The sequence below is a fragment of the Castor canadensis genome, chromosome 2, assembly GCF_047511655.1.
Source record: "Castor canadensis chromosome 2, mCasCan1.hap1v2, whole genome shotgun sequence".
Lineage (NCBI taxonomy): Eukaryota > Metazoa > Chordata > Mammalia > Rodentia > Castoridae > Castor > Castor canadensis.
Window position 1 is genome coordinate 49,379,340 of NC_133387.1, and position 252,716 is coordinate 49,632,055.

Consider the following 252,716-nt stretch of genomic DNA (forward strand, 5'->3'; position numbering starts at 1 on the left):
CTGTCCATGCTGCACATGTAAGAAGTAAAACTTTATTGTGTTAAATCCACACTTTGAAAGCCAAATTGTTACAACAGTATGATGTATCCCACTCAGACTCAAAAATGTTTTGTTTTGTTTTTTTTGAAGCATCTCATACCAGAGCAGAAAGTAAGAAGAGTATCACCGGTTAGTTCTATTCCTAACCAGTTATGTGACCTTTATACTTCTCTGAACATCATTTTGAATGCTGAATTATATATAGTGCACAAATATCTTATTTGGATGCAGGTTTATATAATAAAAGGAACACAGCTTCTAGAATTAGATATAACTTAGCTCAAATTTACCTCACCATGTAGAAACTATCATATTTTTCATCTATTAAATGCAGATATTGTCTGATTTCACAGCATTTTGAAAATTATATTAGGTAACATGCAAATATAATAATACCACTGACTCATTGTGAGGAATTAACAAATCAACTTCTTTTTCTCTCCTAGTTTTCTGTCAGATAGATACTGTAATTGCCAATTTCCTAATGGCATTGATTAGGAACTAAATAACAGAGACCAGACAGAAACACAGGCCTTCACACTCCATATATCACATCTTTACCACACTAGCTTGCTTTATGTGGCAAAGCTTGTGATGTCAATAGATATTTCTGATAAACATTCTTCTCCACTGGCTATCCCTAGTTTGTAAAACTTACTTACATTACTAAGATCATTTATATACTTCCTTGGTGACTTAGATATGCCCTATATATCCTGAATGAGTTCATCTGTGTTCAGAATTTGAATTAGTAAGCAAATTCACAATAATTTGAAAATCAGCTAAGATTAAATTTGCAGCTCTCGGAATGACTGTTGATGAATGGTGTGCTGGGAACATGATTGAGTGCTTGCCACATTTCAAACACAATCATTAAAATACATAAATTATTTTTGTACCCAAGATTTTCAAAATCTTCATATTTGTTGGAGCCTTTATCCAACAAGGTAAATGAGACTTTGATTTTATAGATTTAATTACTTATGTCATACACGTATCTGCTGGCTTACAGATTTAAAAAAATAAGAACAGATTATTGTGGCAGACATGGAGAATGTCATTTGGTTTGCTCTTTAAGAAAGAACTGGCTATCCAGGTATGTGGTTAGCTGACAACGAAAAACTGTTAATTTCTTCAGACCCTTGCATCTTTTAAGCTAAGCACACACTTTTCTCATGGTGGCCCCAGCCAGTGACTTAAAAGGTATTAAATTTCATTAAAGGAAAGTCAAAAAGTTGAAAGATGGAAGTGAAAACTTCAAAGAGCATAAAATCCTCACAGATTTTTAGCATTTTTCTAATCTTTACAGTTATCTCACCCACATGTAATTCAACAATTGTTTTAACTCACTCATTATTATTGATTAAAATATATTCTTAGAAATAACAATTCTCTCTTTTGCCACTTTCAGTTAGCTTAATATGATGTGTAAATTTTGCAATTACAAAAGCAAGAATCAAAGTATCAAATGATTTGGGAGCAAACACTTGTTAAGCTGGTATACTTGTCATAGTGCTTTGTAAACTTTAACCTGCTTATGAGTCACCTGGAGATTATTAACACTGCGGATTCTCATTCAGTGTGTCTGGGGCTGAGTGCCTGAGCGATCATCCAGGCCATGCCAACATCCAGGTGATGTTCATCATGGCCCTCATCTTCTTTTTTGTTTGTTTGTTTTTTATTCATTTATTCATTTGTTCATACATTGTTTGGACCATTTCTTCCCCCTGCCCCTGCCCCCTCCCTCTCCTGCCCACACCCCTTGTTTCCAGGCAGAACCTGTTCTGCCCTTTTCTCCAATTTTGTTGAAGAGAAGACATAAGCAACAGTAAGAAAGACAAAGCGGTTTTGCTAGTTGAGATAAGGATAGCTTATACAGAGAAATTCCTAGCATTGCTTCCATGTACAAGTGTATTACAACCTGAATTGATTCATCTCTACCTGACCTCTTCACTACTTCCTGGTCATCTTCCCATATTGACCTCTGTCATTTTAAGGTTACTGTATTAGCTCCTCTGCTGTGGGGACATCACTTTCCTGTTTTGGGTTTCCTACCTATCCCCATTCCTCCCATATGTGCTCTCCCCTTAGTGTGAGACCCAAGTCCAACAACATTGCTACATTTGCCCTAGATCTAAAGTCTGCATGTGAGGGAGAACATATGATTTTTGGTCTGAGCCTGGCTAACCTCGTTCAGAATGATGTTCTCCAGTTCCATCCATTTACTTGTGAATGATAGGATTTCATTCTTCTTCGTGGCTGAGTAAAATTCCATTGTGTACAAGTACCACATTTTCTTAATCCATTCATCAGTAGTGGGGCATCCTGGCTGTTTCCATAACTTGGCTATTGTGACTAGTGCTGCAATAAACATGGGTGTACAGGTGGCTCTGGAGTAACCTGTGTCACATTCTTTTGGGTATATCCCCAGAAGTGGGATTGCTGGATCATACGGCAGTTCTATGTTTAGATTTTTAAGACACCTCCAAATTTTTTTCCAGAGTGGTTGTACTAGTTTTCAACAAGGTTTTTGATTCACAGAGCTCAAGCTGTCTGCTTCTGTACCCTAGTCGCCATCTTGGATCCTCCTTTGACCCCATCTTCTTGAGTAACTTTTGGCATGCATACCATGGAAATTCACTAGTATATTTTATAGAGATAAGGAAAACATGGCTGCATCTCTCAAATCAGCAGTTTCTTCAATAATGATAAATGGAGGTTTCATTTTGTTCACACTATGCTAAGCACTTCACATATATTGTTTCATTTAATCCCCTGGACACCATTTGAAAGAAGGTTATATGTCCATTGTGTGGATCACAAAATTAAGGCTAGAGCTACCTCAATCAATGTCACACAGACATTAAGTGGCAGGAGAATAGTACAGAACAGTTATTCTTTGTTTCCAACTAAGATTTTGAAAATCAACCAAATGGAAGGGAACTTATCAGAACTGTAATGGAAAGAGAAGACCAGTCTAATTGCTCACTTTTAAAGATTACAGTTCAAGGATCATTTCCCAAAAGGAATGTGAAGCAAAAGACAGAATGAACCAATTGTTCAAATTCTTAGACTTCAGAACAGTTACTGGGTAAATTAAATCCAAGCCATATTTCATTTATTGAAGGTAAAATTCTTATCTTTATGAATAGAAATACTTAATCATGCTTGAAATTCTCTTATTTATTAATTCAAAATGTTTGTAGATTTTTGACTGCTCATGAATCAACCATACACATTACTTAGTCACAAAAGGAGTACAATGTCAAAAGTAAAAATATAAGGATGCAAGGAGGCCCAAGCTGAGTTTTACTGATTCCTAAACATTTACATAATATAATATTTACATAATATTACATAAACACAAACATTTACTGATGGATAATTCAGTCTTTTAAAAATCCAGCATAGTTTACCTTTTCTATTAAAAAGGACCTAATAGGAAGGATGAGTTGCATTTATATTTTATTCTATTTGAATCACAATCTTTCTACCTAGAAGCAGAAAAAAAGCATCATAACAAACTAGGACTGTGAGCCAAGAAAGCAGAATCCAGATGTTTGAAAATTGTTCTTCTCAGACAATAGTACAACTAAAAGCAATTTTCAATTCAACAAAAATTTCTACTTCAGTTACATTAATTACTAGTTGACAGAATTTTAAGGAATACATTTAACTTCATAATGCACTCTAACAGAAAAACATTTTGCAGATGGTAATTTCAGTCTGTTAAGTAATCATGGCAACTCTTATTCAAATTTTCAAATATTTGAGTGCCTGCTATTGACTTAAAAATGGAACCATGAAATCTCTTTTTTAGAAAAGATGAGAGAAATTGAGTGTCCTGAATGTTTGATCTTAAGACCATATAAAGAATTGCATACAGTTATCAAATTCCCAAAAATGTAAGTACAATGATTGTTTTATTTTATGGTATTTTATACTGAAATGATAGTTACAAAGAATAACCAAGGCTAACTCAGTATGATGGAATAAACTAAACCGCAATTTCTATTTTCTTCTTTAAACCCTTCTATCTTCATGCAAACATTTCTCCCACGGCATTCATAAAATGCCATTTCAAATTTGAAAAAGAAAGAGAACTAGAGTTCTTTCAGTAGTATATGTTACATGGGATCCATGAAACTTTCATCCCCATTTGATCTCAGCAATAAAGAATATGTACTATTAATAAGTATTGTGCCACCATGTTGCATCTTTGATGTTTAATTAGAACAAGTTAAAAGTTGAACACATACTTCATTTGGAAGCAACTTGATATAATAGAATGAAGAATGAGTTTTTTCATATCATTTTTCTACCTAAGAATCCCAACCCTTCTACTTTCCAGCCTGACTGTGGACAATGTGGCCAATGCTTCTGAAGATGGTCTAGAGCTAATGTATGGGATAGTGGATAACTCTCCCTTGGTGCTGACCCTCTCTTCTCTATTTTGGTCTCTGAGGTGACTTTGGGACTCTGGAAACTACATATCCGAGATTCCCTTGCCAGCTGAATCCCATTTAAGCTTTGTCAATGGAACTCACAGGCTGGTGATTGGAAGGTCTCTGGATATTCTCAGCACCTCTAGTTAGATGTGATGACAACATCAACTTCAACTCCAGCTTCCAGCTTCTCTTAACTATCCCAGCACCAGCTTCACTGAGCTCCTTCAGAAATATCAGCCAGCTGCTCTACATTGATGTTCCAAGCACTAGGTATATGGGCCCCAGTACCAGCATCAACCACACTACACACTACTTCTGTGTGCTTCCCCTCCAAGATTCAGGGGGCTGAGCCTTCAGCTCAGAAGTTGAAGTACTACCAGTAGAGTTGTGGGTGGGGTATCTCTCCTTCCATCCCCTGGGTTCTAATAATTTAACCCTGCTCATATTTTCCTCCTACCTGATGTTTGCAAGTCTACCCACATAGCTGAGGAACGCTTTCCCTCATACTTTCTTACCGTGCCTCAGCAAACCACACATTTGTGATCCTTTGGGTTGCTTTAGAGTGGTCCAAATGGTGCATGTGAAGTCTACCATGTCAAGGAACTATTGTATTTCTAGAAAGCATTAAGAGATTAGTCATAGCTATCTATATCTGTGCATCCACAAGAATGTTCTACAGTCAGCAATTCTCTGCATCCTTCACAGCATCAATTTTACCCCAGGAAGTTCCACTTTCTAAGTGGATAAGTTGCTAGTTAATCAATGAACTGATTTCCCTCAAATAAATGTTACCCTTTCTCAAACCACTGACTTTTTTATTAGTGGGGGATGCATTGTGACATTTACCCCCTCTATCATTCTCCCTCAGCCCCCTCCCTCCTTTTTTAGAACAATTTCAACAGGTTTCATTCTTCTATTTTCACACATGAATACTAAATACATCCACCATAATTACCCTCACTCACCCTTTCTTTAAGCCTTCTCCCCTCCCACTGGTATCCACTCCCAAAAAGGACCTGTTTTACCTTCCTGTCATTCATTTTTTTACAGTGTATATTGATAGTTCAAGGGTGGGGGTTCTTCTTGGCCTTTCAGACATGTATATATCAGACTTTAGTCAGATTAATCCCCCTATTACTTACTCTTTCTCCATCACTCTGCTTCCCTATTATTCAACAGTTTGCAGTGCCTTGCATTATATTAACTTCATACATAGATGCAAGGAATGTTTCAACATTTTTCACTCTCTAACATTCTCTTTCCTTCTCCTGCCTCCTGTAGTCTCCTCAGACAGACCTACTAACATAATCATGGTTTTTTTGTGTGATCATGATCATAAATGTATTTATATGTACATTTATCTTACATGTCTAGCTTCCACATATGAGGGAAAACATGCCACCTTTGAACTTTAGCCTGGCTTACTTCACTTAACATGATGGTATCCAGTTCCATCCATTAACCTGCAAACAACATAATTTCATTCTTCTTTATGGCTGAATAAAATTCCATTGTGTAAGGGATCACCGGTTTCTAGGTCCCCCTACATTCCCCAGTATGCAGTCTTTCTCTTCTCTTTTCTCCAACTAAATTCTGTACAAATAAAATCTTTCTGACCTCTGAAAAAAAAATCCCATTGTGTATATATACATCACATTTTCTTAATCCATTCATCAGCCGTGGGGCATCTGGGCTGTTTCCAAAGCTTGGTGATTGTGAATAATACTGCAATAAACAGGGTATGCAAGTGGCTCATATTCCTTAAGGTATATGCCCAGGAATGTCAAACTATTAACTTTTGATTCGTACTTTCATTACAATTTTTCTTGGAGAAGGGGAAAACAAACTGTAGCAAGACAAATTATGTTATATAAAACATACCTCTACCTCTATTCTACCTCCACCTCCACCTCACCTCCACCTCTACTAGAGAGTTCCTTGAAGATTTTTCAACTACTAAGAACTCCTTCTAAAACAGAGATCAGGGACTGAGGGATGGATCAAGTGATTGAGAGCTTAAGAGAGAGGCCCTGGGGTCAATTGCCAATACTACAAAAAAAATCAGAATGCAAAATTTTGTCCATACATTCAACTTTTAGTTATGACATAGCATTATCATAAAAATGATATATAGTGATATGTACCAGACAGATACAATTTCTCTGTCTAGATTAGGAAAATAATGTAATATATTTCTAATATTTCCTGACAGAGTCAATAATAAATAAGTAGAAAAAATTTCCATCCAGCCCAGAAATCAATTATTAGTTGCTATAGCCTTCTGATGAATTAAGCTATTTTCTGAAGTTACCTGATTTCTAAGAAGTCTAAAAGGAAGACACCTGGTCTCCATTGACTTCTGGCTCCCATAATTTTCTTGGCCAATTTATAGACAACTTAAGAGTAATCATGGCATCTTCTATATTTGTCTTTTTCAATGTATATTATTGTGTATATTTGAGGTTTATAACACAATGTTATGGGACACATTTTGTTCATCAACTGGTTACTATCATGAAGCAAATTAACAAAACATCTTATATAGTAACTTTTTTGTGGCAAGAGCAACTGATATCTATTTACCTAACAAAAATCCCAAATACAAGACAATTTTACTAACTGTAATCTTCATTCTGTATGAGTGTTTATTTCTGCCTCACTGGGCTCAGTCTTCCATTGACTGTATTTCCTACTGTGTGTGCAGAACTTCCTTCAGCAATCAGAAAAGTGGGAACACAGCCCTGGGAGAATGTGAGGGTGATAATGTAGTAATATAAGAAGCTCAAGCCCAAGAGGTAATTTAAGTGCAATCCTGTACCCAAACTACTCCAGGTAATAGAATGTCTCCTTGTGGTCTGCAAAGAAATTCATCAATCCTCAGGGACAGAAGGGTTATATCCTGCCTCAAAGAGGATAGCTATGTCCATCAGAGAAGAAACAAATCCCTCATTAAAAGGCCACCAGGGATTAAACAGGGAATTCTCAAAGGAAAAGGAACAAAAGGCCAGTAAATACATGAAGTGTTCAACTTCCCTGGCTCAAAAAGAGATGCAAATCAAAGCCACACTTAGATTTCATCTCACCCCAGTTAGAATGGCCATAATCAAGGGCAATAACAACAAATACGTGTATGCGTATGTGTGTGTTGTTTTTTCTTTATGTCCATCAAGCATGAAGTTCTAGCATACCTCGATTTTTATTATGAGGGTTAAGAATATTGATTTGAAAGTCCAGTTACAATTGAATTGACTGAGACCATGCCTTGACGGCTATGCTGAGTCACAGCATCCTAAAATTTAAAAAATACCAAATGTATGACAGAACAGTTATGTTAATCATGGGCCAGTCTAGTCATTAGTCCATCGAGATGTCTTATTTAAGGGGAACATGTGGGCAATTTTAGTTGTCATGGCCCTGAAGTAAGAACCAGATGCCAGGTATAGTTTCACTATAGAAACCCCCAATTTTAATGGGCCCGGAGCGAGAAGAGGGATACTTCCCGAGCGGGTTGTTGGTTTCACGGAGGATGGTAGATTAAGAGACCATATTATGGTGATATCCATTTTGAAGAGAATTTTTTTTTACTTAATGTGCTAATGTACGACCAATAAAGTAATGTTTTATGTCCGCTTGTAGGTGACTTTTGGTCATGAATATCCATGTTGACTGCTAGTTTTATGTCATTTAGCATTGTATGTTATGGATGTGCTTGCTTATATGCTTGTCCCGGAAAATTATTATGTATGATTATGCAGTTATGTACTATGTACGATTAACATTTAGGGTACTCAAGCATTATTAATGTGGTATGTAACCTAATGCACGATATACGTAGGTTATTGTAATATGTACATGTTAATGTGCTGTTGGGGGTTTGAGTGGTGTAAAATTGAGTGCAGGGGGTAGTTTAATTGTGAGAATATCAGCTTTGGGTGCTGATGGTGGGACTTTGTTTCCTCCCTGATGTCCTAAGGGGGTATTTCCCCATTGTTGGTTTACAAGACCAAAGTAATAATTTATACTATGAGGACTCTTCATTTAAGTATTTTGTTTTCAATTAGGCTGGCAGTGGGTGTGAGGACAAGAATGATGAAAAAGTATAGGATTGATGCTATTTGACCGATGATAATGAATGGGGGTTCAACAGGTCGTCCGCCGATTCATGTTAGGGCGAGGAGGTCTGCAGTTAGTGCTCAGAATAGTCATTGGCTGATTGGGCGGAATACTAGGCTTCGTTGTTTTGATGTGTGGAGGAGCGGGAAGGCCGCTAGGATTAGGATTGACAGTACTAGGGCTAGAACTCTGCCGAGTTTGTTGGGGATGGATCGTAGGATTGCGTATGTGAATAGGAAGTATCATTCTGGTTTGATATGTGGTGGTGTGTTTAGGGTGTTGGCTGGTGTGTAGTTATCTGGGTCTCCTAACAGGTCTGGTGAGAATAGTACTAGTACTAGGAGAAGGGTGAATAGAAGTAGGAATCCAAAGGAGTCTTTGATAGTAAAGTATGGGTGGAATGGGATTTTGTCGGAGTCTGAATTGATTCCTGATGGGTTGTTTGATCCTGTTTCGTGTAGGAATAGGAGGTGGACTATTGCTAGTGCTGCGATAATAAAGGGTAGGATAAAGTGGAATGCAAAGAATCGGGTTAGGGTGGCTTTATCTACAGAGAAGCCGCCTCAAATTCATTCTACTAGATCGGACCCAATATACGGGATTGCTGAGAGTAGGTTTGTGATTACTGTGGCTCCTTAGAATGATATTTGTCCTCATGGGAGAATGTATAAAGGCGGTGGCTATAACTGTGAATAGTAAGATGATGCTGACATTTCATGTTTCTATGAAGGCGTATGATCCATAGTAAATTCCTTGTCCTACGTGTATGAACAGGCAAATAAAGAACATGGAAGCTCCATTGGCCTGGAGGTATCGGATGATTCAACCATAGTTTACATCTCGGCAGATATGTGCGACTGAAGAGAATGCTGTTGTGGTGTCCGATGTGTAGTGTATTGCTAGAAATAGTCCTGTTGCGATTTGTAGGATTAAGCAAATTCCTAGTAGGGATCCGAAGTTTCATCTGAGATATTGGATGGCGTTGGGAGGTCAATGAATGAGTGGTTAATAATTTTTATTAATGGGTGTGTTTTTCGGACGTTTGTCATTAAGAGTTTCTGTAGTTGAATTACAACGATGATTTTTCATGTCATTAGTCTTGGTTTGAGTCCATGTGCAAATTATGACTTATTCTATGTATTTGTTGAGTGTTATGTTTATGTTGGGTTTTGTGGGGTTTTCTTCTAAGCCTTCTCCTATTTATGGTGGTTTTGGGTTGGTTGTTAGTGGTGGGGTTGGTTGTGGGTTGGCTTTAAGTTTTGGTGGTTCTTTTTTGGGGTTGATGGTGTTTTTGGTTTATTTAGGTGGGATGATAGTGGTGTTTGGTTATACTACGGCTATGGCTATTGAAGATTATCCTGAGACGTGGGGTTCTAATATGGTTATTTGAGGTGCTTTGGTGCTTGGTTTGTTTGTTGAGTTGATTTTTTTGGTCTTATTGGTGAAGAATGATGAGGTGGATGTATTGGGGGGTGTTTATAATACAAGTGATTGGGTTATTTATAGTGGTGAGGGGGTGGAGTATGTCAATAAAGATGTTATGGGTGTTGCGGCTGTTTATAGTTATGGAAGTTGATTAATGGTGTTGACTGGTTGGTCTTTGTTTGTAAGTATTTTTATTGTTCTTGAGATTACTTGTGGTTGTTAGATGATAATTGTTAGTGCTAAGGCTATTGATAGTAGGAAGGATAGAAAGTATAGTTTGATTATTCCTTTTTGGTTGGATACAGTGATAGAGGCTTTAATCTGCATGTTAGCTATCAGTTTGGGTGTGGTTTTTTCTGTTCAGATTATGTCTAGGAGGGTTGATGCTGCTTTTTGACTGAGGGCTAGTGTATTTTTGGGTGAAGTACGGTGTACAATGGTTGGGAAAAATCCAAGTATTGTAGAAAATGATTTGGTGTTGGAGTTTAGGTTTAGTTTTAGGTTGTAGGTTATGTTGTTTAGTTCTATTGCGATAGTGAAACCTAGGATAGTGACTCCTAAGGCTATTAATTTTAGGTATAGGGGTATAGTTAATGTGGGGTTGTTTATGGGGGTGATGTTATTTGAGATAATAAACCCAGCAAAAATGCTTCCTACGAGTAGTCGTTTAATAGAATTTGTAAGTTGTGGGTTGTTTTCATTGATGTTGATGAGTGGGTAGAATCGGGGTTGTCCTAGAAGGGCAAAGAAAATGATTCGTGTGCTGTATACAGCTGTAAGGGAGGTTGCAATGAGTGTAATTAGTAGGGCTCAGGTGTTGGTGTAGACGTGTTGGCAGATTCAATGATAGGTCTTTTGAGTAAAATCCTGTTAGGAAGGGTATGCCTGCAAGTGCTAGGCTTCCTACTGTTAGAGAGGAAGTTGTGAATGGTATTGCTTTGGCTAATCTACCTATTTTGTGGATGTCTTATTCGTCGTTGAGGCTGTGGATGATGGATCCTGAGCATATGAATAATATTGCTTTGAAGAATGCATGGTTGCAGATGTAGAGAAATGATAAGTAGGGTTGGTTAATTCCTAGGGTAACTATCATTAGGCCTAGCTGGCTGGAAGTTGAGAATGCGATGATTTTTTTGATGTCGTTTTGTGTTAAAGCGCAGATTGCTGTGAAGAGGGTTGTGATAGCCCCTAGGCACAGTATAGTTGATATGATTAGTTGATTGGATCCTAGGAGGGGATGGAATCGGATTAGGAGGAAGATTCCTGCCACGACTATTGTGCTTGAGTGGAGTAGGGCTGATACTGGTGTGGGGCCTTCTATGGCTGAGGGAAGTCATGGGTGGAGTCCGAATTGGGCTGATTTTCCAGTAGCAGCTAGTAGTAGGCCTAGTAGGGGGATTGTTGTTATTTTAGGGCCCATGAATAGTTGTTGAAGGTCTCATGAGTTGGAGTAAATTAAGAATCATGCTATTGATAGGATGAATCCAATGTCTCTGATTGGGTTGTATAGGATTGCTTGTAGTGCTGAGGTGTTAGCGTCAGTACGTCTGTATCATCATCCAATGAGGAGGAATGATATAATTCCTACTCCCTCCCATCCAATGAATAGTTGGAATAGGTTATTTGCTGTAACTAGGATTAGTATGGTGATAAGGAAGAATAGTAGGTCTTTAAGGAATTGGTTGATGTTGGGGTCGGAGTGTATGTATCATAGGGAGAATTCTATGATTGACCATGTTACGAATAGGGCTACTGGTACGAATAGTAATGAAAAATAGTCTAGTTTGAGACTGAGTGAGAGTTTTGTGGTGTGGATGGTGAGTCAGTGTCAGTTGGATACGATGGTTTTGTTGCCTAGGTGAATGAATATGATCATGGGGATTGTGCTGGTGATGAATGCTAGTTTTACTGAGGTTTTGGTGTATTCAGGATAGTTTTTGTTTTTGTAAAAGTCTGTTAGTGACATTAGGATGGGGTATATGAGGATGATAAATATTATGATTATGGATGAGGTTAATATGTTTATTACTTTTATTTGGAGTTGCACCAATTTTTTGGTTCCTAAGACCAACGGATAACTACTATCCTTTAAAAGTAAGAAAGCCATATTTTTAGGTATGGTGGCATGAGTTATCAGTTCTTGCATACTTTCTTGGTAAATAAGAAAGTTTTATTTTCTGATTCTAGATTCACAATCTAGTGTTTTTGTTAAACTATATTTACAGAATATTGTGCCGAGAATGATCTTTGGATTTAAAGATAGTAGGAGTAGGAGGAGTAGGTGGAGGAAAACTAGGGAGTTTTCTCATGTGAATGATGGATGAATGTTATTTATGTGATAGGTAGGTTTGCCTCATTGAGTTGTGGTTAGTATGTATAGGGTATATAAGGCTGTGATTAGTGTGTTAGTTGAGGATGTGGTGAAACAGGAACCCTTATACACTGTTGGCAGGAATGCAAATTAGTGCAACCATTATGGAAAGCAGGTATGGAGAGTATTCAAAAAGCTAAAGATAGAACTGTTATATGATCTAGTGATATCACTCTTGGCCATCTACCCAAAAGAGCATAAAACAGGATACCACAGAGACACCTGTACACCAGTGTTGATCACAGCACTGTTCACAATAACCAAGCTATGGAAACAACCCATGTGTCCTACAACTGATGAATGGATCAAAATAATGTGGTATATATATATATATATATATATATATATATATATATATACACAATGAAGTTTTATTCAGCCGTAAGGAATAATGACATTATGTTAAGTGAAGTAAGCCAGGTTCAGAATGACAAAGATCACATGTTTTCTCTCATACATGGAAGATAGTTCCAAAAGGAAAACATATATACAAAAACAAACATGATCTTATACAATCTCACAAGTATAACATATTTGTAACAGTGGAACTACTCTATGGAACTTGAAGAAGGCGGGAAAGGAAAAGAGAGTGATAGAGCATCAACAATATCGTAAGGTAGAGGACAAAGGATATGTGTTGAAAGCTGGTGGAAAAATGGGGGAGATGGGAGGTAAAGGGTTAAGGGAGAGCAATGGAAGGGGTTTAACAGACCAAAGTAAGATATACTCACAGTGGGGATACATTGAGAAACCCCTTTGAACATCAACTTAGATATTGATAACAAAAGACAGGACTGTAAAATAGTTACAGTGGGGGGTACTTTGGGAGGGGGGAGGTTGAATGAAGGAGATTAAGGTGAGGGAATATGGTTGATGGACTTCATATACTTATATGAAACAAACCTCTTACAATAGCTTTAAGTGGGGCAGGGAGAGGGTTGAGGGAGAGAGAGGATGGGGGTGATCTAACCAATGTACATGATAAGCTTATTCGGAATTGTCACTATGAATTCCCCCTGTGCCATGAATATATCCTAATAAAAAAAAATTTTTAAAGGCCACCAGGGAAAGCAAGACTTTATCCACCCACAAAACCCCATTCTAGTACCCAAGAAATACCTACCCCCTTTCAGCTATAATGGTACCCTTAATTTTTTGCTCAGATTTTTTAATCAAACCACATTTAGGCTTTCCAAATGCCATTTTCACTCAACTACTGTTGACATTTCCAGGCCCTGGCAAGGCATAGTGCACTTCAAGTTCTTGTGTTCTATGCCAGGAGCAAACAAACTGGGCGCTTCTCGCCCATCAGCAGGCAGTGCTTTCCAGAATTCTATCAACTGTTTCCTTTTGTTTGGACTGGTAAGTGGCTACGCTTTTCTTCTCAAAGATTAGAAAATAAAACACGACATAAAATGACTATGCTTGCCTGAAATTATTTCCATTTTTAATTCAAATATGCTTCAACTCTCTAAGATTCTCCTTATTACTGGTTGCCATTTGAATTTGTAGCTTTTTTCATAGTTATATACTCACTTTAGAGTGATAACCTAAAGACATTCTTCTTTTAGAATATATTTTCACAGTGCTTTTTCTTACATTCAGCAAATTGAAGATAACAGTTGCATTACTATCCAGAGGGGGAAAAGCTAGTGAGGAGAGCTGCAAATTAGTTCTTCTGTCTTTGTCTTTAAAATTCCAAGCCAGATGAATCTAGTTTTAACACTTAAAAAATCCCTCTAACACCTCATGAAAGAAATGATAAGCACGACACTCTACTTTCTCTTAATTACAAACTTTATTGATGGTCTTCTTTGAATGTGTGCATGTCCCAGAGTTCACATTGTCCATCCTAAAATCCCCCTTCTGTCTTCTGAGAAATTGAAAATGTGCAAACTAACTGAACATGAGTAAATTAACTGAGTTTATGACATGTTGTTAACTCCTAGTCATTAGTGACATAGACGTGGATATCTCACACTCATTCCCTTCCAACAGCATACTCAGATGCACACATATCCATACTAGCAATAACCCAGAGCAATTTCCAAACAAGCTTATCATAATTTAAACCAACTTTATATTAAATCTAACTGGGTTTATTGTGATGAAGTTCTGCCAATAACAAGAACTATAAAATACACAGAGAAATTAGTTATTTTACCAGAACTGAAGAAGGAAGTTTAGGTAAACTTAAATTACTTTATCTTTCCAAAGAAAATGTTAAGATTTGAATGCACTTCTGACTTATCTGTTCTTGAGTTATTGCTAATCTCTGGAAAGAAAAATTGTCATAACTCATAGCACCAATTCCATTCTCCCAAAGTTCTAGCTCCTATCACTTGGTTATGGCTCCTTATACCTAGCAATTAATCAAATACTATCATGACCAACCCGCTTTGCTCCTTTGGCCATTTATCTAGCTCTCGTTCTAATTGCAGTATATCCAGATTGAATTCTCAGTGTTTCACAGCTTGTCATGTAATAGTTACATTAGAATAACCCTATTCCATCTGTAACAATAAAAAGTATCCTAACAGGAAAAAAAGTAAGTGAAATTGTCTCTGTTTGCCTACAACATGAATTATAGACAATCCTAAATATTCCACAAAAAGCAATAGTCAGAACTGATAAATTCAGTAAAGTTGCAGGGTATAAAATCAATATATAAAAATCAGTAGCATTTCTGTACACTAATAATGAACTATCTGAAAAGGAAATTAACAATCCCAATTTGTAATAGAAAAAAAAACCCAATACACTCAGGTTTAAGTTTAGTTAAAGGTGAAAGATTTATATACTGGAAACCATAAAACATTGATTAAAAATTTGAAGAAAACATTAATGAATGAAAAGACATCCCTTGTTCATAGATTGAAAGAATCAATGTTTATAAACCCATACTACTCTTAACAACCCACAGATGAAGACCCTATCAAAAATTTTTTTTCACAGAAATAGAAGAAACAATCTTTAAATTTGTATGGCTCCACAAATGACCAGAAAGCAATTTTGAGCAAAAAGAACAAAGCTGAAAGTATTGTGCTTCCTGACTTCAAAATCTATTATAAAGGAATTATAATCAAAACAACATGGTATTGGCCTAAAACATATTCATTGCCTAAAGGAATTGAATGGAAAGCTCAGAAATAAAACCATACATGTATGGTCATTGATTTTTGACAAAGTACCCAAAACATACAATGGGGGAAGAGCAGTTATTCAATAAATGATGTTTGGAAAACTATTACACACATGCAGAAGAATGAAATTAGACCCTTGTGTTAGAACATGCACAAAAATTAACTTTACATGGATTGAAGACTGAAGTACAAGACCTGAAACTGTAAAACTGGTGACAAAACATGGGGAAAACTCCACAACATTGGTCTGGGCAAAGATTTGTCAACTATGACTCTGAAACCTGAAAGCTCCAGCCATAAAAGCAAAAGGGATTGCAAGAAGCTTCTGCACAGCAAGAAACAACTGACAAAGAAAGAGACAACCTACAGAGTGGGAAAATATTTACAAACCATACATCTGATAAAGGATTAATACATATATCTCAAAAAACTGAAAAGTAAGAAAACAAATGACTCAATTAAAAAATGGGCAAAGCACCTGAACTGACCCCCAAAACACACAAGAAACAAGTCTTGATGCTTCTTTTATTTCTCTCTCTCTCTCTCTCTCTCTCTCTCTCTCTCTCTCAATGCTGGGGATTGAACCCAGCACGTGCTAGGCAAGTGTTCTACCATTACGTGACATTTCCAGCCTTCATGCTTTTATTTTAACTCATAAGAAAATTTTAAAGGTCCATAATGTAAGCCAGACAGAAAAGCTAATCTATCTGATTAAATAGCATTGTCCCAAAAAAGGGCTGATGCTTTTCTCCAAAAAAGGTACATTTTTATTACTAAAATATTTTTCTCTGTAGTTTAGAATTAGAGTTATTTACATTTTCTTATGTAGTCACAAATTTTTATACATTAGCTCCTTAAGATATTTGAGCTTCGACTAGGATCACTTCAAATACTTTTGTAAATTTAAACAAAATGTGAAATAAATACACACAAAAATATTATGATAGCTTTGTTCACCTTGGCTTTGGATGGAAAAGATTGCACACAAAAATTTTAAGTATGGGATTAGTTTTGGAATCTTAACTCCCCTGGTCCTAATTGCCAGGAGCGTCACCAACACATACTAGACACTTGTGCCAACTAGGAAAAGATGTCCTAACAGGTGGAAAAATAATAAGCAAATGCCTTTCCTCTGTATGACCTCTTGGCACTGGAACCATCTTGTAGATAGGATTGGTCCTGGAAGAAAGGAAGAGCTTTCACTTTTGAAGACTATATAGATGGTAGAGCGAATGCAATCCTTCATCACAATGAAAGACTCTCATATTACAAATAATAGAAACTTAAAGATTTGGTCCCCAGTTAGACTTTGAAGATGTTCACCCAGCATCAAATATCAGGAAGACACATACATCCTTAGCACATGTGGACTTGTTTCTTTATCCAGGGGTAATTGCTCAATCTTGTCTTTTCTACAATTCCACAGAGCTCCCATTCTGCAATAACTAATGAAGCTGGATCTACAACCCTTCTTGTCACCTCCATCCAGCTCCTTCTCCCTAAAACCCTGTTGTCTTCTCAGTGTCTACTCAAATAGCTTGACCAGTCTTTTCAAGCAGGCTACTAGCATTTTGCTGTACCTTTCCTTATGGATGAGATTTTCAAAGAGTTTGGTCATGTCTGTTAATTACCTCTGAACTCCTTCCATTTTGCCTACATGTCTCAGATAGCAAGAAGGCCAGGATGAATATCTTACTCATGGCAGGACAAAAGGGACATGCTGCCTTCCATGATGATGATGAAATTCTTTGAGCTACTTTCTTAGCAACTTTTTAAAAAATACCATCTCCCATGTAAGATTTGTGTATAATTTTCTACTAATAACTTCAGCTATAATTCTGCTCCCTAGGTTTATTCTCAAAAGTTATTTGTAAAATTACTTCTCTCAATACATTAGCTTCTGCTTTTAGAGAGTACCATGTTATTTGTATTATTTCAATATTCTTTACATTTCCATTTTCAATTTTTAGAATGAACTTTTCAGGCCACGTGCAGTGGCTCATCTGCCTGTAATTCCAGCTAGATGGACATCAGGAGGATTAGGTTTGAGGCCAGTCCTGGCAAAAAATTAGCAAAGTAAAACCCCATCTCAAAAATGCCCTCAAAAGAAAATGGGGCATGGTGGTTCGTGCTTATAATCCTGGCTACATAGGTAGGAAGATTGCAGTCTAGGCTGGCCCAGGCCAAAAAAAAAAAACTAGCATGAGACCCTATCTGAAAAATAAGTACAGCAAAAAGGGTTTGGGGTATGACTCGAGTGGTGGAATGCTCACTACTAAGTACAAGGCCCTAAGTTCAAACCCCTAAGTACTACCAAAAATTTTAAAAATAAAAATGTATTTTTCAATCTGAAATTTTTAATTTTCAAAAATGAAAATTAAAGTGCCTTTTTAAAAGCAAAATCTTTTAAGATGCTCGATTAAAAATTAATCTTGTTTAGAAAGTGTCAGACTAAATCTCTTTACATAACAAATTCCTACAGATTACTTTTTAAAACAGGATTAAAAGGTCTTATAACTAACCTTTTGTTTTGACATAACATTAAATTAACAGAATGCTTTGCAATCCATAGTCTTTGATTTCTTTGTCAGGGGAAAATATGATCTCAAGTGTATCCTATCTGAGAGTCATTATCTATTGCTGACAATTGGAATAACAGAGGTACATATATAGTTTTAGGATCTTTAGGAAATGTAAAGTAAGCATTAAAAACAATTTCTCAAAGAATACCATAGATTAAAAATACATGTGCTCTCAATGATTTATTTATTTAAGAATAAGAAATCACTCTGTGTACAGTAGTAAATATAAAACAAACAAAAATCACTGGCAATGTCCAAAAAAAACAAGAGAAAAAAAATCCCAATTGCTTGTTATCCATGCAACAAGCAGCAGAAAAAGGCAGCGTGAGGTTGGTCCAACAAGACAAAATGTTTTATCCAAAGTAAAGAAACACACAGTCATTAAGAAAAGTCTAGAGAAAAAGGACATAGCTAAAGTGGTAGAGCCTGCCTAGCAAATGCAAGGTCCTGAGTTCAAAACTCAGTACCACCAAGAAAAAAATTCTAGTAACCACAAAAAGAACTACCCAAAACAAAACTGAGCTGTGATGTGACAAGGGAAACTTGTAATTGCTGGGCCCTGAAACATTTGTAAATTGTGCTTTGGGGATACAGAACATTTTTGTCAGCATTGAATGAGAACAAAGAAATTATTCATAAAGGAGAAAATGCACCAAGCAAATGTTTATCTAAATATGTCTAGAAGGGAAAGAGTTTTCTTCCTTAAAAAAAAAATAATAAATCACAATTCAGGCCCTTGCCAAACAATACTGACTCATTTCACATAACTTACTTTTCATCTTGAAATGTCCAGAATATTCTATGTTCACTGAAAAAAGTTAAATCAAGTAAAATATAGATAAGAATGATAACTAAAGACAATAAGGTAACTTACGCTTTTACCACACAAAAATATTTATGGCAATTACCTTATTCTGCCCAGGATCGATCATGTAAACAACACAATTTGATTTTAAGTGGCTTATTGTTGACACTCTTTCTAAGGAAGTTTGAAAATATTTCTGGGGAAACATCAATCAAAAATGTGTATGTTGACAGACTTCAATATACTTAAATCTGGTTTTCTGCATTTGGGTGAGGCTTAGTCAAAATAAAAAACTCCTAGATTCGTTTATGGAGGGAAGATGCTTTGAGAGTTCCCTCACCAGTAACTTAACACTGAATTGATAGGTCTGACTTTGTTTTTAACCAGGGATATAGGCACACGTGACAGAAAGACAAATCAGTTTAAGGGGAAAGAAGTAATGCATTGGCTTAGCTAGCTGAAAAAGCCAACGTTAAACTGGCTGAAGCAGTATGTCTAGACCAGGCCAGGCAAAGCAGAGTGTTAGCAAAGGCCAGGGAGGGACACAAGACAAGCTCAATAAATGACATTAAAGAACCAACTTGGACCAGGCTTTTAGAAATCAAAATCAAAGCAGTGCTCTATAAAGAATGTTTTCCACATTTTAAAATTTACTGTTACTGATAAAACATATATGTGAATGAAAACCGAATGCCATTGCTATTCATTTTAGATAAACTTTATAATGGATAATGAAGCAAGACCTATGAGCACAAATCATCCCAGAGAATCCAGAAGGTTAAGTTGGTGTTTTGGTTTTGGCACAGGGATACATGTAAGATACAGAGGAAGCAACAGCAAACCATGGTGAAGACTTACTGTGAGGTCATAATGCATAGTGTGTCATGATTTGGGGCAGCATACGTTGAAGACTGGCACATCTTGCTAAAGATAACTTTTTTTTTTTTTTTTTTTTTTTTGCCATGCTGGGGTTTGAGTTCAGGGGCTACACCTTGAGCCACTCCACCAGCCCTTTTTTTCTTTTTTTCTTTTATACAAAATTTTAATAATGATTAATTTCATGAACATTATAAGGGATGACTCCAATGTTCTTTCTTTTTTTTTTTTAATTCATATGTGCATACAATGTTTGGGTCATTTCTCCCCCCTTCTCCATCCCTTACCTTGCCCCCCCACCCCCTCACTACCCAGCAGAAACTATTTTGCCCTTATCTCTAATTTTGTTAAAGAGAGACTATAAGCAATAATAGGAAGGACCCAGGGTTTTTGCTAGTTGAGATAAGGATAGCTATACAGGGAACTGACTTGCATTGATTTCCTGTGCATGTGTGTTACCTTCTGGGTTAATTCTTCTTCTTTTTTTTTTTTAATAAAACCCATAATTTTGCACAATTAACTAAAAAAGTCCTGCATTATAAAACATGCAGGAGGCACCTGCAGCCACTATCCCTTTATTTTTTATTTATTTTTTTATTTTATTATTCATATGTGCATACAAGGCTTGGGTCATTTCTCCCCCCTGCCCCCACCCCCTCCCTTACCACCCACTCCGCCCCCTCCCTCTCCCCCCTACCCCCTCAATACCCAGCAGAAACTATTTTGCCCTTATTTCTAATTTTGTTGTAGAGAGAGTATAAGCTATAATAGGAAGGAACAAGGGTTTTTGCTGGTTGAGATAAGGATAGCTATACAGGGAGCTGACTCACATTGATTTCCTGTGCATGTGTGTTACCTTCTAGGTTAATTCTTCTTGATCTCATCTTTTCTCTAGTTCCTGGTCCCCTTCTCCTATTGGCCTCAGTTGCTTTTAAGGTATCTGCTTTAGTTTCTCTGTTTTGAGGGCAACAAATGCTATCTAGTTTTTTAGGTGTCTTACCTATCCTCATACCTCCCTTGTGTGCTCTCGCTTTATCATGTGCTCAAAGTCCAATCCCCTTGTTGTGTTTGCCTTTGATCTAATGTCCGCATATGAGGGGGAACATACGATTTTTGATCTTTTGGGCCAGGCTAACCTCACTCAGAATGACGTTCTCCAATTCCATCCATTTACCAGCGAATGATAACATTTCGTTCTTCTTCATGGCTGCATAAAATTCCATTGTGTATAGATACCACATTTTCTTAATCCATTCGTCAGTGCTGGGGCATCTTGGCTGTTTCCATAACTTGGCTATTGTGAATAGTGCCGCGATAAACATGGATGTGCAGGTGCCTCTGGAGTAACAGTCTTTTGGGTATATCCCCAAGAGTGGTATTGCTGGATCAAATGGTAGATCAATGTCTAGCTTTTTAAGTAGCCTCCAAATTTTTTTCCAGAGTGGTTGTACTAGTTTACATTCCCACCAACAGTGTAAGAGGGTTCCTTGTTCCCCACATCCTCGACAACACCTATTGTTAGTGGTGTTGCTAATAATGGCTATTCTAACAGGGGTGAGGTGGAATCTTATGTGGTTTTAATTTGCATTTCCTTTATTGCTAGAGATGGTGAGCATTTTTTCATGTGTTTTTTGGCCATTTGAATTTCTTCTTTTGAGAAAGTTCTTTTTAGTTCATTTGCCCATTTCTTTATTGGTTCATTATTTTGGGGAGAATTTAGTTTTTTAAGTTCCCTACATATTCTGGTTATCAGTCCTTTGTCTGATATGTAGCTGGCAAATATTTTCTTCCACTCTGTGGGTGTTCTCTTCAGTTTAGAGACCATTTCTTTTGTTGAGCAGAAGCTTTTTAGTTTTATGAAGTCCCATTTATCTATGCTATCTCTTAGTTGCTGTGCTGCTGGGGTTCCATTGAGAAAGTTCTTACCTATACCTACTAACTCCAGAGTATTTTCTACTCTTTCCTGTACCAATTTTAGAGTTTGGGGTCTGATATTAAGATTCTTGATCCATTTTGAGTTAATATTGGTATAGGGTGATATACATGGATCTAGTTTCAGGTTTTTAAGACTGCTATCCAGTTTTCCCAGCAGTTTTTGTTGAAGAGGCTGCTATTTCTCCATCGTATATTTTTAGCTCCTTTGTCAAAGACATTTGGTTATAGTTGTGTGGCTTCATATCTGGGTCCTCTATTCTGTCCCACTGGTCTTCATGTCTGTTTTTGTGTCAGTACCATGCTGTTTTTATTGTTATTGCTTTGTAATATAGTTTGAAGTCAGATATCATGATACCTCCAGCATTGTTCTTTTGACTGAGTACTGCCTTGGCTATTCGTGGCCTCTTGTGTTTCCATATAAATTTCACAGTAGATTTTTCAATCTCTTTAATGAATGTCATTGGAATTTTGATGGTAATTGCATTAAACATGTAGATTACTTTGGGGAGTATCGACATTTTTACTATGTTGATTCTACCAATCCATGAGCATGGGAGCTCTCTCCACTTTCTATAGTCTTCCTCAATCTCTTTCTTCAGAAGTTTATAGTTTTCCTTGTAGAGGTCATTCACATCCTTTCTTTGGTTTACACCTAGGTATTTGATTTTTTTTGAGGCTATTGTAAGTGGAATTGTTTTCATATATTCTTTTTCAGTTTGTTCATTATTAGTGTATAGAAATGCTGATGATTTTTCTATGGTGATTTTATATCCTGCTACCTTGCTATAGCTATTGATGGTGTCTAGGAGCTTTTGAGTAGAGTTTTTTGGGTCTTTAAGGTATAGGATCATATTGTCTGCAAATAGGGATTTTTTGACAGTTTTTTACCTATTTGTATTCCTTTTATTCCTTCTTCTTGCCTAATTGCTCTGGCTAGGAATTCCAGTACTATGTTGAATAGGAGTGGAGATAGTGGGCATCCTTGTCTGGTTCCTGATTTTAGAGGGAATGATTTCAGATTTTCTCCATTAAGTATAATGCTGGCTGTAGGTTTGTCATTTATAGCTTTTATAATGGTGAGGTACTTTCCATCTATTCCTAGTTTTCTTAGAGCTTTTATCATGAAATGGTGTTGGATCTTATCAAAGGCTTTTTCTGCATCTATTAAGATGATCAAGTGGTTTTTGTCTTTGCTTCTGTTAATGTGGTTTATTACGTTTATTGATTTTCATATGTTGAACCACCCCTGCATTGCTGGGATGAAGCCTACTTGGTTGTGGTGAATGATTTTTTTGATGTGTGGTTGAATTTGGTTTGCGATTATTTTATTGAGGATTTTTGCATCAATATTCATTAAGGAGATTGGCCTATAGTTCTCCTTTTTGGAGGTGTCTTTGCCTGGTTTTGGGATAAAACCAGGCTTTATAAAATGTGTTAGGCAGTTTTCCTTCCCTTTCTATTTTGTGGAACAGTTTAAGGAGGGTTGATATCAGTTCTTCTTTAAAGGTCTGATGGAATTCAGCAGACAATCCATCAGGTCCTGGACTTTCTTTTTTGGGAAACACTTGATTGCTGCTTCAATGTCATTTTGTGTTTTAGATCTATTTAGTTTATTAATGTCCTCTGTGTTCAGTTTTGGATGATCATATGTATCTAGAAATCTGTCCATTTCTTTAAGATTTTCTAATTTATTTGAATATAGGTTCTCGAAGTAGTCTCTGATGATTTCTTGGACTTCCATGGAGTTTGTTGTTATCTCCCCTTTTGCATTCCTGATTCTACTAATTTGGGTTTTTTCTCTCCTCATTTTAGTCAGGTTTGCCAGGGGTCTGTCGATCTTGTTTATTTTTTCAAAGATCCAACTTTTTGTTTCCTTATTTCTTTGTATGGTTTCTTTGGTTTCTATTTTATTGATTTCAGCTCTTATTTTTATTATTTCTCACCTTCTATTTGTTTTGGGATTTGCTTGTTCTTGTTTTTCTAGGAGTTTGAGATGCATCATTAGGTCATTGATTTGGGAGCTTTCAGTCTTTTTAATATATGTACTCATGGCTATAAATTTTCCTCTCAGGACTGTCTTTGCTGTGTCCCATAGATTCCAGTAGGTTGTGCTTTCATTTCCACTGACTTCCAGGACCTTTTTAATTTCCTCTTTTATTTCATCAATGACCCATTGTTCATTAAGCAATGAGTTATTCAGTTTCCAGCTGTTTGCATGTTTTTTGCCTTTACTTTTGTTGTTGAGTTCTAGTTTTATTGCATTGTGATCAGATAGAATGCATGGTATAATTTCTATGTTCTTATATTTGCTGAAGCTTGCTTTGTGCCCTAGGATATGATCTATTTTGGAGAAGGTTCCATGGGCCCCCAGCCCTTTTTTGTGATGTGTTTTTTCAAGAGTTTCATGAACTATTTGCCCATGCTGGCTTCAAACCCTGATCCTTCTGAACTCTGCCTCCTGAGTAGCTAGCTTTACAGGCATGAGCCACTGGTACCTGGCAAGATATCATTCTTTTCTGAATATTTTGTGGTTTTTGGGACCCCTTCTGCTGATCATGATCTTCCTGAACTATGTTGTTGTGTGAAAATGGTCAAATCATATAAGGGAATTAGGTGCTATCACTTAGCAGGGTATGGTCTTTAATTCGGAGGGGTGCCTTCCATGGGGTTAACTGACCATCAACTAAAATAGGAACTCAAGATGGGGGAAGAAAGCCTCACAATGGGCCTGCTCTGGGATTGAGCATATGGAATTTATTTCTATGTGCTCTTTGAACACTTAGGGTTTCACAGTCTGAGAGACACAAAGGAAATCTTCAATAGCATCTCTTTTGAAACAGGACATGATGCACTAACTCTAAGCTTTGAATGAATTTCTCGTGCTCCCATGATGACTGTAAGAGAATCTATTTTCCAGAACCGCTGTTGTGTCTCTCTTCATTCCTATTTTAGCTACTTTTCTTTCCACTCGTTCAAGACTTCCACTAACCTCAAAGCCACAAGAGACTCTCTTAGTGTGCTTAGAAAAGCTGCTCAGAACATCTTCCACCTACATTTGCAGATCTGCTTCAGAATATGCCCCATATCCATGCCCATTCATCCAAATCTTTTTGTTTTATTCTGAATGTCAACACCTTCCTGGAGCCAGCATAGAAGGTGAGGCTCTAATCAAAGCAAGAACTTTCTGAAATCACTAGTCTTTCCTGAAATGGCAGATTTCATGTATGCCAAAAATGTTGGAATCAGCAGGAGAAATGGGACCAGAGAAACTGGCCAGTATTATATCTCTATTGGGTCCAAGAGGACATCTGCTATGAAGGGAACTTGTTGCCATGATTCTCCAGAGAAACAAAACCAATAGGAGGGGTGTGTATGTGTGTGTGTATGAGAAAGAGAGAGACAGAGAGAGAGAGAGAGAGAGGAGAGAGAGAGAGAGACAGAGAGAGATAGACAGAGATGAGACGAGATTTTTTTTGATAATTATAAATCCCAAAATGTGCAGGAAGGATTAACAAGCTGAAGACAGAGGAGAGTTGATTGTGTAGTTTCAGTCTGAAGGGCAGAAGCCTTGAAACCCAGAAAGAATCAATGTTCCTGCTTGAGTATGATAGCAGGAAAAATCTGGTGTCTTAGTTTATAATAGTTTTAGGTAAAAGGAATTTCATCTTAATGGAGGAGAATGAGCCATTTTTGCTATTCATGCCTTCACCTGATTGGATAAGGCACACCCACATTAGGGAGGGTAATCTTTTACTCTGTCTACTGATTTGAAAGTTAATCTCATCCAGAAATACCAAGAATAATATTTGATCAAATGTCTGGATACCCTGGTGGCCCAATCTTATTGACACATAAAATTGACTCTTCCAAATACAATTATACCTTAAATACAGTAAAATCTTGACACATAAAATTTACTCTTCCAAATACAATTATACCTTAAGCCAAAGCCCAAAATTAATCATTTGCTAGAGGCTACAGAGCTCAAGGTTTGCCTTGCTCATCTAAAACTGAGTGCTCCACTCAAGACTTTTTAGTGGTTTGAGGTGATGAGCAGAAATATTGGAAGTTCTATGTTATGAATTCTGTATGCAATCTGAATCATACCTCATGAAATTTTGTACAGCTAAGATTTAGTGAAATTATTCAAAGCTATGAATTCTTGTTATGTTGTTCCCAACATTAAGAAACTTGTAAACTTCTTTTATGAAGAATCAAATAACTTAAATATCCACTGACCAGCTTCAGAAATAGTGTTAAGATAATTACTAGCTTTGATTTAATCAGTTTTTCCCCCCAACATTTCTTTTGGAATGCACAAATAATAAAATTTAGCCAAAATGCCAACCTCCAAGAGAAGATAGATGAGTTGATATATTGCAATTCTATTGTTATGCTCAAACATTGAGAATTTATTCTGAGCACAATGACTCTAAGTTACAACAAAGTAACCACTGTCAAAAGCAAAAAACAAATCTTCAGTTCTCACTTACTTACCAATGGTGTTCATTTACTGGAGTGAGATATTTTTAAATTATTCCATCAATAAATATTAAGTCCAAAAGGATGTAGACATCCAGCTTGAGTTTAGAGTCGGATAGGCCCTGAAAAATCAAATGTGATGTTGTCTGAGAGTCTTGAATCTGTGAGGAACAGAGAGTAGGTTATCTCTAAGGTAAACTCAAGTAAAGGACCCAAGAGCAGAGGCAGTTCCAGACTGTACAGCATCGTCTGCAATGATGAAGGGCAATGAGCATGGTGGAGACCAGGCCCCTCAACCCATTTTCCAGGAGCCATGGAGGGTGGTACAATTATTTACAGTCTCAGTGAGAGAAGGGCCCCTGATGTTGAATATCTTCTCATGGCTTTATTTTCAATCAATACATCTTTTACATTGAACTATTTATTTACATATTTTGTTCATTTTTAATTGGGATTTTGTTCCCTCATTACTGATTTTGAGGTTTCTTTATATAGTTTAAGTGCAATTCTTTTGTCAGACATGAGATTTGCAAGTATTTTTCTGTTTGTGGCTTTTTTCTCTTAATGGCTCTCAAAGGGCAGAAGTTCTTAATTTTTATGAATTTCAGTTTACAAATACTCCTTTTATCAATGATTATTTTGGAGTTGAATTGAAGAAATATTTGACCCAAAGTTACAGAGCACTTTTCTATGTTTCTTCTCAACATATTTATGATTTTAGAATTTATATGTAAGTCTAGGATTTATTTTGATTGAATGTTTGTATATGACACAAGTTGTGGATCAATTCTTATTACTCTTGCTTTGGGAAGACCTGGAGGGGGTGTTTTCATTTATTTGTTGTTTTGCACATGGATTTCTAATAGCTCCAGCACCAGGGTGGAAGATTGTCTGTCACCCTTTCTCCAATAAATTGAATTTGTGCTTTGTTGAAAAACCAATTGACTACATATAAGTGGACTTATTTCTGGACTTTCAATATAACAGTTCATTAGTCTGTATGTCTTTCCTGACAGCCCTATCCAAATGTCTTCATGATTGTAGCTTTATAATAAATCTTGAAGTGAAAGTGGGTAAGAGCTCTGAAAGCAGACACCCTTGTCTTGTTTCCAGTCTTGAGGGGAAAGAGTTCACAGTCTATCTCTATTAACTGTAGTGTGAGTAGTGGCATTTTTGTAGATGCTTCTTACAAGTTGAGTAGGCACCCTTCTATGCCTTTTTTTTTTTTTGAGAATTTTTGTTGTGAATGGACACTGAATTTTCTTTTCAAATTACTTTTTCTCCATTGTCCTATCTCTATTGAATCAACTCCAATGGAATCAAATTGGAATCAATAACAGAAAGATAATAGAAAAATCTCCAAACACTTGGAAACGAAGCAACACACTTCTAAATAATCTACAGGTCAAAGAAGAAACCTCAAGAAAAATCAAAAGATAAATTGAACTGAACGAAAGTAAAATAGAACGTATTAAAACTTGTAGGAAAAAGCTCAATCAGTGCTGAGAGCAGAACTTACAGCACTAACTGCTTACATCGGAAAAGAGGAAAGTCTCAAATCAATAATCTAAGTTTCCAAGGAAAAAATTAAAGAAACCCAAAGAAAAAACGGGAAGAAATAATAACATAAGAGCAGAAATCATCAAAACCAAAACCAGAAAACAACAGAGAAAGTCAATGAAACAAAAGCACAGCTGGGTCTTTACACGGGTCAGTAAGATTGAAAAACCTTTAGCAAGTTTTACACAAAAGGAGAAAGGCTATAAATTAGCAATATCAGTAACAAAACGGCTATCAGTACAAGTCTTGCAATCACCAAAAGGATAATAAAAGCATATTGCAAGCAGTTCTACACAAATAAGTCATTTGACTAGACCCTGTATCTATGAAGGAAGTTGAGTTTGTAAGTTAAATTCTCTCCACAGTTCAGAATTGGGTGAATAATATCCTAATTTATTCAGAGGGCTTAAGCCTCCATCTCAACCACCTGGTAATCCTATCATGGAACACTTGGCAGACTTTAAGAATAAAATATTAAAAATAATTTGTTAGTACTTATAAAAATAACAGGTCATAATTGAAAGCCAGTATGGTTTCAAGTGAAGATAAGAAAACTAAAATATTTCTGCTTTCTACTTTGAGGGGTCACTAGCATTTTATTTTCAGCACAGAATTTTTATCCACTTGGATGAAATCATATAAGAAGTATTTCCTTATTACTTGAGAAATAAAGAGGGACTTATTTCATATTCTGAATGGCAGTACCTAGAACCAAAACATTCTAGACAGTCTATAACAAAGCCAAAAGTAATAAAACAATATTTATAAGAAAAATACTGAAGATCTTGAATTTATATTTAAATCCATGATACAAATATTGAAGGGAATAGATGTTAACAGACCTTAATAAACCTAAGGGGTTTATTTTGACTATATAGTCAAAAATGAATTAACATTCCATCTATGATTTGGCTGTCATCAGCCAATGCAGCTGCAGGTAGCATTAATGTGAGGGAGATATTATGCCTGGTCAGAGGGCAGAACATAGAACAATGATTATCAGCTCCTTTGTAATCACTGGAAATTTCCAGGAAGTACCTATATGAATGCTCTAGAAAATATCCTGCCCTCTGGATATCTAGACCTGTTGATATTGGGTATCTGAAACTTTCCTAGTGAGAGTGTCCTAAGTGACTTCTAAACTTCCTACTATCTTCAAAACTTGTGTTTTATGCTGGAAGCTTCTCAGCACCTTGTCTTACTGTCCCTTTGGGCTACTTATTATGAGGCCTCTGCTGCCCAACGCAGATGCCAGGTCCTGTACAGATTCCCTAGATCCTGGGAATGACCCTGTCATTTTTATTAAATCATAGTCTTTCCAAAATTATAGTTTATTATCTGCTGAGGATGAAATCTAAAGGCTAAAAGAGGGAAAAGGAAGAGGATGAGATTCGACAAAATCTATTTTTACTTAAACTTTTAAAAAAGAAACTATAAAGATGATTTAATCAATTTAAATCACTACAGCCAAGTTTCTATTATCCATTGTTAAATATCAGCCAAACACTTCAAATTACCAATATATTGAAAAGTTCTCTACTATGCTCAAAGTGATCAATGGAATTTCAATTCTAAAAATCATCCTAGCATTTCTTTCCAAGATGGTTTGAAAAGTATTTAAATGAGCTTCTAACAAATGAGCTTTAAAGATAAAGACAAAGTATTTACTAAGTATATCAGGTACTACCAAACCTAAGTCCCTAGATGGGTGCTAATTATAATCTCATTTAGAATTTTTTATTGACACACACTTAAATCTCAGGGACAAAACTGCAGTTAGTTTGCTCACAACAAGCCTTGTCTCAAAGATTAATGACTCAGAAGAGGTAACCAATAGACCTCAGCCTAAATAAATTTTAAAATAACCATCCCATTATCTGAAGAAACAGATAGCAGGCAGTGCATTTGTTTGTTTAGTCAGTGAACTTGGGGGCAGGAAGATGAGCGTGTGTGTGTTCTACTAACAAGTAATGATAGTACTCCCCTAGCAATATTAAGACATTGATCAATGGCAAGGTTGCATCTCCATTAATGCCTCTATTGGTTTTCTGTGTATTTCCATTTTCTTTGCTTCTCACTAGCAACTCAAGTGCCATTTTTCCTCCTTCAACACTCAAACAAGTTGGAATAAAGAATCTAAGACACTGCCAATCTAAGTGTGACCTAAAATATGCCCATTTGCAGCCACTCCTCTCTTCCCTCAAACATCCTAAGATTGGGGCTAAAGAAAGGGAATGTGGTGGGAGCGAGTGGGAAGAGAGAGAAAGGCAAATGAGGCAGGAAGTGGGAAGGAGATTCATTGTCCTGCTAGGGAACGGAGTAGAAGGGACTCATTGCAGAACTACTCCAAGTGTGGATGTTTCAATTACCTGGGCCACCTGCCATCAACAACCCAGGTTAAAATTCCTTGACTAGAGGTTGGGAGAGCAGTATACCTTGAAAAACACAAAAGGAAAAATCTCTCCATGACTAAAATAGAATTGACCATAACCGTTGGAATTTCCTTAAGAGCTGGTATAGCAGCAGAAACATGAATTTCTTAGTAGTCAGAAGAGAATCTCTTAGGTAGTTTTCCAAAACAATGCATGAAGGAAAATTCTCATTCACCTGGGCATGATATAAACATTGATCTTACTTCTACAACACTGGCCATATTACTCATTACCAGCAACAGGCTCTACTATTAAATCTAGAAATGGTAAAAACTGTAGGAGTCCCACCAAGTATCATCAGGCATATGCAGTGTACTAAGTAAACCTCAGGAAGTAGACAAATACACAGCCAAGGAATTGATATTGGGATGTAATTCATGCACCCTGCAGAAACATGATGAGGTCTATCACACAGCTACTACACAGTGATGGAGAAGAGCACTGGGTTTAAGTTCTGGTTTCAGCCCTTGCACTGAGGCTTTGGGAAAATTGCTGAAGACTCCAGCACCCAGTAACCTTCTCCCTAAATAAGGTTAATAAAATGACTACCATTTACTGAACTATAATTTAGTACTAAACCCTGTCCTAAGACTGTTTTCATATTTCCTTTTTTCTCTACAACAGCAGACACAGAAGGATAACCAAAAGAGGCAAGGATACAAGAATATAAAATTAACAGCCCCAGCCATCAGTATATATCCAACTGTATAGCAGGCCTACATAGGAACAAACAGAAGGGGGAAATCCACACTAGCTTTGCATAGAATAAGATAAACTTTTCCTAAGTTAATTGAACAAAAATTATGTGGGATAATAATAGGCTAATAAATAGATACACAGGCTATGGACTCATGGCAGACTCCCAGATTTCTGAATCAAATCATCATCCTCCACTTGCAAACACCAAGTTACACAGATATTAAACAGACCCAGCTTCCTCCTTTGTAGAGTGGAGATAATAGCAATGTACCAATGGCAGGTAGCTCACAGATATGTTAGGATTGCATGGATAAAGGTAAAGCATTGAAAGCATGGTTGGTGAATTTTATCTACTATCATCTTGTTCAGTGCTGGACTGAATGTTAAAGGAAATACACAAATGTAGTACTTGGCTCTTCCCCCAGGAGACCAGAACAAGATGGTGTATCTATGATGACATGAAACAGATGGTCTAGATGCTGACTGGTGATGTTGGGAAAGCTTTAATAGCAAGAAGGTTTCACCAAGAGGAATCCTGGGTGAATGTGTCTACAGAAATAGAGGTAATTAAAATGGAGGGGAGGAAAAGGACTGTGAGGAGATGGAGTGGCTGTCCCTACAGAAGGCACTGGTTGTAGAAACAGGTTTATTTTGTAGGCTGCATGAAGGACAAAAATAAGTGGCACACATATTCTTTTGGAAAAGGATAGGTTTTTGAAAGTTCTCAGAAAGTGTAGCTCTTATAATTTGCTTCATAAGCAACATACCAAAAAGAAAAAGAAAAAAAATTAACTATGCACTTTGTCCATTTTAAAAAGTCCTATTATCCACCTCCTTAGGAATTCTGACAGGCAGACTGGTAAAAATGGTCATCCTAATGTATAATGTATTCTATTAGGAAAAACATTCTAACAGCTTTTTTTGGGGGGGGGTGGAGAGCTTTATGAAAATCTCAGAATAACTTCAGTCTGATAACTACTCCACTTTTTCATTTTAAGCACTAAAAGAGATGTGCCCATACACCCCCTGTAGAGTCCAGCTGTGGCTTTGTAATGGGAACAGGTGCCTCCCCAAATGCTTTGGTATTTGTAAAGACAGTTGTGCACTAACCAATTCTGTCAGACATTTGAGTCCTTCCTATATCTAGGGGACTGTAAGTAAAGTGAACCATCTGATTCACAGACAATAGCCATCTGGTTGGCTAGCTTCCCTTACCAAATCGTGAACTGGTTTCTGTCTCTGATTAAGTACTGAGTGAATCAAAGACCAAATTGCTGTAAAATACGATACATTATATTAGTTATTCTTGCAGCTATATTTGTTTCTCAGCTCATAACTCATGTACCAATTAAAAACCTGCAGGGAGCATCTTTCTTATTCAGCCACAGTCAGTATGAAGGGACACAACATGTGTGGTGGCCTGTCCAAATGCAGGTCACTCACAGACTCAGGCAGGAAAGACAAGGTTCTAAAAAAGTTGCAATTCTTATACTGAAGTGAGTAAAAGAAAAATACATACTGCTTAAAAGCTGAAAGAAAGTTCTTCTCAGCAGTCTGTCTGGAATAGTTCTTTTGTCAGGTAGGAGGAAGTTCCAGGAAAATAATTCTGAGCTACTTCGATCCCAGTTATGTGTAACAGGAATATGGTTTTGACTTCTAATATCTCCCAAAGACTTCTGTGTTGAAGGCTTGGTCCCCATTGCAGCAGTGTTTAGCAAGTAGGGCCTTTGGGAGGTGCTTGGATCATGAAGTCTCTGATCTCATGAATAGATTAACCATTTATGGTTTTTAGGGAAGGGGCTTCCTGGCTGCCATGAGGCAAGCAGCCTTTTACCACATGCTCCCACTATCACATTCTGGCTCACCACTGGCCCCAAAGTGGCTGGGCTGACCATGTACTGAAAACCAAGGAAAGGTGAATAATGTAACAGGTAAGTCCAAGGCAACTTTAGTGTGCTTCAGAGCATGTTAAAATCCCAATTGATATGCTCCATCCCCAGAGTTTCTGTTAGTCTGAGGTGGGGCCCCCCCAAATTGCACATTTTACAAGTTCCTAGCTGATGCTGAGACTGCTGGGAATCACACTTAAAACCATGTTCTAGGACAGTCTAGTAAAACAAATCAATTTTCCTCCCAGGCAGCCTTCAGGTGACATAAAAACATTGAAGGAAGTCAAGTAAGTTACTGCTTCTTTTTAAAGCACTTGGTACTTTGGCTTTAAATGCCAGTGTGCATCTCTCCTCAACAATCATGGGGGGAGGATTATATTGTTTCCACAATAAATGAACCCCTATCACCGTGTCTGATCCAGGATGGGGTACTCTGGAGAATAAGAATAGGTACAGCTCTCACACTCAAAGGAACTGATGTTCAGGGCAGTTGAGGTAGAAACTCCCATTCAAAGGGCCTGAGTATTTGTATTTAATTCATCTTCAAATTATGAATTACAGGAGATTCTGTGCTAGGTGCTGCCCAGGATACAACCTGTAATACACAGATGGAAGTTCTGGGGCATTCTCTCTTCTATATAGACTCTCCCTTCTCCCCTAACTATTGGGCTAACAGAAGTGGTTAGTTTTGATGAAAACTCAAGTGTTTGTAGGTACTACCTGGTCCACATTGTCCACTTCTCAAAATGGTGGGTCATTGTTCATTATTGGATGACATCTGCGCTTTAGGTGTGTGTGTCCTGTTTGGCTGCAGCTCCTTCTCAGGTTTCAGTTGTCTTCCCTTTTCCTTCCTTTATGGATCAACCACACTGATCTGTCTGATCCTCAAGCATGCTCTTCCTGCAGTCTCCTCTCCTAACTCCTCAGTCTCTGCTTCAATGTTTCTTTCTTATGGGAACGTCTCCTGATTCCCACCTCAGATATTTCCTTTGGAAAGCCCCTCACAGTGGAAATGACATGGTTACCTACATCTGTGTATCCTGATACATTTAAGCACTACAAGGTCAGGCAGTATCTGTCCTATGCATTGGAACATTCTCAGAACTCAGGCAGGCTGCATTCCAAGATGGCGGCTAGAGGGAGGAAGCAGAAAGCGAGCCTCCTATAGTGAAATCTTGGAGAGATGCTGGAGACACACCTGGCAGGCAAAACCACTGAGAAGAGGCAAAACTTTGACCCCTCCACACCTCCAGCTGGCACAGAGAATCTCCACTTCACGTTAAAAGAAGAAACCAGGAGGGCCCCCAGGCCACCAGTCTCCCGTGCCCAGACAGCCTGGGAAGATGTGGACAAGGTGAGCTTAGCAGTACTACGGTATTCCCACAGACAATACTGGGCCAGAGCAGCATAGCCCCCTGGACAGACCGACCTCCACCCGGGCAAAAAAGAGAAACTGAATAACAAGCAATAAGAACAATAAAGACACGCGGGAAAGGGTGGGGCACACTGAGCGCTGAATATTGGAGGAAGGGAATCTTTCCTGGAACTGTAAATAAACAAGTCAGGTGGGCCAGAGAGGCTCCAGTGGGAGCAGGGGCGTGTACCCAGCAACCAGGAGCGAGAAAGCTGGTGAGAGTGGCGGAAGGAGAAAAACTCCACAGGAGAGGAGGGAAGACCCACTTCCCATGTGAGCTGTAAACAAACATGGCGGATGGCAGGAGCAGCAGCACCACCCAGTAATCACGAGTGGGAAAGCTTGTAAAAGTGGTGGTGGGAGGAAAACTCCACAGGAGAGGAGGGAAGACCCACTTCCCACGAGAACTGTAAACAAACACGCAGGCCTGAAAAAGCGGGTGCAGTGTAACCATCCCCAGTGTGACTGACAGCAGTGGACAGGCAAGCCACAGCCGCAGATACCATTCACAGAACTGTCTCCAGACTTTTTTTCTCTCTCCCTACCTTTGATGAGAAAACAACTGAACTACATCTGCATGCTGAAAAACTTACTGAAACTGTATTGCATTTGAACTTGGGACACTTTGTGGGTTTTTTTTTTTGTGTGTGTGTGCAGTTTTGTTCTACTTTATGTGTCCCCTTTGATGAGACAACTACAGAACAATATCTGAGGCACCATCTCCAGGATTGGAGACTGAGACAGACACCAAAATTAAGACTGAAACTTCATTGCATTTGAACTTGGAGGTTTTTTTTGTTTGTTTTATTTTTTAATTTTCTATTTTTCATTTTGTTTTATTTTATTTATATATATATTTCTTTCATTTACTTATTTTTTATTTTTATTCTTATCTTTATTCTTTTTATTTATTTTCAATCCTATCTCTATCTCTCTAATATCTGTTCAGCTTACTGTCGATTAGTACACTAACGCTCCTTGTTTACACTATTGAAAGTTTCTTAATTGATTCCTTGTTTTGTTTTCTCCTACTTCTCTGTTTAATTGTTTTTCCCTTTTCTTTAACTTCTTGCTTTCCATCTCCTCTCACCCTTCCATTCTAAATATGACCATCATTATTATTACAAGCTAGAAAATACTTAATTGCACACAGTACAGGGACAATAACAACACCAAGGGCAATGACGGGAAGACAGAAAAAACAGGGAAACCAGGTTCCCCACAGCAAAAAATTAGTACAGTAACCAGAGGGAAATGAAGAAAACAGATACTCAGATACAGACACCAACAAAATGAAGATAAACTATGTCAAAGAACCCAATGAAGCCCACAAGAATAATTTAAAAGAAGACATACTACAGGTACTCAATGAGAATTTTATAGAGATGATACTGAATATGGTCAACCAAAATGTACAGGAGACACTCAAGAAATTCCAAGACAACAAAAATAGAGAATTTGAAAAAGCAAAAGAAGAAATAAAGGAAAGCATAGAAGCACTGTATAAACACCAAAGTGAAAGAGAGAACATGATGACTAAATGGATAAATGAACTCAGGACAAAAATAGACAACATTAAAGAGGAAACCAGCCAGGATATGGAAAACCTCAGAAAAAAGAACGAAACAGAACTGCAAAACAAAACGGAAGGCCAATCCAGCAGAATAGAACAAACAGAAGACAGAATCTCAGAACTTGAAGATGAAATGGTAATTAAAGGAAAAACTGAAAACTATTAATTAAACAACTCCAGACCTGTGAAAAGAAAATGCAAGAACTCACCAACTCCATCAAAAGACCAAACTTGAGAATCATGGGCATCAAAGAAGGAGAAGAGGTGCAAGCGAAGGGAATACATAATATACTCAAAAAAATAATAACAGAAAATTTCCCAAATCTAGAGAAAGATATTCCCATACAGATGCAAGAGGCTTCCAGGACACCAAACAGACCAGATCAAAATAGACCTACCCCATGAAATATCATCATTAAAACAACAAGTTGAGAAACTAGGGAAAGAATATTGAAGACTGTAAGAGAGAAAAAACAAGTAACATACAAAGGTAAACCCATCAGAATAACAGCAGACTTCTCAACAGAAACATTAAAAGAAAGAAGAGCGTGAGGTGAGATCTTCCAGGCACTGAATGAAAATAACTTCAACCCCAGGATACTCTCCCCAGCAAAACTATCATTCAAATAGATGGAGCAATAAAAGTCTTCCATGATAAGCAGAAACTAAAACAATATGTGACCACAAAGCCACCATTACAAAAGATTCTGCAAGGGATTCTGCACACAGAAAGTGAAACCCAACTTAACCATGAAAAGACAGGCAGCACCAAACCACAGGAAAAGAAAAAGCAAGAAAGTAGAGAGTAACCTCAACTTAGGTACACACAATCAAACCTTCAAACAACTAAGACAACTAAATGACAGGAATCACCACATACCTATCAGTACTAACACTCAATGTTAACGGACTTAATTCACCCATCAAAAGGCACCACTTGATGAAATGGATTAAAAAGGAAGATGCAACAATTTGTTGCTTACAGGAGCCCCATCTCACTGACAGAAATAAGCATAGGCTTAGGATGAAAGACTGGAAGAAGATTTACCAAGCCAATGGCCCCCCAAAACAGGCAGGATTAGCAATACTTATCTCTGACAAAGTAGCCTTCAAACTTACATTGATCAAACGAGATAAAGAAGGACATTCCATACTAATAAAAGGGGAAATAGACCAAAAGGAAATAATAATCATCAACCTGTATGCACCCAATATCAATGCACCCAATTTCATCAAACATACCCTGAAAAACCTAAAAGCATATATTAATTCCAACACAGTGGCCGTGGGAGACTTTAACCCCATTATCATCGATAGATAGGTCATCAACACAAAAAATCAATAAAGAAATCCAAGATCTAAAATATACAATAGATCAAATGGACCTACTTGATGTCTACAGAACATTTCATCCAACTTCTACACAATTTACATTCTTCTCAGCAGCCCATGGAACCTTCTCCAAAATAGATCATATCCTAGGGCCACAGCAAGCTTCAGCAAATATAAGAAAATAGAAATTATACCGTGCATACTATCTGATCACAATTCAGTAAAAGTAGAACTCAATAACAAAAGTAAAGACAAAAAAACATGTCAACAGCTGGAAACTAAATAACTCATTACTTAATGAACAATGGATCATCGATGAAATAAAAGAGGAAATTAAAAAGTTCCTGGAAGTCAATGGAAATGAAAACACAGCCTACTGGAACCTATGGGACACAGCAAAGGCAGTCCTGAGAGGAAAGTTTATAGCCATGAGTGCCTATATTATAAAGACTGAAAGATCCCAAATCGATGACCTAATGATACATCTCAAACTCCTAGAAAAACAAGAACAAGCAAATCCCAAAACAAATAAAAGGAGAGAAATAATAAAAATAAGAGCCGAAATCAACGAAATAGAAACCAAAAAAACCATACAAAGAATTAATGAAACAAAAAGTTGGTTCTTTGAAAAAATAAACAAGATCAATAGACCCCTGGCAAACCTGACTAAAATGAGGAGAAAAAAAACCAAAATTAGTAGAATCAGGAACACAAAAGGGGAGATAACAACAAACTCCATGGAAGTCCAGGAAACCATCAGAGACTACTTTGAGAACCTATATTCAAATAAATTTGAAAATCTTAAAGAAATGGACAGATTTCTAGAAACATATGATCATCCAAAACTGAACACAGAGGATATTAATAAACTGAATAGATCTATAACACAAAATGACATTGAAGCAGCAATGAAGAGTCTCCGCAAAAAGAAAAGTCCAGGACCTGATGGATTCTCTGCTGAATTCTATCAGACCTTTAAAGAAGAACTGATACCAACCCTCCTTAAACTGTTCCACGAAATAGAAAGGGAAGGAAATCTGCCAAACACATTTTATGAAGCCAGTATTACACTTATCCCAAAACCAGGCAAAGACAACTCCAAAAAGGAGAACTATAGGCCAATCTCCTTAATGAACATTGATGCAAAAATCCTCAACAAAATAATGGCAAACCGAATTCAACAACACATCAAAAAGATCATTCACCACGACCAAGTAGGCTTCATCCCAGGGATGCAGGGGTGGTTCAACATATGAAAATCAATAAACGTAATAAACCACATTAACAGAAGCAAAGACAAAAACCACTTGATCATCTCAATAGATGCAGAAAAAGCCTTTGATAAGATCCAACACCATTTCATGATAAAAGCTCTAAGAAAACTAGAAATAGAAGGAAAGTACCTCAACATTATAAAAGCTATATATGACAAACCTACAGCCAGCATTATTCTTAACGGAGAAAAACTGAAACCATTCCCTCTAAAATCAGGAACCAGACAAGGATGCCCACTATCTCCACTCCTATTCAACATAGTACTGGAATTCCTAGCCAGAGCAATTAGGCAAGAAGAAGGAATAAAAGGAATACAAATAGGTAAAGAAACTGTCAAAATATCCCTATTTGCAGATGACATGATCCTATACCTTAAAGACTCAAAACACTCTACTCAGAAGCTTCTAGACATCACCAATAGTTACAGCAAGGTAGCAGGATATAAAATCAACATAGAAAAATCATTAGCATTTCTATATACTAACAATGAGCAAACTGAAAAGAATGTATGAGAACAATTCCATTTACAATAGCCTCAAAAAAATCAAATACCTAGGTGTAAGCCTAACAAAAGATGTGAATGACCTCTACAAGGAGAACTATAAACTTCTTAAGAAAGAGATTGAGGAAGACTATAGAAAGTGGAGAGATCTCCCATGCTCATGGGTTGGTAGAATCAACATAGTAAAAATGTCCATACTCCCAAAAGTAATTTACATGTTTAATGCAATTACCATAAAAATTCCAATGATATTCATTAAAGAGATCGAAAAATCTACCAGAAAATTTATATGGAAACACAAGAGGCCACAAATAGTCAACGTAATACTCAGTCAAAAGAATAATGTTGGAGGTATCACGATACCTGAGTTCAAACTATATTACAAAGCAATAACAATAAAAACAGCATGGTACTGGCACAAAAAAACAGACATGAAGACCATTGGAACAGAATAGAGGACCCAGATATGAAGCCACACAACTATAACAAACTTGTCTTTGACAAAGGAGCTAAAAATATACGATGGAGAAATAGCAGCCTCTTCAACAAAAACTGCTGGGAAAACTGGTTAGCAGTCTGCAAAAAACTGAAAGTAGATCCATGTATATCACCCTATACCAAGATTAACTCAAAATGGATCAAGGATCTTAATATCAGACCAGAAACTCTAAAGTTGATACAGGTAAGAGTAGGAAATACTCTGGAGTTAGTAGGTATAGGTAAGAACTTTCTCAACGAAACCCCAGCAGCACAGCAACTAAGAGATAGTATAGATAAATGGGACCTCATAAAATTAAAATGCTTCTGTTCATCAAAAGAAATGGTCTCTAAACTGAAGAGAACGCCCACAGAGTGGGAGAAAATATTTGCCAGCTACACATCAGACAAAGGACTGATAAGCAGAATATATAGGGAACTTAAAAAACTAAATTCTCCCAAAACTAATGAACCAATAAAGAAATGGGCAAGTGAACTAAACAGAACTTTCTCAAAAGAAGAAATTCAAATGGCCAAAAAACACATGAAAAAATGCTCACCATCTCTAGCAATAAAGGAAATGCAAATTAAAACCACACTAAGATTCCACCTCACCCCTGTTAGAATAGCCATTATTAGCAACACCACCACCAACAGGTGTTGGCGAGGATGTGGGGAAAAAGGAACCCTCTTACACTGTTGGTGGGAATGTAAACTAGTACAACCACTCTGGAAAAAAATTTGGAGGCTACTCAAAAAGCTAAACATTGATCCACCATTTGATCCAGCAATACCACTCTTGGGGTTATACCCAAAAGACTGTGACACAGGTTACTCCAGAGGTACCTGCACACCCATGTTTATTACGGCACTATTCACAATAGCCAAGTTATGGAAACAGCCAAGATGCCCCACCACTGACGAATGGATTAAGAAAATGTGGTATCTATAAACAATGGAATTTTATGCAGCCATGAAGAAGAATGAAATGTTATCATTTGCTGGTAAATGGATGGAACTGGAGAACATCATTCTGAGTGAGGTTAGCTGGCCCAAAAGACCAAAAATTGTATGTTCTCTCTCATATGTGGACATTAGATCAAAGGCAAACACAACTAGGGGATTGGACTTTGATCACATGATAAAAGCGAGAGCACACAGGGAGGGGTGAGGATAGGTAAGACACTTCAAAAATTAGCTAGCATTTGTTGCACTTAATGCAGAGAAACTAAAGCAGATACCTTAAAAGCAACTGATGCTAATAGGAAAAGGGGACCAGGAACTACAGAAAAGGTTAGATCAAGAAGAATTAACCTAGAAGGTAACAACACATGCACAGGAAATTAATGTGAGTCAACTCCCTGTATAGCTACCCTTATCTCAACCAGGAAAAACCCTTTTTCCTTCCTATTATTGCTTATACTCTCTTCAACAAAATTAGAGATAAGGGCAAAATAGTTTCTGCTGGGTATTGAGGGGGTTGGGGGGAGAGGGAGGGGGCGGAGTGAGTGGTAAGGGAGGGGTTGGGGGCATGGGGGAGAAACGACCCCAGCCTTGTATGCACATATGAATAATAAAAGAAAAAAATTAGCTAGCATTTGTTGCCCTTAATGCAGAGAAACTAAAGTAGATACCTTAAAAGTAACTGAGACCAATAGGAAAAGGGGACCAGGAACTAGAGAAAAGGTTAGATCAAGAAGAATTAACCTAGAAGGTAACATACACGCACAGGAAATTAATCTGAGTCAACTCCCTGTATAGCTATCCTTATCTCAACTAGCAAAAACACTTGTTCCTTCCTATTATTGCTTATACTCTCTTCAACAAAATTAGAGATAAGGGGTAAAATAGTTTCTGCTGGGTATTGAGGGGGTGGGGGGGACAGGGAGGGGGCGGAGTGGGTGAAAAAAAAAAAAGAACTCACGCAGTGTCTGACACAGGAAAGACTCTGGACAGCATGACTCAAGAGCTTACTCTGTGGCCTGGATGACAAACTGCACCAGAACATATCTTCCTGGAGGAGCGATGGCCTTCTTCTCCTATCAAAGGAGCTGTAATTTCTGGAGGGCCCAGGTAGTGAGGTGGTCTGCTATCCAGTATGATACTGGTCCTGTCTCACTCTTCATGGTGACAATGCAAGGAGGTGGGTTAGTGGGTTTTTTTCCATCTTTACCAGGTTTGTAAGTTTCCCCAAGAAAGTTTCCTTTTCTTAATCCATCCTGAGATGTGGAATTTTTCCTGAGCTCTACTGCATGAAACATGGCAACTCTAAAGGTGCCCTTTTCTGCTTCCTAAAGAAAGCTTGGCTTTATGAGATACTCTGATGACTCACATTTTCATCAACAGCCTTGACATTTCTCTCAACCTGCAGCTGCCCCTTCTACACCTCCAACTGAATGTCTCACAGAACCTCAAGCTTCCCTCCCCCAAACTGTTTTCCTGATCTCCTTCACAAGCCCATTGCTCCTTGGCTTCAAGCAAGTCTTAAATCATCCTTAATGCCTCTTTTCTCAAACATGACATCAATCAACAAATCATATTGTCTCTGTCTTCAAAGCACATCTGCTGTCTGACCCCCCAAACCCCCACCATATCTACCAATACTACTGTGTTCCTAGCCCTACTTATACTTCTCGGAAATTACTGTATTAGCTTCCTGACCTTGTCTCCTTGCTTTGGTGGGCATTCTTCTGTGGTTTCTTTTCAAATACACATTGATTTTGTAAAATCTGAGATCATAAAGCAGGTCACCACTATATAAATGGTCACAGCCCTATAAATGCTTCCCATTGAAAGGTAAGTACAAAGCCCTTCCTGTGGTCCACAGGCCTTCACAGTGTGATGCCTCCTGCCACATCTTTTCTCACTTTCTCCTTACCGTGGCAGCCACATGGCTTCCATCCTGGGGCCTTTGCACACGTCATTCTCTTAGCTTGCAACACTCTGCCTGACATCTGCTAGCTAGTTCTCTCACTTCCTTCCTCATAAGGTCTTCTCCTGTTAAAACTGGATCACCACCATTCTCTATAAATTTTCTTCTGTAATACCTGTCCTTGAGTAGGTATGCTTCATGGAAAGCACAGTATTGTGGTCCAGTTCTTAAAGATAACATCTTGAATAGGAAATAAGGATAACAGAAGTACGGTGAGGCAGACAGTAGGAAGCCAGCAGGAATTGTCTGTACTATTGTACAATTGTACTATTGTACAATTACATCTCAGTGAAGGCTCTAGAACTGGGCTCTATCAAAATGGAAATCCTGACTATAAAGGCCCTTCCATTTAAGACAAAGATTAGCATGCTTGCTGCTTGTTGTAATTGAGTAAAAATCCCCACAGTGTGGAAATGCCTATTCCTGAAAACAGAAATTCTTTGGTACTGGGAGACAGAATTACGACACCAGGTATTGAAAAGAAACAGAATAAAACAAAGATTGTTGATCAAGAAAATTCCTTTTCTAGATGGAAAGATTCAGCTCAGTGTGAAAAACAGCTTAGACAGAAATTTGGAAATCCTCAACTGGCCAAAAGTCTCTTCAATCTTGAGATCAAAGAGTAATTTCGAAAGTAACGTACAAAAATGTTTCTTCAAAAACAAACAAACCAAAACAGGTTCTATATTAATCACATCAGTAAGTACCACATTTCCACAGGGGTCTTTCTAAGTGAAGTAAAATATTAACTGTGGTTTGTTTTCAAATTGAAAAAAAAGCAATCCAGGTACACTTAGAAATATTCACAAAAGGATGTGCCAATCAAGAGAAGTATATCAAAGCTAATGAGCTATTTTTCTCCATTCATTTTGAACTTCTTAGGAATTTTCATGTATAAATATGATAGTTTTATCCTTGTGAGAATTGTGCAGCTTAAAATTTTTGATGACCTTTAAATTTTGTGGAAGATAGAAATTTAGCAAGAATTTTCCACAATAAGAAAAAAAATCTGCAGAAAGCTGAACCAGTATAAACATTCACAAAGATTACACCAAAATATTAATGCTCTTATCATTAATCATTGTCAAGAGCTAAATATCATTTTGTTAACCACAAAATCTATCAAAATTACTCCAAGGTAATGTATATGTATTTTGTCCTTCCCCTCTACCACTTCTATTTGCTCTAGGCACAACTTGTATTCATCTTCGGGTACAATCTTTCATTATAAAAGATATAGCTTTGCTTTCAAAGTGAATTGAATTACAAGCCTTTTTTGACTACTTTTCAGTGAGTGAGTAAAGAAAAAACTATTTAATCTAACTTAAAGTTTTACTTAAGCACTCAGCTAAGTAAAAATTTTAAAGGAAGTTCTGCTTAAAGATAGAAGATACCATATGGTCCTGGCTTCGTGTGAAATTTGATTTCATTTTGTAAGTTGAATAAATGAGCCTATTAATTAAAATGTACTTATAAGATCTCTTTTTGATTTTTAAAAACTGAAGCAAATTAGGTCATTTGAATTGCTATGTATCTTCCTAGCAATTTAAGATGCAAAACAGTGCATTATATTAATAATCATCCTTTCTCAGAGGATACTAATTTACTTGGTTCCCATATCAATTTAAAATCTTGAATTCTACAGGACACTTCATATGAAATGCCAAAAGAAAATTTAGACTCCAAAAGAAATTTTGGGTAGCCATAGTAGTTTTAGAATGTGCACTTCCATTTGCTTTTTCAGCTTTTCAATTCTATTTATCTTAAAATTAGTCTCACAAGATGTTATATTGTTATAATTCGGTATTTCTGCATAATGTATTTGAGAAATGTCTGGTAATTCTCATTATTAGGTAATTTCATGATTCAAAACTTCTGTTACTGTTTTGATGTTGGCACTTACTAAGCTATCTTTTAATGCAAGATCCAAACAAAACCTTTTTTCAAAAATCATTGAGAAGATTTACCATTTTCATTTTGAAGACAGAGAAAGCAAAGGAAGGTTAAAAGGTCTGTCAGATTGCATGGTTGAGTCTCTTATCTAACAAGATAAATAATTCTTTTGTATGAAGTACTATTACCTTGGGAAAAAACCAGCCTCTACCGAGCAGGTAATTGCTGTTCATTTTATCTAGAGCCAACTGAAGTAGAAATTAATGGAAACTAACTATAAATCCATGTAAAAAAAAAAGAAATAAGCATCTCCTTATCAATTGACAAAAAAATAAGACTGATTAGTTTTTTATATTCCCAGTTGAATATGCCATTAAACACAAGGACCAAGCTTATTTTGTATTTGTTTTCTTCAAGTGTCTGCAAATAGATGAAGGCTACAGGCAGAATCTATTTTATAAGTACATAGTCTAGCATCATGAGCAGATCATAATGGCACCAAACTCATGATTTTGTAAGAGGAAAGTTTTAAATTGACAGTAAATGGACTGTGAAGTAACTTGAGGCTGAAAATAAAAAGCTCTCCATGGAGACACATACATAAGCACCCACATGCCAACAAACGCTGAAAGTGCTTCACACTGTACTATGTGTACAGTGTACTGTGTACACAGTACTATGTGTACTGTGTCCCCCCACCAGGGACTGGTGGACAAAGAGTGGCAATCATCTCCTAATCACCTCCATGTTTCATCACATGCCACCCACTGCCCTTCATTTCAGCACCTGAGACCAATGCAATGTCTTAGGATCCTGTGAGCTAGCAATGTTGGAGTAGTCGTTGGACCAACACTACAAGTCAGAAAGCATATGCACAAAACTCCTTATTAGATAGTTGGCAGAAGTATACGGGAAATTTCAAGTCCTACGTATTTATTGGGAGAAGACACTGGCTCCAGGGCAAAGTTTAGCGGACTAGTACATAATTACTGCATACTAATTAACTGGTTTCTAAAGTTAATCATTGGCTATACTCAGTCTTACACTTTTGTTACAATCCAAGTACTTAAGGAAGACCATGATTCTATATTTAGGCTTGATTAAGACAGCTCTTCCCTGAGTTAGTCAACCCAGGTTTTACTGTCTGAAGACAAAAGTTGAATTGAAAGAGAGGAAAATATTTCATATTTTTATAAAGATAAAAGAAATTCCCACAATAAACATTCTCATGTTACCGAGGCACCAAAAAGGTACATACAATGGAATTACTTCTCACCATTAGTTTCAGGGTACAAAACATGCTAAAAGTTGCATTACAGTTTCATGAAATCTGCCTGCCAGGTGAAAATATCCAAATGTAGACTCACACAAGCTGATCATTTTGGAGTATAATATTTATTAAACTTCATCATTGATATCACTGTTATAACCAAATCAACCCCGAAATAAATTTTGACATTTAAAAACTGAACATACTGAATTTTTCAACTATTTCACTTACATGTACTTTTTAATTCTCATGCAGTGCTCATAATTAGGAAATACTGTACATCAACCACTTCATATTATGCTTATTAAGGATGAAGTTCAGAGGGTAAAAAAATGCCAACATAAATTCACTCTCCAAAAACTGTTCATAGATACATCAGTCACTGTTCTCTATAATTACGCATTTATGTTACATTCTTATGTAAAACATATAATTGTAGTCACATAACAATAGTTATGACATGGCAATAATATCATTTCAGAAAAGGATAACAAATGAGACCAAAAGTTGAAGAGACTGAAGCATATAAAAGTCACTTGAAACACCATATGCACTTCAGTGTTTTCCACCTTCCTGTTGGAAAGAACATGCACAAAGGTTTCTTAGCAGGTAGTTGTCAGTAGTGCATGAAAAATTGCCTTTCATGTTATATATGTTGAGAGAAGATCAATGCCACTGAGGAAAGGGAGCTTTGCTCATTATCTTTTAGGTCTGTCTATATCATCTATAGCTGCCAGAAGTTTTTGTCTTGCTTTCTTATTGATATGGGATCCCAGGCAAACATTCACCAAATTGGTTAACTGCTTTGTTGAATATTCCTGTTCACAGAAAGAAGACAGAAATTTAGAACCCAAAGGACATACATATGACCAATGCTAGAAGAGGCAGGCAGATAGTCAATGTCAATGGGTAGTTTTAAGCACTACAAACCAGTGAAAAACAGTGGAAATTATAGTCAAAAGACATAGAAGACAAACTGCTTACTGAGTTGAAAAAGCAGAAAATAAGGACATAATCATATGGAAAAGCTCCCCATACCAAGCATATTTAAGTGATCTACGTTGAATAGAACTACTGGAAAATTAAGAATCCTAAATAACAAATAACCAGTATTTTCTCCCACAAAAGAAAAGTAATCAAATTTATATTAAAGGAAAAATCTATCATAGAATGAAAGTTAACTATTTAATATTAAGGTCTTCAATCATTATTAATACATGCCAGAGTGTTTAGCTTGTACCATTTCATAGTTGAGAGGTACGAAGCTTAAGTTCTGTAACAGACTCTATCTTATGAATTATTTCAATGTTACTATATTTAATCTATATTAATGTTAACCAACTTCAGTCTTTTCCTACAACACACTTGCAGGAAGAAGTAATACTCTCTCTCACTTTGACAATATGTCCAGATATCACTGTTATAGTTCAAAAAGGGTCAAGGATTTGTTTAGGCAAAGGACACTGCACGAACACACTTTGAAAGTGGTGAAGAACAGAATCATGTTAGTTTATTTAAAAGCAAATGTTTCTTTGCATTTCACTCTTATAATTTTGAATTACATAATACACCAGACAAGAACAGCACAAAACTTAATTTACTGTTTTTGAGCTCTCACCCTGTGCTCTTTGATCCAGCGTTCCATGTCGTTCTCAGTTAGGTAGTAGGCTTTGATATAGGTTTCCACAAATTCTTTGTCAGGAATGGGCCTAATATCGGTTAGTTTCTCAAGTTTCATTAAAAACTGTTGAAAATCTAATTGCATCAAGGCACGACCCTCATTACTGCACTTCTTAACAGTGGCATATCTAAGATACAAAATAATAACACAATACAAATAATGGGATAATTAGAAAAAGAAAACTTTAGGTACCTAAACTTTTCTCTAAACCACATATAGATAGATTGTCCAAAGCTGAAAGGGTTCAAGGAAAAACAGCATATAAGCCTTGGGTGTCACAAGGGGAGAGTTGAATTATCAGGTTTTAAAAAGCCATTTTTCCTATCTAGACTTCAATTTCCTCATCTGCAAAGAAAAGAGAATGAATAATTTCAAAGTTCTTTGTTGCTCTATATATGCACTGTAGTTCTCTGCACCCGATCAATACAGCTGCCATAAGAAAGCAAAAAGTGGTATTTTTGTTAATCTGGCTGCCAAGAGTTATTTATAAAACGAAATTTTGAGTACTCCAAAGTTTTATAAATCTAAGTTTTATAAAACTATTCAATATTATCAATACTCAATGCAAGGGAAACAAATGAAATAATTCTCCAATGAACACTGTATATATTTTCCATGATAAAATAATTCATAGACTTATTCCAACACCCACACTATTGAACACTGCATGTTTTAAGGTGTACTAATAATAACAATAAATATATTAAGCTTAACAGAACAACATTTTATTCCTCCTCAATCAGTGTTATCACTCCTTCAATCAATTATACATACCATGGAAAATTCAACCTTAAGGAATGAGGTATTTCCCCTAATGAAACTTGTAAGAGAATACAATTTATTTTATTGACCAAGCTTTTTTTCCCCAATAAAGTGGTTCATACATAAACCTAAAATGTATTACTCACTTTTTTACTTTAAACAAATTTACTGAAAGTAATTTTCAGTGCGGTTGTTGACACAGTGTTTTATGACTTATATCAACTGCTAGTTTCCATACATCGTGCCAAGACAGTAGTCAGTCTGTCCCCAACACCTTCCCACTTTCTAATACACTCTTTTTATAACAAATGAGAGATAAAGAGAAGTTATACCATGACAATGTGAGAATTCAATTGACGTGCAATTTTAGATCACTACACAGTCTTTGACATGGCTGTTCACTTTCATGGACATTTTGAATGGAATATGTTACTGTCTTCTTTGTATTCTACAAGTTGCGGGCAAAGCACACAGATCTGTAAATCTGCACATGAAAGACTGATACAGTTGCCAGTGATTCAAAAATGATGAACAGTGATGGAAGGAGTTGTGAGGATTGGATTTGTCATCAGAAAACCAGTAGTTTATATGCCATCTCTGTATTTGAAAACTGTGAATTTGGACAATTTACTTAACCTCTTTAATTCTTGATTTTCTGAGCCTAAGCTTTCTTATTGACAAACAGAATAATAGTGTCTATCAAAAAGAGGTAAATCAGGATTTGGTGATGTAATTCTGTGAAATGTTTGGTTCAATAAGTGTCATATACTTAGTATTAAACTAATGTTAAGAATAACTACCATTACAAAAATTTTATTAATAGGTAATAATTATTATTTTAACTTTCAGATAATCTAATGATTTAGCGTTCCTCAGTCATCTCCTAGCTTAATTCTGTGTCACCAGCAAGAAAAAAAAGCATAGACCAAGACAGGCACAATGGGGTTTAGGGTTTCTTCTCAAATCATACTTCAAACTTGTCTGCCTATCATTACCTCTACCTGTTTTATCCATCTTCTAGTCATAGCATACAATATTATCCATATATTATAATTTATCAGTTAAGAAACAAGTAAGATAATGCTTTCATGAAAGACTTACCCTTCCACAATAGTTCTATTAGCCAGTCGTATACAATGTTCCCAAAGGATATTAGACACAGGCAAAGGTATCCGAACTTTCTTAGAAACTTCATTTAACCTCCTATTAAACTGTTCAAATTCCTAAGAAAACAAAAGTCGTGGACAATATGTGATTATCATTTTACTGCTGCAGCACTTCCCCACAAAAATGGTAAAAAAGAAAAAAAATACTTAGAATCAAAACAAGTGAAGCAAAAAGGAATTAATGGCAAAGATAATTTAGGTTTAGTGTGAAGATGTCTAAAAATATGAATAGGCTGTGTTCTAGTACAGAACACACTACATTTCATCTGAAAAGAACTAAGTGTTATTAAGTGACTAAACAATGTTAATAATGTCCAAATGTTTCTGCATCTCCAATGTTTCTCTGGTTGTCACTATGAACAAACAGAGCTAACTGACTTAATTTGGTTTAAAAATATCTTTGAGAACCATAGTTTTATTTTTTAAAAAACATGTTAATAAGCTTTCAACTGAAAGTTAACTCTTTATGATTTGTCTTCCTTAGAGAGCAATCTGATAAATTATTCTCTTTCCTAAGCATTGTCTGAATATATTATTTTGTACCAAATGATTTGAAATCAGGTCACAGCTACAAATTTTTAGCACAAAGACAAAAAAAAACTCCAAAATATTTTCTATTTTGTACAGAAAAACTGAACATACTTTATTGTCTGTTAACTTTTATTTCTGACAGGACTGTACTAAAAATAAAAATATATACAATGAGTTTAGAAAATCCCAGTAATTAAATGAAAGCAGGAGATGGTGCACCCTTCAAAATGTGGTGTCTTTGAACTACTCTAATCTAAATATGTTCATTTATAAAAGGACATGCCATTGACCCGTCCTTGGCAATATTTTCATAAATTTAGAAGACTTAAAATGATGTTTGTCTTTAGTTTCCTGAATAGAAAAGTGACACCACATTTGACAAGTCAGGGCTGATGTGTGTTCAAACGTTCTAATGGCACAAAGGAGAAAAAAATCTAATCCTATCATCCCTAGTCCAGCCACCACATAATGATAACTGTGTTACCCTCTACTCTTCCGCTACTTCTCAAATCACAATTTTCCTTGCTGATTTATTTTTAACAGTTCACTGCTTTTAATTTTTTTTTTTTAGAAGAAGTGGATCCTCAACCCACTAAGTTTTCCTTTGAAAAATGAAGTTCAGTAAGTAATGCTCTTCATCTGTTGCTTCACTTCCTGGATCTCACAAAGCATAGCATTTGATATGGTGGTTATTTATGTATTCGCTACAGTAAACTGCTTTGGATTTCAAGAGTTATAGTCAATAATTTTCATTAACAGTTAATTTTAAAGATAAAGCTATATTCTTGCTGTACAAACTGATGGTCTACTTACTACTAAATTCAACATTCAAGAATGCTGCTTATTAAATGAATAATAGAACTATTTCATTTTACTTGCAATTCTCTCAGGGCAACGAATGTGGGCTGCTTTTCCCCGATTTAAAACTTGGAAAAGTAATACAAAGAATGGAAGTTATCACAGATAACTAACCTTTATGCTTAAAGAAGCTATAGTCTGCTAAAAATTGGATTCAGGTAAATAATCTGAATAACACTGGTTCTTCCTTTTAATAATCATGCTTCCTAGAATTAAGAATACTGAAGAAAATAACTACTTCTGTTATGCATATCTGCTGAGTGCAGAAGTCCTTTTCTTACATTCCTATGAGTACCACTGTTGGCATGTGGCATGGTCCGAATGTGTGTTCCCCAAAAATTCATGTGATGAAATCCTAACTTCCCGGGTGATGACACTGAGAGAGGGGTGTTTAGGAGGCAATGACTTACATTAGAGCTTTTATAAAAGTCACCAGAGAGCTGACTTGCCCCTCTTATCATGTAAGGATACACAGGAAGGTGACATCTATGAAAAATTGGGTCAGACTCTGTCTGACCTTGAGCTTGGACTTTCTGGCTTCCAGAGCTATGAGAAATAATTTGTTTTTAAACTACCCAGTTTATAAACACTTTGTTATAGCAACCTGACTGTCACAAAAAAAATAGAATCAACTTTTTGCAAACAGAATTGTTAAAAATGAGGAGGGTGCCATTATATAAAAATTATATTGATCTTTTGCATTCTAATTTAAAATATGCAATTAAAATTCCTTGTATACTCTGGAAACCAAAATTTTTCATTTTATTATCATTAAAGGTCAATGATCTTTTAATTCCAAGGTGGCAAAGAGAGTACCCTGTGCTTACTCCTCCTTAGATCACCATGGAAACTTGAAGACACTGTTTACAATGGCTTCATCAGTTCTCAGGTGTACCAGGCCAATACTTATTGCCTTGAGCAAAGCAAGAATGATGTGTAAATGAGATAAAAGTCTTTTAAAGAGGGTCAATTTCTTTTCATCAACAAAAATGAAAAACAAAATTTTTCTGAAAGCAGCTTTCATCTTCTCAGATGTTCTTCCTGCTTCTCATATCCACCTGGCTCATTTCCTTATTTCCTTCAGGCCTTTTGTCCACTCACTTTATCAGAGGCCTTCTGTGACCAGGGCAAATAAATGGCAACCCCCTCTCACCCACATCCTGTCATTTCCTACCTTTCTTTAGCTCTGTGTGCACATGCATATGTGTGTGTGTGCGCATGTGTGCGCGTGTGTGCATTTCCCACAGCACTTAATGTATTTCAATCATCTGTTCACTCTCATGTCTGCATTGGCATGGATATTCCTTGAGGGCACATAAATTCCCTAATTCACAACTATACTTCCAGCACATCTATCAGTGCATGACACATGTCCAGTGACCTCTAAATAACCACTAATACATAAATGAAAACAAACTACAATTCTTTCTATGAAATCTATGAAATGTTGATCTTTGAAAGCACAGATCTGTTGTCATGAGACATTGCAAAAATAATGTGATTTCTAGAAAATACAACTTGGAATAATCAGGGACATGGTTACATACACGCTAACCTATAGAAATAACACCTAGTTAAACAGAAGTATCTTGTTGACCTTAGAGTCATGGCTATTGGGGTTGTGTTATATAACATGAAAGACAGCCATGGTTGCAGTAATCAAACTCTAACTCAACATGAGAAATTAGTGAGCAAAAATTTAAAATCTATAGAGTATTCTTAGGTATAAATAAGATCACAGAATTTAGACAGTAAGCCTATTCCACTTTGGGAACTTTAATACCCCTCCACTAGACATTATTGTCGTAACCATTTTAGAGCCATTGCAAAAAAGGAATACTTCTCTGGGGAGAATGGTCTTCAGCAAAGAGTTTCCCAGAGCACTTGCCTTTAACAATGCATCTACATATATGTTGTGTTGTGACATAATTTCTTTCACATCCCACTTCACATTAGTCATCAGGAGCAGCATCTGTTCATAATCAATAGCTTTACCAGCTACAATCCAGTAAATTGGTTTACGAAGTTCACTAGCAGTTGAAACTGTCTGAAATGATTACACAGAAATGTAATAATTATTTCCTAAAATTATCAAATGTATAAACATTTTGTCACCATTTGTGGTATACATTGTATCTGAAAATGAGACACTATACATTTGAAGATTTATTATGAAAATATCTTAATCCAAGGGCAAAGCTTTTATACAAAATACAATTTTGAGACAGTCCATAAACTTGAGACCACTGATGTTATAATTTTACAAGAACTAGAGATTTTCTTGAAGACTAGAATTATTTTTCAAATTATTCCACTTTTCTCCACTCGTACTCCAGTACACTAGTTCAAGATTCCATTTATCTTACTTCCAATAAATAATGGCCTTCCAACTGGTCTCGCTGCCTCTGGGCTTGCCATCCAGAGTCCATTGCTCACCCGCCCCCAAAGGTTCCTTCTAAAACACACACCTGGGCATGCCTCTTACTTTTCAAGCTCTACGGTAGCTTCCCAGTGCCCTCAGAATAAAGTCCAACTCCAGCTGAGAATGCTCTGGAGCACGTGGCTTCTGCTTCCAACTTTCTCAGAACCTGCCCTCTTCGCTGCCTGGTAAGCTGCACTTTCCTCAGCTGCTCACCAGCACCAGGCTCTCTCTCACCTCCTGTAGTTTGGACTCCATCCCCAACTCACTCTTTCTCCCTCGCTTGTGTAATTTAAACATTATTCCCTCCAGACAGCCTTCTCCCAACCACAACTCCCCTTCTCCAGCCACAATTAAATTTGTTGTCATCGCTCTTTCCCTTCATCATAGCACTTAACACAATTTATAATAATTATAGTTTATATTAGGCTGTATTTCTATACAATAGCAATGAATAATCCAAAAATAAAACTAAAACAGCAATTCCAACATAAATAAATAATACAGTTTTAATTGGCTTTCTCTCACTAGACTAAAAGTTACATGAGTGCTCAATAAGTATTTGACATAGGAATGTGAATGAATAAATAGATGAGTGAATAGTTGAATATTCTATCCAGTTCGCCTGGGGCTTAAAGGCTGATCTCTAGTAAAAAAATAAACAAGCAAACAAACGAAACAAAACCAATGTAAATAATCAGTGACAGTCCCATACTGCTCGAAGTTGAAATGATACACAAGAGCATCTCTGACCTGAGAGTAAAACTGTTGCAGGAAGGGCTTTTTGACTGCAGGCATCACAGCATCCAGATGTGGCTGAAGGAACTCAAACTGCTCAGCCAAGAATACCCTAGGGAAGTAAACAGCTGTGTAAACATGCTATGCAGGGTTAGAGCCCATCAGTGTTTTTGTGTAAGTAATATTTTAAGATCCCCAAGAAAAACTTTTAACAATTAAAAATATTTTCCATTTTAGTGAACTACCTTGTACCCTGAACTTACACGTTCACTTACAATCTACACAATAATCAATGCTCACTTCATACTGAATGGAAGTTGGGATGAAAGAAGAGTGACTTTAAAGGAGATAATCAGGTTACCACAAAGTATAGAGTTAAGATGCTTTGCATGTAAAAATGAGCACCGACAAGAGGCCACGAATAGCCAAGGCAATACTCAGTCAAAAGAACAATGCAGGAGGTATCACAATACCTGACTTCAAACTATATTACAAAGCAATAATAATAAAAACAGCATGGTACTGGCACAAAAACAGACATGAAGACCAGTGGAACAGAATAGAGGATCCAGATATGAAGCCACACAACTATGAGCAACTTATCTTTGACAAAGGAGCTAAAAATATACGATGGAGAAATAGCAGCCTCTTCAACAAAAACTGCTGGGAAAACTGGTTAGCAGTCTGCAAAAAACTGAAACTAGATCCATGTATATCACCCTATACCAAGATTAACTCAAAATGGATCAAGGATCTTAATATCAGACCCCAAACTCTTAAGTTGATACAAGAAAGAGTAGGAAATACTCTGGAGTTAGTAGGTATAGGTAAAAACTTTCTCAATGAAACCCCAGCAGCACAGCAACTAAGAGATAGCATAGATAAATGGGACCTCATAAAACTAAAAAGCTTCTGTTCATCAAAAGAAATGGTCTCTAAACTGAAGAGAACACCCACAGAGTGGGAGAAAATATTTGCCAATTATACATCAGACAAAGGACTGATAACCAGAATATACAGGGAACTTGAAAAACTAAATTCTCCCAAAACTAATGAACCAATAAAGAAATGGGCATGTGAACTAAACAGAACTTTCTCAAAAGAAGAAATTCAAATGGCCAGAAAACACATGAAAAAATGCTCACCATCTCTAGCAATAAAGGAAATGCAAATTAAAACCACACTAAGATTCCACCTCACCCCTGTTAGAATAGCCATCATCAGCAACACCACCAACAACAGGTGTTGGCGAGGATGTGGGGAAAAAGGAACCCTTTTACACTGTTGGTGGGAATGTAGACTAGTACAACCACTCTGGAAAAAAATTTGGAGGCTACTTAAAAAGATGGACATCGATCTACCATTTGATCCAGCAATACCACTCTTGGGGATATACCCAAAAGACTGTTACTCCAGAGGCACCTGCACATCCATGTTTATTGCGGCACTATTCACAATAGCCAAGTTATGGAAACAGCCAAGATGTCCCAGCACTGACGAATGGATTAAGAAAATGTGGTATCTATACACAATGGAATTTTATGCAGCCATGAAGAAGAACGAAATGTTATCATTCGCTGGTAAATGGATGGAATTGGAGAACATCATTCTGAGTGAGGTTAGCCTGGCTCAAAAGACCAAAAATCGTATGTTCTCCCTCATATGTGGACATTAGATCAAGGGCAAACACAACAAGGGGATTGGACTATGAGCACATGATAAAAGCGAGAGCACACAAGGGAGGGGTGAGGATAGGTAAGACACCTAAAAAACTAGCTAGCATTTGTTGCCCTTAACGCAGAGAAACTAAAGCAGATACCTTAAAGCAACTGAGGCCAATAGGAAAAGGGGACTAGGAACTAGAGAAAAGGTTAGATCAAAAAGAATTAACCTAGAAGGTAACACCCACACACAGGAAATCAATGTGAGTCAATGCCCTGTATAGCTATCCTTATCTCAACCAGCAAAACCCCTTGTTCCTTCCTATTATTGCTTATACTCTCTCTACAACAAAATTAGAGATAAGGGCAAAATAGTTTCTGCTGGGTATTGAGGGGGGGAGCGGGAGGGGGTGGAGTGGGTGGTAAGGGAGGGGGTGGGGGCAGGGGGGAGAAATGAACCAAGCCTTGTATGCACATATGAATAAAAAAAAAAAAAAAAAAAATGAGCACCGATAACAGAAAAGATTGAAAAGAGAATATGGTATTTTTGGGATGGTTTCTTTTAAAGATACCATCCAATTATATAAAAAAACTCTTGAATCCATAGATTCATCATGTGACACTTTTCACAAGTAGCCAAACATTCCTAATATGCATAGCTAGGCGAGGCCTCACAAGTGCACACCAGGTGCAGGGAGCTGGGGTGCAGGAGGGCAGTCATGGCTGGTAAATGAGCCTGAACCCCACCTGCAGAGGCACTGCCACTAAGTACTGTTTTTCTCCATTTCTTCTTATGTATGCAAACATTTTTTAAGTTATCCTGGACTATATTTTATGGAAGAAGCTATATGCTCCTATTGAATTAACAAATTTGGGGATTTATAAAGGTCAGGATGCATTCTTGCTAATGCCAAAGATGAATGCTACTGAACAATAATAATGTAACTACTGACCCCTACAATCTTCAGTCAACAGGGAATTATAAAGTATAACAACTTTTTTTTCCATTAACACTGGGAAATTAACCAGTGCTCTTAGCAAGCACTCTACCACTTGAGCCATATCCCAGTCCTTTTGTTTTTATTTTGGTTTTGAGACAGAGTCTCACCAGTGTTGCTCAGGCTAGCCTCAAATACATGATCCTCTTCCCTCCGCCACCAGAGCATCTGGGATTATAGCTATGTGTCACCACACCTGGCTATACCATAATGCTTCATAAAGTTTGTGTTGCTAAAGATCAGAACTTAAAAGATTTCCTTCAATTAGTTTATATAATTGAAAACCAACAATATGGCTTTAAAAATCCATTGGCAATCTATGTAACATATACTCAGAAACACATAAGTGATATTTAGAAGTGATAGTTGTGTACAGCTAGAAGCCTAATTATATTTAAAGTTGGTTTTATAACTTTTCTTACATGGTGAATGGCAAACCAAGTGCTATTAATGACTTACAAGGATTCTGTGGCTACCACTCTTTCTGCCAACCCATACAATGTATCCCCAGATGTCAAAACCACTAGGTGACTGAGGTGTGGGCTGGGTATCTTCTCCTTTCTTTCTTCTGCTGCGGTGAGTGTGGCAGTTGAATCAGCTGAAACCTCCTGAAAAGAAACACATGCACAACACCTGAAACAGCAAAGCAAGCACCTGTATGACAAACCTAGAACTATAATTAAAATACATAGACATACATTAATTATATTTATTTTCAATTCTTTTTTCCTGCTTTTATGTTTTGTAACTGTTGGAACTTTCTTTTTTTTTACTAAGTGAAAATGATTCTATGTATCACCCAACAATAGATGCTACCATCTGGGCATGACCTGAAATTGGCCAATACGAGGCATCTTTAAGAAGTAACATAGAGACAAAAGTGTTACGTCCCTCAAGAAGTGGTCAGCGAGGGAAATGGTACTGACCCCTTGGGAAGCAAACTGGTAAAATTGTAAAATATGGTTTGACTAACCACTTTATGCCCAAATCTTAATCAAGGTAACCTTGGTATAATCTTAAGCAGGCACAATTAGAATGTAGTTATAAACTGAAACAGAATCCACTGTATTGCAGATGTCTGCGGACAGTTTTGATGACAAGGAAGAGGTCAACGTGGACAGCGGAAAGGGACGCCTAGAAAGCAAGGAGTGCTGGACTCCTCAGTAAAGAGCCACTGATTCAGACAAATGTTCATGTAGTCAACAGCAGCAAGGCAGTCTAATCTACAGACAGAAAAACTCATTAGACTTCAAATCTCTGTTTCACTTTCATCTGATGCCATGCTCACTAGGGATCTTCTCATTACTAATTTACCTTTCCAGGTATTCTGATGCCAGGCAAATAGTACCTTTGATGTGAGTTATAAATATTACTGGACCTCACAAAAATATACCCATATTATAAACAAATAGGCTGGGGGGGGTGGGAGTGCCTTAAGAGCTTGATACATTTAGGTGACCAAGCTTCCTTTTGTGTTTATAATATTGATGTCAGCATATTAGTTACTCAAACAGTTGCTACATTCAATATCAGAGAAAGAGAGACTTATTTACTATTTTTCCAGGCAGTCAAGATGGTAACATCAAAATTGTACTGTATAAAGAACACCTCCATGGGAGCATGGTTCTCAATAAATGACTCCTAACAAAGCTGATGTGATTACAATCTCAAAGTCAATTCACTGTGTGAGGCCATAAAGAAATTTTATAACCAAATATATTTCTAATAACAAACAATTCGCTTGAATTAGAAATGGAAATTATAATCTTATTTTAACTATAGTACCTTTTCCTGTAATGGCATGGTAACAAAATCCACTCACTACATTTTGAAAAAAAAATTCAGAAGAGGAACTTAGAAGAAAATAATTAATATAATAAATGCTAGGCAGATGTGCTATTATCTTTTTTAAAGTATGGCAGGAGGGGTCAAAGCACATCCCTAACAACCACCAGCACCTTCAACATAAACATGCTGAGTGCCCTTTACTTGCAGAGCTCCTCCACAAAAATCCCCAGAGATCACAGCAATTGATGCCCTCACTTCCAAAGGTTTTCATGAGAATGTCTTCTTCCTTTGTTCTCAGTTAACACTTGCATTTTAGGCATAAAATTATAATAATTATTTGCGTAAGGGCTAAAGGCCAGCATTTACATTTAAGGAAGTAATACTTGAAATGAGCAAGCCAGGCACAAAAATGTCAGGCTGACATAAATAAATGGTATGTGCTTACTGTGCACTTGGATGGAAAAGCTGCTAAACTGGGTAAGTGTTTCAGTTTGTAGCCATCCAACTAGCAAAAGAGGACAGAACCACTTTGAAGACTGAGAAAGAAATCTTAATCTTTATTCTCAGAGCAAAAGTCACATTTTTTCAGCCATTCTTGTCATTAGCCTACTACTACAAAGAGAATTTATATTTATGGATTTTCTGAACAAGTTTTAAAATACATTTTCATTATCAAAGGTTCAAGCTGGGCATGATTGTACCCATCACTAATCACAGCACTAGGGAAGCTGAGGCAGGAGGATTGCCAGACTGAGGCCAGCCTGGGCTATGTAATGAGACACTGTCTCCAAAATCAAAGCCAAGCAAAACAAAACAAAACAAAAGAATACAATGTTGGTCAAAGATCTTAAAATAAAAAAATTAGTTAGCATCACCAAAAAGAAGATTAGAAATTCATATCTCTGTTATCATTTTTGCCCATACCAATTTCCTTTCCTATTTTTTTCTCCACTAGACTTCCTCTGCTAGAATTTTATTTGATGTGTCAAACATATTTTCTTAGTTTACACTGATGTTACATGATAAATTACTTTAGGTAGTATTTCTAAGATCAAAGTGATTCCATTTTGCCTTTTACAACTTAGGGAAAAGTAAAAATTAGAAGATACATAGAGAAAATTATGAAAAAATGTATATTAAGATTTTTTACTGACATATAAGAAAAAATATTACTTCCACATTGTTGGTTCCATATTGATTAAGCTATAAATTATTTTACTGTCCAAAAATGTATTAAATAGTAGGAAATCAACTATGTTCTCTGCCAATATAGATGCAAACTAATGAAGCAAATTAATATGTCAGCTTAAAAAACCTGAGGTTACATTTTAGTAAATAATACCCCTTGTAGAACTAATACATGCTGATAAAAACTAGAAAAAAATGGTAAAATTTTTATCCCTAAAAATGAAACAGCAAAAAAAAAAAAAAAAAAAAAAAGGATTTGAGAAAAAAAAAACAGGCTATGTCAACCAAGGATCCTTTAATCTGAAAACGAAGATCAAGGATAGAAATGATAGCAAGGCCAAAAGAACAAGCCAGATAAAGACAGGAAACATGGAACCAGGGACTGGAGTTTATTCATCTATTTATGAATATTTACTAGAGATGTTATGTGTCAAGGAAAGTACTATGACTACACAGTCAGCCCTCCATATCCATAGGTTCCTTGTGTGTGGATTCAACCAATCAAAGATCAATAATAATTTGGGGAAAAAATCATCTGTACTAAACATGAGCAGACCTTTTTATTCCTTGTCATTATTCCCTATATAGGTGTCTCTGCTCCAATAAAATAAAACTTCTAAGAGAAAGAAACAGGACATAGGAATTATCTTTTCTGTGCACTGATGGATTATTAGCACCAAAACATATCTGGCACACAATAATTATTGCACATTTATACATACATACATATATGTATGTATAAATATGTACATATATATGTAGCCAAGGTTGACGTGGAACTCTCAATGCTTCTGCCCCAGCTTCCCAAGTGGTGGGATTATAGGTGCGAATCACCACATCCAACTAGTATTTCTTAAAAGAATGATTACATTGCTTTATAAAAATTTCAATAACAGAAGCATATACATAATATAGGTACTATGAAAAAGAGGAAAATTATCGTTTACTTGGGGTAGGTCAAAGGAAAATCCACAGAAGTCTAGGCTTAATGTAGATGCAGAGAACTGTCCTGAAAAACATAAATTTCTGACAACAGTGGCTAACCACAAGAAATTATTTTTCTTATACTAAATGATTCTGCTGGATTAAAAACTACTGAGTCACCTTTGTGTTGCTCACTAATCTTCTTGTGTTTCATCATGTGACAGGACAGTCAAGAACTGGGGCTCCCTACTACATGGCAAACTATACCCAAACTTTCTCCTTAAATTATAAAGTGATCTCAGACACTCTCCCACACAACTCTTCAGCTTATACCAGTATCCCAATCACAGAGATCTGCCAGACTATAAACAACTGTTTTACATCCTCATGTACTTAGTATAAATACTAGAGCTCAGGCACTTCATACATAGATACAAATTTATGTATAGTTGATTAGGTGATTAGCTCCTATTTCATATAACTCAAATTATATAATTCCAATTCATTACTTACCAGATCAATAAGGCTTTCTTGTATCCTGTTTAGAGTTGTTCTTAGTCTACTACTACTAAGGCCAAGTCCTGTTGATTCTAACTGAAAAGGAAAAAAAAAGAAGGTATGTTACATGCCTCTGAAGATAATCTTTCAAATGATATACCTTCAAACTAACCAAAGTATTTGATGAGTTTTCATTCAGATGCTTAGGCTGCAGAGGTTTCCCAAGTTACACTTAAAAATTCCAGCACATCAAGCAAAGTACTATCAGCCCCAAAAGAAAACAAAGAACCACTTATTCATGGGCACTTACAGGTCACAATTACCAGGAGAGAGGCCATCAGAATTTTTCCCCACTAGTTATTATTACTAGTTACAAAACTCAAGGTGATAGTATACTTCTGTACTTAAGGTATACTGCATTGTGTTTATGCAGAAGCAAAATATAGTGTTGATAATTTTTCTCTTATACAAATTAGAGATAGCCTAAGTGTTCACTCAAAATCAAATGAAAATTTCTCCCAGGTTTAGTAAACATTTTACAGTACAGAATGTTTTCACTATGAAAAAGCCAAAGCACTTAAAAAAAAATTTCATGTGCTAGGCACCTGTGACTGACACCTGTAACCCTGGCTACTTGGAAGGCTGAGATCAGGAGGATTGTGGTTTTTTTCAGTACTGAAACAAAACAAAACAAAACCTTTCACACAAGAGCATAAGTGAGAGGAATGACTTGACTGTTAAAACATGAAAAGAAAAACCAGAACCCTTTTGTGATGATTCAATAGATGAAAATAAATTTAATTGAGAAGTAATAATGGATACATACAGGCATTTGGAAAATAGTTATAATGTTCTTTATGAGTCAATAAATTAAAAAAACATTATTAATAGTAAACTATAAAACATATAGTATCATTAACATATGCATAGAATTTTTTTTCTTTGGTGGGACTGGGATTTGGACTTAGGATTTTGAGCTTCTAAGCAGGTGCTCTACCACTTAAGCCACACCTCCAGTCCAGCTCTGGTTATTCTGGAGATCAGGGTCTCTCAAACTATTTGGCCAGGCTGGCCTCAAACTGTGATCCTCCTGATTTCAGCCTCCCAAGTAGCTAGGATTACAGACAGGAGCCACTGGCAACTGGCTTCTTGACAGAAATTTTGTATGTGTGACTAGGTGACTATGCATACACAGAAGCATGAACACACATTGTTATTCTTCCCATCCAAAATGAAAAACTGGCTTCTTGACAGAAATTTTGTATGTGTGACTAGGTGACTATGCATACACAGAAGCATGAACACACATTGTTATTCTTCCCATCCAAAATGAAAAAAATGAGAACTTTTTAACACATATATTAGGAAGCCTCAAGTTAAAATAGTTATATAAAGCATGAACTCATTTTATAATACATTTTATTTTCTCTAGGTTTTCTACACCTCATCAATTCATCTCCCCCCTTTTCACTATTATTTATTATATGTAAATTAAATTCATTAATCTTAAATAGTTTGATGAATTTTGATAACTGCATACAATTCTATTACCAGCACTGCAACCAAGATACAGAATTCTCTCCCCCTTAAAAATGTCCTTGTGCCCCTGGCACTTATCCTCTTCACCCATCCTTAACCTCTGACATGTCAGGGCGGTTTCTGCCTATGTAGAAATGTCACATAAACGGAGTCACACACTGATTATCTTTTGAGTTTAGCATCTTTCACTTGGCTTGCTTTTGAGATTCGTCTGTGTTGTAACTCTGTTAGTGTTCTGTGCTCTTTTGTTGTCTAACACTACTCCACAGTACAGCTATACCACAATCTGCTTACTTATTCATCAGTCTCTACAAACATTCAGCCCCGTCTGTGCTAGGTGCATAATCCTCTATGACCATTCAGGTGCATGTCTTCTCAATACATTATTTGCAGTTCTGTTGGGTAAATATCTAAAAGTGGAATTTCTGATATAATAAATATACTTTGTGAATTTACAAGGTACTACATTACTATTTTATAAAATGGCCACACCATTTTCATTTCCACAAGCAATGTATGTGAATTCTAATGGCTCCATGTCATGGACTGAATATTTGTGCCACATATCCCCACACACACCCTCAAAATTCATGTTGAAGTATTAACTTACAATGTGACACTATTTAGAAATGAGGCCTTTGGGAGATAAGCAGAGTTAGATGAGGTAATGAGAGCGGAGCCCTTGTACAAAGGGATTAGTGTCCTTACAGGAAGAGACAATAGAGAGCTTATTGTATTCGCCCTCCGTCTCCCCTCATATGAGCAGAGGACAGGTCACATGAGGACACAGTGAGAAAAAGGCCATCTGTAAGCTGGGAGGAGAGCCTCATCAGGAACAGAATTGGCCAGTGCCTCCATCTTGGGCATTCCAGCGTCGAGAACTGTGAGAAATAAATTTGCTCTTTAAACTGTCCCATCTATGATTATTTTGTTACAGACCATTGACATCGTTAACAGCTTGTGATGCTGTCAGTTCTTTTAATGGCAGCCATTCTAGTGGATTCTAGTGGTGTGACAGTGTGTTTTCTAATGTGCATTTCTCTGGTGACCAGTGATGCAGAGCATCTTTTCATGTGCTTATTAGCCGTCAAATAGCTTTTTTGTGTGTGAAGATCTGATGTGTTCCCACTTTTAAATTGGATTGTCTGTGTAAACATACCCTTTCAATATGGTTTGCAAGATTTTGTCAGTCTGACTTGCTTTTTTGTATTTCTGCCTTTCAAAAAGGCAAAAGTTGCTAACTATAAAGAATTCCTTTCTATCAATATTTCCTACATGCTTTGTATGTCTTTTTCAAAAGCCTAATTCCAGCGTCACCAAGACTTTCCCTAAGTGTTTAAAAGAGGTTTCACTGTTTGGGGATTCTATTTAGATTTTATAATAATGTTTATTTGTATTTTAGTGCATAGTATAGGAAAGAATTCAGGTGAGTTTTTTTTTCTTCTTCTTTTCATACATATTTTTTTCTAGCGTTTCAGCACAACTTACTGAAAAACACTTCTTTCTTCAATGCACTGCCTTAGTGCCTTTTTCAAAAATGAACTCACATGAGTACAAGTCTATTTCTAGATTCTGTTCTGTTGCGTTGACCTATATGTCTACCATTAGGCCCATAATACACTATCTGGAATAGCATAGCTTTGATATAAGTCCAACTTTGTTCTTAAAATTTTTTGGTAATTTTGGATCCTTTGGGGGGTGTTTGTGTGTGTATTGTGGTGTATACTTCATGAAAAACAAAAAAGCTTATTACAATTTTGTTTGGGATTATAGTAAATTTACAGATTTGGAAAGGACTGCCTTTTTTACAATATTAAGTTTTCTAACATAAAAACATGGTATATCACTTTATTATTTATTTATATAGACTTAATTCCATTTCTAATACTCTAACATTTTTCAGTGTAAAGTCAACGAAGCTTTCTTTTTTTTACTTAATATTCTAACTATTTGGTGTTACTAATTTTTGTATATTTACCTTGTATCTAGGAGCCAGCTAAAGCTCTATAAATTTACTTGTAGATTCCTTAGGATTTCCTGTAAAAACAATCATGTCATCTGCATATAAGGACAATTTTACTTCTTTTCCAAACTGCATGGATTATACTTATCTCAGTTTACAACAAGGACTAGGATGTCCAACACAATTTAAAATAAAGATGGTGAATCAACATCTTTCCCTGTCCCTCATCGTTAGAAAGCTGAGACTTTCATCATTGAATATTATGTTAGCTGTTATACAGAGACCCATAACCAGGTTGAAGAAATTCCCTTTTCTTACTGGTTGTCCAAGTTTTTAATCATAAAAGGGTATTACACATTGTCAAAGGCTTTTTTGAAATCTATTTAAATAATAATAGGTTTTCTTCTAAAGAAGCATGTTGACCAGTGAATTACATTTATTTTAGAATAGGATTTTAGGCTATTAAATTAATTTTGTGGTCTCAAGACAAACACCACTTGGTCATGAACCAATTTACTGATGCCTTCATAAGCATTTCTTAAGATCTATGCTTATGAGGGATATCGGTCTGTTATCTTTTCTTGTGGTGTCTTCTCTCCTTTAGGAATTGTTAGGGTGAACAAAAGGGAAGCCATGTTAGGGGATCCCCACCCTTGTAGGCAGCTTACTGGAAATATCCCAATACCCATGACCTACTGGAAGGATCACATCTAGCCTCAAGGGAAGGACAAATTCTTGGGAGGGGCGGTCTGGAGCTGCTAGCAACCTATCTACCTAATTACCACTTACCCTCTGGAAAAATTTTCCCACCCAGCAATACTTCTCCAGACCCCTCTCTTTTATCTACTGCAAGTCTGTAAGCAGCAGTGGGGTTCTGGTTTTAGCTAGAAACTCCCCTCTGCAAGGTTTCTCCCCAAATAAACTCTGTCCTGGCATCTGAACCATCCTCCCTCACCCCCACCCCCTCACCCCGCCATCTATTCTGTGTCTCTTTCAGTCTAACAGGAATCAGGGTAATACTGGCTTTACAAGACAAATGGTCAAACATTGCCTTTTTGAAAGTCTATGTAGGGTTAGTACTTTTTGAAGCTTTTGATTTATAAATTTAATTTAATTGATAAAGAGCTGTGCAAGTTTTCCATTTTTCTTAGGTCAGTTTTAACAAGTTGATTTTGCCTAGGAATTTGTCCATTTCATCCAGTTTGGCAAATTTATAGTCATGAAAATGTTCATATTTCTCTAAAGTTCATTTAAAATCTGAAGTATCTATTGCAATGCCCTCCCTTTCACTTTGCTATTGATAACTTGTCTTCCTTTCCCCCCCTTATTAGTAAAGGTAAAGTCATCATTTTATCAATTTTATTCAAATTTTATGAAAACCAGCTTTCAGTTTCAGAGATTTTGTTCTATTGTTTTTGTTATCAATTTCTTTTATTTCTCCATTTATCCTTATTCTTTCCTTCCATCTGCTCTTTTTGGGTTTAATTTGCACTGCTTTTTCTAGTTTCTTAATCATTAACTCCTCTTTTCTGCTATTAGCCTTTAAAGCTAGATATTTCCCTTTTAGCACCAATTTAGTTGCATCCCACAATTTTGGATATGTTGTGTTTTGTTTTGTTTTTGAGAGAGGGTCTTGCTATGTAGTCCAGGCTGACCTGTTTGTGACTACATAGCTTGGGTTGACCTCAAACTCAAGACTCTTCTGGTAATACATTTTGTTTGCTAATCTATTTTATCTGACATTAATATAATTACTGGAACCTTCTTATAATTAATACTTATATGGCACATCTTTTTATGTTCATTCATTTTCAACCTATGCTTTTATATTTAAAGTGGTTTTTGTTTTTTAAATGTGAGCTTTTAAAAAAATCCATTATATCTTTGACTTTTGAATGCCTAGTCTATTAACATGTAATGTAATAATTAGCTGGGTGTGCATCTACCACCACATATATGTTTGGGTCTTTGGGTCTGCTTTCTTGCTTTTTGTGATTACATATAAATATATTTTTATAATTCTATTTTAATTTTCCTCTTGGTTAAAAAGTTAAAGTTCTCTGCATTATTTTTCATGATTGTCCTATGGATCATAACACACTGTCTTGACTTCTCACAGTCTATGTACTTTAACAATGCTCTGAATTACATAGTATTCAGAAATCTTCCGACTGTACAGATCCATGCTCACACATCTTGTTATGGCTGTCAAAGGTAATAGATCTACATATATTAAGAACTCCAGAAGACAAGGTTATATTTCAATTTTAAGCAGCTATCTGGTTTATAAAGAAATTAAATGAAAAAGAAAAAGAATCCTTTGTATTTCTCCAAGTTAACTGTATTACCAATGCTTTTCATTCTTTCCTGAAGATCTATGCTTTCATCTGGCATCATTTCCCATCAGTGCGAACATCTACAAGGGACAATCTCTGGAGTCCCATTCCATCATCTTGCTCTGCTCTCTTTGAACAACTCATTTGGATTTCTTGTGGGGATGTTGTGACAAATTCTCTCTCTCTCTTTCTCTCTCTTTAGATCTTGTGTACAAATATATTCATTTTATTTTCACTCCTGAACAGCACTTTTGGATATAAACTTCTGAACATAGTTTCTGTTTTCTTTCAGTACCTTAAAGGTATTTTACCTGCCAGTTTCTTATGAGAATTCAGCTGTTAATCAGATCTGGTCTCTTTTGTATAAGAAGTCTATTGAGGTTTTTGAGAAACAGTTTCATATTTTTAAAAAATTTTATTTATTTTTGCTTTTTTTAAATTATTCATTTATTCACATGTGCATACGTTGTTTGGGTCATTTCTCCCCCCTGCCCTACTCCCCCACCCTCACTCCTCCTTCCCTCCTCAGTTTCATCTTGATATGCCCTACTTGAAGCATGATTCTTCATGTTTCTTCTACTTGCTATTTTTTTACCATCTTGCATCTGCAAGTTTTTGGCCAATGTTTCTTTTAATATATTTTCTGCCCCATTCTAACTCTCCTTGCATGTATTTGATATTCTAAATACATGCAAATAATCTAAAATATCTGTAAGACTGATCATTTTTATTTTCCTGTCATTTTCCCCTATGTTCTTTACAATGAATAATTTCTATTGATTTATCTTCAAGTTCATATATTCCTTCCTCTATCATGTACTTGGTTGGCAAGTACATTCAGTAATTATTTCCATTTGCTGAAATTCTATTTTTCAGTTGTAGGACTTCACTTTGATTTTTTTATTACTGTCACTAATAGAACCTCCTATTTTTTTCCTAACTTGTTCATGCATTGAAAACACTTGTTCTACTTCACTGAAGGGGGTCAAAACTTCACTTCATTAGACCGTCTTTTTAAAATCCTAATCTCTTCTAATATCTTTATGTTGGAATAGATTGACTTTCTTTTAACTTCAGATTGCATCTCACTGTTTTTGTTCTATGTACATTTCATAATGTTGAGTTATAATAATTTGATTCTGGACTTTGTTATCTTTCTCTCATAAATACTGATTCCTTTGTTTTTAGTATGCAATTTTCTTTGCTGGGCATAACTACACACTATCTCTTGTGTAACAGCCTTGTTCTCTGTTCAGAACTTTTTTCATTGACTAGGTTTGCAGTCCCCATAAACATGATCCATGGGTGAGTTAGGGAGAGGGGTAAACTGAATTTGAAGATCTCCTCTCTAGCTCTTTCCCTTCTCAGCTTCATTTCCTCTTTTCAGTGCTCTACTTTCTTTCTTGGCTCTACTTTTCTGGTTACCCAGTCCATAAAGACCACAGGCTTCCCATGTTTACCTCCACCTGTATGTCACAAGCTCTGCACTAAGCCCTGCACTAAAAATCATAGAGATAGAATTTATTTTTTATAAATTCCCCTTTCCCCAACCTGCACATTAACATGAACTACCCACTAGTGTCTATCTACTTCTTTTGCTTAATCTCCAGTATCTTCAAACAATTGGCTTTTTTTGGCATAACATCCAGAGTTTATGGTTGGTTTTTGCAAGGAAGGTCATCTTTGTAAGGTTTCTGTCATACCTGGAAATGGAAGTTAATTCATCACAGACTGTCTACAAAGAAACAGTTTTACTAATAAAAGGTAAACTTAAGTGAGACATACAAACTGTTGTCAAGTAAGATCTACTTGGATAAGATCTACCTGAGTAACTAGAACATTGATCCATGTGCCACTGTGTGCTGACTACTGTGTGAAAGTAAGCTATAAAATGGACTTTGCAAGAGAATGTGAATGGGAAAGATGAAGGAAAACATAACTCTAGAGGGGAAGAATGGGGACAAGGCAAGATAAAGCAATACTATCAGTAATATTATTACAATGGAATCCAATGGATTAGATACAAAATAGAGTATGGCGTGTTAGGTTATAGCCAGTTCAGTGAAGAACAGGAGTTTCTGGAAGAATTAGTATCAACAGAGGAATCCTTTAGACTAATGCACACACTGTTAGCCCTAAAATGACATTCTAGAAGCCAGAATCTCTGGGAAAAAGATACTTATTCTTCATCATGGAACATCCGTCTAAATTCACTCATACAAGTCCCTTTCTTCTGGGAAAGAAGCCAGTGCAACCATGGATTTGTTCTTCCCATAGTACCCATTATTTGATTCCCTTTTTCTTCCTACCACTTAAGGTTCAACAGCTAACAAGGCAACTTGGAGTATGTACGTATGCATATTTGTATTTATTTATTTATATGATTATGGAAACCTCTAGGAGTTCTAAGGGGCTTGAAAGGCTTATTCTATTAAGAAATTTAAAGCTGTATGTTCTGTTTTATATGTATACATATGCTTATTTGTGCTATTTATGTTATCTTGTTCCAAAGGGGGTTTAAAATAGCTCATTAAAAAGAATATAAACTTGGCAAGGTTTAAAAAAAAACTTTAAATGTACACAAATAGTAGAGTCTGAATTATAAGCTATTCTATATGAAGATGTGCATATTTTCAACATTCATATCATAGCTAATAGCAAGTATTACAAACTATAATTTACTTATAGAAAAAGTCTTAGTTGGGCACTGGTGACAAATGCCTGTAATCCTAGCTACTCAAGAGGCAGAGAGCAGGAGGATCACAGTTTGAAGTCAGCTGAGGCAAATAGTTCATGAGACCCTATCTCAAAAAAAATCATTACAAAAAAGGGCTGGTGGAGTGGCTCAAAGTGTAGGCCTTGAGTTCAAACCCCCGTACTGAAAAAAAAAAAAAGAAAAGAAAAAGTCTTTTTTTTTAAGTGTAAATAAGAGGAACTGAAAATGCTACATTTACTCATACTCATATGCAAATTTTATATTAGCTCATGTAATATAAACTATTTCTACTAACACATGAGTAGAACAATGTTAAGGATAGAAATCCTTGTAACTAACAGTTAATTGCTTCAATATAATTAAATAGTTCTTACTGAGTCCAGCAGAATTGAAAGTGCTCTTAATATAACATATAAGGTTAATGTGTTCTTTAAAACATAACCAATCTTAAATAAAACTTGCAGTATATTTTACAATAAGCACCAAACTATACTTTGCCAACTTTCTCAGGTTCTAGTAAGGCCCACTGAAAACAAATCTGTGCTGTATACAATTAGATAGAAAGTCATGTCTTGAATGCATGTTCCCAAAAGTTTAAAATGATTCTGTTTTAATGTATCTAAATCAATAATTTTGTCCAAAACTGTTCTGTGCAATATGGTAGTCATTAGTCACATGTGGCTATTTATCTCTAAAGATAAATTAACTAGAATTAGGTACAATTAAGAATTTAGTTACCAAATCACCTCAGTCACAATTCAAATGCTAAACAGCCAGTGGGCAGTGGAAATACGAACATTTCCATTTATTGCAAAATTACATGGAGGGCACTGGTCAAGAGGCATAGTCTGGAAGACACAGTAAGGCTCTTCTACAAAGCTGATAGACTCTGACACTTAGCTAATAGTCCAGAATGTCTTCCTCTGTTAGTATCTATTTACTGAACTTCTAAATTTAGAGACATGGTTAGTATACACTTTAAAGTAACAAATTCTGTGGCAATACTTTCTTTCTAAGGAACATTTTTCAGAAGGAACATAAGGAATTCAGACCCTACGTTAAAAAAAAAAAAAGATCATGTCTTCAATATATTTTGAACAAAGCAAGATATGAATATATTAAAACTTACATGTTTTTAAAAAGGAAATATACTATTAGAAAATTAGTATCACGATAGAATCCTCCTACTTAGCAGTACTGTCAGACATCTAGCCAAGCCACATAATAATTTCCAAACATGGGATGAGGTATTTGACTACACCATGATACACTCCATTAGGAGTAGAAAAAAGATAAACTTGGTAAGAGCTTTGGAAACACAAAAAAGTGGTAAAGGAAGCATTAATTCTCTAGAAGGTAGATGGTCTAGTTCAAAAATCTTCATGATTTTAATAAACATTTATTTGTATCTTCTGAATGTATTAGTAACAGCTAAGGTTTAGTCAATATTTAAAAGTCTCATTTATGGTGTACTAGTTATACACTAGGCCAGATTTAAACAAAGCAACTGAATGTTTTCCATTGGCAAAATATGTCAAAGGTAGAAACACAACTTTCATTTTTTCTGCCCCAAATTTGGGTAATATACAATATGTTTATCATATCAAAGCTTAAAATTAATATGTAAGTAAGGCAATTAGGCAGACAGATAACTGATATTAACAATTCCCCAAATAATATATATGTACAGAAAGACTGAAAACTTAAATTTATATTTTAAAAATAAATAAATTTTGAAAGAAAGAGATTTTTCCATCCACAGGTTGACTTACTGAATCATTCCGACCAAAAAAGGTATATATTGCATACAAGTAGTAATCAAATAGCTGAGATGTGAAGTGGATAACATCAAAGGCGATGGGCTTAAGAATGCTCATCATCTGCATGTACTTCCCTGCAAAGGAAAAATTAATAGAACAAAGTTAAATTCTGTTAGTCCAGAATTATAAAAAGATAAAAAAATATTAAAGTATTTCTTTAAAAATGGCTCTGACAGTGTGGCTTAAGAGGTAGAGTGCCTGCCTAGCAAGTGCAAAGCCCTGAGTTCAAACTCCAAAAATATAAACATATATGCATTTGTGTGCATATGTGTATACATATTTAAATAAAATGAACTACTGCATCGCACAGTCACACGAACCACGTTTTAAGTACTTAGCAGCTACTGCGTTAGACACAGAAGAGATTATGAAGAGGTCCAACACCTTGCAAAGTTCTGTTGGACAGCACTGATGAATGATTCCTGCTGCCAATAATGATATAATTATTACATGGCTTGTCTACTGACAGTTTTCTGTGTAACAAGAATGTTTTCCTCTCATTACAATTTACTGTTTGTTAGTTTTTATGGAGCTCCTAAACTTTTCTAGAAATGACATTATACAAACACAACATAGTCCCTCTGTTCTAGAAATTTAAAATAATTTCAAGAATGTTTAAGCATTGAACTACAGGTGTGGCTCAAGTGGTTGAGCATCTGCTTTGCAAGCACAAAGTCCTGTGTTCAAACCCCAGTCCCAGCAGAAAAAAAAAGAAAAAGAAATGTTTAAGCATAAGGCAAAATATAACATATGTGAGAAAACATTTTTTTTTCATAAGCTTATAATCACATAGCAAAATTGCAAGAGAAAAGGACACAAGATTGGCCCTGTCCATTCCCTTGTGAAATCTTCTCAGAGGCCAAGAACACTTCTTCATAACTACATCACTCAGGAGCTCAATGCCCTCAAAAGGCCAAGAATATATACTCCTCATTCCTTCCTTTGGGAGATCCCAATATTCCCTTCTCTCCAGTATATGATGAGTCATAGAAAAAATAATTACAATTTTAAAAATATATTTAGTTAGTTTGATGAGGAACCTGGATTTTTTGTTTGTTTGTTTTTTGCACCACTGAGGTTTGAACTCAGGGTCTCATGCTTGCTAGACAGCTCTTACTTCTTGAATCACTCTACCAGTCCTCAAACATTTTATTTATAATCAAATATCTACAATCACAAACTTGCTAATGTATTTGAAGGATCCATGAGCGACTGAATCAATAACAACAACTGCAAGTCCCTTGTTCTGTTCTATTTTCTGTGGGAAACAATAGGGAAAGAAGCGTATCTACTAAACATGTTCTACACCTTGGCAGAAGTAAAATGTGAAAACAGACCACTTAATTAATTCCCAAATGAAGAGAGTACTAACTCCACTTCATGTAGCTCATAGCTATGTACTTTAAATAGACAGCACTGAAGATAGCACGACTCAAAAGGAAACACATGAATGAAGATGAAATGAAAAATTTACGCTAATGCAAATGTCTCAGTATCTGTCTTAATTTATGTGATGGACAATTCTAAGGAATAGTCGGATGGTCAGAAAGAAAAATACAAGCATATATCAAAATAAAGTAAAAATCATTCAATTCATTTTGTATTCTTACTCCTATTTACAAGTCTTTTGTTTAAAAACCATTTTTGTAATTACTTTATATATTCAGACATTATCTAAAAGTCAAATTTATAAAATATTTGAAAGATATGCTTCTAGAATATTTTGAATTATTGTGCTGATACTTCCTCAGCTACAAACATACAATTACTTAAACTGCAATGAGTTAGCATAAACAATGTGACACTGTGAAGAAAAAAGTGGAAAAATATTAATCATTTGAAGAAAAACAGAGATGATTAAGCAGATTGCAAATAACTGGGTTGATACATACCCAGAATACACAACACTTTCTGACAAAATTAATCACTTCTTATATAATCTTGAAAAAAGACACAAAAATGAATTATTAATAGGTAAAGGCTATTTTTATATGTGTATTCAAAAAGAAAAACAACTCATTTTTCATCACCACTCTGAAAAAAATTAAATGTAATGATATTCATTCATTCATTTAACAAAAACTTTGAAGACTTTACTATGAATCTGGTGTCCTTGTGCTAAGGCACAAGGAACCAAGAGTCCCTGCTCCAGTACCCTGACCTTGTAAAGTTCTGACAGCACTGATGAATGATTCCTGCCACCAATAATGATATAATTATTACATGGCTTGTCTACTGATAGTTTTCTGTGTAATAATAATGTTTTCCTGTCATTGCAATTTACTGTTTGTTAGTTTTTATGGAGCTTCTAAACTTTCCTAGAAGAAAAGTTTACTGGAAGATAACGATGAATCAGAGGAGCATTGCAGAGCATAAACTTGAGGATTCTGGCTTGCAAGTTCAAGAGGACCAAATGGGTAGAGAGCAGGCCTATTAATGTTATATCCAACTCCCCTGAATCTCCAGAATCATTTTCTTATGACCTTCACTAGATTGTGCTCCTTGGATTATCCTCTCAAAATATAATGTTCAATGTATAGCAACCAAGTCCAAAAATATTTTAAGGCTGTCTTAAAATGTAAATTTATAAATTATAGCATCATATACTATCTTATTAATAACACTATCAATAATATATTAATATTAAAATGTAATATAAAGTAAGATTTTTCCTTAAATAATACTATGAAATATTACATATGAAAATATTATTTTATAAAATAATTTTAAGCATGCTAGGCACCAGTGGCTCACTCCTATACTCTTAGCTACTGAGGAGGCAGAGATCAGGAGGACTGCAGTTTGAAGCCAGCATGGGCAAATAGTTCATTAGACCCTCTCTCAAAAAAAAAAAACCCATCACAAAAAAGGACTGGTGAAGTAGTTCAAGGTGTAGGACTTGAATTCAAACTCCAGTACCACAAATAATAGCATGCCAGGTGCCAGGGGTTCACGCCTGTAATCCTAGCTACTTGGGAAGGTGAGATCTGGAGGATTGTGGTTCAAGGCCAGCCTGGGCAAATAGTTCGTGAGCCCCCATTTCTAAAATAACCAGAGAAAAATGGATTGGAGGTGTGGCTCAAGTGGTAGAAGGCCTGCTTTGCAAGCAATAAGGCCTGAGTGCAAACCCCAGTCCTAACAGCAAAAATAAATAATAAAAATAAAATAATTTTAATCATAAAACAAAAATTATTGTAATACTTAAGATTACACTTATGATTTCACTGACTTCTGTAAATAGATCCAAATATCTGAAATAAATTTATTTTGAAAACAACTGATGTAATTACTTGTATTCGTTTTTTTTTTTTTTAAGAAACTATTATTTAAATTATCTATTAAACAACCAGGAATTTTCCTGTTACTTAAGCACACATTGTTTTACATTTTAATTAGAAAAATATAGAAAGGAAGCTATGATTTTCAGTTTGGTCCCTGGGCCAGCTGCACCAATGTCATTTGGAAGCATGTTAAAATGCACATTCTCAGGTTACATCCCAGACCTATCCAACTGGAGGCTCTGGAGAAGGGATACAACTTTCTGTGTTTTGCCAAGTCCTCTAGTGATTCTTATGCATGCCAAAAATTGAGAATCAATGGCTTAGCTCATCAAAAAGATAGTGATATGGGTCATGAAATCTTACTCCTCCTAAATTTTCTCTCGCCTCTCTACCATTTATTCAGGACCTCCTTCACTGGCTTCTCTTGCTATCTCTTGCTGTCTATCTAATATATCCATATCTATTGTTGTTCCCTAGGTTTCTATGCTCAGCTATCTCCTCAGATGTTTATACGTACTATTGTGGAGGGGAAGGGAAGGAGGAAGAAGTGTTAGAGCTTCCACCTGATTCTCTATGAACCCGAAAGGTTAAAAATCACTGCCAAAAGAAACGCATCCACTAACATGGCTTTAATATATTTTATACTAATGACTCAAATTATGTGCTCTGAAGTGATTTTTCTCCTGAACCACTGATCAAACTACCTACAGACTATTTCTACTTAAATGTCTCATGTACCTCTACATGACTCAATAGTTTCCCAAACTAGGTCATCCTGTCATCTTTCTTTTTCATTTGTGGCATTATAATTGGTAAGTGTGCAAACTTAAAATGTAAGAGTGATTCCTCATAACTAATTCACCAATCTTGTCCTATAGTTCTAAAATCTCTCAAATCGCCCTTCTTCCATTACAACAACCATTGTGTCATATAGGCTAAAGTCTTGTCATGTCTTGACTTCAATAGCCTGGCATCTTGTCTTTGACCTTCCCTAGTTTTCCCTTACCACTAGTTAATCCACTATATACAACTATATCTAGAGTACACTGCTTGAGATTGTTGTTTAAAACCCTTAGCCTTTATGGAGCTCGCATCTGAGCTCAAGAAGGTTCTATATCTGTGAAATCCAGTTCTTGCCCATCTTTCTTGCCACATCTTCCCTGCTTCTGCCTCCTGCCTCCCTTCCTGCTTTACACATACATGCAAACTAAATGGCTGTGTTCTCTGAATACACAATCTTATACATGTTATTCTTTCAATGCAGAATGGCTTTAACAACTTTTTCATCTATAAGAATTTATTCACCTTTCAAAGTCAGCTAGGGTGAACACCCCCCACCTCTATGAGCCAGTACTGTAACTTGCTATGCAAAAGAGAAAATTAATCATTCTTTCTCCCTGTCTCTTTTTTGCTTATTTATGTTTACAATACCACATTGTAATTTTTTTTCTTTGGTATTGGGCTCCTTAAATACAAAGTCTATGTTCTCTTCCACTGGCAGAGTGCAGCTCAAAAAAAAAAAAGTAAAACATACAATTTCCATATTATAGAAAAATAATTAATAGATATGAATTAGTTCACAAATAAATAGAAATGTCTTTTAAGATCTGAAAAATACTTAAGCTCAATTGTTCAATACATATTTAAACGAGATGCCATTTTTAACCTATCAGACAAGCAAGCATCCCATGAAGTAATAAAAAAGAGCCAGATAAGGAATAGTATATTCAGTGACCTAATTTTTAAAATGAAAACAAAAAAATCGAGAGTGAGGAAATACATGTATTAAACATACTTGTAAAGGCATACTAATATTTCTAAAAGCAAACAGAAGAAATTGTTTTCTCTAAGGAAGGAGATTTGGACCTCAGAGGCTCTATTTATGCTTTAGGGTATTTTAATTTTTAACCATTTCCATACATTATCTTTCAACTTAAAAAACTCAGTGATAAACATATTACAGGTTCATTTTTATGTGCTGATGTATATTCTAGCATCTATGTTTTCTCAGCTACCAAAGCAATACTCACATTGTTGTAAACTGTGTAGCTGTTCATTACAAGTTTGGCCTTTGGCAACTGAGCACCAGTCCCTCGTGCCTATCAAATGTGCTCCAGAGCCTCCAGGACAGAGAACCCTGAATACCAAAATTATTTCTACGATGAGACAGACATATCCCCTAAAATTTCTCTGCCTTTACCTGGAAGAACCCATGACTTTTTCCTTACACATCATTCTGAGTAGTCCTCTGCACTAATGCGAAGTTTCACTGAGCCTCCTAAGTGTACAGGTACAACCCAGGGCTGGAAGCCCCATTAACATTTTTATTTAACCTGTCCTAATTATCTCTCAAAGCAAATACTACCTGAAAGAGATGTTTCATATATGCTTTGGATGTTTTAAAATATATTTCTCAACTACTCAATCACTCATTCCTTCTTGCTCCCGGACACCAAAAAATAAGCTATTTTATTTATATAACTGAGCCACTTCCTCACAAAGGGAGAAGACATTGCCTTTGTCAGTTTAGAATCTTCATACTCCTCAGTGCAGTAACAGAGGATGGAATAGAGTATTCACTAGTTGGGGATCCCTGAGTGGATGGTTCCTTTCAAATTCTGTCTTATGAATATGTACAAGCAGAGGAAAAAGACATCAAATGTCTACATGGGGGACAGGAGATAACAGCATGACCTCATCCCCCCCCCCAAATGAGAAGACAAGAGAGTTAAATGATCATACTCAGCACTGCTTCCTATTGCAACTCTAGTGAAGGATATGGCAACGGAGAAGGCCCTTCATTCAGTAAGGTTTTTGCAGCCTACTTTATACAAAGGCTCATAAGAATGTGGCACTTCTCAGTTTCTACAAATCCACTGTTAAAAAGCAATGGCCACTCTGTTAATCAGTAATCCTTACATGAGAATTTTTTGACATTATCTTTTGAATTTAGCATCAGGAGCACATTTCTACCATTATTATAGAATAATGCAAAAATGCTTTCCTATAATAAGAATAGCAAGACACATTATTACTTAAAATCTTTATGCCTACCAATAAGTTAGAGTTACATTTGATGCTAGCATTTCATGATATCCTCCCTCCTCCATTTGTTTTAGCCTTGTATTTTGTTTGATTTGACTCAATGAATGCATGCCTTTTCAGAGTAAAAAACACCTTGACTACTTCTATTCCCTTTTGAACTGGCTAAGATTAAAAAAAAAAAAAAAGCCACTTACATGTGTGGCTGGTTGCATTATTCTCTCCAGTTATCTATTCTGCCCATCCTCTGTGAATGCATTACACAGCCCTGTCCACCTCTCTTGACTTGCAGTGCTTCTTCATATAAAAGCACATGCCCCTGTGGTTGAAAGTCACTAATATGTCAGCATTGTTTATTGCTTCAACATAATCAGCAAAACCAAACTACATCTCAACTAGTGTGTTCAGACACCTAAAACTACCAAGTCTAACCTAGACTAAGGAGGATGGCAAGGATTCTGAAAGGTTTAGAAATTCTATCAATGAGTACCAGATAAGAGGATTTTGTACACTGAGTCTAGAAAATGGATTGAAGTAGAAGTATGAGGGAGGAAAGGACAGGGTAACTACATCACATGCCTAAAAAGCAACCACGTAGAAGAACAGGAAGAAAAACACTACAGATTTACTCTTTTCCTTTAAAGAACAAAACTAAGTCCAGTAAACACAATTAGTAAGAGCAATGACATCAGCCTAATAGTAGAACAAGCAGTCTTGCAAAATAACATACTTAGAGTGACTGTGACTCATGAAACAAAAGCTTGGTGGCACCACATATTACTGACTTTATGGGAAGAAAACCTCTTTTTTGTGGGGACTTATACCAAATGACCTCTCAGTACCCTTCCAATTCTAATTCTGCAAACTCTAGTAGGTTATTCATGATCCCGCTCAGTTAGCTCTCTTGTATAAAAGAAGGAAAGCTAATTATCCTGACAAAGCCACAGAACAGCTTTTTAGAATTTTTCATTTTCCTGTGTGGCATGAAAATTTATACCTTTTCTTCACAATTCATTATTATTTTTCTATATTTTCTTTAAAGAAAGTAGGACTAAAGCATTCTGTACATTTTATCCTATTCGTTAATGAAATTTAGAAATTATCTTGAACACAGACCATTTCATTAGAGCTAAGATTAATCAACCAAAGTAGTAGGTAAATATCCTCACAAACAGAATGAAGAGAATTTTACAGAAAGCCACTAAAATCCCTGATTGTTATAGATGATGATGTGAGAAACAACTCTTTGTCATATGTATAGACCTATTTGTGAAGGATGAAGGCTGAGAACAAATACAATGCTGAAATACTGACATTAAAAATCTACATGGTCCTCAAACTTGCATATTCAAAATGGCATTTCTTTGTTTGCCTTCTATAAAATCATTAGTAAGGGTCTTACCTGTAATAAGAACACTTCCTATTTTCTGAACATTTAGTTTACAAAAAAACTCTTGTGTATAAAAACATGACTCTGCATATACGACAAGATCGTTGTGAAGCTCTATGAAGCAATTAGGTGGAAAAATACCATGAATGTGAAACTGGTACTACAATTGTCATACACATACTCTAACTCAACTAGAGAATTTTCACTGCATTTCAATTAATCGAAATATTTTAGAAAAATTAAGAGGATGCAAAGACTTAATAGGCAATTAATTGAAAAAGTGAAACTGACATTAATATCAGAATCCTACTATTTGGAATATTTACAATGAAAAGTGTTAACATATAACATTCTTAAATCCCTACTTCAGGGGACACTGATTACCATACAAAGAAAACTTCAGGTAAAAACCATTCAGTGACAAAAGTAAACTTTAACCACTGAAATATTTTTGTATAAAAAGATTTGACTACTTACCAACAAGTCTTATTACATTCAATGTTGTATTTGTTAAGATAGGTGCATTCACTTTATTTAGACTGTAGTCTGATTTCTTCCTGCTTTTTAGGGTTTCTCGGGAAACACTTCATAGGGAAAAACAAGAGAGCTGCAATTAGAGTTGCCAAGTAATTAAGTTACTCAGTTTAGCATCTGGCTCTCATTCACTATTTATTGAAAATTGGCAAACTTTTAAAAAACAGATTTTCTAGGGAAATTATTACACATCTAAGTTACAAATGTACCAAGTTTCCTAATTTCAGAAACTTATGAAAATAGTACCCTTCTGAGAATCTAAATAAAATATGAGATATAATGGCAGAGTCTGGGGTTGAGGGGTAGTGCCAGAATCAAAGGAAAAGCAGAAGTTATGTAAGTGCAGGGAAAAGGGGAAAGCAGGTAATTGTGTCAGAGGTTGAGAGAACAAAGTACAATGAGAGAAGGACAAGGTTTTCACTATGCGGGCATGAAGACTAAGTGGGCAGAGAAAATAGTGACAGGAAAGAGGTAAGTGAAGACCAGATCACTGAAAGCAATCAAACCTAAGGAGTATGAGCTTTATCTTGAATGAGGTGATAAGACAATAAAAACTACACCCAGGAAAATGGCATGATTAAATATGTATCTAAGAAAAACATCTAAATTTATATCTAAGAACGGATTGGAAGGGGGCAAGACTGAAGACAAGAAGCCAAGGTAAGAAGGATGATTTAATAATGTAGCACAGAGACCAGGCGTGATGGCTCTTATCTGTAATCTAGCTACTTGGGAGACAGAGAGCAAGAGGCTCACAGTTCAAGGCTAAGCCCATGCAAAAATCAAGTGAGACCCCATGTTAATTAATAACTGGGCATGGTGGTGTATACCTGTCATCCCAGCTATCCAGGAAGCACAAATATGAGATCACAGTCCAGGCTGGTCTGGGGAGAAACGCAAGACTCTACACCAAAAAATAACTAAAGCAAAAAGGGCTAGGGGCAGGGTTCAAGTGGTACAGCTGCTGCCTAGTGAGTATGAGTTCACTCCCAGTACCACCAAAAATAAATAAATAAATATTTTTTTGAAATCTGGCACAGTGATAATGTTGGTAGGATGGTTACCACATCTAACACAAAGAAAACTGGTATCTTCAAGGGACACTGCAAAATTAGAATTGATAGCAGTTATCAGTTGATTCTGTTAGTAATTCACATAATTCCTCTTCTTAGGGGAGATTAGAGGGTTTAGGAGGCTGTATTAACCTAATGTATATATTAGCTACCCCTCTCTTATTCGTTCACTTCATTCAATTGAAATAGACCATTCCTTTTTGCCAAAATATGCCCAAAACATAACTTATGAAGAAGTCCAGCAAAACAGTTCTAATCTTACATATGTAAAAAACGATAAAAACGAAATTTTCCAATTAATATACTCAAAACTATACAAACTGCTTGCTTTTAAGGAGATAATTATTTCAGTTAGGGTTTTAAGTTAATTATTAATTAAATATTAATTACAATAATTAAAATTAATTTAAAATTAATTAAATATTAATTTTAAAAGTGTGTGCTGTCATTTTTAAAAAGCATATTTGTGGCCACTAAATGTCTGACAGTAATTCATTTAAACACATCAGAATCAGGCCCACTTAATTGGAGATGGTAGCAAATTCTATTAAAATTATAATGCTGAAGAGGATAGTTCATAAAACAAAACTCAACCACTAACAGGAATCCTTAGTAGAAGGTTCAAATATAAAACCCAAAAGATGCTTGGAAAGTAAGTGGGGATTTGCTGAATTTACTAGATTGAGGTAAAAACTGTTGATCTCTTAAATTAAAAGCTCTTTGATTATGCCATTTTCACCAGATAAATTTTTTAAAATATTTTTTAAAAGATTAACTTGTAACACTACTTGAAAAAAGGAATTAGAATCTTGCTGCAAAAAACAATGTCAAACAAGCTGTACAAAAGAAAAGCTACTTTAAAACCACTTTTTTAGCCATTAAATCAACTGATGTGAGTTTTTTGATACAATAACACGCAAACTCACAGTCAAACGAACTGATTTGTGAAATGTCAGAAGTAGAACTTTTCATATATATTTTTTATTTTTCCTGAAAATTCACTGTTATGGACTATAAGGGAAAGCCTACATTTTCAGTCTCCCTAGAATCATTTTTTTTAAACACATTAACTTCTGTCATATGATATGTTGTAACTACAAAAATTTTTAATTTTTGATTTTTCATAACCTTCAAAGGAAGTCCTAAAATATGTTATGAGCACAATCCAAAATCAAAAAAAAAAAAAAAAAACATGCAGAGTAAGAACAAGCACCTTTTCACTGGAGCATCACCTGTCTGCTCGTCCACGTAATCCTGCTTGAGCTCTTCAGGGACATCACTGTCACTGTCATATTCCTGGTAGGCACTCTTCTCTTGTTCATCAGATTCATACTGGAGAGAACACAGCAGGAGATTCAAAAATGGGAATAAGGAGCCACCTTTACTGTAGTCTTTAACAGAATAATAGTGCCCAACTGCATGGGAAGCAATTAAGTATAGGAAAATTCTTAATAAGGAAGTTTTAATTTTGCAACAAAGAATCATATTATCCATCCATTTTATTCAACATCATAATTTAACCAGCTCAAAAGAAAAGAAAAAGAAAAATGCCACCAAGAAGAGATTGAATATCCAATCTGGCACACTGGAAGTATTAATTCAGCTTAATAAATACATACCACATATGCAGATTCTCTACTTCATTATGAGAACATTTAGCTGCAAGAACAGCTTAGAAAATTATGCACAGCACCCAGAGCCAAAAGTAACAAAAACAGGTAGGCTATTATACTGCTGTTGTTCATGGTTCAATGCTAATGAATCAACAGCATATATTAAATAAGTTGTCGTTAACAGAAGCATACATAAAACAAAGTTATATAAAGATGGGTTGATGAATACTTGTGACCCGAGCGTCACAGGAACCTAATCCTATCTTCTCCAAGAGCAATAGTTCAGTATTTGCTAACTGAGTGTTCACAGCAACTTAATAGAATACAACTCCTGCAAATAATAAGCATTGAATACTATGTGAGTTTTGGTTTGTTTTTTTTTGTGGTGGGTTGAACTGGGATTTGAACTCAGAGTCTCATGCTTGCAAAGCAGGCACTTACCACTTGAGGCACACCTCTATTCCATTTTAGTCTGTTTATTTTGGATATGGGGCGGGGGAATCTCACAAACTCTGCCCAGGTTGGCCTCGAGCCCTGATCCTCTTGACCTCAGTCTCCCAAGTAGCTAGGATTTAAAGACATAAGGCACTAGTGCCAGCTACTATGTGAGTTTTAATTAACAAATCACTATTATAGAAGAATAATATTACTTCAATATAATTGGATTGACTTTTAATTCATCTCATTTTAGTCTATACTTCATAGAGGCAAAATGTCACAAAGAATCACTCACCTATAATTTTAAATATGGTTTACTATGAAATAATTTAAAGTTCATGATAAACTATAATAAGAGTATATTTTCTGGTAGTGCTTTTAAAATATGTCTTCAGTTCAAAAAAAAGGAAATTTCAAAACTAAAATAGACAAATTCATGGATTTTACTCTCTTTGACATCATCACAACTAAAATAAAAATGATAATAGAAGCTGGGCATGGTGGCCATGTGCCAATAACTTCAACAACCTGGGAGGCAGAAGATCATGAGTTTGAGGCCAGCCTGGGCAAAGTTAGCCAGACTCTATCCCAAAAACAAAAGACAAAGGTCTGGGTGCACAGTCAAGTAGTAGAACGCTTGCCCTAATACATAGAAATGTAGGGTTTGATGCAAAACACTGCAAAAAAAAAAGGAAAATATGTGGGTTCCTCTAGAAATGATTGTAGATCAGAAGGTCAGAAAGGTGCATCAAACAGCATCCTAGACCAAATGAAATGGTTTGAAAACACCCTGAAAAGAACTATGAAGAAAGTATTCCCCATCCCCCTCATTATAAATTAGGGAAATTCAAAGTCACAACCTTAAAATAATTTGCCACAGGCCACACAGCTAATAAAGGTGATATTTATTACCTGCATTCAAAACCTTCATACTAATTAAACACTACCTCTAGTTAATATTGCTTGTGAGCTGCTCAAAGTATTGTTAACATACCATACTTCTAATCCTAAAAACATCGCTGTCAAGCAACCAAGGAACTCATTACTCTCTCTCAGATAAAAGACATGGAATAGAATGACTAACGTCATTACCCAGAATGGAGTTGAGGAACAAGTACAGCCATCGATTTGTACAGTAAGTCACACAAATATTCACTGAAGAAACTATACTACTACTCAGATTAGTAATCCAGTAAGAAAAAGCAATCATAAAGGCAAAATTTATAGCATACTATGAAGTCACTATCTATGGAAGTAATCTTGTAGTAAGTATGTAGATAGGAAGGTAGACAGGAGATGGATAAATAAATCAAGCAAACTACCTTGTTCACTGGATAGAACACTTTCAAACAAAGAAATCCCACTTCTGTTTCACTGAGTTTTAAAAGCACCACATACCCCATTGGAAGCCAAAACATCTTCTGTTTCTTCATCTTTGTGGTTGGCCTGAATCTCAAATGGATTCCCACCACTACAGTACTGTTCAAACAATGTCACTGTTTTTGAAGAAGATGACATTGGCTGCTTACTAGGAGAAACTGATGGGGACCGAGATTGTTCCATGAATTTAAACTCCTAGACATTAAAAAAGCCAAAAAAATTTTAGGAACAATCATAAAATTCAAGTACATAAGCATCAATGTAGAGTTAGAAAAAAGTCATGACCTTCAGGTTATTTGCTTCTAAATATTACAAGTTGTGTGAAATCACAATCTTGGACATTCATGTTTAAAAATTTTCATAAGGACCATTCAGTTAATGGTATACTTAAGTCAGTGTTGTCTCCATTAAGCTATTTTTGGTTTATTTTAAGAAACTACACAGAAAAACTTTGAAAATAACATGAAATTTGAATAATATCTGCTAAAAATTTTAATAGAGCAGCAAATGTCCTAGCAAAATACAATTTTAACACATAAAATAATTTATGAAAATAATTGTTTGGCCTCAATGCCCCAAGTTCAAACCCCAGTATCATCAAAAAGAACTGGAATGTTCAGTTAAGCATATGTTTGCATCATTTAAGATATTCTATACAAATCTATCAAATACAAAGAATGAAATATATCTTTTCTGTTTTACCTCTGTCTATAAGCTTTCATTTCATTTTCTTCAAATGCACATACCAGGCTAGATCATTTGTTTTTTACTCCTAGCTTGCTTTTAACCCATCACATTCCATTAATTCCTTATATAGTATTGTTAAAGTCTCCTCGCTTTTCCATGCTTCAATAATTACCTCATCTATAAAATGAGAGGACCTAACTAGATCGGGAGAATCCAAATGCTAGAACTAAAGAGCTGTAACAGTTGCTCCAAATCATGCATTACCCACATGAGTCAGGGCCAAGTTCAAAATTACACATCAAATTAGAGAAATAGTCGAAAAACCTCAAAATTACAAAATTTTGTGATATCACAAAATTACAAAATTCTGTGATATCACAAAAATTAATATTTTTCTATATTTAAAAATATTAATCCCAAACTGAAATGGTTTTCATAAACAATAATATTCTTCAAAGCTCCAATGATATTAGTAAAAGATATTTTTAAAGGGTACATTGGGTTGTTAAGTTTTACATGATATAGGTATGCATTTTCTTTTTTAATTTCAACCACACATTAAATCAGATCCATCATAATAGCTAAGAATCATGCAATTATTTTTATAATTATAGACTAGGGGTTAATGTGAATTAATGAGACAATTAAAAAATTAAATCCACCAGAATACATGTGTCAAGTGAACAATGGGTTGCAAACAGTTTTAAAGGTAATTTCTTTGAAGGAAATGTCCAACTAAGTTGAAACTAATGTTTCAACACACTTCTTTTTAAAAGCTGTCTTATACTTATACCAAGTATGTGTACAAACATGCACAAATTTAATGGTTAAATAAAATCATTTAAATAGATATTCTAAAATTAATGTTAAACTTACAATACTAAATAAGGAATTATCTTAATTATTTGAGAATTTAAAGATTCTATGCAAATTTAATGTTAATTAAATTAATGTTAATTAAAATTAATGCTAATTTTGTTTGAGAATTTACTAATCAACATGTTGCAGTGTTTCTAATATTTCCATATTAAGAAAGTAATATGATAGAACTAGATAAGAAACTACTATAAAATTTGAACATTATGACTATTGTCCTATCAAAATAACTTCTCCTGGCATATTATTTAAATTTATCCAGATTAAGAAAATTGCTTCTAGAAAGTCACTCTTTCCAAAAGCAAAACCTAAACACACTGTTCTTTCAAAACATGGATCTAAGGCCATGCATTGCATTTTGACATTTGGTATTTTAGAATGCAATCCTTCGCACAGGAATATTTACCTACAATGTGTTTCAATCAAAGGAAATATCAAGCCAATTAAAAGACTTTTTCATAGATTACTTACTCTATAAAGATCCAAGTAATCCTATTAATCAATAATTAGTTAAGAGTATTTTTTAAAGTGCCTCTTTTATTTCTGAGGCATTTTCTCATGATAGGCAAACAAGTAAGTATTGAAAGTAACCATTTTTATTTAATGGTATCAAAATACAATTAATTTCTGAAAAATGTAAATATAGAAGTAGACATGTTCTGAATTCAAAAGAAAAAAATCATTTTTAACCATAACTTTTTGGGCTGAAGCATGTAAACTGAATTTTGAAAATACAGATTTTTCACCACCATAAAGATCCTTCTCTCACAAGAGGCTTGATATTAATGGTTTAAGGAAGGAAGATGCTACATTGTTCTTTAATCTGTTTTATAAATGCTCACACATCTGGGGGTTTATTTATATAAAAATTAAAAATTTCATGATGACAAAACAGACTACTTTGATCTTAAGAAAAACTTACATGAAGTTGCAATATGCTGAAATTTGACTTAACAGGACAAAGTTCCCAAGTCTCATTCTCTAAGAACATTCTCAGTTCATCAAGCCGTGTTCTTGAAAAAAGAAAATGAACATTCCACAAGTAAGAGGAAAAGCACACTGCTCACAAGAATTGACAAAACAAAGTACAATATAATTACAGATTATCATTATAAACATAAGCAACTCTGAGAGCCCACTTAGATTAACACTGCAAACAAATGTTTCGTTTTACTCATTAATATCTTGTAATCCTTAAGAGAAAACTATTAAATGTTTATTAAGCTGAATATATTTTTACTATATTGCAAAAATAATAAATGTGTAAGATATGGCATTTTTATTGAGGAACTAAATTAAAAGCTTGTACTCATGTACTTAAAAAATACTTGGCTAATCATGTATCAATGCCAAAAATACGAAGAAATAAATTACAGCTTCTATGAGATCATAAATACCAATACATGCTTTATGCTAAATACCACAGATTGTAACTATATTTACTAAGCCACAATATCAAATAATTATCACTCTCCAAAGATCTCTAGCGCAATGCCTATTTGCACAAAGCATCTACAAATTAAATGAGTAGTATGGCATGTCTTAACCGAACAATCACACTGATTTCTCCTTTCTTTAAGGCTACTGCTCTATCTATCCTGAGTAACTGGCACATAAATAGGGAATCCCAGAAAAACAAATCCTTACTTCTAGCAGAGCAATGGCTAGTGCCTCCTATTTTTCTCCTTCTTACCATAAGTTGTTACTACCATACTAAAAATAAGATATAGACTTTTTTTTTAAAGTCCACAGACTCTAATGTAAATAGATGTGTATAAAAAATAGGAACTATCCAACATGTTTGGATAATCAGGCCAGGGCTTTAAGATTATTATAAGTTATAAAATAAAGACAAATGTACAAAATGAATAAAAAATAATTTTAAAAACTCACATAAATAACAAACAAGAGAATCAAAAATCATTCCAGAATATTATACTGAAAACTATAATAACTCTGACTAAAAACTGATTAGATAAGTAAAACAGACCAGAAGTACCAGAAAACAGGATTAGTAAACTTGAAAACTGGTAACAAAAACAGCCAACTAAAGCACAACTGCAAATAAAATAGAAGAAATAGAAAAGACAGTGAGACAGTCAAAACAGCTGGTATGCATGCAATGCAAGGCGAGGACAGAATGAGTAAGCAGAAACAGGATTTGGAGAAGGACTGGATGAGAATTCACAAAAGTGATTGTATCCATGTCTAACTCCATAGACAATAATTAAATAAAAATTTACAACTCAATAATAACAGCCAGTGCATATGATAACTTCTTTAGTCATTAGGGAAATGCAAATCCAAACCATAATAAGATACTACTCATACCTACCAGAATAACTATAATCAAAAAGACAGAAAATAAATACTGACAAGATTTTGGAGAAATTGGAACCCTAATACACTACTAGTGGGAAGGTAAAATGGTGTAAGTACTTTGGAAAATAGTTTGGTAGCTCCTCAAAATGTTGAACACAGTTACTGTAGAATCCAGCAATTCTACTCGGTATGAGTTTTCTAAAACAAGTTACAACAAACTGAGTAATTAAAACAAGAGCAATTTATTCTCACACAGTTCTGGAGGCCAGAAGTCCAAAATCAGGAGTGAAAGCACAGTGTTGGGAGGGCAGCACTGTACCAGAGGTTAGAGCCTTTCCTGGCTGTTGGCAGTCACTGGCATTCCTAGGCCTGGAGCCACAACACCCGTCTCTGTCTCTGGTATTCACATTGTCTTCTCCTCTGTGTGTGAACAGCTCTTCATCCATGTTTGTGTAAAATCTCACTTCTTTCTCTTATTTGTGATGGTATTTAGAGCACACCCAGATAACCGAAGATTTCATCACAAAAATAATGTTTTTGTATGCTGGTTATGGAACCCAGGGCCTTGCACATGTTAAGACACATGCTCTGCCACTAAGCAATACCCTCAGCTCTTCCTCATAAAATTCTTAACACAATCATACCTTCAGATACTTTTTTTGAAGTAAGTTAACATTTACCATTCCTAGATATTTAAACCTGGTATTTGTTGTGCATGTGCTAAGAGGAAAAAAAAAAAAGAAGGCCATTATTTTTTCAACCTACTTTGATAGAATTAAAAAAAAGAAAAGAAGAAGCCTTTCACAGGCAGGAACAGAAGTTTTCTCCCTAAAAAAGATAATTCTCCCATCATCTCAACCAATGTACTTTTAGGGTCCTTGAAAGCATTTTATAAACTTTGATTATTATAGTAATTACAAGATCAAACATACTTGTTATTAATTAGAGTGTTTGACAATTATACATGGCTATATAATTTTTATGTCATTGTTGTTCAAATTAGGAGATCTGTGCTTTTGGAAATTTTGCATCTCCTAGCAAAAGAATGATAATGTTGACTATATACAAATCATGAGTGCACAAACATAAAGAAATTTGGGGGGAATAAAATTTATAATTTTAAAAGTTAAAAATTTGCAATGAAAGAAACCTCACACACTCATATAATTTTGCCTAGAAAAAGATAATGTCATGCCAACTTTAATACAGATAACACAAATATAATTCCTAAATAGGTGATGGTCCTCAAAGAGTAAAATGCTTCTATTTTCACCTTTTTATCATGACTAGATCTTCATACTAAGAGTCTAAATGGACTCAAAGTAAGAATAATTTGGTTCAAGGACTTCTTCAACCTCTCAAGAGCTATATTTGGCAGGAGAGGACTATGGAACAAGTTATACATACATTTATTAAGAAAATAAAAACACATTTGATCTATTTCATATTTTTCAGTATTTATATATAAAGGGATATTAAATTGGGATTTAATAGATTTAGAATCATCAGGGGCTAATGTAATTTTAGTCAATTCAACAGATATACAATGATATCAATTCAAATTGCCTATTGAATTAATCTTGCTTTATAAAGAAACAAATATATTTCAGAACACATTGATGGTGGTGGGCACCAACTTTATGAAGTGACTTTCATTATAGTTTTCTAAATAGTAACTGTTAGTGGAATGATTATAGCCAGTATACAAGAAACACTGTTTAAACATTGGGGAAAGAGAATACAAAACAGTAATTAACTTTCTGCTTTTTAACTTAATCTTTATATTATACAGTGCAGGGAGAAAAAGGGGTAAGGTGTGCAGGCAACAATTATATAGACCTCTTAAGACAGGTACCTCCATTTACAATGATAGAACTATAGCCCAGAGAAGTTTAACTGTTTGCCTGAAGCAGGGTACCAGTGGCTCACACCTGTAATCCTAGCTACTCAAGAGGCAGAGATCAGGAGGATAGCATTTCAAAGCCAGCCCAGGAAAACAGTTGGCGAGACCCTATCTCGAAAAGCCCTATCACAAAATAATTGAGCTAGTAGAGTGACTTGAGGTAAAGGCCCTGAGTTTAAGCCCCAGTACCAAAAAAAAAAGTTTTTGACTGATACCAGAGAGCTGGCACATAACACAAAGTGGTACAAGAAACCAAATCTACCTTCTCTACATCTAGTTCTTCTAATAATCAGTACAGACTCATCAATGAAAAACAAGGTTCACAAAATGTTTCTAAGAAAAGTTCTTTAAAAGCATCTTCAGTTTTATTCATATTTTTTTTTAATTTTAAAAATTCTCTGTTCAATTTTAAAATTCAAAGGCTCTGCTTTGGTATAAGCTCAACTTAAATCTTTTAAAATAATTTACTTAATAGCTTACAATTAGGATAGAAAACTTGTATATAATATACTTAGTGACTAATTAATCAATAATTTGATGTCCAATAATCTCTCTACCAACTTGCCACATTATTACTGTGAGCAGGTATTGACTGTGAACAAGGACAGAAACCAGAATCTCAAATCCTCACTCTCTCAGGCACCAAATAATAGTAACAAAATCAAAACTTAGCTGTAAAAAGTAAAGGTTCTGAATAAAAAGTAAGATATAACTCAATTCAAATGACACAGTTTAGGATCTGGCTCATATCAAGAAAGGTCTAACCAATCTTAATTCTCGCTTCTCCCAACTTAACACTGATTCAAGCTATCATTCTGCTGTGTGAGCATTCTTTTCCATCTTCATCCACTCCCCAAACTATTCCTAATCATCCTTTTTAAAATTAGCAGTGATGGCTCTGCAATGCAACAGAGCACACAATCTTGACTTTGTAGCCAGACTCTGAGTATCACACTCTCTATTCTAGCAGCCTTGTTACTCCTAAAAGACAGATGCTCTCAAGCACCCCTCTGCTGATTTAACTTCCTTTACTATTCACACCATAAACATGCAGGCATGAATAGTGGCCAAATTCTCTCAGTGAACCCTGGTATAATGATCATTTTTAACTCTAAGAAAATCAGTTCAATACTTAGCTCAACATTTGAGCCTCCCAAGACAGGAATATGCTAAGATTTTCAATGAATACAAATGAGAAAATTTTATCATATTTTTGATGAAACATTTTAACTATCCTAGAAAAGCTACAAAGAACTTATTCAAATTCCAAAGTAATTGTTTTAAATAATTAATGTTATAAGAATAATCATTAGATAAAAATATTCCATTAACACCGAAATAAATTTATTTACATGTTATTAGAGTTCTTACCTATGATAGTTCTTAAAATAATTGACACTTTGCTTTCTGATAGACTCTTGCAAAACTTCAGACTTGCTACCACAAAATTCTTCTCCAACTTGCATCAACCTAATCAGATAGAAAGGTTTATGCAAATTTCAGCAACATCCTTACAAGAGCAAAAGAAGTCTGGGTTCTCCTTCTTCAAAGATAACAAGTCATAAAAATTTGCATATTTAAAAAATTTTAAAGATCACAAATCCAAAATGTTTTAAAAACATAGAAAGGACAGAAATATTTAAATACATTCACACATAAATCCAGATGCAATTAATCATAAAAGTACAATTATCTTAATTTCCATGAAGAAGTTACACAAAATAATTCCTGATTTCTTTGATTACTATGATTGAATGAATGCTAAAGAATCAGAGAAGATCTCAAACATTACCTGCTGATTATATCCAAAACAAAGATGAAATCATCATATTTGAAAATAGACAAATCAGTTCCAAGCAAGTAAGTTTTTACTTTTAACTGGACATCCTGTAAGACAAAAAAAAAAAAAAAAACTTCAAGAACCGAATATAAAGAAAGTAAATTCTTATATCCATTTACTCTAAAGTTGCAGATTAAACTGAAACAGGAATATATTCTTAAGTTGATAAACAATATCTAGTCAGGCCAATAACCAACATCTTTAAGGGCAAAACAGAACAATTTTTCATGAATATCAAATACAAAATAGTAATGGCTAGAATCCCACAATTTAAGAGTTTTATTAAATTCTATCCAACGTAAAAACACATATAATTCTTACAAGAATTATACAGTCATAATGGGTACATGGACAAATATTTTTATTTATGCATAACTTTGGTTAATTAAAAACCTCAAAAACAAAACAAATTCAAATTTTAATAACTATGTGAAGTGACTAAATATAAGACAATATATAAAAATTGTACCTTTCACATATACCTGCAAAGAGCCTTAAAAATTATAGATTTTGCTTAAAATAGAGGTTAAAAATAAAATATGCTAGGAATAATTGTAATACAAACTATCAGACCTCTAAGAAAAAAGTACTAACTTTAATGAGATACAAAAAGAATTTTCAATAAATTAAGGGTAATAGGACTGGGTGGGTGACTACACAGTATAAAGGAATCAATTTTCCAAATTAATACATAGATTCAATGAAATTCTAACCAAAATCACAAGAACTTTCCTTCTGATTAACCATTCTAAAATTTACCTAGAACAACAGACAACACTGTTTTTAAAAAATAAAGCTCTGTAAAGACTGAATAAAAATGATAAGTAATGTTATACTCATTACTTATACTGTCTGTATTAAATACAGCAAAACCTATTTAAAATAAAAGAATGCTAATAATATAGCAACATATAGAGAAATCAACACATAAACAGCCCAAAAATAGTGATGATATATATTCTGCATGTATCATATATAATGGCTTCATGAAGAATAGTAAAAATTTGTTTTCTGATTATTTATTTTGTGTCAAACATTATGCTAAGAACTTTACATATTATCTAAGGTAACAAAAGCCCTGTTGAACAGGATTTATGAACCCCCCTAAGAGGAGAAACTGAGAAAGGTCAAGTAATCATCTAAACTCAAATGCCCAGTGAATGACACAGCTAATCCTTGAATCCAGGTCTACCTGCCTTCCAAGTCTCCTTTCTTCACTCTATCTTGCAATGAACAAAGTAGAAAGTGGTAAAGGGCAAACTAACTAGATTAGGAGGGAAAAAAAAAATCTCATATGAAATGTCAAAAGAAATACAAAATGGATTAGGAAGTATTTTTGTATATTTTCAAAGGAGTAACAATTAGAAATTAGAAATTAAATAAAGTAAAAATATTTCCTGAGTGTCTATTAATATTCCAGGTAGTGTTCTAGATTATTTAGATAAATATTTATAATCACCAGGTGGATATTTAGCTGAGCTTTACAAAGGGAAGGGCTTTTTTTCTTTCAGTGCTGGGGTTTGAACTCAGGCCCTACACCTTGAGCCACTCCACCAGCCCTTTTCTGTGATTTTTTTTTTTTTTTGAGATAGAGTCTCACGAACTATTTCCCCAGGCTGGCTTCGAACCACAATCCTCCTGATCTCTGCCTCCTGAGTAGCTACTAGGATTATAGGCGTGAGCCACTGGTGCCTGGCCAAGAGCTTTTTAAGAATAAATAAAGCATAAGAACTCACAAGATGACAAAAGTCAATAGTTTGACATCATAGGGCTGACAGTGGCTCAAGTGGTAGAGGGCCTGCCTAGCAAGCATGAAGCCCTGGGTTCAATCAAACTCCAGTACCATCAAAAAAAAAAAAAAGTTTGACATCACAAAAATGCTGTCTGCATACTGAAGATAAGAGAATATAAGACAAAATAAGATAAGTAATTACTCATTACAAGTCATTTAGACTCTATGAAATAAATAAGCAAAAAAGAACAAGTCATTCAAAACATTGTAATAAAATCTCAAAAGTTCAACCCTCTAATTACAAGAAAAAGTGTCTCTCCAAAAAAAGAACAAATTTTTACACTGAGAGGGGGCACAACTAAAACACCACCCAAACAGCACTTAAAATAAATGGATGGTCAAAGATTTGTCAGGCAGATATAAATGAAATAAAGATAATAGGGCCAGGCACAGTGGCTTGCACCTGTAATCTCAGCCACACAAGAGGCATAGGAAGGAGGATCGCTGTTTAAGGCCAATCAGGCAAAAATTACAAGACTGTACTTGAAACATAACTTAAAGCAAAAAGGGATGGAGACATGGCTCAAATGGCAGAGTGTTTGCCTAGCAAGGACAATGTTCTGAGTTCAAACTCCAGTACTACATACATGCATGCATACATACACAAATGTACAAGTAGTAGCAATAACATCAAGCAAACTAGAATTCCTGAGGAAAAATGCCTCAGGAATAAATCTTAAGGGAAAAAAAATCCTCTTTGATGATAGGTAAATTCTTTTCCTAATCCAACTCTTACTTGTTCACTGCTTTATCTGACTCCCTCCTTAGCTAATTGTGCTCTGGAATTCAGGATTTCAGGTGTTAGGAAGGTGATATAAGGAGGCATCTAGAGCCATATCACCCTGAACATACCTGATCTCAAAAGCTAAGGAGAGTTAGGCCTGGTTAGTAGTAGGATGGAAGAAAGGTAACATGATACAGCATATATCATCTAACACTCCTCTAGTGGGGTCTGTGACGACATCCTGTAATGTGTGGGCGTCCACTGTACTGGGACAAATAAGGACTACCAATATCCTAGGGACAAAACTGGTCAAGATCTGCTGGCAAATGAGTTCAACTCAGGTCAAATTTTACCTGCTAACTATGTTACCAAAAAACACTCGTTTTTCAGAGCACTTGCTTTTTTCAACAGCATTGAGTCTTATAATCACAACTTAATGAAAATTCAATGAGTTTCTAACATCTGCAAAGACCTCTTCCAGAACAGGTTGAGAATTAGGTTTGGGGATGCAGAAGGTCTGAGCAGTAGTGAAGGAGAAAATATTCTAAAGCTTGAAACCTAGAACACAGTAATTGCTCTTTGAAAGCAATTACTATAAAATCTGGTCAAATAAAAAATCAGTATTATTAGAAACATTAAAATCCAATTTAACAGCCCATTAACATGGTCAGAGTGTGTACAGTCTTCCAAGGCTCTACAACATACAAAAAGAGTCACCCTCAAAGAAATTACACTTTGATAAAGGAAGTGTAACATTTTAACAAATTAAAAAATTATCTGATTACAATACTGAGCCACTAAACTGAAAACCTTAAAAAAATACTGCTATAGTCTCAATTTTTTAGTTCCCTCAAAATTCATATGTTGAAATAATAACTTCCAAGGTACAGGTATAGGAAGTGCTGCCTTTCTGCAGAGATTAGGTCATAAAGGTGGAGCCCTCATGACTGGGATCAGTGCCTTTATAAAAGGGGCCTGAGACGTAACCTTCTTCATTTCTACTACGTGAGGACACATAGAAGCACCATCTATGAGTCAGGAAACAAGCTCATCAGACACCAAATCTGTCAGATTTTTGATCTTAAACTTCCCAGCCTCCAGAACTGTGAGACATAAATTTTCATTGCCTCTAAGCCAACAGTTTGGGGTATTTTGTTACAGTTGCCCCACAAATTTTTTTGGCCAATAAGCACGTAAGAGTCTCTCAAAGGCATAAAGCTTACTAAGAAAAAAAATGTTCACTTGATATTAGCCACATGTCATCTACTTAATGGTCCCTTTCCTAAAATTAAGAGAAAAGGACATTAAGAAAACATGAATAAATGAAATTAAAGAAACAAAACATCTCAATAAGAAAGCATAAATTTCTTTAGGAAAGCATAAGTTTGCTAGGACTCTAAAAGCAAAAATATAATCAAGAAATACATATTTCCAATGGAGGTTTTCGTTTTCAAACTAAAAGATGTTTCTGTTGCCACTTACAGTCCAATATAATTACCAACTAAATTACAAAAATTAAATTAAATGATATCTTTGTTCTTAAGAAAAACCAATGTATAATTAAATCTTCAAAGACTACAAATACAGAAACTTTCAAAACTTAATTGTTAAAGCAACTTTGACATGAAGGTTTCTATTGCTTCTATGAAAAAATAATTTTAAAAAAGCTCAAACCTGCCATATTCGTGTAAGTCCATGTTCTAATTTCTTTTTTATGTAGCCACGATCAAAATTAGTTTCTTCAGTACCCATCATATTACTCCCTTCTGAAAACAAAAGATGATATATATTTTTAGAGTTAGTTCAAGGTATTTTTGTTTTCCAAAAGTATCTACTTGGCCTATTATTTTTGTAACCCTATGTAAAATACAGAAAATGTGTTTAATACTTATACCTTCCTCTCATTTTTGTGAGCTTATATAAAATACAGAAAGCTCAAAATTTATACACTCAAAACAATGTCAAAAACAGGTATCAGAATTAAACCCATTTGATAAGATAGATCTCCTTAGATAGTGAAATGCTAAAAACACCTAAGACCACTGGCTCAAATGACACTAGAGCTAGGATTCTAGCACAGGTAGGGTGGTCCCAGGGTTCAGGTTCTCAATGGCCACAAACTGCCTATTGTAATATCATGTAATGTGGCTGATGCCAAGGCATTACAACAGGACCAATTAACCCAATTATCAATTAATTTTTTTTAATATGCAAGCCAACAAGAGTAGACTGCAGAAGTACTCATGCAGGGAAGTAATGATGCATAACTGTATTTTTTTCATAATGAATAATAGTATTAATCAGTCTACACAAATAGTACTACAATGTCTGGTTCAACAGGTAAGATCAATGATCTGTCTCAAAGCAAATTTTCCCCTAAAAATAACAGAAAAACATATTTAAAAAGAACATACCCCTCACCATGTGTGATCCTAGCTACTTGGAAGGCTGAAATCAAGAGGATAGCGGTTTGAGGCCAGCCTGGGCAAACAGTTCATGAGAAACCCAACCCATCTTTCATCTCCAAAAGAACCAGAGCAAAGTGTACTGGAGGCATGGTGCAAGCACCTGCTTTGCAAGCGTGAAGCCCTGGGTTCAAACCCCAATCCCATCAAAAAAAAAAAAAAAAACCACTTTTGTGTTCACCTTTGTGTGAATAAGCTGTGCAGAACACCTGAGTATATTAGCATCTCCTCCTAACAAGGAAAAGCCGTTTGCATCACCTCCTGCATCGCCTCTTGGGGAACCACACCCAATCACACAAACTAAGCACCTCAGAAATTGGAAGTTACTAAAAAAAACTCAACTGAATTAAATTGCATGTGATATTAAAAAAAATCTGTGTAGTATTTATTTTACCCATATTAAACAAAATGCCAAAAAAATAACTTAAAGGCATTTTGACTATTTAACCTTGGCTACTATTCAAAGATACTTAAGATACACAACAATATAAATGAGGCAATTTAAGTAGAATGCCTCATAAACATAATTTCTTAGACTTACTTTTTATTATTTACTGTCTGTACACAGTCATTTAAAGTTATACTTTCCATTTAAAGAAGAATAAATTTCTGATGAAATTCAAAATCTTCCTGTATTTTCAGGAAGGGAAATATCAATATAATGATTAAGTCTTAGAATCTAGCTTTATTAGTACAACTTGAAAATTAACAAAAGAGATCAACACTGAGCATTTACCATTGATTTCATAGTAAATTTGAATGGACAATGACTCCTCTAGCTTGCAGTGATAAATACTAAAGAAATTTTTTTTTAAGAAAAGCACTTCCTAAATAATTCATTCTTAAGTCCATCAGCACACATTCCTGGAAATGGTACTACTGGCCACTTTTTTTAGTAGTTACTAATCACTTCCTTTCCTGAACATTTAATTTGTGGTCACTATAATACATGAAAGCCTAAAGGCATGCCTGTCCCTTTTCTTTTTTCCTACTCCAGATATGTGGCAAGCTTATAGTTCAATTTTTAAAATAAAATCCAAATAATTTCCTACCAGCAGCTGAAGCACTGTCCTCACTGTCATGCTTTTCATGCCATTCCATGGTCCTGTAATAGCTGAGCATAACTTCCCACAGTGCTTTGCACAGGTCTGCCAGGCAAGGAATATAGCTGTCTGGTGTAACATGCTGAAGAAAATGAGAAAAGCCAATTTTCAAATTATTGTATTTACTTAAAATACTTGTAGCCAATCAAAATGTTATGTTATTAATGAAATTTATTTTAGAAATTAGAGATAAGTAGGAAGACTTCTTCCAGTAATATGTCTGTAGAGAAAATTCAATGGTACGGTTTTTTTCAAGTAATTCCCCTTTCAACATGACTTTTTAGTACTCATTATTAACAAGAGTCCATACACTGTCAACCCATTATAGTCACAGAATCATAGTCTTTAAGAAATTATTGCATTAGCAGATGTTCTCCTAAATGGCAGTGTAAACTTACCAGATAGATGTTTTCAAAGATGCGCTTCTAAACATGCAAACATGGCTTTAGATTTATCCTTGGACTTAAGTCACAGCGAGCAAAATAGGCTGGATTTATAATTCAATCATCACATTTATGCAAATTAAATAAATACATTGAACAATCTTCAGATTCCTAAAATTATATGGCTACAGATACCCTGCAATTAACAGCAACACTTTAAGGTCATGTTTTACATAAACAAGGCTATGAATCAACATGGGATCCCAAATCTTCTCCATAATGGAACTGCCTGGTCTCGTTCCCTCTTCACCCTTTGTGAAAACAATCAGTCGTTCAGACTTTTTTTTTTTTCTATCCTATTTTGCAGGCTGCCCATTTGTCAGAATGCAGCATCTGTTCCACCAGTGGTGAGAGTCTACGATTCTTTCAATCAGCCATATATGACCATGCCAATGAAATACTCAAGTGCTCAGACTGGTATAAGGAAGCCCCCCAGATACAGAGGCAGGAGAGAATAGCTGTGCAAAGACAGCTACAGTGAGGCCGGCACTCACGAGGACAAAAGGGGCCGTGGTCCTCTCACAAAAGCTTTCTCTTCCCAGTGATTTCCCCTCCTCAAAACTTGTCATTTACCATTCTGTTAGCAATTAAAAATCATAACAGTTTTGTGTAAACATATTAAATGTCTGAACCAGGAAATAATAAAACAAAAGAGTTAAGCTCTGGGGTCAGACTGCCTAAACTAGGTTTATGCCAAAATGCTAGAATCATTTAATCATGTAAAACAAAATTATTATGATTTGCCCTAGTAAATTCCTAAGTAAATTTCCTAAGAAGGAAAACCAAATGATTACCTCAATATATGGTGAGAGAAAAAAAGCTGGCATCAATATGATTCATTCAACACCCATTTCTAATTAAAAATTCACAAGAAAGTAAAAATGGATGGATAACTCCTTAAGATGAGGAAACTGCTAGCCAGGCATGGTGGCTCACACCTGTAATTCCAATTACTCAGGAGGCAGAAATCAGGAGGACAGTGGTTCAAGGCAGGTTCAGGTAAAAGTTAGCAAGACCTCCATCTCAACAAATAAGCCAGCCATGGTGGACATTCCTGTAATCCCAGTTACACAGGAAGCATAGGTAAAAGGATCATGGTTTCAGGCTGGCCCAAGCAAAAAGTGAGACACTACCTAAAAAATAACCTGAAGAAAAGTGGAATGGAGGCATAGCTGAAGTGGCAGAGTTCATGCCTAGTACAAGGCCCTGAGCTCTCAAACCCCAGTACCCTTACCAAAAAAAGATGAGGAAATGCTAAGGAATCACCACTGTGGTCAGGAACAAAATAAGGATACTTATCACCTCAGTTCCTATTTAACAAAACTCTGAAGGTTCCAGATAATGCAATTAGACTAGAGAAGACAATCAGAAGCAAAAGAAGAAAAATGACCGTGTGCTGATGACATAATATACCTGGAAATTCCTAAAGAACCAACAGCAAGACTAGCGCAAGCAACAGAAGAAGGTCACATGTTATAAAATTAACATGCAGAAGAACGCAATAGCATTTGTATATAAATAATAATCATTTAGATACACTAAATGAGAAATCCCCATTTACAGTAACCATAAAAGAGGTAAAAAAAAAAGCTTAGGAATAAATCTCACAACAAATGATCAAAAAACTCCATGAAGAAAATCATGAAACGATCCTGAAAGACATAAAGGTAGACTTAAACAAAACAGAAAAATCTTAATTCTTGGTTAGGATATTTCAACATCAAGATGTCCTACCCAAGTTAATTTATGACCTTACTGTGCTACCAAAAAAAGGAAGTTCAGAAATAGATCCAAGCTCATAAAAATCTAGCATTTGATAGAGAAGGCAAGTCACACCACTCTGGCAAAGACGGTCCTTTGCACAAATAGTGTTGGAAAATTAATTAGTCAGTTTGAAAAGGATAAAATTAGACATACTCCTCACACCATATAAGAAGAAACTCCAATGATTAAGAGAGCTAAGTGAAAAAAAATGAAACTCTACTAGCACTCTAACTTTGCATAGAGAAAGCTCTTTTCTAATTTGAAATTCAGAGGCAATAAAAGTAAAATTTGATAATTACTACATAAAAGTAAAACAATTTGTGTGGCAAAAACACCACAAGCAAAATCAAAAGGCAAATGACAAACTTGGAAAATATTCACAACACATACTTGCAATAAAGAGCTAATAAGCCACTATCTATAAAGAACTCCAAAGTTTGCAAAGCTGGGTGTGGTGGGCAGGAGGACTGCTTGAGCTCAGAGCTCACAGCCAGCCTGAGCAGCATAGCGAGACTCCATCTCAAAGCTGCAAGAATAACAACAATAACAAAAAAGTTTGGGAATAAAGACAAGAAACCCCAAAGAAAAATGGAAAGAAAGTGTATGAACACACCTCACAAACAAATCATAAAAAGTAGACCTGAAACATGAGAGCATGTTCAGCTTTACTTAGAACAAATAAAACTATAAGAAAATACAAAATTCTCACTCATCAGATGTCTAAATATTTTCAAGCTGACAACTGACAAAGATTTGCTCCTTAACCAAGCTCCAGCCAGGCTCCTCTGAGTCCTCTGGGTACCTGGGACATCAACACATACTATCACAGTTTCTAATGGCCCAAAGCCACAACTTAGTATGACCCTAACTCCCCTGACAGTGCCTGCCTGAGAAAACTCAAGGCTGCCAAAAGAACTTAGCTTGTTCCAGCCAGCACCTGACGATGGGCTACTCTCCCAGTCTCTGTGTGAAGACAGCAACCGAAAAGCACCAGTTAGCAAACCCAAGTGGGTTTCATAGGGACCAAGGTCTGTCCTCACTTTTTCACAATTTTCCACGGTCACCTCCTCCTGCATTCACACATTCTCCCCTTGAAGTGTCCAGTTACCTTTGTACAAACTGAAGAGTAATTCAATTCACACTGGACTCTGCTCCGTACTACAATATACATTACTGATTAAAATCTATCCTTACCAGTTTAGCAACTGGTTTTAACATCAAGAACACTCTGTTGGCAAGGCTGTGATGAAACATTAGGATACACTGCTGATGAAGATGCAAAATATCCCAGGAAGGGAAATCTGGTACCACCTAACAAGTTTATATATTTTCCCTTCAACTAGAAATCCAGCTTCAAGAAATTTATCCTAAAGATAAATCTCAAACAATGTGAAAAACAGGTGCACAAGGTTATTCATTGAAGGATTATTTGTAATTGTAAAATGTTAAAACCTATCTAAATGTCCAACATGGAAGACTGATAGAATAAACTATCATGCACATACACAAAAGAATATTATGTAGCTGTGAAAATTAATTTGGGGTAAACACTCATGCTTACTTACATAATTGCTACTTTTAAGTGAACTAGTCTTAATTCTTTTTCCTTGGTTTATTGTAGCCTATCATTACACTTGATCTATCTCTTATACTGCACACATATATTAAAAACTAACACTGACTAATCAACTAACCAACAGAAAAAGGCTAAAAGCAGATAGTAAAGCAAAACTCACAAAAATTTCTGAGCCACAACTCAGTAATCATTCACTCAAATACAGGCACTCTTCTATAAGCCAATTTCCCCAACTTTCATAAACTCAACTTTCCATAAATTCATATTCATATCATGCAAATATGTTTAATCTAAGCATATACCAATACTCTTTGTGGTAGATATGAAGAAGGCAGAATTAGTCACAGTTTGGAAAAATCTAAGACTATACAAATAACAGCGTTATAGTTCACCAATTAATGTTTATTATATTTGTCACAGTTCAACAAACCAGAAAATTAAAAGTTAGACCTACTACCTTCTATTTGCCACCTAATCACTGTCTAGACACATTATTTGTCTATTTGAAGAAAAGAAGGTCCTTTCCTATGTTAGTGAGATATACACAGATGTAAATGTCAATCTTTTTAAACAAGTTGAAATTATGCAGTGACATTATAGCAAGCCTTTTTTCTCATTGATTCAAGTATAATTCACAGATTTAGCTAAACCACTGAACTTGCCCAAAAACCTCTCTCAAATTTTACCATCTTTCCAATATATTTATACATACAAGCATAAGAGTAAGATATATTCAGAACCAGTTAACAAGATGAGTCTTGCCTCAGTTTATACTCTAAAACAGAAATAAATATAGAGCCCATTTTACTATATATATGTGTGTATACATGCATACATATACTTTTGTATATATACTATAGATATTTTGCCATATATATACTTATTGCATATACATGTATGTAATAAGTATTTCAAGGAAGAAAGGCAAACTGGGATAGGTAAAAAATAATGTCTTCAAAAGGTCTAGGGACAGGGCAGGTATGCTTATCTCTGTACTTGAAAACTATGCTGGCAAAAGGGCAGAGTCATTTTGTGGTTAGTTTGGACCACTTTCCACTACACCATGCAACCAGCTGGTGTCAACTCAGATCAACAAATGCTTATCATGCTTTTAATGCTATGTTCTTAATCTCTTGCATAGTACTTTCTAATTACAAAGATCACCTCCAAATTTTAAACAAGAAATCTTATTACACAGACTTTGAAGAACCATGACCAAAGAGATTCAGAAAACCAATAAATACACAATACTTATGGAAGTAATAAAAAAAAAAGGACAGTGCAAGAAGAAGACCTGAATTTCTGAACAAAGAGCCTACACAACTTCTACCCAGATGTAAATTCGTCACACCTGCAGAGCATAATGGAAAGAAACTAAGTCAAGGAACTTGGAGACCTTGGCTCCAGCTGTCACTAGGTTCACAACCTACCACTTGGTTTTAGAGAACAAGCCACTCTGGATCTACCGCACCTTTCATAAAAGTGTTGGGGACACCTGGAACTTCATGTCTGATGGTGGGTTAAATAATTCATCAATTACTACTTAACACTGAAACTTGGTTCAAGTTTCAATTAAGGGAAGTCTGAATTTGCATGAGACCAGGAGGACCTCCTGACAGAGGAACACTATACTGTAACTCCAGGTTTATGTCCCTATCACGTACAGAAAATAGCAATCAAAGTCTTGAATGAATCAATATAGAAAATATTCACAAACTGAGACACCTCAAAAATTAAACTGCCATGAATTTTTTAAAGTTAAGAACAGATAAATAACAGAAATTTATTACCAATATTTCTCTGTGTTCTACAGCTATTTTTCCCACTTTCACATTCTATAGAGGTTGTGTGGTGAGAAGAGGGAAAAAGAAGAATGTACAGTCTTTGAGAAATATTTAAAAACATGCAGAAAAGAAGGAATATTTTAAGTAACCTAAGATTTAAAGAAAAAGGTCCACAACCTCTATAGAGAAGACATACATGCCTCATCAACTTTGGTGATCACAAAGGAAACAAATGCCCTAGGATTCAGGATTTAGAGAAGCCAAAAATCCAGATGTTATAATACAAAAAGCTCAGCCCCTCTACCATGCTTCCCAATCATTCTTCTAATAGAGTCTTGTGTTTTTGTCCAGGGTCAGCCTCAGGCAGAAATCCCCCTACCTCTAGCCTACCTAGGATTACAAGCACAGGCTATCAGACCCAACTTGGTTTTTTTTTTTTTGAAAGAGTCTCACTAACTTTTGCCTGCGTTGTCATCAAACTATAATCTTTCTATCTATGCCTCCTGAGTAGCTGGGATTCCAGCTTTGTCATCATGCCCAACCTTTATAATTCTTTTATAATTCTTTATAAATGAATATTTTCACAAAATCCACTTCAAAATCCAGCTCATCACCAGTTTGGAGTTAACATTTGGCACCTTCCTTCTCTACTATTAAGCATCCCAATCAACCTGATCAGAATTAAAATGATAAAAATATTAACTTATCAAAAGCACCAGCAATGTTAGCTTTGATTATAATAAGTAAGTTTAGGCCATTTTCAAAGAATAGTGAAAATCCACCAACAAATATAAGCAACATTTCTGAATTTGATGCACACAAAGAATGTCATCTTTTGAAAGTTGCTAAAGTGCAAACTAAAGTGACAAATATAAAGAAACTGAGGTTGCTAGAGTTAGTTTTTTACTTTTTATATGATTTACTTTTCTACCCATCAGAAACATCTATTAACAAATCCCTAAGGGAATTTTAGGAAGGTGCTTTTTATGTTAAAATGTCAAAATGGAAATTTTAGGGGTATTATTTTGTTCTTGTATCACATTTAGATTTAGCCTTCTAATCACATCCTAACACATACGAAGAGAATGGATGTTCTGGCATCTTCACAGAGATCCAAACTTCACAGCACCCCAACTCATGAGTGTACACACACACATACACAAATTCACACATACACATACACACAACTCATACTGACAGATGGATTTCAAAAAACAATAAAGGTTATCAGTAGCATTAGATGAATGCTCCTAGCACTGTGAGCACCCATCACAAGAAGTTGCTGAGGACACTTAAACTGAGATGCTTCTGAAATGTGCTGCTGGCCTAAACGACAGTAGGCCTAGGGAGCTAAAGTCACTTGTGTGGGCTTATACTCCGGTCCTCAGTGAGTGTCTGCACCAAGCAGCTACAAGACCCTCCGATCTCTAATCACTTCTGTGTTTGCCACACTGTACCAAAAAATGAGTATCTTAAGCACTGCCTAGCCATCAGAAACCAGAGAGGTAGTAACATACAGCAGAAAGAGCGTGAAAATGGATGGGACATGTTTGGGCTTGGGGGGTAGGAAGGCAGTCCAACCTGTAACTGACTTGGTCATGATTCTAACACACAGTGTCATGTGCACATAGGTTCATGTATCTCAATCCTGAGGGCTAAAGCAAATCACCTAGAGTCTGTGACACTCCACGGATAAAATTAAGCACGTGCACAAAACTCTGCTAACACCTGACTGGATTCACTCATTGTTTCAAAGCACAAATATATCATGGGGGAAAACAGTCATTCTCACCTACCAGGCATTCCATCACTAATGCTAAATACGCATGTACATGTAAAGACAATGATGTTGTCTTTACATCATGTTGAATGATTCCAACTTGGAACTAAGAAACATGCAACTGCTAAGTTGTAAACAGAAAGTGATCCTTTAAATATTCCCAGGTTTTCCAATTGCTGTTAAATGGCCTTAATCGAATAGTATTGGGCTTTGAATTCAAGACCTCATGGTTGCTAGGGAGGTGCTCTACCACTTAAGCTAAACCACCAGCCCTAGAGGGGTTAATATTATAAAAGAAGCAAAGTGTGTATAATCTGAATATATACTGTCTTTAAAAGTTTCACATTATAAAATGCTGTTAATTCACTAGGCAAAATTTAAATATAAAAACATTATCAAATTAAGAAGAGGACTTGTTTTGGTCATGTTTCAAAATTTTTTTTCTACCAGTAAATTTGTTTTCATTTCCGCTGACAGCTATGTACCACCCTCTAAAAACTGGGTTGGTGCTTCAACTTTTACTCCTAACCTCATCTCCCCACAAATCACACAGCGGCAGTCTAAAGCACATTGATAGTTTTAAGGGTTCTTAGACTTGTACAGTGGAGAAGACTTCCAACATTGAAGCCAGTTCAGGTGAACAGAAAACCCTTCCACCTTCCATGTAAGACAAGGAATGTGGCTTGCCCACATAGCTACAGCCCAAAGCACGTATTCCATGGGTACACCATAAACAACCAGTCCATCATAATGAAATCCAGTTAAACCAAACCAGACAACCCCCTGTTCCTCACAACTGCCCCAGGTTTCCTTGTTCTCATGCCATTGCACATGATATGCCCTCTGTGTCCCTGGACCCATCTGTATACGTTTTTCCCTTAGTTAGACACTATATATGTGGTAAGAGTAGGTCTGTTAGCTAAAGTCTTAGTTTAAGCTAAAGCTAACCTGAGTAAGCCCTCAAATAAATAATATTCTTGAACTTTAAAGGTTTTCTCTCTTGCACCAAATTTTCAAATCTATAGCATTAGCATCAAAGAAAGACCCACTAACCTATCCACTCAAATCAACCAACTTTACCTCAACAATTATATATGTCCCAGTTAATTTCTTTAACATCTCAAATATATCAAAGTGATAAGCAACACAACTTATTTTTATATGTTTCTTTGTTGTACTTGGCAATTAAACTATTAAATAAAAAGTAATCAGCATTTTGTGTTCAGGGAAAAAGATAAAGGCAGACAACTGCTGCTTTGGAGTGTAAATTGAAACACTTTCTAGAGGGCAATTCTGGAAATACATTTGAAAACGCTTTAAAATGTAAAAAACTTTGACAAAGCAATTTCATTTCTTATGATTTACCATAAAGCAATAATTAAAAGACGGGTGCAAAGATCTGGCTTTGAGAATACTTACTACCAAACTGCTCATAATGACAAAAGCTAATACTGACATAAATAGTCAAGAACAATCAACTAATTAATTAATCCACAGGGTCTCTTACACTGAAATACTGTCAAGTCATTCAGTAATATGATTTGTATATTTAAATGAAGCTCATTTATAACACACTAAGTGAGAAAAATGATATAAAATAGTGTACATAGCTGCTTTTCAAGGTTATCTACTTATGTATATATTAAAAACATCATTGTATGCAGAAACATATAATTACTTATTTTGCTTGTCTTTTCCAACAATGTGTTTTTTTAATATTATTTAATTACTACCTATATAATCTATATTATGCCCACCTCTGTAGACTATGAAAAATATAACAATATATCAGTAACAGTCTAATTTAAAAAGTCAGAAAAAGAAGAATAGAAAAGAAGCAGTTAGTTCTACAAAGAACTCAAAAGCAAAATTGGTGCTATGAACACTAAGTGTAGCTCTGAACTACTGGGCAGTTATCATCTATAGTAAATAAAGTCAGTGTACTCTCACAGCATCTGATGAAGGAAAACATGCTAAACCTTCACAACAGCCCTGAGAATCTAGGAACAGAAACATGTTTTCCACACAAAAAAGAGATTTGTCTTTAGGGTTTATATGAATACCAAAACATACTAAAACTTCAACAGAGGTCTTTCCAAAAATATTTATTGACCCCCAAAACACTGATAGTGAATTGTTATAACCCAATTATCAAGAATTAAAAGCCTGAAATGATGGGACCTTAGATCAGTTTTTAGTTTGTCTTTCTATGATGTACACATAAAGGGACTCTATGAAGGTACAGAGCCAAGAAAAGATGCTGACTGTTGGCTTTCTTTTCCTCCCAGGTAACCCAATTAGATATCAATTGTGTCAACATCACCCCAACTGGAGACAAAGTTGGCAATCCAAGTTACTCAAGAAACATTTATTAAGCACCTCTATCATGCCAGATACTGTGAGAACACATTAAATTACTTCAAAAAGTTTTTGAGCAGATAGCTCACACTTGTCATTCTAGCTACTTGGAACTATGAGATGGGGAAGATCACAATTTACTGTCAGTCTGGGCAAAAAGTCTGCAAGACCTCATCTCAACAAATAGCTGGGTAGGTGGTATGTGCCTGTCATCCCAAACTACACAAGAGGCTGAGATTCAGAGGATTATCGATTCAGGACAACACAGACAAAAACTTCCTGAGACCCCCATCTCAATGGAAAAAGAAAGGCATAGTGGTACAGACCTGTCATCTCAGCTACTTCCAGAAACATAAACTAGGATAGTGGTCCAGGATGTCCAGGGCAAAAAGCAAGACCTTATCTCCAAAACAGCCAGAACAAAAGGGCTGGAGATGTAGCTCAAGCTGTACAGGGCCTACCTCACAAGCATGAAAGCTCTGAGTTCAAACCCCAGTACCATCCAAAAAAACCCCACTTTTTTCCTAAAATGATTGCTCTATTTTTCCCAAAATATAATTGCATTACAAGTTCATTTCAAAAACACAACTCAAAGCTCATTAAGATTATTTGGAAATTAGCAGTTAAAAATGGTCAAGAAAACTTTAGCCAGCTTAGCCAATTCTATTTTCATCATATTAATCGATAACATCCTAATTAACATCTTGAAATAAGTTCTCAAGGGAAATGCATCAGCCCACCAAAGATGTGTTATTATGAAAATATGATGAATACTTCATAAGCTTGCAAATAACACACCAGAGGTTCCCCTTCAAGGTCAATAAAGAATGTCCAGGTGGTGTTTATAAATCTTTCCACAAAGTAGTATAAATACATAGGGTGCATTAAGATGTAAATACAATCACAAACAAAGCTTAATTTTTTTCAGTAAACAAAATTACCACTTTGACTCTTCATATTGTCCCTTTGCAGAAATGAAGTTAAATTCTCCTTTGAAAACTTTACTGCTAAGTACTAGTCATTTATTTGGTCTTTAAAATAATGTACGCATTTGTCTTAAAAGAACTTAAATGTCTAGTCTAAAAGTAGTACACCAATACATTCAAGAAAAACCAGACTGGAAGACTATGGAAATAAAAAATTGTGCTTTTAAATCAGTTTAGAAACATGGTTTAGTATTGAAAAAAAGTGTATTCAATTGCATTTATTTTGAGACAGTATCTCACTATGTAGACCAGGCTGGCCTTGAACTTATGGTCCTCCTGCTACAGATTCCTAAATGCTGGGATTACGGGCATGTACCACAATGCCCAGCTACAAAATTATTTTTAAAAGCTCAAAACCAAATAAACTTTTAAACTCAGAGCAATGGTGAAAGGAAACAAGACAGAGATTTCATAATAGGACAGGATTCTGATGGCCTTAAGAACTCCGACTGTGTTTACCAGAGTTAATAAAAACAGAATACTGATTTTACCCCAGATTTCTTTTTACAATAAAAGGATTTTTATAGGCTGACATCTGAAAGCAGCTAAAAATAATAGTATGAATAAAGCAAGTAGATGATTACCTCTTCTCATTTCCAATCTTTCTCCATTTAAAGGAAGCACAATTGTTCCCTGCTCAGGAAAACTCCATTCCCCTTACTCTTATCATTCAAGTATCTTAATTTTAATGATATTTTAAATACTATTTATGATAAGGACTTCAAAATATTGCCATAATACAATGAAAATAAACTGACAAAATGCCTAGGCTTACTCTCCTCATTTCCAAAATATGCCAGTCAACACCCTCCATGAGGCTAAAGATGAGGCTGCCTCTTGCTTTCCTTATGCTCCATTGCCACATTTGTTCCCACACATGTGTGTCCTCAATAATTATTACCACTTACTTTTAATAGGGGCTAACATGATTCCTTACTGCTACATACTCAACAATTAAGAGCCTTACATTCTAATACAAGGCTCCATTATGAATTATCTCCCTTGCTGAGTTACACCATTCCAGAGCCTTGATATCTGTTCCCACTATGAAATGTATTTTCCTAATATCCTTTCAACAGCTTATTTATTCAACTTCAAAGTCTTCCCTCTATTTTTACTTTCTTGTGCTAACCACCATCTTCATAAAACTCACTAAAATGTTCACATCTTTTATCAAATTAATCATAATCCATAAACTGGACAGGAAAGAAATATTTTTTTCCTAATTTTACATGACTGTAAACATGTGAAATATGACTCAATATAATAAAATAACATTTAGGTTTCAAAAAGATGTGCATCCCTGTCTGCCTATAGCAGCACTGACTAGGAACCCCAGGATGACTTCTAGGAAGCTTAGATAATTGCAGGACTACTTCAATTTTCATCAAGAATAGTGCCAAAGAAAATGGGCCACCTATTAGCATACACATCAGTGTTTCCACTTTATTATATTAACTCTTTTCTTCAAAAGAAATTCCTCAATGAAGCCATTGCTGACATTTGCTACTATTCATATCACTTCAACTAAAACTACTTCAACTAATGTTTTAGCACAATTAACTATAAATCAAAACACCACTACTATTTTGGATGAATACTAATATATGTGCCTGCTATTGTGCATGTGAGTTGTCTATAATTAAGCTCTAGTATATTAATAAATCATTTGTTTCCATAATTTAATTATACATTCTTTACTTACTATCACACATATATGGACAATTTTGTAATGATGTTTTGAGAGATAATTTTAATAAGCATTTACTTAGATGAAATCCAGAAGCATAAGTTATTTAGTAACTGATAATTTAAATACATATAGTTAATTCAATAGGTTATTTGATAATCAGTTTAAGCGAAATTCAGAAGAAACATAGTATGATAACATCTTGAGCACAAATATTTACTCATAAAAATACAAATGCTAACTAAAACTTTCAACTTTATATTATTTACATGCACAGATTTTCTCAAGAAGTGTAAGTGCTAATGACTTTGACTTTTAAAAGCACAAAACACACTATCAATACATGCAAACACACATGCCAGATTTAACCAGTGTAAACAGAAAATGGGAGAACATAAATCTGTTTTAACTACTAAGAATTATTTTCTGCTTTAACAGAAAAATCTCTAACTTGAAATAAATTGCTTTTCCACTTAAATCACCTATTAGTTATAGCAGCACTAACTGAATAAATTAAAGATGATCATTTGATTATTTAATTTCTAAATGGATACTATCAACCTAAAACATACATGATTAAAATAACATTTCAAAATTATTAAAATTTATCAAATGATGGCAATTATTTAAAACTGGATAGTTTTAAGTGTAATTATGCAACTATTTCATACTTAAAGTTAATGATCACAAAATTCATGAAACAGTCCTAATATATCAAATTATTTTTAAAAGGCACTCGGACATGTTAAGAACTGTCATTATTAACTTAATCTTTAATACATCATATAATAATCATACCCTTCCAGAATATTTGTTGCAGCTCAAGTAAGAAAATTTCTCTAGTTCCCAATAGAACTCATATATAACCTGTACTTTTCACAAACTTGTCGAAGAATGAAGATTAGCTTACCCACACACTAATTACTGGACATAATTACAAAAGTGAACAGGTAGCTACTTCTGAAAATTGTTACACTTTCCTGAGCTGTCATTTGAAAAGATTCAAGGGTGTTTCAAGTGAGAGAGAGAGAGGGCATCTCTTCAAATGAAAGAGACCACAGTAAACAATGATCTCCACATTGCCAAACCAAGTGGTCAACTCTATAATCACCATACTCAGATTCTCAGCAGTATCTGACATAGATTTACACTCCACTCTTTTCTTTCTTCCTCCCTTCCTCCCTCCCTTCCTTCCTTCCTTTCGGGTGGTATTGGGGACTGAACTCAGGGCCATGTGCTTGACAGGCAAGTGTTCTACCATTTGAGCCATGCCTCCCCTCACCCCTTATTTGGTTTGCTTTTTAGATAGTGTCTTGGGCATTCGCCCAAGCTAGCCTCAGACTACAATCCTCCTGCCTCTCAAATAGCTGGAATTACAGTGTGTTCCACCATGTACAACTCCACCCTTTTTTTTTTTTTTTTTACTATTTTCATTTTCATATGCATAAGAATCCATGTCACACACATGCCAATTTTAAACAAAGATCTTATTATCATATCATTCACTCAAGTTGCTTACTACTAATAGTTTTACTTAATTCAGGTCTTAATTAGAACATGAAAGTATCATCTGAAATCAGTAATGATCTTGCTTCTACCCTGTATTCTTTTGTCATATGTTGTACTTTATTTTCCCTATGGATTAGGGCATGGCATGTGATTACTGAATAATTCTTTTTCAGAAACATTTTTATTGGCATATGATAGTTATACAGGAGGTTTTGTTGTAACATTTCCATATATATATATATAAAACCCCAGTTTGGTTCATCCCCTCCATTATTTAACTTCAACAGGTTTCAATGTTGAAACATTCCTTATTCACATTGCTATGACACCACCATCTCTTATTTTTCCTTCTTCCTAGCCAGCTGCTCTTTCTCAAATTCTACTAGTCTCTTCTCCCCCTACCTCAACCCTAAATGTCACAAAGCCCACAGCCTTAATGTCTTTTTAATCTATACCTCTTTCCCCAATTTTCTTACCCAGACTTATGGCTATCACTTACAAGTAGGTACTAATGATCCCAAATCTGTATCTTCAGCCCTGGTCTCCCCATGTTCTTTTATCCAACTGTTTCAACAAGTCCATTTGAATGTTTAACAGGTATCAAAAAGGCTGGGTGTGATGCTACACACCTGTATTCCCCACATTCAGGAAGCTAAGGCAAGAGGATCACAAGTTCAAGACCAGCCTAGGCTATATAGCAAGATGCCTCAAAAAAAAAAAAAAAAAAGAGGAGTATTCTAAGATGGTGGCTAGAGGGAGGAAGCAGAAAGTTAGCCTCCTATAGTGAAATCTTGGAGAGATGCAGGAGACACACTTTGCGGGCATAATCACTGAGAAGAGGCATAACTTTCACCCCTCCACACCTCCAGCCGGTGCAGAGAATCTCCATTTCATGTTAAACGGAGAAACCAGGAGGGTCCCCGGACTGCCAGTTGCCCACCCCCAGACGGCTTGGGAAGACACGGACCAGGTGAGCTTCGCAGTACTGCGGTACTCCCACAGACAAGCCTGGGCCAGAGCAGCATAGCCCCCTGGACAGACTGACCTCCACCGGGGGAAAAAAGAGAAACTGACTAATAAGCAATAAGAACAATTAAGACACGCAGGGATAAAGTGTGGGATGCACTGAGCGCAGAAGATTGGGGGAAGGGAATCTTTCCCGGGACTGTAAATAAACAAGCCCTGCAGGCCAGAGAGGCTCCAGCGAAAGCGGGGGCAGGGTGCGCACCCAGCAACCAGGAGCGGGAAAGCTTGTGAGAGTGGCGGAGGGAGGAAAACTCCACAGGAGAGGAGGGAAGACCCACTTCCCACGTGAGCTGTAAACAAACATGGCAGCTGGCAGGAGCAGCAGCACTACCCAGTAATCAGGAGCAGGAAAGCTTGTGAAAGTGGCAGTGGGAGGAAAACTCCACAGGAGAGGGGGGAAAACCCACCTCCCACATGAACTGTAAATAAACATGCAGGCCTGACAACATGGGTGCAGTGTCACCTTTCCCAGTGTGCTTGGAAAGAGGAAAGCTTGTAGCAGAGGCTCCCACACAGGAGAACTCCGAGTAATCAAAGCCTGCAGGGCCAGGTGAGTGCTAAGCTCACCCCAGAGATCAGCATAAATAACACCGCCAGCAACAGCAGGCTGACAGCAGTGGGCAGGCAAGCCACAGCCGGAGATACCATTCACAGAACTGTCTCCATACATTTTTTTTTCATTTTCTCCCTACCCTTGATGAGAGAACAACTGAATTATACCTGCATGCTGAAAAACTTACTGCAACTGTATTGCATTTGAACTTGGGACACTTGGTAGGGCTTTCTGTGTGTGTGTGTGTGTGTGTGTGTGTGTGTGTGTAGTTTTTGTTCTACTTTATGCACCCCCTTTGATGAGACAACTACAGAACAATAACTGAGGCACCATCTCCAGGACTGGAGACTGAGACAGACACCCAAATTATTAAGACTGAAACTTCACTGCATTTGAACTTGGAGGTTTTTTGGTTTTTTTTTTTTTAATTTTCTATTTTCCATTTTATTTTAATTCATTTTTACATATAGATATTTCTTTCATTTACTTCTTTTTTATTTTTATTCTTAGCTTCATTTTTTAATTTTTGATTTTCAATCCTCTGTCTAATATCTGTTCAGCTTACTGTCAATTAGTACATTAACGCTCCATGTTTATATCTTTGAAACTTTCTTGTCTGAAACCTTGTTCTGTTTTCTCCCTCTTGTCTGTGTATTTGTTTTCTCCATTTCTTTAACTTCTTGTTTTCCATCTCAGCTCACCCTTCCATTCATAATATTACCATTGTTATTATTACAAGCTAGAAAATACTTAATTACACACAGTACAAGGACAGTAACAACACCAAAGACAATGACGGGAAGACAGAAAAAACAGGAAAACCAGTTTCCCCACAGCAAAAAATTAGTACAGGAACCAGAGGGGAATGAACAAAACAGAAACTCAGATCCAGACTCCAACAAAATGAAGATAAACTATGCCAAAGGACCCAATGAAGCCCACAAGAATAATTTAAAAGAAAACATACTACAAGTACTCAATGAGAATTTTATAGAGATGATACTGGACAGGGTCAACCAAAATGTACAGGAGACACTCAAGAAATTCCAAGACAACAAAAATAGACAATTTGAAACAGCAAAAGAAGAAATAAAGGAAAGCATAGAAGCACTGTATAAACACCAAAGTGAAAGAGAGAACACGATGAATAAACGGATAAATGAACTCAGGACAAAAATAGACGACATTAAAGAGGAAAACAGCCAGGATATGGAAAACCTCAGAAAAAAGAATGAAACAGAACTGCACAACAAAACAGAAGACCAATCCAGCAGAATAGAACAAACAGAAGACAGAATCTCAGAAATTGAAAAGAAATGGTAATTAAAGAAAAACCGAAGAACTATTAATTAAACAACTCAAGACCTGTGAAAAGAAAATGCAAGAACTCACCGACTCCATCAAAAGACCAAACTTGAGAATCATGGGCATCAAAGAAGGAGAAGAGGTGCAAGCGAAGGGAATGCGTAAAATATTCAACAAAATAATAACGGAAAATTTCCCAAATCTAGAGAAAGATATTCCCATACAGATGCAAGAGGCCTCCAGGACACCAAACAGACCAGATCAAAATAGAACTACCCCACGACATATCATTATTAAAACAACAAGTTCAGAAACTAAGGAAAGAATATTGAAGGCTGTAAGAGAGAAAAAACAAGTAACATACAAAGGTAAACCCATCAAAATCACAGCAGACTTCTCAACAGAAACATTAAAAGCAAGAAGAGCGTGGGGTGAGATCTTCCGGACACTGAATGAAAATAACTTCAACCCCAGGATACTCTACCCAGCAAAACTATCATTCAAAAGATGGAGCAATGAAAGTCTTCCATGATAAGCAGAAACTAAAACAATATGTGACCACAAAGCCACCACTACAAAAGATTCTGCAAGGGATTCTGCACACAGAAAAGTGAAACCCAACTTAACCATGAAAAGACAGGCAGCACCAAACCACAGGAAAAGAAAAAGCAAGACAGTAGAGAGTAACCTCAACTTAGGTGCACACAATTGAACCTGCAAACAACTAAGACAACTAAATGACAGGAATCACCACATACCTATCAGTACTAACGCTTAATGTTAATGGACTTAATTCACCCATAAAAAGGCACCATTTGACGAAATGGTTAAAAAGGAAGATCCAACAATTTGTTGCTTACAGGAGATCCATCTCACTGACAGAAATAAGCATAGGCTTAGGATGAAAGACTGGAAGAAGATTTACCAAGCCAATGGCCCCCGAAAACAGGCAGGAGTAGCAATACTTATCTCTGACAAAGTAGACTTCAAACGTACATTGATCAAACGAGATAAAGAAGGACATTACATACTAATAAAAGGGGAAATAGACCAAAAGGAAATAATAATCATCAACCTGTTTGCACCCAATGTCAACGCACCCAATTTCATCAAACATACCCTGAAAGACCTAAAAGCATATATTAACGCCAACACAATGGTTGTGGGAGACTTTAACACCCCATTATCATCAATAGTTAGGTCATCCAAACAAAAAATCAATAAAGAAATCCAAGATCTAAAATATACAATAGATCAAATGGACCTACTTGATGTCTACAGAACATTTCATCCAACTTCTACACAATATACATTCTTCTCAGCAGCCCATGGAACCTTCTCCAAAATAGATCATATCCTAGGGCACAAAGCAAGTCTCAGCAAATATAAGAAAATAGAAAGTATACCGTGCATACTATCTGATCACAATGCAGTAAAAGTAGAACTCAACAACAAAAGTAAAGACAAAAACCATGCAAACAGCTGGAAACTAAATAACTTATTACTTAATGAAGAATGGATCATCGATGAAATAAAAGAGGAAATTAAAAAGTTCCTGGAAGTCAATGAAAATGAAAACACAACCTACCGGAACCTATGGGACACAGCTAAGGCAGTCCTGAGAGGAAAGTTTATAGCCATGAGTGCATATATTAAAAAGACTGAAAGATCCCAAATCAATGACCTAATGATACATCTCAAACTCCTAGAAAAACAAGAACAAGCAAATCCCAAAACAAATAGAAGGAGAGAAATAATAAAAATAAGAGCTGAAATCAATGAAATAGAAACCAAAAAAACCATACAAAGAATTAATGAAACAAAAAGTTGATTCTTTGAAAAAATAAACAAGATCGACAGACCCCTGGCAAACCTGACTAAAATGAAGAGAGAAAAAACCAAAATTAGTAGAATCAGGAACACAAAAGGGGAGATAACAACAAACTCCATGGAAGTCCAGGAAACCATCAGAGACTACTTTGAGAACCTATATTCAAATAAATTTGAAAATCTTAAAGAAATGGACAGACTTCTAGATACATATGATCATCCAAAACTGAACCAAGAGGAAATTAATCACTTGAATAGACCTATAACACAAAATGAAATTGAAGCAGCAATCAAGAGTCTCCCCAAAAAGAAAAGTCCAGGACCTGATGGATTCTCTGCTGAATTCTATCAGACCTTTAAAGAAGAACTGATACCAACCCTGCTTAAACTGTTCCACGAAATACAAAGGGAAGGAAAACAGCCTAACACATTTTATGAAGACAATACTACACTTATCCCAAAACCAGGCAAAGACACCTCCAAAAAGGAGAACTATAGGCCAATCTCCTTAATGAATATTGACGCAAAAATCCTCAACAAAATAATGGCAAACCGAATTCAACAATACATCAAAAAGATTATTCACCATGACCAAGTAGGCTTCATCCCAGGAATGCAGGGGTGCTTCAACATACGAAAATCAATAAATGTAATAAACCACATTAACAGAAGCAAAGACAAAAACCACTTGATCATCTCAATAGATGCAGGAAAAAGCCTTTGATAAGATCCAACATCATTTCATGATAAAAGCTCTAAGAAAACCAGGAATAGAAGGAAAGTACCTCAACATTATAAAAGCTATATATGAAAAACCTACAGCCAACATTATACTTAATGGAGAAAAACTGAAACCATTCCCTCTAAAATCAGGAACCAGACAAGGATGCCCACTATCTCCACTCCTATTCAACATAGTCCTGGAATTCCTAGCCAGAGCAATTAGGCAAGAAGAAGGAATAAAAGGAATACAAATAGGTAAAGAAACTGTCAAAATATCCCTATTTGCAGACGACATGATCCTATACCTTAAAGACCCAAAAAACTCTACTCAGAAGCTTCTAGACATCATCAATAGGTATAGCAAGGTAGCAGGATATAAAATCAACATAGAAAAATCATTAGCATTTCTATACACTAACAATGAGCAAACTGAAAAAGAATATATGAAAACAATTCCATTTAGAATAAACTCAAAAAAAAATCAAATACCTAGGTGTAAACCTAACAAAAGATGTGAAAGACCTCTACAAGGAAAACTATACACTTCTGAAGAAAGAGACTGAGGAAGACTATAGAAAGTGGAGAGATCTCCCATGCTCATGGATTGGTAGAACCAACATAGTAAAAATGTCAATACTCCCAAAAGTAATCTACATGTTTAATGCAATTCCCATCAAAATTCTAATGACATTCATTAAAGAGATTGAAAAATCTACCGTGAAATTTATATGGAAACACAAGAGGCCATGAATAGCCAAGGCAATACTCAGTCAAAAGAACAATGCAGGAGGTATCACAATACCTGACTTCAAACTATGTTACAAAGCAATAACAATAAAAACAGCATGGTACTGGCACAAAAACAGACATGAAGACCAGTGGAACAGAATAGAGGACCCAGATATGAAGCCACACAACTATAACCAACTTGTCTTTGACAAAAGAGCTAAAAATATACGATGGAGAAACAGCAGCCTCTTCAACAAAAACTGCTGGGAAAACTGGTTAGCAGTCTGCAATAAACTGAAAGTAGATCCATGTATATCACCCTATACCAAGATTAACTCAAAATGGATCAAGGATCTTAATATCAGACCAGAAACTCTAAAGTTGATACATAAAGAGTAGGAAATACTCTGGAGTTAGTAGGTATAGGTAAGAACTTTCTCAATGGAACCCCAGCAGCACAGCAACTAAGAGATAGCATAGATAAATGGGACTTCATAACGCTAAAAAGCTTCTGTTCATCAAAAGAAATGGTCTCTAAACTGAAGAGAACACCCACAGAGTGGGAGAAAATATTTGCCAGCTACACATCAGACAAAGGACTGATAACCAGAATATATAGGGAACTTAAAATACTAAATTCTCCCAAAACTAATGAACCAATAAAGAAATGGGCAAGTGAACTAAAAAGAACTTTCTCAAAAGAAGAAATTCAAATGGCCAGAAAACACATGAAAAAATGCTCACCATCTCTAGCAATAAAGGAAATGCAAATTAAAACCACACTAAGATTCCACCTCACCCCTGTTAGAATAGCCATCATTAGCAACACCACCAACAACAGGTGTCGGCGAGGATGCGGGCAAAAAGGAACCCTCTTACACTGTTGGTGGGAATGTAAACTAATACAACCACTCTGGAAAAAAATTTGGAGGCTACTTAAAAAGCTGGACATCGATCTACCATTTGATCCAGCAATACCACTCTTGGAGATATACCCAAAAGACTGTGACATAGGTTACTCCAGAGGCACCTGCACACCCATGTTTATTGCGGCACTATTCACAATAGCCAAGTTATGGAAACAGCCAAGATGCCCCACCACTGACGAATGGATTAAGAAAATGTGGTATCTATACACAATGGAATTTTATGCAGCCATGAAGAAGAACGAAATGTATCACTCGCTGGTAAATGGATGGAATTGGAGAACATCATTCTGAGTGAGGTTAGCTGGCCCAAAAGACCAAAAATCGTATGTTCTCCCTCATATGTGGACATTAGATCAAGGGCAAACACAACAAGGGGCTTGGACTTTGAGCACATGATAAAAGCGAGAGCACACAAGGGAGGGGTGAGGATAGGTAAGACACCTACAAAATTAGCTAGCAGTTGTTGCCCTTAATGCAGAGAAACTAAAGCAGATACCTTAAAAGCAACTGAGGCCAATAGGAGAAGGGGACCACAAACTAGAGAAAAGGTGAGATCAAAAAGAATTACCCTAGAAGGTAACACCGACGCACAGGAAATTAATGTGAGTCAATGCCCTGTATAGCTATCCTTATCTCAACTAGCAAAAACCCTTGTTCCTTCCTATTATTGCTTATACTCTCTCTACAACAAAATTAGAAATAAGGGCAAAATAGTTTCTGCTGGGTATTGAGGGGGTGGTGGGGAGAGGGAGGGGGCGCAGTGGGTGGGGCCAGGGGGGAGAAATGACCCAAGCATTGTATGCCCATAGGAATAATAAAAGAAAAAAAAGATATCAAACAGAATGCATGATTTCTACTGTAGTCTTGCTGCTTCCCAACCATTCCTATAAAAGCAAATGTGCAAATGTCACTACCATTTCCTACTTGTTCCTCATTCTCTTTCTTATACTCTGTATCACCCCATCAATAAGACCTACTTCAAAAAGAACTCAAATCTACTCACTTGGACTTCTTACTTATTGTGTTGTATTACCTAAAAAATTTGTTTATTTTTAAGAGTGAAAAGGAAAAACTGGCTATAGATACTGACAGATCACATGTATATACACAGAAAGACTGGACAAAGATAATTCCTTAGAAGCATCCAAGATTCAACTGCAAGGAGAATTCACAGCCAGAGAAAGAAAACTAAAAGCTAGAAGGCAGAAAGTCAATTTAGAAGCAAATGTACTACAGTATCAGCAGCCTTACATTTGTATGACTGAATCTTCAGTTTTTCTATGAAGAATATTACAGGAGAAAAGAAAAAGCTTTGGGCAAGCATGTTTGTTCTTCTTTTAGTAGCATCTTCAAGTGGTAGGTACAGAGAAAAAGGGAGTATCAATTTAAAACCTAAGAGGGAGACATATGAACAATAATTAAGCTACTACATACTGTACAGAGATCTTTGTATTGCAGCTTTTGGAATTTTGTATCCGTGTTTCCTGCACATAGTTCCACATAACCAAGGACAACTTGAAAGACAGTATTGTGAATGGCTTGAGTAAAGTGCATATGAAGTTGATCCATTGCAGTCTGTGGAAAGCAAAACATACAGTTCATATGAACATTAAGTTCATATTCTTAAATAAATTTCAACAGACTGGAAACAATCTTCACAAATTATTACTATAGCACAAAGATCAGTATTATTCCTAGAATTAACTGTAGTGCAGATAATTTGCAAATAACCCTTCATATAACCATGACATCAAACCACTCAAGTCTAAAATGTAAATACTGAGTTGCTCTTTATTTATAAAACATGGCATGTACAATCAATAATCACACCTCTGGATTCCCACTGCCATCAGACATTCATTCTTGTACATTGTTCAGGACACTCCTCCATGGTTGACTACTCAGAGAAGCCTTTCCTGACTATCCTATGTAAACCAGTACTTCCAACCAGTACTCTGGCATGTATTACCAGAGAAGTTATGACTTTTGGGGGCTAACAGGATCCTCTGAAAAGTCTGATAAATGCAATGGATCTCTTTTATAGGGAGTCATGCTGGCCTACTTAGGAAACAATGAAACAATGAAGCACCATATTAAGGAGCCACATTCCAGGACCAAGCACGAAGGTAAAAGAGTATACATCACCTGCACTATACTTTATTGGGGTTGAGGGGTTTGGGATGGTTTTTTTGTTGTTGTTGTTTTTGTTTGTTTTGGTTTTTGGTTTTGGGCAGGCTTTATTTATTTTCTTGTTTTTGAGACAGGGTCTAATTGTGTAGCAGAGGCTGGCCTTGAAACAGTGATTCTCCTGTTTCCACCTCACAAATGTAATATACTTCTCCTAAAACCTATATAAAATAAAAAATATTAACCTGACAAGCACTTCACAGTCCCAAACTTCTGTATGTTTTAATCACACTGTACACATTCTGAGTCTATGTGAAAACTATGTTAGCACTGTTAATTTAGCATTAAAAATGTACTTCATTAAATGAAACCTTAAGGACACTCTTTAGCAATATTAGCATGAAAGTCAATAGATTTCTGATTAAGAAAAAAAGGGACCATCCTTTTAAAACTAACCTGTGTTTTTCCAAGAAGTCGATAAGCTTGTTGAACCTTGGTATAATGATTAATGTCAAAATTCTTGCAGATTTTAGAAAGAGCTACATCCAATTGTTCCTTTGAAATTAAAAGAGGAAATAAGAGGTGGTTAGAGAATTATTTTCAAGGCAATGAAAAGAAAATATTAAGACTAATCTGTCATTTATAATTAATACCTATTTACTAGCATACTGGATTTAGTAGTTAAAAACAAATTTAAATTAAATACAAGTACAGTTATAGTTATAATTTATTAGCCACCATAATCAAGTTTACTGTGATATTACTAGCATCAATTTCTATACCTTGAAACTCACCATATGTTTCAAGGGAAAAAAGTAAATATAAGAGTTTCAATCTTATTTTTTATTCTTTCTCAACTTTATATAACCTCAAGCCTCTGCTAAAACATTACAATTACATATGAACCAAATTTGTGGGACTATTAGAAAGTAATAAAACAACCTTTCTGTAATCAAAGACAAGTAATTTTCAAAAAACACTGACTTTAAAAGTATATACCTCAAGGTTTATGCTTTTATATGTAAATGCACTTCTTTGTTTGTGGGTTTCCATTTCAATGATTTCATTTTTTAAATAATGACTCAACAAAATATACAATAATATTTTATATTAAGAGTGAAGAAATACTAAGCTCTCAGTAGAAAGCCTTCATTAAAAATTTTCAGAGGACAGTTTACTTACAGGATTCTAAGCAGATGCTTTTGTGATTATCAAATAAATTCATTCTTACAATTAGCAAATACTTGCACTTATGATCAAAGACTACTTTCACAAAAGGTCACTTGAAAGTCCAACTTTAAGCATTCTAAGAACCTTATCAGGAAAGCAATAATATAAAACACTAGGAAAATAATCAAATAATTCTTGTTTATATTAAAATGAAAAGTCTGCTTTGCAAAGACTCCCAAGGGAAGAAATGAATTAGGAATACAAGCAAGGCTTCATGCTCACAAGGACTATCTTTTTTTTTTTTTTTCAGTTTCTACATTTTTAAGGAATTGTATGATATGATTAGGAAGTTTAAAATTTTAACAGGGTTTTTCACAGTAAGCCAATAATCACTCAAAAGTAAATTAACTCACTAAACTAAATAAGAAAAGTAGTAAATAAAATATAATTAGTATATGTAAAGTATTTTGGCTATAATATAATTTACATGAGAATATACCTACAACTAATAGTTTGGAGACTTTTTTTTCTGGAAATAGTGATACTTTCAAGTACTGTTTTGAGGTTTCATAATTCCAAAAGCATATTGAATTTACAAGTAGATTAACCCTAGCTTGGCAATTTATGGACATTCCAAATGAAGAGATTAAACATAGTAATGTAGGAACATTGATAATAACATAAACGCCAAAATGCAATGTTGCACCTGTGCTATTCAAAAGCCACTGGGAAGAAAAAGCCATTTAACTTACAGTAAAACCCTTCTTACCTCAATTTGTTCTAAAGTGTCTTGCAGCTTTGAATTCAACTCACTATTAAATAAAACAGAGTCAGATATTTAAAAGGCACAAGTTAAGTGTTAATCAAATAAGTTAGTGCAATAAATAAACAAAAGTATCAATAGCATGAGCAGTGAGATGTGCTGATTCTACAGACAATGTAGCAAGGCAAGAAAAAAATAACAGGAAAAGAAAGAGAAAGAAAAAGAATTACAACTAGCAGTAAAAAGACTGTATGAGTAGAAAATGGTAAAAATCTATAGCTAACACTAAGAACTTAAGAATTAAAAATTGATAACAACTTTTAAAGATTAAAAAGTAAAAATAAAAAGTAAAATTTTAAAAATGTGGTTAATTTCTACATAGCAGAACAAAGAATTTGAAAATTAAGAAAATTTAAATATTTTAAAAAACAAATATCTGCGAATAAGTCTAACAAAAACACGACATTATCAGGTTAAAATAAGCTAGAGTTAAATATATAAAAGCATATGCCATGTTCACAGATTAAAATCTTCATCAAAATAATCTCCTAGAACAACTGAAATTCTAATCAAAATTAGAGCAAACTTTTTTATTTGTAGAAACTAATAAGCAGATTCTAACATTCACGTGGCAATTTAAAGGGCTAAGAACAGTCAACAAAATCTTGAAGAACAATGCCATAGAGCATATACTAAAACAGGTAAAGACATACAAAGTTATGGCAATAAGACAGTATAATGCTGACATGAGCAGATCAATAGCACAAAAGGAAAATAAGGGTCTAATGGCTAGGATGGATAGCTGGGAATATCCATTGACAATAAACGCATGAATAAATGAGCACTTGAGTCCATCAGTCATCAGGGAAAGCAGTTACAAAACACTGTAACAAAGAAGCAAAACCATTTTTAAAAGTTCAAAAATGACCACCAAATGCTGGCAAATGGAACACTTACTCAGTGCTAGCAAGAGGGTAATTTACACAACCTTTTTGAAAAATTGACTACTGAAACTCCACACATATGCTGTATCTCAGCAGTTGTAGTCCTGGCAATATATCTAACCGAAATGCAGGTATGATGCTTGCTGCATTATTTGTAATAGGTAAAAAATTAAAACTAATGTACTTAAATCATTGTATTTCATTACTAAGAAAGATTAGTGAATTCTCACAAAAAAATCTAATCACAAAAAATTTTAAAAAAAGAGACTGACTTAAATTGTTAAATAGTAAGAACAGGTGAAAGATGTAACTTAACATACATAAAAAAATCTTAATGGCTTTTTACAACAGGTATCTGCTGAATTATAACTTTGACTCTCAAGTTCCTAACAGTCAGAGCAAATTGGGAGGAACACAGTATACAATTCGGTGGCTACAATATCAAAACACACCAGTAACTTAAGAGGAGAAAAAACAAGAAACAAAAATCGCTTTTGCTGTCTTTAAGTTCTGAGAGAATATTCTACAAGATCTGGATAAAGGAGACCTTTTATCTGCAAAGGCTCAACAGCCTTGACATTAGCCTTACAGTATATACAATAATGAAGCTCTTTGCATTGCTTCCTACAGGGCCTTTCAGTGCACACTGAGGAGATTAACAATAGAGGGAGACAGACATACACATGATATATAGATAAAAAGCAATTTGTCAGAAATTAAAGCCAACATAATATAAGCACCCATCTCTTAGTGATTTCAACAACAAATTTCTAAACCTCTGAAAGAATCTGAGCATTTTCTTTTACATCCTACTTATCATAATTGTATTTTGGTTTAAAGGTGAGAATTGGTGATTGATTCTATTCTATAGTAAAACCTAAGAGTGAGCAAAACTGTATCATTTGACAACAGTATAATGTTGATACCTTATTAGAAAAATCAAGATCTCTAACCAGGATTTGTACCTGATATGTAGCTAAATCCACAGATGTGTGCTAAGAAAATGCTTATAGGCAAAACTCAGATTTTCCTTTGAAAAATGACTCTAGGCTGGGCCTCAGTGGCTCACACCTATAATCCTAGCTGATTGAGGCTGATGTCAGGAGGATTGTGGTTTGAGGCTAGGCCAGGCAAACAGGTTGTGAAACCCCTTCTCCAAAATAAACAGAGTAAAATGGACTGAGGTGTGGCTCAAGTGGTAGAGCACTTTCTTTGTAAGCACAAAGCCCTGATTTCAAACACTAGTCCCACAAAAAAAGACAATTTCTAGCCAAAAAATAATTAATGAATGCATAAGAATGAGAGCTAGACTCCAAAATGATACCGCAAAAAGGATAGCCATGACTAATTAAGTTACCCTAATTAAATAAATCCTCACCCCACCCCACAAAAAAAAATGCATAAAGAAAATGTGGTATACATGTGCAATGGAGTACAATGCAACCATAAAATACTGTCATTTATGACACATGGATGAACCTGGAGGACATTATTTTAAGTGAAATAATCCAGGCACAGAAAGACAAATGCTGCATGATCTCACTCACATGGAAAGTCTAAAGAAGTTGATCACATAGAAGTTGAGAGTAGAATAGTGATTACAAAAGTAGAATAATAGTTATCCCCTAAGTATATACAATTTTTATGTGTTAATCAAAGTAATATAAAACAAACAAAAAAAAACAGTATCTTCTTCTCTCCCCCAAAGTGTTTTCTTCTGTGTTGATTCATAGCAACACCACCCACTCAATTCCAGTTGGAGCTCTCAGTCATCTGCAATTCTTCCCTCTCTTTACCTGTAACTGTAATCAAATCCTAATGATTCTACCATTTTGTTTCAGTACTTCCTGTATCTCTACCTACGTATGCCTACAATTTCTCAGTTTTGTGTCCTAACTCAAACATTATCACTTCTTGTTTGAATTATTTTAATAGCCTCTTAATGAGTCTCCATAGGCAACAAACATGCCCCACACGTCCTTCATTTACTTGAAAAATACCACTGCCAAACACTGAACAACACCCTCCAAAGAGCTGTCCAGAATAACCCTGAGCAGGTGTCTGACTTCACACTGGCTTTGGTCAGTATTCTATGATTAGGCAGAAAAAGTGATTTCAAATAGCTGTGGGCCCTACCATTCCCTTCTGTCTTACATTCGGCAGTTTTATATTTGTTTCTTGCTTGATCCCTAAAGACAACTAAGTTTGCAGCTCTTAAAACAGAAATAAAATCACTATTAATGTCCTGCTTTAAAAAGCTTTGATAGCTCCCCACTAAACTAAGGACAAAGCCCACATTGGTGTAGTATGTAAGACTCTTACATACCATGTAATGAATAATTAATTTCTTATTCACTTTCCAATGGCTGTATTTTAGCTAAATGGACTGTATGAAGTTTCCCAGTGACAACCCAGAGTTTCACACCCTCTTACATTGCACACTATTCATGATAACTAGAATATCCCTTCTCCCTCTTATTGGCACACATCCACCTATCTTCTCTCTCTCATTGGCATCCATCCATCTATCTTTCTAGCCTATTCAAATGTCATCCTCTCGGGAAGGTCTTCTCTCTCTCCCCTAAGTTTCATAACACTCTGTTCACAGCACCCTGCAATATGGTATGGAGTATCTGTGACTATGTCCTACAAGGCACAAGCCTCCAAGAGACTGAGCTTATTCGCTCAATGACTCCCCAGAACTAAACTCATGACCTGACTCAGAGCAGGTAATAAATATCTGCCGAGTCCAATTTGAAATTCAATGAAAAATGACAAAATTTTACTATCAGTTCTTTAGTCCCCATTTTCTATCTCAATAAATAAAATTACAGAGATAAAAAAAAAAGGGAGGAGAATGTTTTTGAAGAAAAAGAACTACACTAGACTCTGGGTCTGCAAGAGGTGTGCTAGTAAGGGAAAAAAGAGAGAAACATTGCTGAAGTAGATCCACTCCTCTATCATATGAAGTTGAAAAGTTCACCAAAGGCTGAAGCTAGAGTCAGAGAGACAAGGACAATGGAATAATGGTAATTTAGAACTCATACGCATATTCTTTTAGGGAATATTTAAAGTTTGGAGGAAAAAGAATCATGCTTAAATTCACTCACAGATAAACACAATGATTTGTTCAATCTAACTATAAAAATGAGTGATAGTGCTTATTTATAAAATTACCATAAATCGAGCTGTTGTTTTTATATAACTCATACTTTTTCTAATACTGCTATTATTTATAGTTAAATGATTATACGTTCCATGAACTGAGCTAAGGCAAACAGGGTAGTATAGTGACAAGTAGAATACTGTACATATAAAATATATGTCAGAAAATTGATTTTATTAAAAAGTCTTTCAAAATCTACAACTACAGTTTGATAACAACTGACTACTAAGTAAATATACATATATAAAAATTAGTAATTAAGGAGTGGGCATTAACTGTACAGCTTTTAAAGAAGCCCTTAGCTATCATTTAGAAATGTGAATCCAAGTCATTTCAGCCAATTAATCAAAGTATGTTGAAAGGATCTACTCAAAGACATTTTAATAAATAAAAGCTACTTTTATGGTCAAAAAATTACTAGTTCTAAGACAGAAGGCTAAAAGCTTTTAAGAGCTATCTGCAAGCCGAATGGGATGAACTGATTAATTCTGCAGAGCGTTTTTGCCATTTGTAGAGAAAATATTAAAGGCAACATATCTATAAATAACTAATTAGTGGTGTTCTTTAGAACAGCTGCTCTAGGACACATGTACTTGCAAAAACTAGTCTTAGAAAGGCTGCAAATAAATCAAAATTTTGTACAAATTTGACCATATGAAAAGACAAAAAGGCATAGGGATAGCTGGCATCATATTGATGTTTACCTGGTCTGTTTTTTACCAGTCAAGTGATTTCAGTCAAATCCCTTAATATCTTTGGGCATCACTTTCCTACATAAGGGTAGGCTAAATCAAAAAGTTTGCTTCCAGCCCTATTATGTGCTAAACATCAGTTACTCAACTGTTAGATATGGTTCTTGAAAATTTGAAAACTTTTGGAACAAACTTAAGTAAATGTATTTTCAAGTTTATATGTATGGCCATTATCCCTAAAAATTCTAGTCTGTTTAGATTACAGCATATTCCAGGGATTTCAGTCTACTCATGACAACAGAGAATTTACCAACAGACCTCAAAAAAAACACCTGATTTCAAAATACAACCCTGAGGTACCATGAAATAGCTACATGACCTTTCAAATCAGGTGTGAAAAGATTATCTCGTCAGATCTTTGTCCTCAGCCAATTCAGAAATCATGACCTAACAGAACGCAATCATTCAGCACAAAGCTCAGAGTCCATTACTAAACATTCAACATTCAAAATATCTCCAAACTTTATATGCTGCAATTCTAGAGCAGAGATCATAGCTCATGGCCAAATCCAGTCAGAAGACTATTTTTTTTCTAAACCAAGCTTTATTGGACACACTCCATTTGTTTACATATCAACTATGGGTACTTTCAGACTACAAGCTGAATAGCTGCAAAACCTAAAATATTTATTATAAAGCCCTTTAAAGGTAAAGTTTGTCAACCTTGTGTTAGAGTTTAGCAGAACTTTTAGTTGATCAATTAAAGTTTTAAAAGATTTATAATACATATACAAGCTAAATATATTTAAAAATTGTGTAAATTTAAATATATATAGTATTTATATATATCTGATAATTGAGCAATAGCTTTCATTTTTCAGAGAAAAAATAATTTTTCTTTCAACCACGTATATGGACTTTCAAAATAAGAAAATTTGGGGCTGGAGGTATGGCTCAAGTGGTAAAGCACCTGCCTTGCAAAGCGTGAAGTCCTAAGTTCAAACCCCACTACCACCAAAAAAAAAAAAAAACTTACTTCCCATGCACACCATGTTTTTTAAAAGTTCTCAAAGAGAAAACTGTAACAAAACAAGACAAAGAAATACACTAATTGGAAATATTGTATAAAAAATAGCAGAACGTGAGTAGGATCTAAAGGACAAGGTAAAAATGTTCAATAGAAATTAAACATATACCAATAGACCTTGATCTTTATATTTTATAGAAAAAAAGGATTCTAAGCTCAATCACTCTACCCAGTTCTTCAGATAATATTTATAAATCACAATACAGTTAATTATTTCTATTAGGTTAATATATTTTAGAAGTACACTACTAAAAAAGCATGGAAGACTTAATTATAATTGCAAATAGAATATAATTATTATAAACTTGGCCAAGTAAAAATAAAGCCTGGAAAGTGGAGAAGAGAAGAAAAAAACAGAAAGTATACCAAATTCCTATCTCATTGATATTTTATCCTAGGGAGTAAACAGATGATGCATCTAAAGACAATTACAGTGATAAATCAAGAAAAAGAGATTTTAATAAACTACTAAGAAAACTGTAAAAGCAATTGAACATCATCTTAAGCCAAGTTAGCCAGGCTCAGAAGGCCAAAAGTTGCATGTTCTCCCTCATATGCGGATTATAGGATGAAAACAAATGCAGCAATATTATTGGACATGGGTCACGCTAAGGGGAGGCCGCACAGAGTAGGGATAGGGCAAGGGAAGGAAACCAAAAACTTGAGTATAGTTGATATGCTCACTCTATAGGAATGAATATAGAAATCTTAAACTGATCAGGGTTACCATGGGAAGGGGACTAAGGAGGAGGGAAGAGAACTAGAAGAGATGAACCAATTAGGGTTGTAAAGTATATACACATGGAAACAACACAAGAAAACTCCCTGTGTAGCTATCTTTATCTCAAACTAACAAAAACATCATGTTTCTCTTATTATATTATATGTTTTTTCTTCTACAAAATTGGAGCACAGGAGGGCAGAACAGGTTCTGCCCAGGAGGTGGGGGGTTGGCACTGGGGGAGGGAGGAGGTGACAGGAAAAGGTAGGAGGATGAATATAGTGCAAATAATGTATACACATGTATGCAAATGCAAAAATGATACCTGTTGAAACTGTTCCAGGAATTAGGGGAGGGGGGAATGAAAGAGAGCAGTGGAGGCAGTGAATTCAAGTATGATGTATTTGATACATTGTAAGAACCTTTGTAAATGCTACAATGTACCCCCACCCAGCACAAAAATTTTTTTAAAAAGGAGTTTACTCCATGAAGTAATAAAGAGAAGGACAACTGAGGTAGAAATAAAAAACTTTATGCTTTAAGACCTTTTTGATGAAATATTATGCTTTTTTCCATAAACAGTGCTGCATGGAGGAAGACAAAGGAAACAAGTTAAAATAAGAGACAAAAGTGCAGGTGTCAGAGTAACACAGTATCAGTAACTCAGTGCAGCACACACAGCAATGACAACTAATGGTCAAAGTAATGGATCTAACTAACAGGTCTAGTGACTCAGCAGAAACACACGAATCTCATACTTTACTCAAGGGAGGTCCTTAGCCTGAGCTAAAGAAAGAGAAAGCAGGCACATCTCCTAAGGGAGAAATTAAAGACAACAGAGGAAGAAAAGTCCCTAGCACTGATGTTCTTATAGCTAAAAGCTCTGATCACTTGCTGTATGACTTAAGTTCTATGATCTGCAATTTTCACAAAAGTTCCAAGACTGTATTGAGAGAAAATAAAGGATGCTATAAAGATTATGAAAAATTAAATACATCTGTCTACCTTAAAATACAGCACACAACAAACTAGTTCTGATAGCACACAAACTTCCCAGTACATAAAACACAATGCTCTCAGGATCCATCAAATAGTTTCTCTCAAATGAAATAAAAAGTAATAAAGTAGTTTAAACTTTGCAGAAATTCTTCTTGAAACTAATTTAGATAAATTTGAAGTAAAAAGAAATTAAATGCTTCATTCACAGACACACTTTAATATAAACACATTTTGATTCTGATTCCCAGTAAATTCCCACAATATGACTCTGTCAATCAAGTCAAGAATTTTCAAATAATGTAAAAATGATCTGTCAGTCATAAGTGAACAAAATTGGCATTTCAGTTTCTTTTATTAAAGAAGCTGAAATACAGCACATCAAGGAAGATACAAGGTGCAGAAGAGGTACCAGTTTTCATTCATTTTGTACCCAGTTGGGTGCATCATGATATTACTGGGCACTACATGTATTAAACTGTATCATCATATAACCTGAGATTTACTAGCTACACAGTCAATGCCTCTTTGTGCAGAAGCAAATTTGTGAATTCTGATTTTCCCACTTTCAGAATCATAAGTCAGCCCCCAAGTTGCCCCACATAATCTATTCCAAAAACCTCTCCTTAGACCAAAAAGGTCTCTGCCTGCAACTTATACCTTCATTTCCAACAGAGGAGTGACTAGACATGAAAAGAGTAACTCACAATCTACCAAGGAAAAATTAGGACATGGTTGAGCAGGTACGTTTACATATGAGCTTGCTTGAAATGTTTTTTAACAAATCATAAGAGAATGCAGAAATGCTCTAAATCATGCAGTGCTTCTCTTACAGGACACTTCAAAGGGGAATATATTTATGATTTCCTAGTATTCAACAAGAATGAAAGTAGATTTAAATGTTTAAAAATTAGTATGGAAATTTAATTAGAAATTAACTGCTATTCCTAAGGTTACCAGAGTGTCAAGTGATTTTTTTGCTGATTCATTCAGATCCAAGCAAGATAAATCTTGCATTTGGGTAAATAGCACAAGTTTAGGTCATAAGAGTTTTTAAAGTGCTGATGGATCCTGTCTGAACAGGTCTAACTACAGAGCTCAAAAAACAGATACAAACTGTATTAGAGGACCAAAGGAAAGGAGCAAAAGAAAAATAAATGCACAGAATAAGAGAAATGTACAACCAATCAACAAAGATAAAAATAAAAGGATATTAGAAAAAGTGGCTTTCATCTTTCTGAACTCAACCTTTCTCATGTGATGAACTAACCTAATCCTATTACCTATAAAAGAAGTATTCCTGTTTATATGTGTGATCTAACAATTGCACTGATAGCAGCAGAACAGAATGGTGCCTACCAGAGGCTTAGGAGAGGGAAATGGGGAGATAATAACCAAGGGATACAAAGTCTTAGTAAGAATAAGTTTGAAGTGGGTATCAGTGGTTCACACCTGTAAAACTAGCTACTCTGGAAGGAGAGGTTGGGAGGATCTCGGTTCAAAGCCAGCCTGGGCAAACTGTTCATGAGACCCCTTCTTGCAAATACCTAACACAAAACAGAGCTGACAAAGTGGCTTAAGTGGTAGAGTGCCAGCCAAGCAAGTGACAGGCCCTGAGTTCAAACCCCATTAACACCAAAAAAAGGTTGATTTTTTTTTTGAGGTCTATTGCACAGCACGATGAATACAGCTAATGACTGAGTACTGTACATTTTAATATTGCTAAGAGAATCAATCTCGAATGTTCCCACCACAAAAATGTCAAATATTTGAGGTGACAGATAGGCTAATAAGCTTGATTTAATTATTCCACATTGTATTCAAAAAGTATAATGTGACTTTGTGTTCCAAAAATACATCACTGTAATTTGTTAACACATAATATAAAGTATATACCAACCTAAAACTATATAAATAAATGTTTTAAATTTTAAAAAAGGAACAAACTTATGCTCTCCTAACTTGGAACAAAAGGGTAAAATGACGGGTGAGGGGACAGAGGAGAGGGGCATGGCATTAGACAGGATGAATGTTGTCTTAACAAGGCAAACCGCTAATACATGCTGGAGAACTGCCAGCAGATGGGCTGTCATCATACCAAACAGCTCCAACTAATAGCTGTGCTCTCTAAGCCACTCACACTATCACTAATTTACCAAGTTAAAACACAATTCTAACTGCTTTCCTAGGAAGCCTAAGGTGGGATCCCATTACAGTGAGTCCCTTGGAACATGAGTATATTTATGATTATTTCTACCTATCTAAAGGGAAAGACAAACATCACTCATATATGTAAACATAGCATGCTTCTTAAATACTGCATTGCCTAAAATAAAACAATTACTAATTTAAATTGTCATTACAGGTCTTTTTCAATTTCTAACATTTTACCATGTCTGACAATTGTAATATATACTGATAATCCCTCCATTTACCAGTGTATACATTAACATAAAAGTGTTTAGAAGCCACATCATGCTAACTTTAAAAAGTCCAAATAAGAATTTCTTTCAAAGACATTTTTGTAGCCAACTCTCATCATGTAAGACATTTACTTAGCATACCTAAAATCAAATTTTTAATTAATCAAAATACAGTTTCAACAGTTAGTCTGCTCCCTCAATTTCCTGCCACCAAATTCCACACTCATTCTTTCCTATTATAATAGATGGTGACCTTTTCAGAGTCAATCTCTGCTATAATCCCTGCAAAGACTTAGTGTATTATTACTAAGGTCTCGTTTTATTTTTAACCTCTCACTCTTTTCCATCAGTTTTCAAATATTTGAGTTTCTCCCTCTTAATTCCACATCTTTCCCCTTCACAAAATTTATTATATTTATACTTCAACCAATTCCCACCAAAACTGTCCCAGAAAAGGTTGGCTATGACCTCTCTGCTGCTAGAAACCCAATAAAGAAATATTTTCAGTCCTCATTTTGCTTGGTAGGTCTGCAACAAAGATTTTATTCATGGCCGCCAGAATTTTCTACCCACAGCCTAACTAACTCCTGTTCCCCTCCTTCAAGTCCTCCTTAGTCTTGACCTCAGAAGGAAAGTGAGATCCTATCCACTGTATGCTCAACTTCTACCCAGTTCTACTTAGGTAAACTCAAGTTCTTCCTGATAGATAATGTTCTCTATAAAGCCAAGAATTTGTATTGATTAAATTGTGTATGGTGGACTATTATACTGTCAATTTCAAAGCAAAACTGCCTGAAATATATCTACCTAAGAAGCAAGCTTTTACCACTATAACAGATCACCACAAAATGAACTTAGTGGATGCTTTATGTTTTTTCAAGATCTAGAACCTTCATTAAAAATTTCCAAGTACATTCAACATGAGAGCTAACTAGAACTAAGTCTCTATTCACTTGAGCTAATAAGTATGAATGACAGCATCAAGTTTTTAGTAATGATAGTTAATCACTCTCAAAAAGGACAAAACTGAAATAAGAAGTATGTTACCTCAAGCTGCATGATCCTAAAGAAAAAGAAATACAATAAATATTTCAACAGAATCTCTAGGAGGAAAATATCTCTTAGCCTAAACTCAGCAAAGACCTATGATATCAAAGTATATTAAAAGAAAAAAATAATTCAAACCTGTATAATATTTTGCTCTATCATACTCCTTTTATTTTTCAGATAAGAGCAACCAACATCTATGACATCAGTAAGTCATGTTCAATGACTGGTAGAACATCCATACAGGAGAGACAAAGGGGTTGCATTCTGGGATAGGTACAGATTTAATTTGAAAGTGGGTTCGTTTAACAAGCATTCTATTTTTACTTAGACTGCATGTTTATTTGAAAGATGATGTAAATTACAACTAGGGATTACAGCCTCCCCAGTTCTGATAGTATAAACACTTCATTTTAAACAAACCAAAAATCATCACTAATAAAGTTAGAACTAATACCAAAAGTTGCAGCAACAATTTTGCATTCCACCTTTTATAACCGAACATTTTAGACAACAGACATAACACATTAAATACACAATCACTTAGGTATTACACAGATGATTATTACATAAACTGAAATCATATTTAAATTTTCCAAAAGACTCATCATGATAAGCCAAATGCTTGAGTCATCTGGATCTTAAAAACAAGCTGCAATAATATTCTGAATAGTTCTATGATGGGCAAGGTTAAGGAGGAGGAATTCCCAAGAGACACAGTGGAGATAGGAGCAGATTTATGTTTGTCTACTATTCAATCAAACTGGAAAGAGTATGAAAATAAGTTCCAATGAGGTAACAAGAAGAGGCAAAATTAATAAGCATTTGTTCTTTCACACCTTAAGAACTGTTACTCATAATTTTATTGTACTGCCCATTTATAAACATGAAGGTTAAATAAGAACCCAGCACTTTATATTAACTGCCAATGTTTATCAACATCATATGTTGCAAAACCCCTACATAAAATAACACTAACAATAGAATCAACTTTAAAATTTTTTTATTACCATACCTTATACAACTGTAATGTTTAAAAGTGCTGGCAGCATTCTGACATTCCAGGCACAACTGAATAGCTCCTGGATAGTCTTCCTCCTTAAAGATAACAACAACGGAAGCCATTAGACTAAAAACATTTTTCTTAAAACCCCTGATAAAAACACACCTCTACTAATATACTAACCAAATTTATGGAAGAAAAAATTTTAATTCCTCTTAAATAAAGATCAGATACCAATGACAGATAACAAAATATAAAGAGGTACTACCTCTAGGTCTAAAATATATGCAAAGAAAAAATATTTAAGATAGTCTGTTCCCTCAAATACATAGTAACATCCCTCTAAGACCATAACTTATATATAAAGTCTATAAACATTAGAAGCTGCTTCACAGGGAAAGTTTTAACTGTTTATGTATCTTTTTTCAGTTTTATTTATAGAAAATGTTCCATAACAGTATGCATTCCATTTGTAATCAAGACTCAACCACCACCACCAACTACCACCAAGAAAACAGTAAGTACTTCTAGAGAAACAAATATTTCTAAACAAAGAAAGAAAGAAAGAAAGGTGAAATGTTAATTAATAACTACCATTGTTTGGATCTGAAATGCCCCTTAAAGATTCATGTGATAAATAAAGGCTTGGTTACCAGTCTGCCGGTGCTATTGGGAGGTAGTGAAACCTTCAGAGGCAGGGCCTTGTTAGAAGAAGTAAGTCATTGTGGGTGTGCCCTTGAATATTATATTGACAGCCACTCCCCCCAGTTTCCTGGCTACCATGAGGTGAGCAGTTCTCATCTGTTATGCCCTGCTACCATGATGTACAGACTCACCATAGGCCCAGAAATAACAGAGCCAAGTAAACATGGACTAAAACTTCTGAAACCTTGAACCAAAATAAATCTTTCCTCCTTTCATGATTCTCTCCAATATTTTGTCACAGCCATGGAAAGCTAATGCAGTATCTTCAGAATATTTTTGTCACCTAAACAGTAATTTAATGTCAAATGAATTTTTCATGTGGATCTCTCAAACCTAGTTTCCACTAATGTTTAGAAGTAATACAATGCTTATATAGAAAACCACAAAAAAATTGCCCCTGTGCTCATATCTAAATTCAACAGATGCAATTTAAACTACTGGAGATGCTGAGTAATGACAAAATACCTACCCAAAGGAACTCAAATATCATGTTCACCATAATAGTTAATATTTCATTATGCTCTGGCAAACCTTATTATGACAGAAGTAGACACATAATGCTAAGAAAGCACTGAAAAGAAACAGATGGCTTACTCAGAAAACCAATTAATATATGAGATACTAAGCATAAAGTATCACACATTCCATAAATCACTACTATATTTTAAGTGCAAAAGATAATCTTATTCCTATTTGGATGCACTATCATCAAAAGACTGAAGTTAGCATTCCAATGTTACTACTAAGTAAATATTTTCCCAAATAAATTTGGTTTTCTAAAAGAACTATATATTATGCTGACAGAAAAAGGCTCTAGGAAAAGTTCCTTTACTTGTTTAAAAATGCTGTTTAACGCATATACCAATTCAAGAAAAATACAGTTCTGAATTTTTTCCATTATAATTTTTGATATAATACTAATTTAGCATCACCAAATTTCCAGGTTTGTCAGCTTACCTCTAGCATTTCACTTAAGCGTACATCTGTTCTTTGCTGAAAAAAAAAACAAAAATCAAAGGTAAAATCTGTTTCAGTCACAAAACTAAATTTTAGTTAAAAAAAAAAAAAAAAACCTGTATATACCAATGTCTTTATAGTTCTCAGAGATTTCAGAAGTCCAATCAGCAACTGACGTTTCCTTTGATTTGCAAGAAGGCCTAAACTAGCTTGAGTAAAACCTTCCTTTGCAATATTCAAGTGTCTGCAAAAGCAAACAATAACTATTTAGAATTTTCTAATACAACAAGAATACTATCCACACAGAACAACTAGGCAACTAATGAGGCAGTGACCAGGATTGCTATGAAAGCTGGAGATGATGACAACTATTTGAAAACTTAGGCAGTGGCTCAGTGTAAAGCACACATGGTCAATGACTAACACCAATGTGCAAACTCTCAGTGATCCATGATTGGAAGAGCATATAAATTGAGAAAAAGCACCTAAAAACTTAGCATAAACTTTGACAGAATAACTTCACTCTTTGTGAATCTAATAATAAAACACTGGCACTGTATCATGTCTTTTGTTGTTTCTTTTATTTCATTTTCCTAAGAACTTATTTCTATTGCATTTTATAGAAATAGCAGTAGTCTGGGTAAATGAAGACAAAAACACTGGCCCTTCACCACAGTTTAGGAAGCACTAGTCTAAACAATACACAAACTAACTTTTTTTTACCTATTAGTAGATTTGTAGATATTTCCCAAATGCCCACAGTGTGGTTTTTAGATCATTATATATGCTGGCTTAATGCATGGTATTCTATAAACTATAGCCGTAATTTTAAAACTCAAGTATCAATGACATATTTCAGCAATTCTTAAATATTTTTAAGCTTAAGAATAAAACATCACTGAAAGCAATACCTCCTCCCATTTGTGCAGATAACAGCAGCTAATTGAAGACCTGTCTGTAAAGAAGTAACTCTTTCAAGTTCCTATAGAAAGATTAGGTACAGGTTATTTGAGGTATCTTATTTTTCTTTCTGATTCATGTGGTACTATAACAAACACTCCATTGGGTTTTAAAGAAAAGTCTGCTTTGGAAACAAAGTAGCAACAAAAAATACCTGAACTTGAAAAACATTAGCATATTTTTTAAAAGTTATTTAAAATGATTACTTCCAATTGATTTTCTGACAGATGACAAAATATTTAGTCAGTACTGCTTATAAGGAAAACTTAGATGTTTCAGAAAGGAATAAATAAAAGTAATATATCTTTTTACATGTTTCTACTCAACAAAACTTCACAGAGAAATTAAGACATGATAAATATGATTTCTGTTTGCTAAGATGTTCTGACAATGAATGCCTTGATCCGAACTTTTCAATAGATTTTTGAAGGCTCTTGTTTTCTAATGAAAACACAGATTCAGCTAGGCAGTTCCAATTTTATCATATTTTTAAAGCCAAATTATACTGCCATTAAGCCAAATTATATTACTGATCTACATATCTGTTATAAACTTCATGCAAACAATTTTCATTGGTTCTTCTAAAGTATAGAAAATCAAAGTTATCTCTTTAGAATTCTCCATAAAAACTCTTTCGCTTCTTCAATTTAATGAACTGTCCCAAATGAGAAATACATACATTCACACAGAGAGAGAAAGAGAGACAGAGAGAGAGTATGGTGGTATAGAACCACAGACAAAAGAATATAATCACAATATTTTAAGTTTCAAGCATAAGTCACTCAACCATTTTTTAAATTTTACCGTAAAAAAACAGGAAATATTATCCTACCTTCACATAAGCAGGCTGTTTTTCAAGGATTAAATCTGCTACTTTTTTAGAGACCTACAAGAACATGTAATCAAATAAAGGATGTAAAAGAAAAGGATTCATACTTCCTATTACACTTTACATTTAAAAATTCTGCCAAGAATATTCCATAGGTCTTCCAAATAACTTCTAAAAGAGCATTAGTATCAGAATACTATGGCCATACACATTTCTTTAAGTTATGAAATTAGTAAAAGAGATAGTATAATCATGGTGCAGTACCTGGAACTTAGCAGAAACTCAGTAAATGGTCTTTATTAATGTTAATAATATGAGTATTATCTAGTTTAACAAACAGAAACAAAAGTGTAATCATCATTAAGGGCATAAGATAAGACTTAAAAGATGAATTTGTTACAACAAATTCTTAATCAACTGACTCTATGGAGACAACTTCTGAGAAAAAGAAAACATATTTGTACCCTTTAGATCCTTAGTATCACATAAGAAGACAAACAAGCAATTTGGTCCCCTAATTCTGAAAAGTACATGTTTTGTGGAATACAATATGCTAGATTATGTTTTTCAATTCCATGAATAATGTTAATATACCCAAGTTAGAATCCTAGTAATTTTGAAGAGAATGTTTTTTTCCACAACTTCAGGGTCCCACAGTTAGAAAGTTACAAGGCAAGGATTCAAGCCTAAATTTATCAAATGGCAATGGGGCACATTACATAAAGAATAATGCCACATAAAGTATGCATCTGAAATGTACTAACTTAAACATGTGGAAGCTAAGAGAAGAAAAAAACGTGTCACTACGCACTAAAATGTAAGTCTCTGAAAGCACAACACATTTTTACTACACAGCCTCTAGAGCTTAGGCCCTTTCTCCTGCCGGAGCCCACCCCACACCACTGTTGCCCCCAGGAAGACTCCAGCACCCTCTGAGACCTCTGGGTATAAAACAGAAGAAAACAGAAGTGTTTATCTTCCTTGATTTGCATATGATTCCTAAAAATCATGTTAAATTCAAATAGATGAACTTATTACTATTACAATTGCTTCTCTAGTTTAAAGAAATTAAAGACCATATGCTATACCATTAACTAATCTTCTGTAGTGAACTGCATAAAGAAAAAGAACATCAGAGGAAATCTAGACCTAACCTAGCCCTTTATGGGTAAAACAAAAGAGGTTTAGTGAGGTCAAGTGACCTGCTCAGTATCCTAATTAAACAATGACTATAACTCAGCCTTTCTGGATCTTAGTCTTATATTCTCTTTAAACCCAGTTCAACTAGAAGCAGGGACTTTTATTGAGATAACAAGACTCCACTACAAAACTATGGCTAGGGTAAATCATACATGACAAAGAGCCTAAAGGTCCTGACTAATCTGAAAGCAAGTTCTAAGTTCAGGATTCCAGAGAGAAAATGCTAAGCTTTAGAAGCAAAACTATCAAAGTAGCATAAGAAAAACTGCACAAATCCTAAAACTTTAATATATCATCTGAGTCAGTCATCTTAAATAACAGGATTTGTTTATATATTAATATATAGTCAAAACCATGAAATTTATAAACATTATACCTCTGTTGTTTCCATTACAGCTTTACTAGACAAAAATGATTTTTACTTACTGCAGCTTGCTGTTGTTTTAATTTGTCTCTATACTCTTCTATTTCTTGCAAATTGAGAATGGGTGGAAGCTTCTATAGAAAAAATTATAAAGAAAGAATAAAAAGCAAGTGATTTAATTTGGTTTTATTTACTTGAACACCTCTGACTACTATAGATAAAAAACAGCATCATCCAATTGTCCTCCATTATTTCTGCCCTCATCTAAGCTCTCTCACTATTCTGGCTAGTGGGAAACCCCACTAGCACTCAGACACCAGGCAGAGTGACGGTGTTTCCATGACCTGTGCCAGAAGAATATGAGAAAAGCCTCTTATCCCTAATTCCCCCACTTCAACAGCAGCCACCCTACTTGTCTACAATAGAACTCAGCACAGTTTTTCCTCTAGAATATTATGAATGATAACTAAGTACTACAGTGGATTACATTCTGGATTGTATCTACTTTTAGTGGATAGTACAGGAAACTAACAAAAATGCATTGCAGGAAAAATACATACAAAGCAAAGAAACAGATTCCAAGGCTCAGTCAAGTGATGGCAAAACTTCAGAATGAGTTGGAGACAAATGACTTTGAAGATACTGCACATAATGTAAATATACATGCTGCATTTGGTTTTATCTAAAGCCAAATTTTATTATTCTAATTTTTTGAAGTTACTATAAATTTTAAATGTCAGTATTGCAAATATTATTGAATCAGGATTCTTGAACATAATCAATATTCATGATTAAAAGCCTTAGCACTCTAGCCAGAATGTGGTGGGGCACACCTATAGTCCCAGCTACTCAGAAGGCTGAGATGGGAGAATCTTGAGCCTAAGAGCTGAAGACCAGCCTGAACAACATCGTGAGAACCCTGTCTCAAAAACATAAAAATTAAAAAGTCTCACAGCTTTTCCAAACCTATTTAGGCAATATAAAATAAGACAGAAACAGCTCACTAGAGTACTAATTGCTAACAGCTGAGAACCAAAATACAGAAATGTTTCCCTAATATCCTACAGTTGCACTTAAAATCACATTTTTAAAAATAATTTGACCTTTAAATAATGCTGACAGCTCATTTAATTACAATGTGATAACCACATACCTGTCCTGATTATCAAAAACTAAATAAATGCCCCTAGAAAATTCCAATCTCATAAATTCAATCACTGAACAAAACAGACTTTAGATAGGCTTTCATGGAAGTTTTCTTTTACCTCCAGTTCATATTTAACAATATCAAATGAATCTGCAGAAAAATATACTTGTTCAATACTATTAATTAGCTCTTGTTCAGCTTGAGGGTCACTTGGCTGTTCTCGAAGTTCTCTGAATTCCTCCTTTAAAAAAGAAAAAAAAGCCACAATTATAGAACTTATAGCTATTAAAATTCCATCTGCATAAAAACAAATGATCACCTATCTTAATAGTCATATATCTTCTGAGAACCATTCTGACCAAGGAAACAAAATAATTAGAAACCAGAAACATTTGTGAAAAATTAAATAGACAAATGCTAAAAACTGTTATCCACTGGGGAAAAACACTGATTCAGATTTTATTCTCAACCCCCTGTGTTGAGAACAAGGTTGAAAGAATTTAAGTGTTTAACAAAAGAAAAAAAGTGACTACCTAAATCTATCATAAATGTATATATCACATATACACATATACACTCTGAGCAGCAGACATCTAACTCTGCTGAGAAATCTCAGTGCACAGCTAAGCAACACTGGCTCCAGAAAAGGTTTACAGGCTCAGGTGGGTAATTCTACAAGGCTTCCTTCAGAAGGTACCGATATTCCAACTAATGACCTGACCGGGAACCTAAAGCTCTGGATTCGGCAAAACACGGTCTTTCTAATGACAGAGAATGGAGCTTGATGGGCTAATACAACAAGAGAGAGCTGGGCAGACACCTCTCTAGCCCTAACGTCAGCATCCTTACCCTTCTTAACTTCACTGCACCACTGAATAAAGAAAATTGCCTCAGTTAAATAGGCAATTTCAATAATATGGACACCCTCACCACCATATCCGTTAATCAAGTGTTAATTAAGTGTTAATCAACAAACACTTAACAAGTTAGCCATTCAACTCTTATTTAAATTAAACTCAAACATGTTTAGGTACACAAAGAAAAACTATCATTTAAAACCACTAATATAATACTTAACAAAAATCTTAATTAACCATCACTAGGCTACATAAAAATTACCTGGTCAATTAAACATTATTTCCCAAACAGAAATATTCTATTTTATTTTTTCACAGGACTTATTTTTCATTTATAAATAGAGCCACCTTGGGTATCTTTCACAGGGAGGAGGCAGTACTGGGATTTGAACTCAGAGCCTTATGCTTGCTAAGCAGATACTCAACTACTTGAGATACACCTCCACCCCTTTTTTGCTTCAGTTATTTTTCAAGGTAAGGTGTCACATTTTTGCCTGGGCAGCCATAGACCACCACAATCTATGGCCTCTTGCATAGCTGGAATGGCAGGTGTGAACCACCATGTATGGCTTATTGATTGAGATGAGGTCTCTCTAACTTTATGCCCAGGCTGACCTTGAACTGTGATCCTCCCAATCAATCTCCACTTCCCAAGTAGCTAGGTTTACAGGTGTAAGCCACCACATCCAGCCTTAATTTATATTTTATTTGGCAAAATCAACTACAAAATTATGACCTATTATAAGTTCAAGTTAAAAGGAAATATTTGAATAAGTCAGAAACTTAAAATAGCTTATTACTTATATTTAAAATTCCAAAGAGCTCAAAGTTATAAAAATCAAACTGAACTTATAGAATATACTAATACATTACCAAAGGGAAAAAAAAAAGATCAAAGACATGACCACAACCACCAGGGATTCAATACACAAACTGTGAGTAAAGTAAGAAATTCAGCATCCTAACAGTGGGAGCTGTGTTTCAGGACAAGGAGAGGCTTTTCTATAACATGCTAACCCATTTAGCCCCTGGTCAACGCTGCTGAGGCAAAGACTTAGTTAGGTTAAACCCACAGCACTTTGTGGAAGGGAAAACTCCCAAGTAGCCTATCAGTAGGCAATCTCCATAAAGCCAATGGAAATCTGAAATGACAGTGAGATATGAAGCAGAAGAGGAGGTCAGAAATTCCTGTCAATCTCTCTCCCTAAAAGTCCACAGGCATTTGAAATACCAGCTTCCCATGCTGCAGTCCTGGAAGAAGGAGTAAGGTGCAAGTGAGGATATGACAATTTTGTCCCCCTAGGAATTCTGCAGCACCATAGGCAATGGCATCATTCAAAAATTTGTTGAAGATTATGAAAACTGTTGGGATTGATAAATGTCCTTGATATGCGACACCATGCTGAGGTTCTCCATACAATACCTAACTGATTGACCTAAGAGTAAAGACACCAATTTTTGTAGCCCCTTTGTGCCTTGTTTTTTTATCCATAAAAGACATTTTCTCTTTTCTTTCTCTCTCTCTCCACCCCCCTCGCTCCCTCCCTCCCTCCCTCTCTCTCTTTCTCTCAAAATGCTAAAGGGAAAACATGATTCCATTTTAAAATATCTCATAGGTGTACCTTTCACAACTGTGATCAATCTGTAAAAAAGAGGGCAATCTGTATAGTTGTAAGAAAGAACAAACACTATTCCTCCCTAGAGAACTAAGCAATTAATATCACAGACAGCAGCCACACTCACCACACTCATATGATTTCAAAGAACTGACATGGAATACTGGACAACGAAGTGTAAGAACCTGACCTAAGGAGAGGCATAAAACTTTGGAAGGCAGGAAAAGAAATGTAACGTACAGCGTAGAACTCAACCCAAAACAAATCCGCTGATACATCGCTCTGAACCCTGTCCTTTCAGTCCATTTGGTGGCTTCTGTGCAAATACACATCTGAACTCATTCAGACAAACTGCATTCTGGAAACAATCAGATCACTGTGTTCTTTTTAGCTCCACTGCTTCTACTCTAATCAATCTCTGAATGTCCCATTGCTGTAAGGGCTGCCTGCTCAATCAGACTGCACACTTGAGAACTCAGACTGCTCCTTATTCTCCATCATTATGCTCCCTAGTGTCAAAGCACAGTGCAGATAATAATCACTAATCAAACTAAAATTAATTTAGCAGTCAATTCAAAATTTTCCACAAACTCTTAACAAAATGTCTCTTCTAACTAGAAGTAACAACAAATGTTAGATGATGTAGGAATGCCTTATATATGTAAATTAGGAAAATAAACAGTACCAACTATATTGCATATTACCCCATAATTTTTACTTCTTGTGATTAGAGACAGATATACAAACACCATAATTCTTCACCTAAAAGAGAACCAATCTGGCAAGCCAATGCGTAAGTATATGGTAAAAATTTTACATAAACAAAATGAAAAGGTTTCCTATGAAAAAAATTTACGGCAAATGAGTGGGAAAGTACGAAATGAAGTTCCTTACAACATATTAAAATGTAATTTAAGAAAATGTATAAAAATATTAGATATTTAAGTTAACTTTGGGATAACATATTTGTTTTATAAACTGTTGTTGCATGAATAAAATGTTTAAAGGATTTCCTCTTAACATAAATTCTGTGTCACACAGCATGCACTAAATACAGATTGACACTAATAGTGGTATAAGCATCTGTAAAAACTGAAAATCCAAAACAATCTGTCAACAAGCACAGACTATCAAAAGTGCCACAACTACATCTAAACAAAGAAAATGTATATCAATGTCACCCCAGATTTAAATCTGGAGAAAAACTATAAAGTAGTGCGTTTAACTGCCAACAGGAGAAAAGAAAAGCACAAAAGGAAAAACGAACAAATCAAATCTCCCCATATTATCATTAGGAGATAGCCTCCCACTTCAAGGCTCTATTTCCTTACCTGCCCTAGGCAATGTAATTCCACATAACAAACAACTTTTTATTCCCAATATGTAAAACTTCCCCAGACCAGGTCACACAAACAGGCATGAATAAAATTCAGCTCTTCCCTCAAATAGCTGCCAAGAGTAAGAGGGGTCAGATGAGTAAGTAAACAACGATAATGCAAGGCAAAACATAAGGGAAATGCAGACAAGACAGAGGGTACCGAAGGACTGTGAGTTCACATCTGATGGAAGAAGTGGCACTTAGAGACTGTAAGAATAGGTAAAATTTCAAATTTAGCAATCTGGGGAAATGAAGTATAAACATAAAACAAAGCTGAATGAAGTAAAAACACTCTATCAGGAAAGTAGGCAACACATTCAAGCAATAAAGGGTGGCTTCCCACGGCACAGAAAAATATAATGTAGCAGAGTCTGCATGAACACCATGAGGCAATAAAATGCAATAACTGAGATATTTTAATCCAATATATTTATATATATTTGAACTGTATTTTCCTTTATTAAAAATAAAGTATCTTAGCACATATCACTGTGCCAGATACTCTATCAAAAATAAGCATAAGTGTTAAATATTTCTTAATACAATAAACCAAGGTGAATTACTTTAAGAAAGTGGTAAACAACAAAAAAATTATTGATATTTTAGAGGCTGGCTTTTCCAGTAGCCATAAAATACTATAAGACTGCATATAAAATTTCCTATACTATTTTTCTACTTTGATCATCTGTGATAAAGCTACATGAATGTGTACATTAAAATGTACATTACAAATGTAACTGTATGAAAATGAAGAAAAATAATAATAGAAATTTAAGTCAAGACCTTTGATTTTGGCAGACTATTTTTCCTCTCAACATATAAAGGTTTCATGAAAACTGGGGATTCAAGTCCATAAAATAATATAAGCCTTCAAATGTAAGGTGTTATAAAACACTTCCAGTATTCTTAAGATTTCTAAGGAACTAGTCTATAACTTTACACCTTTCCACTTAAGGCTTCATCTCTTAAGGAAATGTACCCAAGTTTAGGAAGGAAATATAGACTACAAATTTTGGATTTAGCTGCTATTTCCAAATTATCCAAATTATCCAATTATACCATACAAATTGAAACTACCAACCCAAGTTCATAACTTTCACTTCTTTTCACTTTTAGACATGTAAAAAATTATGACAGCTTAACAATTCTCCTCACCATTAATTAACTCAGTATTCTCTTTAATTTTTAAAAGTAATATAGCCTAATTTTTTAAACTCACAGAACAGCTTAGAAACTCATAATCTTCAGTAGTACGATTTTATCCAAAGATTTAAATAAAATCTAAAATCTATACTTCATGGGTCAGGCTTCACAACACTACAGCAAATTTGTTGAATAAATATTGAAGTCCCAATTCCTCTTTCTGTACTTAGCTTATTAAACCACCATCCACACTGAATACTTGATTATCTATCTGGATGGCGGAATGCAGAGAGAGAGAGAGAGAATGTGTCAGAGGTAAGAGTGAACAAGGGAGAACTTTTGGTCTTTTAAAGCATGAATTTTGTGTTTTAGGGTTTTTGTTTTACTACTAACATTTCATTGGTCAAAACAAAATGGTTATTCTGTTACAACAAGTTCTAAAAAACAGAAGCTATCGTCCTATAAAGTTAATACCACATTAGAGCTCTAATGGAAAGCAAAATAAAAAAAAATTAGTCACCAAAATCCATACAGCTAAAGGAAGAATAAAATATGAAGTTTTCAATTTAATCAGTATTATTAGTCATAAATCATTAAACAGATAGAGGCTGGATCTATTTCCAAACAAAACAGCATTCAAAACCTATTTCATGATCAGATACCCTAAAACCATGTACCATGTATGTTTATACTGAATGGCCAGATGTCTGATGACATAGGGAAATGGCACATTTTCTTAAAATCCCCAGTAGAACAATAATAATAATCCATCAAAGGTAGTCGGTTCATCAGTTTCTCTGTGTGTGTTTTAAATAAAACATAGCTTTTAAAGACTACCCCGTTTTTCCTCAGGCTTCCAGCACCATCTAGTGGAATACTGGTGGGACTACAATTTGAAGATTTCAGCAAAATGATTTATAGAAAAAAATTTTTAAAGGTTATTATATGGCATTATTTTAATCCAGATTTACAACACACTTAAGTGATAAAATTATCTATTTTAATCATTTTCTACAGAAAAAAGATTATGAATAACAGATCATTAATAAAAAATTGATTTTAATCACAGAAAGTTACTGAGTTGAAATGAATTAAATCACAAAATTAGACAGCATAAATTTCATATTTGATCTCTGCCATACATTTTTATCTATTTCTTTTATAATATAGTTAAACATACCAGCTCAAGCTCAGGACTTTGTTGTATTTTTAACCAACATTTTCCTAAATGTATTATATGAAAAGGAAAACATTAAAGACATATTTTTGTGCTTTGTTTTATGTTTTGTTTTGTTTTTAGTTTTTTTTTTTTTTAATTCCACGCTGGCATGAAATTTGCTACGTAGTCCTGGCTGGCATGGAACTCAAGATCCTCCTGCCTCAGCTTCCCTAGTGCTGGACTGAAGACATGCATCACTGAACTCAGTGAGACATCAAACTGTTTAAAGCCATCTTTAAAATTATTTCTAAATTTCTGTGAACAACATTAAGCTGTTTGCCACTGCCTACACATTCAGAGGCTAACACTGGAGAAAAGAGACATCACAAATTGGAATGCAGACAAAAAAATTTAGTGTGTTCATTTTTATTTTCCTTTTAAAATCTCATCAGACACTCTAAAAGAAAAAATACTATCCATTCAGAGAAAAGACAGCACAGCACCTCCAATCTCAGTGCTTTCCACAAACTCCTTCACCTTCCGCAACCAATAAAATACTCAATCTTGGATTCTGCTTTTAAAATGTCCCTCACATTTAACTCTTCTCCATTTCCTACCCTTTGTGTTCTTCTTTTAATCAGCATCATGGTCTCCAGCCTCCACACAACAGCCCAACCAATACACCTAGAATTTTCCTTAAATTAATCACCAACTCTAGAATATCCGACATTTCCTTCCACCTGCTCCTGATTCCTCCTAGCTGTGTTATCCCCCTGCATGCACTACTTTGCAGCTATCATTCTTACTTGTCTCCCTCACTTAGGCTGAGGTAGGGATAGAGTCTTGTATCTCTTTGTACTTTCAATACAGTATAGAAAAGTCTGCGCTATTTTTCCAACAAAATCCTTAATTTCCAGTATCTAAATTACCACTGAACTGACATTTTCTCTTATAACAAGGGCAATGTCATCTTGTCTATAAAATGTGGAAAATGTTCCAGATGATTTCTAAGGTTTCTTCCCCCTTATTATTTATTTAGTTCTCAAAAATAAAAAGTAAAATAAAATAAAACAATAACCTCTAACTTCTCAAACATACCTATATGCCCTTCCTCAGTTCCCCCTCAATACCCTTCTTTTCCTAGTGAGTTGAACCACATGGAATTTGCCAATATTTGACCAGGTTTTTTTTTTCTGGACATTTCTATTGTTCTCCTGGATATGAGTACATTGTGGCATTTATAAAAGGTCTTACAATGTATCAAATACATCATACTTGGATTCACCCCCTACACTGCTCTCTTTATTCCCCCTCCCCTGATTCCTGGAATAGTTTCAACAGATATTATTTTTGCATTTACATACATATGTACACATTATTTGCACCATGTTCACCCTCCTACTCCCTTTCCCTGCCACCTCAACTAAAAGCCATTTCATATGATTCATCCTAATATCTGACACACACATACTTATCCTTTATACTAAAACCTGTTAATGTTCTATAACCTAAGCTAATCTATTTCTTTCTTGAAATCTTAATTCCTTGTTACAACTTAGGCATTAGGACAAAAAAAAAGGTAAAAGAAATAGGACCATTCCTGAAGAGCACGGATGCCCTTTCTTTAATGTTCTATCTATACAGTGATGAGTGGGATAATGCTATTTATTAAATTAAGTTAATATTTAAAAATTTCTCTACACAGCATTTAAATTGACTACTAATGGCATAGTTAGGCCCAAAAATATCTATCTAAGCTAAATTATTGGGTATCTTATTTTCTAAATCCAGTAATACACCTGTAAGCATTTTCTAAGCAATATGCATTACTAAATTTAAAACCCAAGCTTCAAAATAATTTCTAGAGCATTCCATTTTTGTCAAACCACAACAAAGGAAGGAAGCATCTATATTCTTATGAACCCCCCAGCTTTACGGAGTGTATCTCACTCTATTACCTTCTTAGTACTTGTCATAATCTGTCATCTCCTTGGTTACTATCTGCAACTATTTGCATGTAAGTAAGCTCCCTGACAAATGTTTTGGCTTCTCACACTGTCCTGTCAGTCCCTGCAACATGTCCAGCACATAGTAGATGCTCAAAGATTTGTTGAAAATGTACAAGGAGAACCAGAAGGCAAAATTAATCTCTACTATGCTGTTGATTTTTGTGATTTTTTTTAAGTTCCTTTTTATGTTTAACACAGTTTTTAGTCACATCATATACTACTTTTATAATAAAGGAAAAGATTATTTTAAAACAATCATTTCAGAGGCACCCTCTCTTGAAACTCCCCCAAGTCTGGAGGCTCTACTCTCCTGCCTTATATTTTTCTATCTCAATAAAATCTTCCACTTTACTCACAAATAATAATCATTTTTTTTTTTTTTTTTTGGAAAGGAAAAAATGGTAAGTTTATTTTTTTTTTTCTTTTTTTTTTTTTTTTTTTTTCATTTTTCTTTTATTATTCATGTGTGCATACAAGGCTTGGTTCATTTCTCCCCCCTGCTCCCACCCCCTCCCTTACCACCCACTCCGCTCCCTCCCGCTCCCCCCCTCAATACCCAGCAGAAACTATTTTGCCCTTATCTCTAATTTTGTTGTAGAGAGAGTATAAGCAATAATAGGAAGGAACAAGGGGTTTTGCTGGTTGAGATAAGGATAGCTATACAGGGCATTGACTCACATTGATTTCCTGTGTGTGGGTGTTACCTTCTAGGTTAATTCTTTTTGATCTAACCTTTTCTCTAGTTCCTGGTCCCCTTTTCCTATTGGCCTCAGTTGCTTTAAGGTATCTGCTTTAGTTTCTCTGCGTTAAGGGCAACAAATGCTAGCTAGTTTTTTAGGTGTCTTACCTATCCTCACCCCTCCCTTGTGTGCTCTCGCTTTTATCATGTGCTCATAGTCCAATCCCCTTGTTGTGTTTGCCCTTGATCTAATGTCCACATATGAGGGAGAACATACGATTTTTGGTCTTTTGAGCCAGGCTAACCTCACTCAGAATGATGTTCTCCAATTCCATCCATTTACCAGCGAATGATAACATTTCGTTCTTCTTCATGGCTGCATAAAATTCCATTGTGTATAGATACCACATTTTCTTAATCCATTCGTCAGTGGTGGGACATCTTGGCTGTTTCCATAACTTGGCTATTGTGAATAGTGCCGCAATAAACATGGATGTGCAGGTGCCTCTGGAGTAACAGTCTTTTGGGTATATCCCCAAGAGTGGTATTGCTGGATCAAATGGTAGATCGATGTCCATCTTTTTAAGTAGCCTCCAAATTTTTTTCCAGAGTGGTTGTACTAGTCTACATTCCCACCAACAGTGTAAAAGGGTTCCTTTTTCCCCGCATCCTCGCCAACACCTGTTGTTGGTGGTGTTGCTGATGATGGCTATTCTAACAGGGGTGAGGTGGAATCTTAGTGTGGTTTTAATTTGCATTTCCTTTATTGCTAGAGATGGTGAGCATTTTTTCATGTGTTTTCTGGCCATTTGAATTTCTTCTTTTGAGAAAGTTCTGTTTAGTTCACATGCCCATTTCTTTATTGGTTCATTAGTTTTGGGAGAATTTAGTTTTTTAAGTTCCCTGTATATTCTGGTTATCAGTCCTTTGTCTGATGTATAATTGGCAAATATTTTCTCCCACTCTGTGGGTGTTCTCTTCAGTTTAGAGACCATTTCTTTTGATGAACAGAAGCTTTTTAGTTTTATGAGGTCCCATTTATCTATGCTATCTCTTAGTTGCTGTGCTGCTGGGGTTTCATTGAGAAAGTTCTTACCTATACCTACTAACTCCAGAGTATTTCCTACTCTTTCTTGTATCAACTTAAGAGTTTGGGGTCTGATATTAAGATCCTTGATCCATTTTGAGTTAATCTTGGTATAGGGTGATATACATGGATTTAGTTTCAGTTTTTTGCAGACTGCTAACCAGTTTTCCCAGCAGTTTTTGTTGAAGAGGCTGCTATTTCTCCATCGTATATTTTTAGCTCCTTTGTCAAAGATAAGTTGCTCATAGTTGTGTGGCTTCATATCTGGATCCTCTATTCTGTTCCACTGGTCTTCATGTCTGTTTTTGTGCCAGTACCATGCTGTTTTTATTGTTATTGCTTTGTAATATAGTTTGAAGTCAGGTATTGTGATACCTCCTGCATTGTTCTTTTGACTGAGTATTGCCTTGGCTATTCGTGGCCTCTTGTGTTTCCATATAAATTTCACAGTAGATTTTTCAATCTCTTTAATGAATGTCATTGGAATTTTGATGGGAATTGCATTAAACATGTAGATTACTTTTGGGAGTATCGACATTTTTACTATGTTGATTCTACCAATCCATGAGCATGGGAGATCTCTCCACTTTCTATATTCTTCCTCAATCTCTTTCTTCAGAAGTGTATAGTTTTCCTTGTAGAGGTCTTTCACATCTTTTGTTAGGTTTACACCTAGGTATTTGATTTTTTTTGAGGCTATTGTAAATGGAATTGTTTTCATACATTCTTTTTCCGTTTGCTCATTGTTAGTGTATAGAAATGCTAATGATTTTTCTATGTTGATTTTATATCCTGCTACCTTGCTATAGCTATTGATGATGTCTAGAAGCTTCTGAGTAGAGTTTTTTGGGTCTTTAAGGTATAGGATCATGTCATCTGCAAATAGGGATATTTTGACAGTTTCTTTACCTATTTGTATTCCTTTTATTCCTTCTTCTTGCCTAATTGCTCTGGCTAGGAATTCCAGTACTATGTTGAATAGGAGTGGAGATAGTGGGCATCCTTGTCTGGTTCCTGATTTTAGAGGGAACGGTTTTAATTTTTCTCCGTTAAGTATAATGCTGGCTGTAGGTTTGTCATATATAGCTTTTATAATGTTGAGGAACTTTCCTTCTATTCCTAGTTTTCTTAGAGCTTTTATCATGAAATGATGTTGGATCTTATCAAAGGCTTTTTCTGCGTCTATTGAGATGATCAAGTGGTTTTTGTCTTTGCTTCTGTTAATGTGGTTTATTACGTTTATTGATTTTCGTATGTTGAACCACCCCTGCATCCCTGGGATGAAGCCTACCTGGTCGTGGTGGATAATCTTTTTGATGTGTTGCTGAATTCGGTTTGCCATTATTTTGTTGAGGATTTTTGCATCAATGTTCATTAAGGAGATTGGCCTATAGTTCTCCTTTTTGGAGGTGTCTTTGCCTGGTTTTGGGATAAGTGTAATAGTGGCTTCATAAAATGTGTTTGGCAGTTTTCCTTCCCTTTCTATTTCATGGAACAGTTTAAGGAGGGTTGGTATCAGTTCTTCTTTAAAGGTCTGATAGAATTCAGCAGAGAATCCATCAGGTCCTGGACTTTTCTTTTTGGGGAGACTCTTGATTGCTGCTTCAATTTCATTTTGTGTTATAGGTCTATTCAGGTGATTAATTTCCTCTTGGTTCAGTTTTGGATGATCATATGTATCTAGAAATCTGTCCATTTCTTTTAGATTTTCAAATTTATTTGAATATAGGTTCTCAAAGTAGTCTCTGATGATTTCCTGGATTTCCATGGTGTTTGTTGTTATCTCCCCTTTTGCATTCCTGATTCTACTAATTTGGGTTTTTTCTCTCCTCATTTTAGTCAGGTTTGCCAGGGGTCTATCGATCTTGTTTATTTTTTCAAAGAACCAACTTTTTGTTTCATTAATTCTTTGTATGGTCTTTTTGGTTTCTATTTCGTTGATTTCAGCTCTTATTTTTATTATTTCTCTCCTTCTATTTGTTTTGGGATTTGCTTGTTCTTGTTTTTCTAGGAGTTTGAGATGTATCATTAGGTCATTGATTTGGGATCTTTCAATCTTTTTAATATATGCACTCATGGCTATAAACTTTCCTCTCAAGACTGCCTTAGCTGTGTCCCATAGGTTCCGGTAGGTTGTGTTTTCATTTTCATTGACTTCTAGGAACTTTTTAATTTCCTCTTTTATTGCATCGATGATCCATTCTTCATTAAGTAATGAGTTATTTAGTTTCCAGCTGTTTGCATGTTTTTTGTCTTTACTTTTGTTGTTGAGTTCTACTTTTACTGCATTGTGGTCAGATAGTATGCACGGTATTATTTCTATTTTCTTATATTTGCTGAGGCTTGCTTTGTGCCCTAGGATATGATCTATTTTGGAGAAGGTTCCATGGGCTGCTGAGAAGAATGTATATTGTGTAGAGGTTGGATGAAATGTTCTATAGACATCTACTAGGTCCACTTGATCTATTGCATATTTTAGATCTTGGATTTCTTTATTGAGTTTTTGTTTGGATGACCTATCTATTGATGATAATGGAGTGTTAAAGTCTCCCACAACCACTGTGTTGGCGTTTATATATGCTTTTAGGTCTTTTAGGGTATGTTTGATGAAATTGGGTGCGTTGACATTGGGTGCGTACAGATTGATGATTATTATTTCCTTTTGGTCTATTTCCCCTTTTATTAGTATGGAATGTCCTTCTTTGTCTCGTTTGATCAATGTAGGTTTGAAGTCTACTTTGTCAGAGATAAGTATTGCTACTCCTGCTTGTTTTCGGGGGCCATTAGCTTGGTAAATCTTCTTCCAGCCTTTCATCCTAAGCATATGCTTATTTCTGTCGGTGAGATGAGTCTCCTGTAAGCAACAAATTGTTGGATCTTCTTTTTTAATCCATTTTGTCAAACGGTGTCTTTTGATGGGTGAATTAAGTCCATTGACATTAAGTGTTAGTACTGATAGGTATGTGGTGATTCCTGCCATTTAGTTATCTTAGTTGTTTGAAGGTTTGATTGTGTGTACCTAACTTGATGTTACTCTCTACTGTCTTGCTTTTTCTTATCCTGTGGTTTGGTGCTGCCTGCCTTTTCATGGTTAAGTTGGGTGTCACTTTCTGTGTGCAGGATCCCTTGCAGAATCTTTTGTAATGGTGGCTTTGTGGTCACATATTGTTTTAGTTTCTGCTTATCAGGGAAGACTTTTATTGCTCCATCTATTTTGAATGATAGCTTTGCTGGGTAGAGTATCCTGGGGTTGAAGTTATTTTCATTCAGTGCCCGGAAGATCTCACCCCATGCTCTTCTTGCTTTTAATGTTTCTGTTGAGAAGTCTGCTGTGATTTTGATGGGTTTACCTTTGTATGTTACTTGTTTTTTCTCTCTTGCAGCCTTCAATATTCTTTCCTTAGTTTCTGAACTTGTTGTTTTAATGATGATATGTCGTGGAGTAGTTCTATTTTGATCTGGTCTGTTTGGTGTCCTGGAGGCCTCTTGCATTTGTATGGGAATATCTTTCTCTAGATTTGGGAAATTTTCCGTTATTATTTTGTTGAATATATTACGCATTCCCTTCGCTTGCACCTCTTCTCCTTCTTCGATGCCCATGATTCTCAAGTTTGGTCTTTTGATGGAGTCGGTGAGTTCTTGCATTTTCTTTTCACAGGTCTTGAGTTGTTTAATTAATAGTTCTTCGGTTTTTCCTTTAATTACCATTTCATCTTCAAGTTCTGAGATTCTGTCTTCTGTTTGTTCTATTCTGCTGGATTGGCTTTCCGTTTTGTTTTGCAGTTCTGTTTCGTTCTTTTTTCTGAGGTTTTCCATATCCTGGCTGTTTTCTTCTTTATTGTTGTCTATTTTTGTCCTGAGTTCATTTATCCATTTATTCATTGTGTTCTCTCTTTCACTTTGGTGTTTATACAGTGCTTCTATGGTTTCCTTTATTTCTTCTTTTGCTTTTTCAAATTCTCTATTTTTATTGTCTTGGAATTTCTTGAGTGTCTCCTGTACATTTTGGTTGACCCTATCCAGTATCATCTCTATAAAATTCTCATTGAGTACTTGTAGTATGTCTTCTTTTAAATTATTCTTGTAGGCTTCATTGGGTCCTTTGGCATAGTTTATCTTCATTTTGTTGGAGTCTGGCTCTGAGTTTCTGTTCTCTTCATTCCCCTCTGGTTCCTGTACTAATTTTTTGCTGTGGGGAAACTGGTTTCCTTGTTTTTTCTGTCTTCCTGTCATTGTCCTTGGTGTTGTTACTGTCCCTGTACTGTGTGTAATTAAGTATTTTCTAGCTTGTAATAATAACAATGGTAATATTGAGAACGGAAGAGTGAGCTGAGATGGAAAGCAAGAAGTTAAAGAAAAGGGGAAAACAAATATACAGACAAGAGGGAGAAAGCAGAACAAGGTATCAGACAAGAGAGTTTCAAAGGTATAAACAGGGAGTGTTAGTGTACTAATCGACAGTAAGCTGAACAGACAATAGAGAGACAGAGAGAGGATTGAAAATCAAAGATAAAAAAAATAAAAAATAAGTATATGAAAGTAATATCTATTTATAAAAATGAATTAAAATAAAATGGAAAATAGGAAATTAAAAAAAAAAAAAAAAACCAAAAAACTTCCAAGTTTATATGCAATGCAATTTCAGTCTTAATAATTTGGATGTCCGTCTTAATCTCCAGTCCTGGAGTTGGTGCCTCAGATGTTGTTCTGTAGTTGTCTCATCAAAGGGGATGCATAAAGTAGAACAAAACTACACTCACACACACACAGAAGAAAAAATTTTAAAAAAGCCCCACCAAGTGTCCCCAGTTCAAATGCAATAGTTTCAGTAAGTTTTTCGGCTTGCAGGTGTAATTCGGTTGTTCTCTCATCAAAGGTAGGGAGAAAAAGAAAAAAAAGCGTCTGGAGGCAGTTCTGAGAGTGGTACCTGCAACTGTGGCTTGCCTGCCTGCTGCTCTCAGCCTGTAGCTGGAGGCGTTATTTATGCAGATCTCTGGGGTGAGCTTAGCACTCACCTGGTCCCACAGGCTTTGTTTGCTCAGAGTTCTCCTGTGCGGGGGAGGGGGGCCTCTGCTACAGGCTTTTCCCTTTCCAAGCACTGGGAAAGGCGACACTGCCCCGCGTTGTCAGGCCTGCGTGTTTATTTACAGTTCACGTGGGAAGTGGGTCTTCCCTCCTCTCACAAGCGTCCCCGCTCCTGGTTGCTGGCGCGCCCCGCTCCCGCCAGAGCCTCTCGGGCCGCCCGGCTCGTTTATTTACAGTCCCGGGAAGGCTTCCCTTCCCCCAATCTTCAGCGCTCAGGGCGCCCCACCTTCTTTCCAGCGTGTCTTAACTGTTCTTATTGCTTAGTACTCAGTTTCTCTTTTTTTCCCGGGTGGAGGTCAGTCTGTCCAGGGGGCTATGCTGCTCTGGCCCAGGCTTGTCTGTGGGGAACCGCGGTACCGCGAAGCTCACCTGGTCCGCGTCTTCCCAAGCCGTATGGGCGCCGGCCACTGGCGGCCCGGGGGCCTCCTCGGTTCTCCGTTTAACGTGAAGTGGAGATTCTCTGCGCCGGCTGGAGATGTGGAGGAGTCAAAGTTATGCCTTTTCTCGGTGATTATGCCTGCAAAGTGTGTCTCCAGCGTCTCTCCAAGATTTCACTATAGGAGGGTCGCTTTCTGCTTCCTACCTCTAGCCGCCATCTTGGAATCTCCCTCTAGCCGCCATCTTGGAATCTCAAATAATCATTTCAAATTAAAATTTTCCATTGTGTCAAAATGCTTTCAATAATTTGGAAACCTTAAATGAAGATCATTTTTTGGATTTTTGTTTTGGATTTTTTAAGACATAGTCTAGCAGCTATACAAAAATAAATCATTTCATAAATGTGTTTATGTTATAAGTACAAAGTCATATCTACGTTAAGAAAATATAATCATCATTAAAGTCATACCACACCACACTGTGGAGGGAATTTCTGAACCTGAGTCTTCCTAACTGTCAATCTTACTGAGTGCAAATCCCATCCTTATCAAACTAGTCTGCTAACTACAACTGTGCCACACTCTGGACACAACAGTTCATGTTCTAAAAATTTTCCAGAGAGAAAGCAGCAGCTTTCCTCACCCTCTAGCACTTGCAATGTTGCAAGCAAGCACAGAGAAAACAAACTGCATGAGGAGCTTATAACACTTTTTTAGAATAAGGCTAAACGTGGATTAGAGTATTAACATTGGTAACTATTTTACAAGCCAGTAACTTCTCAATATGTGCCAAAAAGATCAATGCCCAGGCTTAATTGTCACCTAAACCATTTTCATTTGCTGAACTTATGATGCCATACTGGCCGCTCTACCAAGGGCCAGCTATCTCCAAAGCAGTGGAAAGTCCATAAAAAGACTGTGCAATGAGATCATCATACATCCCTTCTGGAAAAACATCAAAGCTCAAGGTTTAAAGACAACAGAAAGTTCTTATTAATACATTCACATATTTTTTTAATGAGACTCACTCATCAATTTGACACTGATTCTAAAACATGTAATGCAATCTAACTCAAGGCACACTCACGATGCATAATAACCTTTTTCCTTAAGTCAAAAAAATAAAGAGCTGATTCTCAATTAGGATATAGTTATCCCTTATTTTCTAATTGCATCACATTCAGTTTAAGTTTCTATCTGAACAACTCCCTGCAAAAAGATTCATTAGACTTTCACTGCATTGAGATAGGATGCTCAAGGCTGACCTAATATAAAGGCTAAGCAGTAAATGCAAAATTCACTTTAAGGAGGAAGATGCCCCAAGTCATGGGAATCATGCCATTAAGCAGCTGACACTGAGATGGGAGAAGAAGCCTTAGGTTGCTGGACAAGAAAAACAAGCTCTATGATTAAGATGCCAGACACAGAAAACAGATAGTGCTTTCAAATATGATCTTGGAGTTTAAAATCTTAAGAGCAGACATTCAGAATGCCATCTTTTATCTGTGGTAGAGATGCTACACACCGTAACTCCAAGCAGCAGCACTCCAGAGACAGCAGGGACTTACCAATGGTTAATAATTCTACTAGAAGAAGCCAGCTAGCTTTCAAATAACACATATTAAATTTGCAAATTGAGAAGTGCACATGAGTATCAGGAGGTTAAAATCTGTTATCTATGCAATTTAATATAAGTTGTTTTAGCTGCTTATTCAAAAATCTCTGCACAAAAATACAATTAACAATAATTTCTGGCTCAGAATGTTATCATATAAAAAGTCTGAAGTAAATTATTTTACCTTATTTCTTCAAATTATAGCAGATAAATCAGTAAGTTAAATATACATATATATGTGTATGTCTTTGAGCTAAGAACTTGATATAAACACTAAATTTATCAATTTTGCAGTTTCTGCTTTACTATAATGAACCATTCAGCATCTCAACACATATGAAAGCAAAATCAAGACCTATGCCTACTGTACTATAAAAATTTACCTAGCTTATCAAATAAGCACCTGCCTGTGGGAAAGAAAAGCTTCTGTCTATGAGTCAATTATTATCTAGAGGCAATATTTTCCTAAGGAAGTAAAGTCATATTCACACATGGAGATCAATACCTTTCCAGGAACCCGCAGACTTTCAATGGCACCAAGATCACTGAGGCTCTCTGGAGGACTTTTCAGACCCTTAAAAAAAAAATGAAACAAAGAGAATTTTAACTGTGCTGAATAACTGTAAAGGGTAGAACACCTATGCAATAGAAATGACCATTTTAAAAACAGAAATCTTTCACTTCAAAATACAGAGAATGTACATGCTAAACACAATCATTACTTAACACATATAGTACTATGGAATCAAGTAAGGATGTTGTTTTATAGTATTGTTAAAAAAAAAAAGGTATTATGTGGCACCTTCACAATTAATGGCGGAAATCTAACTTAACCATGATTTTAAAACAACCAAAGGGGCCAAGGATATTGCTCAGTGGTAGAGCACTTGCCTAGCATATGTAATGCCCTGGGTTCAATCTCCAGCACCATTAAATAAATAAGCAAGTAGATGATGACTGATAGATAGATAGATAGATAAATCCAAAAGAAAGAAAACTTAGATTATAAAAAGTGTTAAAGGAGAGTAGTTATCTAATAATCATTAGCAAATTCTCCTGGAAAAAAAGGTCCAAGCAATAGAATTATGATTCACAGATACAATATACTTAACCAACTTTTCAATAATTTAATTAAAACATAAATAAGCCCATTATTTTCCTTATTTCTCACTAATGCAGACAATTCACGCTGCCTTAATTAAGATTTAAATCCCACATCTCATTGCTTTCTCCCTGTTCTTTAGTTCTGTGCTTTCTATATGCATATCAACTGAAGGATTCTGAAAGCCTGCCTGTACCAGGGGAAATGATCAAGACAGGAAGAACTCAGCAACTTAAACTTTCTTCAAAAACCTTTTTTATTAAAAAATATAAGCTATTAAAGCAGTAATATTAGTCTTTAGGCAAATTTGCTAGTTCATTAATTTGAGGAGAGAGTTGTTACTCTCAAGTTGTCCTTTAGGTGTCCTTTGAGGTCCTTAGTAACCAAAATAATATATGGTATACTTACGTTGAATATTTGAGACTTAGAACAGAACTTATTTTAGAAATGTGTATTTTATCTTTCTTATTATAAGATATACCACCAGTCAAATCTCCAATTTTTTAATAACAAAGTACTGTCTCACCCCTAAGTCTGTCATTAGTCCCAGATCCTTCCCCTCTTAGACAGACACACACACACATAGCATATGGGACTTCATAAAACTAAAAAGCTTCTGCTCAACAAAAGAAATGGTCTCTAAACTGAAGAGAACACCCACAGAGTGGGAGAAAATATTTGCCAGCTACATATCAGACAAAGGACTGATAACCAGAATATATAGGGAACTTAAAAAACTAAATTCTCCCAAACATAATGAACCAATAAAGAAATGGGCAAGAGAACTAAACAGAACTTTTTCAAAAGAAGAAATTCAAATGGCCAAAAAACACATGAAAAAATGCTCACTATCTCCAGCAATAAAGGAAATGCAAATTAAAACCACACTAAGATTCCACCTCACCCCTGTTAGAATAGCCATCATTAGCAACACCACCAACAACAGGTGTTGGTGAGGATGCGGGTTAAAAGGAACCCTCTTACACTGCGGGTGGGAATGTAAACTAGTACAACCACTCTGGAAAAAAAATTTGGAGGCTACTTAAAAAGCTAAACATTGATCGACCATTTGATCCAGCAATACCACTCTTGAGGATACACCCAAAAGACTGTGACACAGGTTACTCCAGAGGCACCTGCACACCCATGTTTATTGCGGCACTATTCACAATAGCCAAGTTATGGAAACAGCCAAGATGCCCCACCACTGACGAATGGATTAAGAAAATGTGGTATCTATACACCATGGAATTTTATGCAGCCATGAAGAAGAACGAAATGTTATCATTCGCTGGTAAATGGATGGAATTGGAGAACATCATTCTGAGTGAGGTTAGCCTGGCCCAAAAGACCAAAAATCGTATGTTCTCCCTCATATGTGGACATTAGATCAAGGGCAAACACAACAAGGGGATTGGACTTTGAGCACATGATAAAAGCGAGAGCACACAAGGGAGGGGTAAGGATAGGTAAGACACCTAAAAAATTAGCTAGCATTTGTTGCCCTTAACGCAGAGAAACTAAAGCAGATACCTTAAAAGCAACTGAAGCCAATAGGAAAAGGGGACCAGGAACTAGAGAAAAGGTTAGATCAAAAAGAATTAACCTAGAAGGTAACACACACGCACAGGAAATTAATGTGAGTCAACTCCCTGTATAGCTATCCTTATCTCAACTAGCAAAAACCCTTGTTCCTTCCTATTATTGCTTATACTCTCTCTTCAACAAAATTAGAGATAAGGGCAAAATAGTTTCTGCTGGGTATTGAGGGGGTGGAGGGGAGAGAGAGGGGGCGGAGTGGGTGGTAAGGGAGGGGGTTGGGGCAGGGGGGAGAAATGACCCAAGTCTTGTATGCACATATGAATAATAAAACAATTTAAAAAAAAAGAAATGAGAAACCTATCCATCACCTTCAGAATTACCTCCTCTAATGAAGACCTACTAAATCCCTATGCTTCAAACACAGTATCTTTCAGTGTAACTGAAGAATCATCTTTATCAGCATCACCCAAGGAACTTTTTAAAATTTCAGGGCCCTACCACAAACCTAATAAATAGGTATTTCTACATTAGGATCTGGACTTTGCATTTTAGCTAGCACCCCAAGTAATGATTTAGAAACAAAGCTAGACACTAAGTCAATACCTCTGCCAAAGTAGTAAAATTTTAAATTATAAATACTTCTCTTTCTCTCCCAGACCTTAAGTTCCAAGGGAAGGGAGAGACCAAATGTTATTTGCTCATATTGCCCAATGTATAGCAAAGTTCCTGGAACAGAGTCAACACCAAAGAAAGGAGGTAAATTAATGAGTAGAAGTCATTGGTCAGGCTCCAATCTCTAACTAATTAGCACATAGTTCTCATGGGAACATGCAATTGACTGCAAAATGGAGTTTCCAGGAATGCTTGCTGGAAAAAGAAGGGCCTACTAAAGTCTAACATACCTTCCAAAGGGGAGAGGGGATGTCAAATAGCCTTGGGCTATTTGTCATTCCTTATCAGGATTTCTCACCAACAGTCAGCATGAAGGCACAGCATGAAAAGTGGTAAAGAATGACAGGCACTGGTGGCTCATGCCTGTAACCCTAGCTACGCAGGAGGCAGAGATCAGGAGGATCACAGTTCTAAACCAGCCCAGGCCAATAGTTCCACAAGACCCTATCTTGAAAAACCCTTCACAAAAATAGGGCTGGTGAAGTGGCTCAAGGTGAAGGCTCTGAGTTCAAGCCCAGTACCACAAAAAAAAAAAAATGTAAAGAAGGCAAGGCTGGGTTAGGTAACAAAACTTCTGAACTTCTGGGTACATTATATACATACTATATGTGCACACACATATATGTATAGATGCACACTTAAAAAGGGAAACTTCATGACCACTCCTAAAATATTCTTTTAAAGTGTAATTGCCATGTTTTAACAAGTATTTTTGAAAATATTAACTAAGTAATTTTCCCTTGCTGTAGAGCTACTCAGTAAAAACACCATGCCTGAAATATAAATGTGATATATACCAATATCTAGAAAAAGATTTTCCCTCCAAATTAATCACCACACACAGCTACTTCAGAAATTCTGTGCTATGTCAAGAGACTGTAAAGTGAAGTGACACTTGGGGTTTCACTGTGCTCTTGAACAACTTACCTATTCTACTATTTATTATATCCTAGTTATGATAACTAATAGGCTGTTATAAGGAATAAGAGAAATATATATATGGGAGCCCAATCTGACATTCAACAGTAGTTTAGGATTATAAATCTTTAACCCTTTCATCAACAGCTTCATAAATTCCTATTAACAAATGTGAAGTCATTTTCCTGTGATATTTAAAGCACAAAGCACATGATTACAGTTGCTGTGCTCCGCCTTTATTAAACTGAAACTTTCATTACAGTTATTATCCATTATTTGATATTCTTTAGTATTTGATTTGTTCTGGCAATTTCCCTAGTTTAAATTTATATAAAATTCAGCATAACTAACATCTGCCTCTGTACCTCCTTAGCCCAAATCAGATTAACACTTAAGTTATATCTACATGAATCCTCATTTTCTACTTATGCGGCCAGCAATTTATGCCTTAGTAGATCAAAAAGAACATCGCAATGATTTGTGAATCTTTCTCTTCTTAGCAAAACTTGAGTGTTTACACTCAGTTTCCAACTTTTCTCCCATTATTTTCTCTGATACCCACCCTAATTGGGCTTTCCTCTCTACCACTTCATAAAAAGTGCTGCTGTCTCACCAATGGCCTCTATGCTGCTTAGTCCAAAAGCTCATTCTCACCCTTACCTTTCTTGGTGGATCTGTAGAATTTAACACAGCCAGTCACTCCTACTTTTAAGTTCTTTACTTGGTTTCTAGAACTCTCTCTTACTGGTTGTTCTCTTTATCCAATATTGATTCAACAAATGTTTACTGAGTACCTGCTATATGCTAGGTATCATTCAGGATGCTGAGGACTCCTTCTTACCTCGCTGGCTGCTCCATCTCATTCTGCTTTGCAGAATCTACCTCTTCTCCTTGATCTTTTAACATTGAATTCTAAAGGCTCCAACCTTGACTTTTCATATATCTAAACTCATCCCATGGATAATCTTAGGCAGTTTTTTGCCATCTATATACTTGCAACTCCCAAAATTTTACCTATACCTTAGATTTCTCCCAATAAATTCAGATTTATTTGCCTCCAATTAAATATCTAAGGTGCTTTCAAATGTCTAAAACCCATTTCCCTTGAATGTGTTTCTCCTTCAGTTTTATCCACCTCAGTAAATGGCAATTCGATTCTCCCAATTACTAGGGCCAAACCATTTGGGATCACCCTTGATGCTTCACTTTCCCTCCAAGCCCAAATCTAATCCATCAGGCAATCCTCTTAACTCTACATTTACACCACAACCACAATCCAACCTCTTTTCAACACTTTCACCACTAGACTCCTGGATAAAGCCCACACTCTTTCTCACTTAGATTACTGTAACAGTCTCCTTATTGGTTTCCCTGCTTTTGCTCTTTTTTCCTTCTTCAATCTATTCTTAACACATAAGTCAGAATACCTTTCTGAAGTATTATGTCAGATTACATCACTTCTCTGTTTGTAATTTTACTTAGAATAAAAGTCATAGCTTTGCTATAATCCTTTAATGTTCTGTGTGATCCTGCTTCCTGCCCTCAGCAGTGCGACCTCATCCCCACTTCATCTCCTACTGCTTTTTTCCTCACTCCCTACACTTCGCCTACACTGATCCTGAGCTGTTCCCCAAACATGCTCCTGCCTCATGGCCTCTGCATTTGCTTTTCCTTGCACTGGTATCCACTTGGTTCATTCCATCGCCTCCTTTAGTCCTTTTTCGTATTATCTTTTCAGTGAGTCCCTCCGTGACCACCCTATATAAAATTATAAATGGTGCCAAACTGCCATTTATAACTCCCTGGACTTCCTACCCTCTTTCCTTCTGAAGCATCTATCATTATGTTTGCCTTAAAACTTGTCTATTTTGTTCTCTGATACATACCCTAAACTTAGAATAGTACCCAGCACAGAGTGCTCAATTCAGTTTGTTGAATGAGCTGAAAGAACACAGCCAAGCAAATACAGAATAATTAACAATGCCTCTCATATAAATACAGCTAACAAAGCCCTTCCTTTCCTCCTGATCTTTTGCAAGCAAAGATCCTAAGACAGCTGAAATGCCAAAATAAAAACCTAAATTTCATACACTTTAATTTCATCTCTCTTCAGTAACTCAATATATTATTAGCATAATTACACATGTAGAAATCAAGTCATCAACATATAATTAAAGTGATTTTTAAAATTTGTGTAAAGCTCTAAATTTATCTCACTTTTTACACATTATAGTTCCAGCTTTTCATATGTTTGGATTTTTCAGATATATATTCAAATTTTTTTCCATTCCAATTAAATACAGATATTACCTGCTCAAATTCAATAATCAGCTGATTGAAGCTGAATCAGCATGCTCAGTACAACTGCGTTACATTTAGAAGACATAAGTTTATTATTGCCAGTATATGGAATTTTGTTTTTCTCTCCTGCTCATTTTTACAAAGCAAGATCTAAAAACAATAAAACAGCCAAAGCTGCTGTACAACTGTGGCAATGTTGACTACACTGAACTGTATGGCAGACAACAAACATGAGACAGAGTACCAAATTAAGCTGATGAACACAGGCCCAAATTCAGCAGTCCAAAGGCAGTTTATTTGTAGCATAATGTACAAAAGTGCACACAGTTTTAAAAGTCAATACCAAAACCAGCACGAAATTGTCCATTGCTTGAGTTACTGCAACAGTTAGCATCCAGTTTTCCTGCTTTCTCTCTTATCTCAGGATGGAGCAGGATCCAAGTAATTCTTAAGTAATAGTAGGAAGCATAGCATCAGTGCTCAACAAATGTGAAGGATTGCTAAATATTACTACCCACTTACTTAAATCTTTTTGTCTTTTACAGAACATTTTTATTTTCATGACATCAATTTGACAAACCAAAATAATCATTCAAGGTTCATTTGTGTATTGTTCATCAGAAATAACTTTCAACCTGTTCCGATACCTCTAAAATTTTGAATTCTCCGATAAATAACAATTTAATTTAGAATGTGTGTTTTCTCATCAAGAAAAAAATCACAAGTGAAACTTTTGATAAAAGATGATCTTCCACATTCTCTCGTGTTAATTTAAAACCTTAATCTAAACTGTTAATTTCATGTTAAAATAAGAAAGAACAGTATATCCTAGTGAAATATCAGAGTTGAAATAAAGATTTCCAATATTAAGACATAAGCAACAGTACATAAAATGTCATTTCTAGCATTTCTTGCTTGAAGGAAGTTAAGGCATTATCAGGTAGTCCCTAACATATATCAGACGGGTTACAAAACAGTCAAAGCTCTTATTCATGAATTATCATTCTGATAAAATAAAAGACCATTATTTTACTGTGACAGAGATAATTTGTAAAGGAGCATTTCACAAAGTTTTCACATATTTTAGCTTACTGATGGCCCTCATAGCAGTACTATGAAACGAGATGAACAAAAAAATATTACAAAGTTTGGAGACTTGCCCAAAGTCACATAACTACCAATTCTGTCTTCAAATCATCCTCTCCACACACACACGCTCTTTTCAGGTCGTCTTTACAGCTCAGACCCCACTTCCCTTCTCAGGCCACCTGCTCCCAGATGACAGCCAGCCAGGATGCAGGGGACCCTGCAAGGCAGCTAGGGCTGTCCTGGAAGGATGGCAAACGGGGGAGGAAGGAGAGACGAGAAGCCCCACTCCCTCATCGACCTCGTCTAAAGCAATGTTTCTAGGAGGGCGGTGCCCACTACAGCAGAGAGCGTATCTAGAGGACTCAAATGAGTTTTCCAGGGTGTGTCCCTGCTTGCTGGTACCCCTGACACCCACCACCCGCCTATAATTTAGATTTCCGCCCGTCGATGGCCAGGGAACAGAACATCTCGGCACCTGTCCCAGCCGAGAGGAAAGAGACCTTTGCTTCAGTAGCTGGACTTACCTGTCGAGTCATGAGGGATTTGATTTTCTGCATGCTGTAATCGTGAGGAGACCACCCTACAGCACAGCACTAACAAACCACCTCTGGCCCCAAGACAGCTGGCCCCAGCACAAGGCAGCCATAGTGGGCTGTCACGTGGAGCCGTCCACAGGGTCAGCCTTCCTTTCCCAGAGCATGCTGGGAAGTGTAGTCTTCCGGCGGCCTGAGTGGCAGCAAGGGGAGAGGAGGCCGGCCGGGGACTGCATTTCCTAGCACGCAAACCGGCGGGTGCTTCAGCCCATCCGGCAAACCTCATTGGGTGAGCTTGGTTTTCACTGTGGAGCTAGCACTTGGTGTCTTCGCTTGGCGAGGCGGAAACTTCAGTCCCAGGCTACTCAGGCATTGAGCCAAGAACAAACACAGGAGCCCATGAATAAACCAGACTGACCTGGTTTGCTATAGAAGTGTGATGGAGGAAACCCCACTTCGTCTAGAGGGGTTGGTGGGAGAACCTGAGACTGGGTGTCCCAGTTCACTTAGGTGAAGGAACTCCCGAAAGAGTCACTCTCCCAGAGGTGACAGGAAAACTGAGGACTGACTCCCCCGGTGGCGCTGGGGTTGGCCCGAGGAAGGGTGTGGTCCGGGTTGCCCAAGAGGGGCTGATCAAGGTTTCAAGTCCAGGCAGAAAATATGACAATAACAATGAGTACACGTGTCTCTTTAAAGTCCTTTTCAACTTCTTGCAGTTTGGTTAAATTCCAGAGAATAATAAAGCACTATTTGGGGATTCAATTTTAAAAGAACTTCCAAAGTATGAAAATATCAGAAAATAGTGAACCGAGAACTAATGATAAATAGCTAACGCTTACTGAAGGCTTACTGTGTGTAAAAACCTCTGCTAATAGTGATGAGGACTAAGCAGGGAGTTAGGAAGCCTAATGGCTGAGAACCATGACTTAGATGTTGATAAGGAATCACATCTTAGACTGACGATGTTAACAAAATGACCTGTGAAAATCAGCAAGGTATTGCTGGCCTCCAGTCCCTGGATAACAGTACCAGTCTAACCATCTAAGCCCAAAAAACTCCCCTGCTGGACATATGGGAGGAATTGATGACAGGTAGCCCAGTCTCTGAGAGTTAATAATACATAATCCATTTTTCCAGAACAGACCACGCCCATCTCTACAGACCCCAATAAAAGCTTGATGTATTGGGACCTTCCGCTGCAGTGCACCTTCTTGAGCCTGCCCTCCCTCCCTCAGGAGACTGCACTTTTGCTTTGCTTTGGCATTGCTTTACATAAGTAAACCTGCCCCAATCTTCCTATGGGTGTGGCAGCTACACTCTTGTGTTCTGTCAGCTGTTTCTCTTAGCAGTGTCTGCCCTTATAAACCTCTTGCTTCTCCTACTTGCTTGTCTTGGTAAATTCCTTTTCCAACCCGTGGCACCAAAACTCCCCCAACAAGTAGCTTTACATGCATGATTACATTTATCTACATGAGCAGCTTATGGATTTGCTACTATAATCTCCATTTTTAAAATGATGAAACACCTATGAAGAAATTAAGGAACTTGCCTAAGGTTATTGTAGATGTACCAGGAGCAAGTGAAGAATTGATTATTCAGATGTTTTAAGTAAGGGTTTCACATACTGAAGAGAGAATCCTGAGGCATGGTACCAATGACTATTTTTTTTCCTAGTGGTACTGGGGGTTGAACTCAGGGCTTTGGGCTTACTAGGCAAGTGCTCTACCTTTGCCCCTTTGGCCACTTTTGCTTTAGTTATTTTTTGGATAGGATCTCTGTTTTAGCCCAGGCCAGCCTATTTATCCTTTCCACCTAGCTAGAATGACAGGTGTACACCATCATGCCCAGCTATTGTTTAAAATGAAGTCTCACTATCTTTTTACCTGGACTGGCCTGTAAGCCTCCCCATTTCTGACTCCTGTGCCTGGGATTATAGGTGTGAGGCACCCTGCCTATCCCCAATGACTTTTTAAACATATTTATTTTAGTGTTTGTTAGAAAAATATGACAACAGACCCATGATTTCAAAAATATGACTTAGGACAACTAAAAAGTGCCTATGTTGACCTCATGTCATATAGTAGGCAAACAATAGTATGGGTGGTAGTCAAAGATGGTAAAATAATAAATGTGGTTTGCAAATGACTAAAGTTTGGAGGACTCTGCTGGGTAGGTTATTTTCAATTCTGAAATTGTTTGGCCTCTCAAGCACTTGTTTATTTTCACAAATGAGGTAATAGTATTTGATTTAGTGTCTTGTAGGGATAAGTGAATGCAATTGACAAATTATAAAGCATTATACCATTATAAGGATTAATAGTCATAACTGCCCAGTTCTCTCCTTATACAGACCACCGTGTGTATAGTTCTACCACTATCACTCTGCTAAGTAATTCCTTTTGAAATTATGTGTTTATTTATATGCTTCCCTGTTATTTCTAACCCCTTAAAATATTTCAGGTCACTTTCAGCTAATCCTGATTTCGTTCATACTTTACCTGATCTAATCTTAATGGTTACACTGTTCTTAGTATATGCCATTTAAAAATCTCTGAATGTATCAAAAGAAACAGAAGCTGTCAACCATATTAGCATGTAAAATAAAACTCAATTTAATAAATATTTGTTGTTTTTGGCCACAAGACAATACTTTATTAGCACTTTAAGTTAATAGGACATGATTGTGGCCCTCGAGGAGATTACTATAGTTGAAAATTGTATCTTAGGGGTGATACAAGTCCATGCTCAGGTTCACTTGAAGAGTATGCTACTGTTTTCTTTTGGGTTTTTTGTTTAAGACTTGGGATTCTCATAGGCAGCCGAATTCTAGTATTTCAAATCCATCTTTTTAGAGATGAGGGAATTCATCTACTTAAGGTTTAGGGGACATACATTTCACTAGACTTTGATCCACATCTAGAACCTAGAGTAAATCCCAGTTTTCTCCCTCATACATTCAAATATGCCAAGTTAAGGTTGATCAAAAGAAGTGTATCTAGTACATTTGTTTTTTCTGTTGGCCAAATTTGGGGAAAATGAGTGTTTCCATATTTATTTGACACTGAAAAGAAAGAAAGCATTAAGATTTTTGTGTTAGTCTAATACTCTGCATTTTATTTTATTTCATATAAACTGGAGGGGTGAACAACCTAAGCTTCTAAAAACTCAAAGGCTGTAACTATAATACTTAAACATGTAAATTCCTACTGCTGTATAAGCAGACTATATTGACATGCCCTAAGACTATATGAAATAATTAAGCCAAATAGAGTGCATTTTAGCTTACTAAACTAAATAATAATAATAATGCCTTTTTAAAAGGTGGGACATGTTATTTCATTTCCATTTTTCAAAACTATATCTATTAGATTTCCTTATGACCTTTACATTTGCCTGAGGACTGTATAGTGGCAGGTCAGTACAAACGAGTGAAAAGTTTGGATGGACTGCCCATAAGGTTTGAGCAAAGCTTGCTGAATAATAGTCCATGATAAAGGAGTACCAGTCCTGTCTTTACATATTTGAACATCAGAACTCAGAGTTGAGTAAATTGATCTGATTCTGGGTAATGGATTTAGCAGTAAAGTAAGATAAGTGCATTTCTCTAATGGATCAAACAGGCGGAGCCTCTGGAAGCTCAAATAAGAGCTCAAATCCTGGTGGTGTTCAGAAAATTAATTTCTTATCACTCTATAAAAATCAAACAGAGGAGAGGTTTGGCTTTTCCTGGACGATGTGACTATACTTTCTGAGTGGGCAGTAACAAGAAACAGAACCCTTGCTGAAGGTAAAGCTGTGACCTGGAGAGGGCCTAGGAAGAAGACATTGCCATATGGTCACCAGCAGTTGTGGAAGATAGATCTGGGCCTCTAGGGGGCAGCACTGCAGGGTTGAATACATAGCAGTGGACTCTAGCATAGGCCAAGCCCATATGATGGCCTCCTCTAATAGGCTCAACTGTTTTATGTCAACCCTTGCATTTCACCACCTCTCCTTCTTAATTATTTTTGCCACTGCAAAATACTCAAAGAACACATATTAATGAATATGGATGTTTGAAATTCATGTAGCGGGCATTTGCTGTATGAAGCAAGACCAAACTCACAATTTAAATAAACTAGACTACGAACTATGTAGTGTGACTTGAGAGGTAACATAAAAGCCCTACCCTACACACACACACACACACACACACACACATACACACACACAGAGAGAGAGAGAGAGAGAGAGAGAGAGAGAGAGAGAGAGAGAGAAAGAAACACCTTACAGTGCCTGAAATTTATCACCATGGATGTAGACTGTTTTAGGTCAACCAGCCTTCTTATTTTAAATGCGAATGTATCTAAGACAAGTAAATAGTAAGGCCATAGGCCTGTTTTTTTCCTGAACAATATGGTAGAGCAGAACTTCCCAGTGGACTGCAAGTGTCATATGAGCTATTGATAGTGAGAAATGTGTTATAATGATAAAAAGTTCAAACTATTTTTAAGAATCGTGTAATAATTGGTAGCAGTTGAAGTTAAATTTAAACATTGCTTGTGTAAACATCCTTAATACAGAAATTACTTGCACAGGTAACAGCTGTACTATCAACCTACCACTAGAGGGCGATTTGTCATGGTTTTGCTGCTTAGTGCTTCACTAAGGTACTGTCAATTTTTAAATTGCACCTGACGTGAAAAGATCATGAGTATGGCTCATTCCAGTATTTAATTTATTATTATAACATGTACTATCCCCTTATTTCACAAGGCAATGAATATTTTAAATACAACAAAAGAAATAGGAAAAATATCAGAATAAAAATAGTTCCTTATGCTAGGCATGATGGCACATATTTATAATCCCAGCACTGGAGAGGCTGAGGTAGAAAGACTGCATATTTGAGCCAGCCTGGGATATATAACAAGAATCTGTCTCAAAAAATGAAGTTATTTGCTGGATGCTGGTGACTCATGCCTGTAATCCTAGCTACCCAGGAGGCAGAGATCAGGAGGATCATGTTTGGAGGCCAGCCTAGGCAAATAGTTCATGAGACTATCTTGAAAATATCCAACATATAAAAGGGGCTGATGGATTGGCTCAAGTGGTAGAGTGCCTGCCTAGCAAGCATGAGGCCTTGAGTTCAAACCCCATTACCATTAAAAAAAGAAGTTATTTAACTGAGTACGCTTAATAATGGGAAAAACATACAGAATTTCCTTTATTTCTCTTATTCTGACAAGGACCCAAGAAACTTCAAAATGAACTATTACTTGGTTGTAAAACATTGGAAAGAGATAATTTAATAAGGGAGATGGGAGATTAATGCGATCTAAGAGGTGTTGGGGAGCTTATGTTATCTATAGAACTTCCATGTTACTTTCAAATTGTATTTTGTGCAATCCAACACTAAAATTTATGTGTATTTCTTAAGCATCAACTGAGAATCAGAAGGCATGGGCCCATGAGCACTAGGAGTTTGTTTCTGAGGAAACATGTTGAAAAACTACTGGTAAAGCACTCTGTTTAGATGCTAATAACTCATAAACAAATAAGACTGTTCTCTGTATTAGAACTCAAAAGGAAAATAAACAGCTATTCAAATAAATTGAAGTTAATAAGATAAGTACTACAGCAAGTGCATGTACAAGGTTTAGAGATAATGCAGAGAAAGTTGGGTACAGTTATTAACTAGGGTTGGGAGAAGTTCTTGTCATTTTCCTGAAGAGTGGAGAGATCTTAAAGTCGTTGGCCTCTGAAGAGGACTGATTCCCAACAGTCACCATTTTTGCCATTCTGGACAAGTTGGGAGCCTTGATGCAAAGAATATTTCCAAACTTGGATTCTAAACTAACTATTGCTTCTTTTTTACTTTTAATTGCACTTGAGCAATATTCTTTCCTCTTACATCATTGGGCCTTTTAGTGATTTATGCAAGTAATTTTATTTGATTTCATGCAGATTTGGTCATGTACTTTTCATTTCTTATATAGAAGGCATGGACCAGAGCCTACTTGCAATGAGAGTTAATGTATAACTTAGTAAATTAAGCAGAAGTGTACAGACTACCTGCTGTCATGACAATGAAGAGGCGAGGCTAAAAAACTGTAGTCAGGATACCACAGTAGAAGCAAGATCTCATTGGTTCACGTCCTCTTAGCTTCAGTTGTGAAAAATGTGGCATCAGATATTATCTGTTAGCATAGATGTTTTGCTATAATTATGCACAACCCATGCTTCAGCCCCACCTGGAAGCACACCTGTGATTTACTTTTAAAAATAATATTAATCCATAGATTCAAAAAATACATTTTTAAAGATATTCTGATGCTCTATTTTGGTATAATCTTTACATGCTAATTACTAACTTCATGAAGATTTATAACTGCTTACGAGATACAGAACTACTTAAGTTTTATAGAAAAAAATCCCCTTTTTCATTTTAAAATAATAACATGGTTTTGCAGGATAGGAAACCAGCTTTTGCTTTTATTTATTATGAAGTCACCCAAAAGGATGTTTTCCTTCTTGTGATTATTAATAAGAATATACTGATAGTTTCTGGTAATCGCTAAGAAACTATTCTGAAAGTCATAACCCCGTGTTCTTGCAAAGCACATAACAGGTGTTCCCACTCCCTGTCCTTTGTATACACATTCATTCTGTATTCAAATCACAAAAGCAAGAGGCAGGATAGGGTCTGTTACCTCACTACTAATTTCCCTAGCAAATAAACCAGCAGCTGCTGGTTCATGAACCAACTACCACTGAGAATAGGGCACTGCATACATGGGACAGGATGCTTTCATGGAGCCCCTTGGCAGCACAGTTGGGATCTTTCAGTGCAAAATATACTTCCTTCTCATAGGTAAGGCCCTGCACGAATTGTGTTTTTGGTGTTTGGGTTTTGGGTGTTTTTTTAGGGCTTTTTTTTTTTTTTGGTAGACATAAGGTAAATATTTGCTTCAGGCTATAGATTTTCTCAGATAATTGAAGAACAAGTCAGAACCTTTTAACAGTAACACACTGTTCCAGCAAAGAAGCTGGAACATTTAGGAGAAATGAAGTTCAATAAGTAGATTATTATTATCTTCTGGGACTAATAATTATTGACAATTGTACTCACTAAGAAAGTTAAGACATTATAAAAAACCTTACAAATACCCTCTTTTTACAGAGTTTACATATAGGTGAAATAGTCTTTAATGCGCCTTAGCAAATATTCTAATAAGGCATGAAATTATGACCACTTAGAATGAAACTCAAAACAATTTATGGAATGGTTTTATTATTGATGCAAACTATTGATTCTGTTTATCATAAATTGACTATCTTATGAAACATGGAAAAAAGTAAAGTTCTATCTAAAACAAAAAAGAGAGAAAAGTATCAAAAGGATTGTTTTTCCAAAATAACTTTAGCTTTTCTCTTTGCCCATGTTTAGTCCTATTAAAATTTTTTTGTGTCTGAATATTTTGCTCTTATTCTCCTTTTCATCCTCCACTCAAAGGAGGCTCACTCCACCATTCCCACTGTTATTATCATTCAATATGGTTTTTCCCTTTCCATTCTTCCTATTTACAGGTTTTAGAAGTAAGTTTCTTACTTTGTTTACATTGAGCAGACAGAAATTTTTAAAATGGCTTTATTCCTTAAATTTTAAGAATAATTTAGCTACATAAGCAATTTGAGTTTTAGACTTTTTCAGTTATTTAGAGTCTTACTTTCACTACTATATTTTCTACAGTTTTCACTATGGTATGATTGTTATTCAAACTTATACCTAATGTTGTACATATCTCACATGTGAAATGTACAGTCTGTAAATTATTAAAGTGTTTGTTTGCCATAGTTGTGATGTGCCCAGTTAGTCAGTGTTTATGTTATCAAATTAATGCCTATAATAGATTTCTATTTTTGAAATTTTTTGAAAAATTGAAAAATTACAGTAACTGGCATTTTTCTTGGCTTTGAAAGTATCCTGTGTCAAAATTCTACTTATTTTTAATTTTAAAATAACAGGACTGCTGTCTTTTCATAAGTGAGTATTTATGTTTGGACTTAAGTAGAACATAGAGACAATTAAGTTCAGAACTTTGACTAAAATCAAATAGACCTTAGAGAAACCACATGTTCATAGTTAAAGTCATTCTGTATCAAGACTTTCCTTCTTATCCTTTTTCTCATAGGTACTATGTTATAAAAACCACTGCTATTGTGGAAATCTCTTTTCCTTTTAGGAGAATTGAGTTTTGTTTGTATCTTCTTTTTAAAGAAATCTAAAAGATTGAGGTCTGAAATGTATAAGTTATAGTTCACTCAATATACAACTTTATAATTTCTATTTTTTCTAAAGGTGCAGGAGTTTATTTTCAGTCAACAATAGTTGTGTTATGCTTGCTAATACCATGCATAATAATGGGAAATAAATGTCAACTATTTTCAGCTACAGCAGAGGTCACTTTGTGAAGCTTAATGTTTATACTCAATACAGTGAAACTGGTCTAGAGAGTTCTTTGTTTCTGGAATATAGATAAATTTTAGAGCATAATGTCATATATTGTTTAACACTGTGTAGTTTTAAAGGCGCTATTGTCATACATGCTAAGAAAGTCTCTAAAAGGGAAATTATTGCTACAATTTTGTATGCCATTATCAGTGTTTCTCCAGGTAAGTATTAATACCATAGATGCAAAAGGTCTGAGGGTTTTCCTTTTTTATATTCAGAAAGTATTAGACAATCTAATAGCAGTAAACTTCCACTTAAGAATATCAAAATGAAATCAATTTTCTATATCATTTATTTCTTGAGATTTATTTGTTCATATGAAGTATGGCTTTATAAAATCATAGTTTTAGTCTTTTAAGTTGTTGATACCACTAGAAAAGAACACTTGAAATTTTCTGAAAATGAAGCTAAATTTACTAAGTTTTGTAAACTACTGTATTTTACAGGATGAAATATTGTAAAATGTGAGGGGACCATCCAATTACCTGTATATTCCTGAAATTTCACAACAATGATCATATCATATCATATCATTTCACATCTTTTCTGGTGAAAAGGTAGCTGATAGAAGATACTGCTTGAAGAAAAACTCATTCCTTGCTAACATTCTTATAACTTGCTACCTGTAATTTATAGTAAAAAACAGTGTAGTCAACATCTAAGCAAACAGCTATTGTAACAGCTATGCTATCTCTCCTGCCATACATACATTTGGGGAAAAAAATCACACACATATTTGAAAAAACACTTTTCATTTCATATGGAAGCATTGAATATATTCAGAGATGTTGATGTCAACACATTACTTAATGTATTATTACATATGAAGTCTCCAACATAGCCCAAAGAACTAGTTTTCCTCCTTAAATAATGATTATAAATTCATATAAATTGTTATTTTTCTACTAAAATAGTTTCAGTTATTCTGGGATGCAGTGTTTGCATTACAATTGATATTTTGTTAAATAAAGTTTTCCTCTCAGAGCTTCACTCATAGATTTTCTAATTGGTCTTTATAAACTTAAGATCCAACATTCTGAATCAAGATCCAAAAGTAATAACAATTCTATTCTAGTTATTTGTCACTCCATAGTGCCTCCCAACCCTTTCCAGAATATTAACTAAATCTCAATCAATCTTTCTCAACTATAGTTACAATGAAAGTAGATTTAAAGGGTTTCTTCCCTGTACCAAAAATAAAAAAGCAAACAAGAACTTCTGCAATGACTTTCCCAAATGACAAGAACAGATTAGCCAAAATTGCACTCACACAATCTATATCGACATCTAAGTCTAGCAGGGGTTTGTAGGGTGAGCTGTGAGATGTCTTAAAGGGACCAATAAGTCAATGATAAAGCTGCTCACTGCCGGAGGCACCACCTCATTTTATATCTGCCAGCATGCCATTCTCAAGGCAATCATGTTGATTCCCTCCATCCTCTTGATTTCTTGGTAACAAACACAGTGCCACCACTTTATTGAAGAACACCCAGAGACTGACAACTCAATAAGTGGGTTAAAAAAAAACCTCAGGATGCCCAGAACATAAACAATTTACAATAGGAGCTTTGAGACCTCATCTAATATTACCCTCTTGTCATGTGTGAGAAGATAAGCTGAGACATAAAATGAGTTATCTAAGGACACATTTTTCACAGACCAAACACTATTTTATCCCAAGTCTGTGTCCTTTACTAAGATTTCACATGTGGATTTCTAACTTTATGTGTCAAACACAGTGATCTCTCTGCAAGTTTAGAAAATAGATTCCTGAACTTTCTTACTTTAGGGAAATTTGAAAGTGATGAATTTAATCCTTACTGGTAGACATAGGGCAAAAGAGTCCAAGATCTGAAATGAACCATGAAACCTTCATAAATATATTTTCACATGCAGTCAAATTTTTTAAAGGTATAAACAAACTTATAGGTACACTGAAAGTTACATTTTTACATAGTAGGTACTACAAAACAAGTTTTTATTTATTGCTTACCAAGAAATTGTCAGTAACTCCCTATCTCCAATTTTAATAAAAGGCATGGAAATGCATTTTGTTGTTTTTATTATCATATTATTGTTGTACTGGGGGTGCTTTGTGACATTTACAAAAGTTCTTAGAATATATCATAATTGACTTCACCCCCTCCGTCATTCTCTTTTACCCCCTCTTCTCCCCATTCCTGGAATACTTTCAACAGGACTCATTTTTCCATTTTCATACATGGGTACATAATATTTCTACTACATTCACCCTCTTACACCTTCACCTCCTTCTGGTACCAACCCCCAGACAGGACATGTTGGCATTTTGTTTTGTGTAGAAAACATACAAGCTAGGAGAAATCTTTTCCTTGTTTGATCTCCCACCCAAATGCCCAATGTCTTTATAAACCTATGACTTTTAGAACTTCCTCCTCCCTCAACCTCTGCATCTCATATCACTGGTTATAAGACATTCATTTACTCTCCCTTCTTCCTTTTTCTCTACTACCATTTTGCTGCAAAAACTATTACTCCTTTTCTGTGATACACTGTATCTCTCTTTAGATTCTCCAGCACCCAGGTCCTTTTTCTAATCACTCAAACTAAGAAAACTCCAAATTTAATGTTTTTGCTTTTGTCAGAATACATACAATGCAGAACCAAATCCTCATACATTTGTATGCCATTAATATGGACCCAATCACTAAGGTGAATTTGCAAGTGCAGTTCATTATTAGAAAAAATGTAAGTTAATCCCAAATATGCACAGAGGGCAAGAAGACAGTAAAATAATTCTTCATTTTCCTGACGTGGTCACATACATTTTAGTCCATTTAGTCACTTTCAGTGGGGTGTCAAGAAATCTCCTCTCCCTCTAGCCTTTTCTCTCCCTCTGGTATTTTCTCCTCTTGAATTCTTTGCTCTAACTTCCATGCTAGCCCTAGAATCTCTTGAATTCTTTGCTGTAACTTCCATGCTAGCCCTAGAATACTCTATACTAATAGCTCACCAGAGGCCAAAATCATGGCAATCTTTGCTCCCACCTTCACCCTGGGGAGGAAGGAGAGAAAATTGACTCTTGGTAGAACTTGATTCCTCATGGAAGCAGGTCTACATATGTGAATTTCACCACTGAAATCATCACAAAAGACAAATAAACCTTTCTGCCTTTTCCTTCTTCATATCAATAGCCTTCCACAGCATTTCTGCCTAGTTCCCACCCATTTTTTCTGATCCCTTTCACAGCAACACTCCTCAGAAGTGTAAATTTCACTGTCTTAAATTTCAATTCCATTCTCCCTTTTTTCCCTCACTGTTCAAAATACTCCACATTTAAATCCTCACATTCTGTCCCCCATTATTTCAACTGTTCCTCTGATACAGGTACTATACTGCCCTCCTTATAAAATGAAGATTTTTTTAAAAATAGCTTTAGAGTGTCAAAAACACAGTAACCTGAGATAAGGAGGAACCTCTTTCCATTGCAAACACATAGAAATGCTAAAGAAAATAAAATGATATATAATGATTCAGTATATGATGAAAATATCTCTAGGTGCCAAAGAAACCTACAGACATAAGATGTAACAGTGAATGCAACCTGGGCACTGCTTGGGACTATGTACTACATAGAGTTCCATGCCCCAGGGTTGTCCAGACCACCTCTAATTCTCTCCTAAACTTACTTTAATCAGGCTTTCATGTCTTGTACATTCATTCAATATTGCCTCTTGGATGTTTAATGGGTCTCTCAAATGAACATGCCCAAAACTTATTCCTGATATTCTACCCCCCCAAAAAAAGCTGTATCCACTCCCCATGCTTAATTTTATTAGTTGAAATTTCACTCTTGCAGTTGGTTGAAATCATTCTTGACTCCTCTTTGCTTCTTATATCCTACCCCAAGTGTGTCAGCAAACATTTTTAGCACCACCAGCCTTTTCCCATGATGTTGTTTGTTACCACTTGGTCCATGGCACCATGGTCTCATTTAAGTCATCTCCTAAATACCTGCTCTTGCTCCTAGTTCAGTCTATTCTTACAGAAGCTAAAGTGAGTATAATAAAACTTGAGAAATATCATATCCTCCTCTTCTGGCAAAATTCCAGTTGCATTACCATTTTACTCAGGTAAAATTGCTAAAGTCTTTCCCATAATCCTAAGGTCTTCCTGATTTGTCCTGGCCAGCTCACTGACCTGTATCTCACTGTGCTCCTCCTCCTCCACTCTGCTCCATCTGTACCTGCCTCTTGCTGTTCCTCAAACACACCAACCAAATTCCTTTTGGAGACAGGAATGACTGGTGTTGATTGCTAATGGTTTAATGCCACTCTCCTTACATTATTTATATTTGGGATGGCTTTAGCTAAAGGAAAAACTTCAAAAATGGAATATTAAACCATTTCATAAGGCTGTAAAGGGATTCTTAGAAGTTTGGTCAGTATATGACATGATACAGACATTAATATAATCATAAATTCAACTGTTTTTAATGGTTTTGCTGGACTTTAGAGCTAGTAACCTTTCTCAGTTCTCCTTTTCCCATTATTCTTTAACAGTAAGAGATAATAACTTCTGCTTTTCCTCTTCACCCTGCCTTTAGAGAAGACATACAATCAGCAGTCTTTGGGTGGAGTCTTTAAAATACAGAAGGTTTCAGAGACAAATATTTACCTCTACCTGTAACTGGTACTAGAATAGTCACTACTTAGAAACCTCTCCTCTTTGAAAAGGATTATCATCTGATCAAGTTCTCTCTGCAGTTGTCCCTTTGGATTATTCGATGTGGCTTAGGGTCTTCATAGTTTTGTTTCTTCTTGTAACAGGTGCCTGTTTGGGATTGAAGGTGACAGTACCATCACACACTGTCCATGGTATCAGGGGTCAGGCCCTCTACCTCCCTGTGCACTATGGCTTCCACACTCCAGCATCAGACATCCAGGTCATATGGCTGTTTGAGAGACCCCACACAATGCCCAAATACTTACTGGGCTCTGTGAATAAGTCTGTGGTTCCTGATTTGGAATACCAACACAAGTTCACCATGAGGCCACCCAATGCATCTCTTCTCATCAATCCACTGCAGTTCAATGATGAAGGCAATTACATCGTGAAGGTCAACATCCAGGGAAATGGAACTCTATCATCGAGTGAGAAGATACAAGTCACTGTAGATGGTAAGACCACTATTACTGTATTTAGCAAGCTAGAATGGAGTTAACAGAGGCTCCAGACACTAAATTTCATAGGCTTTTGGTCCAGGCTCTGCAACTCTAGGAGAATTAATTAACCCTCAAAGTCTCAGCATCTTATTATGCTAATGATATTATCTACCATGTGAGGCTTTCTGATGATTAAATTAGACATGCATGTAAAGGATATGCACAGGGCCCAGCAATATATAATCAAACAATAAGTAAAATGTATTGTTTTTCCCCTGAAAACTATCAAGCATAAAGATGCTGATATAATGAGATAAAGAAAATCTTGTTTCTCTATAGTAGAATGCACCCTGAGAAGAGCCCTATTTTTGCCATATGAAGATATTTATTTGATAAATCATTACGGGGAGAACAAGCTCAAGAGCCATACATAAAGACAATAGAAGTTTCAGGAAATGTTCTTTGATGAGGAGTGAGGTCAGCTAACTTTCAGACATTTATTTTCCTTATTTTATATGTAAGTAACATGCCTTAAATATACAATGTCTAAAGCCCAACTTTTAATTTTTCTCTCTAGACCTGTTTATTTGACAACATTCCTCATTTTAGCAAATATTAAATCTATTCTGTCAATTGCTTAGGCTAAAGCCTTTCAGGCACCTTTGACCTTCTCTTTTTTCTTACATCCCACATCCAGTTCACAAGACAACTCTGTTGGTTTTACTTTCAAAATACTAACAGAGTCCAACCACTTCTTACGATGCCTTGTTACCATCTCAGTAGCTATGGCCTGGAATATCATAATAGCTTGCCATCTGGTCTCTCTGCTGCTGTCCTTGCCTCCTGAAGCTTTAAATCCTCCAATAGCTTTCTATTTCACTCAAGATGGAAGTCGAAGCACTAACCAGGTCCTACAGGGTCCATCAGACCAACACCTATCTCACCCCATTTCCCACCTCTTTCCCTTCACTTGGTCGTTTCTAGGCATGCTGGTCTCCTTGATCGTCTTCGAACTGGCCCAAAACACTCATATCTCAGGGTCTCTGTGCTTACTATTCACTCCACCTAGATGGCTTTTCTCCCAAATGTTATTTCCCGGTGGTGGTGGTATAGTGGTGAGCATAGCTGCCTTCCAAATCTTATTTCCTTTGTTTCCTTTAGGTTTCAGCACACATGTCACATTATCTGTGAAGTCTTTCTGGATCACCCTATATAAAATAATAATCATAGTCCCCCAAACACACACACATACACACACACACACACACACACACACACATACACACACAAACAGAGAGAGAGAGAGAGAGAGAGAGTCAATGTCTGTCTTCAATTCTGCTTTTCTCTTTTTCTTGGAACTTATTGCCACCTGGACATATGTGTTTTTATTGTTTCTCTTCCCTAACTATAATACAAGATCCGTGGGAGAAGGAATTTTGTCTGTGATGCTTGCTGCCTTGTCCTAAGTGCCTAAAATCTTGAGCCAAAGAGGCTCCCAGGAAGTTAAGACACAGGATGTAGAAGCAGATACTTATACAGCAATCACGAGGAAAGAAAAAAAGATATTTAACAGGAATTTTTCACAACATATTCCTGTGTGATGGCCTGGTTTTTTCCCACAACTTTTTATAGAACATCCCTTATATGTTAATGTGTAATAAAGTTGGATCTGTTTAGGGAACCGAAACCAAAAATTCAGTAAAGCCATGATAGGCTTTTTAGGAACAGGGAAAAAAAATTCTCAGAAGTGAAATGTCCACCTCTGAGCTATGCTGTCCTAGACAAGAACCATGATCACAATACCAAAACTATTCAAGTGACTGGTGCTCTTTATACAAGGCTGCTGAAATGTTACCTATTTTCACAATACCATATATATTTCCACACAGAGATGCACACAAATATAAGATTTTATTTGGTTCATTCTTCTTTTTAAATTGTAAATAAAATGCTATTCCAAATCCTTTGTTCTTACCAGAGAAGATAAGAGGATTGAATCAAATGGACAAGCCAGTTGATTGCAACCACCTTGAAAGATGCTAGAGGTTTCAAAACTATTCAATTCCCCTACACAAGTCACTTTCAACCTCATTTTTCCTTGTCTTTCATTTGCTGTATTTCCTCTGGGATGGAATTGTGTCTGTTTGTGCCCTGATACACATTTTCCATTATAGAAAATATAAACATCATTCAAAATAAATTTACCTGAAGAAGATGCATCAACATCATCCAAAAGCTTGATAGGTAATCAAAGCTTAAGTATTGGGGCCAATTATCAGTTACTTGTGTGTCATTTAATTATCTTTGTGTTCCATAATCATACTCAGAAAGCAATTACTAAATGCTCTTCTCTCCAAAGTGCAGGAGAGAAACATTGCCAGATGTAAATCTCTTTTCCTTTTGCCATTGAATGCTGTGGAGCTTTGGACAAGTCGCTGTTTTTCTCAAATAGAAATTCAAACATTTAAAAGATTCATGGAGTTGCAGAAAATGGTTATGAATGGATATATAATTTTCACTCTTATTCAGCAATATCAGAGTTAAAATTCAGAAGGAAATATTTAGTCACTCTTAGAAATTTTTTTATTTGACAAATAATAAGTACCTACTGTGAGTCACACTCATAAAATAAAATTAAATTTTTATGAGTCAACTTTCCAATGGAAATTTCTATTGGATTCTATTTCTATTGTCATAATCTCAATAATATATTTTATCCTTTTTCATATTGAGTCCGTGTTGAAATTAAGGCTTTGGTTTGTTAAAATAACCTATAATGCTACAGCACAAATGCAAAGAAATTAAATCATAATCAGTTCTCTTACATAGAAAGGACATTGTGCATATGTGAGTCTCCAAAACTTTTCCCTCAGATGGCTGTTTTAGAGACCCCACACGATGCCCAGATACTTAATGGGTTCTGTGAATAAGTCTGTGGTTCCTGATTTGAATTACCAATACAAGTTCACCATGATGCCATCCAATGCATCTCTTCTCATCAATCCACTGCAGTTCAATGATGAAGGCAATTACACTGTGAAGGTCAACATCCAGGGAAACAGAACTCTATTGTTGAGTGAGAAGATACAAGTCACTGTAGACACAAGTCACTCATACTTTATATGAGCTGCATATTTTGCAGATATTGAATGTAGATTTGGGGTTACCAAATGCACTCCAACCAGTTTCTCTTGACACATTAGGACATGTCATGAGAGGGGAATTACCACACAAATTTTTCCTATGATAATATACATTTATGATGTTGGGGAAAGCACAATGAATAGGAAATAAGGAAGGTTCTCAGCCACTAACTACAACTATAAACTGCTTCATTAGACAATACTTGAAGAGTAAATTCTATAATTTGGTTAACTCTGTTTTTGTATTTTATCATTTTGCTTTTTCTGGATGTTTTATTCTCTTCTTTAGTTATTGCCTGAGCTGTCTAATTATAAAGTATAAAATGTTGGGATCATTTCCTCAGGATTTAATATTTGAAAGATCTCATATAATATTATTATAATTCCATGGATGGAAAAATCATTTCTTTTTCTCCTGATATTATAGATCCTGTTATAAAGCCGGTGGTGCAGATACATCCTTCTTCCGGGGCTGTGGAGTATGTGGGGAACATGACCTTAACATGCTTGGTGGAAGGAGGCACCAGACTGGTTTACCAGTGGCTAAAAGATGGGAAGCCTATCCATGCCAGCTCCACCTATTCCTGTTCTCCCCCAAACAACACCCTTCATATTGCTCCGGTGACCAAGGAAGACATTGGGAATTACAGTTGCCTGGTGAAGAACCCTGTCAGTGAGATGGAAAGTGACATCATTATGCCCACCATATATTGTAAGTTTGTTTGTTTGCTTTTAATAATCTTGAGTTTCTATTTTCTGGGAAGTTCTCACAGGGATAGGCACAGAGACCAGATGTCATTTGTTCTTTAGCATTATTGTAGGTCAGTAGTGGTTGTAATCACATCTCCTAGGTATTGTTTTGGCATGAAATATATCTACAACCACAACCTTATTTCTTGAACATCAAGTTGAAATACTGACCAGGGGCCATTCTGGGTACAATCTGCAATTCAGTCCATTATGCATAACAGAAAGTAAGAATCTCAATTTCAAAAACCAAAAATTATGCAGAAACACTAATTTATTCATCCCCCAAAAGGAAGAATTGGTGATGATAAACTTGGTGAGAGATGCGCTCTGTAGGTGACCAGAAGGAAAAGAATGTTCCTGTGTTATTCATGGGTAGTTCTTTCTGCCCATTTCCTCTCTGTCATTTTAGAAGGGGTGGGGGAGGATCACAGTCAGAGAAAACTAATTTGTAGTTAAGTATTCAGATTCCCCCAAGGGAATCAGTAACTGTTTCTGAATTTGAATTTCTTTTCGTTCTTTTTTCTGTTATTCTTGTTGAACCTCATGTACAGAGCTAAGTTTATAAAACTCTTAAGCTCATGTCATATTACCATGACCAACCTAAGCAAGGTCCCTCTCTTTCCCTGCTGCATTATTTTTTCAGTTCCTTCTACGCCATAGCAGTACCTCTAATATTCTTTCTATTGTATTATAACTTAATCTTAGTATAATTTCTCAGCCTAGTGACATTTGGGTCTGGATAACTCTGTTGTGGGGACTGTCCTGTGCAATATAGGGCTTAGCTAAGCAGTTTACCTGGCCTCTACCCACTGCATACCAGTAGCATCCCTCTCCGGATGTAACAACCAAAAATGCCTCTGCACATTGCCCTATGTTCCCTGATGTGGCACAATATCACCCAGTTGAGAATCAACATCTTACCACATTTGGGAACTCTTTTCTTAACAGTTATCCCATAGCCTACAGCATGGCTGCAACAGCAAATTAACAAGAAAAATGTGGTGTGGAGAAGGAAAACTTATCACCTCTGTGGCATAAGGGTTGCAATTTCAGATGACTGAATCATAAAAGGACAATTCAGCCTGGTACACATATACAATCACTCATCAAATACCTCTTCATAATACTGGAAGAAGCACTAAAGCCTTTGCATGTAAGAGCTTAGGAGTCAGAAAAACTGAAGTGGCAAGTGGGTTCAGTCATGACCTATATATCCCTAAGTAAATCCCTTGATCTTTCTGAGCCCCATCTATAAAATGGAGATAGTTAAAACTCCTTCACTATTTTGCTGTCATTAAATGAGATATTGTCTGAAAAATTGCCAATGATTGATATGAAGCAAGCACTCAGTAAATAGAGGCTGTTTTACTACCAATACATCTGTATTCTACTTTCTTCAGTAGAACACTGATAGGCCCTATCAAGAAACTATGTTATTAACTCTTTGCAGAAGAGCACCAGAATCTGTACAAAATGTAGCTTTTCTCAACCAAATAAAGCTTAATAATAAAATAGAACCAACAATACAGCAAGCAGGAAATGGAGCTGCTGGGAAGAGAAAGAGAGCAAAGGAGTGACACAGGTATTCATAAAAGTTTGGCTTCGGCCAGCAAAATTAAGCTAAGCAAAATACATCTGTTGAATCTTGAAACTGGGCACTATTGTATATTTTGTTAGAAGAGAAAAACTATGCACAATAAATGCATGAAATAGAATGTCATGGATACCATAGAGATGTGTACAAAGAAGCACAGTAGCTAGGAACAAAAACTCTGGAGCCACAAGCCTGATTCAGATCCTGAGTCTGCAACCTTACCTCTCTATGCCTCAGTTTCTCCATTCATTTAATGGTGATAATGGTAACCTACTTCACAATTACTGTGAGGATTAAACACGTTATTCTAGGTAAAGTGTTCCATAGTAAGCAGTATGTAACAATTAGCCATTATTATTCGATAAAATCACTAGCCCATGGGGACTCAAAAGATGGAAGCATTTCTTCTGATTGGGGAAAGGCTTCTGGCAGAAAGTGACATTTGACTGGACTGGGAACAGTGGGTATGATTGGGGCAAGTGGCAATGTCTGACAATGTATTGTAACAAATCAATGTTTATATTTTGTTTAGTGATAGCATTATTTTTATTTTTATTTATATTTTACAGTGGTTTTACTTAATCTTATATTCAGATAACATTGTGAAAATATTCTGTCTGCCTTAAAGCACAGGCTGAGAAATCGATTTATAAAGAAAGTATAAGCTGTGACCATACTACATAACTAGCATTGAATTGGAATGAAGAAGTCAAATTTGGTGTAATTTATTTATATGTGTATTCTTGACTGAATATGTTATTATGACATAAATTAAAATTTTCACTCAACTCCAAGTAGCACAAACCTAAGTATATGAGTTATTTAAACATAGTGAATAGAAAATGTGAACAAATTGAATAAAATCTAGGAGCATGTAGACATATCCTTATGTTATTCTTGTTTTGGGTATAAATTGTTGTCATTCATTTTAAAAAAGGAACAAAGTAGAGAAACCTGATTGTGTTTGGTTTTGACCATGCCTTTTGGGGTGTGCAGTGGATAGGATATGACCTTGAGTCATACATTATACTGTCTAGGTGAAAGCCCTATTTGGCTGTTACCAGTTATGACTTCCTCTTCCTCTGCATCAGTTCCCTCATTATCTTATCAATGCTGTCCCAGTGTAACATAATGCCTATCTCAAGAGGATGGAGAGGATTAAATGAGAATTTATAAATGCAGAAATTAGTGTGGGGCCAGGCATGGTGGTACACCCCTGTGATCCCAGCACTTTGGAGGCTGTGACAGGAAAATCACAAGTTTGAGGCCAGCATGGGCTATATAGCAAATCTGAAGCCACCCTGACTATATATCAAGACCCTGTCTCAAAAAAACAGAAAGAAAATAAATTGAAATATAAAATTAAAAGGGTTGTGAATGTAGCTCGTTGCTAGCATGCATGAGGGCTCAGGTTCAATACCCAAATCCTGAAAACAAAAAGTTAAAAAAAAAATGTGTGGCATTTAGGAGGAACTCACTAAATGTTAGCGCCTTTTCTTTTCATTTTCTTTTCCTTTGACCCAAATCTATGCTACCATGATTGGCAACATGGCAGCAAGAACTTATGGAGAGCTTGGAAAATACAGAAGACAGCTGCAGAGAGGAAACTGAAAGGGTTCCTGGAGAAGAACTTTTCTCTCCACCACAGTATTACCATTCCTTAATGGAACATACCTTATTTTCTACAGTAAAATGGCTTCTTTTTTTTTTTTTTTTTGGTGGCATTGGAGTTTGAACTCAGGGCCTCACCACTTGCTCTACCACTTGAGCCACTCCATCAGCCGTAAAATAGCTTCTTTACATCAATCTTTTGTTATACCTTTCTATCTGTGTATCTCATCATTTGCCTACCTACCTTTAAACTCTAGTTGTAGACTTAAATAAAAAATTCCTGGGAGAAATTGCATAAACAATTACAGCAATTACAGGCACTTGAAAATATCATTTTTGAAATATGCTTTTATTTTGCCACATAGTTAAATTTGGCAAAGTGAAAATAAGATCCTCCTTTCAACATGTGCAAGTCTGTGTACATTATTATTCTCATAGAATATGCTGAAAATATGTGGGAGGAAAACCCATAATCCTAACTACAAATATTAAATAGTGTGCTTTAGACTCCTAAACTGTCTTTCCTTTCCTGTGTTATTAGAAAGAACTAAAATACCCCAATTGAATAAGTTCTTATTTCTCAGAACTTATATTTACAGAATGAACTTTCTTTCTTACATACTTTTACATATAGCCTATTATAAGTAAAGTTGACAGAAAAGAATAGAACATTTTGAAATTTTATAAATAAAATCTGCAATATCAGGAGAAACAGAAATTATTGCCCCATCCATGGAATTATAATAAAGCTCTATGATGTCTTTGAAATTTTTGGCAAAATTAAGAATTGAATCCAAGGCCTTGAGCATGCTAGGCAAGTCCTATAGACCCAGTCCTAACAACTACTAATGGCCACATAACATATAGAATCACAATCCAAGCTCATTAATTTGATATATGTTCTTGCTATCACTGTTTCAGACTGTTTTATTGTTTTGTTTTGTTTTGGTAGCAAGAATTAAATTTTGATAACAAGAATTAAATAAAACATACAATATGAAGATTTCTCTTAATATTATTCTATCTGTTGATGTGATCTCAGTCTGTCATTCCCTGCCAACTGGGAATATGTGCTTTTCTTTCTTCATTTGATTATTTTACCCGCTTTCTGAGGACAGTGTCACTCAAAAATTCCCTGTGCTCCTGCAACGTCCTGTGCACATCTCTTCCCTGATTCTCATGGCATTTTGTTTTCCTTGACTCTTCTCCATTTGTAACCACTCCAACCTCAAACAGCAGTTCCACCTTATCCATGTTTGTATCTGTAGGGCAACACTTGACACAGATTAAGAACTCAATAATTAAGTTTCTTAAACTTAACCAAAGTGAAATAGATTATATTTGTTCATATCCTTTTCAGATTCCAGTGTTACTTGATAATACTGTGGAAACGTTAAATTCTTGTTGTAAGATGACAGCTTTTTCATTTTAGTGCTTTGGCTCTTTTTTCTGACCTTTAGCAAAGTTCTCAGTAATCTAATAAATGTCACATTCCAATATTACCTCCGTAGAGGTTCACATCATAATTCAGAATTCCAGCATGAATCACCTATTCTCTGTTTTCTAAAAGCACCATTTCCATAACATTTTCTTCATGGAAGCAGGAATTATTTTTTATTTTTGCAGAAAAAATTGTAACAAAATCTAGCAAGACTGATATATATTTATGAGGCTATGATGTCATAATTTTGTATTGGCCTTGGTGGAATACAATATCAAGTCAATTCAAACAAATATCTACTTGCAGTTCACAAAATGTATGTACCTTCATGCACCAGCTATAAATAACAACCCAGTACCCACAACATTTCGTGTGCAACATATGGCACTGCTGCAGGAGGTTACTCTAAATGATAAAAATTAAAGGATTTAAAAAAAAAGGTCATTCACAGTAAATACTTACCATCTGCTTCCAAGCAGGGTGGCAAGCAGCAACATGATGGAAATTTAGGTACTGTTCCCACCCAGCCATAAATTGTTAAAGAGAACAGATGACATGTGCTTTTACAAGTCATTTAGTAAACAGTCATTCCTGAGGCAATGGGTTCATTTCTATTGGGAATTCTCTGCCAAAGGCAAGAAAGTGAACCATAATCCAAAGTTAAAGTGGACTATTCCTTCTGCTTTCATCGTCAGTATCAGTGGCGTGCTAATGTTAAAGGTAATGACATTATAGTGTAACAGAAGAAAATAGACTGTAAACTGTATATATAGTGTGAGATAGAGTTAGACATATTTCTGTATGTGTGTGTGTGTGTGCAAAAAGAGAGAGACAGAGAAAAGAAAGACTTGATCATATACTATAATGTGGTGTTGGTTCTCTCAGCAGTAAAATTACAAATGACTTCATTGGTAAGCTTCTATGAATTTAAGCATTTTTTTGTAATGAGCATGTATTTCTTATAATTGGATAAAATGTTACATTTTAGAAAATCCTATCAGAATGAAGGTATTTAAATGTTCCAGGAGTTGGAAGAGATGTTTAGGGAAGGGGAGCAAGGAATTGGAAGGATTTGAGGATGATTCTGTAAAACCAGATTCAGTATATAAGTAAGACAGAAAGAAAAGATTATGCCCAACAAAGGAGGAAGTAGCAAAACCCAAATAAATGTGAGCTAAAATAACCAGATTCCTTTCTTTGAAAGTATGTTTTCTTTTAAACTAGAATGGTTTTATTAAATTGGGTTATTGGCCTATTCACCAGCCATGACACTAAATGACTATGGGCTTCCTTTACAAAGTGAACCTATCTCCAAAACTGAAGGATTTACTGCTTTATGGATACACTCCATTATATTTCAAGATGCAATGGCAATTCCAAGTAAGGAATTACCCCCAAAAGACATTCTGAAGTATGATATATTAGATACATTGTAAGAACTTTTTTTAAATGCCACAATGTACCCCCCCCCGCAGCACAACAGTAAGAAAATTTTTAAAAAACATTCTGAATAATGTCAGAAAACTCTGAAAGTAGTAACACTTATTCTAATGTCTGTTATATTGTGAATCAATTTGTTTTTACAGCCACATTCTGGAAACCCCAGAAGCCAGTGGGAAGACAGAGACCTAAATTGAATCACTGTATTTTTATGATCACATGTCACTATCAAATCTGTCTTGCTCTACTCTCAAAATGGCTCTCAAAGTTTAGTTTGTGTACATAGACTCGGGTCTCTTGCTCTGGCAAACCACAGTGTATTCCTTCCGTTAATTTCCTTCTCATGAACCATAACCAATGCCCCATGGTCAGAAGGAAGCTTTGCTTCCCTAATGTTCTATCCACGCTGACGACTTGAAGGGACACTGCTGATGGACAGAGCTGGAGATCCAGTCTCAGGCACCATGCCTTCAATATCTCAGGCTCCCCGACCATGCCTCGAACAGTATCATGTGCACAGTAACATCTCAAAGTTGATTTTGGTTGAGTGGGTAAAAGCAAACTACTATCCCCATTACACTGCTTACTATTCAGTGGAATTCAGGATAAGAGGGTTTTAGTTTACAGACATTTTTCTAAACCCCTTAGCACAGAGGTCTCACCCAAGAACAGTGTGACAAGATCCTAGAGCAGTCACAGGAAAGGGGCATACATTCTTCCTCATTTCAATCCTCTACCTCCAGCTCCTATTACTCTAAATTTGAAAATATAGCCAGCCTTCCACCTCTATGCATTATACATCAGCAGATTAAACTAACCTTACATTGAAAATGATTGCCGACGTACTGAATGTGTACATACTTTTTCACATCAGTATTTCATAAACAGTAAGGTATAACAGCTATTTGCATAGTGTTTGCATTGTATTTGGTATTATAATAATCTAGACATGATTTTAAATATACAGGACAATGTATGTAGGTGTATACAAGTACTGCACATTTTGTATAAGGGACTTGAACAGCTGCATATGTGAGTATCCTCTGGGGCTCAGGACACATCGCCCAAAATACTGATGGATGACTTAACTAGCCTCTGGGATTGCTTTCTGAAAATAAGATTATCTCATGAAAACATGTGAATATAAATCTGTATATTAAATATATATATTAAATATAAATCTGAATATTAAATGTGTATAAATCTGTAGGGTCTCTTCACAATTATCTATGCTTTTAGAAAACAATTGGGTATAAGAGTATCTTTTTTTTTCTTTTTTTTTTCTTTTATTATTCATATATGCATACAAAGCTTGGGTCATTTCTCCCCCCTGCCCCCTCCCCCTCCCTTACCACCCACTCTGCCCCATCCCTGTCCCCCCTACCCCCTCAATACCCAGCAGAAACTATTTTGCCCTTATTTCTAATTTTGTTGTAGAGAGAGTATAAGCAATAATAGGAAGGAACAAGGGTTTTTGCTGGTTGAGATAAGGATAGCTATACAAGGCATTGACTCACATTGATTTCCTGTGCATGTGTGTTGCCTTCCAGGTTAATTCTTTTGATCTCACCTTTTCTCTAGTTCCTGGTCCCCTTTTCCTATTGGCCTCAGTTGCTTTTAAGGTATCTACTTTAGTTTCTGTGTGTTAAGGGCAACAAATGCTAGCTAATTTTTTAGGTGTCTTACCTATCCTCAACCCTCCCTTGTGTGCTCTCGCTTTTATCATATGCTCAAAGTCCAATCCCATTGTTGTGTTTGCCCTTGATCTAATATCCACATATGAGGGAGAACATACGATTTTTGGTCTTTTGGGCCAGGCTAACCTCACTCAGAATGATGTTCTCCAATTCCATCCATTTATCAGCAAGTGATAACATTTCGTCTTCTTCATGGCTGCATAAAATTCCATTGTGTATAGATACCACATTTTCTTAATCCATTCGTCAGTGGTGGGGCATCTTGGCTGTTTCCATAACTTGGCTATTGTGAATAGTGCCGCAATAAACATGGGTGTGCAGGTGCCTCTGGAGTAACCTGTGTCACAGTCTTTTGGGTATATCCCCAAGAGTGGTATTGCTGGATCAAATGGTAGGTCAATGTCTAGCTTTTTAAGTAGCCTCCAAATTTTTTTCCAGAGTGGTTGTACTAGTTTACATTCCCACCAACAGTGTAAGAGGGTTCCTCTTTCCCCGCATCCTTGCCAACACCTATTGTTGGTGGTGATGCTGATGATGGCTATTTTAACAGGGGTGAGGTGGAATTTTAGCGTGGTTTTAATTTGCATTTCCTTTATTGCTAGAGATGGTGAGCATTTTTTCATGTGTTTTTTGGCCATTTGAATTTCTTCTTTTGAGAAAGTTCTGTTTAGTTCACTTGCTCATTTCTTTATTGGTTCACTAGTTTTGGGAGAATTTAGTTTTTTAAGTTCCCTATATATTCTGGTTATCAGTCCTTGGTCTGATGTGTAGCTGGCAAATTTTTCTCCCACTCTGTGGGTGTTCTCTTCAGTTTAGAGACCATTTCTTTTGATGAACAGAAGCTTTTTAGCTTTATGAGGTCCCATTTATCTATGCTATCTCTTAGTTGCTGTGCTGCTGGGGTTTCGTTGAGAAAGTTCTTACCTATACCTACTAATTCCAGAGTATTTCCTACTCTTTATGTATCAACTTTAGAGTTTCTGGTCTGATATTAAGATCCTTGATCCATTTTGAGTTAATCTTGGTATAGGGTGATATACATGGATCTACTTTCAGTTTTATGCAGACTGCTAACCAGTTTTCCCAGCAGTTTTTGTTGAAGAGGCTGCTATTTCTCCATCATTTTTAGCTCCTTTGTCAAAGACAAGTTGGTTATAGTTGTGTGGCTTCATATCTGCGTCCTCTATTCTGTTCCACTGGTCTTCATGTCTGTTTTTGTGCCAGTACCATGCTGTTTTATTGCTACTGCTTTGTAATATAGTTTGAAGTCAGATATTGTGATACCTCCTGCATTGTTCTTTTGACTGAGTATTGCCTTGGCTATGCGTGGCTTCCTGTGTTTCCATATAAATTTCACGGTAGATTTTTCAATCTCTTTAATGAATGTCATTGGAATTTTGATGGGAATTGCATTAAACATGTAGATTACTTTGGGGAGTATCGACATTTTTACTATGTTGATTCTACCAATCCATGAGCATGGAAGATCTCTCCACTTTCTACAGTCTTCCTCAATCTCTTTCTTCAGAAGTGTATAGTTTTCCTTGTAGAGGTCTTTCACATCTTTTGTTAGGTTTACACCTAGGTATTTGATTTTTTTTGAGGCTATTGTAAATGGAATTGTTTTTATACATTCTTTTTCCGTTTGCTCATTGTTAGTGTATAGAAATGCTAATGATTTTTCTATGTTGATTTTATATCCTGCTACCTTGCTATACCTATTGATGATGTCTAGAAGCTTCTGAGTAGAGTTTTTTGGGTCTTTAAGGTATAGGATCATGTCGTCTGCAAATAGGGATATTTTGACAGTTTCTTTACCTATTTATATTCCTTTTATTCCTTCTTCTTGCCTAATTGCTCTGGCTAGGAATTCCAGTACTATGTTGAATAGGAGTGGAGATAGTGAGCATCCTTGTCTGGTTCCTGATTTTAGAGGGAATGGTTTCAGTTTTTCTCCATTAAGTATAATGCTGGCTATAGGTTTGTCATATATAGCTTTTATAATATTGAGGTACTTTCCTTCTATTCCTAGTTTTCTTAGAGCTTTTATCATGAAATGGTGTTGGATCTTATCAAAGGCTTTTTCTGCATCTATTGAGATGATCAAGTGGTTTTTGTCTTTGCGTCTGTTAATGTGGTTTATTACATTTATTGATTTTCGTATGTTGAACCACCCCTGCATCCCTGGGATGAAGCCTACTTGGTCATGGTGAATAATCTTTTTGATGTGTTGTTGAACTCGGTTTGCCATTATTTTGTTGAGGATTTTTGCGTTGATGTTCATTAAGGAGATTGGCCTATAGTTCTCCTTTTTGGAGGTGTCTTTGCCTGGTTTTATGATAAGTGTAATACTGGCTTCATAAAATGTGTTAGGCAGTTTTCCTTCCCTTTCTATTTCATGGAACAGTTTAAGAAGGGTTGGTATCAGTTCTTTGTTAAAGGTCTGATAGAATTCAGCAGAGAATCCATCAGGTCCTGGACTTTTCTTTTTGGGGAGACTCTTGATTGCTGCTTCAATTTCATTTTGTGTTATAGACCTATTCAGGTGATTAATTTCCTCTTGGTTCAGTTTTGGATGGTCATATGTATCTAGAAATCTGTCCATTTCTTTAAGATTTTCAAATTTATTTGAATATAGGTTCTCAAAGTAGTCTCTGATGATTTCCTGGACTTCCTTGGAGCTTGTTGTTATCTCCCCTTTTGCATTCCTGATTCTACTAATTTGGGCTTTTTCTCTCCTCATTTTAGTCAGGTTTGCCAGGGGTCTGTCGATCTTGTTTATTTTTTCAAAGAACCAACTTTTTGTTTCATTAATTCTTTGTATGGTTTTTTTGGTTTCTATTTCATTGATTTCAGCTCTTATTTTTATTATTTCTCTCCTTCTATTTGTTTTGGGATTTGCTTGTTCTTGTTTTTCTAGGAGTTTGAGATGTATCATTAGGTCATTGATTTGGGATCTTTCAGTCTTTTTAATATATGCACTCATGGCTATAAACTTTCCTCTCAGGACTGCCTTAGCTGTGTCCCATAGGTTCCGGTAGGTTGTGTTTTCATTTTCATTGACTTCCAGGTACTTTTTAATTTCCTCTTTTATTTCATCGATGATCCATTCTTCATTAAGTAATGAGTTATTTAGTTTCTAGCTGTTTGCATATTTTTTGTCTTTACTTTTGTTGTTGAGTTCTACTTTTATTGCATTGTGATCAGATAGTATGCACGGTATAATTTCTATTTTCTTATATTTGCTGAGACTTGCTTTGTGCCCTAGGATATGATCTATTTTGGAGAAGGTTCCATGGGCTGCTGAGAAGAATGTATATTGTATAGAAGTTGGATGAAATGTTCTGTAGACATCAAGTAGGTCCATTTGATCTATTGCATATTTTAGATCTTGGATTTCTTTATTGATTTTTTGTTTGGATGACCTATCTATTGATGATAATGGGGTGTTAAAGTCTCCCACAACCACTGTGTTGGCATTTATATATGCTTTTAGGTCTTTCAGGGTATGTTTGATGAAATTGGGTGCGTTGACATTGGGTGCGTACAGATTGATGATTATTATTTCCTCTTTAATGTTGTCTGTTTTTGTCCTGAGTTTATTTATCTGTTTATTCATTGTGTTCTCTCTTTCACTTTGGTGTTTATACAGTGCTTCTATGGTTTCCTTTATTTCTTCTTTTGTTTTTTCAAATTCTCTTATTTTTGTTGTCCTGGAATTTCTTGAGTGTCTCCTGTACATTTTGGTTGACCCTATCCAGTATCATCTCTATAAAATTCTCATTGACTACCTGTAGTATGTCTTCTTTTAAATTATTCTTGTGGGCTTCATTGGGTGCTTTGGCATAGTTTATCTTCATTTTGTTGGAGTCTGGATCTGAGTACCTGTTTTCTTCATTCCCCTCTGGTTCCTGTACTAATTTTTTGCTGTGGGGAAAATGGTTTCCCTGTTTTTTCTGTCTTCCCGTCATTGTCTTTGGTGTTGTTACTGTTCCTTCACAGTGTGCAATTAAGTATTTTCTAGCTTGTAATAATAACAATGGTAATATTTAGAATGGAAGGGTGAGCTGAGATGGAAAGCAAGAACTTAAAGAAATGGGAAAAACAAATACACAGACTGGAGGGAGAAAACAGAACAAGGTGTCAGACAAGAAGATTTCAAAGGTATAAACAGGGAGCTTTAGTGTACTAATCGACAGTAAGCTGAACAGACATTAGAGAGACAGAGAGAGGATTGAAAATCAATTATAAAAAATAAAGGTAAGAATAAAAATATAAATAAGTAAATGAAAGAAAAATCTATTTGTAAAAATGTATTACAATAAAATGAAAAAATAGAAAATTTTAAAAAAACCAAAAAACCTCCAAGTTCAAATGCAGTGAAGTCTCAGTCCCCAATCCTGTAGATGGTGCCTCAGGTGTTGTTCTGTAGTTGTCTCATCAAAGGGGATGCATAAAGAAGAACAAAACTACACACACACACACACAAGAAAAACCCCACCAAGTGTCCCAAGTTCAAATGCAATACAGTTTCAGTAAGTTTTTCAGCTTGCAGGTGTAATTTGGTTGTTCTCTCATCAAAGGTAGGGAGACAAAGAGAAAAAAAAAAAGAGAGTCTGGAGACAGTTCTGAGAATGGAATCTGCAACTGTGGCTTGCCTGCCTACTGTTGTCAGCCTGCTGTTGCTGGAGGCGTTATTTATGCAGATCTCTGGGGTGAGCTTAACACTCACCTGGCCCTGCAGGCTTTGTTTGCTCAGAGTTCTCCTGTGCGGGAGCCTCTGCTACAGGCTTTCCCCTTTCCAAGCACTGGGAAAGGTGACACTGCCCCCGCGTTGTCAGGCCTGCGTGTTTATTTACAGTTCATGTGGGAGGTGGGTCTTCCCCCCTCTCCTGTGCAGTTCTCCTTCCACCTCTGCTTTCACAAGCTTTCCTGCTCCTGATTACTGGGCGGTACTGCTGCTCCTGCCAGCCACCATGTTTATTTACAGTTCACGTGAGAAGTGGGTCTTCCCTCCTCTCCTGTGGAGTTTTCCTCCCTCCACCACTCTCACAAGCATCCCTGCTCCTGGTTGCTGGGCGCGCCCTGCTCCCGCCAGAGCCTCTCCGTCCCACCCGGCTTGTTTATTTACAGTCCTGGGAAGGATTCCCTTCCCCCAATCTTCAGCGCTCAGGGCGCCCCACCCTCTTCCCTGCGTGTCTTTATTGCTGTTATTGCTTATTACTCAGTTTCTCTTTTTTCCCCTGGTGGAGGTTGGTCTGTCCAGGGGCTATGCTGCTCTGGCCCAGGCTTGTCTGTGGGGCTACCACGGTACTGTGAAGCTCACCTGGTCCGCGTATTCCCAAGCCATCTCGGCGCCACTGACTGGCGGCCCAGGTGCCCTACTGGTTTCTCCGTTTAACGTGACGTGGAGATTCTCTGCGCCTGCTGGAGGTGTGGAGGGGTCAAAGTTATGCCTTTTCTCAGTGATTATGCCTGTAAAGTGTGTCTCCAGCGTCTCTCCAAGATTTCACTATAGGAGGCTCGCTTTCTGCTTCCTCCCTCTAGCTGCCATCTTAGAAAGATCAAGAGTATCTTTTTTAGATAAACATAATCTACTGTTTGGTATCTTCAGTTTCTGTTACATTGTAGGAAATTTGTTTGCCCAATGGCAGATTGGTCAGAAAGTGCTGACATAATGGAGAATCACTCTGGGAATCAGTAAACTTGAGATTGGCTTGCTAATATGAGTACTAAACAAACTTAGCATAATATGAATCATGTATGGTGTTGTAAAGGTAGAAAGAACCCATGGACTGGGGAGTGAGTTAAGCAGTAAGAGTGCCTGCCTAACAAGCATGAAGCCCTGAGTTCACATTCCAATGCTGCCAAAAAAAGAAAGAACCTTGACAACCAGCCAACTAATCAATCTCTTTATATTGAAAGATGAAGAAACTGAGACACAAAGAATTTAAATGACCTCTAAAGAACACTGACCTAATGACTGATAAAAATTAGTTACCCTAAAGTCTTATACCACTACACATTATAAAGATGACTAGTTAGCACTTTTTAAAGAACAAAATCAGGACCTTTGAGATTAGGTCTTTACTGAACAAACAATTCACAGCGTCATCCAGTTTAAATTCCATGATAATAGAAATTGTTTCTGTCTCTCATATACTAAATCTATTAGCTTTTAACTTAGTATCCCTCAAGGACATATTTGTTGATTGAATAGTTGATTGACTAATTACAGAATTATATAATTAGACAATAATTTTTATAGCGTGAATAGTATAGTTAGGCAATAAGAAAATATTCTGATACAGAAAATTATATCACTTACAATTTATTTCTTTTCAGGGAAGTAATATGAGTGGTTACATACATATATTTTAATAGTCCCAGCACTGCTCTTTGCCCACCATGGGCAAATAAATTTTTTAAATCATATAATGGGAATAATTACACCTAACTCGTGTGGCTGCTTTAAAAATTAAATATGATTATATGTATAAGCATTTGAAGTGCCTTCACAGGGCAAATATCCAATATTTGTCCATTACAAACAGTTGAAAAATGAGCACAGTCACATCTAAAATGTGAAGGTTTTTAGAATGTAGGTCAGGATTCACAGTAGAGGAGAAAACTTACATAGCTGGGAATTTTTTTTAGTTTCTGGAAAAAGCAATGGGACATGTTTGTTCATCTACTAGTGTTCTGATGCAGTGGGAATAGTAAAATGCTGCAAGAGTTGTAGTGTGAGAAAAACACTATAAGACACCCATGATCACATCATTTACTGATGATCAACAAGTGTTTGTTAGTGATAATGAAGATACGTATTTTTGCAAATAGAATCCTAAGCTCAGCTTAGGAGGGGAATGTTTGAAATGTTTAACTGTTAAAATCTTATAAAAATATGGAACACTCCTATATCTATTTGTACAAATCTTTGCTCTTTGTGAAACTATGTCTTTGATAAATATTTGCATGAGGTACCTAGCACTGAGAAGAAAAAAAGGCAACACTTAGAAGTATAGGTGTCAGAGAGAAAATGGTAGCCATAATATGTTGAAAAATGTCTTCAAGTGCAATTACAGTTTCAGAAAGATTGAGTTTGGCAATCAAGATTGCACATTTATTAATGCATTACTGAAAAATATAGTATCGCATTGATGACAACAGTGTCTATAAAATTACAAACTAAGTTTCAGGCTTTCACCGTTATGAATAAGGTTAGTCATGTCTCCAATAATTTCTCTTTTCATGAATATCAGAATAAAACATATTAGATCCTCATCACTTACTGGAAGTTTAAATGAGGACCTATTTGCCCAAGTCTAACATGAAGATTTTCAAAGAAAGTAAAATGCTACCAAGGTCTCCCAAATCCCAAAACTATATTGCAACTATTTATGTTACCCCTCTGTTTCTATTTTGTATTGATGCAGATGGACCTTATGGACTTCAAGTTAATTCTGATAAAGGACTAAAAGTAGGGGAAGTGTTTACTGTTGACCTTGGAGAAGCCATCCTATTCGATTGTTCTGCTGATTCTTATCCCCCCAACACTTACTCATGGATCCGGAGGACTGACAATACAACATATATCATTAAGCATGGGCCTCGCCTAGAAGTTGCATCTGAGAATGTAGCCCAGAAGACAACCGACTACGTGTGCTGTGCTTACAACAACATAACAGGGAGGAGAGATGAAACTCGTTTCACAGTCATCATCACTTCTGTGGGTAAGTGTAACATAAAAGGAAAGGAAGAGAACCCCAACAAAACACAAGTGCATGCTAGCCTTGCTTTCCCTTATCTAATACCTATGTGGAGAGAAAATCATTAGGGAGTCCTTCACATACTCACTTCTTAGGTTAACTAAGCCATGGTTTCTGTGACTCAGAACAAAAAACTCAAAACAAAATGGAGGCAAATTCAATCACTAGCTCTGAGGGGCTATGAAGCAAAAAAATTCAATAAATTACTTTTAAATGTGCATTATTGCTTTCCTGAGTTTACAAACAGGAATATGGGAGAAGTAAACTGCTCATTTAGAAAGTTTATATCTTGTGTTGAATGAGGTCAAATGAACAAACTTCCATGAGTTTGAAATCTTGATTTCTATTTGATACACCTTTTTATTATTCTTCATGAGTTCTTCTTCTTTCACCCTTTAAACACCTAAAATCTATAGATATTCTCAGCAGGAGTCTCATGCCTTGGAAATTACAAATTTTTGTAAGTCTATAAAAATAGGCACTCTCTTGAAGTCATTTTATTTTCAGAAATGTCATCAATTTGTGAAAGGTTAAGAAGCACTACCTAAAATATGGATGAACACCCCTTCTGAGCTTTCTCTTCTCTCTACAGTATGATTTCACTCATTCCCATGGTTTCATGTAACATTGATGCATTCCAAAGCTTTATCTTAAAAACTGCATACTCAGCTGCTTTCTGCATGTCTCCACTTGGAAGTACCAGAGGCAGTATAAAAATTCAATATATCAAAACTGAACCATCTTCTTTCCCCACACACTGCTGTTATATCTGTATTCCCTGTCTCTCTGGTATCCATCCTCTTCCTTCTCTTTCTTCCTCTCTTTACTTCTTTTTTTAATCTCTCCTCCCTCCTTCTCCTCTTCTCTTTTGCCTCTCCCTCTTCTTCCCCCTCCTTCTCCTTTGCCTTCTTCTTCTTTCTCTTCTACTACTACTATCAAGTCCTTTCTGGACTCCCCCTTGCATACAGAAAAAGACAAACCAGATTCCACCCAGGGAAAACCTGGGTGCAGGTTTGAACAGGAGGCAGTGGTTAAGGTGCCCATGATTGATGAAGGATCAATGCACAAAAGGTAATGCCATTAATATTTTTCCATTGATTCCCTGTCTTTCTCCATAACACAGAAAGGAGGAATATACTTTGCTGAAGAAATGAAGCAAGGATATAGTCCTAATAATACTTAAGCTAAAGTATTCCATATCTGGCCCTTGAACCGTATCAAAATCACCTGTGGAGGTTGCTAAAAATGTTGTTTAAGACATCTCACACACAATGGATCAGGATCAGGAAAGCAAGACCTGGGTATCTGAATACTTAAAAAGCATACATGTGACAACCACTCGTTTAAAATGTTTTGCATCCATATAATCTTGAATTTATTACAAACTTCTTGAACCATCAATAAGTAAAAGACTGGGTGGGGTGCAGTGGCTCACACCTGTAATCCCAGCTACTCAGGAGTTTGAGATAAGAAGGACTGTAACTCAAGGCCAGCCTAGACAAAAAGTTAGCAAGTCCCTATCTCAGCCCGTAAGCTGGGCATGGCGACGTATATCTGGCCCCAGCTTTGTAGGAGACATAAACAGGAGGGTCAAGGTCCAGGCTGGCCTGGCAAAAATGGAGACCCCATTTGAAAAAGGCAAGATGCATAGCTAATGTGGTAGAGCAACCGCCTAGCAAGCGCAGGGCCCTGAGTTTAAACTGCAGTATCAACACACACATATGCATATGGACAAAGAATTATAAGACTTTCATAAACCTGCAGGTTGGCGAAGTAATATATAGGGGTTGAGGTTCTCCTAGAACTCCTTAAGTTTGAAGGTATTTATATTTGAAGACTTATCTGAGTATATTGGAATTTTATACTGTCATGGTGGGGTTTTGTTGTTTTTATATGAAGAAAGTATTTCACTCTAGAAAACTGCTAGCCAGTAGAACTTTCTACAATGAAGGAAATGCTTGATACACTTTTCAATATGGTAGCCTCTAGTCTCATTTGGCTTTTGAGCAGTTAAAATAGGATTATACAACTGAGGAGAAAAATTCGATTTTTATTTCATCTTTACTAATTTTAATTTCAATGTAAAAACCATATCTTTTTAGTACCTGCCATATTTGGTGATGCAGCTTTAGGATTATGCTTCATTGGAACAGTAAACGATACAATACTTCCCTTGTACACACCCAAAGCACATGAGATTAAGATGATTAAAGTTAGGCAAGCATTCATGCATTACTTAGGATCTATTATGGGCCATATCCTGGAGATCTTCTCTAAAGATTACAGTAATGTCTTTTAACATATCTACACTAATAAAGAAGCATGTATATTTTTTAAAAAAAAGAAAGATAAAGAAAAACAGGTCCAGGCCTGGTGGTACTCCCCTATAATCCCAGCTACTCAGGTGATAGAGGTATGGGTCTCAGAGTCTGGGTCTGGCCCATGCAAAGTTAGCTCAGGAAACCTTATCTGATAAACAACTAAAAACAGAAGGACTGAAGGTATTTTTCAAGTAGTAGAGCACCTGCCTAGCAGTCTTGAGGCCCTGCATTTGGTCCCCAGAACCACAAAAAAAAGTAAGAATTCCTGCTCACAATCACACATGGGTGACAGACATGTTAATGGCTAAGATACATGCTTTGCTTTTCATTTTACTAATTTTTATAAGCTTAACCAGCTTTTTGCCCAAGTAGCTAGCCAAATCATAATGTTACAGTGAACCATAATTAAGCATATAAAGTACCATGGTAGCAATCTAGGTGTCCTCTTAGACTTGTTCTTTATACTTGTTGCAAGTGAAAAACGTGGCTATAATATACAGAAGTGTATCACAGTTAAGGCTCTCCCTAAACTTTCTCCATTAATGGTTAGCCATGCTATTTTCATAATATCAGAAGCCCCCAATATTTGATTAAGATCTTATTACCAAGGCCCAAAGACAGCTCCAGTCTTAATGTCAAATAATTGCCTTTTGCAAAATCTGAAAAACCTGTCTGACCTGTACACAGAGCAGCATTTGTTATTATAGCAAATAGGAAGGGCAGGTGCTCATTTTTCAAAGGGATTCAGGGCTGTCAACAACAGTGACCTCTTTGTGGTTTTCAGAGTGATTGTACAACTCCCAAATATTCACAGAAGTCTAACTCAAACAGCAACAAAATGGGGAAGATAATAGGTAGCATTTATGGGCTTTATTAAGCATTTAATTTTTCTGTTCCTAAGCGAACGAATCTCTGCAATGCAGATTAAGTGTGCACAAACCTAGAGTTTTAAATGACCATAACTATCAATTGAGCACTTACTGACCATCCACTATGCTGAAAAAGCTATGTTAAGGTCTGTGGGGAATTTGAAATTATTTATGAGGACAGTGTACCTACCTTTGAGATGTTTCCAGAACCAATTTGGTATTTGTTGTAGCCACAGTCAAGTTGTAGGAAATAAATGAAGCTTTTTGTTTTAAATGAGGCAAAAAAAAAAAAAATGTGGCCGGCCAAAACGTTTCAGCAATAGATATGGAGAACAAAGGAAAAGGGAGTCAAAGATGACTCTTAGGTCACAAATATGGAAAGAAAATACCAGGGTCAGGAAAATAATCAAAAGTTTTATTGGAGATTTTTCAGCTGGGAAGAGGAAGGCTGGAGAATGTGACAATTAGCAATGTTTTTCTGTCTGTGTAAAACTAGACCAGATGGTGACTTCCACCTTTGTGGGCTATGAATCACATCTAATTGGAGATACTATTAATTGACCTTTCTGTATCTCAGCATAGATATCCTAAAAAGAAAAAAAAAAAAAAACAGAGGCAATGGGCAAGGTCACGCATCTAGTAAGTGATAAAATATCTGAACTCAGTCTTTCTTTTTAACTACTATACAAACATCCCTTTGATGTCACTAAGAATATTAATGGGATTATGGCCTTTCTAAAAAGATACATATATAAGGTCAAACATACAGAATAGAGTGAGCATTTTCTCCTTGCCCTAGCTAATTTAAAGTTATATACATACAGATACTCTGGCTTGTCCATGGCATGTTCATTCTTTACTTTAATGAGAAATTATGAAGTATCTGTAACAAAAAAATGTGGAAGTTCGAAATTGTATTTGAAAAAATAATGATTTTATTTCCTCAATTAAAACCTCTATAAATGTCTGCATCCTTCCTTTAAAATATTAAATAAACCTAAATCACTATTATGACATTCAATATTTATATAATGAATATGTTTATGAAAATATAATGATCTGATCAGAATTCAAATGTTCACATTTAATGTAGGGACTCATATGTGTGGCCCTAAGGCCACATGGACATAGCCTGAAATTTAGCTATAATAGAAATTAATTACTTAAAAATTATTTATAGTCCACATTTTTTCACAGAAGGAAAGTAGGAAAAGGACCCAAGACAGGAAAGTGAATTTACTGATTTCTTCTATCTACAAATTTCCCAAGTCAAGGTCTCCATGAGTGGCATTTCACCTCGGGCCACTGGAAATAACAATTGAGATCCAGACCTTTAGACCTTTGGTGACACCCCTGTGAGCATCTCTCTCAGAATAAATGTGTCTGTTAGGTGGAACCATAACGGAGTGTAGAAATAGCACAGCCCTCAACATGGTGCCTTCATCTCCATAGGGATATGAATCAGCTGCCATCATCAGTGAACAGATTGGATAGGAGAGTTCTCGGACACCATTCTCATCTAGAAATAGACACACTGACTGGTAGCATATGGCTGTCCTGTTTTGGGTGCAGTCTCAAACAGCAGGGTTGCGATACCATGGATACCACACCTCTTGCCCATATTTGCACTTACCATGTTATTCCATTTTATTTGTTTGCCTAAGGAGGGGGCAAATAGCATTTGCACTCTGGCTTTGGTAAATGAGTCCATCATGTTTAAATAATAGGGAGAATTGCATTCTATGTGCTAACAAATAGTAAAAACCCTCTGAAAGGAGAAAAAAAGGCAACTCCTGCAAGTGCCTAGAATGGCATTAGGGACCTCCATGCATTCTCTAGGGCAAAAGAGTCTATTTCCTTACTATCTTATTAGCAAGTTGGAATTCTGGAAATCTATCTATCCTAACCACACTTGCCTAAGCTGAGACCACAGCGGGTATGCCCCTTGATTTGTGTTTGGGACAGAGAAGCAGTATTAAGGGCGGAGAACCTGTGTGCTCTAGAGGAGAAGGAGGTAAGGAAAGACTATTTATTCTGAGAAAAGAACCATCTCTGTCCCTTATTCTCTATGGGGAGGACACTTGACCTTTCCAATAGTCAGTTTGAGGCTGAAAAGCACTGCTCCATACAACATGGTTCTCCAATGTAGGACAAAAAGAAGACAAGGGGAAGAGGCAAGAGGGTAACAAGGAAAAGTCTAAAGAAATGAGGGATAAGTGGTTGATGGGAAAAGTTAGAAGAGAATGTGCGATTGGGTCACTTTAATAAATACACATCAAAAGAGGTATAAAGTTTAAAATGAAGCAGGGGTAGGAATGTGTTTTATGTGACTTACAGTAAGACAGCCAATCATTGTATGTTAAACCTACTACCAGATTTCAGAATCACTGAAGTATCTGATAAAGTTGATGCAAGTCAGAGTGAAAGTTCACCACAAGAATGAGAAGTATTCTGCCTAGCAAGCATGAGGCCTTGAATTCAAACCCCAGTACCACCCAAAAAAAAGAGAAAAGAATGAGAAGTATTCTAAAAAAATAATTATTAACATATTTTCAGGTTTACAAAATAATTTTAAAAGACAAGACTATATTAAAATGTTTTCCCTCAGTTTTATTCATGGTAAAGCACATTACAAGAGCTTGAACAGGATAAATTAGCATTTAATTATTCCTTAGGGATCAAAGGTTATTGAATTTTGGCAAAGGTAGTCTGGCTATCATGAAGTGAAAGAGTTGAAGCACCTAAGTTTGGGGTTAGAAAATGTTAGGGGAAAAAAAATGACTTATAGGAGCCTACTTGCCAATTACAAAAACCTCTTGTGTACACAGATTAACAGGAAAAAAATGAACTCACAATCAGAAAAAAAGCTCTGTTCCAGTCTCTGTTCCAGAATTTACTTTGACAAATACTTTAGTTTCTCTGAGACTATTTTTTATCTGTACCTATAAGTGGTGCTATAATTTTTTCATTATTATTGATATGATAGAACTATACCAAGTAAATGGAAAACAAATATATACTTAGTGTTATGTACACATGGTTAACTGTGCATTATCTGAAAATTTCCTTAACTAATTTTAATTTTAATATTGGATCTAAAATGAAGAAACAGAGAATTTGTTTGCTAAAATATCCCCAAATCATTTATCTTAAGTCTTACCAATATTTTTGGTATTTTTATCAATTTGTCTTCTTTATTTGCTTTTTCATCACTTCCAGTGTCTCAAAGAATATTCTATTTGTCTTTATCTTATTTAAAACCACAGTGGAGAATGGATCCTTTTAAATTTATTGTTCAGGAGTAAAATAGGCTAGCTTTTGTTAAGCTTCCAAAGTTAGACCTCTATGCTGATAGATAATCTGGAAGGTCCCATAAAGAACAATAAAATGAGCCAGGCATGGTAGCATGCATGTGTAATCCCAGCACCCAGAGGTCTGAGATAGTAGGCTCATGAGTCTGAAGTTAGTCTTAGCTATACAACAAGACCCTGTCTCAAAAAACTAAGGTCTTAGAATGTAAGGTAGTTATAGATCACTTGCCTAGCATGTGCAAGGCTCTGGATTTGATCTCCAGCACCACAAACAAATAAACAAAAGAACAAAAAAAGATCTTGGTATGTTGAATCTGAAGAAGAGAATTCTCAAGGAATGTGAGAGTTTCATCAAACTTGAGATGGAATACTATAGATAATGAATTTGATTTATTTATTAAAGTTCCAACTGGAAGAACTGAGATGATTTGGACTTAATCTGGGGAAAGGATCTCTATTTCTGTATAATGGTCAGGCAAAGTGGTAGAAATAACATAGAATTATAGTCAGACATTGGTAAATTAACATTTAAATCTTGAAGTTTTAGATATTACACCTTTAACATAGAACTTATTCTTGCATTGTGGGACCAGGAAGAAGCAAAAAAAGAGTGGGAGTACTAATTTTGATTAAGATATTTTTTTGTCACCAAAGTTTGAGAGGCAAATAAAAATGTATAACTAACAATCAAAAATAAAACAAAACCCTAACTCATTCAAGTTAAACAAGGAGATCAAATGAAACACAAACTTAGAAAATAGAAACATACAAGGTTGTAGATCTAAGCCAAAATATATTGGTGATTACATTAAGTATTAGTGAACTAAATATTCCAACTAAAAGACAAGTATCTTCAAACTGGGTTTTAAAATACTGTTTGATGTTCTACATACTACAGAGAGAATGAGAGAGAGAGAGCGAGAGAGAGAGGGAGAGAGAGAGAAAAAGATACTGAAAGGCTGAACACAAAAGGATGAACAAAGAAACCATAAAAAGCAGCCCAAAGAAAGGTAAAGTGGCTATGCCAATATCAGACGACACATAAGAATTAGATACTTTATTTAAGACAGAAAGCCTCACTTCAGATATAAAGCGGACATTTTATAAAAGTAAAGTGGTTTTCCTACAGGAAAACATGAAACTAATAGCATAGCTTCAAATTATATCTAATAAAAAGAAAAATGACAGAATAAAACAGAAAAATCCAAAAAGTAGGAGATTTTGATATATTGCTTTCAATATCTAGAATAGACAAAAACCTATAGGAATATAGAAAATCAGTTTTAACTGGAGCAATATAAAATATCACAAAAAAACTGCAGTGCATACCCTCTTTTATACCTACTTACACAGCCATTTTTAAAAAAATCAGCAAATCTGAAAGGTTTTCACTCTAACAAGAAGTGATTAAACTAAAAATCAATAACAGAAAGAAACTAGAACACACTCAAATTAAGGAAATTAAATCATACATGTTTAATATTGCCATAGGTCAAATACAAAATCTAAGTAAAAATTAAGTAACATTTTGAACATAATAATAACGAGCATAATACTTTTCAAAATTTAGAGGATGTTTTCTGTAATTTGTTCACACTTAAAATGACAGAGAATATAATAGTGCAGATTAAACTGACAATGTATTGTCTGTAGCCATTAAATCATGTATAGCACACACACATACACACACACACACACACACACAGACACACACACACAAAATGGAAGAAAATTCTTTTAATATAGAATTCAGCAAAGTAATCCAAGTCACTGATTAATTAAGTTGCAATGTGCATTGATATTGTGTCACTTTCTTCCTATTAAATATGAACCCATATTCATATCAGTACCAAACTTGTTCATCAATAATGCCTTAACTCAACTAGCAAAAACGCTTTGTCTTTCTTATTATGCTTATGTCTTCTCTTCAACAAAATTAGAGATAAGGGCAGAATAGGTTCTGCCTGGAAGTGAGGGGGAATGGGGCAGGGACAGGGGGAGAAATGACCCAAACAATGTATGCACATGTGAATAAATGAATAAAAAAATAGTGTAAGCAATTTTCTTGCTGAATTGGATAGTAATCAAGCATTTATTTGCAGACTAATTTTGTCAAAACATGGCTGAACTCCACACCTACATTGACTATAGATATAAGAATTCAGCAAAAATCAAAACCATTTCATGAGAATCAATCAGCTATCTGGAATTAACAATAAAAAGTACTGCCTGTTCTGTTGCTATTTTTAAATTATGTGTTACACATTCTTTATAAGAGTAAAGTTTATAGCTCATGTACATATACATATGTTAACAATTTTCTTTAACCTTGAGTTACCAGTACTCCCTTGGTTACTAGTGATAATAAACTTCATCTGATCTTCTCTGGCTGCCCCAAATCATAGCATATCAGGGGATGAAGACAACTTAAAGGCAGATCTTCCCAGCACCCCCTCTCATTTCACTAATGTGAAAAATCAAAGCCTTGCAAGTCAGTGGCTCACTTAAAATTTATACAGCTCTTTAGAGAAAACAAGCCTAAAAGCGGGCATGTAATATCAGGGGCTGGTGGAGCGCCTCAGGTGATAAGAGCACCTGCCTAGCAAGCATGAGGCCCTGACTTCAAACCCCAGTGCTGCCAAATAAAATTCACAGGACAGAGTGTAATATCAAAAAAACAAACAAACAAAAATAAAGTGATGCCTAAGGCCTGATGGAGATCACCCAGGTGCTTAAGTAGCTCCAAATTAAAAGACCAACCTTCTAAAACGAGGATAATATGGCTTATTCTACAATTTATTAGTAAAGAGAAAATGAGACTGTCTTTCTACTCAATTTTAGGACATTCCTTTCTAGATCTAGAACCAGTAAACTGCCATTCTCATTCATTTTAAACTTCCTTGCATTTATTTACTCAAAGTTTTAAAGGGTTTGAGCTAAAATTTGCTTAAAGGCAACTGTTTTCCCATAAAAATACATTGTAAGAATGAAATTATCTGAAAGTATATTAGAAATTTAGAAACTTCCTATGAGAGATGAAGATTTTTGATAATGAAAAACAACCTCATTTATCTCTTGAGGACTTAACAGGAATTAGAGAACAGCATTAAATGAGGAAATTAGAAGAGATAACATGATCTCCATGACTTGTTTACCAGAGTTTGGCATATGTGATTTATACTACATTATGAAAAGGAACATTTTTTAAATGAAAGTATTCTAGATGGAAAAGCTGGGAGAGTTCAGATAGGTCCATACTGAGAGAAGGAAAAGGTTAAGGGTTCCTGCTTATCTTTGCTGCTGGACCCCTCAACAAAGGCTTTATAGTGAAAGGCAACGGGATCCAGGCTCAGTATTTATTGCACAGCTTAGTGGCCACCACCATGTTCTTCACCACACCCAGATTCTCCAGGCTATTCACTCACCACTGTGGAACAGAAGTGGCATCACATGACTTCCACTTCCACTTCCACATCAGTCTGGGCAGACAGGCAACCGCCATGATTCATTTCCACATCAATATCTGAGTCATATAAAAATATGGAAGACATCTGTTACACGTGTTTGTTGGATGTTGCAAGTAGTTCCTGCTGTACAAGTTAACTATATGACTAAACATATCATAATCTGGAGCTAGTATTAAGCTGGCCATGGTTAATAAGCTGCATTAAAAATAACTTTAAACAGGGGCAGTAAAAATTGTTAAGACCTGGGATCACATCTGCCACTTACAATCTGAGTGATCCCACACAAGCTTCAGCATCCTCACCCATAAGGGATAACTTAACAATACTTCCCTGATACGATTGTGGTGCAGATTCAGTGAGTTCATATACATCATGCACCCTTAGAATAGAGCTTGACACATTGTAAGCACTCAGCATATGTAGCTATTAGCATCATATTTGTATAGTATTAATTAAGGGAATGACTTACAAAGCAAATTTTAGTAAGAAGGTGAGACTTTAAATATTTTATTGAAAACTACACATGCGTCTTATTTTAGGGGTTGACATTTCTTGATTGGTTAAAAATTAGTAAAGTGTATTTGAAATGAACACCTTCCCTCTCAAACCTTTAACCACTGCCTCCCTTGAAAGTCCACATTCTTGAATTGTGTTAAAATAGTGAGACTGAAGGAGATAAAGATTATCTGGCATCTGAGGATGGTAGAGACAATGAACCAAAACAGACCTAAGTTACAGTGGCACACACAATTGAGAAGTATGACATGAGTTATTTGCTACATCGAGTACAAAGTGCCAGTATTATCCCAGGAAGCTCGCCACATTTCCAATCACAAATATCCCTAGGGAGTTTCACGTGTGTTCTAACATAAGTGCATTCCTTCCATCTGATGGAGACAGAAACTTGCAATAGCATCTTATTTACAATAAAAACTAGTCACAAACATGTCAAATTACGTAGTAATTCATTACTAAAGATATATTTGTCTTTTTTTTACTTTAGGACTGGAGAAGCTTGCACAAAAAGGGAAATCACTATCCCCATTAGCAAGTATAACTGGAATATCACTGTTTTTGATTATGTCCATGGGTTTTCTATTTCTATGGAAAAAATACCAACCCTATAAAGGTAAGTTACAATTAGGGAAAAAAATTAAGTTTTAGATATATACTAAAAAATACCTTACTAGATTTTTTTTCTGTCTTGGTTTTAGTTATAAAACAGAAGCTAGAAGGCAGGTAATACATTATGTTTCTATGAAAATTTTTTTTTGTGAATACTTTTTTCCTCAATTATTATCCTAATAGAAATACCTATTTGTCTTTTCAGGCCAGAAACAGAATACAGGAAAGCTCAAACATTTTCAGGTAATGGCCAGGCTGAAAAGAGCTACTATTGGTAGTAATCTATATTAATTAATATTGTTAATGTTAATTGATAATATTAATTGATATAGCTATCAATGTAATAGACCTAATATAAGCTAATATCAACACTAACAATTCCTTACCTTTAATCAGTGTGCTCACCTTACAAAGTGCTCTCCCTGTACTAGTTTTATATAAGCCATGCAAGTCTGTAAGATTAAATGGTAGGTACTCTCGACTCCATTTTACAGGCCAGATGACTAAGGATCAGAGAGATTAAGTCACTTACCCAGAGTCACTGAGTTCTGCTTAAGTCTCATTCATTAATCCTATTATCATTGGTCTGAAAAATACTAAAGGACTCTCTCACTTTGTTAATTCCTAGGGGACATATACCGTTGGCAGCTCCATACCAGGGAAAAGAGGAAAAACAGAATTGACAGGGGCCAGTGCTCCTTCTTTGTCCCCAGTTGACCCTCACTGCCTTCACTGTTGACTCTATGCTAAGTTGTTACAAATTAACAATGGAGCTTTTGCTCAGGCCTCAGTGTCACAGGGAGCCAGGTTTCAGTCCTGTATATGCCACATTCCCCATGTGAAAATTATTTTTCTTGACTTCAGCTTCCTCATCTATATAACAGAGATAAAAACTTCCTCCTAGGGTTGCTATGGGAATTAAATAAAATGATGCAGCTGGAGAGCCTAATAGGCTACCTGGGTGCTTAATAAAGATGGGCCTTCTTATCTAGCCCTTGCTCACTTACAAACAATTGAATGTCACACAGGGGAAGGCTTCAAGACCATCTGGCTCCTCCCAGCCACCGGCTATTCCCATCATTTTCCAGATGAAATTTAGGTGATCGTAATATTGCATTGTACTGTATTTTGTGTATATGATCAGTTGTAGTTATTTACTTATTCTTTTCTGTTCTGGTGGTCTCTGTTAGATCTAACAAGGTGTAGTTAGATATTATGGGTGGGTTGAAAGCTGCTGGGACCTCCAGGATTCATAATATGAGGATTATGAAGGACAAGACTGACCACATCTGTGTATTTAACCATGTAATACATTGTTTAGGAATAACTGATTCAATTCAGTTTCAATTTCCAGCTTAAGAAGGATTGATTTCCAGCACCGCTCAATGGCAATGTGAACATGGGGGTTTAGGAAATGTTTAATTGGTTTTGTACACAGGCCATTTAAAGCAGACAATAAAAACAAGTGTTACAAAGATTTAAAAAACAATAGCAAATGACAGCATTGGGTTTGTAAGTAGTTTTGTTTTCCATTTCAGGCCATGAAGATGCTCTGGATGACTTCGGAATATATGAATTTGTTGCTTTTCCAGATGCTTCTGGTGCTCCCAGGGTTGGTTTTCCTAGTGGCTGATTAACCAAGACGTAGAATTCTGCTTTACCAGAGGTGTAAGCAGCATTCATTTCAGCACTTTGGCAGTGCAGTCCAATGGCTGCATTACCTCCTACAGTGTTAGCGGTGTTACACAGTGTTGACTCACTCTGTAATGAGTAATGTTGCCGGTTCTGGGAAGTTGAGGCATTTTTCTTGGACTTTATAAGTAAAGCTAACACAAACAAGGAAGTTATGCTAATTAATAAACATTCTTTACCTGCTAAGCTTGGTGAAGAGGGATTTAATTAAGTGGAATGTCAGGAGAACTGAATAAATGACGATCAGGAATCTCTGTTTAAGTATTCTGCATTACCTCAGTGAACACAGCCCTTCACATGACTGGGCTTTCTTTCCTCTTCATAACTCTTGAGTGCACTTCAGAAACAATTGATGTCTTTGAAGCCACCTTCCCTGCTCTTCATAAGGAAATTATCATATAGCCTACACCTAAAGTACGCACATGCACATCTTTATTATCATCTTGAAGGTGCATTAATAAAGTGGGCAAAGCACCCCTACCCTCTTTGTAAGTTATTTTTTCAGTGTGCAAAATATATTTTAAGAGAGTTTTATTTAACAGACACACAAATATGTCTTTGAGCTAATCAGTTCATGGACACTCTTGCAGTTTTATGTAGGACCAGTTTTCCTCTGCTTCCTTAATTCCTTATAATAGTCTACCTGTAGAAGAGGCTATAAATGGATTACGTGCTTCCGGGCATTGTCATTTCTATTTTTTAAAAAGACTATGTGCTGTTAGGACATGGTTACTTCATTTGTTTAGAGCATTCTAACAATGTGTAAGGTTCACCCAGTAAGTTTCTTGGCCACAGACTTAATTTCAGAAATGCTGTGTGAGTAATGGAAAGGAATTGATTGGATTTCATCCTCCCTGAGGATGTGTCAGAAGCACCGGCACCCACATTGTCACAGGCAAAGAAAAGAAGTGCCCTGAAAAGGCCTTGCAATGCTCTGTTCAATCTCAGGCAGGACTGGTTCACTTCTACAACCAAAAAAGACAAAATAAATATTTGATGGATCAGTTATTTAAAACAACTTCTCATGGTGGCAGAAAGCACTCCTGAGGTATGTCTTCAGATGGTATAGCAGGAAACTGAAGAGCTCAGAGGACTTAAAATTGAAGTTTTGAAGCAGAGTTTCGTTATTTAAAATAATGCACACATTTTATTCCTATGAATTCATTTAGAAAGAAGTGAGATTTATATAAGAAACTATAAATTTAACCTTGTGATAAGTCACAAGGTATTTGTAGAGAACTAACTGAGAGGGCCTCTGTTGGCTCAAAATGCTACAATCCTCAAGAACTTAGAGCAGAGAAATGGGTCTTAATCATTACATTACAGAAGCCCCACTTCTGTCATAAACAGAATAACTTGACTTGGAGCCATGCCAGTTTTCAAAGCTGAAAACTCCTGAAGAAGTTGTTGAGATTCTTAATTAGCCATGCCAGGTGCTTTGGGAAAGAGGTGAGAAACTGAAGAGCAGGACCTGAGTGAGAAGAAGCCAGAATGGCATTTATGTGGGAAGATTAGCAGCCAAATGCAATGGTCCTATGAAAAAATGGGAAGTACTAATAAAACCAAGACCTCAAATTTGACACTAAGAAAGGAAACAAAAAGAAATTGCTAATTTATTTAGTTTTTCAAAATCAAAATTATCTCTTTACTCATTGTAGCACATGTACAAATGGAGCACCTCTGTCTATTGTACACTTCACTGTTGGATAGAAAGAAGGCAGCTGTATGAAATGAACAAATTTGTTATTAAACAGTCCTAACATTAGGTTAGGTAAGTTAGTGGTCCCTGCAGATTGCTTTTACCAAAGTCCCTGACCATCTCCCTGCCAAAAGTAAAAAATGAAGAGTCCGTCTCAAGTACAAACTGTACATCAAAGTCTCAGTACGAAATGATTAGACAAGTCACAAATCCTAGTGCTTACCTGGAGCACTTCAGCTTTACTAAGTGCAATGGAAATAGGCCCTTTCCAGACAAACAGAAAGCTAAGACATTCCAGTATAACCTAGCAGGTCAAATTGGGATGAGGTAGAGAACACCAAAGACTTACCTAGGGCAAAAAGTTCTCTAGGTGGAGTTGTGTAAATATTAAGGACTAAAAGTAGACAGAAGTATGATAGAAATATGGAATGGATGGGGAGGAAAACCAGGCTTTGACTAAATAATCAGAAGAAGAAGGCAATTGTGAACTATAAATGTCATTTTCAATAAAATAGATGATAGTTTTTATCAAATACTGCTATTCTTTCTACATTCATAGAAGCCTTTAGTTTTTAGAGCTTATTAAACATTCAAAGCAAAACATCTCTGTTTGCTCTATTTCTTGGTAATGCCTTTACTCACGCGCAATGTGGTTAGCACTTTGGGCTGTACTTTATTCTTTCTTTTAAGACACTCCTGCTCATATAACTGGAAACACATGTCAAAAGGTTATTAAGATGTAGAATTAAAATTATATATGCTCTCTGGTTCTAAGCTGTTTTGATATCTCCTCTTTTGCTCTATTTCTTCCAATTACATTTCTTGTACAGTATTGCCAGCTTGCTTCTTAAATGATGAGAAAAAGTGACAGTTTTGCCAAGCTATTCCTCTTCCACCCTTATAGGTATGTTACTGCACAAACCTACCAGCAGCATTGTAGCAAGGAGGAAATCAGCATTTCAGGGAGATAAACAGTACTAATTCTGTAGTGGTCAACACTGTCAATTGTTTCCAGATATGCAGCGTAATGAAAATACTATTAACTAATCTTGAGCTAATATTTTTGGATGTGTCACATTTTCTAGATACCAAGTAGGTCTATTCCAACCTCTGATGGTGTATCAGGGCAAGATTTGCATAGTACAATTTACGAAGTTATTCAGCACATCCCTGCCCAAGAGCAAGACCATCCAGAGTAAGTATGAACCTACTCTTCCTGGTACTAAGGAGAAGCTCAGCCCTTATCCTCTGTTTTCCTCAGAATTTATTAAAAGCCTCAAAAGAAAGATATTAAAACAAGAAATTATAGCTTCTGAATAATTGAAAATATACAGGACACTTCCTCATCTGAAAATAATTTTGAGAAATAAAATAGGCAAACACAGGGGCCATGCTTTTGGACCAGTAGACAAGACACAGAGTCTAGAATCAACTGTCTACTGAATACATTTCTCTCACACACAGTATTTCCCTCAAGAAATTCACATGTGGATAGAAAAGCCACATTCAGGCCAGTTCTCAAGTCATCTTGGTTATTTTCATGATTTTCTAGTGGCCGTGGTAACTTTAAAATAATGATGATCTCACCAAAAATAAGACCAGAAAAAGAGGAATACACAAGGTCCAGAGCTCAATCAGAATCAAAAGCCCAACATCTTACAATTCAAAGCTATCTATTTCCAAGCAAACTGAACCACAATAAGAACTGGTCTCTCAAAGAGGATAAAAATGTGTGTCAAGGCCAAATCCAGAAAATCTTTCTCCAGTTAAGTTCAAGGCTGTCCTTAAGAAGTCTGTTCTTTCTTTGCCGTGGAGAAGCTAAGCCCGCAGTCTTTTGAAATAATGAAATAAACTTCTGGTTTTCTTTTTTTTTTTTAGGGGGGTGATAATTGTAGAGTGTAGCTGCCTGCAGGCATAACTGCCACAAATCATCTTCTTTATTTGTCATGTATTGACTTTGAAAAGAACATCAATAACCACACACTGGAACTTCCCCTCTGGCAAAAGAAACAGTTCCAGCAAAGTAATTCATGCACACCTCTGGGTAAATACCAAAAGTAACAGCTAGGAGTGGATGATTGTGTAGAAAATCATAGGAGGAGGAAGAAACCCATGCCTGATGGAGTAAGCAGTCATTTTAGTTCTAAGTGACAAGACACTTCTGAAGACCCCACCAGAGAAAATTTACCTAGAGTTGGGTAAATTAGGAACAGTCTCTGATAGAACTAGAAACCTCTGGTTTGAAAAGAAAAGAAACTTGGTTTAAAGCAATATGTGATTAACTTAAAGAATGAAATATTATTGCATGATAGTTTAAAAGCAAAAACTCTCTAAAATGATACCTCACCCTCTTTACTTTCTGGAATACAGAGAGGATGTTTTTCTTTTTCTCCTTTCTTCCTTTTTTTTCTTTATTTTGATTTTTTGATTGATGTACAATTGTACATATTTATGGGGTACAATGTAACATTTATGGGGTGTAATTAATATGTTGTATAATAATCAAAAGATAACTAGCATATCTATCACCAGAATTTCTGAGAGTAAGTCTACATTCTATGATTGAATCCACTTAAAAAAAATTTAATTTATTTGTTTCTGTATGTATCCTTTGCTCTAAACATCTGCTTTTCCCACCAGAATCCAAACAAACCAAATGAAAACTTGAGGTTCCTAAGAATAAAATGAATACTGAGTTAGAAGTGTGAATATGGTTGCTCCGAGTTCAGAATACAAAGTGATTGGGTTGTTTTTCCATGTGAAAAAAACTGATTCACTTTTTTAAAAAATTGCCCTCTAAAACTAGATGCCTGTCAGACACAAATCTCTAGAATGCCTCAAGAATATGAATGTGTATTTCAGAAATAAATTTTGAAGGTTGAAAAAACATCAGAAATGCTCTTTTTTCAAGTAAATAGAGAACTAATTTTTTAATGCTATAAAGCTCATTCTCCTTAATTGCAGTAACCCTAGAATATCACCTCATGCTGACCCCAACCTAAGTGACCTTTGCTCTCTCTTCCAAGACTCTCTTCTTACCTTCCTCCCTTGTCTTCTAAGTCTTGTTTGTTTTGTTTTGTTTTGTTTTGTTTCTCTGTGTGTGTCTCTGTTGGCTTTTTCTAACCTACTTTCATTCTTTGACTCCTTCCTTTCCTGAATCTGTGTTTCTCTCTGCTACTCTTTGTCTGTAAGGCTTTAAGACTGTCTCCCTTTTCTCTAAAGTTCCTTTAAAATTATTTTCCTCCTCCATCAGACTTCCAACTCATCCAATTGGGGAGCCAACTGGATGGCTCCCCATCTAATTAAAAGTCTTATTTTAAAAGTCTTATTTTCTTTCAAGACATTTACATTAGCTATTCTAAACTTTAAAAACAAGTAGAATATTTTCTTCTTTCCATCATAAACTGTTTTGCACTTATTTATTTATAATCAATCCACAGACATTTCCAGGATATTTACTATGTGGCAGGAAGAGAGATTAAATAAGACTCAGTTTTTTAAGGATTCCATAGTTTTGTAGGCTCCTGTTAGTTTATTTTAACTAATGATCCTTCATAAAATAATATTCCTCCATAGAATAGATGCAGAGACCATTTTTCTCTCCTGATTGTCTATGATTTTATTCACTAGGTCCAATTAAATTAGAAGATCACTTTCATAAATAATGCAGTATTACAGATGGTTAGTTAATCCCTCCCATCCCCTAGTCCTGAAGTGGTTGAGAGAACTGTGGGAAAAGATTACAGCTTTCTTCTAACCTTACTTAACAGTCACCTCTGAGGTAAAAGACAGTTAAGCAATTTTATTCTTTGATTCTGAGACTGTATTCTTAAGTACATTGTGGCTATTAGCTAATTGGACTGGTATGTAACAAATCAGTAAATTGGTCTGTGTTCAAATTCAGGTATTCAGCCCAATTATTTCTTTATTGATCTAAAATAAATGTATTTATTGAAATACTGTTGACACCATTAAATGCACTTGGTACAGTTTGTTTTGAACCAAGTCTGATTGTTACAACCTTGGAAAAAGGATATTCAAGTAAGTAAACTTTGAGTTTCAAAATGTAATTATCTACAGAATTTAATGATTGCTTACTCTTCATATTATTGAAAAATATATTTTTTGAATCAGTTGGAAACATATTATTTGCAGCTATGGAAAGGAATAAAAGAATTTACAGTTCTTTTACCTATAGACCTGAAAATCTATAGAATAGTTTATGTATCTTATGTATCTCTTCACCAGGTGAACTTTCGTGGGCAGAGCAGTACATTGGAGTGAAATAATGAAGAAATATTTTAAGGAAAAACATCTGGGATCAATGAAGAAACCAAGCCCAGCGCCTCATTACTTCCTATAAATGCAGAATAAAAGCATTTATGTACATTGGACTGTAGGTTTTCAAGCATACACACAATGTGTTGTGCAACAAAGGAAAGTGGTAGGAAAATGTTCCTTAGGGCACATGGCTTATCATGTTTACTGAGAGGAAAAAAAGAATGAAGTTTCCCAGCCACTCATTGTATATCAAGTTTCTCTAAAAAGCCCAATTTGTTCTAATCTATATTTTCACTTTCACCAACATTGATGCTATCCTATCTCGCCTACAAATATGGAAACTACATTTGTAAATTTCTTCAATTCTTTAATTCCTGAATTTATTTCTTGTTATTTGTGCCATAAAATAACAATGATTGTCACAAAAGTTAATACTGTGCCTTCTCCCTGATTGTCAATCAGCTTGGTTGTCAGGAGTGTTTTGGAAAAGACTTGCAAAATATTTGAGAAATGACTTACTAAAGTCTTACTTTTATTTTTGTTCAAACAAAAGTGGATTCAAATAAATTATTCTGTCTTTTCTTTTATGTGGTCTTGATTCTTCATTCTGTAGAGTAAAAAACTATATAAAAGTCATATTGAAAAATTAGATTTTTTTCCCCTTATTTCCCAATGTGTAATAAAGTATAGGTTGTAGAGAATTTTTTAAATAGGAGTCTTTTCTCACAGGGCTGGTTATTTAACACAGAAGAAAATTAATTTTAAAAAATAGAATTTTTTTTCTAAAATGTTTAAGCAAACCACTATATTTACACTGTTCCTCCCATATTTTCATGGATATATATGGTGAAAGAAAACTAAGATTAAATCTCACAACTCCTTTCTCATCTCTCTCTACCACACTTATATAATTTCTGTTGAAAAAAATTAATTGGTGCTACCACAAATATTTTCTTCTGTGTTTAGTAACAGAAAAACCACTTTATCTGATTAGAAAAAGAATTCATGCTCATCGTAATACATACATATATTTGGAAATGCAGAACACTTGCCCTAAAGCAATTAAAATCACTTGTAATCTCAGAAATAACCTGTTGACATTTTCCTAGACTTGTTATGTATGTATTATTTATATATTCATAATCCTCCTGGTTCCAGAAAGGGTTTGTGCTAGCTCGTATACAAGCATAATATAACAAGATAAAATATACAAAAAATAAATCCAGATATCCAAAATATGAAGTCATTAAGAAAAATAGGATGAAGGCACAATGAGAGACAAAGTGAAAGTAAAAATGAGGTCAATAACCAGTGTGATGAATTTCCCTTCATCTGTGAGTATTGTCTTACACCACCAAGATCACAAGGCACATACAGGTATATGTCTGCAAAGGACCTTCTAAGCCAAATACAATTCATAAATGTCAAAGCCAAAGAAAGGTTGCAATTTCAGGGCCAGGAGAGAGCAAGTCAGTGTCAATGACCCATTCACCTCAGGGGACTCACCTCTTCCTCTTCCCTCCTTTCTCAATCTTGTGCCCCCTCTTTCCCTAGGGCTCTTTGCTGATGTGTCTTACTTGGAGGACAGACATTAATTGCAATGAACTAGTGTTGCTTCTGACTTTCTCTTCCTAAATCCAGCCCTAAATACTTTAATTCACAGACAATCTCAAACAGCACTTTCTTGGAATGGTAAACATTCACAATTCCCAAATCAAATTCCTATAAAAAGTATGCACCAAGGTAATCTGTTCACTAATCCTGGGTCTGGGTATTTTTGTTCATCCTTCTAAAGATTTTCACCCCAAATCAAAGGAAATACAAATATATATTTTTAATTTTTCAAACTCACTTTTCAATTACTTATAATTCTTCTCATTTCTGTATCTCTCTCACACACACAAAAATACAGACTCCCTCAGAGCATGGTTCCACTCAAAGCAGCAAGGAATCACTGAAGGGAGAAATGTGAAAAGATCTAGAATCCAATTAACTTTTGCCATCATTGGTGTGCAACACCAGATGACTCACTGCTTTTTCAGTAAATGGGGATGAAAATCTCATAAATTAATCAAGGTTTCCAAGAGAAGTGATGAGCCAAAACCCAGGTGCTCACCTAATTAACAAATTAATCTTTAAAAACCAGCCTAAAATTCTTTCCTTATTTCCAAACATAATCTTAGCTGCTTCTAGTTTTTAACTTTATATTACTTTGTCCTCTTGGTGCTTATTACTTTCAAAGAGCATATCCTATGGATAGACTTTTAAGTAAAATATTAAAATACTTATGAGTAAAATGCAGTTTTCCTTGGTTTTCTGGCACTTGTACTTCCATGTGAATAAGATAATTTCAGTTAAACTGAGCATGTATACTCAGAGAACAGGGTCTATACTGTCCTTTATTTCTACTAGATTATGTGCTTTCTAAAGTTTTGTTACAATAATAAAAATTGAGTGATAACTCAGTACTTGGCAAGCAGTTAGCCATTTTGCTATATTTTATTAAAGTTTTCATTTTATTTTCAGAAAGTTCTTATTTTCTGTTTCTAAATTGTTACATATAACCATGTGTATTCAAATGTTATTCTTACTTATTCTTCTAAAGTTCACATTTGAATATATGTTTTAGCTTCACGAGACAATAAGAAAGCAAAGCATTCTCCCCCACCCATAGACAGATATTAGACACAGCACTTTGAATTTAAGCCTGTTACTCTCTTTCCTTCTTATCTCATAAATACTATGTTTATTGTGATTACAATGTTAACCTTGAAGTTTATAAATTTGTATGTGAGTATGTGACATTCTTTGGTCTTCATAAACATCACAAAGAATATATGGGTGAGAAAATGTATGCCCACCTTACAGATGTAGAAATCAAGTCTTCAGTAGTAAATGATTTTGCTAAAGACACCAAATCAATGAGTGGTGGAGCTGATCTTTCAATGACCCCTGTGGCTCCAAGTCCAGTAGGGTCTGTTCCAAGTCACCAGCATGAGAGTTCTCTGGATGTGGCATCCTGGAGCAGAGCAAAAGGCAAGGTATCTTCTGTCAGCCTTATCTTGAGAACTTTATTGATTTCAAACACTATTTGGCTTCCAATAAAGTTATTTGTTTATGTTTAAGAACTTTTCATTTGTATATGCTCTTAGGAAAGACGACAGTTCACTGGTTTGCCATCAATACAGCATAAACTGAAATTTTTTTTTATACCTGTAAAGATTCCCAGCAGAATTCTACCTTAGGTTTATGGCAGATGCTCTCTGAAACTTCAATGCCGTTCCATAAATTCTACATAAACATTTGTCATGGGAAGTGGAACTTCAGAGACTCTGAAGAAGGCCAGCTCTTTTGAGGTCTTTTATGGCATCTAGCCTAACATATGCACTTTAGAGCAGACAATAAATGTTTTCTGAATCACACTTAGTTGAATTGCCTACTCTCTGTATGTTTAATAAAGACTCTATCAATAGAAGGCAAATAAATGATCGTGTTTCTAATAACCAAGTTCCTTGGTGTTTGACTCTCAGGGACACTTAATAACTTTGAGAGCTATTTTTCCTTGCAGTTCATTAAGACCCTATCAAAATGTTTGTTCTTCAACAAGTAGAGAGTCATGAGAGTGTGATTTTTTTTTTTTTGCCTTGATATTTTTTTTTTCATTTTTCTTTTATTATTCATATGTGCATACAAGGCTTGGTTCATTTCTCCCCCCTGCCCCCACCCCCTCCCTTACCACCCACTCCACCCCCTCCCGCTCCCCCCCCTCAATACCCAGCAGAAACTATTTTGCCCTTATCTCTAATTTTGTTGTAGAGAGAGTATAAGCAATAATAGGAAGGAACAAGGGGTTTTGCTGGTTGAGATAAGGATAGCTATACAGGGCATTGACTCACATTGATTTCCTGTGCGTGGGTGTTACCTTCTAGGTTCATTCTTTTTGATCTAACCTTTTCTCTAGTTCCTGGTCCCCTTTTCCTATTGGCCTCAGTTGCTTTAAGGTATCTGCTTTAGTTTCTCTGCATTAAGGGCAACAAATGCTAGCTAGTTTTTTTAGGTGTCTTACCTATCCTCACCCCTCCCTTGTGTGCTCTCGCTTTTATCATGTGCTCATAGTCCAATCCACTTGTTGTGTTTGCCCTTGATCTAATGTCCACATATGAGGGAGAACATACGATTTTTGGTCTTTTGAGCCAGGCTAACCTCACTCAGAATGATGTTCTCCAATTCCATCCATTTACCAGCGAATGATAACATTTCGTTCTTCTTCATGGCTGCATAAAATTCCATTGTGTATAGATACCACATTTTCTTAATCCATTCGTCAGTGCTGGGACATCTTGGCTGTTTCCATAACTTGGCTATTGTGAATAGTGCCGCAATAAACATGGATGTGCAGGTGCCTCTGGAGTAACAGTCTTTTGGGTATATCCCCAAGAGTGGTATTGCTGGATCAAATGGTAGATCGATGTCCATCTTTTTAAGTAGCCTCCAAATTTTTTTCCAGAGTGGTTGTACTAGTCTACATTCCCACCAACAGTGTAAAAGGGTTCCTTTTTCCCCGCATCCTCGCCAACACCTGTTGTTGGTGGTGTTGCTGATGATGGCTATTCTAACAGGGGTGAGGTGGAATCTTAGTGTGGTTTTAATTTGCATTTCCTTTATTGCTAGAGATGGTGAGCATTTTTTCATGTGTTTTCTGGCCATTTGAATTTCTTCTTTTGAGAAAGTTCTGTTTAGTTCACATGCCCATTTCTTTATTGGTTCATTAGTTTTGGGAGAATTTAGTTTTTTAAGTTCCCTGTATATTCTGGTTATCAGTCCTTTGTCTGATGTATAATTGGCAAATATTTTCTCCCACTCTGTGGGTGTTCTCTTCAGTTTAGAGACCATTTCTTTTGATGAACAGAAGCTTTTTAGTTTTATGAGGTCCCATTTATCTATGCTATCTCTTAGTTGCTGTGCTGCTGGGGTTTCATTGAGAAAGTTCTTACCTATACCTACTAACTCCAGAGTATTTCCTAGAGAGTGTGATTGTATCTATAAAATTTTACCCTCATTGCTTATAAAATAATTTATAGTTTATGACTCACATATCTTTGGTCACCAGCCAACTTATAGATGAGGAAACAGACTCAGATATACAGGCCATGGCCTCAGTTTCCTTCTCAGAACAGGAAGTATGGACTGTAGGACCTCTGCTCTGCTTTAATTTATCCCACAGTGGGCTCAATGGTATATGACTCAGTGGGAGAATGCTTGCCTCGCATGTATAAGGTCCTGGGTTCCATCTTCAGCACCACAAAAACAACAAAAACAAAAACTGATTTACCTCACAGTAAACCTTAAGAACATGGCGCCAAGCAGGATAGGTGCTCTTTCATGTGCTCTCACTACACATCTATTGAAGCTCTTTGCATACTACCATAATTATACTGTGGGTAAACGAGGTTTTTTTATAACTCTTTATTAAAAAAAAGAGTTCTAATAGTGTGATATACATAAAAGAGTAGAAGTGTCTAAAAATGTAGAGGCAGTAAAGAGAAGAAGAATGAGGAGGAAGAGAAGGAAAAGGCAGAGAAGAAGAAGAGGGTATTAATTCCCTATGGAGGCATGCAGGAAGGCTTTTTACTGCATGTTGGGTTTTGAGAGTCAAGAGGAGTTCACCAGCTTTAGAGGATAGGGCATTCCAGCAGATACTATTTGTAATATGTGAGAAGCAAGTATGGCAGAGAGATGAAAAACAAGGAATGTATAGATCATCTAGAAGGTGATATTTAATGAAATTTTACAAACATGTCTAGTGCTTGGGAAATAAATTGGGTTAGAAATTTTTTTCCATGTGCCTGGTTAGAAATTTAAGCTCAGTTATGTTAATCAACTTAACTGTATTCCATGTGCCATAAGATAGAGAAGAACCAAGATAGCCCCTTCTTTGTATTGTAAGTGCCTGCAGTCTTATCAAAGAAAGAGAACAACATAATATACTTACTATGAAAGAGAACACAGCACATGCCTTGGAAACTTAGATGAGGACATCAAATGGAATCTAGATCTAAGAAGGCTTCCTGGAGAAAGCTGAGCTAAACCTCCAAGGACAAGAAGGAGCTGGCCAGGGGAGGAAGGTAAGAGAAACTTTTCATGCAGAAAGAACTGTTTGGCAAAGGCTTAGAGGCAGGAAACAGCATGATCTCTCTGAAGAGCTGTAAGCAGTGCAACAATGGCAGAGAATGAGGTGCCTCATTGACATGAGGTCCTCATGACACTCATCACAAGGGGAGTTACATGCTCATGTCCCTTGTTCCTGCTAGACTGTAAGCTCCCAGAGACAGGGAAGCAGAGAAAAATGTCTACCTATATTCCCAGTGCCTATCATATCTCAACAATTAGTAAGTGTTTGATGATAAAATGAGTGAATTTTATAGGTATAACGGATAAATATCAGATTATGGGCAAATTTGAATGTCTGGTCAAGGAAATTGGATGTATTCTCTAAGTAATAAGACATCAGAACAAGTGAACGGTTTTATCAGATTTAAGTTTGGCCTTTATCACTCTATAAAAACTTGGGAATGGATTTTATAGACAAGGCTTAGAGTAGATAAATAATTTGGGATGATATTGCTGCTATCATGGTGAGGATGAAGCTCTGGATGGGCCATATGGAGGCAGTTGAAATAGACATTTTGAAAGTAAAACTTGTAGTGAACTCAGTGATTGGATATGGGAGGCAAAAGACAAGGAAAGCCACAAATAATTCCTATGTTCCTGTCTTGAAAGTCTAATGATGTCATCACACAAGATGGGGAATATATGTGGAATAGTAGCTTTAGAAAATGGGGAGTGATGAATTCAGGATGAGATAGGATGAGGATTGGTTTAAGATTCCAAACAGAAATATCTAATAGGCAGTTATATATCCAAGATGGGAACTGCAAGGAGAGATCTGAGTTTAAGAAATGAATTTTAAATGTGTATCACTTACAATGCCTTTGACAGAGAATAACAGATATCTCTAATTAAAATTGACCAGAAGAATAATTTATTATCTAGAATGTACTATCTCAAGGTAGACTCCAGGTTTGATCACTTTAATGACACAAGAATATCATCAAGAACCCACATTCTGCTCCATCTCTCTACTCTGACTTCATGGCAACAGCATTTCCAGAAGTTATATTATATTCACATGCCACAGAATACAGAAAAGGCCACTTTCTCCTGTGATATTTTCTTAGTTTGAAGAATCCTTTCCCAGCAACCTCCACTAGAATTCTATCCCTGGTCATAGTAGTTACATGTCCTTCCCTAGAGGAAGTGCTAGAAAATGGAATGGGACTTCTTTCATTGAAATAGTAGTCAGAATTTACTTCCCTAAAAAGGAAGATCCAACATTCCCAGAAGCATGTGGCTAGATGGAAAAGTCATAGGTAAAACTGAGGAACTGAGGTCCTTGTGGAAGCAAGAACAGGTATAAATAGACACCAGAGGATGAGATGGAACACAAAGAAGAGGGAAACACGCTTGGAATACCAACCCCAGGAAATTAAAGAGAAGCCTGGGGAGGTTAAAAGCAGTAATCAATAAAGTAATGAGAGAACTTAGAAAATTTTGAAAGACAAAGAGAGAGAGGAGAGAGACTGAAAAGAAATTTTAGCACTGTGTAGCCACAACTATCTAAGAAAAAGAGTTTATATATGCTAGTCTCTGAAAGTCCCTTTGTTGACAATGACCACCCCAAATCATTTTCTCAGGTAGTTCTATTTTACTGAAATTTTATTAGTCTAATGAGCATTTACTTAATATATAATTAAATTAAATATCTTAACTTTGATTTTTGCAGATTAAGGACTAGGAATCTTGGTTCTTAGTTTCAAGAAAATCCTTAGTGGAGAACTGCGTGCCAGGCAATTGTAACTGCATGCTAATTGACAAAAGTATTTTCTTGATTCCATATCCATGAAACACCTCAGATATTGATCTATTTTCCCATACCATGGAGGAAATTCCTTATCATCTTCTTACGATTCCAACATATGAACTTAAAGCACATCCATTTCCAGCCTTCTACTATCAAAAGTGTTCCAATGTGAACAAAAATTGTATCATAACCATACATGAGAAACTCTAATTTGCATCTTTATCTCTCATCCATCTAGAAAATTCTCTGCTGTGCAGCCTCCCCAGAAGTGTTCAAGACATGAGCTCAAATACTGCTGGCTACAAAACTTTGTTGGACCATTGATCATATGACTATTTTCCGCTGCTGAACAAAAGATGAAATTATTTCAAGGAAATGAAATATAATTTAGTCACAAGGTTATAAACCTAGAAATGATATTTATTAGCACAACAGTAGTGTCTATGTCCATGTCCACTTTTTGGTGCCATCTTCTAATTATCTAATCTGTAAAATAAGATGGTAAGACCAAATAAACTCTAGGATTCTTTAAAGTTCCATGGATTGTATTGATTTTCTAAAAATATCTGTATCTTCTCAGCAGATGGATGTTGTAAGGTCCAAATCTTCTACCCAACCTGCTGTCTTTGCTTCAATAACTGAATCAGGAATTTGACATAAAAGATTGGTGCCCCCCAGCACTCTTATCTTCTCTGAACAGCACCACTTAGTGTAAGCACCATCAATAATTGCATGTAGTAGTTGCCAGATACCTATTATTAAAGCAAAATATTTAATTTTTTCTACTAATAGCTATGAATTTTCTCTTTTTCCTTCTATATGAAGGAAGAGAATAAGAAATCATACTACATTCCTATCAACAGAGTACCAGTTAAATAGTCAGGACACTCTGTAACTTGTAAAAGACATAAGTTTAAAAGTAATGACATGAGAGCAAAGTCTTTCATATATTATTAACTGGAAACAATGTCACAGACAGTTTTATGGCATGATTCTATATCTAAATAAAAAATTGTATTTCTCTACACACAGAAAATATTCTACTGACCTCTGGGAAGAAAACAGTAGCAGGTCTTATTTTTTTCTTTTTCTACATTATAGAAATGTGTGATGATTTATATATGTGTCACATATGAAGACATATATGTCTATAGAGATGGATAATTTTAAAGAAATACAAAAAGAGAAATTAGCATTCTAAATCACAAATCTTGACTTAAATTCTACTTGTGTAAAATTGTCCTGTAGTTACCATGTACATAAACCCCTTTTCTGTTCCCCTTTAACTACACTTTTTTTTCCTTTCCCTTTTTCTTTTCCCCCCTTTCCCCTGGGTTTCCTTCTATTTTTTTTGGATTTCATTTCTCTTTGTTATATTCCATGTCCCCCTGCTTTTAAGTTCCTTTCTCCCTACCCCTTAGCTAAATCCTTGAAAGGTGTGAACAGGTGATATTTGCACTGGCTGGTGGCTGTAGACCTGGCCTGAGACTTCCCAAAAAGAAGATTCTGAACTGTGTGGTTAGGTCACCTGCGAGAAACTATAGCCAAGACAGAAAGACATCAAGATTTGAAAACTTATCATCAAAAAATTTTTTTAATCATACATTGAAACCCAGAATGTTCTCTCTTCAACAAAATATGCATATCTGGCTGTAGTGGTGTGGCCTTCTGTGCCACGGGGCTGAAGAATGGCATGTGGAATAAGGGCGCTTCCATCACTAAGAGAAGACTGAGAAGACTGGGCTGTTGGATACCATGGCAACTTCCAGGTTAGTCAGAAGGGTTAATGAATGATATAAAGTATATGAGGATCTTGCTTCTTATGGCTAAAAGTCATTAAATTGAAATTGTATTGAGTTTAATTGAATTGAACTATATTGAATTGGAACACAAAAGACAGACCTGAGGCAGAGGCTTTTCATGGAGTAACTTAGTTTATTGCTGTAGTTTGGTTAGCAATATATGCCAAACTCTGCCCAAGTAATTAAAACATATTCTCCTTTAGCCTTCAGAATAACTCTGAGAAGAATGATCACTAGCTCATTCCTTCATCATAAATGAAGAAACTGAAGTTCAGAGAAGCTAGGTAGTCATACCAACATCATCAACTAATGAACAAATGTCTGTGTTACTCTCAGCTCTCTCCCAGCCAAATCCAGAAAGGGCTGCTTTGTGGAAATAGGACAGAGTTTTCATAAAGCAATGTGTTTACTTACAAAGTTCCAGCTACAGCCCCTATACTCTCTGGAGTTAAACAGTTGCAGAACTATAAATTTGATCTACTTCACACAGGGAAGCTAGAAAAACTAGAGAATTTTTCAGAATTAACAAGTTAGAATCAAAAGGAATGCATCTCTGTCAATGCAGATTTAATTGTATACATATATATATTTAGGTATTTATAGAAACATCTATAAACATTGACATATTTTTACATATGTAGGTAATGTTTCTGTTGTGGTGAGGCAGACTATAAACTTCTTTATCTAACAGAGAGATGAAGTGGTGCTCTTTACATTTCTAGAATTGGGTAACTGGCATTTCAACTCCAATATCAAGCTGTTCCAAGAACATTGACAGTAGAGCTCTATTGTATAGAAACAATAAGTCCAAGAAGAAGAAGGAGGAGGAGGAGGAGGAAGAGAGAGAGAGTTTAATGTGTTCTGAAAGGTCTCTGAAGTAGTGAATTTGTTTAGACTATTAGATGAATGTAAACCATTTTTAATGAGCAGACTCAATTCTTTTGTCCTTGCATCTAACAGATTTTATTGTGAGTGGCAAGTAGTAAGGATTTAAAGGTTCACACTTTGCAATGTACTTTTTGAAAAGGTGCTAACATGAATGCTCTTCTTTCTTCCCTCCCCTTCTTCTCCCATAACCATAAATAGAGACTAACAAAAACCATTTTCTACTGTCCAGTTAGAAACAGAACTACATTATGATCCAGCTCTCCCACTACTGGGTATATGTCCAAAGGAGCATAAACAAGTATATCAAACAGATATCTGCATCTCCATGTTTATTGCAGTGCTAGTCACAATAGTCAAGATATAGAATGACCTGAAGTCAATGGATGAACAGATTTTTTAATGTAGTATGTATATACAATAGAATATTATTTAGCCATAAAAATCCGCCATTTGCAACAACATTGATGAAACTAGAAGACACAGTGTTAAGTGAAATAAGCCAGGCACAGAAACAAAAAATACCATGTACTCTCACTAATATGTAGAAACTTAAAAAACTGATTTCATAGAAGTGTAGGATATAATATTGGTCACAAGAGGCAAGGAAAGGTAGGCAGAATGGGGGAAAGGAGGGATACTGTGCAGCAGATAACAAAATACTGTGAGATAGGAAGACCAAGTTCTGGTGTATACAGAACACTAGAATAAATAACAATTTATTATGTATTTTATAAATAACTAGAAGAGAGAGGTTCAAAGCTTCCTAACACAAAAAAATGATAAATCTTTAAGATGGAAATCCTAATTACCCTGTATTGACCATCACACACTGTATATGTATTAAATTATCATACTCCACCCATAAATATGTACACTTATCTTTTGATTAATTTTTTTAAGTTTTAAGAAATATTTTCTGATATCATTGCTGAAGTTACAAAGAGAAAGTTAACTCCCAGATTTTCTTTTCAAGGTCCATCTATAGCAACAAGGGCCATTTGGTCTTCTAAGAAGAATGAGCCTACAAACCTGTTTGCTTCACAGTCATTGGGCTACAGAAGTTTGAAAGTGTTTAGTACAAAGTCACCAAACTGATAATGGAAACAGTGGACAGTTGTGAACTTCAAATCTCCCTATTAGCACACAGCAGTTTGAAATTTATATATCTTGCTTAACACATAATTTTCATACTGCAAACCTGGGAAGTTACCATGTAACTTAGCAAGTTAAGTAAGTTCCTTAAAGTCATATTCAGTATTATAGCATGGAGCTTTATAATCAGATAATGAGAAAGTTGTCTTTCTGAAACATAACCTGAAAAAAAAGTTATAGAAACAGATGAATGAAAGGTAGCAAGGTTTTGTGAAGACATTGGTATTTTAAGGGATAGTTTGCAAAAGGCATGGTAAAATATACTCCCTGGCCTAGAAGACTAGATGAATTCAAATACACCTAGATTGCTGGAGTATCTCAAGAATGACAGAAAATTAACACTAAAAGTATGCAATTAAAATGTCCAGCCAAGGTTGTTTATAGACAACAATAAGAACAAGATTATTTCTACCCTATCCACTTTTATAAGGGAGTTGCTGAGATGTCTGTCCATTTAAGGTCCCTGCTAACCTAGGAGTCCAAAAGTGGTTACATTCCTTAATCCTTTAGTGCCACCTATTGTCCCAAATTAGAAAGTGTTCATTTAAAGCAAATCCTAGGTACTGTGAAGTCTCCTGGTTTAAAATTAACATCTTAATAACTCAATTGTATTTTACCTTTTGGGTTTAATTATAAGAATTGGATAACTTCCAAGAGAACAATCTGGCATTATGTATTATGATATTCATAAATGTTTAGACTAGCCAGGTGTAATCCCAGCCACCTAGAAGGCAGAGATATGAAAGATAACAGTTCAAGGGCAGCCCTGGCAAAAAGACTCTAAATCAGGCATGGTTGTGGATGCCAGAGGCTGGCTGTATGGGAGGCCTGGGGTAGGATAGTCATGTCTGGGGCTGGCCCCAAGCAAAAACATGAGACCGTATTGCAAAATAACTAAAGCAAAAAAAGATTGGGGGCATGACTCAAGTGTCAGAAAGCCTGCTTAATAAACACAAAGCCCTGAGTTCAAACCCCAGTACTGCCAAAAAAAATTTCAAGTTTTTAATTACATGTGATTACATGTGAAGGAAATCATGAGAGACAAAGATGTATGTATAAGAAAATTTTTAGCACAATCTTATTTAAAAGAACTTAATGTGCAAATGATGATAATACAACTATATGATGAAATATGATGCACCCACTTTAAAAAAGTGTGTCAGAAGAAAGAAAATCACCTTTAAATGTAATTTACAATAGTTATGCATATGGAAAAATGTTGGGTCATTTATAAACTGTCAAAAACCCAACTAGACATATAGTACAGTAGCACATCAAAAATAATACATCTATGTCACTCAAAACTAAACAACCATGTGCCTAGCAAATACAATTTACAAATATACTGGAAGAAATTGTAATATTTTGTGTATTCACTGGTTAAGATAAATGATATAAAGTCCTTACCTTGCAAATTTTTTTAATTAAACATATTATTCCCCACCCCACCCCGCCTTGTGCTTCTGTCCTGATATGCATCTCTCTAATTGCCACAGAGGCTCTCATCTCTCCACCTCAGCTTTGTATTCTATTCCCTGTTACCCCCCACTCAAGAACGTATGCCATCCACTATCCCTTTTCTTCTGCTTTGTGTATTCAACCTCTCCTCTCAACACAATGTTTTCCACCAGCTTTAAAATATACGCGAGTGAGTAGTGTTTTTAAATAAAACACAGGAGTTCCTCACTCAACTCTGTATCTCCCATCTCCTCATTTCTAGCAAACTATATTCATATTCCTATGACTTCCTTCACAGTCAATCCTTTTAATTTTCTTTATATGTTATTACATTTTTCATAGTTCCTGCTCAACTCTAAACCCACTCCAGTATGGCATAGGGCCCCATCAAAAAGCTTTCTGTAAAGTCAACAATGACCTCCCTATTGTAGCAACTCAGAAGCGATGAATACTCAACTAACTTAGTTTTACCATCTTCTCTGGCTACACTTCTCTTTATTCTGTTGTTCACCCTCCTCTTTTTAGCCATTAATATCACAGTTCAGTTTTTGGCCCTCTTTGTCCTCTCTAGTCTTCCCCTAGGCAATATCTCCATACCTATGATTTCAGCTACCAGCTACTATATATGCAAATTAATCACAAATTCTAATTTCTAACCTAGTGCTTTCCTTTGAGCTCAAGAAACACACATACATGCATACACACAATGTGTGTATATACATTATATATACACACATACATATATACAGATTTTATATATATATATATATATATGTATATATATATAACTAATGACCTCACTTCTCCAAGACATCTCATCTCAATCTCCATTTAGCCAAAACCTAATTCTTTATTTTCCCTTACAAATTTACTCACTTTGGTGCTGCCTTTAAGTTCTATAAATGGCCTCACCAACCAGCTAGTTATGCAAACCAAATCCTAAGTCATTCTTAATGCCTCCCTCTCCTCACATGCACATTTAATCTATCTTCAAGCTCTTCTGGCTTTGCTTTCTTCCTCTCCAATCCATCTTTCCATCTCCATCATCATAACTTGCTCCAGGTCACGAATATCTCTTGTTTGCTGCAATGGTCTTGTCAGTTTTAATAGTATTAATAGTTTGGTTTTTCCTTTCCCAATTTGTATACCATTTATTTACCTTCTCATCTAAATGCATTTGCAAGAAGTTTCAAGGACTTGCTCATCTGTGGCACCTAAACCTAAAATGATGATGATGAGACATGAATGTGAAGGGGCTATCTACAGGGGTTCAGTGGAGGAAATGGGGAAAGGATATCGAGATTGAAGTGTACACATATTTAAATATGAAGACAGCATAATGAAACCCACTACACACTGTTTGAAAAAAGGGATAGGGAGGAGGGGGGAATGGGAATATAATGGAAGGGTGAACTTGTCCAAGGTATTCATATATAAAATTACGACAATGAAACCCCTTTCTATTATTAATGTATACTAATTCAAAACTAAAATAAAAGAAAGAAATTTTAGGGGCTAGAAGTGTGGCTCAACCACTTGCCTAGCAAGCACAAGGCCCTGAATTCAAATCTCCAAGACCAACACAAAAGAAAAGAAAAAAATTGGAAAAAATTCATTTGCAAGAAAGTTCAATATAAAGTTGAGTAAAGGTAGTAAGAAAGGGTATTTTTGCCTTATTAGGAAAAATGATCCAGTTTCTCACCATGGTGTTTCCCATAGATTTGTCTAGGCATTATTCGTCACGTGGAGGAATTTCTCCTCTTAGTTTTCTGAGAGTTATTATGACTAGGTGGTGGAGTTTATCAAGTGCATTTACTTTATCAATTAGTTGAATCACAATTTTTTTTCTTTAGCTCATTGATATAGTGGATTGCAATAACTAATCTTCAGATGTCCAAACAGCCTTCCGTACTTAAAATAAATCCCACTTGATTGCGATATATGGTTCTTTTTAAACATTGTTGCATTGTACTTGTTAATATCTCATTGAAGATTTTTGCCTCTATGCTCATGAGAGATACTGGTTTTATAGTTTTCCTTTTCCTTAAGTCTTTGGTTTTGGTATGAGATAATGCTAGCCTCAGAGGAGGAGTGAGGCTATATTTCCTCAGCTTCTATTTCCTGGAAAAGATTATATGCAATCAGTATTACTTCTTCTATAAATATTTGGTAGAATTTACAAGTGAAACTATCTGGGCCTTTTGCTTTTTTGGCTGTTATTAATTATTAATTTAATATCTTTAATATATAAGCTTATTCATATTACCTATTTCTCTTTGTGTGAGTTTTGCTAGTTTGTGTCTTTCAAGAAATTGGTCAGTTGCTTTAAGATCACAAATGTGTGGTCATGAGTTATTCATGGTATTCTTTTAATATCTTCCTTTAAAAAATCTTCTTAACGTAAATGGGGCCAGTAATCATGAGCTCTCTTTTTCTTTTTGATATAATCAACTTACTCCTCAATGCAACAGTATCAGATGTTGGAGCTTAAGAAAAGGTGATTAGGTCATGGAGACTCTGCCCTCAAAGCTGTACTGTCATTCTTACAAGAGTGGGTGAGTTATTGAAAGAGTGGGCTTATTTTAAAAGGAAAAGAGAGTGGGCTTGTTATGTTTTCTTGTTCTCTTGCTCACTCTTGCATGCTCTTGTCCTTCCACCTTCTACCATGGGATGATGCATCACCAACCTTTGCCAGGAGGATTCAGAACCCTTGACCTTAGTCTTCCCACCCTCTAAAACTATAAAAATTCAACTTATTTCCTTTATAAATATTCCAATCTGTGATATTCTGTTATAGCAACATAAAGAAAACTAAGATTCAATGTGCAATGCCAGTAGCACTATGCAGCTTTGTGAGAGAGAGCCCCTGCTATTGGGCACATAAGTAGCCTCCAACCTGTCATCATGAACACTCCATTCCAGGGCCTATCGTGAGGTGGTTTAGGACAAATGAATGAGTTTCCTGTCTAGTAGACATGTTGGTTGTTTAATGCCTTCTCTTTAGTAGATCTCCCTTGGGAACATAACATAAGGCAAAAGATCCACAGGCGGATAATCACACCCAAAGATCCATCCATACACCTCTTCTTGTTTCCCACGTTCCATCTTGCTCCTTCCAGACCCCTGGACAAACCATTTGCCATTAGTCAGGAGCTTATGTATATTCACACTTCAGGTAATTTACTCCTCCACACAAATGAATGACCAACTTCAGTGTTTATAGCTCTGCCCACTGGAAAGATTTCCCTTAACCATTTGTTGTCAACATTATTGCTGAGTGTAGGTAGGTATAGTATGACAACTGTCAGTTTTTTATTAGTCGCAACATACTAGGTTTACACGTCTGTGAACCAATGATTTAGTTGGATGTTCAGGGAGTTGGAAGGAACATTATTGAAAAGTTGGTGACAAAGAAACCTGGAGCAGAGATATTATATCTCTCTTAATGGGGAAAACATGAAGATATTTGTGTCCCATACGAATGCTCACTGAAGGGTGAGCTCAGAGAAGGACTTTGATAGGCAAGTGAGTAAGTAGTTGTGGAATTTTTATACCAGCCTTCTTGATCCATCGGCCTGGACTTTTATATGAAAGAAACATAAACTTTTATCCTTATTAAACTACTGTCATTTGGGGCCACAATTCAAGCCATAAATTAATATTCTATCTGAAATAATATCAATAACATATAATCATTAATATTAAATTTGAATACTTTCTAGAACAAGCAGTATTGGGCAAACGGTTCTTCAATTTGTATCCCTTGTGCTACAACGGTGAAAAATTGAGGTCAAGGTCAAATTTTTCATCAAGGAACATTAAATAAATAAGCAGTTAAGGTCATTTCCCCTGAATTTTGTCAATTTTTCAATTTAATGAATTAAAGAAAAGGTGTTGGCTTTAGCAACAAATCAGACAATTGATTCAGATTTTTAAAAGCTTTAAAATTTAACTTACCATTTGACCTCCAACATATTTCCTCTTATATTCCCTTCCTTGTTTGTTGAGTCACTAGTCAACAAGTCTCTTAAATTTAAAAAAAAAAGAATGATCCTAGCTATCCCCCTCCCTCAAGCTTATATCTACATCTACATGATATACTCTAACAAGCCCAAATTTTTCATAAATAAATAAAATACAATTAAAAGTAATACATGATCAAGGAAAAATAAAACAGTGCAGAAAGAATAAAAAATAAAATTAAAGGTAAATCTCTCATCTTACGTTTAAGCCCAGTCTCTTTCCTCAGATGCAAACATGTCAGACATCTGCAACTTGCAAGCCTATGTGTAGAGTATATTGCAGGGTCTGTATTTAAGTGCATTAATAACTTTTTAAATTTTTTCACAAATGGATCATATAATACAACCTGTTCTGCTCCTGAATTATTTCCTTAGATTCTGAAAATCTTTTCACCTCCATGGGTACCTACAAATTTTTTTTTCATACTGAGCCTTTTATTAAATCCAGAAGAAATTCTGAACTTTGAACCTCCTCTCTTACTGTACTTCCTCCTCAAACATCATAGTAGATTTTGAAGAATTTTAAATTCATTTTAGAAAATTTAGAAGTTATAAATAAAACACTATATACATGTTAATTATTTATTTTGCCCAAGTTACACACACACACACACACACACACACACACACACAGAAAAATATGGTCTCCCTTTATGATACATGTATAACAGTTGTGTAAACATTCTACAAATTCTTATTGATAGTCAGTTAGTTGTCAGATTTTCTTTGTCATTACCAAAATGCTGTAGCAAATATTTTTATATAAATATTTTGGTGTGTTTTTAAGTTTCTTAAAAAGTAAACTCTTAGTGGAGGAATCACTGGGATAACCGTTAGATGTCATTTTCCTCATGAATTGGGTATTTTTAAATAATATTTTTATAGAAGTATATGATACCTAAAGAAAAGTCACATGTAGGGCAGGCTCAATGAACTTTCACAAACTGGCAACAGTTGTGTAGCCTGCACTCAAATCAGTAAACTAAACGTTATCAACATTCCACAATGTACCCTTGTATTCCCTCCAAGTCCTTACTTACCTCCCAAGGGCAGCCACTATTCTGATTTCTCCCATGTAGGTCAATTTTGTCTGATTTTGAGATCTACATAAATGGTGAAAATGATAACACAAATGTATCCTTTTTTGCCTGGTTTCTTTCACTCAACATGTTTCAGGTGACTATGGTCTGTCCGTTATCATCACAATAGTATTTGATCAAACAACTCACCACACTATTTCTCCATTCTAGTACTAATGGAAAAAATAATTCCTGTTTTGGGTTTGATTTGTTCTCACTTTTTTTTAGTTGATTGATTTTTAGGGTTTTGCTACATACATTAAAACTTTCTTAAATTTTTCACAAATGGGATCATATAATACAACCTGTTCTGTTTCTGAATTATTTTTTTGGATTCTGAAAATCTTTATATCTCAACAGGCACCTATAAAAATTAGGCCTCAAACTCATGATCCTCTTACCTCAGCATCCCAAGTGCTGGGATTGTAAGTATGTGCCACCATACCCACCTTAATGAAATGTAATGAATAAAGGCACTGTGGGCATTTTGGTAGATAAATCCATTCATCTTTCTTTAATGTACCTAGAATGTTCAGTTTGAGTGGCTAAAGTCATGCAGTTTTTTAAGGTGGAAATACACATTTATAGTTTCACAGTCAGTACATGAGGCTTCCAGTTGCTTGACCTTAATATGCAGTCCATTTTTTTTCATTTTTTTCCTTAATTGTTAGCACTTAATATATACTGTCTTCCTTCCTATTCCTCTCTTGGGTTTTTTGGGTTTTTTTTGGTGATACTGAGGTTTGAACTCAGGGTTTCACACTTGCTAGGCAGGTGCTCTGCCACTTGAACCATACCTCAAGCCTTTTTCTCTCCAGTTATTTTGGAGATAGGATCTCACTTTTTGCCCAGGATGGCCTAGACTGTGATCCTCCTATTTATGCCTAATGAATTTAACTTAATTAACACACTTTTTTCTATTAAGTTAAATTGAGATTTGTTTTCTCAAGCTTTTGTGCCAAGACTCACCTGGAACCATAGCCTCACATGTAGCTGGGATGATAGACACATAACCACGCACACAGCTATTGGTTGAGATGGAGGATCTCAAACTTTTTGCCCAGGCTTGAACCGTGACCCTCCTGATCTCAGCCTCTTAAGCAGCTAGGATTACAGGTATGAGCCACCAGTGCCCAGCTTCTCCTGTGTTTATGTAAAGTTTTGTCTTGGCCATGTATATTTGTACTTTGAATACATATTGCTGAATTACCCTCCAACAAGATTATTCTGATTTACATTTCCACTTACAGTGTATGAGTTTACTCATAGATTCACAAACATTAGGTATTACATTTTTTCATTTAGCAACATGAGAAAAATGACTATAGTGTTTTGCTTTTAATTGTTAGTGAAGTTGAGAATATTATTTATTAATCATTTGTATTTTTTTTTCTTTAAAATTATCTTCACAGCCAGTTGCTCTCACCTGTAATTCTAGCTACTTGGGAAGCTGAGCTCAGGAGAATTACAGTTTGAAGCCAGCAAAATGTTCATCTCAATGGAAAAAAAGCTGGGTGTGTAGGCTCACACCTGTCATCCCAGCTATGGATGCACTTAAAAATAGGAGATCATGGGCCCAAACCAACCTGGTCAAAAAGCAATATCTTGTCTACAAAGATAACCAGAATAAAACAGGACTAGAGGTGCAGCTCAAGCAGTAGAGTGCCTGCCTAGCAAGAAGAAAGCCTGAACTCAAACCCAGTAGTTTTTTATTGAGCTACTAGGGAACATTTCTTGATGACTTGTACAGAGATGACTATAAATTAAGAAAATTAGTGTTTTATAGGTTATTTGAACATAGTGCTTCTGGTTGGTCAGAATTCTTTTGGCTTATTTTGTCAAGTGATTTACATGTTAACGCAGATTAATTTTTTACTTCATTGTAGTAAGAATACTTAATATGAGGTACACCTTTATAATATTTTAGAAATCATTAATAGTACAAGGGAATTTCATTTTGAAATATTCATAGATGTGTACAGTATACTTTGAACAAGTTCACACTCCCCCATTCTATTCCCTTAGAATTAGCCCTCCACTTTTCTCCCCACCCCCATTTTTCACACTTATTTGGTGAGTTTCATTATGCTGTCTTCATAGATAGATAGATAGATAGATAGATGCAAATACTTCTAACCTCTTCACTCCCAGTACCCTCCTCCCTCTCACTGATTCCCCCTGACATCATTATTATTATTATTGATCTAGATTCGACAAGTCAAAACATGCAATATTTGGTTTATAGCTTGGCTTATTTTGCTCAATCTGATGATCTCCAGCTATATCCATCTTCCTGCAAATGAATAATACTCCACTGGCTGAATAATATTCCATTGTGTATTTGTACCATATTTTCTTTACCCATTCATTGATTGTTGAGCACCTGGGCTGATTCCACAGCTTGGCTATTGTGAATAGTGATATGATGAGCACGAGCAGGCAGGTATCTCTCTTCTATAGTGATTAACACTCCTTTGGATGTATAACCAAGAGTAGTATGGCAGGGTTATAAAGTAGGTCTATTTTTAGCTTTTGCTGAGCCTCCATACTGATTTCCATAGAGGCTGCATTCGCTTACGTTCACACCAACTGTGTAGGCAAGTTCCTATTTCCCTGCATCCTCACCAGCATTTGTTGTTTGTTTTCTTGATGATGACCATTCTGACTGGGTTAAGATGGAATCTTGCATAGTTTTGATTTGCATTGCCTTTATGGCTAAGAATGTTCAAGATTTCTTCATGCATTTATTAGCTATCTGTACTTCTTCAGAAACTATCTGTTTAATTCATTTGTCATTTATTAGTTGGATTATTTGTTTTGCTACTTGACTTTTTGTGCTCCTTGTATATTTTTATAGAAATACTTTATCTAATGAATAACTGGCAAAGATTTTTTTCCATTCTGTGTGTTGTCACTTCATTCCAGAATTATTTCCTTTGAGGTACAGAAGCTTTTAGTTTGATCCCATTTGTCAACTTTTGCTTTTATTTCCTGAGCAATTGGAGTCCTATTTAGAAAATGATTGCCAATGCCTATATTTTCAAGTTTTTGCTATGTTTTTCTTTAGTAACTTCAAAGTTTCAGGTCTTGCATTAAGATTTTTGGTCCTTTTTAAATTGATTTTTATACAGGATGAGAGAGGGTGTCTAGTTTCAGTTTTTTGCATAGATAACCAATTTTACCAGTACCATTTGTTGAAAAATTAGCTTTTTTTTAACAAATGTTTTGACTCCTTTGTCAAAGATCAAATAGATGTAGTTGCATAGGCTTATTTTGGGGTCTTCATCTCTGTTCCATTGATCTGTCTGTGTCTGTTTTTGTGCCAGTACTGTGCTGTTTTTGTTAGTATGACTCTATAGTATAATTTGAAGTTCTGCATTGTGATACACCCAGCATTGCTCTTTTTGCACAGGATTGGTTTGGCTATTCAAAGTTTTTTGTGTTTCCATATGAATTTTAGGATTTTTTTTTTATTTCTGTGAAGAATGACATTGGAATTTTGATGGGCATTGCATTGAATCTGTAGGTTGTTTTCAGTAGTACAGCCATTTTCACAATATTAATTCTGCTTATCATGAGCATAAAAGAGCTTTCCATCTTCTCATGTCTTCTTCAATTTCTTTCTTCAATATTTTATAGTTTTTGTTGTAGAGGTCTTTCACCTGTTTGTTAAGTTTATTCCTTGGTAATTTTTGAGGCTATCATGAATAGAATTGTTTTTAAGATTTCTTTCTCACTCTGTTCATTGTTGGTATACAGAAAGATACTGATTTTTTGTGTGCTAATTTTATATTCTGCTACTTTGCCAAAATTGCTTATTGAATCAAGGAGTTTTTTTGGTGGAGCCTTTAGGGTCTTTTGTGGATAGGATCATATCATTTGCAAATGGTGATAATTTAACTTCTTCTTTCCCTATTTGAAACTCTTCTGCTTTTTTTCCCTCTTGCCTTATTGCTCTGACTAGGAATCCTGGTATCATACTGAATAAGAATAGGATGAGTAGACACCCTTGTCTCATTCCTGACTTTAGAGGAAATGGTTTCAACTTTTTCCCATTTTGTGTGATGTTGGCTACAGAGGTACATGCTTCTATTCCTTTATTAGGTTGAGATACATTCCTTCTATTCCTAGCTTCTTTGGAGTTTTTATCATGAAAACATGCTGAATTTTGTCAAGGGCTTTTTCCATATCTATTAAGGTGATCATGTCACTTTTGTCCTTGATTCTGCTTATGAGTTGTATTATATTTATTGATTTGCATATGTTGAACCACCTGGCATTCCTGGAATAAAATCAATTTGATTATAGTATATGATCTTTTTAATGTGTTGTTGAATTCAGTTTGCAGGGAGTTTTTTATTTTGTTTTGTTTTTTGAGAATTTTTGCATCCATCTGGTCCTGGGCTCTTCCTTCTGTGAGACTCTTTAGTACTTCCTCAATATCATTATTGTTATAGATCTGTTTAAGTGGCTTTTATCCTTAGCTCTATTTTGGTAGGTCAAATGCATCTAGAAATTTACTTATACCTCTCCTCTTTAATTTTGTTGATCATTCTTATTATTTTTTAATTCATTGCTTGAAATTTTATCCTCTTTACCATTGGTTTTGTAGGAACTATATCTTGTTTTCTCATTTACTTGTGTTTCTACATTGGGATTTACATATCTGGAGTTAAGTTTTTGTTTGTTTGTTTGTTTGTTTTTGGCTGAAGGTTTAAATTGCCTGTGTCCTTTTAGTTGGGATTTTCACCATGATTATGTAGGACTGGGTGGTACTGGCTCAGTTGTGGTGTATTTTCTCATCATGGACTAGGGGGGTGAGGCTTAGTAGTAAACATTTGACCACACTTCTCAAGATGCCAGATGCAGTCCCCTACTCCACTCAGCAAAAGAAAGATAAGCTGCAGAAACTATCACAGTTGGCATGCCATAACCTTGAGATTACAGCAATCCCTGATGAAGACCAATCATTGCACTCCTCCAGTACCTTTTGATGAATATAAGAGCAAAGATGATTCTTCATCAAGAAGATGGGGGGTAATATTAATGAACAGTAAATAAGGTGTATGATTTATAAGAAAGAAAGGGTAGTAGTCAAGGTTAATAAAATGGATTAGTGAGAAAGTAAAATGAGGTGGGTATAAAAGATCTAGTTATTATGTTGAGGAAAAGAGGAGGTTGAGAATGAAGAAAATTAAACAAACAAAAAACAATCTGATAGTCTAATTATCTGCTGAAAGTATAGGCAATAAAAAGGCTTATGGATGGAGAAATAAAGATTCAAAGAAATATGAACAAGAGAGCAGTTCTAGTTGTAGACAAAAGGAAAGTATAAATGGGGAAGGGTGATAGGAGAGAGTAGGATATTTAGTTTAAGAATTAATTTTGGAAGGTAGATGTCATGGCTCAAATACGATGACTACAAGGAAAAGAAAGGTAGGAAAACAGAGCCAAAAAGAAAACAAGAAAGTAAAAAATTACCAATGTCGAATATACAAAAATAAAGAATGAACACAAACAAATAAAAAAAGAAAACCAACAGAAACAAACTAACGTTAACAAATTAGAATTTTCTTTTGCTCTCCTGAGCTTCTGTTTTTTGTTTGTTTGTTCCCTCAAAGTCCAAGTCTTTAAGACCAGTAGGAGGCAGCCTATTTGGACACTTGACTCTGGAATGGTGACTCTGGAATGGTGATTTCCTAGATGGAGCTGTGGCTGGTGGCAGCACTTAGCCAGACTTCAGACTCTTATCTCTTGTCTTGCAGGGGTTTCTGTGTGGTCAGAACTGCTGCCTGCAGTTTCTCTCACCAGTTTCTCTGTGGCTTAGAGTCCTTGCCCAGGATCACAGCACAGCTTCTGTGCCATAACCCATAGGTCCACATTGCCCATGGCCACTGGGTAGCTCATGGGATGCTGATGTGATCAAAACTACTTTGCCACTAGCACTAACTTCCTTAACAGTTCTGTAAGGGATTAGTTGTGAGAATAGCTGTTCAATGAGGTGTACCGATAAGGAAGAATGGGGAGTGGTTTAACTCAGTCACTATTTTGCTAGGCTCCCTCAAGATATACCCTTTTAAGAAATTTTTAAGTCTGCAACATGTTATTGACTATAGATATGATGCTGTACAGCAGATCTTTAAAAACTTTTGTGCATCTTAAATTATTAGCTTTTCTCTGTATGCCTTTGATGGTTTATATTACACCTTTCCAACTTAATATTATTTTTTAAACTTGTCCATGTTTTGAGTATATAATGAATTTCTTTATTACATATAAATCATTGAGATGTTTGGTATTTAATTTAATGTAAGAGGGCTTAGTGATGGAATTTTGTTTGGTCTTATATTAGGGACCACACTGTGTAATGGACCCAAGTGGAAAGAGTACCATAACCATCACTCTCCCAATCAGGATAAGCCATAGAAACATTGGATCAAGGAAAGAACACAGTCCCAAATCTATTCTGTAATGTGTCTTGTAGTTATGGTACTTTAAGTACACATATTTTATTTCTTTTTTAGAGAACTGATTCACCTTTAAAGCGTCTCTTTTCTCACTTGCCTCTTTAACACCTGTTCCCATTCCCTTCACTGATATAAGAGAGAAATAGAGGTGGTTTTCACTTCACCTTTAGGTTATGATTACTGAACTGAACAAGTGTGAAAGGTACATGTATTGAGAAGCTCTCCAGGTCCTACCTGCTCTAGCCTGTCATCCAGAACTTATAGATCTTTTCTATTGGGTCTCATCTATTTGTGCACATTTTTTGTTTGTTTGTTTGCTTCATTACTGGAGATATGTCACGTAGGGAAATGTGATTCTTCTACCATCTCTTCACTATTCTTCTCTGATTGAGGTGTGGGTGGCAACACTGAGATGACAGAGAAGACTTTCTACTTTCGAGGAGGATTTTGCTCATTTCTACTTGGTACTTACTGATCCATTTTGTTGATTTTTCCATAAGTAAGAGTATTTAAATTTTCAAGGACTTATTTCTACTGTCTTTTCCCTTACTTCAAAATATGAAAGTAGATGCTACATGCCAATTCTTGGATTACTGTGTCTCTCTATTCATGATTAACATTTAATTAAATGTATGGAATAAACTTACGCCCTTTCCTTTGAATGTGGCTGGTGTTTTTCCCTTTTGACTTTATCTTCTATTTTGTTGGAAAGAAAAATTCTTTAATTCAGTTTAGTATGTCTATGGATTAAAGATTTAAAATTCAAATATAGTCAAGCTATTCAAAAAAGAAAGCTGGAAATTTTTTCCTTACCTGGCATGGAGTTATTATAAACCTAACATAACTAAAAAAGTGTTGTTTTTGTGAAGTGATAGCCAATAGGCAATGGAACAGACTATGGAGCCCAGAAATAGGCCTATACATATTTTGATACTTGAAATGTGGTATTATACTGCAGGCTAGTAGGAAAAGGATGGATTTTTTAAAGATATGGTTAAACTGATGGAGGGGCTCAAGGGGTAGAGCATATCTCTAGCAAGTGTGAAGCCCTGACTTCACCCAAGACCACTAAAACAAAACAAAAATATCATAAAACATATGGTGCTGGGGGACCTGTGTAGCCATATGGAAATAAGTGGAATTGGACCCCTTACCTCATACTCTCCAACTAAATTAATTCCAAATAGAAGACAAAATTTAAAAAGCATTTATAAAACAATGTGAAAGAATAACTTATGATTGCTAAGTAGAAAAGATATATTAAATAAGACCCACACATACAAAAAAATAAAAAAGACCACAAAGAAGATTCAAAAATTTATCCACATTGAAATAAAAACCTTCTTTTTTTTTATCAGCACAAAATAGAAGACAAACTAAAAACTAAAAGGGACTTGCAATACCTTCAGTGAACAAAGGATTAGGTTACAGAGTATATTAAAACATACTAAAATAAATAAGAAAAACATGACCAATCTAATAAAAAATGTACAAAAGAACTGGAATTTCATAAGAGAGGAAGCACAAATAGCCCTAAACTTATGAAAAGATTTTCAACCTCATTAACAATGAGGGAAATGCAAATTTAAAACGTAACAAGAAAAATTTCACACCTGCTGAAATAGCAAAAATGAAAAGTCTCACATACCAAGAGCTGGAAGGATGTAGAGTAAGAAGAACTCTCGGGAGCGCATTGCTATAGGAATGCAAACTGGTCCTACAAGGTTTGGAAAGCACCTCAGCATTAATATTAGCAATGTGATTTTGTGCAGATTCTACAACAGGGCAGTTTCTTTCCCTGCAAGGCTTTTGTGCTGTGTATCCAAAGACAGAACAAGGATGTTCAGAACTACATCATTCACCCAAACACTCATCAACAGAAGGAAGGGTAAGATGAGGCATATTCATTTAATGGAATATTAAAGAACTAAGAAAATTCAAAGATACAAGTCTCAGAAATAATGCTAAATAATAAACACACAGTTCAAGTAAACAAATTTAAGCATAAAATTGTTCATGGGTACATTCATGAATGACAAAATCTCTAATGAAAATCTAGACATCCTTCTGATAGAAAAAATGCCATTTAAAGCAGGAAATTGAGCCAAGTACCGTGGCTCATGCCTATAATCTCAGCTCTCAGGAGGCTGAGGCAGGAGGATCATGGCAGTAAGGCCACCCTGGGCAACATACGGAGACCCTGTCTCAAAAAAAAAGACAAAAACTGAGATAGAGCAAAACTGAGCATGTAGGTTTTAAAAAGGGAACTATTTAAGTTGCACCCTTGAAAATGAGGGAGGAAACAGATGTCAGAAACCTGGTTCTTTTATTGAAAGCTTGGGAGTGTTATTACACAGTGTTTCATTACACATTTCTAATTTTTTATGTAATCACAAAGCTACAAAATAACGGAAACAACAAAGACTTTTAACTTTACAGTAAAAATGTGAAACACGTGTCCTATGACCAGCTAATATTTTAGCATATATTTCCACAAACAAGAAAATTCTAGCCATAAGACAAGGAAAATAACCACAATGCAATTATCAAATCAGAAGTTACAACTGATATTAACTTTGTTGCTAACCTTGAAGAGGAAGATAGCCTTGAAACGGGGTTGTAAAACAGGGTAAACTGTCAATTAAAAGCTGCAACCTGGGACAGAGCTGTGAGGAGTTGCCCATTAGAGCCATGCAAAAGTTTGGGACCGAGATGAAAGGCACCATGCAGAGATAAGCACCCATTCCTGCCTTCCTTTGTCTCCACTTGTAGATAAACTTTCCAAAGCAGGCCTCCCCCGCTGCTCTTATCTAAACCTCAGGTCTCTAACCCACTACTAGCCCTACTTTATGGGAGAGCACATTCCTTGTAACCTGATACCCTGCACTGCCTTTTAAATATCCTGTGAATCCTTTGTTCGGGGCTCAGACACTGGTACACGTCTGGGCCCGCTAGTGTAAAAATTAAAATCTGAGTTCTCCACTCCTCCGAGTGTTGCTTGGTTTCTCCTCTGACTATATTGCCACAACAACCTTAGATATTAGATTAGATATTAATACTGATACAAATTACTTCATTGACTCTTTGCACTTTGTTAAGGTTTTACCACTTTCAGTAATGTCCTTTATAGCAAAAGATAGGGTACAGAATTACGGGTTACATTTAGTGTCTTCCAGGTTGGGCCAGTTCCTCAATCTTTTCTATATTGATGGCTGTGGCACTTTTTAAGATTATGGCCAATGTTTTTGTAGAATGTCCCTCAATTTAGGACTGTATGATATATCCAGGCTGTTAAATTCAAGCTATGCACCATAAAGAAATATGACAAAAAAATGATACTGTGTTCTCATTGTATAACAGGTACTTAGAATTGCTTTTGCTAAAAAGCACTGACTCCTCCTTTGGGTCTACAAATGTCCAAAGGGTCATGAAAAGCAAAATGAAAGCTTCCATTTTGTATCTGTCTTTGCTTTCAGTTGTCCTCTCTGCAGTTACCTTGAAGGCACCTTGCAATCCAGGAAGGGCAAGATAACATCTTCTGGCAAGAGTTGCTCCCCAGGCAACAAAGCCTTCCTTATGGTGACCAGACAACACCTAACCATCCTGAGATAATGATTAACCAGAACCCCACAACTGTGATCAGGACTGTTTAATAATTATGCATGCCTCTTGCCCCTTGCCCCAATTTTTTCTCTATTTAAACCTAAAGTTCATGTCTATACCCCCAAAGAAATGATTGCTCTGGCTCTTCCCACACATGCCTGTCTTTCTCTGCCCTTCACCACTACTTATCTCTTTATTTGGGGTATTGGTGTAAGTAGCCACACTTGACATGTGAAACCCCTAGAGTTGGCCTCTGGCCTAGAACTACTAGTTACAATTGCATTCTATCAAGTGGCAGGTAATTCTCAATTGTCCCACTATCAATAGCACTCCTTTTGATGACTTGACAATACCACTAAAAAGGTCCAAGCTTCTCCACAATACTACTGGTCTTTCCCCTCTTTGTCATTACTAAGTATTTTGTGGGGATGTAATTTGAAATGTTTTAAATATCCTATTTCTCATCAAACTTTCCTTTTATTTTCTATATTGTGTAGGACGGCTCAGACAGAGAGAGATGGGGCACCAAAGCTTTCAGGAAGCAAATTTATTAAGCAAGCTGGCAGCAACTCAGTGGACTTAAGTCTAAAGTCTGAGCCCTGAGAACAAAGAGGGTCTTCCATATGTATCATTTAGAGCAGGTTACAGAAATGGGGGGGGGACATACAGCTTTTCTCATAGATGGTCACATGCTATTTCATTGGCCACTTTAACCTCTGGGGCGAGGTGACTCTTCTCTGGTCTCACCCCAGGTGATAGTGCCTAAATCCAGTTTTTCTTGTTTCACTGTTGCACTCATTATCTCCCTCATTGTCTCTCATTATATCCCTTCCCCCTCCCTACCTTCCTGCCACATTCCCCAATTTGATGTTCGGACACTCTTCTGGGTCAAAGAGCATCATCTTGATCTAGGGGTTTTTATTTCCATAGCATCATTATATGCGCAGCTGCCTTTCTTTCTATAGTGGCTTCCATAACGGTCCTGAAAGTCTGCAGTACCGAGGGGATTAGGCAAGCTAATATCAGATATGCTCCTAAGACAAGGAACATTGCCCCTATTAAGGTCTTGAACCCACACAGGGTTGAGAACTCCCAAACAGGTCATTGGGAGTCCATCCCTTCCAGGTCTGCACAAGAGTAATAAGTATGGAAAACCAGAGTTTTGGTAACAACAATTTTCATTCAGGTACTGTGCATACATGAGTCACAGTCCAAGGCTTGGAGGTCCCCAGGTAGAGAACTGACTAAGATCAGCAAGAAGAAAACACAGAAGGGACTCATCCTCAAAGGTGAGTTGGGCAACTCCTCAAGCTTCCACCATGTGTAGACTAATCAGCTTTCAGAGCAGTGCTGACATCTCATTGTTCACGGTCTCTTGTTTTCTCCTGGGAGCAGCGTCCTGCCTTCCTGCAGCAAGCTGGAGTATCCGTGTGAGAGCAATGAGAACGATATCTGCTACCTTAACTGTGGTGGGGGTGGATAAAACAACAACAAAAGGGCTCCTCCAGGGGGGCTTTAGCAGTTGAACAATCCATTCCGTTATCCAGACAGCATCCCCTGGTTTGTAAGGGTGTATGGGAGTTGTCACGCTAACAGGGAGTCTCTCTCTTACCCAGTCGTTGATTTTTGAGAGTCAACCTGAGGCCCTGTATCTGCTATCTAAGGTCACTTACTTCCTTAAGGTCCACTCACAGGCCCTTGACTAAAAGGGGTGGACACTCGAAAAGAATTTCAAAAGGGGAGAGACCTGTCCGTTTGTCGGGGCTTGACCTAATCCTGAGCAAGGCTATGGGCAGTAACTGATCCCATTGTAGTTGAGTCTCCTGGCAGTTTTCCCATTTGCAATTTTAGAGTCCTGTTCATACATTCTACTTTCCCTGAACTTTGGGGGTGATAGGGCATGTGCAGCTTCCAAGTTATTCCTAATCCCTTAAACTGTACCACCTCAGCCACAAAGGCCAGCCCATTGTCTGATCCAATAGACACAGGTATTTTGAACTGAGGAATTATTTTCTTTAACAGGCACCTGGCCACTTCCTAGGGTTTCTCACTATGAGTAGGGAATGATTTTACCCATCCTGAGAAGGTGTAGACAAACACAGTAAATATGTACATGCCTGTGGCATCTCAGTAAAGTCCACAATCAGGTTTTCAAAAGGAGTTCCTCCAACACTTTGCACTGAGGGTGGCACTCTTGGCCCTTGTCGGTGATTGTTTTTGGCACACAGACTGCACATTTTACATACTGTCTTACTTAGCTGGAGAGCTTGGGGACATAAAATGCTGGGCCAAGGTGGCCTTAAGAGCTATTTGCCCTGGGTGAGTTCCTTCATAGAACTGCTTGACAAATGTGGGAGTTAGTGATTCTGGAACTGCTATACAGTTCAAGCAAACTTCCACTATCTGCCTGGAAAAGTATCCCTCCTCACTCTTAAACCAAGCCTGTTCTTGTGGTGTTTACCATGGGTCCCATTCAGATAAAAGGCATGGGAACAAGGCAGCTGTCGGTGAGGTCGAAGTTTGTCCTCCTGTGAGGGCTGCTCTTTTGGCTTTCCTATCAGCTTTTCACTTTCCCCGAATAGCTGGCATCTCCCTCTTCTGGTGCCCTCAGCAGTGCATGACCACTTTTCACTTAGGGACCCATACAGCTTCTAACAGTTTCAGAATTTTTTGTCCATACTTTAAAATACAGTGGGGAACTTGAACTGTGAGTTCTTGTCCCAAAGTAAATTTGTCTGTTGCAGCCACCAAGGCAGCAGTGGCCACCAGGGCACACAGATAGGGCAGCTAGCCTCAGAAAACTACAAGTTGCTTTGAAAAATAAGCCACCAGATGGTGCTGGATCAAGACTCCCTCAGCTGTCCCCAGTCTCTCGTGTACATAGAGGAAGAGGGGCTTCATCACATCTGGCAAGCCCAGAGCAGCAGCGTTTGTGAGTGTCCTCTTAATTTCTTTAAAGGCCTTTTCTTGCAACTCTCCCCATATTGTAGGTTCCCATTCTCCCCCTTTTGTGGCTTTATAAGTGGCTTTTGCCAAGAGAGAGTAATTGGGAATCCAGATCTAGCAGAAACCTGCAGCCCCTAGAAATTCTCTAATCTGTCAATGGGTCTTGGGGGACAGAATGGAACAGACAGCCTATTTCTTCTCAGGGACCAGTCTATGTTGTCCATGAGACAGGTGAAACCTGAAGTATCTGACAGTATCCTGGCAAATCTGGGCTTTCTTTTGGAAAACCTTATATCCTGCCTTTCACAAAAGGAAGAGAAGGAGGAGAGTTCCTTCCATACAATCTTCTTGAGTTGGTCCAGCCAACAGAAGGTCATCTACATACTGGAGGAGAGTGCAGCCATGCTTGTTGGCCAAGAAAGCCTTTAGGTTGGCCACCAGGGCACTCCCAAACAGAGTGGGAGAATTTTTAAAGGCTTGTGGCAACAAAGTCAAGTTAATTGTCCCTTTTCTCCAGTACTAGAACTTTCCCATTGGAAGGTAAAGATAGGTTGGCTCTGAGGGGCAAGGCCAATGCAAAAAAAATGTGCCCTTAAGGTTCAGGCAGGTAAAGAATTTTGCCTGAGCTGGAATAAGGCCCAAAAGCCTGTACAGGTTTGGAACCACAGGGTGTAAAGTGACAGTTGCTGAGTTGACTGCATGGAGGTAGTCTGTCAAAATGCTTTTGGATCCCAATTTGGGCCTTGCAAGGAATGTAGTATTGCCTCTGGCTAACAGGAGTAGCTCCCAGCTTTAATTCTACCATCACCAGAGGTATGTTTTCAGTCAGTGTCCACCATTAGGTCAACAGGATGGCCCCCTATCTTCATTTGGACCATAGCCACTAGGGGCCCAGTAGAATGGAGCCCAATCTGCCCTAGTCCTCATCATAATCCTCAAAAGTGGCCAGCCTGACAATGTCTTCCTCCCAGGGGATGCTTCTTTCCTGAGCAGGGTGATACTTTCCTTCAACAATTTGGCCTCTGCCTCTGGTCTGGGTGGCCTTCTGGGGGTCTCTGGGCCACTAGGGACATTCATTTTTCCAGTGTCCTTCCTGGCAACAGTAGGCACACTGGTCTCACCTTAGTTCCTCTCTAGGGTGAGGCCATTCCAGGGGCACTGACTGTCATCCATTGGGACTGCATCTTCCTCTGCTATGGCCTGCATTCCAAGGCCTGCTTGACTGTTCAGCAAGGAGGTCTACCTTCCATTTTATCTTTCCATCGGCCTTCTGTTTGGCTTCCTGATCTCAGTGACAAAGATTTTTGTGGCCACTTCCAGAAGCTGGCTGGCATTCATACCAGCAAACCCCTCAAGCTTTTGCAATTTTCACCTTATGTCCCCCTGGGCCTGGCTGGCAAAGGCTGCATTAATCATCCTTTTGTTCAGCCACTTCTGGTTGAAAGGGTCCTACAGGCAGAAGACCTCACATAGCTGTTCATAAAACTGGCTAGGGCTCTCATCTGGCCCTTGGAAGACTCATGGTCATGGCATTTTCTCCTCCTTTGTTCATGCCTTCTGATACCACTTAAACCGCTGGTAATTTTGGCCATCATTAGGGCCCCAGTGGGGGTCCTCCTTGGGTCACTGACCCTGAGCATAAGCTTGGGCATTTAGAGCACCCCAGGGGCATGGTCTTCCAGCCACTTTAGAGCCATCAAGGTTATATGGTGTCACTCCTCAGTATTAAATAGAGTTAGAAGAAGCTATTGGCAGTCTGTTCAGGGGAGCTTATGAGTTTGGATGATGGACTGCATTAGATCAATCAGGGCCTGAGGCTTTTCTGTGAAGAAGGGGGTACAGTGGCACATAAGGGGGCAGGTTCTCCTCAGGGTTCCCCACTAAAATGGGTTTTTCTGGCTTTTTACATTTTTTCCCTGTACTTGGAAGCTGCTGCCACCCTGGCTATGATGACCCTACATGCTTTCTCTAGGTGGGGCTTTAGCCACATGAATCAACTGAGGACTTCATCCTGCCAGCAGTCAGTATAAGGAACCATCTGGGTGTCCAGGCTCCCCTACAACCATTTCAAAAACTCTATTGACTATGACCTTATCTAATGACCCCTCCAAGGGCCATCCTACACCAAAAGCAGCCCAGTCTATTTCACAGAAGGTCCTAAGCCTGTCAGGAGTCAGCTTGACTTCATAATCTCCATTAAAACCCCTTTAAAGTTCTTAAGCATGCACTCTAGGGGGGTATTCTTACTCTGTCTTCCTCCTGTTCCTCCCGTTATCAGATATCAAGACAGAGACAAACGGAAAGGATGAGGGTTGTGGTGAGGAGGTCAGGGATCCTCCTCTCTGGCATACAGGGGAAAACAAATAATACTGCTTGCTTCATCCTTCTCTGGCTGCTCCCCTCGTGGGGATTTAGGCATCTCTTGGCCATAGTGAGTCCATATTGGTCCTAGACCAGAGGCCCTGTTAGGGCTCACCCTGGACTATGTGAGTTCTCCACAGGCCTGCATATCAGGACTCCGCATTTGCTTTGCAGCTGGGCTGCATCTCAAGGTCACACTTGACTTTTATATACTCTTACACAGCACAATATTTCTATCCCACTCCCTGAACCCCCAAAAGGCAGTTACTAGGGTGTCTCTGCTGGGAGTTGATCAGACTCCCCTTCTGCCTCCTAAGGCAGGTCTGAACCCAGGGTTCTTACCAGTCTGATAAGCAGGCTTCCCAAGTTGGTTCCCAAGCCTTTCCAGGTTCCTTTGTGTGACCAAAACTCACCTCCCCAGTTCACTGGGAGAGAGGTTCCCTCTCCTTGGATCAATACTGTCCAGTGGTGCCTGGCAGGGGCAGCCCTCCCAGCAGGCCAGGGATGCTGAGCTGGTGACAATGAAGTGAAAACACTGCTCCAAATCCCAGTTGAGCACCCCAAAAATGTTATAGGATGGATCAGACAGAGAGATGGGGCACCAAAGTTTATTAAGCAAGCCAGTGTACTTTGGACTCAGCAGACTCAAGTCCAAAGGCAGAACCTCAAGAACAAAAGGGGTCTTCCTTACATACCATTTAGAGGAGGTTACATAAAAGGGGATACTGTTTGTCCCATACATGGTCACATGCAAGTGACATTCCCCAAATCCGGTTTTTCTTGTTTCACTGTTGTACTCGTTATCTCCCTCATTGTCTCCCATTATCTCCCTTGTCCCTCCCTGCCTTCCTGTCATAATATCATTCAACAATCTTACTACAGTTTATTTTCCTAGATCTGATAGTAGTAGTCTTCCAACTTTCTGTTAGTCCTTCTTTGCTTTCTAACACAAGAAGTTATTACAAGCTTAACTTATGCTTTTTCTCTCCTATTCCCGGAATGGACCATATTTCCAAAGTTTTTTTTTTATAAAGAAAAGCAATGTTTAGAACACGTACAGGAAATTAATGTGAGTCAACTCCCTGTATAGCAATCCTTATCTCAACCAGGAACACTTGTTCCTTCCTATTATTGCCTATACTCTCTCTTCAACAAAATTAGAGATAAGGGCAAAATAGTTTATGCTGGGTATTGAGGGGGTGGGG

The 252,716-nt window shown here is 36.0% G+C and overlaps 2 protein-coding genes and 1 pseudogene across 6 annotated transcripts; 1 reads left to right on the top strand and 2 right to left on the bottom strand.

The window, feature by feature from the left end:
- Window positions 1-10,244: 10,244 nt before the first annotated feature.
- LOC109684666 (NADH-ubiquinone oxidoreductase chain 5-like) lies at window positions 10,245-12,132 on the bottom strand (annotated as a pseudogene).
- Window positions 12,133-45,573: 33,441 nt separating this feature from the next.
- Vps50 (VPS50 subunit of EARP/GARPII complex) lies at window positions 45,574-166,116 on the bottom strand. Of its 2 annotated transcripts, XM_074064734.1 has the most exons (28): window positions 165,956-166,115; window positions 158,313-158,381; window positions 140,921-141,043; window positions 139,718-139,789; window positions 138,095-138,148; window positions 137,214-137,284; window positions 136,429-136,546; window positions 136,303-136,338; window positions 134,653-134,735; window positions 122,568-122,610; window positions 121,085-121,183; window positions 119,936-120,076; window positions 97,466-97,598; window positions 95,623-95,714; window positions 91,385-91,479; window positions 90,964-91,062; window positions 86,290-86,380; window positions 83,823-83,999; window positions 81,587-81,705; window positions 79,244-79,350; window positions 71,006-71,127; window positions 60,695-60,775; window positions 56,741-56,889; window positions 53,638-53,734; window positions 52,354-52,512; window positions 49,012-49,133; window positions 47,086-47,275; window positions 45,574-46,285 (listed from the first exon to the last, which is right to left on the bottom strand). In XM_074064734.1, exons 1-28 carry the CDS (start codon window positions 165,986-165,988, stop codon window positions 46,166-46,168), a joined length of 2,895 nt encoding a protein of 964 aa, XP_073920835.1. In that variant the 5' UTR covers window positions 165,989-166,115; the 3' UTR covers window positions 45,574-46,165. The 2 variants fall into 2 exon arrangements, with proteins under 2 accessions (XP_073920835.1, XP_073920837.1); XM_074064736.1 differs by lacking the exon at window positions 83,823-83,999 and having other exon boundaries at window positions 165,956-166,116.
- A 27-nt stretch (window positions 166,117-166,143) lies between these two features.
- Window positions 166,144-218,382, top strand: Hepacam2 (HEPACAM family member 2). Of its 4 annotated transcripts, none has more exons than XM_074064738.1 (10): window positions 166,144-166,253; window positions 179,267-179,617; window positions 183,173-183,457; window positions 198,715-199,011; window positions 210,019-210,144; window positions 210,230-210,254; window positions 210,346-210,383; window positions 211,679-211,752; window positions 214,617-214,726; window positions 217,780-218,382. In XM_074064738.1, the coding sequence occupies exons 2-10, from the start codon at window positions 179,413-179,415 to the stop codon at window positions 217,781-217,783; spliced, it is 1,164 nt and encodes a 387-aa protein (XP_073920839.1). In that variant the 5' UTR covers window positions 166,144-166,253; window positions 179,267-179,412; the 3' UTR covers window positions 217,784-218,382. The 4 variants fall into 4 exon arrangements, 3 of the variants coding, with proteins under 3 accessions (XP_073920839.1, XP_020016748.1, XP_073920838.1); XR_012445147.1 differs by lacking the exon at window positions 166,144-166,253 and adding an exon at window positions 172,616-172,817 and having other exon boundaries at window positions 211,679-211,808; window positions 217,780-217,796; XM_074064737.1 differs by lacking the exon at window positions 166,144-166,253 and adding an exon at window positions 172,617-172,817.
- The last annotated feature ends 34,334 nt before the right edge of the window (window positions 218,383-252,716 follow it).

What these genes read in the sequence shown, in the direction of transcription:
- Vps50 (XM_074064734.1), bottom strand. Translation starts at nt 165,988, where the DNA reads ATGCAGAAAATCAAATCCCTCATGACTCGACAG. An exon ending in AACAGCCTGCTTATGTGAAG is followed by an intron (nt 137,285 to 138,094) that starts GTAGGATAATAT and finishes ATCTTTCTATAG; the next exon opens with GAACTTGAAAGAGTTACTTC. An exon ending in TATTTTAAGAACTATCATAG is followed by an intron (nt 86,381 to 90,963) that starts GTAAGAACTCTA and finishes TCTTTTTTCAAG; the next exon opens with AACACGGCTTGATGAACTGA.
- Hepacam2 (XM_020161159.2), top strand. Translation starts at nt 172,739, where the DNA reads ATGGGACAGGATGCTTTCATGGAGCCCCTTGGCAGCACAGTTGGGATC. An exon ending in AATATACTTCCTTCTCATAG is followed by an intron (nt 172,818 to 179,266) that starts GTAAGGCCCTGC and finishes TTCTTGTAACAG; the next exon opens with GTGCCTGTTTGGGATTGAAG. An exon ending in AAACAGAAGCTAGAAGGCAG is followed by an intron (nt 210,255 to 210,345) that starts GTAATACATTAT and finishes TTGTCTTTTCAG; the next exon opens with GCCAGAAACAGAATACAGGA.